At 44.8% G+C, this 288,358-nt stretch overlaps 9 protein-coding genes, 3 non-coding genes and 1 pseudogene across 17 annotated transcripts in view; 8 read left to right on the top strand and 5 right to left on the bottom strand.

Annotated features, from left to right (window-relative positions):
* Positions 1-5,688, top strand: part of LOC124015608 (zinc finger protein 652-like) — a 28,731-nt gene extending 23,043 nt beyond the window's left edge. For both annotated transcript variants that reach the window (XM_046330957.1, XM_046330958.1), the window contains exons 5-6: positions 188-332; positions 1,589-5,688. In XM_046330957.1, coding sequence (XP_046186913.1) covers positions 188-332; positions 1,589-2,190 — 747 coding nt within the window. In that variant the 3' untranslated portion in view covers positions 2,191-5,688. The remainder of the gene's footprint in view (positions 1-187; positions 333-1,588) is intronic.
* A 6,356-nt stretch (positions 5,689-12,044) lies between these two features.
* On the top strand, positions 12,045-17,938 carry LOC124016138 (probable phosphatase phospho1). 2 transcript variants are annotated; one of them, XM_046331671.1, is made up of 3 exons: positions 12,045-12,285; positions 12,725-12,785; positions 13,697-17,938. In XM_046331671.1, the coding sequence occupies exon 3, from the start codon at positions 13,738-13,740 to the stop codon at positions 14,506-14,508; it is 771 nt and encodes a 256-aa protein (XP_046187627.1). In that variant the 5' UTR covers positions 12,045-12,285; positions 12,725-12,785; positions 13,697-13,737; the 3' UTR covers positions 14,509-17,938. The 2 variants fall into 2 exon arrangements, with proteins under 2 accessions (XP_046187627.1, XP_046187626.1); XM_046331670.1 differs by having other exon boundaries at positions 13,558-17,938.
* Positions 17,939-21,409: 3,471 nt separating this feature from the next.
* LOC124016113 (116 kDa U5 small nuclear ribonucleoprotein component) lies at positions 21,410-35,736 on the top strand. The gene is made up of 26 exons (XM_046331641.1): positions 21,410-21,545; positions 22,093-22,205; positions 22,342-22,504; positions 22,606-22,684; positions 22,795-22,870; positions 22,987-23,052; positions 23,208-23,243; positions 23,343-23,433; positions 23,660-23,742; positions 23,937-24,103; positions 24,317-24,441; positions 24,608-24,671; positions 24,758-24,848; positions 25,252-25,387; positions 25,740-25,867; positions 26,249-26,442; positions 27,593-27,947; positions 28,106-28,188; positions 28,479-28,565; positions 28,896-29,022; positions 29,563-29,650; positions 32,653-32,771; positions 33,166-33,260; positions 33,461-33,614; positions 34,823-34,930; positions 35,052-35,736. The coding sequence occupies exons 2-26, from the start codon at positions 22,104-22,106 to the stop codon at positions 35,145-35,147; spliced, it is 2,913 nt and encodes a 970-aa protein (XP_046187597.1). The 5' UTR covers positions 21,410-21,545; positions 22,093-22,103; the 3' UTR covers positions 35,148-35,736.
* Positions 35,737-40,838: 5,102 nt separating this feature from the next.
* On the top strand, positions 40,839-89,684 carry LOC124016480 (gap junction gamma-1 protein-like). Of its 3 annotated transcripts, none has more exons than XM_046332056.1 (2): positions 40,839-41,497; positions 85,303-89,684. In XM_046332056.1, the coding sequence occupies exon 2, from the start codon at positions 85,357-85,359 to the stop codon at positions 86,806-86,808; it is 1,452 nt and encodes a 483-aa protein (XP_046188012.1). In that variant the 5' UTR covers positions 40,839-41,497; positions 85,303-85,356; the 3' UTR covers positions 86,809-89,684. The 3 variants fall into 3 exon arrangements, with proteins under 3 accessions (XP_046188012.1, XP_046188013.1, XP_046188014.1); XM_046332057.1 differs by lacking the exon at positions 40,839-41,497 and adding an exon at positions 41,577-42,647; XM_046332058.1 differs by lacking the exon at positions 40,839-41,497 and adding an exon at positions 67,952-68,087.
* Positions 89,685-101,338: 11,654 nt separating this feature from the next.
* LOC124015894 (alpha-2,8-sialyltransferase 8F-like) lies at positions 101,339-109,186 on the bottom strand. 2 transcript variants are annotated; one of them, XM_046331379.1, is made up of 8 exons: positions 108,477-109,186; positions 106,636-106,719; positions 106,401-106,478; positions 105,571-105,715; positions 105,359-105,471; positions 105,165-105,257; positions 104,527-105,000; positions 101,339-101,611 (listed from the first exon to the last, which is right to left on the bottom strand). In XM_046331379.1, the coding sequence occupies exons 1-8, from the start codon at positions 108,560-108,562 to the stop codon at positions 101,416-101,418; spliced, it is 1,269 nt and encodes a 422-aa protein (XP_046187335.1). In that variant the 5' UTR covers positions 108,563-109,186; the 3' UTR covers positions 101,339-101,415. The 2 variants fall into 2 exon arrangements, with proteins under 2 accessions (XP_046187335.1, XP_046187334.1); XM_046331378.1 differs by having other exon boundaries at positions 101,348-102,491.
* A 39,987-nt stretch (positions 109,187-149,173) lies between these two features.
* Positions 149,174-151,619, bottom strand: LOC124015666 (60S ribosomal protein L19-like). The gene is made up of 6 exons (XM_046331048.1): positions 151,572-151,619; positions 150,603-150,709; positions 150,327-150,449; positions 150,039-150,159; positions 149,537-149,647; positions 149,174-149,378 (listed from the first exon to the last, which is right to left on the bottom strand). The coding sequence occupies exons 1-6, from the start codon at positions 151,574-151,576 to the stop codon at positions 149,252-149,254; spliced, it is 594 nt and encodes a 197-aa protein (XP_046187004.1). The 5' UTR covers positions 151,577-151,619; the 3' UTR covers positions 149,174-149,251.
* On the bottom strand, positions 149,793-149,874 carry LOC124016568. The gene has a single exon (XR_006835380.1). It is a non-coding gene; the product is annotated as a small nucleolar RNA SNORD53/SNORD92 (small nucleolar RNA).
* A 5,490-nt stretch (positions 151,620-157,109) lies between the features above and the next one.
* On the top strand, positions 157,110-195,829 carry LOC124015328 (annotated as a pseudogene).
* A 4,806-nt stretch (positions 195,830-200,635) lies between these two features.
* On the top strand, positions 200,636-205,883 carry LOC124015657 (ADP-ribosylation factor-like protein 5B). The gene is made up of 6 exons (XM_046331039.1): positions 200,636-201,071; positions 201,846-201,906; positions 202,016-202,163; positions 202,742-202,825; positions 204,517-204,668; positions 204,811-205,883. Exons 1-6 carry the CDS (start codon positions 201,026-201,028, stop codon positions 204,857-204,859), a joined length of 540 nt encoding a protein of 179 aa, XP_046186995.1. The 5' UTR covers positions 200,636-201,025; the 3' UTR covers positions 204,860-205,883.
* Positions 205,884-207,888: 2,005 nt separating this feature from the next.
* trnac-gca lies at positions 207,889-207,960 on the bottom strand. The gene has a single exon. It is a non-coding gene; the product is annotated as a tRNA-Cys (tRNA).
* An 8,282-nt stretch (positions 207,961-216,242) lies between these two features.
* Positions 216,243-216,314, bottom strand: trnac-gca. The gene has a single exon. It is a non-coding gene; the product is annotated as a tRNA-Cys (tRNA).
* A 2,156-nt stretch (positions 216,315-218,470) lies between these two features.
* Positions 218,471-234,365, top strand: LOC124016422 (plexin domain-containing protein 1-like). Its single transcript, XM_046331983.1, has 13 exons — positions 218,471-218,663; positions 230,409-230,560; positions 231,078-231,221; positions 231,318-231,387; positions 231,574-231,696; positions 231,788-231,906; positions 232,053-232,152; positions 232,261-232,353; positions 232,512-232,593; positions 232,675-232,735; positions 232,854-232,980; positions 233,342-233,499; positions 233,617-234,365. Exons 1-13 carry the CDS (start codon positions 218,588-218,590, stop codon positions 233,734-233,736), a joined length of 1,425 nt encoding a protein of 474 aa, XP_046187939.1. The 5' UTR covers positions 218,471-218,587; the 3' UTR covers positions 233,737-234,365.
* Positions 234,366-236,226: 1,861 nt separating this feature from the next.
* LOC124015323 (LIM and SH3 domain protein 1-like) lies at positions 236,227-278,577 on the top strand. The gene is made up of 7 exons (XM_046330496.1): positions 236,227-236,635; positions 244,305-244,399; positions 257,405-257,489; positions 268,524-268,631; positions 273,360-273,438; positions 274,356-274,474; positions 274,823-278,577. The coding sequence occupies exons 1-7, from the start codon at positions 236,567-236,569 to the stop codon at positions 274,994-274,996; spliced, it is 729 nt and encodes a 242-aa protein (XP_046186452.1). The 5' UTR covers positions 236,227-236,566; the 3' UTR covers positions 274,997-278,577.
* Positions 278,578-288,358: the final 9,781 nt, after the last annotated feature.

Genomic DNA, 288,358 nt, shown 5'->3' with positions numbered 1-288,358 from the left:
TGATTGTGTATGTACTATGTAGTCTAAATGGCTACGTCCCAAATGGCACCCTATTTCCATATATAGTGCACTACTACCCCCTATGGGTCCTGGTAAATAAAATAAAAAGCAGTGCACTTACAAGGGAATAGGGTGCTGTTTGGGACACCCTAAATGTCTCTCTCTCTCTCTCCCTGTCTCTCTATAGAACTGTGCCGAGAGGTTCCAGTATAAGTACCAGCTACGCTCCCACATGAGCATCCACATCGGACACAAGCAGTTCATGTGTCAGTGGTGTGGCAAGGACTTCAACATGAAGCAGTACTTTGACGAGCACATGAAAACACACACCGGTGAGACAGAGAACACACGCAGCTGTTTACACTCACACACTCACTGAGGAATTTGTTTGACACAAACGTGCAATTACAAAGCACACCCTCAAGGACCTATTCCTATAAAAAGCCTTTTGAACTTTTTCCTGTCATCAAAATGTTTTGAAGCCAAACATTCAGACACTAGTCTTCCAATAATGTTAGAAGCCAGACCTCTTCAGTCTTTAACATTTGGAAATACTCCCTGACCAAAGCCATCCCATTTACTGGAGAGTCTGCATGGCCCTCAGTCTTGATCCCTAGTCAGCCAGTGAGTCACCGTAGATGCTCTATAAAAGGAAATGAACGGGGCGTCCCAGGACGAGCGGTACCGAGACCTCGCCCAGTCTACATAATGAGAGGGTGGCAAAGCATCAGTGGTGCCTCTCCTCCATGTCTACTTCTAATGACTACCCTGACGCATTCTATATTACATCTTACATTTTCTCTTCTGCCGCAGGCCTGTTATTTTTCAGTCTTTTAAAAAAAATGTAATTTCTCCCTCCCTAATGTGGGCGGATTCCCTGCACTCTGCCCTGGTGGTTATTTTTGTATGGTGTAATTATTTGACCCTCTCTCCCGGCTGCCGCTGACCAATTTGGCCTCCTGTGGTCGGAGACACACCCAGTGATGCCTTGTCCTACACACTCTTCTTCTTCGTCCTTCTTTCTTTCTTCTTCCCCCAAAGTTTATCCTTTCCTCTGGAACTTACCTACTTTACAGAAGTTGCAGAACATTAACAAAATGGCCCCAGTATAATTTGTCACGATTAAATGATCCACTGTCATACTGTAAATGGTTTACCGGAGCCTCTCAGGAAAAAACATGCAGCTCAGATTAAAGCCGAGAGTTGCTTTGAGTGTGCTGTGAATGAGTGTACGGGGGTGGTAACGGGCACATTGAATGAAAGGGTAATGAGAGCAGCTCTCGAATGATCAGCCGCTGTTCATTTTCACATCTCATCCCAAAGTGTGAACTGGCATCGCTGAGTGGGTGGCTAGACAGCAATGACCACTAATACTCTCCTACAGGGACCTTAACTTTGCAATCAGACCAGATCTTCATGAAGTTCAGAGCACTTTAATCAGCACAGGACTTAAGTGTTGCCAGGTTGTGTATTATTCTTCTCATGCATGAGGTTCTGTGACGTGTGAAAGTTCAACTAATTGGGGTGATTTAGTCCCTGACTCTCCTTTTGCCTCTCTCTCCTTTCTCGCCGTCCCTGTCCCCTGCAGGAGAGAAGCCGTTCATCTGTGAGATCTGTGGGAAGAGCTTCACCAGCCGGCCCAACATGAAGCGCCACCGCCGCACCCACACAGGAGAGAAGCCCTACCCCTGCGAGTTGTGCAGCCAGCGCTTCCGCTTCTCCAACATGCTCAAGGCCCACAAGGAGAAGTGCTTCCGGGTCACTAGCCCTGTGACTCTGCAGGCCAGCAGCCTCCCCCTGCCTCTCCACCTCTCTGCCCCCTCCTCATCTGGCCCCGGCCCGGGCCTCGCTCCCTCAGCTGCCACCACCTCCGCCCCTCTGGGCCTCAGCCCGGCAGGAGGGGCTCTTCCCCCACGCGCCCCCGTGGGACACGCCAACTTCTCCCACCTGCACATGACCCCCTCTCACCATCTCCCTCACCACCACACGTCGCAACAGCAGCAGCACCACCCCGGCACGCCCCAGCAAGCACCCCCTCTCCCCCACCACCACCTGCCTGTGCCCCCTGTCTCTCCTCCCCCCGCCCTCTTCAAGAGCGAGCCCCTCACCCACTGTGGGCAGGAGGACAGCAGCTACCTGCGTTACATGGCACCGCAGGACAAAGGGCCTGGGGCCCCCCAGCATCACTGAACCCTATGTGGGCCCTGGGCTCCAGGCCTGCCTGCCACACCTCGATTACCCCCACCCCAACTCTCCCTGGCCCCTGGTGTAGAACGGCCCCTCGAATACTGATATGAACATGACACTCACAGCTCAGTACACACCAGTGTGTGTGGGAGAGCGTGAGGGATACAGACAGGTACACTTTCAGTCTACACTTTAGATAAGTGAGTGACCCACTTAGCTAAAGACACAAGTCAACTGACACAGATTTTTACAACCTCTTTGCTCATATCTTTTCTTGTGAAAATATTCTTCGAAAATCCTGTGTTCTTAGACAACCTGCCTCCCATGGTAGAAGGCTGTGTGTGTGTGTACCGGTATGTGAGTTATCCCTTGTTTGTGTCCATTTTATCCTCTCCACTGACAGCTGCTAATGTCATTATTCTACTAGTGGTTCTTTATCCAGGTAGCGGATCAGAACAGATCCATTTCATCAACTTAGTCCTTCGCGTCGACTGACTTTAACAACGGTTGCACAATTCGGGGGAGTTGTAAGTCCTGGTCCTAAGGCTAACCTGTTTACCATCCTGGTGTCAACTTGGTCTCCCACTGTCTCTCCCTAAGGAATTCCACACTGGCTCTACCAGCAGTAGGCCAGGAATCACTGCCATAGGTCACAGTGGGGAGGTTAGAAAACGCCTGTTAGTGCTACTACTTGTCTGTTGCAACAGAGATTCTGGTTAATTGGTGCTTTCATTGCAGTACTAGACATATTTCTTATACACAGGCTAGATCTCGTAACATCTGGAGTGTAATGTAACAGTGTGTGGGATTGGTTGTGTTGTTGTTATGCAGTTCTGGGATTTGTCTTCTTGACTGACATGTACAGCCTTAGAGCTGACACAAGGTTAGACGTTCCCAACAGAACAAACGTGATGAACCTGAACGTGCTGTCATATATACACACACACACTTCAAAAAGCAGTACGTCATCACTGGTCTCACGTCACACAAAATGCTTGTCAAGAGATTATTTTATTTGTTTGTCTTCTGTAATCAAAACCGTTCAAATACCGCCACTGTGACGGGTTTTCACATACGACCCAACCTGGACCTCGCATGTCTCTTCTGTCTCTCTTTCTCTGTCTCTCGCTCCTCTGTCTCGCTCGCTTGCTTTCTTTTTCTCTCTCTCTCTCTCTCTTTCTTTCTTTCTTTCTCCGTCTCTCGCTACTCTGTCTCTTCCCCCGCTGCTGCTGCTGAGATAATACGGGTCACCCTGTAAAAGGTCATTAAAACACAAGGTTCTGACCTTTTCAGCACAACTCTGAACTGAAAAATCTGTATTTTTATTCCAACCAGCCTATCTGCCACAGCTTGGTGTGGAGCAGGACACATTTTGTTGTTGTAATGTAGCGGTTTGTTCTCCTTAGTGTTACATATACTGTCTAAGGTTACGCAAACATTGAGGCCCTATCTCACACGTTGGCAAATAATGATGAATCAAAACATGTTGAATGTTGCCCTAGATGTAGTGATACAGGCTAACGGTTTAGCGATCAAATGTGTTATTTTCTAGTGCTATTTTCTGGAAATATGTTACATTCAGTTTCAGACTGAAGAATTGTTCCCATCTCGCTCGGAACATCCTGTTGAGTGATCGGTTGGAGGATTATGTCTAACATGCGTTTCAATTTCTGGTGTTGGATACATTTACTCAAGTTGTACATTTACTCAAAGAAATCACGTTTGCATTATGTAACCTTTTTGTTGTGTGAATGTTCTCGCTGTCCCATTGTATGACGTTCTGACTGTCCGGTTGTTGTTCGTATTGATGAATGACCGAGAGAGATTCTGTCTTGTCAGATTGTTGGTAGTGGGTTGTAGGATGTTGTCCACCCCCACCCCACTCTTCTCAGATAAGACTGAGTGTTGAGGAGCAATGTTAAAGTGTGTGTTTGTCTCGGTAATGGCAAAATGGAACCCCTATGGTGCTGTTGTAACAAATGCTACCATTACACAGCCTGGCCCTGGCCATATTCTGTCTGTCGTTCAACTCTCTGGGTCTCTCCCTCTGCACTCCCTGCTAAAGCCGTGCCATCTGTTTGAAAGGGGGTTCTGAGGTTGATTTTGTACACACACAAGAATATGTCTGACATGTTTCTGTGGATTAACACATAATGGGTATAGCATAGTGGTGGTTCAGGCTGAGTAGTGGATCAGGTTACTGTTTGTATATTGGGAGAAACTGAAGAGGAACAGTAGCATCCATTAGCAAATCCCTGTACCACCTTGAGTTGCGGGTATTTGGCCCATTGGATTTGGTTGAACAGATGCCCACCCTCTCGAGAGCTACAACCATTCTGCCATTACTGTGGGTCTGTTAGTTGGGCCTCAGTATCAGCTTGACCATGAGTTACTTACTGTTTTTCATGGCGTTTCAGTATGAGGCTTTTTTTCTTTCTTTTTTTTTTAACGTTGGTTTTAAAAAGCTTTTCTATTTGTGTGTATCCTCTGCACTTTACTGCTGCGTGAGCGAGTCGCAGTGAAGGGAGGGACTGACAATGCATTGTGTGAGTGAAGTGATGTGTTGGTTCATGGAGGAGGGAGGCGGTTGGTTAGGTGAGTGGCCGTTTGAGTAAGGAAAAGGAGGAGAATCAATCTGGAGGTGGATAGCGTGGAAGGGCCATGGCAAAAGGAAATGTTTTGTTTAGTTCATATATTTGTTTTGTTTTTAAATTCCTGTAAGTCAATAGACTGGCTCTAATATGGACTCCCAAAGAGTGATCGAGTAGTGTTGTTCCTCCTGCTTTGGCGATTTTTTTTTTTTTTTACACTAGCCCCTCCCTGCTTCATCTGATCTGAAATACATTGAGGTGTTTGTCTGCCTCATATCCAGAGGTCCCTCTTTGTTGTGTAACATTTTCTCTTCCGATTTACTGTATGATTCTCCTCCTTTCAAATTTGTTATATAGAATGCACTTTTGACTAAAATCCTGGCTAGTTAAGAAAAATAACAATGTATATTCTTTAAAGATGTAAAAAAAAAAAAAAATCTATATACTTTTTCCCCTCAAGTATTTTTAACCACTTAATGTAGCATTGCATATTTTATTATTGTGAGTATCTGGTACAAAATTGTGCAGCTTTATACTGTCCTGGGTTGTTTTTTTGCTGGGGGTGGGGGGGGTTGTTTTGTATGTTTGTTTTTGGAGATTGAGGAGAAGTTGTAATGTTGGGCCTTTTTTTAATAATGTACATTTAACGGACTCTGCTAACTTTCAGAAGTAAAAAATGAGTAGCCATAATTATCACATATTTGTGTGCTGTCGTGTGTTCTTCTCTGTCAGATCCTATGTGGTATTGGTAGCTTCATGTGCATTTGAAAACTAATCTTTGCATTAACCTTTCTAGCACAGGCGTTCTGCTAGCGGAACCCCTCGACAACATTTTACTGAAGGCAGCGTGCGAAATTCAAAAATATTTTTTTGAAATATGTAACTTTCACACATTAAACAAGTCCAATACAGCAAACGAAAGATAAACTTGTTTTTAATCTTCCCATCGTGTCCGATTTCAAAAAGGTTTTACAGCGAAAGCACAACATATGATTATGTTAGGTCAGAGCCCAGTCACAAAAACACACAGCCATTTTTCCAGCCAAAGATAGGAGTCACAAAAAGCATAAATATAGATAAAATGAATCACTAACCTTTGATGATCTTCATCAGATGACACTCATAGGATATCATGTTACACAATACGTGTATGTTTTGTTTGATAATGTGCATATTTATATCCATAAATCTCAGTTTACATTGGCGCGTGACATGCAGTAATGTTTTTATTCCAAACATCCGGAACATTATGGAAAAAGCATAATCTGAGTACGGCACTGAAAGCCCAATCCAGCAAAAGAAATATCCGCCATGGAGTCAACAGAAGTTAGAAATAACATTATAAATATTCACTTACCTTTGATTATCTTCATCAGAATGCACTCCCAGGAATCCCAGTTCGACAATAAATGACTGATTTGTTCCATAAAGTCCATCATTTATGTCCAAATAGCCACTTGTTGTTATCGTGTTCAGCCCAGTAATCCATCTACATGAGGCGTGAGCACTACGTCCAGACAACAACTCGAAAAGTTCCGTTACAGGTCGTAGAAACATGTCAAACAATGGATGGAATTAATTTTTAGGATGTTTTTAACATAACTTCAATAATGTTCCAACCGGAGAATTCCATTGTCTGTAGAAAAGCACTGGAACGAGAGCTAACTCTGTCGGGACTGCGCGTCACGAGCCTGAGACACTCTGCCAGACCACTGACTCAATCAGCTCCCATTCCCCCCTCCTTTATAGCAGAAGCCTGAAACAAGTTTCTAAAGACGGTTGACATCTAGTGGAAACGTTAGGAAGTGCAACTTGACCCCATAGACACTGTGTATTCGGTAGGACAAGCTTTGAAAAACTACAAACCTCAAATCCAACCCGGAAGTGGGACATCTTTCTCAGGATTTCGCCTGCCATATGAGTTCTGTTATACTCAGACATCATTCAAACAGTTTTAGAAACTTCAGAGTGTTTTCTATCCAATGCTACTAATAATATGCATATGTTAGCATCGGACCGAGTAGGAGGCAGTTTACTCTGGGCACGCATTTCATCCAAAAGTGAAAATGCTGCCCCCTATCCCAAACGGGTTTAATGGTATCCTGTTCTCACAGCTAATGGAATCAAATGTCTGTCTCAGCTAGGGCTGCACAATTATTTGAGTTATTATCGAAATTGCAATATGTATATCGCAAGAGGTTGCAATTTATTATTAAGTGCCATGTATGTAACGTTCAAATGCAATGAGGGTCCCCTGGGAAACTGACCAACGCTGGTTCCTACCCTGTCACAACAACTTCTAATGTACCTTGTTTGTTTTTTAGTTGTCATGCCAAACTACACCAAGCATAGAATCAGAATATTACTTTGGTAAACCAACAGTCTACCAAAGTGTTTTGATCTAAATTGCAAGTTATATCATGATCGCAATATTTGGTCAATATTGTGCAGCCCTAGTCTCAGCCCTACATCACATTGTTTTTTTGCAACGGTGACCACAGGAGTCTTGTATACAGACAGGTTGTAACTGAGGAAATGCATCATGATCACTAAGAATGTGACAAAAAAAATGTGTTTACCTTAATTTTAATCTAAATTCAGATCCCCCCCACCAACACACACACATTGAGTGGATTGTTTAACCAGCCATTTTGAGTCCGACTGTACAGTATTTTGTTTTTAAATATTATCAATCGGTCCTGGACTAAACAAATCCGTCTCCTTGGCGGAAAGCTGTGGTTGAAGTTGTGCACCATGTAGAGAACCAAAAGTGGGTTTGCCGCCAAACCAGTTGAGAACATTTACAACTGCGACCTGGCCAAGATAAAGCAAAGAAAAAACAACAACACAGAGTTACACATAAACAAATGTACAGTCAATAACCTAATAGAAAAATGTATGTACAGTGTGTGCAAATGTAGAAGATTAGGGAGGTAAGGCAATAAATAGGCCATAGAGGTGAAATAATTACAATTTAGCATTAACACTGGAGTGATAGATGTGCAGATAATGATGTGGAAGTAGAGATACTGGGGTGCAAAAGAGCAAGAGGGTAAGTAATAATATGGGGATGAGGTAGTTGGGTGTGCTATTTACATATTGGCTGTGTACAGGTACAGTGATCGGTAAGCTGCTCTGACAGCTGATGCTTAAAGTTAGAGAGGGAGATATGTCTCCAGCTTCAGTGATTTTTGTCATTTGTTCAAGTCATTGGCAGCAGAGAACTGGAAGGAAAGGCGACCAAAGGAAGTGTTGGCTTTGGGGATGACCAGTGAAATATACCTGCTGGAGCGCATGCTACGAGTGGGTGTTGCTATGGTGACCAGTGAGCTGAGACCAGGCGGGGCTTTACCTAGCAAATACTTTTATAGATGACCTGGAGCCAGTGGGTTTGGCAACGAATTTGTAGTGAGGGCCAGCCAACGAGAGCATACAGGTTGCAGTGGTGGCTAGTATATGGGGCTTTGGTGACAAAATGGATGACACTGTGATAGACTACATCCAGTTTGCTGAGTAGAGTGTTGGAGGCTATTTTGTAAATGACATTGCCGAAGTCAAGGATCGGTAGGATAGTAAGTTTTATGAGGGTATGTTTGGCAGCATGAATGAAGGAGGCTTTGTTGCAAAATAGGAAGCCAATTTATAGATTTCATTTTGGATTGGAGATGCTTCATGTGAGTGGATGAAGAGTTTACAGTCTAACCAAACACCTAGGTCCACATATTTATGTCAGAACTGTCTAGAGTAGTGACGCTAGTCGGGCAGGAGGGTGCGGGCAGCAATCGTTTGAAGAGCATGCACTTAGTTTTACTAGCATTTAAAAGCAGTTGGAGGCCATGTAAAAAGTGGTGTATGGCGTTGAAGCTCGTCTGGAGGTTTGTTTAGCACAGTGTCCAAAGAAGGGCCAGATGTATGCAGAATGGTGTCATCTGCGTAGAGGTGGATCAGAGAATCACCAGCAGCAAGAGCGACATCATTGATATATACAGAGAAAGGTGTCGGCCCGAGAATTGAACCCTGTGGCACCCCCATAGAGACTGCCAGAGGTCCGGACAACAGGCCCTCTGATTTGACACACTGAACTCTATCTGAGAAGTAGATTGTGAACCAGGTGAGGCAGTCATTTGAGAAGCCAAGGCTGTTTAGTCTGCTGATAAGAATGTGGTGATTAACAAAGTCGAAAGCCTTGGCCAGGTCGATGAAGACGGCTGCACAGTACTGTCTTTTATCGATGGCGGTTATGAAATCGTTTAGGACCTTGAGCGTGGCTGAGGTGCACCCATGACCATCTCGGAAACCAGATTGCTTAGTGGAGAAGGTACGGTGGGATTCGAAATGGTCGGTGATCTGTTTGTTAACTTAGCTTTCGAATATTTTAGAAAGGCAGGGCAGGATAGGTATAGGTCTATAACAGTTTGGGTCCGCTTGCAAAAGCTGAAACAGGGCTGTTTCCCAGAGTTAATCCTAGGTGACTGTATTATTCATTACTACATTGATTTAATCAATAGGGTTTGTGTTCTAATTGCTTAGTCATGTTCTTTGATACAGGCTCCAGGCGTCTACAGCTCTGATTCTGGTTGTTCCTGTTACATAGGGTGCTGCAACTCACTGACCTCTTTCACTCCTTTTGCAAGCTGGCTCATTCTGTATATTTTGTTCCCTATTTTCTTCTGTTTGCAACCACAGAGATGGAACAGTCAGTTTTGTGTTTTGTCTGGTCGCGTTTTAGGTTCATTTGACAAGCTGGACTCTGTTGATCTCTGCGAGTGTTTGTCTGCAGTGTGAGTGGATGTGATTGTATCAACAGAAGGAAGATGATACTGATCAAATGGCTGAAATCACTGCATTTACCAATCAGTCTTTCCTTTATTTCTCACGAATTGAATTGTGTGGCAATTCCTTGTCTGTGGAAACAGCGGGTAGTTACAACCTGGGTCTGTGGTAAGTGTGTAGTAATGGCCTTGTGTTCCAATCCAAATACTGTAGGTCAAGTCTTCTGCACCCCTGACCTTTTTAGAGGACCTGACTAACTCCATTGTTACCTGGCCTCACAGCATTAGAAGCCGTAATGGCACAAAGTCCGGGGGGGATTTCCCTCAAGGAACCGTTCTAGGGATGAATAAATGAAAGGCTTGCACAAACGCAGCTTGACGGGTTTCCAAAAAAATGTGCTTTAATTTGAAGCGCCACAAGACCACCGCTTAATAAGCTTTGTAAGCAAAGCACTGCGAGAAAACTTAGAGCAGTCTTTGTGCATAACTAGACAATATTATGCACCCGTTTTGTATTATTTTTTTATTAATAGAACTGGGTTTGCCTGGCAGGAAGGAAGCGGGAGTGAAAGTTGACATTGTCATGGAGGACGCCACATAAATCATATGAAAACATGTGATCTTGGATACAATCAAGCTATTTTAAGTAGCTTTTAATGGGAACAGTACGTCTCCTAACAGCAGTGTGTTTGGCTGCAAGGTTTGTGTGTGTATGTATATGAAATGTATGTTAGCCTTCAGGAAAGAGGAAGTGAAGATCATAAAGTGCACGTGCCAAGAGGTGGGTGCACGCTACATCAACCAGGTTAAAGGACACCCCACCCATATTAGTCCCTAGAGTGCGTGTCTAGCTGTCTATTTCGTGTTTTTTTTTTTTTGTCTTCATGAGTGTCTTGTGTGTTCAAGTGCTTGCAGATGTTCAGATGTTTACTTGGGGGGGGGGGGGGGGGGTTCCTAAACGGTAAAACTGAATGTTTTAAAAATATATATTTTTAAATGTTCTGAGAACAGATGTTGATTTGAACTATCCCCACCAGATGCGTTCATGATATGCAGGTTAAAATTAAAATACCAATATATTTGACAGGTCAAAACACAAATGAAACATTCATGGACATTTAGATGGCTTGCTGTTGCTAGCTAATTTGTCATGGGAGATTAATTGCTTATGGTCTCTTTTTTTTGTTGCCCATTTTGAGTCCTACAAAAACAAATGGGTTTTCTACTCTGACAATTAATCAATCCACCCATAGGATGGGAAACCTAGTTAGACTTGAGTAAGATTTCTCTCATTGAAGCTTTCTTTTCCTTCTCTGGATTTTAAATGGTGTTTGGCAAACAACTTTAAATTGTGTTACTTATATAATAATATATATATAATATAATAATATAATATAATACTTCCAACTGGACTGGAAAATGGACCTCGTTCCTCTTTCAATCACCCACGTGCGTGAAGTGGCGCGTTAAGCGTCTAAAATAGAGCCAAGTTCTATTTTAGCGCCTGGCTACACAGGACGCACGTGAGCAGTTGGGATGAAATGATTGAATGACATGTATATGTACATTTATTTTGCACGCAACGCGGCTGGTTTTAGTCACCGTCTTAAAATGTTCAATAAGACTTTTAACACTACTAACTTTTTTGTTTTTTCAAACTCCAAGCACCGATCGGACACATGGAAATGAATTTCCTTAGGCTTTAATCATGCAAAAACATTTTTTTAAATATATTATGACACGGCATCTGTGAGATTCAAAGTTATAATCTAATGTTCTCTATCCATGGAATTAGTCCACTGCACCACCAGGTTGGAGCTAGCGTGCCATTCTTTTTTTTCTTGCATATACAAAGCAACATTCCCAGAAAGTTGTGGGAAGGTTGTATGCAAAATAACCATTGGACAACTGACAGCAGTGGAAAGTGTGAGCGACTGACTCACCACAGCACTGATGCTGTATGTGAATATGTGAGTGGGTGGTCAGGTTCATTCTCTTGCACGGTGAGTGGGAGAAGGCCGGGTGATAACACAGCACCAGATAAGTCTGGACGCCCATCTGCGTTCAGAAGTAGACAGGCATTAGTCTCTTGAGGGAGGGGTTGGGGGAGGGGTAGCCTGCTAGGTCGAAGTGGCTGAGCATTCAGAGGTGCAAAATGTCTTGCTTTCACCTTTTTCTAAACCATTCAGTTTATTTTACCATAAATTTGAACATCGTGTTCTTGGTGTCACCCTTTGGTCAATTAGGGATGTGTGGTTTGCGCACACAGCAAAAAGTCTGTAAATGATCTCACATAACAGGCTTATCATGTGTACATACCACCTAAGCAGTTTTGTTATGCATACATTGAGAGAGCACAACAAACGGAATCTCTCTATGTTCTCCCTGGAGGCTGTGCTGAGTGATATTCAAACCAGAATCAACCAACCTGTCTACTGCTTCTATGGGTTCACTTACACAGGATCTTGGAGGTGGGCGACAAAATGGGCCGGTGTTGCGTCGCCTATGACGTCACAACCGTAGCAAGCTCAGTGGTTTTGACAGCCAATAAATCGAGCTGAAAGCACTCTATTCCCCGACAATCAAACTCGTACATAACCAAGTAATGGTCAAGTTCAAGACTGGACAAAGTACAGCATGTCGGTGACCAATTCAAGAACATAGGCGACTTCAGAGACACCGCGCGGGACAAGAGTGCCGTCGGGTATACAGTTTGTGGACATACATTCTTACGGGTACATGTTTTCTATGGTTCCTTCGCTCTGAAAATAAAATGAATTATTTAGTCAACTAACCTTCAGGACGTTTTCCAGTGAGTAAATACAGCGCGTTCACTCGTGGATTAGGAAACATTTGCTTGAAGGCTCATTTATCTATTAGATGTTCATCAGTCTACTCCGTTTTTGGAACAAATTGTTATAGCATAAGTAATTGATATTCCTGTGAAATGGCATAATATAATGCGATACTATAACTATCTATAGATTCGTTGCATACATTGCATGTAGCCTAATATTGTATGATGATGGTTACATTATTAGCCTACAGTAAGTCCTGCAGAGCGCGCTGCATTTTCTGGCGTTGTAGATAATTACAACATTGAACGGTGCCCGTCTCTCTTGGGTGTTATTTACAGGCGTTTCCTGTACCTGAATTATCCTCCTCACTTTACAGATCCAATGTATTGGTTGATAGTGTTCTGGGAACCATCTGTTGACAGCGCGGAACGTTGAAGGTCAGTACAGTATGTTCCGTTCTTTTCACTTCAACTGACTCCTTGCAGCTTCAAACAGATCAGCATAGGCTGACGTTGTTTAAAATGTCTTGATTTAAGATGTCAGTTTATTTTGTATGCTGCTGACTCATCATGTGTGTTACTTGCTCTTATTACATTTATTACATTTCCCAGCTGCACAGGTACAGAACATCGCCGCTAATCACTTATGTGATAATGTGATTTTAGATTATGGCGTTTCAAATGGTAAAACATCTGTGTTGTAGTACTCTAGTCCAGGACAGAACGTGACTCGGACACGACCAGTGGTGACTCGGATGAAAATCTCTCTTTGTTGCATAATTTAACATACTAGCTACAACAGCAAATGTTAGAGAGCTAAATTATTTACATATCCTTACAATGTAAACAGCATTTAGTATATTAAAACAATTATTGGATGGCAGTTTAGCACTGCAAGTACTGACTCGTGACTATAAAGGACTCGGACTTGGTGACTTACTCGGATTTAATGTGATTTCAGGGGTAGAAATATGTTTGATGTTTTAGTACACATGTTGGGTGGCTACCAAGCAGAAATGCAACCCATGCTGATATTGGCACAATGATTATTTCTCATTCCACCTCTAATCTTTCTAATTCAGGTCCATTGAAAAAAAAAGTTTATCTAAATGTTTGTATTTTGTTTGTCTTTTCTTCTTCAATCTGTACTTTTTTACTCTGCTTCCATCCTCTCCTCCTCCCTGGCCTATTATACACTAATTCTTCCCAGAACCCCCACTCTGTGTGTTTTCCAACCTGCCTCGTCGTGAACGAGAGACCGAAAGGTGCAAAAGAGAGGGATTTTGGTGCCACTCATCTCAGTAAGAGGTTGTCAAAGCCAATCATGAACTGCTTTGGCTCTCCCCCAGGCGAGGACGTCCCCCCACGTTCCAGACGCTCCGCAAATAACATGGCCGCCAACTCAGCAACACCCCCCTCTGACAGGCGCTTCCTCATCTTCTTCGACTTTGACGAGACCATTGTAAATGAGAGCAGTGACGATGTGGTGGTGCAGGCGGCCCCAGGGCAGAACCTCCCCGCCTGGCTGAAGGACACCTACCGACCGGGCCACTACAACGAGTACATGCAGCGCGTGCTGGCCTACATGGCAGAGAAGGGCGTGACCGAGAGTGCCATCCGCTCCGTCATCGAGAAGATCCCCGCCTCTCCCGGCATGCTGGCCTTGTTCCAGTTCCTCCGCCACCGCCCCCCGCAGGACTTTGAGGTGGTTCTGGTGTCTGATGCCAACACCTTCTTCATCGAGTCCTGGCTCCGCCGCGTTGGGGCCCGCCAGCTCTTCGTCAAGATCCTCACCAACCCTGCCACCTTCGACAAGGATGGCCGGCTGGTGCTGCGCCCCTTCCACTCCCACAGCTGCCTGCGCTGCCCGGAGAACATGTGCAAGCAGGTGATCTTGAGGGACTATGTGATGCGGCGGACACAGGAGCGTGGGCGGCCGTTCCAGAGGGTATTCTATGTGGGCGATGGGGCCAACGACTTCTGCCCGTCTCTGATCCTGGGGCCCCGGGACACGGCGTTTGCCCGGCGGGACTACCCCATGCACCGGCTGATCACTGAGATCCACGAGGCCAGGCCAGGGGAGTTCAAGGCTGTTACTGTGCCCTGGGCCAGTGGGGATGATGTGGTGGAGCGACTCAGGAGGCACGCAGAGGAGAAATGATGAAGCTAGGGGAGGGGGGGGGGGGGCTGCTCACACACATACACAAATACTCAGACACTCACACACCCAGCAAATCACATTCCCAGATCAAATACCCACAATACCACATACTGACACATAATGAAAATCCACTCTACGCTCAAGAATAGAGCATGCCAATTGAACAGGCGTTTTGATATATTGCCTGCGACAGTGTCACACTTCCGCTCAGTCCATCTGTCTTACTCGGACTCAGCCACAGAGCTAGAGATACTGTAGTCTTTCAGTCCACCTCTTCTCACTCTAGGCTTGCAGTCAATCAGAAACACCAACACAAGAAAGGCATCAACTCTGTTTGTTATTACAGCGACGTATGCCTTAGTTGTCAGTCAATCTTTTAGAGGGATTGATCCTCTTATGCTGGATTGAGAGGGAAGAGGTACAAACATCATTGACTGAATAGGGGGGTCTGCAGTGATACATTTAGGACTGGTGTATTACCTATATTCCTTTGTTGACTCTGAGCTCTATTGGTTTATTACAGTTTTCCTCAGTTGCTAACAAGCGTCGGTCAATACTGAAGCCACTTTTTCAAAACTCTTCACACAGTCTGCATTACCAACATGCATCTTGGCCAAACAGTTAATCTCACCTCAAACCACTTCATACACGTCTCAAAATAAGCTTGTTCGACCATAACTCTGGCAGCAGTTCTCACTCAAAACACACTGACCTAAAAACACTAACAGGGAGCATTACATAAATGTACTTCTCTTTGAATGATTTTCCACATAAATCAGTATTTCATTATAGAATAACACCGTGACTTTATTGACTGTACTAAAGTATATGTAACAAGAATGAATAAGAAATGCAGCAATTTGCGTCAATAGCCTTCATTTTTTTCTATGTCTTTGCATATAGTCATTTACTTGTGAAGAATAAAGTTGAAACAAAATCAAGTTCCTGAAATTCCAGGGCTGCAATAATTTCAAAAACATGTATAGTATAATCACTAACAGTACAGTACTGTGACGGTTCTAGTTCTCCCTCTCTCCTGCATTTGGCCACAAGTTCTCAACATCACATCTTATGTCTTCTCTGGCAAAGCATCTTGGGAAGTATCTTCTGGAATGTCTAATCCAACCCTGCCAGTCTTCAGGAGAAGTGTCTCCACACCCTGCATTCATGGTGTCCAGCAAGGACATCTGGTCATGTGGATGGTGGTCATAAACCTTCCACCTCGACGCAGAGGAAAACTCCTCTATGGGGTTAAGGAAGGGGGAGTGTGGAGGCAGGAATAGTACTGGCATCCTGGGATGTGCAGCAAACCAGTCTGTGACTGCAGCAGAGTGGTGGAATGTCACATTAACCCACACAGCGACGGTAGGGGAGTTTCTGGCCCCTCTCTCCTCCGCTGGCACGAGTCGATTATGCAGATTCATCCAGAAAATAAATGAGCCTCTCTGTATTGTAGGGGCCAATGAGTGGTTTATGTAACAGCAAACCATCATTGGACAGTGCTGCACACATTGATGTTAGCTCCTCTCTGGCCTGGGACTTCCACGGTTTGCGGTCTGTCCAATCACATGTCTTCCCCTGCGGTGTGTTTTTGTCAGATTGAATCCAGCTTCATCCACAAAGATGAATGTACGTGCAGTTTGCCTTGCTTCCATCTCCATTCATCTCAAACACAGTAAATCCACAGTTTTACAGTACTTTATATTATGCATAGCTGTGTATGTACCCTGTTTGGTTATTGAACAGACATCTTACCTGGATATATTGATACCAGAGTTATTTCACCGTTTCTCTCAAAGGGTACAGTGTACAACTGCTTCCTCCTTGTTTTATGTTTCTCTTGGACTCTGGCCATTGTCGTTGTGCTGACCGTATTCACATTCCCAAAAGTAATATAAATATAATAATATATGCCATTTAGCAGACGCTTTTATCCAAAGCAACTTACAGTCATGTGTGCATACATTCTACGTATGGGTGGTCCCGGGGATCGAACCCACTACCCTGGTGTTACAAGCGCCATGCTCTACCAACTGAGCTACAGAAGGACCATAATATTGTCTGCCAGCACTCTGTCCCGAATTTCCCACAGTTTTATTGCATTGTTGCCGATCACCATGTCAACAATGGCAATTTCCTGCGTATCTGATAATATTCTGCCTATGCTGTGGGAGGCAACCATTGGATCCTACTGAAAAACACAAAACAAATCAATCCTTTAAAAAATGTCAGTATATGTTAAAATGTGAACATCCTGTATTGTACTATAATATATAGTTAAATTATCACCTGTGGTTTTGCCAGAAAATGTGTACTATTGATGCAACTGTTGAATGCTGCAGATGTGGTTGCACCCTTAAACCGGCTTCTCTCAAAGAGAGACCATGGTTTACAACATGGTCAATAATTGTGGCCCTTATCTCATCAGAGACCACCGCTCTTGGTCTTCCTCTCCTTTGTCCTCCACACTGTCTCCCTCTCTCTGTCACTCTTCTTTCCCCACCAACCTGTCTTCCTTGATCCATGTTTCCAAACTAAATCATTCCGAAGCCGTCCTCTTTTGTCTGTTTAGTAACAAGCCTAAAAACAGGACACTGGACACTGGGTAGGCATTCAGCTGAAATTGCAATCAGCTGTGTTTGGAATGATTAAATATTCTGCTGAGATTTTCTATGTTTCAATCTGGTTACTGCACAAATGCATGACATTTGCCATCCTGTTTTGAATGTGTTTTTAACAGTTTTGGAAACAGCGTGTTAGCATTTGAAAACATGCTGCAAATATATAGTTTTGCAGGTGGTGGAGTACGAATGGATGCATTTTGTGTGAAAGCAATGAAAAATTATTCACAGTTTGGTCCACATACACTTCCGTTTCACTGACTGTGTGAAGAGTTTTGATAATGTGACTTCAGTTTTGACCAATGCATGTTAGCAATTGAAAAAACTGTAACAGTCAAACTGGGTCAGTAGGGCAGTAGATCCGGTTAGTTAGTGTCCCGTTCTCTGTCTATAGCCCTCTCCAGTCCACCCAATGGCATTGTCGATGCTAAATGAATGGGTGGCTATTCTAGTGTAATTCTTAAATCTTATATTATCAACAATAAATTGTGTTGTTTACTTGTTAACAGTGCTCTTTGTGAAATAGGGAATTGATGGCTGATCAGGGAAAATGTAATGTGATAACATCGCCATCTACTGGCAGACCTAAAGATAGCAAGTGGAGACCAGTTTTAAAGTTTTGGAAAATAAGTTGAAATGGAACAGAAAATGTACTGTACCATATGACATAGCTATATAACTAAATATTGTCGTTTTTAAAACATGTATGTATTATTATTATTATTTGTGCATGTCTGTTTTAAATATGTAACACATACTTGTACCTACATGTTCCACCACCAGCAGGAATATAAAAGCCATGAACTAAACTTCTGAGTCTGTGCATTAATTATGTCCTATCCTAACACACTAATTGCACCCCACTATATTTCTCTCTACACATAAATTCCACTGGAAACTGTTCCTTGACTAAGGCAGCAGCACAATAGGCTTGAACACCATTTAGATGGTGACTTAGAATACTCATAATAGTCACATACTGATTTAGAATATGTGGACAACTACAAATACCTAGGTGTCTGGTTAGACTGTAAACTCTCCTTCCAGACTCACATCAAACATCTCCAATCCAAAATTAAATCTAGAATTGGCTTCCTATTTCGCAACAAAGCATTCTTCACTCATGCTGCCAAACATACCCTCGTAAAACTTGACCATCCTACCGATCCTCGACTTCGGCGATGTCATTTACAAAATAGCCTCCATTACCATACTCAATAAATTGGATGCAGTCTATCACAGTACCATCTGTTTTGTCACCAAAGCCCCATATACTACCCACCACTGCGACCTGTACGCTCTCGTTGGCTGGACCTCGCTTCATACTCGTCGCCAAACCCACTGGCTCCAGGTCATCTACAAGATCCTGCTAGGTAAAGTCCCCCTTATCTCAGCTCGCTGGTCACCATAGCAGCACCCACCTGTGCTCCAGCAGGTATATCTCTCTGGCCACCCCCAAAACCAATTCCTCCTTTGGCCGCCTCTCCATCCAGTTCTCTGCTGCCAATGACTGGAACGAACTACAAAAATCTCTGAAACTGGAAACACTTATCTCCCTCACTAGCTTTAAGCACCAGCTGTCAGAGCAGCTCACAGATTACCGCACCTGTACATAGCCCATCTATAATTTAGCCAAAACAACTACTACTTCCCCTACTGTATTTATTTATTTTGCTCTTTTGCACCCCATTCTTTCTATTTCTACTTTGCACATTCTTCCACTGCAAATCTACCATTCCAGTGTTTTACTTGCTATATTCTATTTACTTTGCCACCATGGCCTTTTTATTGCCTTTACTTCTCTTATCTCACCTCATTTGCTCACATTGTATATAGCATTGTTTTTCTACTGTATTATTGACTGTATGTTTGTTTTACTCCATGTGTAACTCTGCGTTGTTGTATGTGTCGAACTGCTTTGCTTTATCTTGGCCAGGTCCCAATTGTAAATGAGAACTTGTTTTCAACTTGCCTACCTGGTTAAAAAAGGCAGATTTGTCCCTCGTGCCAATCATCGGACACCCCAGAACTATGCAATGATCAATTAACAATGATCAATTTCCACAACAAGCACTGAAATAATTATAATTGTGCCAACACTGCTTGAGTCCCTGTGGATTTAACCATTGTGTATTATAAGCAGGCCTAGCCTATCTAGAATATATATATGACACTAGCCTATCTAAAAGATGTGTATGGCATTATACAGAATTTGAGAACAAGAACAGTCACTTTTATTGTTTCACATAATGACTGTAAGCACTTAAACTGTCTACCAACAGCCGTCTATTAGAGAAAGCTAGTTGAACAACTCATATAGTGTGATGATGGTTGCAATACATCTGCATTTGGCAAATAAATGACTGTCATCTCCACCTTAAAGGCCCAAATGCAGACGTTTTTATATCAACATCAAATCATTTAAGTCCCTTACTGTAATTATTTTCCATTAAAATTGTCAAGATTGAACAAAAATAGCTTCATAGCAAAAACCTATTTCTCAAACAAGAATTTAGCTAGGATTGTCTGGGAGTGGTCTGAGTGGGGTGGGGATAACTGAAAACTAGCTGTCATTGGCAGACAAGTTTGGAACGTTTTTTACAGTTAGGCTACTTCCTAATAGTTGCTGGTTGAAAATGCAATATACACAGGATCATCTAATCAGGGTTTTGCATGGTTGGCTTTGTTATTGGTCTATTAATTTATTTACTGCCTTGTGATGTCACCAGTTTAAATAAATTAATACATCAATAACAAAGCCACCCATGCAAAACCCTGATTAGCAACTATTAGGAAGTAGCCTAACTGTAGCCACGTTTCCATGCAACCATTGCATGTGGATTAATTACCTGATGTATGAAAAACGTCACGACCAGGCTAATGGAAACATGAAAATTGTATAAATGCTGACAGACAGTTTGTTCGTTCGACATGGTGGAATCTTTCTGTGTCAGCAAAAGTAATTATGCGGGAAGTGGCGGTGGAATGTCTTTATGGGCAAATATTGACATAATAACCATCATATTGAAGTAAACTTGGAGTCACGTGATTACATTTTGTGTGGTCCTCCCAATATAACTCAGGAAAGCTTGCAGTTTATTAGGCTACAGATTGGGATCCCGAGTGCCGCAGCAGTCTATGGCACTGCATCTCAGTGCTAGAGGTATCACTACAGACCCTGGTTCGATTTCAGCCTGAATCACTTAAGTCCAATAGGGCGGCGTACAATTGGCTCAGCGTTGTCCAAGGGTTGGCCGGGGTATGCCGTAATTATAAATATTAATTTGTTCTTAACTTACTTGTCTAGTTAAATAAAATAAATATTAAATAAGTTATGTGTATAAGATTAACTTATCAGGGTGGTGAACGTGCAAGCTGATGAGCTTGATGCTCCTTTCCAATAAACATCAAGGGTCTTATTATTGTGACATGATAATCGATGCTGGGATGCCGTTTGACAAATACAAATAATATATATGTTATAATAATAATTTCATAATGTAGGTAGCATACCTGCCTGTATCTGTAAGCTGTTGGCTAGAGTGCATATACCAAAACCACAGTGGACACATTTGCTGTATCACTAAAATGTTTTTGTGACAAAACCATCAGTAGAGTTGAAAATGCGATGGAAACCCATTTAACTTTCATTCGGTACATGTGAATTTAACAGCAAAAGTTATTTTTATGTGCACTATGTCATCAGGCACAGCCTTTTACCTGCAAAAAGACAGTTTGATGGAAACATTTCTGGAAACATTTCTGGTGGGAAAATGCTCATATTGTTTTATGCAGATTTAAAAAATATTTGCATGAAAATCTGTGTCATTGTTTGGAAACCTAGCTACTGATAAAATATTTTTTTACTGATATATATTTTTTTACAGTGTTAGTTTCATTAGCTGTTGTACAATAGGATCCAAAATATAAGAAAACATACATTTGAGAGCACTGGGCCTTTATAACATAAACCTACAAATCCATCTAACACAGATATTGCCTTTCAGTACACAAATATCGATTCTGGGTCATCTCGCTTGTTCATGTAAAATATGCGCATGCACAAAAAAAAATGTCGCCTAGACTCGAGACTTCGGGCGCATGAACATTTTCTTCCAAATATATTAGCAAATAAAATATCTGTGGACTGTAAATGTTATACTATTTTCCTAAAACAAATCACTATATATATTGTTTTATATATATTTAATGCATTTGTACTTTTACGATAATATACAATCAGGCAATGTGAAGACAGTCTACATTTTGCGTCACCTACAGTCGACGTGCGTTTGCATTGAGGGGTCTTACATGTGCATGGTTTGGAAAGCAGGAGAGAAAAACATTGTGATTAGTTAAAATAATTAGGAAAATAGCGATACAAGTTTGAAACTACCGCTCGTTTTGCACATAAAGGTAACTTTAAGTGTTTTTGTGCTGATATATTCTCCAGAACAAGGTATCTACTTTATTGTAGTAAAGCGAAACATCATCCACCACAACGCAGCCTGGACGTTGGTTAGGGATGTCATTCATTCCCTATATAACCGCTATGGCTAACTAGCTAGCGACCCCACCAAAATATAGCTAACTAGCTAAGAGATTATTGTAACTATTAGATATCTGTTTTACAAAGTTGCACATTTTAGGCCTTTTTAAAGTCAACCATTGTTTTTGAGGTGTGAGTGATGGGTTTCTTTTTCATTATTTTCTCAACTTACCCGCCAATGCATGTAGTTTCTAACGTTAGCTAACATTAACGTGTAGTTGTGTGCGTATGTACCTGAAACGTTATACATGAACATCTGAACCAATAAACACAGCGAACTAATTGCAGAGTTAAAGTAGACAACGTTCATTGGTTTGTAGCAGGTACTCTTTGCCGAAGGATAAATCATGTGGGTGTGTGTGATGCAATTTTATTGCGAATCCATTATGTTTTCCTATTATGTGTCCTACCCAGTCCCTTTCACAATGGAGACGGACCTGTATGACGAGTTTGGGAACTACATTGGGCCAGAACTAGACTCTGACGAGGATGATGATCTGGAGGCAGATGACAGAGATGTGGATGAGGTTTGTTTACTGAAATCAACAGACAGCGGTAGACGTTAATGCACATTACCATGCAGTCTAACAAAAAGGAAGTAGGTGTGTTTTATAATGTCTGGTCAATTCATGACATGCTTGTGTCCCTCTCTACTTTGTGAAGGCTGATGAGGATGATGAGGATGAGCCGGCTGATGCTGATGAAGATGTCCCAGGAATGGAGGTAGTTCTGCACGAGGATAAGAAATACTATCCTACAGCAGAGGAAGTGTACGGGCCGGAGGTGGAAACTTTAGTCCAGGAAGAGGACGCACAGCCCCTCACAGGTCAGACACCACACACACACACACACACTTAAGCACATGGATGCATTAATTCAGATACGATAGTGATAAACTGATTCACATTTTCTCTCTCTCCCCATCAGAACCCATCATCAAGCCTGTAAGGAACAAGCAGTTCACTCTGATGGAACAGGAGCTACCTTCCACTGTTTATGACATGGAGTAAGTCATTGACCGTTCACCAGTTTGACTGTTGTAAAACTAGACCTGCGTCTGTCTGTCTATACTCACAAAAGGTCGATGTTTAACCCCACCTCTCCTCCTCTGCGCAGGTTCCTGGCTGACCTAATGGACAGTCCCGAGCTAATCCGTAACGTCACCCTGTGTGGCCACCTGCATCACGGCAAGGTGAAAAACACTCAGCAATTGACCCGCTTTAGAGCCAGACCTGGCTAGATCATGGATGTTAGTAGCTAGGTTGTTCCCGTTATTGTGATTTTAATGGATTTGTCTCTTGTCTGCAGACATGTTTCGTGGACTGCCTGATTGAACAGACACACCCAGAGATCAGGAAGAGAGACGACATGGATGTGAGTTTACTCTCCAGCTAGACTAAACTGCCCCAAAGTTGCTGCTCTCCTTTCATCCTAATTTGGAGAAATCCTCTAACCAGTTGTAATCTGAAATACTCTGTGTATACTGTAAGTGAGCCATTAATTCACTACATTTTCCCGTGGTATTTCAGCTCCGTTACACAGACATCCTCTTCACTGAGCAGGAGGTAAGTTGTTATTATATTCAGAACTATGACAAGTTCTTGCAGAATTGTGCCTCTCCTGTGTAAATGCATTGTGTTGACCCCTATGTGGTGCCTCCACAGCGAGGGGTTGGTATCAAGAGCACCCCCGTCACAATGGTTCTTCCAGACTCCAGAGGCAAATCCTTCCTCTTCAACATCATGGACACACCAGGTATGCAAATCAAAATCAAATCCAATGTTTTTGGTCGCGTACACATTTTCAGCAGATGTTATTGCGGTTGTAGCGAAATGCTTGTGTTCCTAGGAAACGTAGAGGAGATTAAAAGAGTAATCAAGGGCGGTTGATTGATATAATTTCCCGCCTCACGGCGTGTGATGTTAGGTCGGCTGCTTTAGAAAGGCAGAGCGGGACCTCATACCCTTTGTCGTCCCTGCAGGCCACGTCAACTTTTCGGATGAGGTGACCTCAGGCATCCGACTCTCCGACGGCATCGTGCTTTTCATCGACGCAGCAGAAGGAGTGAGTCCTCTTATTTAACTCCCCATTCGCCGCAGTGCATCTCTCTATCTTGTGTCATCGCACTTCTATTATCAGACTTTGCTTCTGTTTGGCCTCAAGACGCAGGCTTTTGTGTTTCCACCTCTGAGGCCTGGCCCCAAAAAGTCAAATGTACCATTCCTAACCCATGCCTCTGCTCCCCTGTGTGTCTTTAGGTGATGTTGAACACCGAGCGTCTGATCAAGCACGCAGTCCAGGAGCGTCTGGCCATCACCATCTGCATCAACAAGGTGGACCGCCTCATCGTGGAGCTCAAGCTGCCCCCTACAGACGCCTACTACAAACTACGCCACATAGTGGACGAGGTCAACGCCATGCTCAGGTACTGACGTGGGGAGGGCCTGGTAACCATGGCTACGGGATTGACACTGAGGGGTGTGGAGGAAAGGAAATATCAGCATTTGTAAATAAGATTCCATTGCAGAGTGAAACCATGAATGTGAAAACAAAACTACTAGCATTGAGATTAGCCTGTTGTGGTACAGTGTTCCAGTGTGTATCATTGACTGTGGCTCCACTCTCCCCTTTCACTCAGCACCTACTCTACAGATGAGAACCTGGTGGTGTCTCCTCTCTTGGGGAACGTGTGTTTCGCCAGCTCTCAGTACTGTGTTTGCTTCACCCTGGGCTCCTTCGCCAAGATCTACTCTGACACCTACGGTGAGACCCCCACCCCCCCCTAGTTCCACACAGAGTTCCACACTTCTCCCACACCTCTTGATATGTGTAACTGTAAACACATTTCTGACATGACTAGACCTGGTAGGTTCTCATTTTAACCCTACGAATAACTGTTAAAAATTACACCTTCTCTCTGGTGTTGCAGGTGACATCAACTACACAGAGTTTGCCAAGAGGCTGTGGGGAGACATTTACTTCAACCCCAAAACGTAAGTGGTTTTCATTCAGGGTCATTTAGACTTTTTGTCTGGTCTGCAGTGCACTACGATAACCCTGTTTTGCCTTCTCCTATCAGGCGCAAGTTCACCAAGAAAGCCCCCACCAGTAACTCCCAGCGTAGCTTTGTGGAGTTTGTGCTGGAGCCTCTGTACAAGATCCTATCCCAGGTAAGACCCTTCTAACGCAATCATCTCCTAGAAGACAAATCTTATACGCTACAAAGCACAGATGAGTACTTTGGTGTAGACATGTCTGTTCCCTGAAAAACACACTATTCCCATGAGTCCAAAAAAGAAAAGGTGACTGCATCTCCCATAAAAGACCAGCTGTTTTTTCAGTTCCCGGTGCTCTTGTTTAAAGCGAAACACGTCAGCTTATGAAATCAATCGGAGCGCCATCAATTGAACAGTGTCGTTGCGGCCTTTCGTGGGAGATGCCGTCACATTTTCTTGTTTGGACTGCAATGACTTGACCCAGGTGACCACCCTATTCCATATAAGCCTTTTAAGTAGTGCTAGCACGTCTAGAACTGACACTACCCCTCTTCTCTCTCCCTCTTCTCGCTCCCAGGTGGTGGGTGACTGTGACACGTCTCTGCCTCGGGTGCTAGATGAGCTGGGCATCCACCTGGTCAAAGAGGAGCTGAAGCTCAACATCAGACCTCTACTCAGGCTGGTCTGTAAGCGCTTCTTTGGAGAGTTCACCGGTACGCACGCCATCCGCCGCCCCCGTTTCCTCTGAACCTCCACTGCCTCCTCATATACCGCTCAGTAACTGTATCTCGTGTTTAATCTTATTCACAGAGGTCATTTACAGTTGAGCCATGTTTACCTTCTGCCTTTTAGAGAGGCTTAATTCTGTTGTTTGCGTTCTCATTATCGGCTCTTACAGTACGTTTGCGTACAGGATGACTCGCTGTACGTGGTTACCACGCTAGCCAGTGTGTCTGCCCACAGCCTGGGACAATCAGTGGTATAATTGCACACAATGTTATGTTTCTGGTGAATGTGACAAACACGTTCATGTGAAGCCGAGCATGACCTCCCTCCCTCCTGCAGGCTTCGTGGACATGTGCGTGCAGCACATCCCCTCACCACAGGGGGGCGCCAAGAACAAGATAGAGCACAGCTACACTGGAGGACTGGACTCAGACCTGGGGGAGGCCATGGCAGAATGCGACCCTGATGTGAGTGTGACGGAGTGGGGAGAAACACAGGGGCTGTGGGTGAGAAGAGGCTCGAGCGAGACGGATGGTAGTTGTTTTCTAATAGGTGGAATCTGTTTTCAGTGTTAATCAATAGCCTCATTGCAACTGGAATCGCAATTAAGCAAGCAAGCGGGCGATTGGAATTGCCGGGGAGTGAATAAATAGATCGATCACAAACATTCCAAATGCCCTTCAGAGATCCTCTAGCCAATAATGAAGGGAGAGGCTTGAGATGTAACAAAAAGTTGCACTGTTAGACAAGGTTAACTAAGCTTATCTATTTCCTTTTACCCTCTTTCCTCTCCCTTTAACCCTTCTTTGTTGCTCGTTCTCTTTCCCCTCTTCTCTCCTCCCATCCAGGGTCCTCTGATGTGCCACACCACTAAGATGTACAGTACTGAGGACGGGGTGCAGTTCCACGCGTTTGGCCGGGTGCTGAGCGGTACCATCCAGGCGGGCCAGCCAGTCAAGGTGCTGGGCGAGAACTACACTCTGGAGGACGAGGAGGACTCGCAGGTCTGCACGGTGGGACGTCTCTGGATCAACGTCGCCAGGTAGTGAGAGTCATTGTTAACGTGCCACCTCGCGGACACATCACTTGGCCTGCGTTCCAAATGGAACTCTATTCCATACATGGTGTACTAATTTAGACCAGAGCTTAATGGGCCCTGGTCAAAAGTAACAAGCTGACCAGACCGGACACGTCGCGTGCGCGAGCGTTGCAAAATAAATGTAGAAATCCGTGGTATTCAATTATTGCACCCACACTTCTTGCGCACGCCGACGAGTGTCTGCGTTGCCATGGGCTAAAATAGAAGTCATTCCTATTTTTGACGCAGATCGCGATGCAAGTCGTGCCTCTCCCATCTCCTCATTGGTTTATAGAAGCAGGTACCCATGTACCATCTCCTCATTGGTTATACTCACTTGGGTGATTGAAAGACGAACAGTTTTGCCGGTCGTTGTGGTAGTACTATGAAAGTTTAGATGCAATCACCATATAAGTTCTAAGATGAAAAAGCCTGGAAGGAGGAGAGATGACAAGAAACGTTTCGGGTGACCGTTTTATGTGTGGATTAATTGTCGGAGTGGAGGACCTTGTGCATTTCAGGTAAAATAACAACTCAATGTTTATATCCCAGGACAAATTAGCTAACAGCAAGCTAGCTAAATAGGACAAATTAGCTAGCAACCGCAAGCTAGCTAGCTAAATTGCCATACATGTTTAATCATTTTCGACCTGTTCCCAAATTAATGTCATTGGTTCAGAGTTTGTTTTGATATTTTAACCTGCGTGTCGTGATCGCGTTTGGTGTGGGGGGGACAAAATAAATGTATACCCGATGGTGCACGTGCGCAGCCATTTTGGGTTCCGTGTAACGTGCTATTTCGGGAATAGGGCGCCATTTGGGGCCAAGCATGAGTTTTCATTATAGCAAGTTGTCAGGTATGTATTCATTAGTCTAACCCATATTTGTGTTTCTTCCCTAGTCTCTGGTCCTCAGTGTTATTATAGTAATTTGGTGGGTGCTGATAATTGTACAAGTGTGTATTAGACACATGTGAATTGGAGATGGTTTTTTTTTGCCTATCCAAACTCCCCGTGAGATGTCATTATATGTGATCTCTGTGTTCAGTATGAGATGTTGTCTGTCATTTACCCCAGCAGTTGTAGGTCAAACCGCTTCACGTTCTAAATCACAGGTACCAGATAGAGGTGAACCGTGTGCCTGCTGGCAACTGGGTTCTCATTGAGGGCTGTGACCAGCCCATCGTCAAGACAGCCACCATCACCGAGCCCAGAGGGAACGAGGAGGCCCAGATCTTCCGGCCGCTCAAGTTCAACACGGCGTCTGTCATCAAGATCGCTGTGGAGCCAGTCAACCCGTCAGAGCTGCCCAAGATGTTGGACGGACTGCGGAAGGTCAATAAGAGCTACCCCTCCCTCACCACCAAGGTGGAGGAGTCAGGGGAACATGTTATCCTGGGTACCGGGGAACTCTACCTGGACTGTGTCATGCACGACCTGCGGAAGATGTACTCTGAGATCGACATCAAGGTCAGTTCTCTCACATGTCTCTTCACCCACCTGGAACAACAAACTACTCTTCCTGTATCGGAATTGTAACGTCTTAAACAAAATTCCCTTCATGTCTTGTGTTATTCCTTGATCGGTTTTCCAGTACTGAATGTCTCCCTCTCTCCTCTTTCTCCCAGGTGGCTGACCCCGTGGTGACCTTCTGTGAGACGGTAGTGGAGACGTCGTCTCTCAAGTGCTTTGCCGAGACGCCGAACAAGAAGTAAGCATCCACCATCATCTCCCATTGGGTCACCAGTGACCTAGCTTACAGTACACTAATCGACTAGTGTAGACTGTGTGCATCCCAAATGGCACCCTGTTTCCTTCTGTGGTGCACTACTTTTGACTCTGGTTGGAAGTAGTGCACTATATAGGGAATAGGGTGTCCTATGGGGACGCATTCTGTTTCATGTTGAGGTTAGTGTGACGTGTCTAGACCAGCTGGATGGGTGACTTGAGTGCTGTGGCTGTTTGCCCGTGTGATTGACGGCTGTGCGTTCTGATTGACAGGAATAAGATCACCATGATTGCCGAGCCTCTGGAAAAGGGCCTGGCTGAGGACATAGAGAACGAGGTGGTGCAGATCACATGGAACAGGTACTGGACACACACACACAACTGTACACCGCCTATTCATAAAAACGTCCACGTGTCAGTGTCTCAACCCAAACAGACACCTGTCTTGACAATACCTTGAGGCCTATCCTCCTATCCGCAGCTGTAGCCCAGTGTGTGTGTGTTGTGGAAGTGGGCAGTGTCCGGCCAGCTGCATGCTGCTCATCTGTGAAACCATCTGGGCCTGGCATTGCCCACGTGAGCCACGGTGCCAAGGCAGTTACACACTAACTTGACATCCGATTAAACAAACTCTGTCCCCTCTGTTCTTCCCCCCACTAATCCATCCTGTTGTTTAATCCCTGGTTCCAGGAAGAAGCTGGGAGAGTTTTTCCAGACCAAGTATGACTGGGATCTGCTGGCTGCCAGGTCTATCTGGGCCTTTGGGCCCGACACCACCGGGCCTAACATCCTGGTAGATGACACCCTGCCTTCTGAGGTGAGACCAGGGCTCTGGGGTTGGGCGTGGGTAAGGCTGGACTAGGGGTGGTGTGGAGGGCTGGTGGTCTTGGGGTCATCCTGGGCTGAGGTGGGTTGGGCAGGCTTGGGCTCTGGGGTCAGCCTGCCTGTCTCTAGGCCAAACTGTAAACAGATGGAGTGCGTGTTGGAGTGATTCAGAATGACTGCTCTCTAGCAGACGTGTGAAAATGTATCGATGGATGTGTCAGTTTGTTTGGCCCTCTGACACCGGTGTGATCGTGGTGACATTGACCTATTGAGTGGCACGGACAGCGGTGCCCGGTTATCGGGCACAACCACCTCTTGTCTTTTGTTGTTGTTGTGTTATGCCACCTTGAAGTCAAGGAAATATTATGATCAATGAGAACACTCAATCTCTCCATAGTGATCTTTGATTATGACACTGAATCGCACTGTAGGGTGTAATGAAGGCAATTATGTGTCCACTTGTATTCAGCCGTGTGCAGCTTTGCATGAGGGATATGTCTCCAGAACGTTGACGGTGTGTTGTTGTGTGCAGGTGGACAAGGCTCTGCTGGGCTCGGTTAAGGACAGCATCGTCCAGGGCTTCCAATGGGGCACCAGGGAGGGGCCTCTGTGTGACGAACGTAAGTGTCTTACCACTCTTTTTCACTCACTCATTAATCGCCTAACAGCTAAACCCTTTTTTTCAGGACCCTGTTTTTCAAAGATAATTTGTAAAAATCCAAATAACTTCACAGATCTTCATTGTAAAGGGTTTAAACACTGTTTCCAATGCTTGTTCAATGAACCATAAACAATTAATGAACATGCACCTGTGGAACGGTCGTTAAGACACTAACAGCTTACAGACGGTAGGCAATTAAGGTCACAGTTATGAAAACTTAGGACACTAAAGAGGCCTTTCTACTGACTCTGAAAAACACCAAAAGAAAGATGCCCAGGGTCCCTGTTCATCTGTGTGAATGTGCCTTAGGCATGCTGCAAGGAGGCATGAGGACTGCAGATGTGGCCAGGACAATAAATTGCGATGTCTGTACTGTGAGACGCCTAGGGAGGGAGACAGAACGGACAGCTGATTGTCCTCGCAGTGGCAGACCACGTGTAACAACACCTGCACAAGATCGGTACATCCGAACATCACACCTGCGGGACAGATGCAGGATGGCAACAACAACTGCCGAGTTACACCAGGAACGCAGAATCCCTCCATCAGTGCTCAGACAGTCCGCAATAGGCTGAGAGAGGCTGGACTGAGGGCTTGTAGGCCTGTTGTAAGGCAGGTCCTCACCAGACATCACCGGCAACAACGTCGCCTATGGGCGCAAACCCACCGTCGCTGGACCAGTCTGGACTGGCAAAAAATGCTCTTCACTGACAAGTCACGGTTTTGTCTCACCAGGGGTGATGATCGGATTCGCGTTTATCGTCGAAGGGATGAGCGTTACACCGAGGCCTGTACTCTGGAGCGGGATCGATTTGGAGGTGGAGGGTCCATCATGGTCTGGGGCGGTATGTCACAGCATTATCGGACTGAGCTTGTTGTCATTGCAGGCAATCTCAATGCTGTGCGTTACAGGGAAGACATCCTCCTCCCTCATGTGGTACCCTTCCTGCAGGCTCATCCTGACATGACCAGCATGACAATGCCACCACGCACAGAACAAGCAGTATGGTTGATTTCCTGAAAGACGTGAATGTCAGTGTTCTGCCATGGCCAGCGACGAGCCCGGATCTCAATCCCGTTGAGCACGTTTGGGACCTGTTCGATCGGAGGGTGAGGGCTAGGGCCATAGAAATGTCCGGGAACTTGCAGGTGCTTTGGTGGAAGAGTGGGGTAACATCTCACAGCAAGAACTGGCAAATCTGGTGCAGTCCATGAGGATGAGATGCACTGCAGTATTTAATGAGGCTGGTGGCCACACCAGATACTGACTGTTACTTTTGATTTTGACCCCTCCCCCCCTTTGTTCCAGGGACACATTATTCAATTTCTGTTAGTCACATGTCTGTAGAACTTGTTCAGTTTGTCTTATGTTCATACTAGAGGTCGACGGATTAATCGGAATGGCCGATTAATTAGGGCCGATTTCAAGTTTTCATAATAATCGGTAATCAGCATTTTTGGACACCGATTATGGCCGATTACATTGCACTCCACGGGGAGACTGCATGGCAGGCTGACTACCTGTTATGCGAGTGCAGCAAGGAGCCATGGTAAGGTGCTAGCTAGCATTAAACTTATCTTGTAAAAAAACAATCCATTTTAACATAATCACTAGTTTACTACACATGGTTGATGATATTACTAGTTTATCTAGCTTGTCCTGCGTTGCATATAATCGATGCGTTGCCTGTTAATTTATCATTTAATTACAGCCTACTTCGCCAAACGGGTGATTCAAAAAGCGCATTCGCGAAAAAAGCACTGTCGTTGCACCACGTGTACCTAACCATAAACATCAAACATCAATGCCTTTCTTAAAATCAATACACAAGTATATATTTTTAAACCTGCATATTTAGTTAATATTGCCTGCTAACATGAATTTATTTTAACTAGGGAAATTGTGACACTTCTATTGAGTTCTGTGCAAGTAGAGTCAGGGTATATGCAGCAGTTTGGGCTGCCTGGCTTGTTGTGAACTGCGTGAAGACCCTTTCTTCCTAATAAAGACCTTAATTAATTTGCCAGAATTGTACATAATAATGACATAACATTGAAGGTTGTGCAATGTAACAGCAATATTTAGACTTATGGATGCCACCCGTTAGATAAAATACGGAACGGTTCCGTATTTCACTGAAAGAATAAACATTTTGTTTTCTAAATGATAGTTTCCTGATTTGACCATATTAAATACCTAAGGCTCATATTTCTGTGTGTTATTATGTTATAATTAAGTCTATGATTTGATAGAGCACTCTGACTGAGCAGTGGTAGGCAGCAGCAGGCTCGTAAGCATTCGTTCAAATAGCACTTTCCTACATTTGCCAGCAGCTCTTTGCTGTGCTTCAAGCATTGCACTGTTTGTGTCTTCAAGCCTATCAACTCCCGAGATTAAGCTGGCAATACTAAAGTACCTATTAGAACATCCAATAGTTAAATGTATATGAAATACAAATGGTATAGAAAGAAATAGTCCTATAATAACTACAACCAACTTCTTACCTGGGAATATTGAAGATGTTAAAAGGAACCACCAGCTTTCATATGTTCTCATGTTCTGAGCAAGGAACTTAAACATTAGCATTTTTACATAGCACATATTGTACTTTTACTTTCTTCTCCAACACTTTGTTTTTGCATTATTTAAACCAAATTGAACATGTTTCATTATTTATTTGAGACTAAATTGATTTTATTGATGTATTATATTAAGTTAAAATAAGTGTTCATTCAGTATTGTTGTAATTGTCATTATTACAAATATATATATAAAAATCGGCCGATTTAATCGGTGCCAGCTTCTCTTTTTTTCCGGTCCTCCAATAATCGGTATCGGCGTTGAAAAATCTTTATCGGTCGACCTCTAGTTCATACAAATATTTTCACATAGAAAATAAACGCAGTTGACAGTGAGAGGACGTTTCTTATTTTTGCTGAGTTTATATATCCCCTCCCTAGCTATCAGAAACGTGAAGTTTAAGATCCTGGATGCGGTCATAGCGCAGGAGCCTCTACACAGAGGAGGAGGACAGGTCATCCCCACAGCCAGGAGAGTGGTGTACTCTGCCTTCCTCATGGTGAGATCATCCCCCTCTCTCTCTCCCTCCCTCACCTGCTCCTTTCTTCCATATTTCACTAACTCTCGCTCCCTTTTGTTTCCTATACTTTTTCTCCTGAGTCTTTCTCCTGAGTTTCATTACCTTGATTGAAGTGCTGATTTCTTCAGACTTTCTCTTTTTTTTGTTTTTTGTATTGACGTATAGTATAGTTTCCCTCTTTCAAGGGTTTTCTCCTTTTTTCTGTTGGTTCTTTGCATCCCTCCATCATTGCCCGCCTCTCAACTTCTCTTCTCTTGACTTTCTCCTCTGTTCTTTCCTCCCCTGTCCTCTATCTTCTCTGGCTCTCCCTCCTGCCGTCCTCTGGTTCTCCTAATGGCTGTCCCAATTACTGTCCCTCTCCTGTCCCTCCCAGGCCACCCCCAGGTTGATGGAGCCCTATTATTTTGTCGAGGTCCAGGCCCCAGCTGACTGTGTGTCTGCTGTGTACACAGTACTGGCCAGACGGAGGTGAGCCCCGCAAACCACTAAATAACGATGTCTCCTCTGTACCATCCCAATTACCCCACCCATAACTTCTTGACTGGCGTTTTTAAACCTTCACCTGGAAAGTTGAACGTGGAAATATTGTGCTGATTGCTCAGATGTGGTGTTTTTTGTTATTTTCTTTGTTACAATTCTATCTGCTGTGTTTTTGTGTTGTGGCACAGAGGTCATGTGACGCAGGACGCCCCCATCCCCGGGTCTCCCCTCTACACAATCAAGGCCTTCATCCCGGCCATCGACTCGTTTGGCTTCGAGACTGACCTGAGAACACACACACAGGGACAGGCCTTCTCCCTGTCCGTCTTCCACCACTGGCAGGTAGGATCACACGGACGGACACACGTGTGTGTGTGCGCACACACAGACATGTGCCCACTTTCTTTATGCCTACCAGCTGTGTTGACATACACTTGCACACACGCTCGGACACAATGATGCCAGAGTCACGAACCTCGCGCTCATGCCAGCCACTCTGAGTAAATTGGTTTGGATGCTGACTAGAAGGGTGTTGAGTCAGCAGCTATTGTGTATACTACAGTTGTCTCTCCCTCTTCCCCCCGTGTCGCGTGTCTCTCCCTCTCCTCCTCTTTGGCTGTGTCAGGCAAAATGAATTTGCTCCCTTCGCCCTCATTTTCCCCAGCCTGCTTCTCTCCTCTAGTCTTCCCTCTTCTGTAAACTGAAACGCAGGCTGTTCCTCCTCAGTAGCGTGATCATCACCCCCTCCCAGGGTGTGGTGTGACGCCGTTTAACGGCCCTGCTCCATCTGTTCATTGGGCTGCAGACACTCCATTGATTTTCCTCCCGTTCAATCTTTTCCCCCGCAGGCCTGGGGTATGAGTACAGCACAGTCCTCGGATTTGTCCCAGATGGCACCCTACTCCCTATTTAGGCTAGTGCACCAATTGACCATTGACCAGGGCCCATAGGGCTAAATAGGGAATATGGTGCCATTTGGGATTGGAGCGCAGCCCCACACGGAGGAGGGGGGAGTGAGGGATTGCAGAGTTGGCGAAACAGCCCCTTGCCTGATTTGGGGCCGAGATCCCCCCCCCCCCCCCTTGCTCTCCCTCCAACAGACATGTAACATTTACACATGAGAACGGGATTGAGGTGTCGGTGAAGATGATAGGTTTAAATAATCATTTAAAAACGGCATTCTACTCAGGACTAGATGTGCTAACGTCGCAGCGATGAAGTGCGCGAGACAGAGTGACGTGACAAGGCGCTGCCGTGTTAGTTTTGGCTGGCTGTAGGTGACAGTAAATCCCCCCCAACTCAGTGACATAGAGGACGCTGTAACTAGTAGATAATGAATTGCGTATTTGTGTGGCGAAATGTTTTAAGGACCGTGTTGGTGACTCTATTATAGGAGGCCTCTGCTCAGGTTTCAGCTTCCGTATGTCTAGTTGTCAGTGTGTATCATAATGTGACGCCGTAGACGAGACCTGGAATTTCTCAAACTGAAATTGTCCTTTTCTTTTGAACCCTCGCCTGACCCCTGTTTCTTCTCTCTCCTCTCCCCCCAGATTGTCCCTGGTGACCCCCTGGACAAGAGCATCGTGATCAGGCCGCTGGAGCCCCAGCCTGCGCCTCACCTGGCCAGAGAGTTCATGATCAAGACCCGCAGGCGCAAGGTACGTATACTTCCCACCCCCCTTCACCATGTCTGAGGGAAGGTGTGCCTTTGTACTGTTGCCTATTGACCCGGCACATCACGACCATGTGACTGACTTGACTCCCTGGTTTCCATGCCAGGGTCTGAGTGAGGATGTGAGCATCAGCAAGTTCTTCGACGACCCTATGTTGTTGGAGCTGGCCAAGCAGGACGTGGTGCTCAACTACCCCATGTGAGGTGTCGGGAGACAACGACCAGGGTGCTCCCCTCCTCCACCAGCACCACAAGCAACATCCCCACACCACATCGTATGGGACTCAAAACCCCACTGAGGTGGGTTGGACATTGTCACAGAGGGAAGCAGGGTCTGCCGGTTCATATTGGCGATTTCTGTGGACTTTGTTAACCAGGTGAGGCCACTTACCCTCATCATTAAGTTAATCAATGAAGCACTGATATGGAACCCGACAGACCCTGCAATCTCCTGTTAAGACTTCGCCTACCTGTGCTCTCCTTCTAAGAGGGACTTTTTATTATGATATAACGGCATCTACGGTTGTAGAGGTTGGCGTGATGTGGGATAGCATCGTCTCTGACACCTCTTGTCATCAGCGCAATGAGTAATACTGCTGAGGTGTTTCCTCTCATCAATGTCTTGTGCTTATTTTTATTTTTTTACATGTATAAATTCCCAAATATTTTGTAGATGTAAGATGACTTGAAAGCAGGCTTGTGTGTTTGATGGGTTTTTTTAAATTTGGAAATTGGATGTCTTGTGTCTGGTGTTGGCCTGTTTTAAGTCAAATAAAAAATATGCCTGTGAAATTAGTTTTATTTGGATCCATAACCAACTGAGGTAACTTTATTTTCTTCACTTCCTTCCAGGTGTTTAGTTTGGTTCACATTCAGGGTCCTTTTCTGAAGTTACTGTATGTACCTTGTGACCTTGGCGTGTTGCACTGTATATATGGGCGGTGGTGTTCAGCAGAAGTGGGCGTGTACTGTGCAGAGCACCATATTGAAGCACAGGCGTCCGTGTGAATGATTGGCATGTCTGTTTGGGGTGCTGTGTGGTCCGTGACTGATGGACAGGCCTCTGGATTGGGATAGGCAGGCACGGAAGATGCATGTCGGGACCAGGGTCACATGCACCACAAGTGTGCTGCCTTGTGCTGGAGCACAAAGCCTCTGTCTTAGAATGTGAGGAATCACAGAAAGTCTCCTCAACTGTGTTAGAGGTGAAGGTCCAAGGCCCCTCCCCGTAAGGACCTTCTTCTCCAGTGGGTTTTGAGAAGGAATCGAGCACAGGTTGAGAAAGGTAGCATGACGGGAGAAAGAAGGTAAAACAAATGGTTGAGAAAGGTAGCATGACGGGAGAAAGAAGGTAAAACATGTGGTTGAGAAAGGTAGCATGACGGGAGAAAGAAGGTAAAACAAATGGTTGAGAAAGGTAGCATGACGGGAGAAAGAAGGTAAAACAAATGGTTGAGAAAGGTAGCATGACTGGAGAAAGAAGGTAAAACAAATGGTTGAGAAAGGTAGCATGACTGGAGAAAGAAGGTAAAACAAATGGTTGAGAAAGGTAGCATGACTGGAGAAAGAAGGTAAAACAAATGGTTGAGAAAGGTAGCATGACTGGAGAAAGAAGGTAAAACAAATGGTTGAGAAAGGTAGCATGACTGGAGAAAGAAGGTAAAACAAATGGTTGAGAAAGGTAGCATGACTGGAGAAAGAAGGTAAAACAAATGGTTGAGAAAGGTAGCATGACTGGAGAAAGAAGGTAAAACAAATGGTTGAGAAAGGTAGCATGACTGGAGAAAGAAGGTAAAACAAATGGTTGAGAAAGGTAGCATGACTGGAGAAAGAAGGTAAAACAAATGGTTGAGAAAGGTAGCATGATGGGAGAAAGAATGTAAAACATATGGACAGACTGATGGTTTTATTGCTGACTGCGCCTCTTGGTGCCCTGATGATAAACGTTAAAGTACAGTCGAATGAAAAAAGTTTGGGCACCACTGACGATTTCCATTTAGAAATAATTGGGTGTTTGGATCAGCAATTTCATTTTGATCTATCAAATAACTGATGGACACAGTAATATTTCAGTGAAATTAGGTTTATCGGATTAACTGAAAATGTGCAATATGCATCAAAACAAAATTAGACCGGTGCATAAATTTGGGCACCCCAATAGAAAAATCACATCAATATTTAGTAGAGCCTCCTCTCCTAAAAGCATAGCCTCTGAGTGTCTGGATTCTGGATGAAGGTATTTTGGACCATTCCTCCTTACAAAACATCTCCGGTTTGATGGTTGCCGAGCATGGACAGCCCGCTTCAAATCATCCCACAGATTCTCAATGATATTCAGGTCTGGGGACTGGGATGGCCATTCAAGAACATTGTACTTGTTCCTCTGCATAAATGCCCGGGTAGATTTTGAGCAGTGTTTTGGGTCGTTGTCTTGTTGAAATATCCAGCCCCGGCGTAACTTCAACTTTGTGACTGATTCTTCAACGTTATTCCCAAGAATCTGCTGAAATTGAGTGGAATCCATGCGACCCTCAACTTGAACAAGATTCCCAGTACCGGCACTGGCCACACAGCCCCACCGCATGATGGAACCCCCACCCAATTCTACTGTGGGTAGCAAGTGTTTTTCTTGGAACGCTGTGTTCTTTTGCCGCCATGCATAACGTCCCTTGTTATGACCAAATAACTCAATCTTTGTTTCATCAGTCCACAGCACCTTATTCCAAAATGAAGCTGGCTTGTCCAAATGTGTGTTTGCATGCCTCACGCGACTCCGTTTGTGGCGTGTGTGTGCAGAAAAGGCTTCTTCCGCAACACTCTCCCATACAGCTTCTCCTTGTGCAAAGTGCGCTGAATTGTTGAACGATGCACAGTGACACCATCTGCAGCAAGATGATGTTGTAGGTCTTTGGAGGTGGTCTGTGGGCTGTTTTTGACCGTTCTCACCATCCTTCGCCTTTGCCTCTCCGATATTTTACTTGGCCTGCCACTTCAGGCCTTAACAAGAACTGTGCCTGTGGTCTTCCATTTCCTCACTATGTTCCTCACCGTGGACACTGACAGCTTTAAATCTCTGTGATAGCTTTTTGTAGCCTTCCTCTAAACCATAATGTTGAACAGTCTTTGTTTTCAGGTCATTTGAGAGTTGTTTTGAGGCCCCCATGTTGCCACTCTTCAGAGGAGAGTCAAAGAGAACAACAACTTGCAATTGGCCACCTTATTAAATACCTTTTCTCATGATTGGATGCACTTGTCTATGAAGTTCAAGGCTTAATGAGCTCACCAAACCAATTGTGTGTTCCAATTAATCAGTGCTAAGTAGTTACAGGTATTCAAATCAACAGAATGACAAGGGTGCCCACATTTTTGCAGAGCCTATTTTTCACATCTGATTTAATTTCATACAACTTAATATTGCTACACTAGAAATCTTTGTCTGGACAATACCCCCAGTACTCAGCTTTTATTAGAAAATGAATGGCATGCCACTGTGATCATTTTCTGGGACGACAGAGTAAATGATTATGCAGCCTCAGAGGGGTGCCCAAACTTTTTCATACGACTGTATGAAGTCAATGATTCCCAATGCTTTTCCCACTGTGACCCAACTAAAGTCTAAGTGCACAAGGAATTGGCTCTGAGGTACAACATTTGGCAAAGACTCGTGACATATTTGCATAATGGCTTAAATATTAACCAGTCTATGAGTAAGGAAACAGGCTTGTTTCAGTACACTTGTCTAATAATGGATTATTCCCTTGTTTTGATGACTTGGTGTGTGGTTAACTCTGTCACACCTAGAGAGCTCTGACATCTCAGCTCTATGCCAATCACGATGGGCACAGGGACGCAGGGTGGGGACTGGACCTGGAGGGTTATAAAAAGGTATTGGGTAGCTTTGACATTTTGACTGAATGTCAATCATGAGAACTCTATGGGTTTGGTTTTCATTCGCCGAGACATCAGTACATTGAGATATGGATATTAAGATCTCTTCAGTGTGTATAGTCATGTAAAACACTAAATGTATCCCGGTCCCACACACTGTTGAATGTTCCGGCAGGTTATTAAAAGGCCAATGCAGCCATTTAAAAAAAATCTAAGATATCAAATCATTTCTGGGTAACGATTAAGTGATGGTGTTAAATTTAAAATGGTAAAAAACTAAGCAAATAGCTTCTTAACAAAGAGAAATTTCTCAAGCAAGAATTTTGTTAAGACTGTCTTGGAGGGGAACATTTTTAACTAGCTGTTATTGGCAGAGAGGTTTTGACCCCTCTTACTAATTGGCCTATTAACTAATTTGCTAATGTCACCTGGTAGGTCAGATTTCCATCCCACCAAAACAGGCTGAAATTTCAGCAGTTCTTTTCAAACGGCTCTTGCACTAAAAGGGCATTTTAATAATTTTCACAATTTCACAGTATTTTTCCAAACTCATAGTGTGGAAATAGATATAAAACACAGGGAAATCAGGTTTTTGACTGCACTGGGCCTTTAAATGCAACGTTTATAAATGTTTTAAGACTTTACTTTTTGTATCTTGCACATGTAGACTGTCCAATGTCATCAGTGTTGTCAGTGTCAAACACGGTATTTACAAGAGTCTGTTTGTTGCTACATAACCAAGTCCCCTCCCCTCCTTCGATGGCATCTGTTGTGACAGTGTATGTGATCAAATCCCTCTCCCACACTGCTGCTATATACTGTGCAGTGTGTGAATGTGTCTTTTAACCCTCTGCAGTGGTCCCATCTCTCTCCCTACCCCATGGCAGGAACCCATGCTGGCGTGAGTTGTGATCGTACGTGGCCCCGGGCAGCGGGACGGATGGCAGTGGATCCTGCCAGTCTGAATGCACGTCCCCTGAGCGCTCGCTGCAATCTGTGGACTCTGCTAAGTATAGACGAGAGACACTAGAGACTGCTCTCTGCTACGGCCTGGCTGAGGGCACCCTCCCCAGCAAGGCCTTCCCTCTCTCCTCTCATCCACCCTCATCTCTCATCCTCCTTTACATCTGCTCGATCCCTCCGCTTTTCCTCTCCTCTCGTCTTTCATCTCCTCGGTCTGTCTTCTCCACCTCCTGGTTCTGTCATCTGCCTCTCTCTCTTTCAGTCTCACCTCTCCCTCTCCTCTACATCACAAGCAGTCACATACATTCCTCTCACATCCACCCCTCAGTAGAAAACACATGTCTACTGTGGTAAGAAATGTAATAATATATATTGTTTACATTTAGTTTGTTAGTGCGACCAACCACAGTACCCGTAGACTGAGCAGTGACTGGTGGCTAAATGCTTAATCTATTTCTCCCTTTATCAGCAGATGACTAGAGAGTGGTAGACAGTAGGTGGCTTGATGAGCTGTATGTATACATAGAGGTTATTTCCTAATCCTTTAATGGGGTGAAAGGTTTGTGGCTGCCCTGAACCTCCCCTCCATCCTTCCCTTCCTGAATAGTCGCACATGTTCCAGAGACACACGGGGGCGCCATTGCTGTCTGGCTGGCCGGTCCGTGGCCAAGTGGCGGTCCGGCAAGGTCGGAATACTGAACAAACAAAGGGAAAGAAAAAAACGCATGACTGTGTGACTCCCTCACCCCTAGGGCACCTGAAGGACCCAAAACACTGAATCATCATCCTCCGATGACGAGAGATCACAGGATCTGTAGAGGTCATGCCACACTGCAGAACACAGACAGCTAGGCAGGGAGAATTGGACTGGGCATGGCTGCACAGACACATGCCTGCCCGACAAAGCGAGACAGAGGAGGTGGAGTACATTGGAACCACATTGAAGAATTAGGCCTCAAACTTAACTAGCCTGGTTTCAATTAGCCGTGTGTTCCCCTGTCTTGAGGCTTCACACAAAGGCAGGTCAACACCAGACCCCACCTCTCTCAGTACTGAGCAGTTAGTTAGGGAATGGGATGGATGGATGTAGTTGCTTTGTTCCTTTCCAGTATGGAGCAGGAGTGAAAATGTTAATGTTCTTTCCAGTGAATCAAGAATGGACGATTTGACTCCATGGGATCATGATATGGAAGGGACTCTTTGGAACTTAATCTTCCCCTTGGTGCACTGTTGTCTTGGGCCTGGCAGTGGAGACTGTCAATTACACACTGCATTATGGGTCATCCAACAGAGTGAAGTCATCAAAGTCGTATTGGGATCCCAACTTTCCTCTCTCCTCGGGCTCTTGGTGTTGAGCAACTGAACAGAACTAACGAGTGTAAACCTGGCATCAGCCTCCTCTCTGGGCGCCCTCACAGGCAGAGCCCAGACCCAACCAATCCTGTCAAGCCTGTCCTGATTTGACAGGGAGCTATCACTGTGGAGAGAGGATGAGAGACTGCCACTGGTCACAGCGGGAACCCGGTTCCGTTGTCACTCTCCGTTTCATTGCCCCAAGGTTATGTCAAAAAGGACCTGCATTGTTCTACTGTTGGAACTTTCCGTGTCTCTTCGCGCGCTTCTCAGTGATGGAAGTAGAAAACGTGTCAGCGCAACAGCTCCTTTCTTAAGAAACGTAAATCTTACTTCAAGCATTTTTAGGGTAAGTACAGTCAATTCGATTTTTAATTGGCCATTGAGGCAATGTTAACATTCTATGGGTTTATGAGTTAATAGGGAATTAGATGGGGATTAGGTTACTCTAACATAAAATCGAACAGTTTATTTGGAGAAGAAATAGCCTACAGGTTATGACAATATTGTTCACCTTATTTTTTTGCACTTCTAATTCTGCAGACACTTCAAGGTAAGGTAACTAGGTTTTACACAATTTAATTTGTTAATTTGAAATGTTCCCTCCCCCAGATATAGCTCATATGTTTAAATAGTTATCTGTTAATGCGAAGGAATTGGCTCCGCAATGTGCGGCGATGTTGTGCCAAAATGTGTCAAATCCAAGATGTGTAAATTGACAGGCACGCGCACTGTGAAAGATGCGCAACATCCCACCGTTCTTTCGCATCATATCGACATCACTGCACTTCTGACAGAAAATCGAGCTGTCACTCTCCGGTGTCGTATCTTCAACCAAAACGTGTCACCTCGAAGTCTAGTCAGCGACTATGCCATGCCAAATGGTAAACAAACGCTCGCCTGCCATAATAAATACGTGAGGAGAAGTCACTGTCGGATTGAGGTGGATTAGACCAGCTGAAATCACTTGCACAAAACATCAACTCTGGTTTTCCGACGATGACCCGATCCATGAAGGAACAATAAGAAGAGCGATTCATGGCTTTGTTCGAAATTTAGAATTGCGGCAAGCCAATTCAGCGACAGACATGAACAAAATAACGATTGCTCTCAATAATTTGTCTGGGAAGATGATGCTACTGTTCCACATGCAAAGAAGCCCTTAGACCCGACAATAATAGGCTACCAAAATGACAAGACTGTTCTGGAATGCGCTCATTGGGATTTTGGCATGCATTTTACGCAGCAGAGAACTTCGCTTTAATCGACGTACTTGTATCACGAGATAATACTAGTTATCCTAGAAACATGGACAAAGAATGCACAAGCTTTCCCTGATGTGATGACATACTCTTCAAGTTCTCTTGAGAATTGGAGCCAACAATATCAACACCGACGTATTCAATTGTGGACTGTGTGTAAAGCCAGAACCGACAACTAATTTCACGGGAACACCGTATCTCCTATATATTAAAGCATCTTCACAGACTCGCATAGCGGTAAGAATTTCTACCCTATTCAATAATGATATTGCACTTTATGTGCCTATTCCTTATCTACACGAGGTTGTGTTGCGTGTTGGTTAGCATTGGGGAACTAATGCGCCTTTGCAACAATGGCAAATCGAACGCACCTTTTTGCATGGTCTGTTTCTTTTTCTTCATAATTAGTGATCTACATTTTGCGTTACCTGTTTCACCGTTCTGTTGCCTACCTTAATATCACCAGGAGGGCAACTCTCAGCCGATCAGACCGGCATGCACATGTGATTGGAGAGGCGGATTGCGCGACGTCAGTCTATTGTGTGCGTGCAATCCGTTTGCCCATCTCAAATGAATAGTCTATCACAGGTTAATTGTATATATGGTTATTTAAAACAAGTGTATTGGTTTACAATAAGCGCTTCATTAGCCTATCATTTGTTACAGAATATTGACAGTTGTCATGTTGGGTGACATTTTTCTTTAAATGCATTAATTTAAATGTATATATCCTTTAGGAACTAGTGCTTGGCAACTCCATAAATTCATTAACGATAATGTGCAGTGCGCTCAATGAATGGGATTAGCAAGCGATTAGCAAGCGTTCCTTAGCCATAGTCGATGAGTTGGGGACAATAGGCTCTGGAGCGTTAACTACTATTCATAGTGTTAAGTATTTACTACTGTGTACCTTTGCACGATAAGACAATTACACAAAGGAAATGTAGTTGTCAAGATATGCATATCCATTTTTTATTCGTTTGGAAATGTTGTTGGGCTATTCAGAATATCTTTGTGTTTTTGTCTCGTGCGAATATGGTCATATGAAACGTGATTTATCCTTTACTTTGTTATGACGTTAGTATTATATAACAATTAAATTATTATACGTTTTTATCAAAGGAGAAAAAGTGAGTCGTAGACAGTGGAAGAAAGCTATACCCTGAGTTTCAGAAATGGCCCTCCTCCCCATAGCCAGCTGTTCTGTTTCTCTCCAATTCTGTGGGTGTTGCTTTATTAGCCACCTGATTCTCTAATCCATGCAAGTGTTCATTTTGAACAACTTCCTTCTCCCTGGATGTATTTAATGTATCTGTTACTGGTTCAGTCAGAGGCACTCCCATCACTTAATATGGTTAACCCCAGACACAGCCTGGATATTCCATTCTTATGTTACTGTAATTAGTTCCTGTTCCATTATCCTGTGTGCACTTTTTAAATATACACTGAACAAAAATATAAACGCAACACGTCAAGTGTTGGTCCCATGTTTCATGAGCTGAAATAAAAGATCCCAGAAATGTTCCATACGCACAAAAAGCTTATTTCGCTCAATTGTTGTCCAGCTGTTAATGAGCACTTATCCTTTTGCCGAGAAGCTGATTAAACAGCATGATCATTACACAGGTGCACCTTGTGCTGGGAACAATTAAAAGGCCACTCTAAAATGTGCAGTTTTGTCACACAACACAATGCCACGGATGTATCACGTTTTGAGGGAGCCTGCGATTGGCATGCTGAATGTCAACCAAAGCTGTTGCCAGATAATGTCATGTTAATTTCTCTACCATAAGCCCCCTCCAACGTTGTTTTATAGAATTTGGTAGTACTTTCCAACCGGCCTCACAACCGCAGACCACGCGCGTGGTGTTGTGTGGGGGCGAGAGGTTTGCTGACGAAAACGTTCTGAACAGAGTGCCCCAAGCTACAGACAATAAACACGATTGCATTTTATCAATGGTAATTTGAATGCACATACGAGATCCTGAGGCCCATGGTCATGCCATTCATCCCCTGCCATCACCTCATGTTTCAGCATGATAATGCACAGCCCTATGTCACAAGGATCTATCTGTACACAATACATGGAAGCTGAAAATGCCCCAGTTCTGCCATGGATTGCATACTCACCAGACATGTCACCCGTTAAGCATGTTTGGAGTGCTCTGGATCGACGTGTACGACAGAGCTTTCCAGTTCCCGCCAGTATCCAGCAACTTCACACAGCCATTGAAGAGGAGTGGGACAACATTCCACCGACCACAATCAACAGCCTCATCAACTCTATGAGAAAGAGATGTATCGCATGAGGCAAATGGTAGTCACACCTGATACTGACTGGTTTTCTTATCCACTCCCATACTTTTTAAAAGGTATTGTATCTGTGACCAACACATTCATATCTGTATTCCCAGTCATGTGAAATCTGTAGATTAGGGCCTAATTCATTTATTTAAATTGACTGGTTCCCTTATATGAACTGTAACTCAGTAAAATCTTTGAAATTGTTGTGTTTTATATTTTGGTTCAGTATTTCTGTGTAGTATCTAACACTGACAGACTGCGATTGACTTCAATGTGTTACAATGACTTTGCACCAAGCTGCAGGAACACAATACAATGTCTGTCTGCAAAATGCAGATACATTGTACATAGCCCAGCACCAACAGAAAAAGCTCTCGTCATGAATCCTACGTATTGGTTGGTATTAAACATGGATGATATGTATTTATTCTTCCTCTGACCATTGAGTCATCCCCTCATTCACCCCCTGTTTTCCCAATATCTTCCTGTCCTCCTCTCTGCTTTTAGATTTACGTGGTGTGTTTTGGCCTTTCTCTACATTTCAATGGGACTGTGGTACACATATTTTTTTTTAGTCAGTCTATCTCTGTCCCCCTCAACCAGCCCCCTTAATCTTGAGCTCTCATTTTAGTCCCTGGAGAGTGTGTGGGAGACCCGGCCAGTGTAGGGAAGAGGGAGGGGGAAGGGGGGTCAGCAGGGAGACCAGCCTCTCTGGCCCCAGTGCTGAGAGAGGGATGAGTAGCAGATTCTGAGCAGCAGAAAAATGAACACCACCCCCCCCATCAGTTCTTTATCATCATGACTGATGCTCTCATCTAATATTTCCATTCAAAACACACAAATTGCTCTCTGTTGAATCATCTGTTGGGGGAAACCACTGGGCCAGACTTCTACTGTAGAGAATAAAGAGAACGGATAAACGGATTGAATAAATCATGGATATTAGAGTCTGCTAGGTGGTAGAAGAGAGGGGTTAATCTCCCCTTGAATAATAGTGTAGAATGTTAAAAAAATAAGTAAGCTAATCATGGACCTAAAAAATGGTCCATGACGGATGAATGATGGTGTACGCCGACGGATGAATGATGGTGTACGCCGACGGATAAATTATGGTGTACGCCGACGGATAAATTATGGTGTACGCCGTCGGATGAATGATGGTGTACTCCGACGGATGAATGATGGTGTACGCCGACGGATGAATGATGGTGTACGCCGACGGATAAATTATGGTGTACGCCGACGGATGAATGATGGTGTACGCCGACGGATGAATGATGGTGTACGCCGACGGATGAATGATGGTGTACGCCGACGGATGAATGATGGTGTACGCCGACGGACTGCATCTTGCAAAATACTGTATGTCCTGGAAATGTCGTGTGCTCTTTCAGAAAAGGATTTGAAATCCACCTTCTTTAAATCGTGAATGTCATTGCAGAGGGATCCTCACTTACAGTCCAATGTTCTAGCTGCATGGCACAAGAGCTGAAAGGCCTAGGCATTGTGTTGAGCTGATGTAAACACACCTCAGATTTAACCCTGGTCACACAGCAACACAGACAGAGAAGACTGAGGATCTGTGTCTGAAATGCAAATGCTTTAGATTCCCTCCATTTTCCTCTTGGCAGGTGCTTTTAGACTTGTCAAAAAGTGTGTAACTGACCTGCCTAGTTAAGTAAAGGTAAGGAATTGTCTCTGGGTTTTAATGCGGTTTATCTTGTGGAACAGTTGTGGTATGAACATCTTGGCTATGGATTGAGCTGGTCTTGTGGAACAGTTTTGCTCTGGATGATGAATGTTGCTAGTCTCTTAGAACTGTTTCAATTTCAGTAAGATATTGTTACGATTCATTGAACACTTGACCACCATTTTGTGACACAAAGCATTCCTCTATCCACTGATGGAAGGTCATACTGTGTGTGTGTGTGTGTGTGTGTGTGTGTGTGTGTGTGTGTGTGTGTGTGTGTGTGTGTGTGTGTGTGTGTGTGTGTGTGTGTGTGTGTGTGTGTGTGTGTGTGTGTGTGTGTGTGTGTGTGTGTGTGTGTGTGTTAAGGAAGCGAGTAGAGGATTTTAAAATGTGTGTGGGGAGTGTTAAAGGACAGTGCCTTTTCTTGAGAAACAGTTTGACCTTGCTGTTTTTTAAAATTAAAAATACATTTTTCCCTTCCAATTAATGTGTAAGATCACAGAGTGTGTACTTCAACTACACACTTTCTTTGTTCTTGTTTGTTCTTAACACTGACACAGAAACATGGTGGGGCGGCTATAATCCAAAACACAAGATTAGCCTCACTTTATTTGGCAATCGTGCACAAAAAGGGCCAACTGAAATTTGACTTCTGCTTCATCCCAACCCTTCCGAACATTCCAATAAAACTACACTGTGAGCAGTGGGGAGGGATCGTGTTCTTGTCCTCATGACTCATGATGACTTGACGTCAGTCTGAGGAGAATGTCCCCTGCAGTCACCCATGCCCCCCTTTGAAAACACAAATGTCCGTAGTTGGCATTCCACTTGTGACGACGAGTCTCATTTTGTTAAGCAAGATAAATTGTTCACTTTACTAAGAGAATCCGTATCGTCATGATTCATACACCATATTTATCGGGGTAATTTTTCAGGGGGGGGGGGTCATCTGTGACATATGTTAATTTACTTGCACCCCTCAGATATTGAAGACTTGTAGACAGGCTTATAAAGAGCCATGGATGTTCGTCAGACCAGACGTCAGAAACGGTATATCAGTGTTATAAAGGTCTGTAATGCAAAGGAAAATGTCTGTGTGCACGTGAGCGTGTGTGCATCTGCGTGCGAGCATCTGTGCGTGTGTGTGTGTACAGACCGTGATGTCTGGTTTACCTCAGTGTGTGTGCTCCTGAGGGGAGGTGAGCAGCACAGCAAAATGCTTACAGCCATGAGACTCCTTCCTACTGGGATTGTCACTGCTGAGCACGGGGATCCGCTCAGACACATGTGCCTCGTGTAACACACACACACAGCGGCTCTCTCTCACACACACACACACACACACACTCACACACGGCTCTCTCACAGATTCACACACACACAGCTCTCTCTCTCACACAATCTCACAGATTCACACACACACAGCGTCTCCACACAATCTCACAGATTCACACCCGGCTCATCGTCACAGAGACGTTTACGCGCCGCTCATCGTGGGACATACATATTCACACGGATTTCTCAGTCTCATGAGTCAGGATGCCATGATGCATTTTACATACAAGCGTGGAGGAGACGGCGCGGGCCGTAACGCGTGGCGACAGGTCTCACGCCTACTGCCCGAAAGTCACTAAAGGGGTGGAGCCGCAAAGCTAAAGGCTGTCTGCACTACACACAGTTGGAAGGGTAAATGTACTTTAAACACAGAGACGCTGGTCATTCACTCAATGAAACGGAGATCGTTGTGTGTTGTGCGTTGGGGGTGTTTGTACGTGGACGTTTGCGTGTGAGGCGCAGCTTTTAGGGTGAAATATAACCAGGGCGGAGGATGCACAGTTACACTGTTCAAACATAATCGCATACTCAGTGTCGCTTGAATCGTGTTATATTGAGATACTGTATCTTGGCTCCTTCAACCAAAGCCTTTCTTCGCCTGCCTGAGTTCTAAGCTTTGTGGCTAATAAGTAGCTCTAGACCAGCACACACACACACACACACAGTGTGATACTAAGCTGTGAAACACGCTGTGAAACACTGTGACAAATTATCAGCAGGTTGTCTCTGCTGTGGTGGAACACACAGAGAAAGCCCTTTTTCACACACACACACACAATATCAGCACACACGCAAGGGTCATCTGCAGGGCACAGAGACTAATGTGGTCGTCTATAAGAATCCAGTGTCCAGCAGCGCTCGCTGCTCATGCCCCAATGGTTTAGCTGGGCCAGACGTGGCTGCATGGGCTCCGTCTCTCTGTGTCCTCATCACCAGGAGAGAAGAGCTGAACACAACAGCCAAGCTCAGGGGCCACCGCAGCAGAGACAACCTGTTACTCCCTGGCAGCCAGACACAGCTATACAGAGAGTGGAGGAAAGGCACGGAGAGGGAAAAGGGAGACATTTTTGTTGTTGTTGCCTATTCACAGTATTCATTTATGTCGAATGTGACGTAATGATCTTACAACAAATAGATGTGAATGAGCAGCGGAAAACATACACTGTATATGTCTAGTCAGAAACCAAGGGCCTTGCAACTCTTGAGTTGTCCAAGAGAATCCTTTCGGTCAATTGAGCATCTCTAAGGGTCTGCAGTACACACGACCAAAATGGAAGAGGTAGAGGGACAATATGGCGCAGGGTTATTTTTAGCCACTGCTACATGTGCAGTAAGGGGTATTTTTCTGAGACATCCCACTGCCTTTGGTCATGTAGCTGTCCATCCAAACTACATATGGTGGAGAGGCAAACAGGTGGATAGATTTGCAAGATGACATCAGAGATGGTCATTTATGTTAAATGGTTGAACAATCATGCCCAGTCAAGCATTACAGTAGTCCTTCACTTGCAAGATCTGATCAGAAAGGGTAAATTGTCTCTAAATGAGCTGAAATATTCAAGAGTGATTTCTCCATTTAGACTGTGATCAGATCACAGACAAATCACCAAAGTGACGTTCTCCACAACTCTTCTCCCTGAAATAGGCTACATCTATATGCTGATATGCCAAGCTTTGTAAGTATGCATATTTTACTGGCCCGACTTGCTGTGGTGTGGTGGGTCAGTTAGAAAATGACTATGTTATTCTTGAAAGATATGGGTAGGGTTGTAGAGAATCGAAGGACCATGAATGTAAAAATAAACCTTAGGTGCTGGTTTAAGGCCGGAAGCAACCGCCACCGGCCTTAAGAACAAGGATGAGGCGGCTGTCCAGGTTAAGGGGAGTTTAATGGAAGAAGATGTCCACATTCACACACACATCTGACCACCCTTGGTTCTCATCCAGTGAGAACGGACATGAATTGTGTCTGAAAAGGATTGTGGTTGTGAAAAGAAAGGATAAATACATTTAGGCTGTAACACTGATATAATATGCATGACATGAAAGTACAAGCTAGCGTACAACAATGTAATAAGGCCAAGCATAAATTAACTAGTAAACAAGGCCCCCATAAACTAGAGGTCCTGTACATAAACAAATATATAGCAAATACAGCAATGTAGAAATGTCTACAGAATATAATCCGAATATAACCCAGATTATTAACTGGGTGGTTCAAGCCCTGAATTCTGATTGGCTGAAATCTGTGGTATATCAGACCGTATACCACAGGTATTACACAAATTTACTATTTACTGGCCTAATTACATTGGTAACTCGTTTATAATAGCAATACGGCACCTCTGGGGGTTGTGGTATATGGCCAATATACCACGGCTAAGGGCTGTATCCAGGAACTCTGCATTGCGTCGTGCTTAAGAACAGCCATTGACCATGGTATATTGGCCATATACCACACCCCCTCTGGCCTTATTGCTGAATTATAGCATGAGCAATATACACTAATAATATAGCCTGTCACCATGCATGAGAAATGCTAACAAACGGCTAATCGCTAATAAGCATGCTAAATCCTAATGCATTCCGAATACAAATGCTAATGCTAGCACTAACGCTAATGGGAGCGTGAGATATCTAACAAGCTCAACACAATCTAATTATTTACAACAGACGCTACTTGGCTCCAAACCTACAAGACATGAAGATCTCTTGGCACTTACGTTAAGCTGCACTCACAATAAAACATCCAAACTGCAAAGGTATGTGACCTCATGCAGGAGGACGAGTAGCGTGACCTTGACCAATAAGAACTCAAATAAGTTTAGGACTTTCTGAATGACTGAAAAACACCAGTAGAGTGTGCTAGAACAGCTGACTGAAGCTGGCAGTTTTGACTCTACTCTTCTGTCCACTTCTGTCCTTTTGCTCAACTTGTCTGGTCTAGTCACTCTTCTGCATAAATCCCTTTCTCTCCTCGTCAAAGTCTAAGGAGTCAGCACCAACTACTCATGATCTGAGTTGAGGCAGAGAGAGAAGGGGAGGTCAATTTGAAGGGTCTTAGCTATAGGTTACGTTTAAGGCTGTCACAGTAACATTGCCCTAATCTAGGCATCTCTTTGTCACTCATTGACCTATTCTCTTCAAATCAGCTGTCAGTCAGTTGTCAGGCCCCTGTCAGATAATGACCTTTCATCTAAACAGATTATGGAACAAACAAACAAACAGACACAGCCGTCAGCTACGCACAGAGGCAGGTTGACAACAACATGAAACGATTGGGCAATAATTGAAAACAACCAGAACAAAGTAATGGCACGCTCGTTGTTTTCCAACAGCCTTGTTTTACATCCCCACCATGAGCTAGCTCTCTCAGGACGATCCTGTCCTCTTCCCCCCTCCGGCCCGCAGTCTCTTCTCCTCCCCCAATCTCTTTCCCTCTTTCCCCCAAGTCATTTTTCAACAAAGTAACATTCATACATGAATGCGTTTCCATGGCCACGGGGTCTGGTGATTATCTGGTGGTGTGATAGACAGGAAAAGGCCCAAAGGGCTGCACAGATGCTACATGCTACTCGGGGAATAGCTTCAGAGCTAACGCTTGGAGATTTCAACAACAAAAGAGAGAGAAATTATGGGCTTGACAGAAGCACTCAAGGCCAAATTGTTTTGCTTATTCACAGTATTAAATTTGTGTCAAGTCTATGTCAAATCTGACGTAATGATCTTACCATGAATAGATGTGAATGAGCAGTGGAAAACATACACTGTAAATGTCTAGTCTGGAACCAAGGGTCTTGCAACTGAGTTGTCCAAGAGAATCCTTATGGTCAATTGAGCATCTTTAAGGGTCTGCAGTACACACGACCAAAATGGCAGAGATAGAGAGACAAGCTGGCACTGGGTTATTTCTAGCTACAGTGGCAAGAAAAAGGATGTGAACCCTTTGGAATTACCTGGATTTCTGCATAAATTGGTCATAAAATTTGATCTTCTTCATCTAAGTCACAAAAATAGACAAACACAGTGTGCTTAAGCTAATAACACACAAATGATTGTATTTTTCTTGTCTACATTGAAGAGATCATTTAAGCATTCACAGCGTAGGTTGGGGAAATGATGTGAACCCCCTCGGCTAATGACTTCTCCAAAAGCTAAATGGAGTCTGGAGTCGGCTAACCTGGAGTCCGATCGATGAGACGAGGGATTGATCGGTTGATACTGTGATCAAATCACCAGACGAACGTGCTCCACAACTCTTCTCCCTGAAATAGGCTACATCTATATGCTGATATGCCATTAGCTTTGTAAGCATGCATATTTCACTGGTCTGACTTGCTGTGGTGGGGTGGCTCCGTCGGAAAATGACTCAAAGACTGTCTTTTCTGTTCTCCTCTTCTGTCCTCTCACTTCACTTTTGGGGGTAAGTCACTCTTCTGCATTAATCCCTTTCTCTCCTCCTCAAACTCTAGAGAGTCAGCACCAACTACTTAGGGAAGGCTACTCTGAAAGCCCTTCCCGATGGACGCTGTCTCCATGATCTGAGTTGAGGCAGAGAGAGAGGAAGGGAGGTCAGTCTTAGCCTTGAACGCAACCTATAGCTATTCCAGTAGAAACAATAGTTTAACATTGCCCTAATCTAGGCCTCTCTTTATCACTTGTTGACCTATTCTCTTCAAGCTGTCAATCAGTTGTCAGGCCCCTCCAAGATAATAACCTTCAATAACAGATCATGGAACAAATCTAATCAAACATTATTGGTCGTGTACACAGACTTGCAGATGTTATCGCAGGTGCAGCAAAATGCTTGTGTTTCTAGCAACAGCAGCGCAGCAATACTGAGCAATACAAAACAATACACACATAATCCAAAAGTAAAACAAAATATTTTTATTTTGACCCCTTTTTCTCCACAATCTCGTGGTATCCAATTGTTTTAGTAGCTACTATTTTGTCTCATCGCTACAACTCCCGTACGGGCTTCGGGAGAGACGAAGGTTAAAAGTCATGCGTCCTCCGATACACAACCCAACCAAACCGCACTGCTTCTTAATACAGTGCGCATCCAACCCGGAAGCCAGCCGCACCAATGTGTCGGAGGAAACACCGTGCACCTGGCAACCTTGGTTAGCGTGCACTGCACCCGGCCCGCCACAGGAGTCGCTGGTGCGCGATGAGTCAAGGATATCCCTACCGGCCAACCACTCCCTAACCCGGACGACGCTGGGCCAATTGTGCGTCGCCCCATGGACCTCCCGGTCGCGGCCGGTTGCGACAGAGCCTGGGCGCGACCCAAAGTCTCTGGTGGCGCAGCTGCCGCTGCAGTGCAGCTCCCTTAACCACTGCGCCACCCGGGAGAAAAGAAAGAAATGAAGACATGTCAGAATTAATCCAATTAACAACACAAATAGCACTGTAACAGTAATCCAAATGGAATCTGTATGTATCTACACCAGATTAATGTTCACAAGATATTCTAAGAATGATATGTACAATACATTAGTAGATATGTTAGAATCCATTATATAAATAAATATGCGGTGTGTGTATATAAGTGTCACGGATCGCTCCGGTAGTTCTGCTCATTCTGTGCACCAGTCACCGGCTTCTAGGTGTCATTGAACTGTTCCATTACCACCAACCCTGGGACTGTCTTGTCTAATTACGCACACCTGGTTCCTGTTTCCCCCTGATTAGTAATTGCAAATGTGCCCTCTGTTCACCATTGTGTGGTCGGTTAATGTTCCCATGTCCGATGATCTTGTGAGTAGCTGTGCTTTGTTGTTTCGGCTTTTGTGCCGCGTGTATTGTGTACTCGCTATTACGGGTCTCTTCCCATGTAGTATTGTGTACTCGCTATTACGGGTCTCTTCCCATGTAGTATTGTGTACTCGCTATTACGGGTCTCTTCCCATGTAGTATTGTGTACTCGCTATTACGGGTCTCTTCCCATGTAGTATTGTGCAATTGTTATTACGGGTCTCGTCCCGTACATTGTTTTACGGGTCTCGTCCCGTGTATCTATTAAAGTTTAACCTCACTCTTTTGTTTGGGGTTACATCCTTGTGCTTTTGTATATGTGTTTGTTTTGGGCTTCGTCCCCGTGCTTTTTTGGTTGGAGTATTAAAAACCCCTATGTCGTATTCCTGCGCCACTCTCCAATCATTTATACAATAAGCAGTGTAACTAAAATGCAATGTACAGTAGTGGAAATATTAGAATGAGCTCTGTAAAGAATACAGTATATAAATAGCCAATACAAAACCCCATAGCAAAATGGATAGAATTGCAGGAAATTAGCTTCCGGACCTGAGTATAAATAATATTATATAGGATGAGCCATGACTAGAATACCGTATATGCATATGAAGTGGATGAAACAGTATGTACACATTTTTAAAGTGACCAGTGTTCAATGGATCTGTGTACATAGGGCAGCAGTCTCTAAGGTGCAGGGTAGAGTACCGGGTGGTAGCCGGCTAGTAACAATGTCTGAGGTTCAGGACCGAGTACTGTGCACCTAGTGGTGACTAGGCTACCAGTCTCTCAGTCCCAGGTTTGATGCATCTGTACTGTCACCGCTTTCTAGATAGTAATGGGATGAACAGGCTCAGCCTGTTGGCCTTGGCCTGGTCGATGAATACGGCTGCACAGTATTGTTTCTTATCGATGGCGGTTAAGATATCGTTTAGAACCTTGAGCGTGGCTGAGGTGCAGCCATGACCAGCTCGGAAACCAGATTGCATAGCGGAGAAGATATGGTGGGATTCGAAATGGTCTGTAATCTGTTTGTTGACTTGGCTTTCGAAGACCTTAGAAAGGCAGGGTAGGATAGATATAGGTCTGTAGCAGTTTGGGTCAAGAGTGTCCCCCCCTTTGAAGAGGGGGATGACCGCAGCTGCTTTCCAATCTTTGGGAATCTCAGACGACACGAAAGAGAGGTTGAACAGGCTAGGGGGGGGCGCGGGTTGCAACGATTTCGGGAGATCATTTTTAGAAAGAAAGGGTCCAGATCGTCTAGCCCGGCTGATTTGTAGGGGTCCAGATTTTGCAGCTGTTTCAGAACATCAGCTGACTGGATTTGGGAGAAGGAGAAATGGGGAAGGCTTGGGCGAATTGCTGTGGGGGTACAGTGCTGTTGACCGGGGTAGGGGTAGCCAGGTGGAAAGCAAGGCCAACCGTAGAAAAATGCTTGAAAAAAAAACGTAGAAATTCTCAATTATAGTGGATTTATCGGTGGTGACAGTGTTTCCTATCCTCAGTGCAGTGGGCTTCTGGGAGGAGGTGTTCTTATTCTCCATGGACTTTACAGTGTCCCAGAACTTTTTTGAGTTTGTGTTGCAGGAAGCAAATTTCTGCTTGAAAGATTGGGCAAGAATTTAAAACAAACTAATGACACGCTCGTCATTTTCCAACAGCCTTGTTACATCAATGTATGCACACATGACTGTAAGTCGCTTTGGATAAAAGCGTCTGCTAAATGGCATATATTATTATTATTATATTATTATTATCACCACCATGAGCTAGCTTTTTCAGGATGGTCTTATCCTATCCCACCCCCCCACCCCCACAGTCTCTTCTCCTGCCCAAGTCTCTTTCCCTCTTTTCCCAGAGTCATGTTTAAACAGTAATATGAGTGTGTTTCCATGGCCACAGGGTCTGGCGGTTATCCGGTGGTGTGCTAGATAGGAAAAGGGCCCAAAGGGCTGTGCAGATGCTAGCCAATAATGGGCGATAGCTTCAAAGTAAACTGAGATGATACCCTTTTTTGTTGTTAAAAAGATGAGCTTAACAGAAGAGCTCAAGGGCTAACTTTAAATGGGTCTGGATTTCTGAAATGTTTTGTAATTGTTTTGGTTTTGTTGTAGGCCCCTCACCTTGGTTTCCACTGTCGCATGGGAAGGGCATGGATTCGGGGAAGGAGGGTTGGGGGGTGTGGGGGGGGGCTCTCACATTAACAGCCTTAACTCAAAAGTGTTTACAGTTTGACAAAGGAAGGGCTGACGGGGGGATGTGTTCTATCTGAAGGTGATAATGACTTAGTGTATGTTATGGTGTGGGGCATGGGGGAGAGACTGAGTAGGGGTCCTTGGCTGGGGCAGTGGAGTTGTCTGGATCTCATCTCGTCTACTGAACTTGGCAGCAGAGGACTCCTGGAGCAGCCGGTCCTCTCCCCTACACTCTCCACCCCAAGCCATCCAGTTGTTGAGCCAGTGGCGGACCAATGCTGGATAACTGGTCAGGTTATATGTGTGGAGTCACTGGCAGCCCTGGCAAGGCTACACACATGAATAGTAACTGAAGTCAGAGAGACACACGGTGAGCCAGGACTGTGCTTCTTCAGTCCAAGTCCGTAATCCTTCAGCGTGCCTCTTATCATTATTGTAAAGGAGCACGCTTCTCCTTCAAACATTGGTTTCTGTGGAGAACGACAACAACGAGATTACATGAAAACTACGACCTTCATGGCCAATGAACAGACCCAGAGACATGACTTTGTCTGTCCGCTTGCCTGAACAATACGCGTCAGTGTGTGTGGTCTTGGATGTGAGGCAGCACAATGTACAACAGTCGCCTACAATGGTGTAGTCATGTTATACTCTTATGCTTTAGCCGACACTGTTTTTAGGTCAACAAGGGATTATTATTTTTTGTGAATTCACTTTGTTACCGTTTTTGGGAGTGAATCTACTCCTCCTCCCTTACTCTTCCACTCCCTGTACTCCATTCCTCTCTCCTCCCTGGTGCACACAGTCTTTTGTGGAAGGTAATGTGATTGCTTAGTTCAACATAATGCTCTCCATCTGTTGAATTTGGCTTCAATTAGTTTCAATTGAATAAGTTGGTGTTGGAATCTTGCTCTTGGGCCTTAGAGGTCTCACTGAAATAAATCCATGGGAAACTATTTTTCCAGGGGAAAGTCCTGCACTTTTCCAACTTTTGTTTATCCATTACAATGGGATGTTTACTCTGTTTTCCACTATCAGTTGTGTCTTCGTCTTTGCTGAAACAGGGAACCCTTTCACATCAGAAACAGATACACTATAGCTTATAGGGCAAACTCTACTGAATGTCTCTCAAATGCAATGATGTTGTTTGATAAACCTTGACCATGTTGATCATTTTTCTCTTAAAGAGATCTGGGCTCTTGATCAAAATTCCTAGCTACTTAAAGTGGGTCATGATACTGGCCCGTGGTATTACGGGGTAATGAATGGTGTCCTTTGAGAAGAACTACTGCCGGGGGGTAAGAGTGTAACGGCCAGGGAGATCCTTGTCCCACTATCACTGGCTCAGTCATGGCCAGACAGTCACAGGGCTGATGACTCCTGGATTTATCGATACGGCCGTCTGCTCAGGGTCAGAGCCTCCGGCTGCCCCGTCAAAACACCAGGGACACATAGCTCACAGTCCCAGAGAGGAGACAAGGCATAACTTTTATTTATTATTATTTAACTAGGCAAGTCAGTTAAGAACAAATTCTTCATTACAATGACGGCCTACCCCTGCCAAACGACGCTGGGCTAATTGTGCGTCGCCCTATGGGACTCCCAATCCCAGTCGGTTGTGATGCAGCCTGGAACCGAACCTGTAGTGACACCCCTAGCACTGAGATGCAGTGCCTTAGACCATTGCGATACTCAGGAGCCCTGTAGAAGCTGAAGATTTTACCGGCCTGACTGAGAGTAGGCCTAGCATTTGGAGAGCGGTGAAGCAGAGAGAGATCAGTGGACGGAATGGAGTGAGAGAGGCAGCATGTCGGGGAAGAGAGGGAGGACAAGGACAGGGAGAGGAATGAGAGGTCAGGTGAGCCCACAGCCTTGCGGGTTTATAGGTGTATATGTCTTTGGTAAAGATCCCCTCCCCCCTGTACTGTGGATGACTGCTCTGCTCTGTGTGTCGAAGTGCATGATGGATGCTCTACACATGATGATTTTGACTCACTGGCAGGCATGTCTGGGGGATGAATCAGACTTAGTTGGGTAACATAGAGAAGATGTTTTATTTTCATAATATGCATGTGAGATACTTGTCATTTAGAATGTATCTTTTTGGACTATCGTGTTGGCAGTTTGCAGTTATCCTTTCTCTGCTAGGGCTCAGTTACTTGGGCCCCAGAGAGGGGAGAGGTCGGGCTTGTCTTCATATGTGAACATATCTTTTAAACCATGTGAAAGGATGATTGAGGGGGAAACAATTATCTCTTGGCTCCACAATGTCTGTGTGCTAGTCACTCCCTACTTTTCTCATTGGGGGGAGGAGGATGGCAGTGTCTGGAACCATTGAATGTCCCGTCTGAGGTTGCCCTTATCTTGACCTAGTATATGACCTAGTATATGACCTAAGAGGCTCACTGTCTTCAGTGAGTTTGTCCAGGTTTGGATGTATTTGAGATGGGAGTATCTAGAATTGACAATTGATATATGCCATTGGATGAGGTAATGTTTTGGTACTATGTTGTACCAAGAACGAGATAAGAACTTCGTTTAGGAGACCAAACTGAACGATAATTTATAGCTAATGCTGTCTGGCTATGGGATACTCCTCTCTCAAGTAAAAATCTTTCTTTGTGAAGTTCCTATTATCTGTGGTTTCTCATGCCGTCTAGGGGGTGGATCTTTGCTATAAAAGATCTCAGTTGCCATTATGTTGACCACGCTCCACTTTTCATTAGAGATACTGAAATGTTGAAAGTCAAAATGCTATTGCAAAAGCTTAATTATTATTAAACGGTGAAGATTAAGCATAACTCTGACTGGTGTGTGTGATTTGCTCTCTCATCATTTGGTAATACAGGAAATTTCCACGACACACGTGCACAGATAAGGGTCTTCCTGTGCCCTAGAAACTGCCCCTTTGCCTTAGCACTCGCCAAGTGCCCTTTTGGGTGGTGGAGATATCCATTTTTTTTGTATACAGTTTTTGTCATTGTTCTGAACCCACGGCCCCCAAGTCGTCGTGATGTCGTCAAGTTCACCACACCACCCCTACCCCGTTCGTTGGCCTGCCCCGTACGGCTCTCACGTGCACCCAGTTGTGCCTTTTCCCCAGTCTGCCCTGTACAGAGATTGCGTGCACTTAGTATCCAAACATGCACGGGTGGAAATGTGGTCACTGGTTGAGTGTGTCGCTATCCACCTAGTTTAAATATCAACGGTGCTGGTGCTAAAGCACCCACGATCATTTGAAATAAATGTGTAGAAGTTCTAGAATTAATGCTGTCTATTCAGAAATAAATTAAATAATTCGGAACAGACCTGAGTAGGCCTATAACTTAGCCACAGAGGATCAATAGCTTCTTTAAAAAAAAATGTGTAGCCAATAACAAGGCATAGCTATGGTCGGGACATACTGCAAATCTTTCAGTGAACAGCATACAGACAAAACAGACCTTTCACGGTGCAATTGCCGTACCAGGTGGGGATAGCCTACAGGGAGGAAGCTGTTGGGATACAGCCCAACAGGATGCTCTCAATGGTGCATCTGTAAAAGTTCTTGAGGGTCTTAGGGGTCAAACCGAAATTCTTCAGCCTCCTAAGGCTGAAGAGGCGCTGTTGCGGCTTCTTCAACACACTGTCAGTGTGAAGGGACCATTTCAGGTACTCAGTGATGTGCACGCCATGGAAGTTCAAGCTTTTGACCCTCTCCACTGCGGCCTTGCCGATGTGGAGGGGGCAATGCTCTCTCTGCTCCTGTAGTACACGATCAGTACACAAGCGATGCTCTCTCTCTGCTCCTGTAGTACACGATTGAGGGAGAGGGTATTTTCCATTTGACTAAGGCAAGTACCTCCTCTCTGTAGGCTGTCTCGTCGTTGTTGGTAATCAGGCCTACCACTGTTGTTTCATCAGCAAACTTGATGATTGAGTTGGAGACATGCGTGGCCACACAGTCATGGGTGAACAGGGAGTACCGGAAAGGCCTGAGCACGCACCCCTGTGGGGCCCCCCGTGTTGAGGATCAGCGTGATTGAGGTGTTGTTGCCTACCTTCACCACCTGGGGTCAGCCTGTCAGGAAGTCCAAGACCCAGTTTGATAGGGTGGGGTTCAGACCCAGGGCCCTGAGCTTAGTGATGAGCTTGGAGGGCACTATGGTGTTGAAGGCTGAGCTGTAGTCAGTGAAGTCAATAGAGGTACAGACCCCTGGATCTTAAAGTCAACTCACCCTCCCGTATGTAAGATGTCTGGTTTGACTCTGCCAGAGGGGTAGCCAACATCGATTCATTCATTATTCAATTCTTGTTCAATTTTGTAATAACTCATGTGTGTTTTTGAAAGGAATGAGTCATTTTCACACCCCAAATGAAATGTTCACAGCTCATGACAATAGCTTAACTGCCAATTTAGCACTAGTGAAAAGACAAGTTCATCTAATGACTTGTTATAAGGTGAAATGTCAGGTGCTGCTCCATCCTATTGTTAATAATATTACACTCATTTCACTCACTAATCAATTTCTCATTTGTGTTGTTACGTTTTTACCATGCCGATATCATCAATCATGGCAATTGGCAACACTGTTTGGTATTAATTTCTCATTCAGTCATTTGGCATTCATTTCAAAGGACATGAAACAGCCCATACAGATTAGCCTCAGTCCGCCTGCTGGTATCTGGTACAGAGATGGTGAATATGTTCAGATCCCAGGTCAGTTGGGAGCGTTCAGCTCTGTGACAGAGCAGCAGGGGGTGAGCACATTTGGCAGGTCTCAGGTCTGCTTTGGCCTCAGGCGATGTACCAACTACTAACACAATAGAACCGTGCTTCTGGGAGCCTGAAATCACATCCTAATGCACTTTATGGTCTCTCTCCCGACTCTCATGGCCAATTTCTCCTATTCTCTTCCTTCCCATCCAATTGTCTCTCAGGTTAATCTGGATTTGCTCTGCTCTGACAGCAAGCGCTTTGTCCAGTCATAAATCACCATTCTAATTCTTTATAGTGTATACCCAACACTCTGCTGTAATGGACTCCTCCACAGCACTGGAAATCAATCTCCTCAATAAGGGAATCTCCCCACTGTGTGTGTATCGACCCTGGTTCAGAGTCTCTGATTCCCGCCTTGTTTAATCTCCAGGGGCCTTTCCTCCACAGATTGTTAGCAGCACAGCTAACATCAGCGGCATCTCTGCCTTAAAAATAAATCCCCCCCCCTGAATTCAGGAGTCAGCTATAATGAATATGTGTTGGTCTGTATTTGGAAACATTTGATTCACCTAATTACTGAACACAGAGGGTAAGAGTTGAATGACATACTGCACATGCTACTAAGAGGAATAGACATACATCCACACACTGATGCTGCGTGTTAGATGTGGAATCAGGGAGTCTATATCCTCAGGGTCTTTGGTGGATGATGAGGAGTTCTGGTGAGGAAAGAGGGGGATGGGAGAGGAGAAGAGAGGAGGCCTCTGTAGCGGGGGATTAGGAAGGGGGGCTACAGCCACACCACAGACATGGCGTGATGGATGGGGGCTGGGTGGCGAGGGGAGTTGGGGGATGGGGAGTTGGGGGAGGGGAAGAACGTTGTTAGAGAGCTGATGATTTCCCCTCTCCGGGTCCACACACAGACAGCTCCATTTTGTGCCCTGGATGCCAGGCTGTGAATGAGTTGGTGAGGGCAGCATTGTGTCTACTGGGCCTATGGTGCCATGGGCTCACAGACAAGACACAACGCCCCATCCATACACACTCTACTGGCGTAAGACTTGTCGGCGACCGTGTGGGTGTGTGTGTCTAGTGTTGCCATGCGTGAGAATCTGCTCAGCTTGCAGGTTTTTCTTTGCAAATGTATGTATGCGTACGGCATCATTTCACTATCTGTGGTTAGTATGGTTTTGTTTAAAAGATAGACTGCATGGAGAACGAGGGCTGGAGGGATTAGGGGGGGGGGTAAGATAAGACCACTGAGGAGGAAGGAGAGAGGGGTTGGATGCCTCTCTCTGTCTTTTCTCTCTCTCTCTCTCCAAACCCAATCATTAAGACTCTGTCTTTCACCCCTCAGGCCCTTGTGGAGATTTCTGCACGCATTGACGAGTGCGTTGAGCTCGCAGTGCCTCTTCCCAAAACGATGCAGCGACTCTCGTAGTGTGACCCTTATTTTACAAAAGCGCCACATCACCCCCCCATCACAGTGTATACATAGAGTACATTCCCATTCACATACTGCTGTGTGAGTCAAATGCAACGCCCAGTACAGTTCAACGGGGTGTCCTCAGAGACGCCGTCCTATTTCTGCTTTTAAAATCTGCCAGTTTTCTTTCAGATGACAGAATGTCCCTCACAGTACTAGAGACCCAGGGTGAAAGCTGCTGCAGCTGCTACACCCCCCCAAACCATGCACACACACCACCGCTGCACTCGTTGCCCCTCCCCATTCGTCTGATGCTTTGCTTTAATAACAGGACTGATGCCATTTAAATCTCTCGCATCACTTAACTCAGTGGAGATCCAGCTGCATACCTGGGTTACTGTGTACTCCTTTTTTTCACCAAAATATGATACGGTACGGAATTCAAGTCACCGTGTGAGCGCAGCTATGAAAAGTTGTCAATAAAAATGGTATTTTTAACGCTAATAACACAACTGCTAGTAATAATGATACAACTACTGTACTACTGTAGCAATAATCATTTCAATGCAACACATTCATGTCAAAAGTATAATCATCAAATGATACAGGAGCTACACCATTTTGAAAATATTCACATTTGATTGAGAAGAATAGAATGAAAGTATTCATTGATTCAAACCGTTAAATTTTGCAATGCATTACATGATCATAATATGAGCACTGAGTAACGTCAATTGCAATAGACATATGGGGCGAAACTCTTACATTTAGGATATATTTTATGAGCTGTGTCCTGACTTGGTTTGAAGGAAACCTTGCCACCCCCACTGCCCCCTCTCCCCCCTGCCTTCCTCCCAGGGGGTGCCAGCCACAGTACCCAGCACCCAGGCTGTGCCCCCAATTCCCCCTCCCTAACCAGCAGCCAGGCTGTGCACTTCAAACACCCCCTACCCAGCGCCCAGGCTGTGCCGCCAACTCCCTGGACATTATGCATCCCAACACAGCCAGATGGTAGTCCATCTCTATAACTAAAACACATCCTCATTTAGGAAACAGATTTTGACGTTAATGAGTCTACAGGATGTTATTTAATAAAAACAGCCTCTCCTCTTACATCTATGTTTTCTCTACCAAACAACATTTGTTCAATGGAAGGTATTTTAACTAATGCTTATTAATCAAATCACCACAAATACTATAGCAAGTATATTTCAATTTAGACTAAACAAAACCAGGAAACTGCTGAGTGATGTATTAAATCTTATTTGAATAACAATGGAGGTTTGGACCTGTGTGGGTGTGTGTGTGTGTCTCCTACCTCTTTACCCTAGAGAATAACCACTACAACAGTGGTAGCTGGTGACTTGAGACCCACGGTATAAGTGTGGACTGCACACACGACAAAGCGGGTCTCAAAAATCGGCAAATAAATTATTTTAGACTTAAACATTTCAATAAAGACATTTCTAGTCAAACATTATGGGGAATGGGAATGAGAGGGCTACTTACACACTGTTGGGAAGGGACCACAGCAGTGATTAAATTAGTTGAGGTGTTCAGAGGCTTCTTCGGTGCAGGACAGGGGTTGAGGTGTTCAGAGGCTTCGGTGCAGGACAGGGGTTGAGGTGTTCAGAGGCTTCGGTGCAGGACAGGGGTTTGAGGTGTTCAGAGGCTTCTTCGGTGCAGGACAGGGGTTGAGGTGTTCAGAGGCTTCGGTGCAGGACAGGGGTTGAGGTGTTCAGAGGCTTCGGTGCAGGACAGGGGTTGAGGTGTTCAGAGGCTTCGGTGCAGGACAGGGGTTGAGGTGTTCAGAGGTTTCGGTGCAGGACAGGGGTTGAGGTGTTCAGAGGGGTTGAGGTGTTCAGAGGCTTCGGTGCAGGACAGGGGTTGAGGTGTTCAGAGGCTTTGGTGCAGGACAGGGGTTGAGGTGTTCAGAGGCTTTGGTGCAGGACAGGGGTTGAGGTGTTCAGAGGCTTTGGTGCAGGACAGGGGTTGAGGTGTTCAGAGGCTTTGGTGCAGGACAGGCTCATCATGGATGGATGGTGTTGGAGAAGAGCTCAACACTTCCACCGAGGGCAGGACAAGATTTGACTGGGAAGACATTAAACTACACAATTAGACAAAAGAGTTAAGAATGAGTTAGTCCCAGCACGGATTAAAACCACATTGATGTGAAATAATGGGATTTGGTGATTGACTCTACACACAGTAGTGAGAATAAATTGAGAGGAAACACTCAATGTGCCAGATGAGACATTGTTTCAGTTCATATCAGGAGAGAGTTGACCCTGGTAGTGGAGGGGTCATCCCCTCTTAATCAGGGAACTAGGAGGGGACTTGGCTGTGACTACAAGTAGAAGATACATTCCATTACAGCCGGGCCATCCTATGTTTGGGCAACAAGTTTGTCCATGGAGTTGGACTCAGAATTGCTATTCAAACACAGACTGCACATCTCGCCCACTTGACACATCCAAGTAGCCCAAGAAACGTTCCTGAATAAAGCCCCGATCATCCACACACCTGGTGGTAACGAACAACCGTGCGCGACACCTGATGTCTGTGGTTTCATCCATTTGCCATGCGTCTACCTCTCTTTTAATCTACTTTTTAATGGATGATGCGATGGAAGATATCAAATCACTCTGAATTGATTTCTACATCCCCAGAGATGCTCAGCAAGTAAAGCGTTGTAAAGTGCAATTACCTCTTCAAGTACTAGTTGCCCTTGTTAGCAGAACTTTCCTTCTCGTCGTGCTCTTTTGCTTCACAACTTATCCCTTAATTAAAAGCCCAAAAATGCAGGGTCCATTTTTCTTCTTATCTTCCTGCTGTGTTGCACAGTTTGAATACGCAGACCGTCGTCCATTACATGATCAATGCGTCTTTTTCTCAGAAGCTTGAATCTGATGTGGGCAATGAAAGGGGGTTCTTCAACAAAAATTCCACTATGTTGTTCCACTACGTTAGCTAGCCATTCTGACGAGAAAAACGGCACTCTAGTATCTAGCTAGCTTCTTGCTACTAAAGTTAGCAGGGCACTAATGGAACTAACTCGACGCCAAAAGAAAGTTAGAATACCAAGAAAACAACATCTACCCCCTCCGTCTTCTGTAGTTCGAAGAAACAAATTTGAATTGAATAATGTAAAAAAAAAAAAAGAAGCTCAACTGTCACTTCACTATTTCATTCTATCCAACAATGTCACCAACACACAAAGCTTCTAAATCACACATGCCCAGTTCTCTTAATTCTCTGTTCCTTTGATTGGATGGACAACATGTCAGTTCATACTGCAAAAGCTTTGATTGGTTGCAGGATGTCCTCCGGAAGTCGTCATACTTACCATGTAAGTCTATGGAAGGGGGTGAGCAGCACGAGCCTCCTAGGTTTTGCATTGAAGTCAATGTACCCAGAGAAGGACAGAAACTAGCTGTTCTCCGGCCACACCATGGTGCTCCCCTACAGAGTGCTGTTGAGACTACTGTAAACCTGTAAACCAACCAACTACTGTAAACCATTTTTTTCTTCACCTTTTATTTAACCAGGTAGGCTAGTTGAGAACAAGTTCTCATTTACAACTGTGACCTGGCACATTGCAAAACAATGTGTTTTAATCCGGTATTTGGTGACTTGTGGATTTAGTTAGTGTATAGTTTTATCTAAAAATTATAACTTTTGTAATGTTTAAAATTATATATTTTTTTTTCACTGAGTAGGATTGTCCTCCCATTCCTCATCTGAGCAGCCTCCACTGCGCAGCACATACACACACTCATCCCTTCTACTCCCATACCTGTCACTTTAGGCAAAGCACTATGTACACACACACACACACACACACACACACACACACACACACACACACACACACACACACACACACACACACACACACACACACACACACACACACACACACACACACACACACACACACACACACACACACACACACACACACACACACACACACACTATTCATGCCTCATGACACAACAAGAAACACTCACTCCCATCCTGGCTCACAAACACAGTAAAGTATTTTTCAGCCTGAAGTGGACTCCCTCCATCCACAGCATTTTCCCTGTGGTTAGTTACAACTGGGATGACCTTTATCTCTGTATTATAACCCATACATACTGTACGTAGCCAACTCACAAATACTAAACATACACTACAGTACCTGGCTTTCCATTATACCGTTCATGATCCCACACACACACACACACACACACACACACACACACACACACACACACACACACACACACACACACACACACACACACACACACACACACACACACACACACACACACACACACACACACACACACACACACACTTACATACAGACACACCACACACAAGCATTCTTTTACACACTTCCAGTGGAACGTCCATGAAACCGTTGCCTTTACGATCCTGTCTGTCACAGACCATATTAATAGGATATCTGACAGGGGACAGACATACGCATACAATAACCCTCTAAAGTGTACGCAAGCACGTGTGCATTCTCTCATACACTCACATGAACGCTAATATCCCCTCCCTCCACTCCTCCTTCCTTCATCTCTCCCTCCCCACCTCCTGTCCTGCCTGCTAATGAGATGTCTTTCTAGGAGCTCGCAAGTGAGTCGGAGCTCGGGTTGCGGAGGTGTTTGCGTGTGCACTTCCCTGTGTGTGTGTGTGTGTGTGTGTGTGTGTGTGTGTGTGTGTGTGTGTGTGTGTGTGTGTGTGTGTGTGTGTGTGTGTGTGTGTGTGTGTGTGTGTGTGTGTGTGTGTGTGTGTGTGTGTGTGTGTGTGTGTGTGTGTGTGTGTGCTTACAGTGCAGGCTGATCGTGCTCCTAGCCTCACTTCACCCCCAGGTCGACCCATTTCCTTCACACTAATTACAGACAAGAATCTCAGGAAAGCTTTTGGTGTTTAAAGGCTTCCATGAAATGACAGTTTTCTGGTATGTTTAAAGTCTGCATTTAATAAAGTAATTAGATTCATAAGATATCAACTCATAACTGCATACTTGAGTATAGTTATTTAAAGGTAATGGTTTTCTGTACCATTATATTGGTGTGCCTTTATTTAATAGATAATACATTTATAAATTATAATAATTTATTAACAAACCTGGCAAACTAACCAAGGCCAGTCACAAGTGACAGATCACCACGTAGAGCACAAGGTCACTACACAGAGTCCACTTTTTAAACAGGCTGTGGATTTGTGAGATGTTATTTGAATTTTAATACCCAGATTTTTATTTTCCGTGGGAGATGCTGTAAAATGTGGTGATGTGGAGTCTGTCCACTCTCAATAGAGAACAGAGCTGAGTTAGCCCTTAACTCTCATTTACGCTACACCGGAACCACCGGTGAGCGGATTCCTGCAATACCAACAAAATACTTCCTATTATTCTCAGCAGGGAATGATTATAACTCTATGAAGGTTTGAAGAGGGAAGTAAGGGATGGAGAGATGAAGGTGAAAAAATAAACTGGAAGGATGAAAGTGCTAATTTGGCTCCTCTGTATTCACTGCTGTCTTAATGCTCTTATTGTACCCTACCATTCCAATCATGAAGCTTTTCTTCCCCATACTGTCTATTCTAATAGATTCTACAAGGTCACTCCTTCTGCCGTGGACGGTTGGCAATTATACCGCTTATATTACCTTCTTCCAATACCCCCCTCTCTTACCACCTCTTCCCCCTCTCATATCACTATCTACCCCCCCCCCTCTTCTTCAGGGGGATTTACCATAGAAACCCACCCCACCCCCCATCCGGAGTGGCAGCTGGTGGTTAGAGCGTTGGTCTAGTAACCGAAAGATCAAATCCCCATCGTTCTGCCCACTGTTCCTAGGCTGTCATTGAAAATAGGAATTTGTTCTTATCTGACTTGCCTAGTTAAATAAAGGTGAAATAAAAAAATCCACAACCCATGTCTGAGGAGATGAATGGTAAGTGGGAAACAGTGTGTTTGCCTCAGAGGGACGGGATGCTCCTCTCTTTCATCAGTGCCTCACACTTGGTTAGACATACACACTGCTTCCTTGTTGAAGCACATGGCTCCGTGGTCATCCGTGTTTTGTGTTGTTTAGTGCGCTTGGGATTAGGCCAGGGCACTGGGACGCCAGCTCAGGTTAATGTAAGAAGTTGCTAAAGGAGACTGGAATAATAACATTGAGGAGATGAAGAGACGCAGAGGAAACACAGAAACCGGCTCAGAGAGAAAGGAGAGGCTGACACGTCTGTGCTAGGAGCGAGGGTATGTCGCCTCCCTATCTCTCCGTGTTGCACCTTTTGTTTGTGTACGCGTGTGTGAGCGTTTGTTGTGAAAGAAAGAAACAGACTGTGTGTGTGTGTGTGTGTGTGTGTGTGTGTGTGTGTGTGTGTGTGTGTGTGTGTGTGTGTGTGTGTGTGTGTGTGTGTGTGTGTGTGTGTGTGTGTGTGTGTGTGTGTGTGTGTGTGTGTGTGTGTGTGTGTGTGTGTGTGTGTGAGACCTTTTTGTTTGTTGACTTATTCATTTAGTACCGGAGCTCTTGGGAAGATGCAGTCGGACAGTTTGTTTACGTGTGTAGTGTTTTTTTTCTCAAGTTGAGGAGAAATCCCAGATGCCTACAGTACAGTGACACTCGGCCCCAAGAGAGAAGGGGGGAGAGCCAGAGAGATTGTTCAACTAGCAAACATATGGAACAGCTTCGTGGTTGCCTTCACTCCCTTTAGGATGCTGTAAAAGACAGCATTCCTCACAGACTGTAAGCCTACTTTCCCACGAACACAGAGAAGCTGACACTTCTCCCTCCTTCCTCCTCCCCCTAATGTCTCAAGCCATCTCTCCAAAGACATCCGCATTCTCCGTCCTGATTCCTCACTTGGACAATGGTCCAATATATCTGACCGGATGGGAGAATGTGCTTTTCTTAGAAAAGGTCAGAGGTTGTCCAACACTGTAGCCATGTTTACCCTCTAAGGAGAAAGATCTGTGTTATTCTTGATGTCTCATACTAGAAAACATGATTTTTCTTCCTCCTTGGTCTTTTTATAGAACAGTTGAGGTCCAAATGAGGGTCTCCCCATCCATCTTCTCTCCACTGTGGAATGAACTGTTGTGTTTGGGGCCCTTGTGTTTGGTTTTGATTTGTGTGTGTCTGTACAAGTGCCTGATGTCGCATTCCTCCAATAGCGTTCCAGACACTTGTAGAATATACGCCAAGGTGCATTGAACCCGTTCTGGTTCGTGGCGGCCCAACACACCTGATTAAGACACGTTATGTTGGGGTTCCCTTTATTTTGGCAGTTCACCCGTATATCAATGTGTAACTGAAGAAATATAGGCCTCTAGCAGCACGTTTGCATTAGATGTGGAGTTAAGGAATGTCTGAGAACATGAAGTCAGCTCTTTGTAATGTGTGATCATAAACACTGATAACCGGCTCAGTTTAAACCCAACTGTGTACCGTCATTTTTGGCAGACATTCTATCCACTCCCAGGGTTATTGGTTGGTGCTTAGACAAAATAACAGGCAAGGAGACATAAGAATTCCTTTTTTTTATTTTACCTTTATTTAACCAGGCAAGAACACATTCTTATTTTCAATGACAGCCTGGGAACAGTGGGTTAACTGCCTGTTCAGGGGCAGAGCGACAGATTTGTACCTTGTCAGCTTGGGGGTTTGAACTCGCAACCTTCCGGTTACTAGTCCAACGCTCTAACCACTAGGCTACGCTGCCGCCCCAGCTATGCAGGGATTTTAATCATTTGAATATTCCTGAACATTTAACAAAGGGGCTAAGCCAAACCTCCTAGCTCAGATATGATAGGGTCACCAAGCAGGAGAGAAATCCTGTGTGTATTGCCTTAAGGGTTTACCATTGCATCCCCTGCTGGCTGGAAGAAAACAGCTTCCTCACCCAGCCAGCTGTCTCCAACAGTCCTGTTTGGGTCTCTGCTCACTAACATGGAATCACACAGATGTGAATTGCTCTCTCTCTCCTTCTCTCTCCCTTTCTCTCCCCCTCTCCCCGCTCTCTCTCGGTCTGTCTGTCTGTCTCATTTCTGTCTCTCATTTCCGTCTCTCTCTCTCTCATTTTTCTGTCTGTCTGTCTGTCTGTCTGTCTGTCTGTCTGTCTGTCTGTCTGTCTGTCTGTCTGTCTGTCTGTCTGTCTGTCTGTCTGTCTGTCTGTCTGTCTGTCCGTCTCTCTCTCTGTCTGTCTCTCTCATTTCTCTCTGTCTGTCCTCATAAGACATTATTCTAGTGTTCATTGTTGTTACACCATACTGGACATTCTACTGTGCATAGTGTTGTGTGTTATGACTCTGTATTAGAAGATGGCTCCCTCACATTAACCTAAATATACCAATTTAAAGGGGTTATCTCTTACAGATGCCATCCCGGCTGTGAGTTTAGCAGATTACTATGGTGTATGTGCAGAGCCGGTCCTGACGTCCCTGGGGCCCTAAGCAAAATTCTGCTAAGGGGCCCTCCTACCTGACCCGTGAGACATGTAAACCATTTGCCATTGCCACACAGTCACACCTGACACCCCAGTGCTCCCACTACAATCCTCCCTCCTTTAAAACAGTTTGCTCCATCTGTCGGTCTAAGAATAAGTAGACCTGTACAGAACAAAATTACAGCAGTAGTTACAGTTGAAGTTGGAAGTTTACAAACACTTTAGCCAAATACATTTAAACTCAGTTTTTCACAATTCCTGACATTTAATCCTAGTAAAAATTCCCTGTCTTAGCTCAGTTAAGATCACCGCTTTATTTTAAGAATATGAGATGTCAGAATAATAGTAGAGAGACTGATTCATTTCAGCTTATATTTCTTTCATCACATTCCCAGTGGGTCAGAAGTTTACATACACTCAATTAGTATTTAGTAACATTGCTCTTAAATTGTTTAACTTGGGTCAAACGTTTGGGGTAGCCTTCCACAAGCTTCCTACAATAAGTTCCTCCTGACAGAGCTGGTGTAACTGAGTCAGGTTTGTAGGGCCTCCTTGCTCGCACACGCTTTTTCAGTTCTGCCCACAAATTTTCTATGGGATTGAGGTCAGGGTTTTGTGATGGCCACTCCAATACCTTGACTTTCTTATCCTTCAGCCATTTTGGCACAACTTTGGAAGTATGCTTGGGGTCATTGTCCATTTGGAAGACCCATTTGCGACCAAGCTTTAACTTCCTGACTGATGTCTTGATGTTGCTTCAATATATCCACATAATTTCCCTCCCTCATGATGCCATCTATTTTGTGAAGTGCACCAGTCCCTCCTGCAGCAAAGCACCCCCACAACATGATGCTGCCATCCCCATGCTTCATGGTTGGGATGGTGTTATTCAGCTTGCAAGTAAATATTAACATTAACATAAATAAGAAATTGTAGGAATATAAAATATAACACTGAGCTTTGGCTCTGCTGCCTGATAATTAGTCCAATTCTCACAATATTATACAATTCGCTTTGTCTATACAATGTAAACATAAGCCTGTAGGCAATGCTTTCAGCTATATGTCTAAAACTAGTCAAATAAAACCTATACACCTGTGTAATTAACTTTGGTTCTACAGCCTGGGCATTTTCAGCATCAGCATGGGCACCAGTCTATCTGGACTGTGTGGAAGAAATGGAGAAACTATGTCACATAGTTAAGCAGTCATTTATACAAATGCACTTCGGCCATACAATCGTAAATGTCACCAAGTGTGTGAATGTTTTAATTAAAATCTTACCATCAAAATGTTCCTCTTCTGCACTTTCTTGAGGCAAAATCATCAATGATGTCATTATAGAACATGTGTTTCCCCACGTCATGATTAATGCTCATGATGATCAGACCACTCAAACGCTCATGATCTATGCTCATGATGATCAGACCACTCAAACGCTCATGATCTATGCTCATGATGATCAGACCACTCAAACGCTCATGATCTATGCTCATGAGGACCAGACAACTCAAACGCTCATGATCTATGCTCATGATGATCAGACCACTCAAACGCTCATGATTAATGCTCATGATGACCAGACCACTCAAACGCTCATGATCTATGCTCATGATGACCAGACAACTCAAACGCTCATGATCTATGCTCATGATGACCAGACAACTCAAACGCTCATGATCTATGCTCATGAGGACCAGACAACTCAAACGCTCATGATCTATGCTCATGATGGCCAGACCACTCAAACCTTCCTGTGACATGGAAGACCTCAGGTAGCTTTTGATGAGTTTTCATTTTGAAAAGCTCCTCTCTGCCGTTGCTACTGTTACTGGTAGGGTGACTGTAATTCTTAGGGCCAACCAAAGGTTAGGATATAGTTCCTCCAGGTCTTTCTCACAGAGAAAGGAAAGCAGATCAAACGCAGTCATCTTATCTGAAGGCAGATCAGGTCAATTCTGAATCTCGTGTGCCAGATCACACACACACACACTGACGTCACAGTCATCTCTGAAGGTTGGAGTGTTTTCAACTTCCATACAGTGAGCCTTTAAATATTCCCTGGGCATCTGAGAGGCAGTGCTGAAGTTCAGCAGCACTCCATATTTGGTTTTCACCTGGTTGAGTGTTTCAAATCTCTCATCCATGGATGTCTCAGCAAGAGTCGACCACAATGTTGAAGTAGTTGACTTCATGGTTTTTCAGTGCCTCAGTCACTGGTTCATCACGAGCCTCATAGCTGAAATGCCTCTTGCTGTTTCTCAGACTCTTCTCTTTCAGAACAGCCTCCCCATTCATTTCTTCACAGATGCTTTTTGGCTGTTGTCTGGGCCTCAGAGTATCCAGTTTTTGCATTTGATATTAAATTCACTGTGATATCCAACTGCATTGAGGCGGATTGGAGGAGCTTGTTCACCCTGTTTGTCATTGTCAGTATCTCACACCATACGACACTGCAAATCAAGAAGCGGTAGGACCCAACTTCCTCTGCAAGCACTTGTTCCTCTACTTTGGCCACAGGATCGTTGATCGTCTGTCTGGCTTCCAGTAACGCCCCCCGAACCCCAGAAGCCTGGTACCTGATTGCATGAACACTTTGGAGCCTCTACTCTCCCATCTTGCATCACTCCATGACCTCACGGTTATGTTCACGTGTTTCTTCAAAACACTCCATCTTTGTGTGCCAGCTGTGAAAAGAAGGTGAAGAGCTTTTGCACATGCCCCCCCCAAAAAACAACTGCATCTTTTGAAGATTTGGCAGCATCTACAATGACAAGGTTTAGAGTATGTGCTCCACATGGGACGAACACGGCTCTGGGATTGTTTCAGTCGTCTGGCTTGTACACCTTGGTGCTTGCCCTCCATGTTGGCCCCATTATCATACAGTAAGCTTTCCCCTTGAAATCTTCAAATTGAATCTTCAGATCATTCAGCTTATCTAAGATGAAAGTAGACAGATTCAAGCCTGTTGTAACCTCAACATTCACAACGCAGAGGAAGTGCCCCTTGATCTCTGGCTTTCCCTTTAAAGCCACACTTCTCAGAATAATGGACATTTGCTCCCGGTGACTAATGTCAGGTGTCCAGTCCAAGATAAATGGAGAAGTACTTTGAGTCTCTTACTTGAGTCACTATTGCTTCCAGAATCTTCTCACTCACAATCTGTATCAGCTCATTCTGTGTACGCTTCCCAAGGTAATGAGCATGTGTCTCCATCTTTACTTTTAAGAAACATCCAATCCTGGTTTTGAAAGGACCTCTGCGCACTAACTCGTCGTCGTCTTAAAGTCTGTTAAGACTGGGAGCCAATCTGGGTCATTTGGTGGAGCAGCAACTGTTCTATTAGGGTCTGAGCTGCTTGTATCTGATTCTGGCTATACACCTCTGGTTGAGCTAATACTGGCTGAGGCTGCCTGTACTTCGCCTGGGTCTGTGCTAGTACTTGCTGAAGACGGCTGTATTGGGACTGTGTTAGTACTTGCTGAAGCTGCCAGTACTGGGTCTGCGTTAGTACTTGCTGAAGCTGCCAGTACTGGGTCTGTGTTAGTACTTGCTGAAGCCAGCTGTACTTGGTCTGTGTTAGTACTTGCTGAAGCTGCCAGTACTGGGTCTGTGTTAGTACTTGCTGAAGCTGCCAGTACTGGGTCTGTGTTAGTACTTGCTGAAGCTGGATGTGGATCAACTGATTCTGTGCTTGTACTGGCTGATGATCCAGCATCTCCTCTACTGACAAACGTAAGCACCTGTAAATTATAGATAACAACAACACTATTATTCATTTGATCAGATGCATCAGGCCCATTCAAACGGTCTCCCCCAGATTTCCTTTTAAACATTTTCAAATATAAAATACTATATTTACTATGGCTTGGCTGAAGACTTGATGGTTATTATTTACTGAGAGATGTGCATCCATATTGCCCAGTACGCCCAGCTAATCAACATTTTAAATTCAATATATAAATCAATAGTCAATGACAATCCATTGCTTTCCATCTTTTATTAGTCCCGAGTTGTAACTAAACCTTGACTGAGAGACAAGATAATCATTGTCTTGTTTTAAAATAATGTGCGCCTATGAGGAGTGCCATCACGCCCGTATATGGTCTGGACTGGTGTCCACAGAGGTTGCTGTTGGAAAGCACGAGTTTCATTTCGTGCACGCGCTTCATTTCGTGCACGCGCATATGAACGCATGTTCAGGCGTCACGCGGTTATCTTATCCGAACTGCAGTTTATGAAACACCGTTGCCCGGTTAGCGTTTTATCAAACTTAATAAATAGTTCTATTTCACTCTCTCTTTTGTCAGGCACAAAGTCAGAACACAGCACTGGAAGTGGCTGGAAAGCAAGCAAGCAAGACACAGACAAACCAAGAGATGGGGGGGGGGGGGGGGGTAATTTGCAGGGTCCTACGCAACATGTGTAATGAGCGTATTGGGCCACCCGGCTCTGTGTACGTGTCTGCGATAGTGCATATGCGCGCGTGTGTTTGTGGAATGTGTGTGTTTTACATGTGTTGAAGCATGTTTCTGATTTGGGGAGTACAATCAGACATGGAGTCCACCGCCATCTCCCCATATGGTAGTGCCAATTGGGACATGGAAGTTTGGAGTGGAGACAGGAATGAACCTGAGGGAGATTTGGCGTGAGATGTTGTGGGAGAAGGGAAGGGAGAGAAAATAATGAGATATTGTGACGGAAGGGAGAGAAGAAGAATGAAGGGAGAGAAGAAGAATGAGATGTGACGAGTGGGAGAAGGGAAGGGAGAGGAGAGGGAAAGGCAAAGACAAAGGATGTCTCCTTTGATTTCCTGTTATTGTCACATTTTGCCTAAAAGAGAGGCTGGCTCTCCCATGGCGAGCTCCAACAGTGTGCTTTTAATTAGGAGGAGGAGCAAGAGAATGAGGGATCAAATCAAATGTATTTATAAAGCCCTTCCTACATCAGCTGATGTCACAAAGTGCTGTGCAGAAACCCAGCCTAAAACCCCAAACAGCAAGCAATGCAGGTGGAGAAGCGCGAGGGCTAGGAAAAACTTCCTAGAAAGGCCAGAACCTAGGAAGAAACCTAGAGAGGAACCAGGCTATGAGGGGTGGCCAGTCCTCTTCTGGCTGTGTCGGGTGGAGATTATAACAGAACATGGCTAAGATGTTAAAATGTTCATAGATGACCAGCAGGGTCAAATAATAATAATCACAGTGGTTGTCGAGGGTGCAACAGGTCAGCACCTCAGGAGTAAATGTCAGTTGGCTTTTCATAGCTGATCATTCAGAGTATCTCTACCGTTCCTGCTGCCTGTAGAGAGTTGAAAACAGCAGGTCTGGGACAGGTAGCACATTCGGTGAACAGGTCAGGGTTCCATAACAGCAGGCAGAACAGTTGAAACTGGAGCAGCAGCACTGCCAGGTGGACTGGGGACAGCAAGGAGTCATCAGGCCAGGTAGTCCTGAGGCGTGGTCCCCAGAGAGAGAGAAAAAAAGAGAGAAAAAGAGAGAGCATACTTAAATTCACACAGGACATTGGATAAGACAGGAGAAATACTCCAGATATAACAGACTGACCCTAGCCCCCCGACATAGAAACTATTGCAGCATAAATACTGGAGGTTGAGACAGGAGGGGTCGGGAGACACTGTGGCCCCGTCCGATGATACCCCCGGACAAGGCCAAACAGGAAGGATATAACCCCAACCACTTTGCCAAAGCACAGCCCCCACACCCCTAGAGGGATATCTTCAACCACCAACCTGCTATCCTGAGACAAGCCAGAGTATAGCCCACAAAAATCTCCCCCACGGCACAACCCAAGGGGGGGCGCCAACCCGGTCAGGAAGATCACGTCAGTGACTCAACCCACTCAAGTGACGCACCCCTTCTAGGGACGGCATGGAGGAGCACCAGTAAGCCAGTGACTCAGCCCCTGTAATAGGGTTAGAGGCAGAGAATCCCAGTGGAGAGAGGGGAACCAGCCAGGCAGAGACAGCAAGGGCGGTTCTTGCTCCGGTGCCTTTCTGTTCACCTTCACACTCCTGGGCCAGACTACACTCAATCATAGGACCTACTGAAGAGATGAGTCCTCAATAAAGACTTAACGGTCAAGACCGTGTCTGCGTCTCTCACATGGGTAGGCAGACCATTCCATAAAAATGGAGCTCTATAAGGAGAAAGTCCTGCCTCCAGCTGTTTGCTTAGAAATTCTAGGGACAATTAGGAGGCCTACGTCTTGTGACCGTAGCGCACGTGTAGGTATGTACGGCAGGACCAAATCGGAAAGATAAGTAGGAGCAAGCCCATGTAATGCTTTGTAGGTTAGCAGTAAAACCTTGAAATCAGCCATTGCCTTAACAGGAAGCCAGTGTGGAGAGCCAAGCACTGGAGTAATAATATAACTTAAATTTCATTAGTGCTTTATCCGGGTAGCCGGGAAAGTAGAGCATTGCAGTAGACTAACCTAGAAGTGACAAAAGCATGGATACATTTTTCTGCATCATTTTTTGGGCAGAAAGTTTCTGATTTTTGCAATGTTACGTAGATGGAAAAAAGCTGTCCTTGAAACAGTCTTGGTAGGTTCGTCAAAAGAGAGATCAGGGTCCAGAGTAACACCGAGGTCCTTCACAGTTTTATCTGAGACGACTGTACAACCATCAAGATTAACTGTCAGATTCAACAGAAGGTCTCTTTGCTTCTTGGGATGTAGAACAAGCATCTCTATATTGTTTAAAAGTAGAACATTTGCCGCCATCCACTTCCTTATGTTGGAAACACAGGCTTCCAGGGAGGGCAATTTTGGGGCTTCACCATGTTTCATCGAAATGTCCAGCTGAGTGTAAGGAAGGAGGAATGGAGGTGTTCACCAGGCTGGGACCGTGGTGCCGGGAGGGAGAGAGCGGGAAGTTGAGGGAACTTGTGACCCCGAGCGTGTATCGACATTTGTGCGCTGCAGGAGGGATCTCTATTGTCATTGAATGTTTGTCTTTGTGTTTTTTAGGTGTGTTTGTCTGTTTTGTGTACATAGGCTTCATCCTCCAGCACTTTCACTTCTGTGAAGTCTTCCCTCCCCAACTGGAGAGACAATCACTATTTCCCCCTCACAACTCACTGTGGAGTATTTTCATACAATTTATGTTCATTATCCAACTGCCCGCCCACATTTTCCTTCTAACGCACACAGTAGCAGTGCGTGTGCCTGTGCGTGTGTGTATTGATGTGTGAATATGCAAACCCCCAGCGGCAGTTAATGTAGACAAGCAAATGTAAAGTCTCTCGTTCCCTTTTGGGGGTGAGTGTCAATTCAACCTTGAGAGAGAAACAACACGGGAGTGAGAGAGACACAATACACTGCCTCAGGGAGGGGGGGGGGGGGTGAGAGAGACACAATACACTGCCTCAGGGAGGGAGGGGGGGGGGGTGAGAGAGACACAATACACTGCCTCAGGGAGGGAGGGGGAGGGGGGGGGGTGAGAGAGACACAATACACTGCCTCAGGGAGGGAGGGGGGTGAGAGAGACACAATACACTGCCTCAGGGAGAGGGAAGGGCCTCAGGGAGGGAGTTAGAGAGACACAATACACTACCTCAGGGAGGGGGAGGGGAGAGACACAATACACTACCTCAGGGAGGGAGGGGGGGGGAGAGAGTAAACATGCATAAGATAAATGGTTGCTCATCATGTTAGTTGACAGTTTATGGAGACTCCATGTAGTTATTTGTCTAATGCAGCCTGTCCACTGCTCAACAACAGATATATCTGGATACCGTATACCCAGTGACACAAACACATTCCCTCTCACTGGGCTCTCCTTCCATCCCATCCACACATGGAGACACGACCCTCCGTGCTCAGCTGTCCTGCTTTAGGACAGGGTTGGCGTCAAATCCATTTCAATCTCATTCAATCCAGGAAGTGCCCTGACATTCTTATTCCAATCCTCTTCAGGGCTCGATTCAATCCGTATCGCAGAAGATCCGCGTTAAAGGCAATGTTTTCCTGCGTCCGCGGATACTGCATTCACGGTGAATTGCTGCATATGTTGGCTCCATCGGAAATTACCTTTCAATTTCAACTACGCTACAACACAGATCTTCCGCACTACAGACTGAATCTAGCCCTTGGTTTACTTTCTGAATTAACTGGAATGAATATTGAATTGACCCCAACCCTGGTCCCCATGCTCCCCTGTCCTGTCCCATATCCAGCCCCATGCTCCCTTGCCCTACCCCTACATCCAGCCCCATGCTCCCCTGTCCTGTCCCATATCCATCCCCATGCTCCCTTGTCCTGCCCCTACATCCAGCCCCATGCTCCCCTGTCCTGTCCCATATCCAGCCCCATGCTCCCTTGTCCTGCCCCTACATCCAGCCCCATGCTCCACTGTCCTGTCCCATATCCAACCCCATGCTCCCTTGTCCTGCCCCTACATCCAGCCCCATGCTCCACTGTCCTGTCCCATATCCAGCCCCATGCTCCCTTGTCCTGCCCCTACATCCAGCCCCATGCTCCACTGTCCTGTCCCATATCCAGCCCCATGCTCCCTTGCCCTGCCCCTACATCCAGCCCCATGCTCCACTGTCCTGTCCCATATCCAGCCCCATGCTCCCTTACCCTGCCCCTACATCCAGCCCCATGCTCCCCAGCTAGCAATGAGGAATCGGCCCAGAAGCTGTCCTCTTCCGGGGGCCTGGAACTGATTGAATTGGCCCGGAATCGGGTTTCGGACTTGGCCCGGAATCAAAATGAATGACTGCCCAGAATCGGCCCGTTTCCGCCGACCGGAATTCAGCCGACTTTGCCGGCATCTTACTAGAACCCCCCCAGAAGCGGCCCGATTCAATATTACTATTATATATACATACAATTTATACCCGTCCACACAAAATAAATATGTCTCTGAGGAAGCACCATACACCTGGTGACTGTGCATGTGCCTAGCCCGCCACAGGAGTAACTACAGCACGATGGGACAAGGACATCCCGGCCGGCCAAACCCTCCCATAACTCAGACGATGCTGGGGCAATTCTGCGTCGCCTCATTGGTTTCCAGGTCGCGGCTGGCATGGGTCTTGAACCAGCAACTGTAGAAATGCAGTGTGCACTGCCTTAGACCGCTGAACCACTCGAGAAGTTCCAAATGCTACGTTTTTCATTCTTATCAGTTGCCTTTCAAATACTACATTTACATTACATTTACATTTAGGTTGCCTCTTATCCAGAGCGAACAAATTGGTATTCAAAAAGTACAGTCACAATACATCTAAAACTTAGGGGGGTGGGGTGAGGACACTTAAAAAGAATTTCATTGAAATGTTCCACCATTGGGGGCCAGGGCAGCGAACAGTTTTGACTGGGCTGAGCGGGAGCTGTACTTCCTCAGTGGTAGGGATGTGAGCAGGCCAGAGGTGGATGAACGCAGTGCCCTTGTTTGGGTGTAGGGCCTGATCAGAGCCTGGAGGTACTGAGGTGCCGTTCCCACAGGATTGTAGTTTTAGTGCATCTAAACTTAGGGGGTGGGGTGAGAGGATTACTTAACCTATGATCACAGAAACAATGAGGAAAATATGGAAAAATAAAGAATGAAATGTTAATTACATAAAGCAGCCCGTGTAATCATCTGCCAGAGAGTAGCCCCAATCGGCCCCAGCCCCAAGTCATACGTTTGGGCTTGTTTTTTAAATTTGACCTTTATTTAACTAGGTAAGTCAGTTAAGAACAAATTATTATATTCAATGATGGCCTAGGAACAGTGGGTTTACTGTCTTGTTCAGGGGCAGATTGACAGATGTTTACCTTGTCAGCTGGGGGATTTGATCTTGCAACCTTTTGGTTACTAGTCCAATGCTCTAGCCACTAGGCTACTGAGTCCTCTGACGCGTAGCTGGAATCGGCCCAGATCCACTGGGCAGGCTGGGTCCTCTGTCCTGCTCCTTCTCCAGCCCCATGCTCCCCTGTCCTGACCCGACCTCCAGCCCCATGCTCCCCTGTCCTGACCCGACCTCCAGCCCCATGCTTCCCTGTCCTGACCCGACCTCCAGCCCAAAGCTCCCCTGCCCTGACCCTACCTCCAGCCCCATGCTTCCCTGTCCTGACCCTACCTCCAGCCCCATGCTTCCCTGTCCTGACCCTACCTCCAGCCCAAAGCTCCCCTGCCCTGACCCGACCTCGGGCCCCATGCTCCCCTGTCCTGACCCTACCTCCAGCCCCATGCTTCCCTGTCCTGACCCTACCTCCAGCCCCAAGCTCCCCTGCCCTGCCTCTACATCCAGCCCCAAGCTCCCCTGCCCTGCTTCTACATCCAGCCCCAAGCTCCCTGCCCTGCCTCTACATCCAGCCCCAAGCTCCCCTGCCCTGCCTCTACATCCAGCCCCAAGCTCCCCTGCCCTGCCTCTACATCCAGCCCCAAGCTCCCCAGGAGGACCAGTGTTTCTCTGGCTGCTGAGGTTACATTGAGTCACAGCTGGCCCCTCAGTCCTCACCAGGACACACACTCCACTGCTCTGCTCTGTCTGTTGGGAGACTACATACACAGATGGTCCAGAATCTGCTGGGTAAGAGGATGGACATTCTATTATATCTCTGAATTCGTACACTACATCTCTGAATTAGTATATACACTCCAAGCTCTTTGGTCAGAATGCAAGTATTTAACAGAGTGGAATTTCTGCCTTGCAATTTCTCTCAGGCTCACCTGTAAACATCACAACTGTAAATGTAAACAAGGACTACTCCAGGTTGCTGTGAGTTTGTCATTTTCAACTGTAGCTGTGCTCTTGTGTATTTGAGTGAGTATGTTGAGGGGCAGACAGCTGTTTCTATGTGTGTATGGTTGTGAATTGTGACGGGTATGGTTGAGTGCACGCTTGTACAAGCATGTGTTAGTGTTGAGGTTGGCAGGCTGGCTCATTCTAGTAACATAGAAAGTGATAGACAAAAAGATTGAGAAAGGGAAGGCCAGGATGTGTGAGGTTGGTAGGATGGTAGGGGGGAGGCAGCTGGAACATGATATACCCATGTTGGAGGCTCTCGCATGGGCATGTGGTGGTATGACGGCTCCAGGCTGCTAGTTCTTTCCATGGAGCTCCAGGCCTTTGAGTGCAGAAAGAGGCTAATCCTGACTGCAAGGCAGAGGACACTCTGGCCATCTAACATGGTGCCTTCTCTCTGTTCACAATCACTTTCTGTTACTTTTTCACAGTCACACATAAACGTATTCCACCTCTAGCTCACACATAGTTGCACACGTGTGAACACACACACACACACACACACACACACACACACACACACACACACACACACACACACACACACACACACACACACACACACACACACACACACACACACACACACACACACACACACACACACACACACACACACACACACACACACACACACACTTTGCTCGCTTTCACTTTCCTCCTCCACATGCACACCCACACACCTACTGTACACACACATGGCACACAGATATAACACACACACACTCACAACTTCCCATTCCAGAGAGAGAGCATGTTAACATACAGGGGTCTGTTAGCGCTGACAGATAAGAGAAACACAATGCACATTCAAGAAACAGACAACTGGATTTGGTTTACACGGCAGAAACATCCCCCCAAAAAACTTGTATATGGTTAACAGGTGTTGGAGCATATTTCTCTTCTAACGCTCAGGCTTTATTAAAACACATATACTGACATCTGACGGGTCCTCAGAGTCGTCTTCCTCAGATGAAAAGATCCCCGTCTGTGTCCCACTGTACTTACTGTCAGTTACAAGTCACTTAGTGCCGTTTATTAGCCTTGGACCGGGTGATTGTATGGTATGTATCTAAGTGTGTCCAGGGATAACAGATAGCAGAGGGATAACCGATAGCAGAGGGATAACAGATAGCAGAGGGATAACAGATAGCAGAGGGATAACAGATAGCAGAGGGATAACCTATAGCAGAGGGATAACAGATAGCAGAGGGATAACAGATAGCAGAGGGATAACAGATAGCAGAGGGATAACCTATAGCAGAGGGATAACAGATAGCAGAGGGATAACAGATAGCAGAGGGATAACCTATAGCAGAGGGATAACCTATAGCAGAGGGATAACAGATAGCAGAGGGATAACCTATAGCAGAGGGATAACCTATAGCAGAGGGATAACCTATAGCAGAGGGATAACAGATAGCAGAGGGATAACAGATAGCAGAGGGATAACCTATAGCAGAGGGATAACCTATAGCAGAGGGATAACCTAGAGCAGAGGGATAATCTAGAGCAGAGGGATAACCTAGAGCAGAGGGATAACCGATAGCAGAGGGATAACCTATAGCAGAGGGATAACCGATAGCAGAGGGATAACCGATAGCAGAGGGATAACAGATAGCAGAGGGATAACCGATAGCAGAGAGATAACCGATAGCAGAGGGATAACCGATAGCAGAGGGATAACCGATAGCAGAGGGATAACAGATAGCAGAGGGATAACAGTGAGGGTTCTATAAAGGCGGTGTGTATAATGATGTCATACAGGACAGGAAAGGCCAGAGCCAAACAAGAGTCCAGACGGTTTGAAGGACAAACTGCCTAATGGCTCTATGTGTTAATATCAGCTCAGCTCCTCTCCTCACTCTCAATATGTCCTCATGATACTTATTCATACATGTCAGGTATGAAGTGTTAGCACTGGTGCAGTACTCACATTTATGTTTTGGAAATTATATATGTATATATATATATATACACTACCGTTCAAAAGTTTGGGGTCACTTAGAAATGTCCTTGTTTTTGAAAGAAAAGCAAAAAAAATGTGTCCATTTTAAAAATAACATCAAATTGTTCAGAAATAGAGTGTAGACATTGTTAATGTTGTAAATAACTATTGTAGCTGGAAACGGCTGATTTCTTATGGAATATCTACATAGGTGTACAGCGGCCCATTATCAGCAACCATCACTCCTGTGTTCCAATGGCACGTTGTGTTAGGTAATCCAAGTTTATCATTTTAAAAGGCTAATTGATTATTAGAAAAACATTTTGCAATTATGTCAGCACAGCTGAAAACTATTGTTCTGATTAAAGAAGCAATTAAACTGTCCTTCTTTAGACTAGTTGAGTATCTGGAGCATCAGCATTTATGTGCAGCAATCCTAGTAAACACACTTGAGGGGACGTAAACACACACACACACACACACACACACACACACACACACACACACACACACACACACACACACACACACACACACACACACACACACACACACACACACACACACACACACACACACACACACACACACACACACACACACACACACACACACAAACAAAAACACACTAACAAAAACACACTAACAAAAACACTCTAAAACAGCAGTATGCACAGCATTCCTGACATGTACAGTACCTCCTCTATCCCAGGCAGACCTTTTATGGTCACAGTGATCAATACTGCACATGTTTTATAGTGAGTCCAGGAAGGCAGCTTCAAACACGTCATCTCTAACTCTCACTCACTCACTCCTCTCCTCTCCTCTCCTCTCCTCTCCTCTCCTCTCCTCTCCTCTCCTCTCCTCTCCTCTCCTCTCCTCTCCTCTCCTCTCCTCTCCTCTCCTCTCCTCTCCTCTCTCTCCTCTCCTCTCCTCTCCTCTCCAGGGGTCTGAGGAGCTCCAGCACAAGGGTTGTGTGCCTATGGGCCCTAGTGAAAAGTAGTATGTAGGGAATAGGAGGCCATTTGTGACAAATCCTACAGTATGTCTACTAACAGCCAACAGCCAAGCTTCCACTCCCTCCAGCGTTCGGCAGACCATTCTTGGCCTCCCTCTATCTGGGCTCCCAACGTTCCTGTGAGGGGGAAGGAAGGCGCTGTGGAGCTCCTTTTTAAACCTCAGCCCAAGCTCTTATTTCATGGTTGGGTTTACCTTTCAGTTCGACTCACAATGAGCCATGCACCATTGGAGCTACTTAGCAGGAAGGTGTCACTCTGTGCAGAAGGCAACCTGGCTCTGGACACCTGTTCCCTCACCCCCCTCACACTCCCCCGGAGGCAGGCAGGACAGTTAGGGTTCTGCTCCAGTGCCTTGGCTAATGTGGGTCTACGGTGTGACTCCATGCTCCACTTGTTTTGGCCAGGCCGCCTGCTGGTTTAACTGGTGCAGTTGGACTGGCTGCCTGGAGCCCACGGATAACTGACATAGACAGGCTTCATCTCCCCCACACACACATCCATTTTAATATAGCACTACACACGACACCACACCACACTACACTACACAATGCCATTTACACACCAGAACAACACCATTAAGTCAACACAATCTGCACCTCACAGAGAGGAGCAAGAGGATTTATTCCCCAAAAGAGAGAGTGTGTGTGTGTGTGTGTGTTAGTGAGTGTAAAATGTGTTCTGCTCAATTCCTATTGGGATTATTTTGGCTCTCCTCTCTGCTACATTTGAGCATATTTTTCTTTGGTCTGATTTCCTATTGTTGTACAGTACAGCCCCTCAAAATAACCCCATTTATTTCACTGTGCTGAAACTGTGTTGTTGGGTTGGAACGTGTATTAATTTGGGGTATACCAGAGAGTAGAATGGATAATGCATGTGGAGATTGCAGTCTGTCTCAATTTCAGAGAGAACACTTGTTTGAATTTAGGTCTCCTCTCCTCTCCATGATTGATCTGTGACTCCTTCTGTTGAACTTGAAGAAGCAAAGCTTTTAACTGTACTATCTCTACATTCCCTGTCAAATTCATCTCTCGTCCGCTTTCATGATAAGAAATTGCACGCTCATATTTCTTTGCTTCCTTCAACATTTTTGAGACATGTTGGTAGACAGTATGTTGTGTATAATCTTCTTTCATAATTGACTAATTGTCTCTTTCTCTCTCTCCCTCTCTCATCCCCCTGTCTTCATCACTCCCTATTCTTCTCTCTCCTCTCTCTCTCCCTCTGTCTTCATCTCTCTCTCTCTCACACTCTCACTCACACTCGTTCTCTCGTTCTCTCTTTCTCTGTGTGTGTGTAGAGTCTGTGAGCAGGTGAGTGCGGGACCCTGTCTGCCCCACTGTCCAGTGACATAATGAGCTGGAGCTTCCTCACGCGGCTGCTGGAGGAGATCCACAACCACTCCACCTTCGTGGGGAAGCTGTGGCTCACCGTGCTTGTCGTCTTCCGCATCGTCCTCACTGCCGTCGGGGGAGAGTCCATCTACTACGACGAGCAGAGCAAGTTCGTCTGCAACTCGGGCCAGCCGGGCTGCGAGAACGTCTGCTACGACGCCTTCGCCCCACTATCGCACGTCCGCTTCTGGGTCTTCCAGATCATCCTGGTGGCCATGCCATCTCTCATGTACATGGGCTACGCCGTCAACAAGATCGCCCAGCTGGACAAGGACGGGGGAGGGGTCGCCACTGAGACAGGGGGAGGGGGTGGAGGGGGATACACCCATCGGAGGCCCAGGAAGATCTGCTTCGGGGCGCGGCAGCACCGGGGTATAGAGGAGGACCAGGACCAGGACCAAGAGGATGACCCTATGATCTACGAGGTGCCTGAGCCCGAGCCCCCTCGCCGGGTCGACCCACTAGCCCCACGGCCCAAGCCCAAGGTACGCCATGATGGGCGGCGGCGTATCCAGGGTGATGGGCTGATGCGTATCTACGTGCTGCAGCTGGTGACTCGCACGGCGCTGGAGGCGAGCTTCCTGGCGGGCCAATATCTGCTGTACGGCTTCCGCGTCATTCCCGTGTTCGTGTGCTCCTTCAAGCCCTGCCCTCACAGCGTGGACTGCTTCGTGTCGCGGCCCACGGAGAAGACCATCTTCCTGCGCATCATGTACGGCGTCACGGTGCTCTGCCTCACCCTCAACGTGTGGGAGATGCTGCACCTGGGCATCGGGACCATCTGTGACATCCTCCGCCGTCGCCGCTGCCCACCCCAGGAGGACGAGTACCAGCTGGGGCTGCTGGGACCCAGCGTGGGGGTCTCCGTGGGGGTGCCAGTCCCGGAGCCGGGCACGGGGGGAGGGGTGGTGGGGGACGGGGGTGCTGACTACGTGGGGTACCCGTTCTCGTGGAACGCCCCGTCGGCTCCACCGGGCTACAACATCGTGGTGAAGCCGGAGCAGATCCCCTACACGGACTTGAGCAACACCAAGATGGCGTGCAAACAGAACCGGGCCAACATTGCCCAGGAGGAGCAGCAGCAGTTTGGGAGCAACGAGGACAATTTCCCCACGGGAGGGGAGGCCCGTGTGGCCCTCAACAAAGACATGATCCTGCATGCCCATGACCAGCTAGAGGCAGCCATCCAGGCCTACAGCCAGCAGCACAGGGCAGAGGAACACCTGGGGGACAACCATGATGACAAGCCCCAAAGCAACATCACCCAGGCCCAGCCACAGCCACAGCCTCACAAGGAGCGCAAGCACCGCTTCAAACACGGCAAGGGGGGCAGCAGTGGAGAAGGGACTGGAAGCAGCAGCAACAGCAGTAGTGGCAAGTCAGGGGTGGGCAAGCCTTCTGTGTGGATTTGACCATGTACACACACACACACACACACACACACACACACACACACACACACACACACACACACACACACACACACACACACACACACACACACACACACACACACACACACACACACACACACACACACACACACACACACACACACTCCAGCACTGATGGAGCCCCATATCCCTGTAGAGTATGTGTCAGTGAGGGAAGGGGTGGCCCCGAAAACTCCAGGACCGGCCCTGAACGGAGGGCTGAGGTAGTGGGATGTCATGTTGTCTTTCTGTGGATATTTCAACACCATGTTGTGCCTTTAAAAAATCCCACAAGCTAGAGGAGACTAGCCTACAGTGTGGACAGGTGTGTCAGGAGCATTAGTGATTTTGCAGCAGGCAGCTGTTTGCCTGGGCTGTCTCTGTCTAACCTAAAACACCCCGACACAACTCTCTGAAACAGTCTCTAGTGTTTCTGAACTCTTCCAATTCTGAAGCAGACACTTGTTCTCTGTTGTCTTCCTACTGTCCCGTCTTCCAGTAGCCTGACGACTCACACTAAGTGATTCTGTAGTTGGTGCATACTTTAGTCTGAGCCTGCCATCATTGAAGTCGTTTGTGGTGACGAAGGGCACATGGGGCATTGTACAAAACCAAGTCACCAGCGATTGGATCGTCTCTAACCAATCAGAGTCCATGGGCGGCGCTTTACCCACTTGTGTTCTGGCTCTGGCCCAACCCATCGGTTTCTGGACCAATCAGATGGCCTCGAATGTGTTTGCATTCGGTGAAGGGTACTCCGATCCAGACTCATTGAGGCGAAGGAACTAACATCCGTGGGCGTGGCGTAGCGTTTGACCGGATCAAGGATTCTGGGCAGCCAGGCAAGTCTTCCAGAGGATAATGGGCTGAGAAAATGACTCTATCGTTATCATCATCTTTTTTTTTACATTTTCTGATCCATTTATTTATATCCCGTCCATTCTCTTGGTGATCCTGATTTCCATTCCAGATTTCGATCAAGCTAATCTGTCGGGCTGAATTTCTGCAAAGTCACAGGCTTCGTAATACATTGGCATCAGAATGAATGGACATCATAATGCAATGAACGACATCGTAATACAAAAACAGTTGAAAACAAATGACTTTATAATGCAATGCATCATAATGCAATGGCATCATAATGCAATGACGTCATAATGCAATGACTTCATAATGCAATGACTTCATAATGCAATGACTTCATAATGCAATGGCATCATAATGCAATGACATCATAATGCAATGACTTCATAATGCAATGACTTCATAATGCAATGACGTCATAATGCAATGACTTCATAATGCAATGACTTCATAATGCAATGGCATCATAATGCAATGACTTCATAATGCTATGACATCATAATGCACTGGCATCATAATGCAATGACTTCATAATGCAATGACTGCATAATGCAATGGCATCATAATGCAATGACTTCATAATGCAATGACTTAATAATGCAATGGCATCATAATGCAATGCCATCATAATGCAATGACTTCATAATGCAATGACTTCATAATGCAATGACTTCATAATGCAGGGTTAATAATGAAAAGGTCAATCATAATGTGTATGTTCACCTTCCCTGAAGGCTATTGTGCATCTATTTTCTCTCCAAGGTCACTGATGTGTAGTGTGTGGGACTTGATATTTGACCCAGGCCAAGTCTTTGAGTGCATGCATCTTCCAGGTGGAGGGACAGTTCATGGCTTGATCAGATGAAAGTGGTCAGCGATATGGTTGATGTAGACGGAGTCTGGTGAAGAGTGCTACTCTTGTGCCCACTGGAGTTCCCCCTCCTTCACAATGTGTATGAGAATCAATTATTCTCACCATGAATTAATACCATTTATAGACAACTCCCTCTGTAAACCTGCAATCTTTTCACTTTATTTTCTCCGTCTCTAGTTCTCTCCAGTTTGGACCTGTGTACGGTCTCTCAGTACTGGGTTGGCATCTGTCTGGTTATTGAGTGCCCCCTGGTGGTACAGCTTTTAAACTAAGGATTTATCATCCCCTTAGTACGATATTGCTTACTTTAATTTGGTATCTTACTAGTACTTACTAATTTCGAGTTACCAATGATCACCCAGCATTCCAAACACCTGAAGTTAGTCTCTCCGGTTACACAGTAGCCCACTGTTTCCTTTTCAACCTCTTCCTTACAAGAGTCTTCTGTACAAATGTTCTATCTGAGACCAACAAGGCTGCAATAAAAACAGCTCTCTAAGCTAGGTAGTGTTGATGATCTTCCTCTCTGTTCTCCTCTGTCCAAGTATTTCTCTGAACTGCCATATAGGCTGTGTCCTAAATTGCACCCTATTCCCTATGGACCCCGGGCAAAAGTACTGCAATATATAGGGAATAGGGTGCCATTTGGGATGAAGCTACAGAGACCAAACACTGTTGGTGTGATGAAGGCAGCGTCACCGCCATTGCCAAGACAACGTTGGGCTACTATGCAGTCAGGTTGTGATTTAGCTTTGCCTTGGAATACTGTGGCCATGCTACCTGACTCACAGAGGAGAAGAACATGTGTCTGAACAATCCTTTGTATGTTTTGTAAAAGTCTCTGTTTTTTAAAATTATGTCTAAGTGTGTTTTGGTGTGTTTTGGGAGGTCTAATGTAGCAGAGGTGAAATAGTTTTTTTGTTTTGTTTTTCTGACCAGTCGTGTTTTTCAAACTTTTTTTTTCTTCAATAAAGATTTCTAAAATTAACAAAAGATTGTATTTACAGATATCTTCTAGAATTGGTTATGTTATTGCCTTCAAATGATAAAGATAATATATTTTTTATAGGTACAGTAGTTGTGTATCATGTTGTTGATGTGTAAAATAAAAAATACAATTGTATCCTTGTATGGAAATAGACTCGTATTTGCAATGTAGAAAACTTCTGGGCCCATATTCAGAAATCATCTCAGGGTCGGAGTGCTGATCTAAGATCAGTTTGGCCTTTTAGATTGTAATTACACTCTGTGTACAACACATTGTGAACACCTACTCTTTCCATGACATAGACTGACCAGCTGAATCCAGGTGAAAGTTATGATTCGTTATTAATCCCACTTGAATCAGTGTCGATGAAGGGGATGAGACTGGGTCAAGAAGGAGTTTTAAGCCTTGAGACAATTGAGACATGGATTGTGTATGTGTGCCATTCAGAGAGTGAATGGGCAAGATCAAATATTTGAGTGCCTTTGAACAGGTTATGGTAGTAGGTGCCAAGTGCACCGGTTTGTGTCGAGAACAGCAGCGAATTTTGGGATTTTCATGCTCAAAAGTTTCCCGCGTGTATCAAGAATGGTCCACCATCCAAAGCACATACGGTCAACTTGACAGAACTGTGGGAAGCGTTGGAGTCAGCATCCCCGTGGAACGCTTTCAACACCTTGAAGAGTCCACGCCCTGATGAATTGTGGCTGTTATGAGGGCAAAATGGGGGGAGGGGTGAAGGTATTCTTCATGTTGTGTACACTGAAGACCAGCATTACTACTCTGAGACGCTTTGTAAATACCGGCCCTGGTCTGTGTCTTACTAAAAAAGTTCTGAGTAGTGAGTTGTGCTGACCAACTGTGTGTATAAGAGCATGACGGGTTTTTGGAATGGGGGAGAAACGGACAAATCTTTTCCCAATTTTAGGACTAATAATCCTGCTCTTTCTGTCCAAGTTGTAGTGTTGGTTTATTATGGGTAGACCTTTCTCCTGATAGGCCTCTCTTAAATCTCACTAGCCTATGTAAACTAACAGTACTTCATAACCTATAGTAACCAATTCAAATGAAAGAAAAAAGCACTCCCTGTAAGTAATAGTCCTATATTCTATTGCACATGTTCAGTGTCCATGGTGATAAGGCAGGCACAAATGACAGGATGTACTCCGTCCAGTCAGCTTCTCCTCTGGCAGTGATTGGCTGATTGGCATGGATACCAGGCAACTGCTCACTCTGCTCTGATCCCAGCAATTCGCAGGTGAGTTATATCAACCGCCCAATGAAATCAAATCACATTTTATTGGTCGCATACACATATTTTGCCGATGTTGACGCAGTTGCAGCAAAATGCTTATGTTTCTAGCTCCAATAGTGCAGTAATACCTGACAATACAAAACAATACACACAAAAAAAATTAAGAAAGGAATTAAGAAATATCACAACGATCAATGTCAGACTATCAATATACTGTATATGTGTATAGACTTTATGGACAGTATATGAATAGAATCGGTGTGTACAGCAGTAGTTACAGTTGAAGTCGGAAGTTTACATACAGCTTAGCCAAATACATTTAAACTCAGTTTTTCACAATTCCTGACATTTAATCCTAGTACAAATTCCCTGTCTTAGGTCAGTTAGGATCACCACTTTATTTTAAGAATGTGAAATGTCAGAATAATAGTAGAGAGAATGATTTATTTCAGCGTATATTTCTTTCATCACATTCCCTGTGGATCAGAAGTTTACATACACTCAATTAGTATTTGGTAGCATTGCCTTTAAATTCTTTAACTTGGGCCAAACGTTTCGGGTAGCCTTCCACAAGCTTCTCACAATAGGTTGGGTGAATTTCGGCCCATTCCTCCTGACAGGGCTGGTGTAACTGAGTCAGGTTTGTAGGCCTCTTTACTTGCACACGCTTTTTCAGTTCTTCCCACAAATTTTCTATGGGATTGAGGTCAGGGCTTTGTGATGGCCACTCTAATACCTTGACTTTGTTGTCCTTAAGCCATTTTGCCACAACTTTGGAAGTATGCTTGGTGTCATTGTCCATTTGGAAGACCCATTTGCAAACAAGCTTTAACTTCCTGTCTGATGTCTTGAGATGTTGCTTCAATATAACCACATAATTTTCCTCCCTCATGCCATCTATTTTGTGAAGTGCACCAGTCCCTCCTACAGCAAAGCACCCCCACAACATGATGTTACCACCCCCGTGCTTCACAGTGGGATGGTGTTCTTCGGCTTGCAAGCCTCCCCCTTTTTCCTCCAAACATCATGATGGTCATTATGGCCAAACAGTTCTATTTTTGTTTCATTTGACCAGAGGACATTTCTCCAAAAAGTACAAGCTTTTTATGGCGGTTTTGAAGCAGTGGCTTCTTCCTTGCTGAGAGGACTTTCAGGTTATGTCGATATAGGACACATTTACCTGTGGATATAGATACTTTTGTACCTGTTTCCTCCAGCATCTTCACAAGGTCCTTTGCTGTTGTTCTGGGATCGATTTGCCCTTTTCGCACCAAAGTACGTTCATCTCTAGGAGACAGAACGCGTCTCCTTCCTGAGCGGTAGGACAGCTGCGTGGTCCCATGGTGTTTATACTTGCATACTATTGTTTGTACAGATGAATGTGGTACCTTCAGGCGTTTGCTCCCAAGGATTGCTCCCAAGGATGAACCAGACTTGTGGAGGTCTACAATTTTTTTCTGAGGTCTTGGCTGATTCCTTTTGATTTTCCCATGATGTCAAGCAAAGAGGCACTGAGTTTGAAGGTAGGCCTTGAAATGAATCCACAGGTACACCTCCAATTGACTCAAATGATGTCAATTAGCCTATCAGAAGCTTCTCAAGCCATGACATCATTTTCTGGAATTTGTGATACAGTGATATGTGAAAAAATCTGTCTGTAAACAATTGTTGGAAAAATGACTTGTGTCCTGCACAAAGTAGATGTCCTAACCGACTTGCCAAAACTATAGTTTGTTAACAAGACATTTGTGGAGTGGTTGAACAACGAGCTTCAATGACTCCAACCTGTGTAAACTTCCCGACTTCAACTGTAAATAATGAAGTGGGAAAAACAGTGTGTAAACATGATTTCAAGTGACCAGTGTTCCATGACTATCTACAGTGCATACGGAAAGTTTTCAGATCCCTTTCTCCCCATTATGTTTCATTACAGCCTTATGAGACTTGAAATTGAGCTCAGGCGCATCCTGTTCCCATCGATCGTCCTTGAGATGTTTCTACAACATGATTGAAGTCCACCTGTGGTAAATTCAATGGATTGGACATGATTTGGAAAAGCACATACCTGTCTATATACAGTGCATTTGTTATATACAGTGCACTTCCCCTTTTCCTAATTTCGTTACATTACAGCCTTATTCTGAAATGGATTAAATAAATAACAATCCTCATTAATCTACACACAATACCCCATAATGACAAAGTGAGCATTTTCATTTTTTCTCTCCAAATGTATTAAGTATAAAAAACATGAATACCTTATTTACATAAGTATTCAGACCCTTTGCTATGAGACTCGGAAAGGTACACAGCTGACAGTGCATGTCAGAGCCAAGGTCAAAGGAATTGTCCGTAGAGCGCCGAGACAGGATTGTGTCGAGGCACAGATCTGGAGAAGGGTACATAAAAATGGTCCCCAAGAACACAGCGGCCTCCATCATTCCTAAATGGAAGAAGTTTGGACCACCAAGACTCTTCCTAGAGCTGGCCGCCTGGCCAAACTGAGCAATCGGGGGAGCAGGGCCTTGGTCAGGGAGGTGACCAAGAACCCGATGATCACTCGGACAGAGCTCCAGAGTTCCTCTGTGGAGATGGGAGAACCTTCCAGAAGGACAACCATATCTGCAGCACTCCGCCAATCAGGCCTTTATGGTAGACTGGCCAGACGGAAGCCACTCCTCAGTAAAAGGCACAACAAGAAACAAGATTCTCTGGTCTGATGAAACCAAGATTGAACTCTTTGGCCTGAATGCCAAGTGTCACAAATGGAGGAAAACTGGCACCATCCCTACGGCGAAGCATGGTGGTGGCAGCATCATGCTGTGGAGATGTTTTTCAGGGACTGGGAGACTAGTCAGGATCGAGGGAAAGATGAACGGAGCAAAGTACAGAGAGATTATTGATGAAATCCTGCTCCAGAGCGCTCAGGACCTCAGACTGAGGTGAAGGTTCACCTTCCAACAGGACAACAACCCTAAGCACACAGCCAAGACAAAGCAGGAGTGGCTTCGGGACAAGTCTCTGATTGTCCTTGAGTGGCCCAGCCAGAACCCGGACTTGAACCTGATCGAACATCTCTGGAGAGACCTGAAAATAGCTATGCAGCAACACTCCCCACCCAACCTGACAGAGCTTGAGAGAATCTGCAGAGAAGAATGGGAGAATCTCCCCAAATACAGGTGCTTGTAGCGTCATACCCAAGAACACTCAAGGCTGCAATCGCTGCCAAAGGTGCTTCAAGAAAGTACTGAGTAAAGGGTCTGAATACTTATGTAAATGTAATATTTAAGTTTGTATTTTTTATACATTTGCAAAAAAACTCTTAACTGTTTTTGCTTTGTCATTATGGGGTATTGTGTTTAGATTGATGAATAAGGCTGTATGTAGCGTAAAAAAAATGTGGAAAAAGTCAAGGGGTTTGAATATTTTCAGAATGCACTTTACATAGGGCAGCAGCATCTAAGGTGTAGGATAGAGTACTGAGTGTTAGCCGGCTAGTAACAGTCTAATGGCCTGGAGATAGAAGCTGTTTTTCAGTCTCTCTGTCCCAGCTTTGACACAACTGTCTCCGCCTTCTAGATGGTAGCGGGGTGAACAGGCCATGGCTCAGTTGACTGAGGTCCTTGATGCTCTTCATTGTCAATCTCTCACTTCCCTTTTCTTGTTCAAGGCAATCAGCCCACATTAAATTCAGCACAGTAGGAAAAAAGCTTTTTTTCCATTTTGATTCATTTAGTTTCAGTTATTTTAAGGGTCATTCTTCAATTATGGTGGCATTTAAAAAATAACAAACGTGATTTTTCTAAATATATATATTTTTTAATTCATGTACATTTTCCCATTCTGAATCAACTACTATGGTGTCTTAATAACTTACGTTAATAACTTAATAACATTATGATAACATTGTGACACCAGTAGGAGTAGTAACCAATGATGGTGACACCAATGAGACATTTTTGGTCAATTAGGATTTTCTGAAATGGAGGCCACAAGTGCTCAAAATCTAAGGTAATCAATCATTTAAAAACTATTTACTAAAGTGATATGAATAATCATTTTACTCACAATGTTATTTCCCTTCATTTAAATGGACACATTCACATTCACGTGCTAGTCGGAAACAAGGAAACTCTGAAATGTCTGACTTGCTAACTGGTTGTAGTTATACAAGTGCCGTGTTCAACCAGTTAACAAGTCGGAAATGTCAGAGTTTCCGACTTCCGACTAGCACGTGAATGCAGCATAACACGGTCCTTGATATCTTTGTAATCAGTGATTTTAAAGGTGGTAACACCAGTGACATAAAACTAAGGCCTGCCGAGTGGCGCACCGTTCTAAGGCACTGCATCGCAGTGCTAGAGGCATCACTACAGACCCGGGTTTGAACCCGGGCTGTATCACAACCGGCCGTGATCGGGAGTCCCATAGGGCGGTGTACAATTGTCCAGTTTAGGGGAGGGTTTGGCCAGGAGGGCTTTACTTGGCTCATCGCACTCTAGCCACTCCTTGTGGCGGGCCGGGCGCCTGCAAGCTGACTTCAGTTGTCAGTTGAACAGTGTTTCCTCCAACACATTGGCATGGCTGGCTTCTGGGTTAAACGAGGGGGGTAAGAAGTGCGTGTTTCGGAGGACGCATGACTCGACCTTTGCATCCCGAACTCATTGGGGAGTTGCAGAGATGAGATAAGATTCAAATTGGCAAGAAAAAGGCGGCTCAAATAATAATCAACTGAGGGACACACATTATACTAGTACAATTGTTTTTATTGATCTATACAATATTTTCAATATATATACTTTTGTTCACTGTCTAGCATTCAAAATAATAGATAGATATCTCTAAATACCTAAAACATCACCTCTATACATCCCTAGTGGGAAAAGCCCATTTGCTAGCCCCTAGTAGTTTCTACAATGCATACAAATAAATGTGTTGCAGTAAGGACTTACATATGTTTTGATATTTAATAACAGTTAAATTCAACTGAAATTGTATTATTTGTCATGTTTTGTCGTGTTTTTGTTTAAACATGGTGCCAAAATCAAGGGGCAGCATTTACCACCGCAATTCAAGAATGACCCTTAAAGAGGCAGGGGGAGTGCTAGGCCCCTCTTTGAAATCAAACTGGGTAGAGTATAGTCTAAATGCCACAGAGAAAATGAAAGGCCCAGACTGGGTTCAGAGCACCTGGGTGTGTTAGGGGCCCGTACAGGGTTTGTAGAGGCTCTATGATGGCTCTATAGGTTCCAGAGTCTATGTATGCGTCCCAAATGGCACCCTATACACAATATAGTGCACTCCTTTTAGGGTGCCGTTTGGGATGTATCCTGTATAAGCTGTGTCCAGTAGGGGGCAGCTGTCTCTATGTGGCCCCAGCCAGCAGACCCTCAGTGTGACCCGGTCCCAGGAAGTACAGTATAGGGGCCATCTCAGAGAGAAGGAAGGCTGAGGCCCCCATCTGTTCCACATCTGAGCATCAGTCAGTACGGTCTGGGGTGCCTTATGGCTGTGTGTTTTGGATTTGTGTTAATGTGTATGTTCACGCAGGGGAGGACTGGCCATCTAGCATTCCAGACAAATGCCAGATGGGCTGGTCCATTTTTAGCCCAGTGGCCTATCTAACTTTTGTGCAAAATGATCATTATCTGGCTAACATTAGGGGCCTCAAGGAAAAAAATGGGCCGATGTGGGGGCCTCGAGGCAGAAAATGTGCCAGTGAGGGGTCCTAAAGGAAGAAAAACTGTCCAGTGTGTTACACAGTGCTTTCGGAAAGTATTCATACCCCTTGGCTTATTACACGTTTTGTTTTGTTACAACCTGAATTCAAAGTGGATTAAATATTTCACACCCCTGAGTGAATACATGTTAGAATCACCTTTGGAAGCGATTACAGCTGTGAGTCTTTCTGGGTTAGTCTCTAAGGGCTTTGCACACCTGGATTGTGCAATATTTGCACATTATTCTTTAAAAAATTATATGAGCTATGTCAAGTTGGTTGTTGATCATTGCTAGACACCCATTTTCAAGTCTTGTTATACATGTTCAAGACGATTTAAGTCAAAACTGTAACTAGGCCACCCAGGAACGTTCAATATTGTCTTGGTAAGCAACTCTTAGCTTATTGTCCTGCTGAAAGGTGAATTTTCTCCCAGTGTCTGTTGGAAAGCAGACTGAACAAGGTTTTCCTCTAGGATTTTGCCTGTGCTTAGCTATATTCCATTTATTTCTATCCTAAAAAAAAACTCCCCAGTCCTTGCTGATGTCAAGCATACCAAGAACATACTTGAAAATATGAAGAGTGGTACTCAGTCATGTGTTGTGTTGGATTTGCCCCAAACATAACACTTTGTATTCAGGACATAAAGTTCATTTCTTTGCCACATCTTTTGCAGTTTTACTTTAATGCCTTATTGCAAACAGGATGCATATTTGGGAATATTTTTATTCTGTACAAGCTCTGTCATTTAGGTTTGTATTGTGGAGTAACTACAAGGTTGTTGATCTATCCTTGGTTTTCTCCTATCACAGCCATTAAACTCTGTAACTGTTTTAAAAGTCACCATTGGCCTCATGTTGAAATCCCTGAGCGGTTTCTTTCCTCTCTGGCAACTGAGTTAGGAAGGACCCCTGTATCTTTGTAGTGACAGGGTGTATTGATACGCCATCCAAAGTGTAATTATTAATTATCATCATCCTCAAAAGGATATTCAATGTCTGATTTTTTTATCTACCCATTTGCGGTGCATTGGAAAACCTCCCTGGTCTTTGTGGTTAAATCTGTCTTTGAAATTCAGATAATTGTATGTGTGAGGTACAGAGATGTGGTAGTCACTCAAAAATCATGTTAAACACTATTATTGCACACAGAGTGAGTTCATGCAACATATTATGTGACTTGTTATGCACATTTTTACTTCTGAATTTTCTTTGTCTTTTCATAACAAATGGGTTGCATACTTATTCACTCAAGAGATTTCAACTTTTCATTGTAACAATGTCTAAAAACTATAATTGCACTTTGACATTATGGTGTATTGTGTGTAGGCCAGTGACACAAAATGTAATCCATTTTAAATGCAGGCTGTAACAGAATAACATTTGTAAAAAGTCAAGGGGTGTGAATACTTTCTGAAGGCACTGTAAATGCCAGGGCCGATTTCTGGTCCTAGTCCGCCCCTGCGTGCTTGTGTGTCTGTGTGTGTGTGTGTGCGCGTGTGCAAGTGGATTTGGGCACTCTTCCAGACTCTGTGTCAACATTGTCCCAACATGGTCCCATGGTGCTTGGTGAGTGGGGTTGGAACTAGGAGGCGACGGTATTCAGCAGAAGTGCAGATGTGACACATCGCTTTCCCAGCACTTTTCATTCCAGCAGGAGACATCATGGCTTGTGATCGGCCTTGTAGGCTGTTTGTCTCACTGTGTGGGAGCTGACGGTTCTACATTAGACAGATACTTTTCTCAAACGTCACATTATGTTGATGTCAGGCCCGGAATATAAACTGGGGGAAAAAAGGCATCCAGTTAGACTGAATCAAAATGACATTTTGTCAACTGTGTCTCCTCTTCAGGAGGCCACATGCTCTTCCTTAAGCATGTGTCTGTTGATATCTATGTAGTGAAGCACTTCATGCACATGCAGGGATCTATTTGTCTGATGATGGGTACGTCTGTTAGAGGTCCTCTATCCTTGTCAAAGTCACCTTTTGGGGATTTCATCATAAACCAACAGTAGAAAAGCACTGTTTCTAGCCTTTTGTAAAGGACGTTTCTGAGAGTTCCAGTCTGGTATCCCCATCAATGTACTTCCTGTCTCCCTGATGCCTGTCACTTCAGTATAGAAGCACCATATCACCAGAACAAGAAAAGACTGACATGGACTCTTGGTATGTTGTTGTATTGTCCTCACAGTCGGGTTCCCGTTTGATTTTGATTGGTGGAGAGCAGGGGGCTGTACGGACCGATCAGAAGGATTACAGTCATACAGGCTGATGCTGTGTCACTATTCCAGGGACCCATGCAGCAGACGGGTCAGATATGTCACTTCTTCTCATGTCAGCTGTGTCATATTTGTTTGGAAGTTGTTCATTTGGTGACAGTTGAGCTTCAGGTTGGTATGAGAACATTTCGATCCTTCAGGGAAGCCTTGGTTGACTCAGAGAGGCCCCACTGGTATAAAGCCAATAGAGGGGATTTCCTATTTGCAATCATGCAGAAATGCCCGTTTGATTCCATCTATAATCTAATATAAGTAGAATCTCAGAAAACTTATAATTTCACCACAATTCTAGGAACTTGAACTCTAAGAAACTTAAACAAACTCTCTCCGATCCTTCCATCTGTCAGTCAGTTCATTAGTGAGTAAACAGCTGAGGTGGTGGGTGAATATTACAGTGTAAAGAAATGGAACGATTTAGTTAGTGTACTTGTTTGTTAGATTTCCCGAAATAAGTGCTCCCCAGAGATAAGGGCCAGTGGGACACAGAGCAGAGCGGAGCTGAGAGCAGCAGCTGGCTCTACACTGAGGTCACAGTCCACATGAATGGAATCTCGTGAACCCATGTTCTTGAACCGCAACATGTGGGGACCGCTGCTTTCAAACAGTAACAAAAGTATTTTCCCTATTATGTGTCCTAGCTGACTGAATTGGCATTAAAGAAGCTATGTTAACATGATGTCTTTGGGGAAAGCAAGGGAAGAGGAAAGGAGTAACACCAGTGCTTTCCAGGGGATTGTTCCGGTTGGTTCTCTGCCCCAGGACGATAAAAAAACCAAGAGTACCCAGCCGGTAATTTAGGTATCCCCAGTGGCTGGAGACACAGTGAAAATATCTGCTCTGGACTGGCAAGGTGCAGTAATGATAGTAGAATGCAGGAGGAATAATATGTGCTAAAGGTTACTGGTGGCGCACTATTGTGTTCAGACCCCTTGACTTTTTCCACATTTTCTTACATTACAGCCTTATTCTAAAATGGATTAAATTCAAGTTTAAAAAAACGAAAAACTGAAATATCACATTTATTCAGACCCTTTACTCAGTACTTTGTTGAATCACCTTTGGCAGCGATTACAGCCTCAAGACTTCTTGGGTATGACGCTACAAGCTTGGCACACCTGTATTTGTGGAGTTTCTCCCATTCTTCTCTGCCGATCCTCTCAAACTCTGTCAGGTTGGATGGGGAGCGTCGCTGCACAGCTATTTTCAGGTCTCTCCAGATTAGTCTCCCAGTCCTACTGCTGAAAAACATCCACACAGCATGATGCTGCCACCACCATGCTTTACCGTAGGGATGGTGCCAGGTTTCCTACAGACGTGACACTTGGCATTCAGGCCAAAGAGTTCAATCTTGGTTTCATCTGACCAGTGAATCTTGTTTCTCATGGTCAGAGTCCTTTGGGTGCCTTTTGGCAAACTCCAAGCAGGCTGTCATGTGCCTTTTACAGGAGTGGCTTCCGATTGGCCACTCTACAATAAAGGCCTGATTGATAGAGTGCTGCAGAGATTGTTATCCTTCTGGATGGTTCTCCCATCTCCACAGAGGAACTCTGGAACTCGGTTAGAGTGACCATTGGGTTCTTGATCACCTCCCTGACCAAGGCCCTTCTCCCCTGATTGCTCAGTTCCAACTCTAGGAAGTCTAGGGGGTCTTGGTGGTTCCAAACTTCTTCCATTTAAGAATAATAATAATATATGCCATTTAGCAGACGCTTTTATCCAAAGCGACTTACAGTCATGTGTGCATACATCCTACGTATGGGTGGTCCCGGGGATCGAACCCACTACCCTGGCGTTACAAGCACCATGCTCTACCAACTGAGCTACAGAAGGATAATGGAGGCCACTGTGTTCTTGGGGAGTTCAACCTTGGTTCAATCAGACCTTTTTTGGTACCCTTCCCCAGATCTGTGCCTAGACACAGTTCCTTCGACCACATGGCTTGGTTTTTGGTCTGACATGCACTGTCAACTGTGGGACGTCATATAGACAGGTGTGTGCCTTTCCAAATCATATCCAATCAATTGAATTTACTGCAGGTGGACACCAATCAAGTTGTAGAAAGATCAATGGGAACAGGATGCACCTGAGCTCAATTTCGAGTCTCATAGCAAACGGTCTGAATAATTGAAAAACCAGCCTCAATACTAAGACATTTTCACACAGCATTCCATACATAGTTAATGCTCTTTGTAGTGGCATAAGAGTCCGTTAATGTCTATCTTGGAGGTCTAGCAAAATACATTGAAATGGTGTGGAAAGCATATTGGAGTGAGGTCGAAGAAATGTCGGTTGGGAATAATCCACTCGGGGCCATGCTTTCTATGGAAAATAATGAACGAGGTGGAAGGTGTAGAAAGAGGAGGAAGGGAAGCGCTACTAAGGTACACAATAGTAAGGTGGAAGGTGTGTTCCACGACGCGCTAGGTGAGTGGAACTGACCTTCCACAGAGTTGCATTATTTTCCAGAGAACTCATAGAGCCCCGAGTTGATTATCTCCTTTATACCATTATTAAGTTTCAGGTAAGACCCAAGTGCAGACTGTGTTGAAGTAACAATGTTTATTGCAACAACAGGGGCAGGCAAACGACAGGTCAAGGCAGGCAGGGGTCTATAATCCAGAGTAGTGGGGCCAAGGTACAGGCAGGCCCAGGGTCAGGTCAGGCAAGGGTCGAGAAGAAGAGAGACTAGGGAAAAAGCAGGCACTGAGCCAATCGCTGGTTGACTTGAACAAACAAGACAAACTGGCACAACTAGACAGGAAACACAGGTATACCCAGAGGATAAGTGGGGAAGATGGGCGAAACCTGGAGGGAGGTGGAGACAAGCACAAGGACAGGTGAAACAGATCAGGGCGTGACAACCATGGCTATAATTTAAGACATTTGACGCTAGAAATGTGTTCAACATCCATTGAAGTAGCTAGCAAGTTTACTAGATAGCTACAGTTTGCCGTGGTAACCAAACAAACAGACTTGCTATTTTAGCTAATAAAACCATTAGTCCGAGCTTACCATTATGAAAATCGAGTTTAAAAAAAAATGACAATAATGTTTTCAATTGGACTTTTGCTTTCAAAAGCAGCCCAAACATAGAACATGTAAGAATGAATAGCTAATGAATTCTACCTTCCAAACATATCTTGCATTATAGGGAAATAATACAAGATCTAGAATGCCCTTCTTACCCATGCATCTGGGTTTAACATATTACTTACAGCAGCTACAGTGCTAATAGGTGAACTGTCAATCCTGCATCCCCCCACCACTCCCTCGCTGCTGTTGTTACTTAGTCACAGCACAGATTATTTACTGTCACCATGGTCACAGGGGGGGAGTATTTGTTGTTATAATGCTTTGTCCTTTGTGAGCTGGTAACCATGGAAACTCTTTATGAAAGGGGATCCCCAGAAATGTTTATGGGTTTCATCACTTCCCTGGTCTCCTTCTGTTCCCCGTCCTGTGTTTTGTCCTCTGCTCTGAACCCTGTGTGGGGTCTTCAGAAGCACCCTGCCCAAGTCCTGATGGTCCAGAGACGTTGGTGTCGGGCCCAGCCCAAGGCTTCTGGCTCTGGGAGGTTGTGTTGCGTTGTACCAGTGTGGGCATGGCACTACCCAGAGAGCCAACCGGGAGACTGAGGCCTGAGAGTGAGGCTGGGGCCCAGGCCATCTTTGAGCTACATCCAGGACTGTCAAATGGTACAAAGAACCAGATTGGAAGAGATCTCTGTTTGAAGGGTTATGTAACATCAGTGTGTTAATGTTACTAATAAAACACACTGTGCCAGGTCACTTTCAAGCACTGGACTAACAATGGACTAATGACATTCACTAGATCATTTTCACATTTGTTTTAAAGACAATTGCATCATTACTCTGAGTTCGTTTGTTGTGAGGTATGTAGTATAGTCCTTGCTGTGTAAGAGCCCTTTATTGTTATTTTATGTTTACAGGATCATCGAAACACTGTTTCTTCTTTCCCAAAATGTATTTTGAAATTATGAAACAAAAAGTGTTGATATAGTAGTAGGGGCATTCCAGGAAACGAGTCCCTTCTGGTGGCCTAATGAGACACTTAACGAAACGTTCTCTAAAGTTGTGGGAGCGTTTGTTGTTAGCTGGGTTTTTGGGTAGTCTAACTTGGTGAGGGAAAAAAAAGTGTTTTATTTCATCTAATTTTAACATTCTGTCATGGAGAGCACATGTTCAACTTAATTTTAAAAAGTGTTTTCTCATTTTAAGAGTTTGGATAAAAAATGACTCGTCGGTGCCTATTAAGTGCCAAATAAAGTATCAAGGTTGACTGCAACAGGGTGTACCATTCCTTGTGACAGGAGCAATGGAAGCTTGTTGGGTGAAACAGAGAATGGCACTTGAACGCAAGCATCACAAAAAACTAAAAAGAATTCTAGCCTGTTCCTATATGGGTAACAGGGTTGACATGTCATGCTCGACCCACTCAGTTTTCCACCACAAAACACCAGAAAATTGCCAAAGTAAAGATGAGAAGCAGCTCTACTTTTACAATATGATTTGACTATTAGATATTCAATGTTTCATTTCAAAAAACATTTTTAAAAGGAATAGTTTCACCATATTAAAACGAGAGTTCAGTTCACAGGGTTGACCTTAAAATGACAGACAGGCATTTATTTTTTATTTTTTATCATACGAAATAAATAATAATCTTCAGAAATAACTTGGTCAAAGCAACAAAATAACTAGAGCTTTACAATGATGGTAAAAAATATGTTGGGTTTAAGTGTGTTAGAATCTTTCTTGATGTCACAGAGGGAGATATAGAAATTCTGAATTCTGGTACTTTAGCCAGTCTTTATTCATATTAAAAATCGGACTTATTGAATTTCCCATGTGGTCTATATTAATGGGCCCTTCATTTAATATAACAGTCTTTTAAAATGCAATATTGGTGCACAATTTCTACTTCAAATATCAAAAGAGACAAAAAAGGGGCTCATTTCATGGAAGGACCCTGTACCACATTGAATGTATTATACACCATGTCACAATGAGATATAACACATTTAATCATCATTGATATTAAATATGTATATGACTGTAACGGTCCAGCTGAAGATTGTCCAATCCAGGAGGTGTTAGATTGACATGACCATACATTCAGTTAACTCTTAAAGACTCGCATGTGATCATTTTGGCTACAGTCAGAAAGCGTAGTCATATTAGGCCCTCCACTGTAGTTGGGAAGGCCATCTAAATCATACATGCTCCAAGATACTTTGTATTTAACCACCAAAATGGCTTCTCAGTTAATGTCCAACAAAACAAAAAAACATTCTCTATGTTCTAGCTGGAACACTTGTGACGATAAAAACATCATTGTAAATCTATACAGTATATGATATGCATATTTCATGTATTTATACCCATTTTGGGTCCAGTACAAATCATTTGATTGCGGATCAACCTGTTCTGCAGACTCTCAACAATGAGAATCGACAAACGGCTGCTGGGGAGACTAAATGTCCCAGCCTCCACCTTGCTCCTCCACTGTGACCAGACAGCTGACACATAAAACATGCCCCTGTGCTGAATACCAGAGTGTTCAGGGCCAGTCGGGGCCATCCGATCTGGCAGGTAGCAACGACTGGGTAAGAACCCTGAGAGAGTCTACAGGAGAGCCCTATGTCCCTGTTGTGTATGTCCTAGCTGTAGGTACATTTCCGGTATAGGGGTGGGGCCTACCTGGCGGTGGGTGCACACTCTCCCAGGTGTATCCTGAGCACGCCCTGTGTGTGGAGTCTTAGCAGGTGGTCAAACTCAGCGGGCATGGCGTGCACCGTCTTCTTACTCTGCCTGTCGTCGTAGTAGTGGTTGGTGAGGGGCTGGTGTCGGTGGGGGTGTTCATTAAAGGGCCAGAACCCGTAGAGATGCACGTTGGCACACAGCTCCAACGCCAGGCTAGCCACGATGAGTCCTGTGCTGAGGCGTACCGTTCGCAGGCCCTGGCCCTGCCAGAAGCGCGCCAGACTCTGTAGGTACTCTGGGTTGAGGAAGACGGGCCGCGAGGGGCTGTCAAAGTCCTGGATGGTGTAGAGGGCCCGCAGAGACACGGGCGTGTTGGGGCCGTACGAGAAGGCTGGCAGGAGCATCAGGGAGTCGCCATAGCTACGCAGGCTCTCCACAAAGGGCCGACGACGCTCCTGCAGGCCCCCATATCTGAGAGAGGATGGGATGGAGAGAAAAAAAGAGAAGAGGTGAAGAACAGCTGGAGGAGATGAATTTGACCAGCACCAGAATATATGATCAGATCATTTCTCAATCCACCATAAAACACCAGATGAATAAACAGTATGAGAAGCACAATGTACCCCCAAACTCACTTCTCCATGAGGATGCTGGGATTAGCTGTCACCAAGTCTGTCTTGTTGCCCACGTCTCGCTCATAGCCATTCTCCAGAGGAGGGAGGTTACACCTGAGAGAGGGAGACATAGAGGGAAATAGTCAGTGAATTTGTGTCTAACAATGTTTGGGAGGGAAAGGTAATTATTGTGGAGTAAGTTTTCTGTCTCACACCTGATAACAAACTGGGCGGAGTCGATTTTCTCTCCACAGCTGCTATTAGCTAGGATTCCTCCATTCCCAACCACAGAACACGTATCCCATGTCGTATTCACAAAAGGATTCTCCTGTAAGGCAACACAACATGTGTCATGTCACTCTCTTTCTTAAACACACACTCACACACACTATTCATTGAGGTGACGCTCTGGACCAGAGCAACAAACCTTAGCAAAGGTACTGAACAGTTCAGGGGTCACCTGAAGAGGCTTCCTCTTCTCTCCATCGTACACAACCTTTGACCCCAGAGGAGTGTTCGCCTGTGTTACCATAGCTTTGGTGAGTCCATGACATCTGTTACTCAGAAGAGACCTGAGAACACAACAATAACCTTTTGATTCTAAAGACACAGTATTAAAAGCGTACTGTAAACGAATCGTACTTCATACACACGTTTCTCTTATTTTGAAACAGTCTGGTTAATAAGTTAGGTATAAAAAGCTACTGGTGATAAATGTAAGAAAATATCAGATACAGGGATACATGAACAAGGCTTCATCGTCTTGTCTTGATATAAATATAAAAATTGGAAAGGGATGTTGATTGAGAAATATAGTCTTTTAGAATTTCTGCTCTCGAGTGTCCTTCCTGCTCTCAAGTGTTTATTCATTTACAAAGCTCCTTGCAGTTCTCCTTTGTGTTGTTTGGTGTTGTTGAAGTCTGTATACTCAGAGGGAGCTTTACTAAACCAGTGTTAGCCTGCGGAGACAGGACAGCTGAGAAGGGAAATACCCACCGACTGATGCAACAATCACACGACTCTGACCTCTGCTGCTGCTGCTACTAGCAGCGCGAAGAAGTAAACGCTAACATTTCACAGGTCACTTCCCCTGCTTTTAAGCACACTTCCACGTGCTTTTGTTTCTCATTCTTCTAAGGTAGAAAGGAAACATCCCTTTGGTTTTAGTTTGTGACCCTCACAAAGTGGTCTTAGGCTCATCGTGGCTGGCTTTTAGTGGGGCTCAGAGTCTGGGTTTATTGTGCGTGGATATTTCACCTGAAATTTCTGAACTTGTCCTCCTGCTTCCTCCAGCTGTGAGAGTAGAGCTCCACCACTTTGTCAGTGACTGTATCCCTTTGACACACATACACAGACACACACACACGCACACACAAAACATAGAACATGCAGTTATGAACCATATAATGAAGTTAATAACAGGAGAGAGACAGATGAGGTGGTTGTTGAGCAGAGAGGATTGTGGGTTGCCAGGGCGTGTGTCTAGTCTCACCTGCAGCCCTTGCATGTTCTGGAGGGGACTGGCCCAGAGTTCATAATATGACTTTTGTGCTGGGGTCTGCCAGGTTGAACATTGCTACGTACACCAACAGGGACAGAGGAAGACAGAGAGAATAGAAGGATGAGTTAACCTCTGTTTGAACCCAGTACACCACTTATCTTGTCAACACTTGTATAGCTGCATTGTTTGCTGTTGTATTTGCAGTGCATTGTTTGAGTTTACCATGTTACCTTCGCTGAATGAATTGTGTCGATGTGATCATTTTACAGTGGGTTTACATTAAATCATGTTGTGCGCACTGTAACAATAACCTGGTGAGCTAAAGGGTTATCGAGAGGCAAAACAGAACACACTGGGCAGCCATTTGATCTTATCCCTCTGAGTCTAGCGTGTTTGACTGATTCTCTAACAGGAAACCCTGAATTCCTGAAGGGGTTTCACAGCAGCATTACACACGTAAGGGCCAACCGCAAATGAACGGAAAGACTGTTCATATTTAGATCTGATAAGAAATCCAGGGGCAAGATCAAGCCTGATTTGACTGTATACAGAGAATCCCCCTTGAAGTGAACTATAAAGAGATATTTTAAGGACACACTACAGAGGGGTGCATGAGTTTCCCCACTCCAGAATGCGACACTCTTGTGGACAGTTGTTTATGGTGGGATAATTGTCATTTCCTGCAGATGGCGAATGCCAAACAACACTTTAGTTCTAAGATGAGAGTCTGAGAGTCTCGAGTTACATTCTCAGACAGAGACCATTTAGACAGTTGGTTTCGTCGAGACATGACTGGGGGAAAAAAAATGTCTCTCAAGTTTCACTGTCACAGAAGGGCCGACGCTAAGCGAAAACAGTGTGTTCATCAGGCGTGTTGCGGTAACAGCATGAGAAGGCACATTGCAGTGACTTTTCGATCTCGATCTCTTGTACAAATGTTCTGTTCCCCTTTCACTCACTTATCCTCCTCTGCCTACAGGCAACTTATTAATTTCCCACTGAAAATAGATCACTATTTAAAATCAATATCTAACAGAGCACACCTACAAGCACACGCCAGGTTTGTATGTTTGTTTTTTTAGAAACAACTGGTCAAGGGGAGATCTGCTATAATGTTCTTGTTTGAGTGTGATATTTCAAAATTCACCAACGTTGAACCATCCATGTGCATTTGCAACACCTTCAACTTATTCTACCTACATTGTCAAATTAACAGTTGAGTTCGCTTCAACACAAGATGTCAAATTGGTACAGGTTGTTCAGAGTTCATTAATAGTGGGCTGGTATGAAATCCATCAACTCTGCCGAGGCACAAACAGACGTTTCTCTCTCTCCCTCTCTTTTCCACCACATAATCATGAGGTTTTGGTGGTTTAGTTAAGATGCCCACAGTAACAAGCATTGAGAAAACCAACCACTGCTTTGAGGAGAGAGAGAGAGAGAGAGAGAGAGAGAGAGAGAGAGAGAGAGAGAGAGAGAGAGAGAGAGAGAGAGAGAGAGAGAGAGAGAGAGAGAGAGAAGGTGGAGAGGGAACCAGTGAACAGGCAGTGAACAGCCATAACCACCAATACCAAACATATAATATACAACTCTTGTTCCACTACAGCAGCTACTCACACCAACCGATGTGAAACAGTCACACTCTTAAAATCAGAAGTGTGGAGACTCACTCCCTTCCTCCCTTCCTCTCGGAATCTGTCTGGAGGATATGCAGCTAGCTACCACCAGCCAGACCTAATCCCCTACCCTAGCCCGGGGCTAAAGGCTCCAACACCTGCTCAGTCAAGATGGAGGAAGTTTGGGAGAAGGGGTGTGAAAGGAGTGGGACTCACTGTTTACTGAAGAAGTACCAGACGAGTGCAGTCAGGACAGTCCCCAGGATGGACAGGGTGAGCAGAAAGGAGAACAGTCCCCTCATGCCTCTCTCGCCCTGCTACTTCCTCTGGCTGGCCCCCTCCTCTTATTTTCTCTCTCTCTCCCTCTCTCCTATTGTCCTTCACTCACAGCACTTACACATTAGTTTGTTTCAGACCTTTCCCCTCTTTCCTTTTCTTATTTTGACCTCCCCCTCCCTCCCTTGCTATTTGCCCCAGATTGTCCTTCACTGCTCACTCTCGCTCTTTCTGACTGCGGTTAATCTTTCTGTCTCACTCACTCCCCCCTCATTTTCCGCCCTCTCTTTCTCCCTCTCTCTCTGTCTCTCCCCCTCTGTCTCTTTCTCAGAGCGTTTCCAGGCACACCTCCTCTATAAGCAGACTATCATATCTCTGTCTGTACCCTATAAAAATCTCCTCTCTCCTTTCCCCCCTCTTTTCTCCCCCTCCGCTAGGCTCCTATAGAACTACAATGTCAGTCTTTTGTCCACACGCCCTCCTTTACGTAGATTGATGTGTCTTGTTTTCCTTTCATCTCCTTTTCTGTCTTTCTCTGTCTCACTCCTTCGTTGAGAGCACACCACGCTCTTACTTTCAGTTCACTGTAGTCCCAGAGCTCAAGCTGTTGCTCTGTCTGCATTCTCCAACCCCACCCCTGAGTCCTAACCTTCTCTACGCTTTCCCCCTCCCTCCCTTCCTGTAATACCCCCCCGAACCACCTCTCCCCTCTTCTCTCCCCTCCTCTACATGGAGAGCAGCCAGTAATACAATTCCCTGGTACTGAATTAGCCCAGGGTCTGCCTCTTGACTTATGTGTGTGAGTGCTTATGAGTGTGTGTAGTGTATGCATGTGTGTGTGTGAGCGTCTGTGTGGCAGGGATTTATTTTTCCATTAGCCAATGATGGTCAGAGTAGGCTAGGGGAAAGGGCTATCGGCCAATCAGATTGACAGTTTCCCTGTTCTCTATCTCATGCCCTTCTTTGACTGTCCCGTTCCCTATCTGGCTGGCTCCAAAAGTTTACTTTCTGGGTCGTTTGCAGAGGCTCAAGCTCAACTTTGTTTACAGCATCAGGCATCAGTTCTAAGAAGCTATTAATTAATACAACTCTTCTCACTCTGTGAGACGATGAGAAAGAGAGAGAAAGAGAGAGAGAGAAATACATACTTTGTGTACAACGCAAAACTCCAAACAATGCATGCAGAGCAGAATTAGGAATATACCTGTTAGTTATCAAAATATAATTCTACAACCACTTATAACAATATATGATAATAATAATAATATAATATATGCTATTTAGCAGACGCTTTTATCCAAAGCGACTTACAGTCATGTGTGCATACATTCTATGTGTGGGTGGTCCCGGGGATTGAACCCACTACCCTGGCGTTACAAGCGCCATGCTCTACCAACTGAGCTACAGAAGGACCACACTTCAAAGGAGGCGATGCCCACACATTCAACCACAAAGACCTCGCCTACAGAGAGATGAACCTAGAGAAGCGTCCCCTCAGCCAGCTGGTTCTGGGGTTCTGTTCTCAAACACAGACAGACCCTACAGAGCCCCAGGCCAACAACACAATAAGACCCAACCAAATTATGAGAAAGCAAAAAGATAACTATTTGACACACTGGAAAGCATCAACCAAAAAACAGAGCAAACTAGAATGCTATCTTTTCCTAAACAGAGAGTACACAGTGGCGGAATAACTGACTACTGTGACTGACCCAAAATGAAGAAAATCCTTGACTTAGTAAGCATAGCCTTGCTATTGAGAGAGGTCTCCATAGGCAGACCTGGCTCCCAAGAGAAGACAGGATATGTGTACACTGCCCACAAAATGAAGTGGAAACTGAGCTGCACTTCCTAACCTGCCAAATGTATGACCACATTAGAGACACATATTTCCAATAGATCACACAGACCCACAAAGAATTAGAAAATAAATCAAACATTGATCAACTCCAATATCTGTTAGGTGAAATACCACAATGTGCAATCACACGGCAAGATGTGTGGCTCGATGCCATGAGGAAAGGGCAACCAGAGGAGCACATTGTAAATACCACCAAAATGTATCTGTTTATTTATCTTCCCCCACTATTCGTATTACAACTATTTGCACACTGCTAAAACACTGATGATATAACACTTGAAATGCCTTTATCTTTTTGAAACCTTTTTGAGGAAAGGGATGGAGAAAAATGTTCAGGGTTTGGCTTTCGGAAAACCGTATGAACAATGAACAATGAACACCGAGCTAATTGAGGCCACACCTAAATCATTTGTATTATACAACATATATACAAAGGTATGTGGACACCCCTTCAAATGAGTGGATTTGGCTATCTTAGCCACACTCGTTGCTGACAGGTGTATAGAATCTAAACACACAGCCATGCTATCTCCATAGACAAACATTGGCAGTAGAATGGCCCTACTAAAGAGATCAGTGACCTTTCCAACAAGTCAGTTTGTGAAATGTTTGCCCAGCTAGAGCTACCCTGGTCAACTGTAAGTGCTGTTATTGTGAAGTGGAAACGTCTAGGAGCAACAACGGCTCAGTCGCGAAGTGGTAGGCCACACAAGCTCACAGAATGAAACCACCGAGTGCTGAAGCACGTGGCGCGTAAAAAATATTCTGTCCTCGGTTGCAACACTCACTTCCGAGTTCCAAACTGCCTCTGGAAGCAATGTCAGCATAAGAACTGTTTGTTGGGAGCTCTTCATGAAATGGGTTTCCATGGCCGAGCAGCCGCACACAAGCCTAAGATCACCATGCACAATGCCAAGCGTCGGCTGCATTGGTGTAAAGCGCGCCGCCATTGGACTCTGGAGCAGTGAAAATGGGTTCTCTGGAGTGATAAATCACTCTTCACCATCTGGCAGTCCGACGGACAAATCTTGGTTTGGCGGATGGCAGGAGAACGCCACCTTCCCAAATACATAGTTAGTGCCAACAGTAAAGTTTGGTGGAGAAGGACTGATGGTCTGGGGCTGTTTTTCATGGTTCTGGCCCCTTAGTTCCATTGAAGGGAAATCTTAAAGCTAAAAGCTCAAAGCGAGGTCCATACAAAAAGGGTTTGTTGAGATTGGAGTGGAAGAACTTGACTGTCCTGCACAGACCCCTGGCCTCAACCCCATCGAACACCTTTGGGATAAATTGGAATGCCGACTGCAAGCCAGGCCTAATCGCCCAACATCAGTGCCCGAGAGCACTAATGCTCTTGTGGCTGAATGGAAGCATGTCCCAGCAGCAATGTTCCAACATCTAGTGGAAAGCCTTCCCAGAAGAGTGAAGGCTGTTATAGCAGCAAAGAGGGGACTAACTCCATACTAATGCCCATGATTCTGGAGTAAGATGTGTCCACATACCTTTGGTCATGTAGTGTATGCGATGAGATTTTATCAACAAGAGATATGTTCTGTCTTTAACTTCTCGGGGAAAGCCTCATTGATTATGAGTAGGGCTCTGTGTCTTATAAAATGCCATTATTCTGGGAAGTTGCCCAGTACGCTGGTCTGTGCAGTCTTAAGCCTCCCAAAACAATAGAGCTCTAAGAGAGGTTCTCCTGGCACATCTCACAGTATGCCCGTGTATGCCCCCTGCCCATGTAAAGATCCTGTTCAGTACTAAATGTGCTACATTGTGTTTATGTGCAGTAAGGCTAATGAAAGATAACGATGATCGGCCTGTTAATAACACACACACTAGGACTAATAGTATAGCTAATGTTGGAGCTCATTGAGGCAATGAGGGCGCATACAAACAGTCTGACAGTGTTATTAGCTATTTCTGTGCAGGCAGGGAGGAAGGTGAATGGGTGAGTTGTCTAATGGTTTTGTGAGCGATGACTGGTGTCTCTATACTAGGCTAGGCTCATGGAGTCAGTGATTTATGTAAGCAGCTGGGCCTCCCATGGGGAATGTGTGCCTTGTGTGTGCTGTGTGTTCCATTGGCCTAAGCCTGCTGTACCATCTGGGCTTTACATACCCCCTACAAGTGACACCTATAGGCAACTGCCTGTGGTCAGCAGGAGGGGTGGATGTTATGTCCTTCTGGCTCCATTGTGTCATTTCCTACTTGCAGACAGAAGGACAGACGGACATCCACGGACACACCGACTCTTCTATCTCCTACACACAGATAACAGTATTTCCTCTGATAATTGAAGAGGGAGTTCTGTGAAAGCTCTGTCTTCTTCAGACTGTATGAACTATGAACCTTGTATATACTCCAGATCAGTGACTCAGTCCTAGATCATGGGGAGAAGTACACGGCAGCATGCATGCCTACAGAAATGATGAGATAGGAGGAGGACTGTGACGACAGCGCCAGCTTGGATCCCTAAAAACACCAATAGCAGCAGGCAGCAACACTGAGTATATAATATGCTTGATAGTAGAGGGAGGCAGTGTTCTCTCTCTCTCTCTGTCGATCAAAGTATCTAAGTCTCATCTCATTCTCCCCGTTACATGCTGTCCCACACACAGCACTCCAAACATTAATTCCTTCTTGTTACAAGTAAATATGCCTTTTTTTCTAAGGGCACATTTCTAACCTTACAGTTTTTTACAATCACTTTGGCACTAATTTCGGGAACCTCGATGTCATTTTTCAAAACTCTAGAAACAAAACTCACAACCAATGATCAGAATGCAAAATAACTCAATAATCTTAACACTTTTTCCAATTGCTTGGATACGATACACATAAAGCTAAGGTCATTTGTTCATTGAACTAAAATCACCTGTTCAAAATGACACAACTTAAACATCAAAGTATTACCATTTCAAAATGCAATTCACACATTACATCTGAGACGACGGTCTATTCATTTCATCACAATGATCTAACTGTCAACTGATACAACTGCTCAAAATGATAAGTAACTGTTGCGTTACTCTTAATGCATAGTTTTACGGAAACTGACAAACAATATTCCATGTTTCAATCATGAAAGTTTCAGGATAATGAGATCCATTGACACCAATTACCGTGGAACATGAACCAATTGGACTACATTATCTATGGATGTAATATTTCACCATCATTCTTTATCAGACACTGTTTCTATGGTCCCATGTACTACTTTTCCAGACCATGTTTTCAGATTTGACATTACTGTACACTCACCGGCCACTTTATTAGGTACACCTATCTAGTACTGGGTAGGACCCCATTTTTCCTCCACACCTATCTAGTACTGGGTAGGACCCCCTTTGCCTCCACACCTATCTAGTACTGGGTAGGACCCCCTTTTGCCTCCACAACAGCCTGAATTATTCACGGTGTTGTACGTTAAGAGATGCCCTTCAGCACACCACCGTTTGAAGCAGCTGTTATTTGAGCGTTTGTGGCCTTTCTGCTAGCTTGAATGAGTCTGGACATTCTCTTCTGACCTCTCTCATTAACGAGGTGGTTTTTCCCACAGAAATGTCTCTCACTGAATGTGTTTTGTTTATCGCACCATTCTCTGTAAACTCTAGGCTGTAGTGAGTAAAAATCCCAGGAAGGCAGCTGTTTCTGAGATGCTGGAATCACCATGTGTGGCATCAACAATCATACCACGGTCAAAGTTGTTTAGATTACTCATCTTGCCTGTTCTAATGTTTGGTCAAACAACATCTAAAGCTCTCTACTCTATATACTCTATATATTGAGTTGCAGGCAGCAACATGATTCGCTGTTCGAATGTAATCGTCCTTGATGAGCTAAATCAGGTCTGTAGAGCTGATGGCATGACCTATGTCATTATGTGGGATAATGTCAGGTTCCACCATGCTCAAATGGTGCAAGCATGGCTTCAGGCCCATTCACAATTTACCACCCTGTGCTTACCCCCATACTCTCCTTTCCTTAACCCGATTGAGTAATTTTTCTCCACATGGAGGTTGAAGGTATATGATAGGCCACCCTTCTTTCTCCAGGCCATGGATGACTTGTACAATGACATCACAGCAGACCAGTGTCAGGCCCGGATTCGCCCAAAGATTCTTCCCAAGATGTTTGGTTAATGAAAACATTCCTTGTGATGTGGATGAGAACCTGTGGCTAAATCCACAAGACAGGGTTGATGGAAATCTAGAAGTACAGTAATCAATCTTTTGTTTTTCTTTTTACAGTAAGCCAGGTGAGGAACACTGCAGTGATGTTTTACAGTAAGCCAGGTGAGGAACACTGCAGTGATGTTTTACAGTAAGCCAGGTGAGGAACACTGCAGTGATGTTTTACAGTAAGCCAGGTGAGGAACACTGCAGTGATGTTTTACAGTAAGCCAGGTGAGGAACACTACAGTTGACCTTTAACTGTTTTTTTCTTTTTTTTGTAGCTAATTATTTTCGCTTTGTTTCAAAGAAACCTATCTTGTGATTTTATTGTATTTCATCAATAAATGTCATATTTTGTTAAATGATTCCACTGTGTCTGTAGTATTCTCTCTACTAGTCCTTTTACAGTGATGTATTTACGTGTAGTACCATAATGAAACATCTATCACATGTTTTGTACGACATTATTTAATGATTGACACAGTGAAACTATCGGGAATCTTGTGTGTGGGTGATCTAAATGAATGTTCCTATGGCATTTCATGATGAATAAGTTATTTGAACCAATGATTCTGCAAGTGCAAGGTTTCTTTAAAGATATGAATGCACAATGCAATGTTTTGAACAAGTGATGACCGTTTTGAGTTTTGTGCCTAGAGTTTTGAAAAATGACCACAGGGTTCTGAAATTAGTGCCAAAGTGATGGTTAAAAACTGCATTAAAGTATCTCTCTCTGGCAACAACCTTCTCTCCTCTCCCCCGCCTTCCCCGCCTCCCCCGCCGGACTGAACAATAAAGGAATTATCAATCGAATTAAATGGAGTATACTTTAACGTGATGGATCTATTATTCAACAGAGGAATCAGTCCAGAACACTCTTGATAAATGATCAAGATGTGTGTGTGTGTGTGTTTACTGTTGACCTACTCCAGTAGACTTGTGTATGGATAAAGGTCTGTTTGAGAGTTCTAAGTTCATCATTAATGGTTTTCTGTGTATTTAAGTGAGTGTGTTTTGTGCCTGTGTATTTGTGTAGGCGTACATAAGTGCTGCTGGTCTTGTTTGTCTAGGTGTTGGTTAAGTGTTGCAGTGTATGTTTCCAGGCTAACATAGCCCAGCTGTTCCACACAGGGAGCCTGAAAAGGAGCTTAGCCTGTGGCGGTGGGATGGAGGGGAGGGGCAGTTACTTCCTGCCTTTCCCATACTTCCTGCCTTTCCAGGTTACTTCCTGCCTTTCCCATCACACGGCATGGCTGGGCAGCTTCCGGATACAGGACAGACAGACGGCAACAAAAGGACCAATTGTCCCCCGGCAAATCAAATTAAATCAAATTTTATTGGCAGCATACACATATTAGCAGATGTTATTGTAGGTACAACAAAATGCTTATGTTCCAACAGCGCTGTAATATCTAACAATACACACAAATCTAAAAATTTAAATAATGGAATTAAGAAATATAGAAATATTAGGATGAGCAATGTCAGAATCCAGAGTATAAATATATATGCATTTGATGGGATGTACAGACGTTATGGACAGTATATGGATAGAACATGTAGTATATCTGTAGAACACGTAGGATAGAATAGTATATGTACAGCAATAGTTCAATAGCATAGGCCTTGATTAGAATACAGTATATACAGTGCAATCGGAACGTGTTTAGACCCCTGGACTTTTTCCACATTTTGTTACGTTGCAGCCTTACTCTAAAATTGATTAAATAAATTGTTCTCCTCATAAATCTACACACAATACCCCATAATGACAAAGTGAAAAAAGGTTTTAGAAACAGAAATGCATCATACATACATTATTTACGGAAGTATTCAGACCCTTTGCTATGAGACTCGAAATTGAGCTCAGGTGCATCCGGTTTCCATTGATCATCCTTGAAAAGTTTCTACAACTTGATTGGAGTCCACATGTGGAAATTAAATTGATTGGACATGATTTGGAAAGGCACACACCTGTCTACGGAAGGTCCCACAGTTGACGGTGCATGTGAGAGCAAAAACCAAGCCATGTGGTCGAAGGAAATGTCTGTAGGGGTCCGAGACAGGATTGTGTCAGGGCACAGATCTGGGGAAGGGTACCAAAACATGCCTGCAGCATTTTAAGGTCCCCAAGAACACAGTGACCTCCCCCATTCTTACATGGAAGAGGTTTGGAACCACCGAGACTCTTCCTAGAGCTGGCCACCCAGCCAAACTGAGCAATCAGGGGAGAAGGGCCTTGGTCAGGGATGTGACCAAGAACCCGATGGTCACTCTGACAGATGGGAGAACCATCCAGAAGGACAACCATCTTTGCAGCACTCCACCAATCAGGCCTTTATTGTAGACTGGCCAGACGGAAGCCACTCCTCAGTAAAAGGCACAAGACAGCCTGCTTGGAGTTTGCCAAAAGGCATCTAAAGTCTCAGGCCATGAGAAACAAGATTCTCTGATCTGATGAAACAAAGATTGAACTCTTTGGCTTGAATGCCAAGCGTCACTGGAGGAGACCTGGCCCAATCCCTACGGCGAAGCATGGTGTTGGCAGCATCATGCTGTGGGGATGGTTTTCAGTGGCAGGGATTGGGAGACTAGTCAGGTCGAGAGAAAGATGAATGGAGCAAAATACAAAGAGATCCTTGATGAAAACCTGCTCCAGAGTGCTCAGAGCCTCAGACTGGGGCAAAGGTTCACCTTCCAACAGGACAATGACCCTAAGCACACAGCCAAGACAACACAGGAGTGGCTTTGGGACAAGTCTCTGAATGTCCTTGAGTGGCCCAGCCAGAGCCCGGACTTGAACCCGATAGAACATCTCATAACTGAAATTAGCTGTCAGCCAAGCTGCCCATCCAAACCGACGGAGCTTGAGAGGATCTGCAGAGAAGAATGGGAGAAACTCCCCAAATACAGGTGTGCCAAGCTTGTAGCGTCGTACCCAAGAAGACTCGGAGCTGTAATTGCTGCAAAAGGTGCTTCAACAAAGTACTGAATAAAGGTTCTGAATACTTATGTAAATGTGACATTTCCATATATTTTTTGTTTATACATTTACAAAAATGTCTAAAAACCTGTCTTTGCTTTGTCATTATAGGGTATTGTGTGTAAATTGATGAGAAAAAAAACAATTTAATCAATTTTAGAATAAGACTGTAATGTTACAAAATGTGGAGAAATTCAAGGGATCTGAATACTTTCCGAATGCACTGTACGTATTAAGTGGGTAAAACAGTATGAAACATGATTAAAGTGACCAGTGTTCCATGACAATAAACATAGGGCAGCAGCCTCTAAGGTGCAGGGTTCAGTACAGGGAGTACAGGAGGGGGCTGAACATGCACCCTTGTGGGGCCCCTGTGTTAAGGATAAGTGTAGCAGAGGTGTTGCTGCCTACCTTCACCACCTGGGGCGAGGGCCCGTCAGGAGGTCCAGGACCCAATTGCACAGGGTGGGGTTCAGACCCAGGGTTTGGCGGGTTCTATGGTATTGAAGGCTGAGCTGTAGTCAATAAACAGCATTCTAGGTATTCTTCTTGTCCAGATGGGATAGGGCAGTGTACAGTGGATCTATTGGAGCAGAGAAGAGGATCTATTGGAGCAGTATGCAAATTGCAGTGGGTCTAGGGTGTCGGGTCAGGTGGAGGTGATGCCTTTCAAAGCATTTCATGATGACAGAAGTGAGTGAGTCAGGTTGATAGTAATTTAGTTCAGTTACATTCACTTTCTTGGGTACAGGAACAATGGTGGACATCTTGAAGCAAGTGGGGACAACAGACTGGAATAGGGAGAGATTGAATATGTCCGTAAACACTCCAGCCAGCTGGTCTGCACATGCCCTAAGGATGTGGCTAAGGATGCAGTCTGGGCAGACAGCCTTGCGAGGGTCAACACTCTTCAATGTCTTATTCACATTAGCCATGGATAACAAGAGCTCACCATCCTCATGAGCCTCGGTGGCCTGCATCACGGCCCATATTGGTGGCACTGTGTTTTCTTTGAAATGTGCAAAGAAGGTGTTTAGCTTGTCCGAGAGAAATACATTAGTGTCTGCGACGTGTCTGGTTTTCCCTTTATAATCTGAGATTGTTTGGTGTCCCTGCCACATACGTCTCGTGTCTGAGCTGTTGATTCGCGACTCCACTTTGCTTCTGTTCTGACGTTTCGCATGTTTTATTGCCTTATTGAGAGCATAACTGGACTGTTTGTACTCTACCATAATCCCAGTCACCTTGCCGAGGTTAGATACGGTGGTTCAAGATTTCATGCTGTCATCTATCCACGGTTTTGGGTTTGGATCCGTTTTAATCATCACAGTGGGAACAACATTCCCTATGCACTTCCTGATTAGCTCAGTCACCGTGTCAGTGTATATGTCAATGTTATTCTTAGAGACAACCCGGAACATATCCCAGTCCACGTGATCAACACAATCTTGAAGCATAGACTCCGATTGGTCAGAACAACGTTGGACAGTCCTTACCATGGGTACTAGAGTTTCTGTCTATATGAAGGGAGGAGCAGAAGGGAGGCGTGATCTGGTTTGCCGAAGGGAGGGCGGGGGCCTTGTAGCCATCCCAGAAAGGAGAGTAGCAATGGTTGAGAGTTTTCCATGTGCGAGTAGCGCAAGCAATGTGTTGATAAAACTTTGGTAGCGTTTCCCTAAGTTTTGCCTCATTAAAGTCCCCAGCTACAATAAATTCAGCCTCAGGATATGCGGTGTTCAGTTTTTACAAAGTCCAGTGTAGTTTCTTGAGAGCCATTGTGGTATCGGCCTGAGGGGAAACATACACAGCTGTGACGATGACCAAAGTTAATGATCTCGGCATGTAATGCTTTCAGAATTTGATTGTGAGAAATTATTTGTCGTGGTGAACAAAAGGACTTGAATTCCTTTACGTTACCACAATCAGACCATTTTTAGTTAAATCATGAAACACACCTCCACCTTTATTTTTCCCAGAGAGGAAGAATTCCTGTCTGCGCAATGTACGAGAACCCAGCTGGCTGTATGGACTGGGCCAGTGTATACGGAGAGAGCCCTGATTCTGTGAAACATATCATGTTGCAGTCCCTGATGTTTCTCTGGAAGGAGATCCACACCCTGAGCTCACCTACTTCCTTTTCCAGGTTTGTGAGTAATATACTCGGAAACAGTGGATGGTAGGCATCGCCTCCTGTGTCGGACTAAAAGTCCCCTCTGAATGCCTCTTCTCTGCCGGTGGCATCTTAGAGAAGCTGGGTTTTCCATGCATCAGCAAGATAGAACAGCTGCCTCCTGTAAGACAAGGGGTGGCGGGTCTGTGTCTATTTGTTAATAACAGCTGGTGCACAAAATATAATATTAAGGAATTCTCAAGGTTTTGCTCCACTGAGGTAGAGTATCTTATGATAAGCTGTAGACCACACTATTTCTGAAGCGATGTTTCATCTATATTTTTCATAGCTATCTATTTACCACCACAAACCGATGCTGGCACTAAGACAGCACTCAGCGAGCTGTATAAGGTCATAAGCAAACAAGAAAATACTCATTCAGAGGCGGTGCTGTTCACTGTTGACGTTGAGACTGGTGTTTTGTGGGTACTATTTAATGAAGCTGCCAGTTGAGAATTTATGAGGCGTCTCAAACTAAACACTCTAATGTACTTGTCCTCTTGCTCAGTTGTGCACCGGGGCCTCCCACTCCTCTTAATACTCTGGTTAGAGCCCGTTTGCGCTGTTCTGTGAAGGGAGTAGTACACAGCGTTGTACCAGATCTTCAGTTTCTTGGCAATTTCTCGCATGGAATTGCCTTCATTTCTCAGAACAAGAATAGACTGACGAGTTTCAGAAAAAAGTATTTGTTTCTGGCCATTTTGAGCCTGTAATCGAACCCACAAATGCTGATGATGCTCCAGATACTCAACTAGTCTAAAGAAGGACAGTTTTATTGCTTCTTAAATCAGAACAACAGTTTTCAGCTGTGCTAACATAATTGCAAAAAGGTTTTCTAATGATCAATTAGCCTTTTAAAATGATAAACTTGGATTAGCTAACACCACGTGCCATTGGAACATGCCAGTGATGGTTGCTGATAATGGGTCGCTTTACACCTATGTAGATATTCCATTTAAAAAATCTGCCATTTCCAGCTACAATAGTCATTTATAACAACGTCTACACTGTATTTCTGATCAATTTGATGTTATTTTAATGTTTTAATATTTTAATGTGTTTAACAAAAAATGTGTTTTTCTTTCAAAAACAAAGACATCTCGTGTCTGAGCTGTTAAATTGTGACTCCACTTTGTCCTTATACCAACATTGTGCTTGTTTGATTGCCTTGCGGAGGGAATAACTACACTGTTCATATTCGGCCATATTCCCAGTCATCTTTTCATGGTTAAATGCACTGTTTGGCGCAAATGCCGGCATCTATACACTGTTTCTGGTTAGGGTGGATTTTAATACTCACTGTGGGTACAACATCTCCAATGCACTTCCTTAAGAGACTCACTAACCAAATCAGCGTATAAATCGGTGTTATTCTCTGAGGCTAGCCGGAACATTTCCCAGTCCGCTTGATCAAAACAATCTTGAAGTATGGATTCCGGATTCCAGTTCTTGTCACAGGTACATCCTGTTTGTGTTTCTGCCTATAGGACGGTAGGAGCAAAATGGAGTCGGATTTGCCGAATGGAGGGCAGGGGAGGGCCTTGTATGCATCGCGGAAGTTAGAGTAGCAGTGATCCAGTGTATTGCCCGCGCGAGTGTTACAATCAAGGTGCTGATAAAATGTAGGAAGCCTTATTCTCAAATGTAATTTGTTAAAATCCCCAGCTACAATAAAGGCAGCCTCGGGATATATGGTTTCCTGTTTACATACAGTCCAGTGAAGTTTCTTGAGGGCCGTCGTGGTATCTGGTTGAGGGGGATAAACACGGTTGTGACAATAACAGACAATAATTATTTTGTATTATTTTGACAGTATGGTCGGCATTTGATTGTAAGGAGGAATTCTAGGTCAGGTGAACAAAAGGACTTGAGTTCCTGTATGTTGTTATGATAACACCCCCCCGCCCTTCTCCTTCCCAGAGAGTTGTTTATTTCTGTCGGCGCATAGCTGTACCGACTCCGACAATATATCCCGACAGAGTCATGTTTCCGTGAAACAGAGAATGTTACAATCTCTGATGTCTCACTGGAAGGCACCTCTTGCCCTAATTTAATCTACATTGTTGTCTAGAGACTGGACATTGGCGTGTAATATACTCAGCAGCGGTGGGTGGTGTGCATTCCTTCAAAGTCTGACCAGGAGGCCGCTCCGTCTACCTCTTCTGTGGCGACGTTGTTTTGGGTCAGCCTCTGGGATTAGATCCAATGTCCTGGGTGGTGGTCTGAACAAAGGATCCGCTTTTGGAAAGTCGTATTCCTGGTCGTAATGTTGGAAAGTTGATATTGCTCTTATATGCAATAGTTCTTCCCGGGTGTATGTAATAACACTTAAGATTTTCTGGGCTAACGATGTAAGAAATAATACAATACAACCACCTGCCAATCACACTCATAAGCATGCAATCCATACTCATTAACATCCATACACAATGCTGATAATCCTATAAGCCTCCTCCGATGCATTCACAAACACACACAGACCTGCACGCACGAACGCACACAGGCAGTGCCACCCACCTTCTCCCCATAGCACCTGATAAGTGAAGTGGGTGTGGGTGTGCTGTGAAAGCTGGCAGAGAGTACACCTGTCAAATTAGACCCTGGTCTGAGCTGAACTGATCTGAACTGGCCCTAGTAGAGTAGCCTGGAGTGACACAAACCAGACCAGAGCTGCTCCATCTTATCTTTCTCCATGCCTGTGTCTGCTTTATGAGACCTGGATGGCAAGGTCACTGCCAGAGAACCAGCCTGGCCTCAAAGCTATATAAGAAATATACTTTACGTATTTCTGCGCACCTCCAAGATGTATGATACCTACTAAAGGTTTAGTTACTTGAGACAGAAATGAAAGTAGGGCGGTTGGTCCGTTCAGTCAAGCAATCTAAAGGACAACGGTAGCATTTTAGCTAGCCCTTCCTCTAACTCTAATTCTAAACTTAACCCAATTCACCTAACTTGCTACATAAATTCACCTAACCTTTTGTCGTTTTAGTTCTCCTAACCATTGGTGTTAGTTTCCCTACGGTGGGTCAAGAAACCTGTTCTCGGTTGAAGACATGCAATACTATACATCGTCCAAGATGTATGATACGTTTTGTGTTCCAATTCCTATGCTATTGCTATTGTATGACCGAATAAGACGTATGACACTATACGTCCACTAATTCTGTATGACCGCTATTCAATTCATAATATAACCTAACATAATGTAACATATCATACTAAATGGAGTGTCACAGATTTACGTACAGAATAACATGAGTTGCTCTGAGACCAGGTTGAAAGACCAGAAGCTGTATGCAGAACGCCGGATGAAGATCAGTGTGCTGTATATGTGTGTGTTAATCAGTGGCGCCCATAATACATTTGGAAAACGTGAATAAAGGAATAAAGGAAAAACACATCATATGTCTTTGACTGGCGGAACTAAAGATCATTAATATGATTTATGAATGCAGAGTCGTCAAAGATGTCGAACCCGAGAGTTCATTGAACAGCAGCTATTAAAAGAGGGCATAATGAAGTTAATAACTAATCATGTACAGAGCATTTCACTAATGATGTGTTCAGTCGAGGATATTTCTGCTTTGCAGTTCCCACCTGCCCCTTGATGAAGTGAAAGCCTTGGCTCTCAGATAGTAGATTCATCCTGTGCCTCATGGAGTCGAATGAAGTTGCCCCTACACGCTGATCTAGGGTCAGCTTTGTATTTCCCCAAATAATAGTTAAGGTTAGAGTTTGTGGGTGGGGCTGATCGTAGATCTGTACCTGCGGGAAACTTCACCCTGGAGTGCAGGTCATTGAGTGTGGCGTGTGGGTAAGCTCTCAGGGAGGTGCAGTGATCCACAGTGACCAATGGGGACAGCACTGGGGTCATGTGGAACAGCAACAGATGACCCCGGTGCATTCCATGGGTGGTTATTGTGGGGCCTGGCGCCCTGGAGCCTGTCTGAGATATTACTGCTCTCTGTGTCACACAGCAACTCACACAATCAGATAATAAATATACTACTCACACACAGGCACACAAGTACACAGACTGACTGTAAGGTCCATGAGACACAGGTTCACTTCACTTTGTCACAAGCGTAATTGATGCACTCTACTATGACCACAATGTCTCTCACATGATAGTGTTGAACTCTCTCCCTCTCTCCAAGGGGCTTTATTGGCATGGGAAACATGTGTTAACATTGCCAAAGTAAGTGAGGTAGATAGTAAACAATAAAAATTAACAGTAAACATTACACATACAGAAGTTTCTTGAAATCATTGGCCACTTTAATAAATAGATCACTAGTCACTTTAATAATGTGTACATATTTTGTAGTACTCATCTCACATGTACATACTGTTTTATATGCCATCTATTGCATCTTGCCGATGCTGCTCTGTCATTGCTCATCCATATATTTATGTATATATGTATATATTCTTATTCCATTCCTTTACTTAGATGTGTGTGTATTAGGTAGTTGAGGTGGAATTGTTAGATTACATTTTAGATATTGCTGCACTGTTGGAACTAGAAGCACAAGCATTTCGCTACACTCACATTAACACCTGCTAACCATATGTATGTGACCAATAACATTTGATTTGACACACAACTCAATTTCCCCAAACACACTGCACACACTAAGAAAGAACTCACAGTCCCCATCACACTAATCTAAATAGGCACTATCAGTAATGAGTCACACATTGAATAGCAGGAGACTGTTAAGAGGAGGAATAACTAAGCAGAGCAGAGCAGCTCCTCTCCTCTCATATGGCAATAGGTGTTTTCCCTGCCTCAAACAGCAATATTTCTACAGCCTTCTTTCAGTCCAAAATAATCTATCAGACTGCCTTTTTGGCAGCAGTTTCTTTCCAATGGGGTTTTTCATTTCCTTATTTCAATTGAGACATGGATTGTGTTTGTGTGTGCCATTCAGAGAGTGAATGGGCAAGACAATACATTTACGTGCCTTTGAAAGGGGTATGGTAGTAGGTGCCAGGCGCACCGGTTTGTGTCAAGAACTGCGACGCTGCTGGGTTTTTCAGTTTCCTGTGTGTATCAAGAATTGCCCACCACCCAAAAGACATCCAGCCAATTTGTCACAACTGTGGGAAACATTGTAGCCGACATGGGCCAGCATTCCTTTGGAACGCTTTCGACACCTTGTAAACTCCATGCCCCAACGAATTGAGGCTGTTCTGAGGGCAAAAGGGGGGGGGTGCAACTCAATATTAGGAAGACGTTCTAATTTTTTGCTCCCGGTAATTTATTGGGTAAACCACCAACGTTTCGACATCAACGTGCCTTATTCAGGTTCATGGCAAAACTCTGTTGGTTTATTTTTATAGGCTACAATTTACTCGCCGTTAGTCAGCACCACTGCTAACTTTTTGGGGGTGTGCGCCGGCTCATAATTGTCACTCTGTTACTGAGAAATGGCTGAGACATGCCTTTCTGGGATGGGAGCAGACTTACTGTAGCAGTCTGAATGCCATGTCTGTCCTCGTGAGTACAGGGGTTGGACACAGTAGTGAGAAAAACACACACCGATTAACACAGGTAGAAATTAGAGAGAGACACTCCCCTCCAGATGCATTTGTTGCCTGATGACTCATACTGAATGAAATTCCGCTGCATACATTATCTCTCTCTCACTCTCTCCATAGTCTCCTCTTGGACTTTACTCAAAGACAATACTAAACCTGGAGACTTGGTGGACGTTCTACAGCGCATACAGAGCGAGTGAGTTTAGAATACTGTACGAATACTGTAATACTGTACTTTGTTGTAAATGTTGAGTGTAGGGTTACAGTAGTTAACATTTATCTTGGCTGTATGTTGTGAGAGGGCCTGATGGAGTGACAAGCAGGTTAGTTGGAGGTGACCGACTGACAGAAGGGAACTGTCGCACTATCCAGTGGGCCTTTGCTGAAGGAGAGACAGGGAGGGTAGACCGGAGGGCCTTGTCCTCAAGTTTGAGCACTGGCATTCAATCAGTAGTGAGTGGTAGAAAGTGAGGATAAGTGCTGAGTGTTCAATCCTTTTAGAAGTTAGAAAAGTGAGGTAAACAGATGAGGAAAGTGGCTTTCAGTAAAAACAATCGTGTAAAGGCAGTGTTGAGATCAAACATATCCAAGACAAGTACAAGTTCAAATGCTAAGTTAAAACCATGGGGCAACTTAAATGGGTTCTGCTGTATTGATTATCCAGTAATCCTAAAAGCAACAACTGACTCCACACTATTGTGTTTACTGAATGTCACTTCCCTCATCTGTTGCCCTCACTTTTCTAACTGCTAAAACTATTAAACACTCAGCACTTAAGTTTTCAATCAGTGGAAGGGTTGGAGGGCAGGAGTGACACAATGAGATGTGAGGCTGGTTGAGAGGAAAAATGAAATATATACAGTGCTGTCCCCCTATATACATCTCTCGATGTGCAAAACTGATAGAGACATACCCCAAGCGACTTACAGCTGTAATCGCAGCAAAAGGTGGCGCTACAAAGTATTAACTTAAGGGGGCTGAATAATTTTGCACGCCCAATTTTTCAGTTTTTGATTTGTTAAAAAAGTTTGAAATATCCAATAAATGTTGTTCCACTTCATGATTGTGTCCCACTTGTTGTTGATTCTTCACAAAAAAATACAGTTTTATATCTTTATGTTTGAAGCCTGAAATGTGGCAAAAGGTCGCAAAGTTCAAGGGGGCTGAATACTTTCGCAAGGCACTGTATATATATATTCCATTGTAAATGGAAAGGGCGTGTATTTCTGAACGATGCACCATGCTGCCTTGTTGACAATATGACCTGGCAACGCAGATTACTGTACTATTTGAGAAGGGCACTCCTCCCTCACTGCCGCTTCTATTTTGAGCCCAGCCTAAACCAACTTGTGATTTGTTAGGGGAGTTAACTGTCGGTTGAGCACCCTCCTCGGAATATTATTTTTGGAATGACCATATAGCCCAGACCATAGGGTCACATCCTCTCTCTGTGAGTGTTGGTATTTGCTCTCAAAAAAATGTTCTTGTTGCACCCCAACAAGACCTCTTAACTTTTAGACTTGGACAGAAGTCGAAAACCTATTTACGTGATAATACAAAATATAAAAAAATGGGTGGCTTATGGAAAATCTCAAGGCCGGGTTGCAGTGTCCCAAGTATTTGAGGTTACATACGTTATACCTTACTCCATAAAGCAGGGGAGCATGGGTAAAATGTGTGTATCACTGTAATAATTAGCACTATATTCTGTTATTGTCTGTTAATAATCAGCACTATGTTATTAATAATGTTGCTAAAGGAAAAATTATTCCATGTGTAAACTACAATGTGTGTCACGTCCTGACCTTAGTTCCTTTTTTATGTCTCTATTTTGGTTTGGTCAGGGCGTGGGTTGGGGTGGGCATTCTATGTTTTGCATTCTATGTCTTGTTCTAGGTTTTGTTCTTCTATGTGTGTGGCCTGGTATGGTTCCCAATCAGGCAGCTGTCAATCGTTGTCTCTGATTGAGAACCATACTTAGTTAGCCTTTTCCCACCTGTGTTTTGTGGGTAATTATTTTTCCGTGTGTGTTTATGTGCACCTCGGTTGCATCACGTTCTTTGCTGTTTACCTGTTTGTTTGTTTGTTTGTTTGTTTGTTTGTTTGTTTGTTTGTTTGTTTGTTTGTTTGTTTGTTTGTTTGTTTGTTTGTTGGTTGTCCCACTTTCATTAAAAGATGTGGAACTACATGCACGCTGCGCCTTGGTCGATTTATGACAGGGAGTTAGAGGATAGCGAGCGTGACAATGTGCAGGCTGGTCCAAACAATTGTTCTGTTCAAAATACACTTGCGTGTACTGTAATACATTGCTCATCAAATACCTTTTCAATAATAAAATATTGAATGAATAAACAAACGCTTATTTGATTACATTATGAAATATGTATTAAATGTTCATGTATCCACAGTAATCATAACCAAAAATATCCACATTGGATTGCACAGTAATCATAACCAAAAATATCCACATTGGATTGCACAGTAATCATAACCAAAAATATCCACATTGGATTGCACAGTAATCATAACCAAAAATATCCACATTGGATTGCACAGTAATCATAACCAAAAATATCCACATTGGATTGCACAGTAATCATAACCAAAAATATCCACATTGGATTGCACAGTAATCATAACCAAAAATATCCACATTGGATTGCACAGTAATCATAACCAAAAATATCCACATTGGATTGCACAGTAATCTGCGGTGCCACAAAGGATTGTACCAGCTTATGCTATAAGAAGGCATAGTTAGTACAGCTCTTGTCATGCTCTTCAAATACAACAAAAACCATGTGAACGTCCTTAAAGCTATGAACTCCTCACAGATCACTGGTGGAGTTCAGAGAAATGAATACTGCTGGGTGAAAGGGCAACATGGAGTACATCCTTTATGAGAATTGCTTTGTTTAGGGTTACATAAGGTTGAGCATGAATACGATCGAATGTGTCAAATGTGTGGCAGGGAAATGAAGACAGCAATCTACAATCTTTGCAGTGCTTGCAAGATCAGAGTCACAGGTTCATCTTTCAATTCGCTATTTCCGTACTAGTTCACATTTTACATTTACATTTACATTTACATTTAAGTCATTTAGCAGACGCTCTTATCCAGAGCGACTTACAAATTGGTGCATTCACCTTATGACATCCAGTGGAACAGCCACTTTACAATAGTGCATCTACATATTTTAAGGGGGGTGAGAAGGATTACTTTATCCTATCCTAGGTATTCCTTAAAGAGGTGGGGTTTCAGGTGTCTCCGGAAGGTGGTGATTGACTCCGCTGTCCTGGCGTCGTGAGGGAGTTTGTTCCACCATTGGGGAGCCAGAGCAGCGAACAGTTTTGACTGGGCTGAGCGGGAACTGTACTTCCTCAGTGGTAGGGAGGCGAGCAGGCCAGAGGTGGATGAACGCAGTGCCCTTATTTGGGTGTAGGGCCTGATCAGAGCCTGGAGGTACTGAGGTGCCGTTCCCCTCACAGCTCCGTAGGCAAGCACCATGGTCTTGTAGCGGATGCGAGCTTCAACTGGAAGCCAGTGGAGAGAGCGGAGGAGCGGGGTGACGTGAGAGAACTTGGGAAGGTTGAACACCAGACGGGCTGCAGCGTTCTGGATGAGTTGTAGGGGTTTAATGGCACAGGCAGGGAGCCCAGCCAACAGCGAGTTGCAGTAATCCAGACGGGAGATGACAAGTGCCTGGATAAGGACCTGTGCCGCTTCCTGTGTGAGGCAGGGTCGTACTCTGCGGATGTTGTAGAGCATGAACCTACAGGAACGGGCCACCGCCTTGATGTTAGTTGAGAACGACAGGGTGTTGTCCAGGATCACGCCAAGGTTCTTAGCGCTCTGGGAGGAGGACACAATGGAGTTGTCAACCGTGATGGCGAGATCATGGAACGGGCAGTCCTTCCCCGGGAGGAAGAGCAGCTCCGTCTTGCCGAAGTTCAGCTTGAGGTGGTGATCCGTCATCCACACTGATATGTCTGCCAGACATGCAGAGATGCGATTCGCCACCTGGTCATCAGAAGGGGGAAAGGAGAAGATTAATTGTGTGTCGTCTGCATAGCAATGATAGGAGAGACCATGTGAGGTTATGACAGAGCCAAGTGACTTGGTGTATAGCGAGAATAGGAGAGGGCCTAGAACAGAGCCCTGGGGACACCAGTGGTGAGAGCGCATGGTGAGGAGACAGATTCTCGCCACGCCACCTGGTAGGAGCGACCTGTCAGGTAGGACGCAATCCAAGCGTGGGACACGCCGGAGATGCCCAACTCGGAGAGGGTGGAGAGGAGGATCTGATGGTTCACAGTATCGAAGGCAGCCGATAGGTCTAGAAGGATGAGAGCAGAGGAGAGAGAGTTAGCTTTAGCGGTGCGGAGCGCCTCCGTGATACAGAGAAGAGCAGTCTCAGTTGAATGACTAGTCTTGAAACCTGACTGATTTGGATCAAGAAGGTCATTCTGAGAGAGATAGCGGGAGAGCTGACCAAGGACGGCACGTTCAAGAGTTTTGGAGAGAAAAGAAAGAAGGGATACTGGTCTGTAGTTGTTGACATCTGAGGGATCGAGTGTAGGTTTTTTCAGAAGGGGTGCAACTCTCGCTCTCTTGAAGACGGAAGGGACGTAGCCAGCGGTCAGGGATAAGTTGATGAGCGAGGTGAGGTAAGGGAGAAGGTCTCCGGAAATGGTCTGGAGAAGAGAGGAGGGGATAGGGTCAAGCGGGCAGGTTGTTGGGCGGCCGGCCGTCACAAGACGCGAGATTTCATCTGGAGAGAGAGGGGAGAAAGAGGTCAGAGCACAGGGTAGGGCACTGTGAGCAGAACCAGCGGTGTCGTTTGACTTAGCAAACGAGGATCGGATGTCGTCGACCTTCTTTTCAAAATGGTTGACGAAGTCATCTGCAGAGAGGGGAGGAGGGGGGAGGGGAGGAGGATTCAGGAGGGAGGAGAAGGTGGCAAAGAGCTTCCTAGGGTTAGAGGCAGATGCTTGGAATTTAGAGTGGTAGAAAGTGGCTTTAGCAGCAGAGACAGAGGAGGAAAATGTAGAGAGGAGGGAGTGAAAGGATGCCAGGTCCGCAGGGAGGCGAGTTTTCCTCCATTTCCGCTCGGCTGCCCGGAGCCCTGTTCTGTGAGCTCGCAATGAGTCGTCAAGCCACGGAGCGGGAGGGGAGGACCGAGCCGGCCTGGAAGATAGGGGACATAGAGAGTCAAAGGATGCAGAAAGGGAGGAGAGGAGGGTTGAGGAGGCAGAATCAGGAGATAGGTTGGAGAAGGTTTGAGCAGAGGGAAGAGATGATAGGATGGAAGAGGAGAGAGTAGCGGGGGAGAGAGAGCGAAGGTTGGGACGGCGCGATACCATCCGAGTAGGGGCAGTGTGGGAAGTGTTGGATGAGAGCGAGAGGGAAAAGGATACAAGGTAGTGGTCGGAGACTTGGAGGGGAGTTGCAATGAGGTTAGTGGAAAAACAGCATCTAGTAAAGATGAGGTCGAGCGTATTGCCTGCCTTGTGAGTAGGGGGAAGGTGAGAGGGTGAGGTCAAAAGAGGAGAGGAGTGGAAAGAAGGAGGCAGAGAGGAATGAGTCAAAGGTAGACGTGGGGAGGTTAAAGTCGCCCAGAACTGTGAGAGGTGAGCCATCCTCAGGAAAGGAGCTTATCAAGGCATCAAGCTCATTGATGAACTCTCCGAGGGGACCTGGAGGGCGATAAATGATAAGGATGTTAAGCTTGAAAGGGCTGGTAACTGTGACAGCATGAAATTCAAAGGAGGCGATAGACAGATGGGTAAGGGGAGAAAGAGAGAATGACCACTTGGGAGAGATAAGGATCCCGATGCCACCACCCCGCTGACCAGAAGCTCTCGGGGTGTGCGAGAACACGTGGGCGGACGAAGAGAGAGCAGTAGGAGTAGCAGTGTTATCTGTGGTGATCCATGTTTCTGTCAGTGCCAAGAAGTCGAGGGACTGGAGGGAGGCATAGGCTGAGATGAACTCTGCCTTGTTGGCTGCAGATCGGCAGTTCCAGAGGCTACCGGAGACCTGGAACTCCACGTGGGTCGTGCGCGCTGGGATCACCAGATTAGGGTGGCAGCGGCCACGCGGTGTGGAGCGTTTGTATGGTCTGTGCAGAGAGGAGAGAACAGGGATAGACAGACACATAGTTGACAGGCTACAGAAGAGGCTACGCTAATGCAAGGAGATTGGAATGACAAGTGGACTACACGTCTCAAATGTTCAGAAAGTTAAGCTTACGTAGCAAGAATCTTATTGACTAAAATGATTAAAATGATACAGTACTGCTGAAGTAGGCTAGCTGGCAGTGGCTGCGTTGTTGACTTTGTAAGCTAGCTGGCAGTGGCTGCGTTGTTGACACTACACTAATCAAGTTGTTCCGTTGAGTGTAATAGTTTCTACAGTGCTGCTATTCGGGGGCTAGCTGGCTAGCTAGCAGTGTTGATTACGTTACGTTGCGTTAAAAGAACGACAACAATTATCTTTGATACACAGACGGCTATGTAGCTAGCTATGTAGCTAGCTACGATCAAACAAATCAAACCGTTGTGCTGTAATGAAATGAAATGAAAAATGTGATACTACCTGTGGAGCGAAGCGGAATGCGACCGGGTTGTTGAGTGCGGAAGTTCTATTCAGTAGACGTTGGCTAGCTGTTGGCTAGCTAGCAGTGTCTCCTACGTTAAGGACGACAAATAGCTGGCTAGCTAACCTCAGTAAATTAAGATAATCACTCTAAGACTACACGCTCTAAACTACACAATTATCTTGGATACGAAGACAGCAAAGACAACTATGTAGCTAGCTAACACTACACTAATCAAGTCGTTCAGTTGAATGTAATAGTTTCTACAGTGCTGCTATTCGGTAGACGGTGGACGTATGCTAGCTGGCTAGCTGCTGGGCAGATAGCAGTGTAGACTACGTTAGGACGACGAAATACAAGTTGCAATAGAAGTGAATTTTACCCAGCTGGAGTAGTTGGTGACCATGTCAAGGCCATCAGTTTTCATCAAAATAAGCCCATGTAATAAAGAACCTGGCTCTGAGAAGATTTTCCCCTGGAAGCTAGTCTCAACTCTTTCAATATCATCAAACACCTCACTATGCTGTTTAATATCTCTTTCGCGTGTTGTAGTTGAATATAAACAAGATCAAATGTATATTCACTCTGTTATACCACTGAATCTATAGGTTTGGTGGTAAATCCAGTACACACATCCATGTCAGTAAATAGATGTGTTGTGTCCTTACCCAATGGGGCGCAATAGTAACTTAAAATGTCTAATCAAAATGTACAAGTGGAAACCACATCCTTTAATGCTTCATGGTTAGGAATTGGCTTCCCACAAACATGTTGTATGACAGTATGTGCAGCACAAACAAATGCCCTGGCTCTACATTAGTGGGATGATATTCAAAGTGGCCATAGATTGCTTTTCTAAGCATGACTTGGTGCCTGACTGCATGATCTCATTGACTGTTTTGTCAACGCACATGGAATGTTTTGGAAAAAACAGTATTGCACTTGCTTTTGTCTCACTTTGACCAGCCCTGCCAACTGAACTACAGTGGCTTGCGAAAGTATTCACCCCTCTTGACATTTTTCCTATCTTGTTGCCTTACAACCTGGGATTAAAATATATTTTTTTGGGGGGGGGGGGGGGGGTTGTATCATTTTATTTATACAACATGGCTACCACTTCGCAGATGATTTTTTTTTTGTGAAACAAACAAGAAATAAGACAAAAAAAATGAAAACTTGAGCGTGCATAACTGTCCCCCCCAAGTCAGTACTTTGTAGATCCACCTTTTGCAGCAATTACAGCTGCATGTCTCTTGGGGTATATGTCTCTATAAGCTTGGCACATCTAGGCACTGGGATTTTTGCCCATTCTTCAACAAAAAAACTGCTCCAGCTCCTTCAAGTAGGATGGGCTCCGCTGGTGTATAGCAATCTTTAAGTCATACCACAGATTCTCAATTGGATTAAGGTCAGGGATTTGACTAGGCCATTCCAAGACATTTAAATGTTTCCCCTTAAACCACTCAAGTGTTGCTTTAGCGGTATGCTTAGGGTCATTGTCCTGCTGGAAGGTGAACCTCCATTCCAGTCTCAAATCTCTGGAAGACTGTAACATGTTTCCCTCAAGAATTCTGTGTCGCTGTTCACCAGCTGTGTTTGGATAGATTCAGTTCTCCACCCACTGGTGTTGTAACAAGACTCGGGTGTTCGGGTGCCATGCGTTTTCCTTGATGGCCAAAAAGCTCAATTTTAGTCTTATCTAACCAGAGTACCGTCTTCCATATGTTTGGGGAGTCTCCCACATACATTTTGGTGAACACCAAACGCGTTTGATTATTTTATTTCTTTAAGCAATGACTTTTTTTCTGGCCACTCTTCCATAAAGCACAGTTCTGTGGAGTGCACAGCATAAAGTGGTCCTATGGACAGATACTCCAATCTCCACTGTGGAGCTTTGCAGCTCCTTCAGGGTTATGGTTGGTTTCTTTGTCGCCTCAGATTAATGCCCTTCTTGCCTGGTCAGTGAGTTTTGGTGGGCGGCCCTCTATTGGCAGGTTTGTTGTGGTGCCACATTCCTTCCATTTTTTAATAATGGATTCAAAGGTACTCTGTGGGATGTTCAAAGTTTCAAATATTTTTTTATAACCCAACCCTGATCTGTACTTCTCCACAACTTTGTCCTTGACCTGTTTGGAGAACTCATTGGTCTCGTGGTGCCGCTTGCTTGGTGGTGCCCGTTGCTCAGTGGTGTTGCAGACTCTGGGGCCTTTCAGAACAGGTGTATACATACTGAGATCATATGACAGATCATGTGACACTTAGATTGCACATAGGTGGACTTGATTTAACTAATTATGTGACTTCTGAAGGTAAGGACCAGATTTTATTTAGGAGCATCATAGAAATGGCGGTGAATACATTATTTTTTAGATAAAAAAAATAAAAAAAGTAATTTTTTCCATTTCAATTCATCTATGAATTGGACCACCAGAGGGCAGGCTGGGCTCATGGATAGTAGCCCAACAAGGCATGTGAGACAAGGTAACCAGAGGCAATTAAGCACAGCTGACGGTACTAATGACATATTCTCTTTCCCCTATAAGAGAGAGGATGGAACCAGCAGGGAAAGGAAGAAAAACTATCTCTGTAGAATGGAGAGGGAGCTATCGAAGAAGAGCCATTAAGACGGTGACAAATCGGTGATTATTATTATAGTTTAAGGATAATCATCTTGTGTTCCTGTTTCATCTAAAGAAGAATATGTATGTTGTTCCTTGGGAGATTCTCATTGATTGTGTTGGAGTGTTTGTATTGTCAGAAATCTCTTAATAGAGAACTGTGTTCAATCAAGAGAACCTAATCCTGACTCGTTTATTCCACCTTTCCACTTTAGAGTGACACCAAATTGCTTGGTCCACTCACATTGGTGGAGAATGTGGGCATTAGGTGAACGAGTGACACTAGGATAAGTGAGTAAATCAATTCTTCCAGTAGACACAGAGGAACCATTCAAGAACGATGGACAATGCCCTACTACAACAGTTGATCACGGCACAGCAGACAACCATAGAACTCCTGCAACAACAGCTGAGTTGGCGAGAAGAACCTAGAGTTAAGCCAAGAGCGGCTGGTCACCCCTCTTACCTCGTCCAAACCCCCCTCCGGAGGTGGGAGAAGTCATCCCCCACACAGCAGGGTCGGTGTTATAAATGTCCGTCTCCAAACCATTATGCCCCACAATGTCCTAGCAAGGACGAGTCCATGGTCATGGAGTCATCGCTGCCCATCCCCACACATCCCGGTTCGAGAGGGCAGGATCAACACTGTTGGTTAGCAAAAATATCCCCAGCCCCAGAGATTCCGGTTCGAGTAGAAGGACAAGATGTAGTGACTTCCGGCGCCGACTGAGATGGCCGCCTCGCTTCGCGTTCCTAGGAAACTATGCAGTTTTTTGTTTTTTTACGTGTTATTTCTTACATTAGTACCCCAGGTCATCTTAGGTTTCATTACATACAGTCGAGAAGAACTACTGAATATAAGATCAGCGTCAACTCACCATCAGTACGACCAAGAATATGTTTTCCGCGACGCGGATCCTGTGTTCTGCCTTACAAACAGGACAACGGAATGGATCGCATGCAGCGACCCAAGGAAACGACTCCGAAAAAGAGGGAAACGCGGCGGTGTTCTGGTCAGACTCCGAAAAAAGGGCACATCGCGCACCACTTCCCAGTATTCTTCTTGCCAATGTCCAGTCTCTCGACAACAAGGTTGATGAAATCCGAGCAAGGGTGGCATTCCAGAGGGACATCAGAGACTGCAACGTTCTCTGCTTTACGGAGACATGGCTTACTGGGAAAACGCTATCCAGGGCGGTACAGCCAACGGGTTTCTCCACGCATCGCGCCGACAGAAACAAACATCTATCTGGTAAGAAGAGTGGAGGGGCGTATGCCTCATGACTAACGGGACATGGTGTGATGAAGGAAACATACAGGAACTCAAATCCTTCTGTTCACCTGATTTAGAATTCCTCACAATCAAATGTAGACCGCATTATCTTCCAAGAGAATTCTCTTCGATTATAATCACAGCCGTATATATCCCCCCCCAAGCAGACACATCGATGGCTCTGAACGAACTTTATTTAACTCTTTGCAAACTGGAAAACATTTATCCGGAGGCTGCATTCATTGTAGCTGGGGATTTTAACAAAGCCAATCTGAAAACAAGACTCCCTAAATTTTATCAGCATATCGATTGCGCAACTAGGGGTGGTAAAACCTTGGATCATTGTTACTCTAACTTCCGCGACGCCCTGCCCCGCCCCCCTTTCGGAAAAGCTGACCACGACTCCATTTTGCTGATCCCTGCCTACAGACAGAAATTAAAACAAGAGGCTCCCACGCTGAGGTCTGTCCAACGCTGGTCAGACCAAGCTGACTCTACACTCCAAGACTGCTTCCATCACGTGGACTGGGACATGTTTCGTATTGCGTCAGATGGGAATATTGACGAATACGCTGATTCGGTGTGCGAGTTCATTAGAACGTGCGTCGAAGATGTCGTTCCCATAGCAACGATAAAAACATTCCCTAACCAGAAACCGTGGATTGATGGCAGCATTCGCGTGAAACTGAAAGCGCGAACCACTGCTTTTAATCAGGGCAAGGTGTCTGGCAACATGACTGAATACAAACAGTGCAGCTATTCCCTCCGTAAGGCTATCAAACAAGCTAAGCGTCAGTACAGAGACAAAGTGGAATCTCAATTCAATGGCTCAGACACAAGAGGCATGTGGCAGGGTCTACAGTCAATCACGGACTACAAGATGAAATCCAGCCCAGTCACGGACCAGGATGTCTTGCTCCCAGGCAGACTAAATAACTTTTTTGCCCGCTTTGAGGACAATACAGTGCCACTGACACGGCCTGCAACGGAAACATGCAGTCTCTCCTTCACTGCAGCCGAGGTGAGTAAGACATTTAAACGTGTTAACCCTCGCAAGGCTGCAGGCCCAGACGGCATCCCCAGCCGCGCCCTCCGAGCATGCGCAGACCAGCTGGCCGGTGTGTTTACGGACATATTCAATCAATCCCTATACCAGTCTGCTGTTCCCACATGCTTCAAGAGGGCCACCATTGTTCCTGTTCCCAAGAAAGCTAAGGTAACTGAGCTAAACGGCTACCGCCCGTAGCACTCACTTCCGTCATCATGAAGTGCTTTGAGAGACTAGTCAAGGACCATATCACCTCCACCCTACCTGACACCCTAGACCCACTCCAATTTGCTTACCGCCCAAATAGGTCCACAGACGATGCAATCTCAACCACACTGCACACTGCCCTAACCCACCTGGACAAGAGGAATACCTATGTGAGAATGCTGTTCATCGACTACAGCTCGGCATTCAACACCATAGTACCCTCCAAGCTCGTCATCAAGCTCGAGACCCTGGGTCTCGACCCCGCCCTGTGCAACTGGGTACTGGACTTCCTGACGGGCCGCCCCCAGGTGGTGAGGGTAGGCAACAACATCTCCTCCCCGCTGATCCTCAACACGGGGGCCCCACAAGGGTGCGTTCTGAGCCCTCTCCTGTACTCCCTGTTCACCCACGACTGCGTGGCCACGCACGCCTCCAACTCAATCATCAAGTTTGCGGACGACACAACAGTGGTAGGCTTGATTACCAACAACGACGAGACTGCCTACAGGGAGGAGGTGAGGGCCCTTGGAGTGTGGTGTCAGGAAAATAACCTCACACTCAACGTCAACAAAACTAAGGAGATGATTGTGGACTTCAGGAAACAGCAGAGGGAACACCCCCCTATCCACATCGATGGAACAGTAGTGGAGAGGGTAGCTAGTTTTAAGTTCCTCGGCATACACATCACAGACAAACTGAATTGGTCCACTCACACTGACAGCGTCGTGAAGAACGCGCAGCAGCGCCTATTCAACCTCAGGAGGCTGAAGAAATTCGGCTTGTCACCAAAAGCACTCACAAACTTCTACAGATGCACAATCGAGAGCATCCTGGCGGGCTGTATCACCGCCTGGTACGGCAACTGCTCCGCCCTCAACCGTAAGGCTCTCCAGAGGGTAGTGAGGACTGCACAACGCATCACCGGGGGCAAACTACCTGCCCTCCAGGACACCTACACCACCCGTTGTTACAGGAAGGCCATAAAGATCATCAAGGACATCAACCACCCGAACCACTGCCTGTTCACCCCGCTATCATCCAGAAGGCGAGGTCAGTACAGGTGCATCAAAGCTGGGACCGAGAGACTGAAAAACAGCAGCTTCTATCTCAAGGCCATCAGACTGTTAAATAGCCACCACTAACATTGAGTGGCTGCTGCCAACACACTGTCATTGACACTGACCCAACTCCAACCATTTTAATAATGGGAATTGATGGGAAATGATGTAAATATATCACTAGCCACTTTAAACAATGCTACCTTATATAATGTTACTTACCCTACATTATTCATCTCATATGCATATGTATATACTGTACTCTACAACATCGACTGCATCCTTATGTAACACATGTATCACTAGCCACTTTAACTATGCCACTTTGTTTACTTTGTCTACACACTCATCTCATATGTATATACTGTACTCGATACCATCTACTGTATGCTGCTCTGTACCATCACTCATTCATATATCCTTATGTACATGTTCCTTATCCCCTTACACTGTGTATAAGACAGTAGTTTTGGAATTGTTAGTTAGATTACTTGTTGGTTATCACTGCATTGTCGGAACTAGAAGCACAAGCATTTCGCTACACTCGCATTAACATCTGCTAACCATGTGTATGTGACAAATAAAATTGGATTTGATTTGATTTAGTAGCCATTCTCGACTCGAGAAGCATGGTTACGTTAGTAGAGGAGCGGATGGTGACCTCCGCAACACTGCTACCAGGTTCAACAGATACGTACCAGCATATTCCACCCTCAAACGGATGGGTTGTGTGAACGCTTGAACAAAACGATTAAAAGCATGTTGAGAAGAGTGGTGTCCAGAGACGGGAATAACTGTGACATGCTTCACCCACACTTAATGTTTGCCTTGCGAGAAGTACCCCAGGTGTCCACTGGATTCTCCCCATTTTAATTGCTCTATGGCAGACCCTGTAGAGAGATCCTAGACTTAGCCAAGGAGACCTGGGAGACCCAACCATGCCCATTTCGATCCACAAAGGAACATGTTACCCTGATGAGAGACCACCTGTCGGCAGTGTGGCCCATAGTAAAAGGAGCATATGGAGAAGGCGCAAAGGATCCAAGTCCGGGCCTACGATAAGTCCGCGAAACCCCGTGTGTTCACCGTGGGAGAGAAAGTGATGGTGCTCGTGAGCCTGGAAGCTTACTAGCTTACTGGTGCTCTTTCATGCCATCCCTAGGAGGGGTGCGTCGCTTGAGTGGGTTGAGTCACTGATGTGATCTTCCTGTCTGGGTTGGCACCCCCCCTTGGGTTGTGCATTGGCGGAGATCTTTGTGTGCTATACTTGGCCTCGTCTCAGGATGGTAAGTTGGTGGTTGAAGATATCCCTCTAGTGGTGTGGGGGCTGTGCTTTGGCAAAGTGGGTGGGGTTATATCCTTCCTGTTTGGCCCTGTCCGGGGGTATCATCAGATGGGGCCACAGTGTCTCCTGACCCTTCCTGTCGCAGCCTCCAGTATTTATGCTGCAGTAGTTTGTGTCGGGAGGCTAGGGTCAGTTTGTTATATCGGTAGTACTTCTTCTGTCTTATAAAGTGTCCTGTGTGAATTTAAGCATGCTCTCTCTAATTCTCTTTCTTTCTCTCGGAGGACCTGAGCCCTAGGACCATGCCTCAGGACTACCTGGCATGATGACTCCTTGCTGTCCCCAGTCCACCTGGCCGTGCTGCTGCTCCAGTTTCAACTGTTCTGCCTGTGGCAATGGAATCCTGACCTGTTCACTGGACGTGCTACCTGTCCCAGACCTATTATTTGACCATGCTGGTCATTTATGAACATGTGAACATCTTGGCCATGTTCTGTTATAATCACCACCCGGCACAGCCAGAAGAGGACTGGCCACCCCTCTTAGCCTGGTTCCTCTCTAGGTTTCTTCCTAGGTTTTGGCCTTTCTAGGGAGTTTTTCCTAGCTAGTGTGCTTCGACACCTGCATTGCTTGCTGTTTGGGGTTTTAGGCTGGGTTTCTGTACAGCACTTTGAGATATCAGCTGATATACGAAGGGCTAAATAAATAAATTTGATTTGCACCACTCTGGAGGCCCACACTTTTTTAAAGATGTCTGAACAGCTGATCAATATGCTACACTTCCATTGATGAACTTAACAGCACTATATATAGCATTTTCAAAGATATTCTATCTGCCCCCCCACTCCATTCCTGACGTTCAATATTTTCTTTCCTTTGACAACTACTCTGTTAATATGCACTGCCTATATCAAACGAGACCCCCAGGAACCTACACACTACCACCCTCTCCTGATTCCTTCCATGCAACTTCAAGCATATTTCCTCCCCAACCTTCCTTCTAGAAAAAAAGTGTTTTCTCAACTGAAAACTTGAAGCCCTACCTGAGGGACCACTGCTAAACTTAACTGATTGCTTCTTGAACTCTCCTGGCTGTATGGGTAATATTTCTCACTCTCTTCCACAGTTCCCCGGCATCTGCAAACAATGACCTCAAAATATCCGTTCTCACCTGGGAGAATATATCATCAATCATAATGGAGAACAACAAAGGACTAAATTCACTTCCCTAATAGCTTTCTGACAGAGATCCCTACCATCACTTGTATTGATCGCCCAAAAAGAAAATCCTTCATCCAGTTAAAAACCCTTCCTCCAACCCCCATGATATCCAGCTTGATAAGTAGGCCTTCCTTTCACATCATATCATAGGCCTTCTCTACATTGAAGGAAATGGCTATCACCACCTCCTTATCATTGGCCTGTGCCTTCCATATGATTGACTCAAGGCACAATACAGGATCCATTGTTCCCCTGCCTTTTCTGAACCCATTTTAATCTGGTGACATTAGTCCTCCATTCTCCAGAAAGTAAGTCAGCCTTTCTGTTGTCATCCTTTCCAGAAGTTTACATACGTATGATGTCAACGCTATCGACCTATAGCTGATCCAGGGAGCCCAGATGTTCTCCTCTGACCCTCTCTCTTCCACGCTGGCCCTCTTCTGTCAGATTATTTGAGCTGTGCACCTTCAATAATGCCTGGGCTAACATCTCTGCCTTCTCCATGTCTCACTGCAACGATCTCCCCACTTTTCACCACAGGGAGATCCCAATCTCGTCTGACCCCACTCATCCTCTTAATCATCCACCATACCTCTCCCACAGGAGTGGTTCTGCCTATGTTTCCACAGAACCAGCGCCAACACTCCCTCTTAGCTGTCCCAATGATCCTCCTTACTACTGCTTGTGATAGGAATCACCAGCCTTGCAGCCCCTCCTATTACTCCTTTTACTCCATCATTCACTGTATCTATATCTGAATTGAGATCAACCTGAGACAGCTTCTATTCACCCATCTCCTCAATCCATGACCTACTGAATTTTGGCAGGCAAGAAAATGGCCTTGCCGAACCCCCCCCTTCTAATTTCCTTAATTTTGTGGCTAGAGTCAAATACTTTCTATAGAACAAACCTCACATCAGGATAGGCAACCAAAATTATTAATTTATGTATGTGTGTTATATTAAACAGAGGAGGGAGTAAAATGTAGGCAAGCAATAAACACTTCAGAACAACTACTAGTCGAATAACACATGGGAAAGACGACGAATTCTGGCAAAGGGATGTATTTATAGACATATTTATACATATGAAACAAATAGCCAAGCCGAAAACTGCAGACATTACTAGCATCTCCCCCTTGATCAAACCGCCATAAAAAAACGTATGAAACACAGCCTAACGTGATCATTGAAAGCTGCCTTGAAGGACACAAATAAAAAAAATGTTTCAGCTACTAAAATCAGTGAAATGTACAGAGGTAAAGACAGTTTCAGCTTAGATATTCAATTGATATTTGCCTGTAGTTTTCCTTACGTCCACCAACAGCAGTTAAGGACAAATCACATTTTTCAAATGTCAATAGGTCTTTAACCATTACTCCTAACACTTTCAAAACTGGTTGTAGCTAACCCAATGGCATAGACACACATTGCACACCCTTTAGTTTGTCAATTTTTTAAATATTTTTTTATCTCACATGGGTTTTACACAATTTTTTCAAAATGTAGAATTTCAATAGCTCCTTGGTCATGTGACCTAATGTCCCCTGACAACCCTTCTATATTGCACATTCTTGTTTGTGTAGTGTAAAATCACACGGTGTAATGTACATTTTTCAGTTTCAAATTTGCAATCGCTCCTTGGTCATGTCAATTACACACCTAAGAAGCATGCAGTGGATATACACCCATATTACATAACCTCTAGTCATGTATCTTCTATACTGTTGTACATTATTATTAGTTTGACAATTAGGGGGTTCAGTCCAGTGTTGTGTTTACCCTTTTCTTTAATATTTATCTACAATAATTGGTAGCTCTAAGTACTTATTTTCATGTTTTGGTCATGTTTTGGGCCTAAGTGGTACCAAGAACGAGATAGGAATCTCGGTCTAAAGAGACCAAACTTAACAATCATTTATAGCTAATGCTGTCTGGCTATGGGATACTCCTCTCTCAATTAAAAGTCTTCATTTGTAATGTTCCTAAGATCTGTTATTCGTCATGTGAGTTGAGAGGGGTGTGTCTTGGCTATAAATTATACTAAGAATTGTTTTGTAAGCACTCTCAGAGAATTCATTTATAGACACTGAATTGATCTCTGAGTCACAGAGCTATGGTGAAGCTCATATATAATTAAAGATGGACTTTATAATATAACTCTGACTTGTGTGTGGTTTGCTCTCTCAATGTTTAGTAATACAGGAAATTACCACAACACCACATACAGTATTTTTTTATTTTGTATTTCACCTTTATTCAACCAGGTAAGCCAGTTGAGAACAAGTTCTCATTTACAACTGCGACCTGGCCAAGATAAAGCAAAGCAGTGTGACACAAACAACAACACAGAGTTACACATGAATAAACAAATGTACAGTCAATAACACAATACAAAAGTCTATATACAGTGTGTGCAAATTAAGTAAGATTAGGGAGGTAAGGCAATAAATAGGCCATAGTGGCGAAATAATTACAATTTCGCAAATAAACACAAGTGAGATTTGCAGAAGATGAATGTGCAAGTAGAGATACTGTTGTGCAAAGGGGTCTGTAAAGTTTTGGTCTGGAGTGTCTCCCCCTTTGAAGTGGGGGATGACCGCGGCAGCTTTCCAATCTTTGGGGATCTCAGACGATACAAAAGAGAGGTTGAACAGGCTAGTAATAGGGGTTGCAACAATTGCGGTGGATGATTTTAGAAAGAGAGGGTCCAGATTGTCTAGCCCAGCTGATTTGTAGGGGTCCAGATTTTGCCGCTCTTTCAGAACATCAGCTAACTGGATTTGGGTGATGGAGAAATGGGGGAGTTTTGGGCAAGTTGCTGTGGGGGGGGGGATACATGGGCCGGGTGGATTAGAAAGGCCTGCTCGCTGAAGTGTTTTAGGGAGCGTTTGACTGTGATGAAGGGTGGTCGTTTGACCGCGGACCCATTACTGACACAGGCAATGAGGCAGTGATCGCTGAGATCCTGGTTGAAGACAACAGAGGTGTATTTAGAGGACAGGTTGGTCAGGATGATATCTATGAGGGTGCCCGAGTTTACGGATTTGGGGTTGTACCTGGTAGGTTCCATGATAATTTGGGTAAGATTGAGGGCGTCTATGTTAGATTGTAGGACGGCCGAGGTGTTAAGCATGTCCCAGTTTAGGTTGTCCCAGTTTAGGTCACCTAACATTAAAACTCTGAAGATAAATTGGGGGCAATTAATTCACATATGGTGTCCAGGGCGCAGCTGGGGGCTGATTTTTCAGCTATGATTTTACCACTCAGAATCCAGAATGGATATGAGTGGTAAAATACAATTGACTTGTTATCTGGTAAACTGCTACTATGTGTCAAGAAAAGAGCCCCAATTATGGGTTATTGTACTCCATTAAAAAAGGCCTGGTTTAGATTAAAAACTATTGCCCTGTGTCCCTGTTCATAGGGGCATGAGAGACTAGTCAGTGGTAGAATTGAGTTGGCACTTTATTGGCCCAAACACCCAAAGACCCACAAGGTTGAGGTTACTCATGTACAGTAATTAGTCATCCTTTTTTGTTGTTGCATTAATGCCTTGTGTCTTCTAACTGTCCAAAAATAGGATCCAAAGTGTTAGGAAATAGTTGTTCTCATAAATACAAAGGAGGATGTCGATCCTCATACCTCTGGCACATTAGTCAGACTGCCAGGCTGTGCACCACAGAGCCAATCAGGAGAGAATACATACAGGTCAATGGTGCCAATTGAAAGTCAAAGGGTGTGTTTGTGCCTTTTGGGTTCCTCTCTCTTTACAGAGAACCCCTGTGGTTCAAGTCTGCTCTGCGCATGTCTGAAAGTGACAGAGCCAGCAGCCAAGAGAGTTTTTCACAGTATGTTATAAAAAAGTATTAGACTTATGAATGTATGTAAAATGCTAATATGTATTAGATCCAGTACAATGGAATAACTAAGACCTGAATTTGAATGCAGCGTGTTCCGATTCCGCCTTCTCTTTCTGTCCAGCAGGGTCAACCAAAAACACTTGGCCTAATGGTTCATGCAGATACTGGGGAAGCAATATAGAAACGTATTGATCCGTGAAATGATTTCTCTATTAAATGACCCATATCACAACCCTCATAGCTCTTCACAAAAATGTATCTAAATCAATATCGGAAAAATGATTTTACTCACAAAAGACGTAGGAATGTATTTTTCCAGTTAGAAATAGTAGGCCATGCCATCAAATAACTATTTTCATCAGAAAAACAAATCCCCACATTTTGTAAGTTGTCTGCAGGTGGCTTGTTGTGAATGCACTCAAATATCATGTAAACTGTGTTCTAATACTCAATGTAGAAGGATTTGTCTGAATGTACAGTATATGAAAGTGATGCTATGAAAGGTATTCTTTCACGTTGTCAAACTCACTGTGACTGACAAATCACTGTGACTGACAAGTCACTGCCTATTACTGTGATTAAAAAGGGCATATGAAACATTGTTTTTCTTGAGGCCAACCGGAGCGCCTTCCTTTAAGCACCTCTGTTCGAACACCTCTCCTGTCCTTGATCCATTCCACATACAGCCATTTGCGGATCTTTTCAGTGTCCATGTGAAAGATAGCCATTACGAGGATGGAACATTTGCTGACTTAAGTTTTTTTAAACACCATGTAAAATGAAGGCCTTGTAAAACTTACAGATTTAAGTCTAATAGCATGAGATGAAAATGGACAAACTAGGGTGTGCAGTATAGAAGGGTAGTCAGTGGACACACTGAACCTTGTTTGAAGTCACATTTTTATTTTACCTTTATTTAACGAGGCAAGTCAGTTAAGAACAAATTCTTATTTTCAATGACGGCCTAGGAACAGTAGCTTAAGTGCCTGTTCAGGGACAGAACGACAGATTGTCAGCTCGGGGGTTTGAACTTGCAACCTTCTGGTGACTAGTCCAACATGTGTTATATTCTACATTCATTTCAAAATTCAAAGTGTGCATTTCAAATGGTATCAACAATATGCATACCTTGTTTTAGGTCCTGAGCTACAGGCAGTTAGATTTGGTTATGTCATTTTAGGCGGAAAAAAATGAATGAATGAGGTGCCACTGCGCAAAGGCAGCCCTCAAAATTCAGTTCATTGTTATGACTAGTTGCCGAAGTTTTAACGAACATGAAAGAGGTTTTGTAGCGTGAAATCCTGTGGAGGTGGTTGGGCAACACTGGGCTGTGACTGGCGCAGAGATGGCTGGAAACGTAGGGGGTTAGAGGTTGAGGATGACGAGATGAAGTATAGTGGTGGAGTCAAGAGAGTAAAGGTTAAGAATGTAGAATATAACACATTAGATCTGGTAAAAGATAATCCCGTTTTTTTGTTCCTTCATCTTTGAAATGCAAGAGAAAGACCATTAATGATCCTGTAGAGGGTTTACCGGGGTGCGGCTCAGGTCACTAACACTCATTCACACCAAACAAACGTTCAAACGGGGTTAACCAATTCACAACCAGTCACATAAGTCAACCAAAACACAATATTAAAGCACTTAAGTAAATCAATTCAAAATAAAGCACGAGGGAAAAGGACTCAATTGAACCATAAGCACACATGACATATGGACTAAGTCCCTCTGCAAATGAGCATCTGCTAAAGGACTCAAATGTCAATTTGCTTAGTGTCAGACTGACCTTTAAAATATAATTGCCCATGTAAACCAGCATAAAAGGTCTCTGGCCCATTTGGATTTTCATCCTAAATGAAAATTGCCATTTGAATATTGCCTCCATGATCCACTGCCATTGTCACTTCCCTTAAATAAAAATGTTATGGGCACCATTCTCAAATAGCATAGAAAAGTTGCCCGACTGATAATCATATTATGCTAATCAGTGCTGTGGGTGCCACAGTGACCACACCCCCAAAGCCAATTCCTCCTTTGGTCGCCTTTCCTTCCAGTTCTCTGCTGCCAATGATTGGAATGAACTGCAAAAATCACTGAAGCTGGAGACTCATATCTCCCTCACTAGCTTTAAGCAACAGCTGTCAGAGAAGCTTAGAGATCACTGCACCTGTACATAGCCCATCTGTGAACAGCACATCTATCTACCTAACTCATCCCCATACTGGTATTTATTTGACTCCTTTGCACCCCAGTATCTCTACCTGCACATTCATCTTCTGCCGATCTACCATTCCAGTGTTTAATTGCTATATTGTAATTACTTTGCCACCATGGCCTATTTATTTCCTTAAGTTACCTCATTTGCACTGACTGTATATAGACTTTTTTTATTTTGTTTATTCCATGTGTAACTCTGTGTTGTTGTATGTGTCGAATTGCTATGCTTTATCTTGGCCAGGTCGCAGTTGCAAATGAGAACTTGCTCTCAACTAGCCTACCTGGTTAAATAAAAATGACCAGCAGATTTGCCAGAGCATAGCAATGATTCTACAGGAGCCATTTTGTCCAACAGGTAGGCATACCAGGGCTGATGTAATTTATTTATTTTACCTTTATTTAACTAGGCAAGTCAGTTAACAAATTCTTATTTTCAATGACGGCCAAGGAACAGTGGGTTAACTGCCTTGTTCAGGGGCAGAACAGATGTGTACCTTGTAATGGCTTACTGCCTCCAGAATTAGCACACTTAATCCACTAAAAGGATTTAAAGTGCACAAATTGTAAAGCTTTTCATTTTGTACTTGCAAATGTTTGATAATTTAATCAAATAAACAATTTCACTAATGGTTTGGAAATCAGCTGATGTACAGCTGAAAAAGGGGTAGGGAAACAGTCACAGGACAATAAGGTATCACATACAACCACTAGATGGCAATAGCCCACATATCCAAACCATCAACCCTAATCACATTCAAATCAAATCGAATCAAATTTTATTTGTCACATACACATGGTTAGCAGATGTTAATGCGAGTGTAGCGAAATGCTTGTGCTTCTAGTTCCAACAATGCAGTAATAACCAACAAGTAATCTAACTAACAATTCCAAAACTACTGTCTTATACAGTGTAAGGGGATAAAGAATATGTACATTAAGATATATGAATGAGTGATGGTACAGAGCAGCATAGGCAAGATACAGTAGATGGTATCGAGTACAGTATATACATATGAGCTGAGTATGTAAACGAAGTGGCATAGTTAAAGTGGCTAGTGATACATGTATTACGTAAGGATGCAGTAGATGATATAGAGGACAGTATATGCATATGAGATGAATAATGTAGGGTAACACATTAGGTAGCATTGTTTAAAGTGGCTAGTGATATATTTTACATCATTTCCCATCAGATCCCATTATTAAAGTGGCTGGAGTTGAGTCAGTGTCAGTGTGTTGGTGGCAGCCACTCAATGTTAGTGGTGGCTGTTTAACGGTCTGATGGCCTTGAGATAGAAGCTGTTTTTCAGTCTCTCGGTCCCAGCTTTCATGCACCTGTACTGACCTCACCTTCTGGATGATAGCGGGGTGAACAGGCAGTGGCTCGGGTGGTTGTTGTCCTTGATGATCTTTATGGCCTTCCTGTAACATCGGGTGGTGTAGGTGTCCTGGAGGGCAGGTAGTTTGCCCCCGGTGATGCGTTGTGCAGACCTCACTACCCTCTGGAGAGCCTTACGGTTGTGGGCGGAGCAGTTGCCGTATCAGGCGGTGATACAGCCCACCAGGATGCTCTCGATTGTGCATCTGTAGAAGTTTGTGTGCTTTTGGTGACAAGCCGAATTTCAACCTCCTGAGGTTGAAGAGGCGCTGCTGCGCCTTCTTCATGATGCTGTCTGTATGAGTGGAGCAATTCAGTTTGTATGTGATGTGTATGCCGAGGAACTTCAACTTACTACCCTCTCCACTACTGTTCCATCGATGTGGATAGGGGGGTGTTCCCTCTGTTTCCTGAAGTCCACAATCATCTCCTTAGTTTTGTTGACGTTGAGTGCGAGGTTCTTTTCCTGACACCACTCCGAGGGCCCTCACCTCCTCCCTGTAGGCAGTCTCGTCGTTGTTGGTAATCAAGCCTACCACTGTTGTGTCGTCCACAAACTTGATGATTGAGCTGGAGGCGTGCGTGGCCACGCAGTCGTGGGTGAACAGGGAGTACAGGAGAGGGCTCAGAACGTACCCTTGTGGGGCCCCAGTGTTGAGGATCAGCGGGGTGGAGATGTTGTTGCCTACCCTCACCACCTGGGGGTGGCTCGTCAGGAAGTCCAGTACCCAGTTGCACAGGGCGGGGTCGAGACCCAGGTTAGTCGATGAACAGCACTCTCACCGTGACAATTTTACAAAATGTCTTCATTGCCCAACAATGTAGTTTCAAAAGTTACTTATCAATAAAATAAGATTCTTAGCTCATCATGTGGCAAATGTAAGGTAAAAAAGATCAGGGTAACAATACTTTGCATCGAATGGCTTTGTTCTGTCAATTTCCTACAAGCTTTTTGAAAACACCTGGACTGAGGAAAAATACAGTAAGATCAATCACACAAAGTCATAGTGTATCCTTGTAAATAGAAGTAACCCAATGCCACTTATCAATTGTGTGGGCAGTTAAACCCATGAAACCATGTCAGTTAGTGTACATTACAGGTGTGATCAAGTAAGAGTGGACTCAGGAGACCGGGTTGTGTCTTTCATACACTTTATTGTCAGCACTCGACAGAGCGAGGTACAGCAGGTGCATGCCAGGGACAAGAAGATGTTTACTTCTTGGTGGTCTCCTCCTCCTTTGACAGGGTCTTGATGATCTCCTCTTTCTTTGCTGCCAGGCGCTCCTCTCTGCGCTTACGGGCCTCCTTTGTCTTGGAACGACGGGCCTCAGCCTGGTCACTGCAGAGAGAAAAGTGGTAAAATAATGCTGAACCCAAATGTACATCTTACCAGCTACAAACATTCCCATATAAATATCTGCTTTTAAGTGCTCATCAGCTCAGTTCTGAGCAGCATAGAAAAGTCTTAAGGCAGATGGGAGTTGGTTTTAGACGTACCACAGAAGCTTCTTGCGGGCCTTGTCTGCCTTCAGCTTGTGGATGTGCTCCATGAGGATACGCTTGTTCTTGAACACGTTACCCTTCACCTTAAGGTAGAGGCTGTGGTACCTGCGGGAAGGAAAGGGGCAAAACAAGAATAGCAAATCAATCTACAGTACATGCTTTAAACAATTCAATAAACACAAAATAATTTAGCAACCCATGAGCTACATTTGAATTTCCTTCCTAAATCAAATAGGAATTTGAACAGGGGTTAATCAGATAGCCAAGAGAAACATAACATCACAAATTTCAGCAAAGTTTGCGAAACCATTCTCAGGGAATCATCATTTTTTACCAATATAACCCTGGGTTGTTTGTTAGCCATTATAACTAGCTAGTTTAGCCTAGGCTAGTAGTTAGTTCAATATAATCAATGTGTAACAGACATCCTTGAAATGGACCCAATAGGAGTTGCCTTGTGAATCTTTATACTCAAGGGTGGATGTGGAGAACTTACATGTGCCTGTCAATCTTATGGGACTCCCTGTAGCGACGGAGAAGACGACGCAGGATTCTCATGCGACGCATCCAGGACAGCTTCTCTGGCATACGGGCATTGGCTGTACCCTTTCTCTTACCTGGTAGGATGGGGGAAGGGTGTTAGGCCTGAGATATTAATACTATACCACAAAATTCAGTATCCTGTTTTCAGTACAAAACAGTCATGTAAATAAAATGACTACCTGATTGGGTTTCGCGATCACTAGTCGATATAGCTATGAGACGTAGGACAGCATTCACTCACCAATTCCTGTGTGCCTTCCCTTGCGACGTGCCAGCGTGTTCTTGCGGCAGCGGGCACGAGAGTGCACCGTGACAGGCTTGCGGATGATAAGACCATCCTTTACCAGTTTACGGATCTGCTGGCCTGAGAGGGGGAAATTGGTTAGACAAGGCAGATGAATTTACAGCAACAAATCAATAATCAGTCACCTACTGTGTAGATTATGCACCGGCTACATTACCTCCATCACACAATACCAAAATAACGTGGTAAAAAACAGATTGGCTGAATCCTTACGGGAGTTGGCGTTAGCAATCTCATTGGTCTCGTTGGGGTCCAGCCATACCTTCTTCTTGCCACAGCGCAGGACGCTGGAGGCAAGCCTCTTTTGAAGCCTGAGCATGCTGGGTTAGAGATGAAGAGTTAGCTAACGCATTACACTTTAACGCATAACTGTGTGTTGCCAACAGTATAACTTAAGTGTGTAGTGTGACCATGGGTTAATCAGATAGCCAAGAGAAACGTGACATCACATAGTTCAGCATCGTTTGGGTTGATCGTTAGCCATTATTGCCAAGTTAGTTCGATGCTGATGATTAACGTTACATTGGTTGCAACTGGGCTAACGTTACTCGACGTTAGGATAGTAACGTTATCTAACTAGTCGTGTAGCTAAATATCATCCACTATGTTTCTGTTCTTAGAAAGTGACATGTTTGACAATTAATTGTACAAGACACAAGTAACCCGTTTGCTAATATAAACGGGGAATATTAGTCAAAATCGTGAGGCCAGTGTCCAGGTAGGTGTAGGTAGCTAACATTATTACTATAGATGGCCAATACTAACTAAATGTGGTACACCAAATTTGATAAGACAGGCTAACGTTTGCTAGCTACACTACTAATGGCAACTTTCAGATATGGAACATAGACATTGTTGATACTAACAATAAGGGAATCCGATTTTTCTTAACGATCATAATCTATTCAGCTATGTTACAGAGGTTTCTCGCATTTGTTTAACGTTAGGCCTGAATTTCTCGCCTCAGAATTATTGGTTGACAACATGGCATCCCTGGCTTGGTACATCGTGCGGCACATTTACACATGAAACGTCGTTTTTCCAAAATAAAATATGTCAAGGGACTTCAACGGTAGTGTCGCGTAAACTTTAGGGGAACCGTAGTAAACGTTTAATGGGCAATACATTCGTATTTTATTTAATATATGAGAATTTAGACTCGCACAAAGTATGTATGCTTACCTCATGGCTGCTATTGCAATAGAAAAAGGAAGGGTTGCGAGACCGACAGGGCACTACCATTAAAACTACAGGAGAATCCAAAATTAGATATACACCAGTTATTTTGTGAAATAAACGAAATACAAATAATATGTTTTTCATGTGAAGAGTTCGTATTAAAATACTAATTGGTGTAAAAAAAAAAGTTAGAGAGAGCGATATTGTCTGAAATTATAAGATAAAGTGTTTAGAAAGTATGTTCTCCCCTTATCTGGGAATAATAGTATATTCCAACGGTGGGGAGAGATTTCGCACGGCATTGTGGGTGAAATCATACAAAATGCAACTCACTACTCCACCACAAGAGAGCAATGTTGAAGCCAAAGACAGCTGACTGACACTGACAGACGGAAAGTTTAGACAAGTAGCCCAATAATTATATTGTAAGGACCCTGTGTTTATATGCGCGGAAGTCGACTCTGCCGCACAAACAAACTTTTACGGCACAGTCGATAGCGCGCCGGAGCTCGGGCTCGAAGGTCGATGGTTCGAGACCTGCTCCCTGCTTGTTTAATTACAATATTTTTGGTCTTTTGACCGATCAGATCACCTCTGAAAAACATATGTGAAAAGATCTGATGTTTAGCATGTACTTTTACTAAAGTATGGCAATTGAGTAATTGTCCCATCACTGTACATTTAAACAAGATACTTTTAGACTTTTTTACTTGAGTTATTTTCTATTAAGGTATCTTTACTTTTACACAAGTATGACAATGGAGTACTTTTTCCACAACTTTGAAGGAGACCCTAAAGTTGAAGACAAGTTTGTGTGACATGCATTGTGTGATTTCCTCTATTTAACTAACTAGGCAAGTTAGTTAAGAACAAATGTATATTTACAATGAAGGCCAACAAAACACACGTCACGACAAGAGAGACAACACTACATAAATCCTCGACTTCGGCGATGTCATCTATAAAATGGCCTCCAACACTCTACTCAACCAATTGGATGCAGTCTATCACAGTGCCATCCGTTTTGTCACCAAAGCCCCATATACTACCCACCACTGTGACCTGTACACTCTCGTTGGTTGGACCTCGCTTCATACTCGTAGATAACCTGTAGCCAGAGGGTTTGGCGACAAGTCTCTGCTAGGTAAAGCCCCGCCTTATCTCAGCTCACTGGTCACCATAGCAGCACCCACTCGTAGCACGAGCTCCAGCAGGTATATCTCACTGGTCACCCCCAAAGCCAATTCCTTCCAGTTCTCTGCTGCCAATGATTGGAATGAGCTGCAAAAATCACTGAAGCTGGAGACTCATATCTCCCTCACTAGCTTTAAGCACCAGCTCTCAGAGCAGCTCACTGATCACTGCACCTGTACATAGCCCATATGTAAACAGCCCATCTATCTACCTCATCCCCATACTATATTTATTTATTTATCTTGCTCCTTTGCACCCCAGTATCTCTACTCGCACATTCATCTTCTGCACATCTACCATTCCAGTGTTTAATTGCTATGCTGGAATTACTTCACCACCATGGCCTATTTATTGTCTTAACTCCCTTATCTTACCTCATTTGCACTCACTGTATGTAGACTTTTTGTTTTATTTTTTTTCTACTGTATTATTGACTATGTTTTGTTTATTCAATGTGTAACTCTGTGTTGTTGTATGTGTCGAATTGCTATGCTTTATCTTGGCCAGGTCGCAGTTGCAAATGAGAACTTGTTCTCAACTAACCTACCTGGTTAAATAAAGGTGAAATGAAAAAATAATACAAAATAAAGAGAGACCTAAGACAACATAGCAAGCCAGAAACACATAACACAGCATGGTAACAGCACAAAACAGACTACAAACATTATTGGGCACAGAAAACAGCACAAAGGACAAGAAGTTAGAGACAACAATACATCACGCAAAGCACCCACCACTGTCAGTAAGAGTGTCCATTATTGAGTCTTTGAATGAAGAGATTGAGATAAAACTGTCCAGTTTGAGTGTTTGTTGCAGCTCGTTCCAGTCGCTAGCTGCAGCGAACTGAAAAGAGGAGCGACCCAGGGATGTGTGTGCTTTGGGTGACCTTTAACAGAATGTGACTGGCAGAATGGGTGTTTTATGTGGAGGATGAGGGCTGCAGTAGATATCTCAGATAGGGGGGAGTGAGGCCTAAGAGGGTTTTATAAATAAGCATCAACCAGTGGGGCTTGCGACGGGTATACAGAGATGACCAGTTTACAGTGGAGTATAGAGTTCAGTGATGTGTCCTATTAGGAGCATTGGTGGCACATTTGATGGCCGGATGGTAAGGAACATCTAGCCACTCGAGAGCACCCATAAATTATTTCTCCGTAATGTAGCAATCTCTGAACTGAAAGAGGTGTACACCCCGCACACTGTCGAGAAAAGTAATACATCCAAAATTGAGGCTTGAAAGCAAAATAAAGATTTTTATTAGAACATCACGGTGCCCAACAAAAATCAAGAATGGAATGTGAAAACAAAACACAAACGTTTCGTCCTCAGGCCATCCTCAGTGTAAATCATCAGCAGCACGCACACCTGGCTTCTATTTCAAAGGATAATTGCATATGATCAAGCAAGGCAGTACATCAGCAAATCAATAAATCAGTACCTAGTACAACAGAATGCATGATCTAGATTATATACAAAATGTACAAATGCGGACTGAGAAATATCATCAATTATTGCTTTTACATATACCATGTGAACATTTCCTCTGAATAAACAACACAGGATTTTAATAGAGAATGGAGCTAAAGAGACCACTAGATGGGGATATCGATCACCAATAACAGGCAATATACCAGCTACAGAAAACATTTCAATAACAATTCTTAATTCATCAAATCGAATTATATTTGTCACATGCAGTGACAATTTTAGCATGTACATTTTGGTGGGGAAATATATATATTTTTAAGTGGATGCATACCAGCAAAGCCACTATACAAAACACAACACCAGACCTGCTGATGGCGCTGACAGAGATGGTCGCCTCGCTTCGAGTACTTAGGAAACAATGCATTATTTCTTAGATTGTTACACATTTGTGTGTATAAGGTAGTTGTTGTGGAATTGATTACTTGTTAGATATTACTGCATTTCGCTACACTCGCGTTAACATCTGCTAACCAGGTGAAAGTAAGAGGGCTAAATAGACCAAATTAATAGGGTGAGGCACATGGGCTACTAACATCTTACTACACAACATACACTTAGTATTACTTTCTTAGCTACAGTATACATATCTCCCTGGCATATTACATCCTTTATGCAGCAGCATACCACACATTTTTGGACTCCCCTTGTTGTGCTGTGCTCACTTGAACAGGAAGGTAGCGCGGCGGTCCTCTGTGGACAAATTTTGTCATCAAAGTCTGGCATTCTCTGGATTTATGGTGCTTTCAAAACAGCTGGGAACTCAGAAAAAACAAGGTTGAATCATGATGACGTCATTGATCTTCAGGTCGTAGCTCTAGAAAGAGGCCGGATTTACAATTCTGAGTTGGATGATCGTTCAAAACGTATTTTCCCAGTCGGACCTTGTTTATTCCTGACTTCCCAGTTGTCTTGAACTCACTGAAGTCACTTTTTTTTCTGCAGTTCCAAGTTAACAGTTGTTTTGTGTGCGGCACAAATCATGCTTCATTGACAGCGTGGTCAATGTTGAGTGTTTATCATTTTAAACTTGGAAACTTGGAAATTAAACTTAATCCCAGATTTGGGACCACACAGCCACTCCACTGAATAGCAGGCTAGTGATTGCTTTTTAATACTTGCAGTTAGCTACTGTCACTGATTCCTTCCAAACGACTCATTGTTGAATGAGGGGTGGGGGGGGGGGGGGGGGCAATGTTCAGGAGTCTTATGGTTTAGGGGTAGAAGCTGTTTAGAAGCCTCTTGGACCTAGACTTTGCGCTCTGGTACTGCTTGCCGTGCGGTAGCAGAGAGAACAGTCTATAACTAGGGTGGTTGGAGTCTTTGACCATTTTTTGGGCCCTAAACATAAATGCCCTCCAAGCCATTCAGGCTACCCAACAGCATAGAATGCAACTGACATCTCTCTTCTTAATGAGAAGGCAATGCAACGTGGAGTACCTCAATACACCCCATAGCCGTGGTATATTGGCCATATACCACGAACCCCCCGAGGTGCCTTATTGTTATTATAAACTGGTTACAAACGTAATTAGAACAGTAAAAATAAATGTTTTGTCATTCCCGTGCTATATGGTCTCATATACCACGGCTTTCAGCCAATCAGCATTCAAGGCTCGACCCATCCAGTTTATAAAAGCACATAACCTACATGTACACACTTCCACTCAGGACACACACACCACAGAACTGCACTGATAAAGGGACATTCCTTGCATGAGGACCTCACATAAATACTTTACACTGGACAGAAGAAGTGGACGAAAACCAATCTACAGTCAATACATACCTGTGTGTGTTTTAGATTCATGAAGCTCCCCAATGAGGACATATTGAAGAAGACTACTTATTCAGACAGGATTTCCCCCTCTCTATTTTATTTTTATATTCGTTCTTGCTACTGCTATTTTTTTATTTAAAAAAGGGACATTTTCATTAAGCTTTTCATGATGTATTAATGGGAAAATGTATTTGTAAAAATGCAATGTTCAGGAGTCTTATGGTTTATATACTGAAGTGAAGTTGATAAATACACAAAAAGGATGGTGGTCAGATTCAGTAAGAACATAGTAAGAAGTTCTAGATTAACCTAGCAGGCCACAGTACCTTCAAGACTGTTGGAAAAGCATTCCAGGTGAAGCTGGTAGAGAGAACGTCAAGAGTGTGCAAAGCTTTCATCAAAGCAAAGGGTGGAAACTTTGAAGAATGTCAAATATAAAATATTGATATATATATTTTTTAACACTTTTTTGGTTACTACATGATTCCATATGTGTTATTTCATAGTTTTGATGTCTTCACTATTATTCTACATTGTAGAAAATAGTAAAAATAAAGAAAAACCGTGGAATGAGTAGGTGTGTCCAAACTTTTGACTGGTACTGTATTTATGACCATTATAACAATGTAGTGCTCAGGAGAGTAACGTGCTGAAAGGGAACATATGGGGAAACTAAAATGGAATCTACAATTGATTCTAATGTCTCATGATTTGAATGTAATGTTACCTTATCTGTGTACAATTGGAATAAATGTACAGTATAATTATCATCATCAGGACTATATTGATGCTTTTCATGTTTCTCTGTGTGGAGATTAAATGAGCGATGAGACAGATACAATTTCGTTGATGTACCACTTGCCAACAAGTGCCTACAGCGAAACATGGAAAGAGGCGAGTATCTAAAAATGTGGATATCATCTGTGCTTCGATCAGGTTGCAACCTAGCCTAATTACCTTACCCATTACCCAAACACAAGACATCCCTTCCGCGATGGTCTCTCATTGATTGATCAGTGATGAGGGTGGGGCCTGGTCAATGGGGCGTGGGCCTCTTCCGTTCGCATCTGGAATCTCGAGTGGAGCGCACCGTCCGAATTGCCTGCGCGAATAAACGGAGGGTGGTGAGCTCGGCGGCTGTAGACGACGCAGCTGTTGCTTTTGTACTCCACTCGGGAAGCACCCTCTGGGAAACAACGGCAAGTAAATTCTCTTCGTTGACAATGACTATAGCGATATCATCATAAATATATGAATGAGAAAATAGAATTGAAAAAGTAAATCAATGGTACAGAAAGGTAGTATGTCCAGGACGCCTTCGACTTCAACCCAGGAGACCCAAATGGACATGTTTGATCAACATCCTCACACACAGGTAAGCAGTATAGGCTACAACTTAATTCTACCCGTGAAATCTCATCGTAGGTTTGATGAGCCAGTCCGCCTGTTGCTGAAGCTTTTGTTTAGACATTTTGACAGTCCACAGTTTCACTTGTCATAGCAGGAACGATACAAGCAGGAAAGCAGGTGAACGATTTTAAACCAGCTGCGGATAAGATTTCGTGGAGTAGGCTATAATTCCCAGAGCAAAAAAAAAAAAAAAAAAAACGTTATGTGAACTGTATCAGTGGGCCCAATAACCAGTGTAATAACCAAGTAATGCATGTATTCTTCATCAATTATAGTAAAAGCATTGGTTTGGTCACAGAGGGCCACTAATATGGTAATTAACTGTGGCTGCTGTGTGTCCCTTTGGATGGATTTCCTTCTGCTGTTTCTCGTTACCAGCTGCTGCTGTTTCACTTCCAAATAAAACCACAGGAATGATTGGCTATGACCTTTTTTTTTTCATATATTTTTTTAAAATGACAATTTATGTGTTGTATGACATGACAATTTTTGGTTTGACCATTTGCTGGTTCGCTTTCATTGTGTAGTAAATCAAATGCAATCATTCCACAAAGCTGCCTGCCTATTATTGCAGGCTAATGCTAAATGATGTTTGAGTAACAAACTCTGATGTCTTTTTCTGCAATTAGCGCAATGTGCCACATGTTACTAGATGGATGAAGTCCCCAAAGGGATGCAAGCCACGCCCACGTATTAATGGCCTGTGTGGACAGTGGACACAATTTTCTTCTCTCATCCATTTTTGCCTTCATGCAGGAGTAAGGACACCGAATTCTGTTTAAATGGCTTTATACTCATACTCATGCACTGTTATTCCTTTGCTGACAGGAACCGTCATGGCATCAAAGTGATGCGGATTAATGATGAGGATCGCTAACAAACTTTTTCTGAAATGATAGGGGATGCATGGCATACTCCCCTTGGCAGACACATTTAATGGAATAAGATCACACATAAGTATCATATCATGTGTTAAAATGCCCTCCCTTATAGCCACGCCTATTCTGCCCTCCAAAGAAAACAGCATAGTGGCTGTTGTTCTTTTAGAACTCGAAATGTTCAGAATGTAACTTTTTCTGTAGCTATAAATGGCACTCAGGAAGTTACAGAATATGATATCACTGGATACATGGGCACGATTGGACGTACAATTGAGTGAAGAGAAGTAAATAGGAGAATGACCAGAACAAACCCGCCCACGCTAAGCTCCATCATTGTCTCTCCACGGAAACCAGGACGTCACAGAAAAACAACACAGAAAAACAACACAGGCTGTATTACAACCCAAACACCTCACGCCATGCCAAGTGTGCTTCCTGCACGCCTCACTCTCCCACTCTTTCTCTCTCCATCTCTCTCTCCCTTCCCCATCATTCTTTCTATCTCTCCATCGCTCTCTCTGACTGTTTCTTTTAGCTGTCAGATTTCTATCCCTTGCGTGTTGGCGCTGTGCTGAGAGACAGATGGACCCCCCCCCCTCCTTGTGTCCTGTGGCGGGGAAGGGTTTGTGCGTGGCACTTGGATCAATTAGATATAAAGTTCACACGTACCTGCGGGCGGGTTACGCCGGCATATTTATAACTCGGCGGTGGAGTGACGACCGGGGGACCGAGCTTAGAGGATGCGTCCCAAATGGCGCCGTATTCCCTACATAGTGTGCCTATGTTGACTAAAGTCCTGTGGGTCCTGGTCAAAAGCAGTGCACTATATAATAGAGATAATGGTGCCATTTGTAACCTCCTGGAGGAAAGGCCCCCCCAGCAACACTGAATGGCAACAACCGACCCAAACAGAGATGGAAATATATGAGCAGGCTGCCGAAGAATCCTGAACTCATCCAAATCAAGCCTGGTAAACGATAACTCAGATTATAGATTGTGTTTGTTCTCCTGCGAGCAGCACCGGCTGTTGCTGTACGATTGCCTGGAGAATATTCGACTGTGCTCTGTTAAAGTTGGAAGACGGCGACACACCACAGGCTGGTCCTCCCATCCCTCCCCAGTTTACAGTTCCTGTCTAACAGAGCAGCGCTCGCGTCACACCCCCCTCTAATTAGTCACTTAGCCCTGAAGGTTGTTTACCAACAGGAAACCTCCCCTCCCTACTTCCCCGGTATGGCATTTCCCTGGCCTTTACTGTAGCCAGACTCTCCACAAAGGTTGTTTAAAGCACAGGCAGAGCCATACCTCTGGGGACTACGGTGCCCCGGCTCAGTGATGATGAGAGGGGGAGCTGAACGACAGCTGGACCGGACCTCGAGCTTGATTCGAACTCTCTAACAGCTGGTCCGTAGCTCACACTGAGGAGTATTCTGATTAGAACTCTAGTCAAGTGGGTGTCTGTTAAAGTTGGTCATAGCTGTGGGTGCAGGTGTGTGCGTGCGTGTACGCATGCTTGCCTGCGTGTGAGTGTGTGGGTGAAGGTGGAGGTGGTTGGCTTGGGTTTCTGGGAGCAGGTGTGTGGCGAAAAACTGTACAGTTTGTGCTCAATGTGAGCATGATTTTGTACATGCACGAGAACATGGCTCTGAGAGGTTGATAATGTTTCTGAATGCAGGAATATGCCCCATGTGGGTGTCTACTTTTGAACCCTGCACATATTCAACCATACAGTATGTGTGTGTGTGTATTAATATAATAATAATAATATATGCCATTTAGCAGACGCTTTTATCCAAAGCGACTTACAGTCATGTGTGCATACGTATTGTATGTTCCTGTTTACTATTCTTGTGGCTTCCGCTCAGTCATCTGTACACACACATCTGTACACACACATCTGTACACACACATCTGTACACACACATCTGTACACACACATCTGTACACACACATCTGTACACACAAGAGCCCACCAGTCTTCCTGATTGCCAACAAATGCAATTAGCCGGCACTGCGTATCCATGGTGACGTGACCAGGGTGGGCTCTAATGCAATGGAGGGCCCTGCCCAGGCCGGATAGGCAATTTTCCAGGGATCAGCCAATCACATTACAGGGTCCCAACCTACATGAATAATGACAAGTAACGGAGGTTGAACATGAAGCCGAGCTAAGAGGGTGGGAGTACACTGGTGCTGGGAGAGGATCAGGACACATTGTCTCCTCTTAACTCCCATCTCTGGCAGCGCTCCATCTGCTCTGGTCATCGTCCCTGAAGCTCTCCTGATCACAGAGTCCCAGTATCATAAACAATTTAATTTTGTGGTGATGAGATGAATTTACCGCGAGAACAACGCTTGGGCGGCTTCGTAATGTTCTCTCAACAGAAAATATGTTTTGTGAACATAACTTCTGTTCAAGTGTACTTTTTTTAATGAAGACTTGCTTTGCGAAGCTTGCCCTAATGTCTATACTTGGTCTCTGGTCTCCTCATCTTCCTTCCTTCTAGGGAAAGTATTCCAAGCGGAAGAGCCGCTTCAAGCGCTCCGATGGAAGCACCTCCTCTGACACCACCTCCAACAGCTTTGTCCGGCAGGTAAGACACCTTTTTTTTGCCTTATTCTGTGCCTGTATTGTACCTTGTATTGTACAGCCTGATTCCTCTAGTGATACGTTGAAGAGATTCATAGGTGAGAACAGCCCGCCATGCGGCAGCACTGTTAGCGCCTTCTCATGTATGTAACCCAAACGCGTTTGCATGGCCACTCGCACGCGGCCGTCAAAGCCCTCTGCAGTTGAACTTACATTACACGTTGCTATTCTCTTACTCCTCCCCCTTTCCTTTCCTTCGCTGTGCAATAGCTGTCTTGTTTATTTTTACCCCCCTTGACCTATCTCTGTCGCCCCACATTTATGTTGCTCCCATGATCACAATTGATGCCTCTGCAGTCCTCCCCAGTGGATGCCCTCACCTACCCAGGACTCAACGTTTTTCACTATGAATCAACAATAGACTGGGCAGACTGATGCAGCTTGGATAAGCACAAGACAGAGGGTGAGAGAGTGTATCGTAGGGACTCCAGGAGATAGATCTCCACAATCCTGATTATGACAATCCTGGTTCCGGGTCCTCATGTTGGGCTCAGACCCTCCCCAGCACGCCCTCCCTGGTTCCCCGTGGTGCATTGATCAACACTGTGTCAGGGTGAGCCCATGGAAGCCTGCTATTCTCCAGCTTTCCCATGGAGGAAATGAACACAAGGTACCAGACAGAGGCACTTCCTTTCCGGGGGTCTGGAGAGAGGGGAAGGGGTTTAAGGTGACACACGTGTGTCACCTCCATCACAGCTCATCATGCGGACATGACATTTTATTAAAGGGGCCCTGTGTCATGCCACCATGCGTCCCCTTTTCCTCCTCGACTTCTCTCAGTTGAGCCGGAAACGTTTCGCCCCTGTCTGATGACATTAACCTTAAAAAACTCCCCTCTCTTGGCAGTGAACACAGGGAGTGTAGCCCTCCTGTGGATTCTAAAGGTTAGCTAACTTCATCCTCACTGGCACATCTCCTCGTTAACTCTCTGTAAGTCTGCTCTGAGCCGGACATGCACGGTAGGAGGGGCCATTAAAGTGGGTGTTTCCCAAATGGATACCAACCTGTATACATCCTGAATTTGCGGTAAATGCTGCATTTAGATGTCATAATTTACTATATCGGCAGGCTATGTTACGTCTATGAATGCAGCTAGCTATGTTTCCCCCCTCTTTCTAAGCTTTAGTCTCACGCACACTGTCACACAATCAGCCAGCGGTGGAGCTCGTACACTGCCTGGTTTCCATAGCAACCGGCACACTGAATCTCCCCTCTGTGTGCAGGCGCAGTGGGATGGAGAGGAGGAGAGGATGGTTAGATGGATTAATGTGTGCGTGTGTGTGTACACAAGAATAGAGTACTTTAGATACACAGGGAGTGGCAGGCATGTAGTAATGAGCACTATTAGTTGCTGTGATTGTAACCTGGGAAAGAAGAGGCAATATGGATGTGAAAGACACAAGATGGATATCAGATGCACCTCTTGTCCCCTTTGCCTCTTTGGAATTGTTCATCGCTGGTACAATGTCTGGGCTGACTGAAGAGGATTTGAGGATTCAATTCTACATCTCTCTCTCTCTCTCTCTCTCTCTCTCTCTCTCTCTCTCTCTCTCTCTCTCTCTCTCTCTCTCTCTCTCTCTCTCTCTCTCTCTCTCTCTCTGTCTATCCATCTATTTCTCTTCTCTCTCCTTTCTCCTCTCTCTCTCTCTCTCTCCCTCAAACACACACACACACACACACACACACACACACACACACACACACACACACACACACACACACACACACACACACACACACACACACACACACACACACACACACACACACACACACACACACACACATTCAGATGGGTTTTTGTGATCAATACAGTGGACTGTCTGGCAATGGCCTCCAGCTGTACTACCATAGAGACATGAGATGAGCTAACCCCCTACACAACACAGTCAGTGAAGGACCATAATCACTCTGGCATCCCTGGGGGCTCATTCGCAGGGGTTCAGTTTCCTTCTTTTGCCATTCCATTTAGAGCTACTGTGTCAGTCCAACGCTATTAGGTCACGATGAATCACAGAATATTATTTTTTGACGGCACCAGGGTCAAGTCAATTGTCTGTTTGACAACAGAGGGGGTTGTGTTACGTAAAAGAAGGCTGCTCCAAGCTCAGGACAAACAAATGAAATTCTGCGACCGCAATGTTCACAGGATGAAGCCAATCTTTAATAATACACCCTGAAATCACCTCTTCTCATTTGAGTGAGGAGAATTTGATAAACCGATAGTTACAGTTTCCTCCATCTGAGTGGCAGTTAGTAATTTTTCCTCATTGTTTTTCACCCTTGTGATTTTCCTCAGCTGTGTGGGAGAGAAATCCTGCTAGAGTGTATGTTCCCTTTCCATTGGAAGAGAAAATGTCATCAGTCCTTCTGTCAGTGCAGCCTGGCAGTCGGCTGCTTCTCTTTGAGGAGAGAGAACCAAACAGTAGTCTGAGTGGCTGACACTTGGGATTGGCTCTGAGAATACTAGCCTGCCTGGTTGCCTGGCTGCCTGGTTGCCTGTCTCTCTGGCAATCTGCTCCTCATGCTGTGGCCCGGCTGGCTGCCTGTTCATCACCAGTCAGTCAACCACTCCTAGCGGTCCGCCATGGCGTGGCACCTGTCACAGTGTCAGAGGTTGCCCTCTGCTGGTGGAATAGAGAGACACCAGAGCTGTGCGTTCCCCTCCCCTCCCCTCCACCCCGCCTTCCACCCCCTGCTCTCCTAGCTTAGACCTAGATTCAATCAGATCAAGCGTTAACCAGCGATAGTAAAACACCCACATAGCTGATGTACAGTCATGTAGCATACAGCCCGAGCCCCACCCCCCACCCCACCCCCTTAAAAAAAACATACATGAACACAATTTTTTTGTTGTTGTTATTACAGGAAATTCACTTGAGAAATAAACACTTTATCTTAGTCTCATGGCAAAATGTGTAGAATAGTAGGACATTTGCTCAGGGATTCTTGAAAGTTGGGACGATCCTTGTCCGGCAGGGAAACGTTATAGTTTAAAACAATTATTTTGTTGTGTTATTTGTGCTTAAAATGTACATATATTTAGAGTTTTCGAACTACCTTCAATAATAGTCATTTCCATGTCGGCTCCATGCCTGGAAATGCAAAGGATCCCAATTTCAAACTCTCCAAAAAAGTGTTTCAAAAAATAAAATACAAATGGCAATAATGGATATTAATTGAAAAATAATGTCTTGTGATTAAACTGTGATTCCAAATAGATGTGTCTGGAGATTTGGTCAACAGCGTTTAGATTTGTTTAAAATCCTAAATTAATCAGGAATGAGCAGCATCAGCTATACCATAAGGACCACTTATTCATGTCCTCATTACATATATAGTGCAATGCATGGTCTCTACTTTTGATAGATTTAAACCATCACCGTGGTCACAACCATAAATGGTCAACTCCATCATCCTTATAGATTCAAATGGAATATGAATTTTGGTTCAAATATGTTACATTTAAGTAGCTTTTAGAGTCATACAGCAACTGAGGAAAAAAAACAAATTGCTACTGTGTATACCACTTGAATGAAGAAGAAAAATGCCATTTTGATCAACTCCGTAAAATATCAACTCAATTTTTGTCTAACGTCAACTCCGTCAGATTTTTGTCTAACGTCAACTCCGTCAGATTTTTGTCTAACGTCAACTCCGTCAGATTTTTGTCTAACGTCAACTCCGTCAGATTTTTGTCTAACGTCAACTCCGTCAGATTGCTGAAAGATCTGATAGAATGGTTGTTGTTTTTTTATTGGCGATTTTGAAGTGAATCATTTCACAGATGTTTGTATTGAACTTTTCATTTTAGAGGCAAAAATATGTCGGTCTTGAGTCAACTTGTCAACTATGTCACAGATGGCTAACCAAGATTCTGAAGAAAAAAAATGTAATCACTGTTCTGCATCATATGCTTAATCAATTAAAGTATTTTCTGTGATGGACCTCAGGGATAATGTTAGCTTTAGAAACGTTATTTTCTGTTCTAAATCTAGAAAAACGTGCCAAAATGCTAAAGAAGTGATGCCCTGAAGCATTTAATAGTGCTATAAAACAAAAGAAAGTTTGGAGATTTGGATGACATATTTGAATAATTGAACGTTAATATTTGAATCTAACGTTAGCATTAGAATTGCTTGGACCTTGTGGGGTGGGGTGGGGGGGCTACGCCACTGCTGATGTTTTGGCGGTGTCAGAGGTGGAACTGCGTTGGGACTGTCAAATCGATGAGCAGCTGCTCTTGTGATCGTTGTCACGAAGCCACATCCATTCCACTCGCATTAGAAATGAAAAACAAGGATATATAGGAGAACAAGAATAATGTAGGACATATAGAAATAATGACACTCAAATGTAAAATCATTAAACAAAATAATGAGGATTTCTATCAGCCTAATCAAGGTGTAGATCACATCGCACATCCCAGTGTTCGGACTTGTAAACAGTCTGCATGGGATTTCTCTTATAGCGACTCCGTGCAGCCAATGGCAATGTCTGCTTTAGGTACAGTATAATGCGAGGAGCCATTTGTGGGTTGGACAGCTCTAACACACCCCCACCTCCGACATGTATAAATATCAGCTATGTGGATGTCAACTAAAGCAGATATGATTGAATCGGGCCCTTCGTTTAGCAGGCTGGAGCCATTTTAAACGCTGGCTTTAACACTTATTTGCTGACTACTTGAATTGATTTAAGTATCTGCTTTCGGATTGATGAAGAAGTATGATCATTACATAAGGAAGTATGATCATCACCATAAGGAAGTATGATCACTACATAAGTGTAATGCTCCGGGTGTCGTGGGTGTGGAGTCAAATGCAGGAGACAGAGTTCAATGCTGTGCGTCTTTTAATAGCACCAACGCACCACAGGGTGCTCACAAAAGTTACGTTCCCAACCACAGGGAACAAAAATGTACAACGACCAGGCACTAACACGTACCTCTACAACAGAGCCGAAGGTTACATTGAAATAATCCCGCACAACAACCAGGCGGGCCGGCTGTCTAATAAAGACAAACTAATTAAACATGAACAGGTGCTACCAATAAACATACAGGGAGGGGGAGGAAAAACAATCAGTGGCAGCTAATAGGCCGGTGACGACGACCGCCGAGCGCCACCCGCCCCGGAAGGGGAAACACCCTCGGTCGGACTCGTGACAATAAGGAAGTATGATCATTACATAAGGAAGTATGATTGTCACATAAGGAAGTATGATCATGACATAAGGAAGTATGATCATCACATAATGAAGTATGATCATTACATAAGGAAGTATGATCTAAAGAAGAAGGGACATGTTCATGATAGTAGAAGCTGGAATAATCCATTGAAGTGCAACACATTAGAACTGAAAGCTAGTAGGTATTGTATCCAGTTTGTGATGCTGGAAGAGGAATGCCAACTGTTGCCTGAACTTAATCAAAGAGATTTTTAGAACAAGCCTGTGTGGCCTTGAAAAGTGTCCGTTTTATTTCCCTTGTCTTTAAGGGACACTCACCTCCTGGGTGCTGACTGGTTCCAAGTGCGCTGTCATATTATTGTGCACTGGAAGTCCTTGTTGCTGCCGCTGATACACTGTTCACCCCTCCCTCCTCACACCCGCCCCATCTGGTCACTTCCGCCCCTCTAACCCCATATCATCCCCTTGTTTGATGTCCCCGTTCCGGGTATAGAGAGAGACAGAGAGCAGGATAGAGGAACGTTTTTTTTGTGTGTTTTTTCCCCCTGCCCCAGCCTCTCTCCCACGTCAGTTGGGGCATTGAATGACTGACGGCTGCATACCAAGCCTCCTTCTGGGGCTCGTTGCGTTGCGTTCACGGTCCTGTTTCTGTCCTGCCAGGGCTAAATATAATTCCCCAAGTTTGCAAATGTAGCACAAGTCCTGCAACCTGACCCTCACCCCCCACCCACCAGTCCCAGCTCTCTCACTCCCCTCTCCCTTTCTCATACACAAGGTTCAGGTTCTTGGAGGTGGGGGTGTGTGTTTGGAGGTTTAGGAGAGCACTCTCCTATTTTCACACATACAGTACTCTCTCTCTGGCTCTCTCTCTTTCAGAGACACACACACACACACACACACACACACACACACGTACTTTTGGACTTACACACTTGCCGGCACGGTCTCTCTCTCTCTCTCTCTCTCTCTCTCTCTCTCTCTCTCTCTCTCTCTCTCTCTCTCTCTCTCTCTCTCTCTCTCTCTCTCTCTCTCTCTCTCTCTCTCTCTCTCTCTCTCTCTCTCTCTCTCTCTCTCTCTCTCTCTCTCTCTCTCGCGCGCACACACGCACACACACACACACACACTCTGCTGGTCGTTGGTGTGGACTGTGGTTTGCCCCTCTGCTTTGCCGTGGTGTGGCGAACGTGGCAAACGCGGTATGGAGCAGACTGACAGGTATCGCAGGCCCGGCATGGTAAGACAGATCTAGCTAAACGCTTTACACTTTTGGTGAGTCTGTTTTGGCACCCGGTCCGGAAAGGGCGCCTTGTCGTACTGTAGGAGTGTGTGTGTTGGAGTGTGTCTGTGAGACTATGTGGGCGAGTGTGTCAGAGAGGCTTGAAATTTAAGTTGGTGGACAGGACACATTAACTTGGAAGAAAGTTTTGGATGAGCCATTTCCTGGTGTCTCTCATTCTCGCTCTCTTTGATCCTCTTCTTTCGCCTGCGTTGTGTGATTCCATTTTTGGGCTGGGCCACAGCTGCAGGAAAGGAGCTGGGTTTTTAATTAGACTTCCAGTCCCCCTGGTAGACAGCCTGCCGAGGGACCCGCCAGCCTCACTGTCCCAGACCCTAGCCCCTACAGCCATTTTATGAGGCCCCCTCTATTGTGAAACATGTGATCGGCATCTCTGGGGTCCCAGTCTGGATCCCCAGAGATGCCGATCACATAGTCCGTAACGTCAGTGTTTCCTAACACGTGAATGTAATGGTTTTTGACCTCCACAAATTTCAGACAGAGTGCTATATTTATGTAGCTGATTTCTTGATAGGTGGACGTCTAGGAGGATATTTTCTGACGTTTTAGTGCTTTTTTAATGTTACATTTCCTATGCGTATTGTTGTTTTGGTTTCAAAGTACCTTTTTAAATGCTGTATGTATATAATTAGTTGTACAAGTCTGCCATTAGCTTTTGTCCGTTTTCAAAAGTTATTGTTGATATTACTTAATTAGTGCCCACTTTGAGCTGAATCACACCTCTGTGTATTTCCGGTGAGGTCTGTACATGACTCACGTTTTCTGTTGTTGTCTCTCTCAGCACTGCAGGGCCTTTTTTTTTTTAGACAGCAGGCCACGAAGACACGGATGTCCGTCGTCCGGGCCCGTTGTCATGCCAACGGGCACGCATCGTGTGCCAGGGCACATGGCCATTTAGCCATTGGGACGCGCCACTGGCCACCGCGAGACATGTCTAACGCTCCTCTCTTTAGTCCACTGTTCGCTTCAAACCTGGCTCCCTGCTTCTCAATACCTGCTTGCTTTTTAATCCTCTGGAAGAGTGTTGCTTGTTGGTCTCCAGTTTCACCGCTGACTACTGTTTATGCCAGTGCTGCAGTTGTGGGACGTGAAAACCCTGTAGAATAGGGATTGAGCCTGGGCATGATCATGGATTTTGTCCGTCGCCCTCTCTGCTGTCTGTCTGAGTGTGTTTGCCCTGTCTCTGACTGTGATTACAGCTGGGCAGACTGTTTGCTCCGATCACACAGAGGGCAGGAGGGAGGGCAGGAGGAGATAGGCTGTATTTCTGCCTAAGGGAGTAGCGAGAGAGTGTGATCTTGTCAGGATTAGAATGCCATAATCAATCATACGAGTGGTTTGGACCATTCTTGTATTTCACTTCGGTATCTTTTCTTGCTATCTTTTCGATCTTATTTCACTCTGTCCCACACACACCGCCTTCTCACTTTGAATCGTAGTCTGTTTTTATCCGTAGATCTTTATACCATCATCAAGGCAAAAGGCATATGACTTCACAGCACGTGTTATACTTCCTCCGACAGTCACAAAGGAGGACACTAGATAGATGCTTATACTGTTCATCCACCCGTACTGGATACAGTGAGCTCCAAAAGTATCGGGACAGTTGTTTTGTCTCTGTACTCCAGCACTTTGGATTTGATATGATACAATGAGGTTAAAGTGCTGACTGTCAGCTTTAATTTCACTTGTATTTTCATCAATATCGTCGGGTGACCCGTTGAGATATTACAGCAATTTTTGTCCATAGTCCCCCCGTTTCAGGGGACCAAAAGTATTGGAACAAATGAATTTATGTCTATTAAAGTAGTCAAGTTTAAGTATTTGGTCCCATGTTCCTAGCATGAAATGATTACATCAAGCTTGTGACTCTACACATTTGTTAGATGCATTTCCTGATTGTTTTGGTTGTGTTTCAGATTACTTTGTGCCCGATTGAAACGAATGGTAAATGAAGTATTGTCACTTTTATTGTAAATAAGAATAGAATATGTTTTGAAAATCTTCTACATTAATGTGGATGCTACCTTGATTACGGAGAATCCAGAATTCCTCGGAAATAATTAGGAGTGAGAAAGTTACAGACGTGCAAATATCATGCATCTATAACTTAAGCTGTAGCCTGTAGACGCAATGTACACATCTCCATAACAGTATTGTACCATTCTCCCTCTTCCATTGTGCCATCATGTACTGGAACAGTTGGTTAGGCCTTCATTTCATCAGAAGAGGCAACATCATTAACATAATATATCCCCTCAAGGCAACGCTTTTCTCCCCTCATTATTCAACGCTCTTGTCTTTCACACTCCCACTCTTTCCTTTTCCTTCTCCCTCTTTCTCTCTCTCCCCCTTTCCTCACTCTCATTCTCTCGCCCCCCCCCTTCTCTCCCCCAATTTGTTCGATATCAGAGCTAAGCAGGTGTGAATTCACTCCAGTGGAAGGAAGCCACTTTGCAGATGGAAGAGAGCAGGAGAAGAAAGGCAGTCAGGGCTGCTTGGTGAAAATTACAGCCTCTCACCTCTCATACCTCTCATACCTCCATGTCTCAGTGGTGTCAGCTGACTAGCCCTGCCTACTAGCTCTGCCCAGCCCTGCCTACAAGCTCTGCCCATCCCTGCCTACTAGCTCTGCCCAGCCCTGCCTACTAGCTCTGCCCGTCCCTGCCTACTAGCTCTGCCCAGCTCTGCCTGCTAGCTCTGTCTACTAACTCTGCCTACTAGCTCTGTCTACTAGCTCTGCCCAGCTCTGCCCACTAACTCTGCCCACTAGCTCTGCCTACTAACTCTGCCCAGCTCTGCCAAGACCTGCCGAATAACTCTGCCCAGCCCTAGCTACTAGCTCTGTCAAGCTCTGCCCACTAGCTCTGCCTACTAGCTTTGCCTATTAGCTCTGCCCACTAGCTCTGCCTACTAGCTCTGCCCACTAGCTTTGCCTATTAGCTCTGCCCACTAGCTCTGCCCACTAGCTCTGCCTATTAGCTCTGCATACTAACTCTGCTAGCTGTGCCTACTAGCTCTGCCTACTAGCTCTGCCTACTAGCTCTGCCTACTAACTCTGCCCACTAACTCTGCCCACTAACTCTGCCTACTAGCTCTGCCTACTAACTCTGCCTACTAGCTCTAACCACTAGCTCTGCCTACTAGCTCTGCCTACTAACTCTGCCAACTAACTATGTCTACTAGCTCTGTCTACTAGCTTTGCCTATTAGCTCTGCCCACTAGCTCTGTCTACTAACTCTGCCTACTAGCTCTGCCTACTAACTCTACCTACTAGCTCTGCCTACTAACTCTGCCTACTAGCTCTACTAGCTCTGCCTACTAGCTCTGCCTACTAACTCTGCCCACTAACTCTGCCCACTAACTCTGCCCACTAACTCTGCACACTAACTCTACCTACTAGCTCTGCTTACTAGCTCTGTCTACTAACTCTACCTACTAACTCTGCCTACTAGCTCTGCCTACTAACTCTGCCTACTAGCTCTGCCTACTAACTCTGCCTACTAACTCTGCCTACTAACTCTACCTACGAGCTCTGCCTACTAGCTCTGCTCACTAACTCTACCTACGAGCTCTGCCTACTAACTCTACCTACTTTCTCTGCCTACTAACTCTACCTACTTACTCTACCTACGATCTCTGCCTACTAACTCTACCTACGAGCTCTGCCTACTAACTCTACCTACTTACTCTACCTACAAGCTCTGCCTACTAACTCTGTCTATTAACTCTGCCTACTAACTCTACCTACTAACTCTACCTACTAACTCTACCTACTAACTGTACCTACGAGCTCTGCCTACTAACTCTACCTACTAACTCTACCTACTTACTCTACCTACTAGCTCTGCCTACTACCTCTACTGGAACAAACTCCAGAGGACTTACAGTTACATAATTCCAACCTGACAGCAGTGCAACTTGATTATTTATCGTTGTTCCATTGTTATCTGATCAATTAATGTATTTGCTGCACCTTTTGGATTTTGGGGTAGAGTAACCTTACTGGGGTTCAACTGAAAGCATTTATTACTGTAAAATGTTTTTCATGGATAAGGAGAGATGTAGGGGAATATTTGACAAGGAAATCTGGTTTGTGAAACCTGGCATGTCTCAGCTTTGAAGTGATTACCCATATTCTCATCCTCCTTTTCTCCTCCTCATCCTCCTCCTTCTCTCCTCCACCTCGACTCCTCCTTTGCTTCTCCTCCCCTCCTCTGGGGTGGCAGGTAGCCTAGCGATTAGAGTGTTGCGATTATTGGTCGAATCCCCGAGCCAGCAAGGTGGAGAAATCTGCCATTCTTCCTTTGAGCAAGACAGTAAACCCCCACAACAACTGCCAATGATGTGGACATAGATTAAGGCAGCCCCCCCCTTTGATTCTCTTTCCTCCTTTCTTCAATAAGAAGCCAAGTCTGCCATGACAACTCGCTGAATGACATCAGACAATCACATGCTTTGACATCACATGCTTTGACATCACATGCTTTGACATCACATGCTTTGACATCACATGCTTTGACATCACATGCTTTGACATCACATGCTTTGCTAACCTTAGAAGGCTTAGCTTACATGTCTCTTGTCTAGATAATACTTGCAACATTTCTGTTGTGTCTAAATGTTACTCACCCATACAAGTCAGATACTACTAAAATATTTTATGAATTCTGTCAGTGTATTTGCTGCCATGTGTATTACTGACAAGTTTCAGGGAAAACATATAAGAATCCTGTTAAATTCTTCTAAATCTTTTCTATACAAGTATGGAGTGATATTAACAGAGATGTGCGTATTATGAAACATTCTGTCTCATTGATTTGGGTGGGACCCAGTCATTGTAATATACAGTTGAAGTCGGAAGTTAGGTTGGAGTCATTAAAACTCGTTTTTCATCCACTCCACAAATCTTGTTAACAAACTATACTTTTGGCAAGCGGGTTAGGACATCTACTTCGCGCATGACACAAGTAATTTTTCCAACAATTGTTCACAGAAAGATTATTTCACTTATAATTCACTGTATCACAATTCCAGTGGGTCAGAAGTTTACATACGCTAAGTTGACTGGGCCTTTAAACAGCTTGGAAAATTCCAGAAAATGATGCCATGGCTTTAGAAGCTTCTGCGGCTAATTTACATAATTTGAGTCAATTGGAGGTGTACCTGTGGATGTTTTTCAAGGCCTACCTTCAAACTCAGTTCCTCTTTGCTTGACATCATGGGAAAATCAAAAGAAATCAGCCAAGACCTCAGAATATCTTTTTGTAGACCTCCACAAGTCTGGTTCATTCTTGGGAGCAATTTCCAAACGCCTGAAGGTACCACATTCATCTGTACAAACAATAGTATGCAAGTATAAACACCATGGGACCACGCAGCCGTCATACCGCTCAGGAAGGAGACGTGTTCTGTCTCCTAGAGATGAACGTACTTTGGTGCGAAAAGTGCAAATCAATCCCAGAACATCAGCAAAGGTCCTTGTGAAGATGCTGGAGGAAACAGGTACAAAATTATCTATATCCACAGTAAAACGAGTCCTATATCGACATAACCTGAAAGGCCGCTCAGCAAGGAAGAAGCCACTGCTCCAAAACCGCCATAAAAAGCCAGACTACGGTTTGCAACTGCACATGGGGACAAAGATCGTACTTTTTGGAGAAATGTCCTCTGGTCTGATTAAACAAAAATAGAACTGTTTGGCCATAATGACCAATGTTATGTTTGGAGGAAAAAGGGGGATGCTTACAAGCCGAAGAACACCATCCCAACTGTGAAGCACGGGGGTGGCAGTATCATGTTGGGGTTGCCTTGCTGTTGGAGGGACTGGTGCACTTCACAAAATAAATGGCATCATGAGGACAGAAAATGATGTGGATATATTGAAGCAACATCTCAAGACATCAGTCAGGAAGTTAAAGCTTGTTCGCAAATGGGTCTTCTGACCCAATGGGAAGCTGAAATAAATCATTATCTCTACTATTATTCTGACATTTCACTTTCTTCAAATAAAGTGGTGATCCTAACTGACCTAAGACAGGGAATTTTTGCTCGGATTAAATTTCAGAAATTGTGAAAAACTGAGTTTAAATGTATTTTGCTAATGTGAATGTAAACTTCTGACTTCATCTGTCTGTCTATAAGGCCAGCTCTACAGGCAAAGCCTCGAAGCAGGATGTTTATCAAATAAGCTCATCTGTAGCCATTAGTCACCTGTTGAGTATGTTTCTGAGAGCATGTTAATCTAGCCATTTCTCCTGCCTTCACCACTTCTAAAGTGAGCGGTGCTATTCTGATGGTGTCTCTCATCCTCCCCATGTTTATCTCTCTCTCTCTCTCTCTCTCTCTCTCTCTCTCTCTCTCTCTCTCTCTCTCTCTCTCTCTCTCTCTCTCTCTCTCTCTCTCTCTCTCTCTCTCTCTCTCTCTCTCTCTCTCTCTCTCTCTCTCTCTCTCTGAACTAAGCAGCTGGGCTGGTTACTCTGACACTACTGGGATCTCTGGCCTGGCCAATGGGAGAGCAGCTATGGGATCAGGTGGTCTTTAGCTATTTTGAACAGGAGTTGTGAAGTGAAGCAAACAACTAAATGAGTGACAGAATCCATTGACAGAGGGAGGGAGTGGAAGAGAGGGAAGGACAGTATGCATGAAAAGAGTATGTAGAGAGGCGATGGGAGAGAGAGAAGAGAAGAGAGGCTTAGGAGAGAGAGGGCTGTAGGAGAGAAAGAATAAGCGGGAGGGTAAGAGTAATTAGAGGCATCCCTACTACCTGTTGATCGGTGCATCACCCTGGTTCCTGCCTCACACTCCCCTCCCCACCAGACTGTATTTGTTTAGTAAAGGATTGATTAAGTCCCTAATTGTGTCTCACCCTCTTTTTCTCTCTATGGATTTCACTCCCGTCTCTGTCTTTTTTCTATTCTGCTGGTTTGTCATGTGGTGTGACCAGGTTGAGTGCGTGAGTCACACATACTGTAAACACACGCACTCCGCGCACACACACACACACACACACACACACACACACACACACACACACACACACACACACACACACACACACACACACACACACACACACACACACACACACACACACACACACACACACACACACACACACACACACACACACACACACACTAACACACATCCCTCTTGCTCCCTCTCGCTTCACTGCATCACGGACCTGTTGCAGCAGTCAGGGAGTTGCTGTTCTGTGAGAGTTATTCTGAGGAGGCAGTAAGCTATTCTCTCCTCTTTATTCTCTCTCTTAGACAGACACAGTCCTCTTGGTTTCCCATCTATCTTAATGAACCTTTCTGTAATAATCAGCTCTCCATGTTGGGATGCACCTGTATGGGTTAGAGGATGACTCAGAGCCGGTAAGTGGCAACGGCTATTATCATCATTATTCAACGCTGCATGTCTGTCTGTGTCGGGGAGCCGGGCAAGGGTGGGTGTGTTGTGTTAATGAAACAGGAAGTAGGGAAGGTCAGGGGTTGCTCCCCTGGAAGTGGCTACCTGTTGCCTTTGTTACCGGGCGTGGCATTGCTAAGCCACCGATTGATTTTGATGGGAAAGGTGGCAGCACAAGTATCAACTTTCTGTTTGTTATTAATTCCAACCATATAAAGTGGCACAATAAATATCAAAGTGCCTAGTTCTCACTCACATACAGTATTTCTGTCTGTCTGTGACAGGTTGCCCTTGTGTATATTTAGTCCTTCAAGTCCTGTCTGGCCTCTATTTGCTCTGGAGTAGAGATGGGGGCTGAAGCCGCTGAACCTTCACCTCCGACCCCTGACCCGTGCTACCTTCTGGGGCATTCTGGGACTCAGCCCTCCTTTTCATTTCTTCTTCTCTTTCACACGGCTCTATACGTAGCAACAGTACCTGCAGTTGCTGTTATAACAGGCAGAGACCGAGAGACCAATAGGGAGTCGGGAAGTTTTCTGATTTTGAGATCGCACCATTTAAAAAAAAAGCACTTTTGCTTAAGCACATACTTATGTGCTAATTACCAAATACCTACGTTTCTCACCGGGGGAATCATTTCAAGTCATTACATATGGTGGATGTCAATTCTCACCACATTCTCACCTCTATTTTAAAACCCCACACCTAATGACTCACTCATTCTGCCTCGCACATTCAGCTGTCCACATTCTTGTCTGCACCTCCCACGGGTGTATGCGGCAAGCGAGCGAGAGAGAGTCTGACACCTGGAAAAACCGAACAAGTGGGATAGTTACATAAAGAGAACACTCAAACACTTTACAAGTGAGCCAGGCTGTACTACCAGTGCTGGGCTGTGGTGTACAGTATGCCAGGCAGGGAACGCTCCGCTCTGAGCAGAGCCCCCTAGGAGAGGAGGCCATGCCAGGGTTTTTATTGTGTGGATGGGTGGATTAGGGTCAGCCAGAGAGGCTCAGGTTACCATTGATCACTGGTGGTGGAAGTGGACAAAACCATAGCCACTTCATGAGTAATATATCAGTGCTAATATTAAATCCGGGCCATAGACCGTTTTATCTCTCTTTTCTATCTCTCTCTATCTCCCCCTCTCTCTCTATCTCCCCCCCTCTCTCTCTCTCTATCTCCCCCTCTCTCTCTCTCTATCTCCCCCTCTCTCTCTCTCTATCTCCCCCTCTCTCTCTCTATCTCCCCCTCTCTCTCTCTCTATCTCCCCCTCTCTCTCTCTCTATCTCCCCCTCTCTCTCTCTCTATCTCCCCTCTCTCTCTCTCTATCTCCCCTCTCTCTCTCTCTCTATCTCCCCCTCTCTCTCTCTCTATCTCCCCTCTCTCTCTCTCTATCTCCCCCTCTCTCTCTCTCTATCTCCCCCTCTCTCTCTATCTCCCCCTCTCTCTCTCTCTATCTCCCCCTCTCTCTCTCTCTCTATCTCCCCCTCTCTCTCTCTCTATCTCCCCCTCTCTCTCTCTCTATCTCCCCCTCTCTCTCTCTCTATCTCCCCTCTCTCTCTCTCTCTATCTCCCCCTCTCTCTCTCTCTATCTCCCCCTCTCTCTCTCTCTATCTCCCCCTCTCTCTCTGACACGCCCACACTCAGTGAATCTGTTGGCACTGGGTGTTAAACACATCAAAGCGCCTGATCAGATGTGATTCAGGTTTGCATATGTGTTTTGATGCATCCACTTCACACCCATATCACACCAGCCAAGTGTTCTGTGCCAGACAGTAATGTGTGTGTATTTGAGGAGTAGCCTTGAATGCAGGCAGCCAGTCAGGCAGCCAGTCAGGCAGGCAGGCAGGTTCCCTTTGTGCCTCCAGGTTATAAATAAAGGGTGAAACAAAAGAAATACCACAGAGAGGTGGACCTGATGACAATTATAGGTGATTGGGATATTTGCCCTCGAGCCATTCAGAATGAGGTAGGCACCAGTCAGTAGTATAGAACACACTACAGTACATACTATGGTCTAAACAGAGATGGACAGAACACACTACAGTACATATTATGGTCTAAACAGAGATGGACAGAACACACTACAGTACATATTATGGTCTAAACAGAGATGGACAGAACACACTACAGTACATATTATGGTCTAAACAGAGATGGACAGAACACACTACAGTACATATTATGGTCTAAACAGAGATGGACAGAACACACTACAGTACATATTATGGTCTAAACAGAGATGGACAGAACACACTACAGTACATATTATGGTCTAAACGGAGATGGACAGAACACACTACAGTACATATTATGGTCTAAACAGAGATGGACAGAACACACTACAGTACATATTATGGTCTAAACAGAGATGGACAGAACACACTACAGTACATATTATGGTCTAAACAGAGATGGAGCAAAGCATAGGGAGATGTGAAAAGACAGGCAGTGGAAAATAATATATTGAGAGAAGAGACTGAGAGGCACAGAGTGAAGGAGACATAAAGCAGAGAGGGAGAGAGATCCCAGATTACCACGTTGGGCACAAGGCCTTGATTGTGTTATTCCACACACACCTCTACATTCCACTAATTTCTCTCCCCCCTGTCTGTCTGTTGGTGTTGTTATGGGGACGTGTGTGTGTGTATGTGTGTGTGGTTCCAGTAGTACTGCTGTCTTTATTGCCTTTACAGGCACAGGGGTTTTTATTCAAGGACGTGTGGTCATGCCATAGAATACGCTTGTGTACACACACACACACACACACACACACCCCTGCTCGAACAAACATACACACACACGTTTGAACAAACATACAGCACGCTAGAAAAAAATGACCATGCCACCATCTCCCACATTCTCCTTCTTTCCTTCTCTCTATACCTCCTCTCTCTCTGCCCTCTTTCTTTCTCTCTCCCACACATAAACACACACTAGCTTACTCTCACTTCCTTACTCTGTCCCTGTGTGTGTGTGTGTGTGTGTGTGTGTGTGTGTGTGTGTGTGTGTGTGTGTGTGTGTGTGTGTGTGTGTGTGTGTGTGTGTGTGTGTGTGTGTGTGTGTGTGTGTGTGTGTGTGTGTGTGTGTGTGTGTGTGTGTGTGTGTGTGTGTGTGTGTGTGTGTGTTGCAGGGCTCTGCCGACTCCTATACCAGCCGGCCGTCGGACTCAGATGTGTCCCTGGAGGAGGACCCAGAGGCACTGAGGAAGGAGGCAGACCTACAGGCCTTGGCCACCCTCGAGAAAGCTAAGGTCAGAGGTCACCATGGCCCTTCCCTGTGGCCCTGTCCTTTTGTTATACAGTACCCCATACAGCCATACAGAACAGCACGGTCTTTAACCATTCGCCCTGACCCTAACTATACACCTGACTAATCTCGCTAACAGTGTCACCTTGATGTTTTAGGTACACGGTTAACACATATTATAGCCTGTCTTTCTAGCCAATTAACATTCAATAACAGTCTTTGTGACATTATAGACATCGCGCGACATGACAAGTTGAGTAATATCTCACCCCCGTCTCGTCCGCTCTATCGCCCTCATGTCATTCATCATTCTTATCCTCCGTTCTCATTCATTCTTTCTTTCGGCTTTCTCTTTCTTGCTTCAACCCCTCCAGACCAAACCGGTGGCCTTTGCTGTGCGGACGAATGTGGGATACAACTCTGGGCCCAACGACGACGTCCCAGTGCAGGGCATGGCCATCTCCTTTGAAGCCAAAGACTTCCTACACATCAAAGAGGTACCGGAGCTGCGTAAACAACACTGGGCCTTCTTATTTCTTATTGTTAGATCATTTCTGAAGATGATTTAGTCCCCGTCCCCTGGAGCTTTACGAAGACAGTGGGATATGGTGAAGTGGCATTTTGTTATAATATAAACATCCGGTTCTATATTTATATCTGATTGATGTGTCGATAAGCAAGCTACGATGGCGGCGGCGGTTGCCTTGGCAACACACAGCAGGGGCTCTGCGAGGGAGGAGGAGAAGACTGGTGTGTGTATTATTGGGTAGCATTTACGTGTCTGTCTGTCTGTCTGTCCGTGTGCTCTGTGCAGAAGTACAATAATGACTGGTGGATTGGGCGTCTGGTGAAGGAGGGCTGTGAGGTGGGGTTCATCCCCAGCCCAGTCAAACTGGAGAACACCAGGCTACTGCAGGAGCAGAAGATGAGACAGAACCGCCTCAGCTCCAGGTACTGGCTGCTGCCCACACCCATGTCCCCTGGCACCCATCACCCAGTCACTTTACAGCAACGTAGACCTGTCAGCTACCGTCATGTCAGAGCTGTTATCCAACAGGGTTGGGCTCAATTCGAATTGAAGGCAGTAAATTCAGATAGTAATTTGAATTGAATTATTATAATTTTTAAAAAACTTTTGAAATAAGTAGCATCTACTTGTCAGTTTATTGATAAGTCATTGAAAATAAATGCCCTAAATACTTTCTAAATTTACTGCCTTCAATTTGAATTGAGCCAACCCTGTTATCCAATTAGCTTCCACAATGCATGCAACATAATACAGTACAATGATCACCCAATCACCACTTCACAACAGTCACTACTTCACAATTAAAAATGGGAAAAGTTACATTTATTTTCAATGACATTTTTTTTCAATCCACTTCAACTTTCACCTACCAGTAACCATCCACTCATTGTTCTCTCCTCCTCCCTCTTACAGCAAATCTGGTGGCAGCTCCAGCCTGGACGTTGCCACGGGAACACGCAGGCCCACCCCTCCTGGCACAGGTACGGTCAGGGGTAGGGGGTCATCTTCACAGCTCGGCTGGCTAGAAGAGACACACACGATAGCTATAGATATAGCCCTCTGCCGCGGCCTGTCGCTAATATTTCGTGCAGATTTGAGTTGGATAGTTAGTGATCCATGACGAATGAGATATCTGCAGTGTGGAGGGGAGCATCTGGGTGGGTGCTGGTGCTGCTGGAGTGAGAGCCAGACGGAGAGAAAGAGAGGGGTCCTATAGCAGGTTTGTCATTAGCATGGCTAACAGGACCAGCCTGAAACACAGCTGAGGATATAAGCGCTCCTCTCGTCAAATCTGATCACTACGCTTGGCCAGACCAGGCCCGCGTTCCAAATGGCACCCTATACCCTGCATAGTGCGCTAGTTTTGACCAAAGCCTTATGGGCCCTGGTCAAAGATAATGCACTTTGATTCCCAATTTGAGACGCAGCCCACACCTTAAAGTGTTGGCACCGGGCAGCAACGGGATAGTTCAGTTCAGTCACGCTGCTGGATAGACAGTACGAGTCACTGAGGGAAATAAATAGACTGGCATAGAGACCGAAGGAAAGATTGACAGAAATATATACATGTTTTTATTAGATAAGAGCCGCCTGGGAGTGAATTCATTGAATTGAATAATTGAATTGAAGACAGACGGACGAGATCAGACACGTTGCTTCTCCGTTGATGGATGTGTTACATTAGTACATGACAGTTATAGTATGGTTCTCTTTATCAAGCCTATTTGTTGTACTTGAACTGATATACCAAACCCTTCTTCCTGCCTGGCTGTGCCAGCTTAAAACACCCCTACCCACATCCAAAACACAGAGCCCTCACCACCTTAACCAGTCCCAGCACACAGCAAACCCTCCTCAGGGCAGCTACACCCCCTTTTCTGCCTCCACCTCCTAGCACCTCTTCTTCTCTGCTCTCTCTGCTCTCTCTCTCTTTTTCTCGTCTCCGCCACCTTCTTCTTCAGCAGTGAATAGCTCGCACTTCCACCTCCTTTCTCTGCATCTCTCTCTTACTCACTGTTCTGTTTGCGACCACTGTTTTTCTGACCTGCTCATGCACTGACTTCGTCGTGACCAAAAGCATTTATTCTTTACTTAGTCACCTATTGACTTTTATTTCAGCACTGTTACTTCTGGTTCAGAACTCTGTCATTTCTCCCATTTCTCGATCTCAGATCTGTGTCTGGCCTTCTCTCTGCTTTTGATTGCCTTTCTTGTCCTCCCTTTTTTCCTCTTTCCTCATTTCTCTGTATACATCTCTACTTTTTCTTCCTCTTTTCACTATTGCTCGATATTCTCTCTCTCTCTCTCTCTCTCTCTCTCTCTCTCTCTCTCTCTCTCTCTCTCTCTCTCTCTCTCTCTCTCTCTCTCTCTCTCTCTCTCTCTCTCTCTCTCTCTCTCTCTCTACCCCACCCGTCAGCTCATGTGGACATGTCCACGATGGCTTTTGACCTTGACCCCCTGGACCTGGATGCCGAGGAGCCCCCTGAGCCCCAGGGTGACCCTCGCTCCCCCAAGGGCAGCGCAGGCAGCGTCACCTCCCCCCAGGGCCAAATCCACCGCCTGCCCTTCTTTAAGAAGGTAAAGCCCTCCTGGGGACTCAGGCACCACGGCTGCTTCCCCTCCCCACCTCCCTTCAACCAAACCCCCCTTCTGCACGAAGCTATGGCCCAGTCCTAGGCTTTAATAACCTCTGTCTGTCCTCACTAGCCCCTCTTACCCTTACCGTCTCCGACTTACTGCACTCAACTGACCCACCGTTCCCGCCGCTAGCCAGCGCCTGTCTGACTCCCTAATCCCGATTGGCCCCTCAGTCTCTGGTCACCACGGTGACGTTGAGTTCTGTTTGCCTGTGTGTTTCTGCGCTGGCCAACTGGGGGAGGGGTTGAGCTGAGCTAAAGACGAAACCTGACCACGTTCATACATTCGCCGATGCAAAAGCAATGTATGAATATTCGTCGGTGGTGCAACCTGAAACAATAGATGTCATTATCGATCAGACTACAGTGGGTGTGGTCTCTGCTGTCCTATTGAACAGCTCCACTCCCAATTCCCAACTAACCGTCACCTGTCAATAACAACACGTCCTCTGTCTTTTGTGCTTTTTGTCCCTTTTGCTCTGTCTTCTCGTGGGGGTTGTGTGCGGAATGATACTGTAGGTGGTCCGGCTAAACAGAAACAGAAGTCGGTGAGTCGGTGCTGACCTTTAATTGACCTTTACCTTCTGTTCTGCCTCCTCCTCCTCCTCTTCTTCCTCTCTGTTGTCTCTCCATGTTCCTCAGTCTGCTCTCATGTCAGCTTATGCTAGAGAGAGTGGGAGGTGACTGGATTTGAACATTTCCTCACTTATGCCCCAAGAAGAAGATTTCCGTGTTGCAGTTGTCCCCAGGGATATTGTGTTCCAAAATGATCAATTAATAAATTATGGAAAATTAGAAATTATAGAGAGGAATTGTAGGAAGGGAAATGTTAGTTCCACCCCCAAATGCAAGCAGGGCTTCCATTTGTCTCTGTCTTCAGAACTGATTGGGTAAACACGGGCTGTCAGTATGCAGTCAGAGCTGATTGGGTAAACACGGGCTGTCAGTATGCAGTCAGAGCTGATTGGGTAAACACGGGCTGTCAGCATGCAGTCAGAGCTGATTGGGTAAACACGGGCTGTCAGCATGCAGTCAGAGCTGATTGGGTAAACACGGGCTGTCAGCATGCAGTCAGAGCTGATTGGGTAAACACGGGCTGTCAGTATGCAGTTAGAGCTGATTGGGTAAACACGGGCTGTCAGTAAGCAGTCAGAGCTGATTGGGTAAACACGGGCTGCCGGTGTGCAGTCAGAGCTGATTGGGTAAACACGGGCTGCCGGTAAGCAGTCAGAGCTGATTGGGTAAACACGGGCTGCCGGTAAGCAGTCAGAGCTGATTGGGTAAACACGGGCTGCCAGTAAGCAGTCAGAGCTGATTGGGTAAACACGGGCTGTCAGTAAGCAGTCAGAGCTGATTGGGTAAACACGGGCTGTCAGTAAGCAGTCAGAGCTGATTGGGTAAACAAGGGCTGTCAGTAAGCAGTCAGAGCTGATTGGGTAAACACGGGCTGTCAGTAAGCAGTCAGAGCTGATTGGGTAAACACGGGCTGTCAGTAAGCAGTCAGAGCTGATTGGGTAAACACGGGCTGTAAGCATGCAGTCAGAGCTGATTGGGTAAACAGTAAGCAGGTGCAGTCGTGTCACGGCCCCTGTCACTCACACTTCTGGTGAACGTTAATGTTCCCTGATGTGTTTTCATGCCCATTCAGGACGGCTGCTTTGACTGACAGCCTGACAGCCTGTCATCAGCCCGCCTCGTTATCCCTCGCTATCTCAGAGCTGTCAACACAGCTTTGATCCCGTAGATACAGGAGACTGTGGAGGCAGAGGCACGCTTTGTCCTCCAATAGCAAAAACACTCTCTATAGATTACGTGAAAGTTCATGTCATTCAGAAAGAGAGAGATGAATGGCGATACGCAGTACACTTCCCCCAGCACTGCACCTCTAGTGATGAGCACCATTTGGAAAGGTTCTTAAGTGTATTTTTAGATGTAGTGAATTTGTAATGGGGTGAACTGAGTCCACTGCCTGGTCGTGGAGGTGTGGCTTTATGTAACGTAACGTACCTTTAGTGGAGGAGAGCTCTTCAAGCCTCTTTGCTACTGCTCTCAGTGCACTAAAGTGTTGCATGGAATACAGAGGAGAAGGCGTGCTGGGAATACAGAGAGCGGACACCGAATACACACTAGCACCCTACGGGTGTAGGATCTTAATGTGATCACTTTTTGTTGCTGAGAATTGTCCTGCAGGAAATGCAAATGAGCTTCGTGATTTACATACATTTACTGAAAACCCACACAAACACACCGTTATATTAACAGTATTGCACTTTTAATGGCCTAACCACGGATCAACCAACACTATGGACTAAACGTTCAAAACCTGTTGCTGCGGGATTATTTTTGCCGTGACAATATAGGTCAAATGAAGATCCTTCATCTGTATTCTCCTAATGCCTGCCTATCTGTTACTGGATAGACCATGGGAGGGGTTTACTTAGTGTTCTCCCCTCACCTGTCACTCCAAAACGGGGCGCTTTCTATAACAGAACAGATGCTTATAGATGCGTTGTCGGCCAGATGCTTCTCATGATTCATATTGACGAAATGTATATGTATGCATTTGTTTTACTTGTTGGAATATTGATTGACTGGGTGTGGGTGTTTTGCGTAAGAGTGCTGTGTATGTTTCCATTTTCAATGTGATTCGAGTGTTTGAGTAAGTGTCTGAAATACGTTCTCTGTATGTTGGTTCAAAATGAGGGGTATCTTTTTGTAGGTTTAGTAGGTGTGCTTGTTGTCCATTTTTCTCTGGGGCCTAAAAAAACATTTGGCTCGGTGTCTATCTGGCTTCTTTCTCTAAAGCAAGAGGGGTCCACCACACACAGATACATACTACGAGAGAGTAGGAGAGAGAGTGTTATCTTCGACTGGAACTGCAGTCACATGAGCCTTTGGCTGCACGAAAGCTCCTGAGATTGTTTCTATATATATATTATTATCAATAATGGCCCTTACCACTCTCCGTAGCTCATTCTGATCCAATTTGATTATGGTTTATTTCATTTGCTATGACTGGGAGAGCAGACTGAGATATGGAAAATTAGTGCTTTCTGTGAAGATTGTTGAGCTTGGTCTTTTACCCTCTCCAAGATAATAAATGGCCTCTGTCTGAAATGCATTACATATCATTCTGACTGTAGTCTACTGTACAGAGAGAGAGGAAGAGTTGGTGTTGACATAATGTTGATTTGTGTGTGTGTGTTTCTGTGGAAGTCGCTTGTGTAGCTCCAGACGCGTGCGTACAAAGTGGCTGTAGATTGTGCGTCTCGGAGTATGCGTGAGCTCTGTTCGCGTGCGTGTCTGTGTTCAGACACAGATGTTATAGTGTCTCACCCCTCTCTTGGTGCTCTCCTGTCTGGCTCAGATGGAGCATGTCCCGCCGTACGACGTGGTCCCCTCCATGAGACCCATCATTCTAGTGGGGCCGTCACTGAAGGGCTACGAGGTAAGGCTACCGTGTAGCTCAATCTCCCCAACTGTCTTCATGGTTTATTATACCGGTCATATCCCCACACCTCGGTTGTTCTTACCCTCGTCTCCCACCAGGTGACTGACATGATGCAAAAGGCTCTCTTTGACTTTCTCAAGCACAAGTTTGAGGGCAGGTGAGTTTCAGGCCAGCCAGAGAACCTGACTGAAATATTGACCATATTTAGTAAAGGTTGAAAATGTCTTCAACTTAGTTATTTAGTTTAACCTGCTTTAAGACTTTTCCAGTTCTCAGCCCTGATTGGTTGATAATGTTTCTTCCAGGATATCCATCACCCGGGTGACAGCAGACATCTCCCTTGCCAAGCGCTCGGTCCTCAACAACCCCAGTAAACACACCATCATCGAGCGCTCCAGCACCCGCTCCAGCCTGGGTAAGACAGGACCTTGTAGGGCAAGTCATCTTTGTACCTAAAAGAAAACCATTGATCGCAATAAGCGCCAGGACTGGCTCTGTGCCTTTCCTACACACACCCACTTGATACATGTCAAAAAGCTTTGTTAGTTCATGTTTCTTATCATCCGTTGGACTATTGTGTTGTTACCTTTCACGATCAGTGTTTTCATATATCCATCTTAGCTTGTGTAAGTATTTGATCCTGCTGATGACCTGCCCGATTCTAAATGAAATACCAGTTTGTACTTGGACAAAGACTGGTGTTTACCTGTCTCCGAGTATTGGGAGAGAGATATTTAAAAGTATTGTTTCTGTTGGTAATAGCTACCTGGTCAGCAAAAGGTCAGGGATTATTGGTTGATTGGATGTTAGCATCTATTGACAACATGCAGTAGGGAGCCTCCTAGTCGCCCATTCAACCATTGAATTGAAATGGAATTGAATTACACAAATGTTTTTACTTAGAAGGTCATCAATCCATTCCATTTGGCGTGGATCGTCTTCAATATCAGTGAGTAGGGCTAAGCACAGAACAGGAAGGCTCCTCTAGAGGAGAGGCTAGCTGAGCAGAGAGGGGCAGTGTAGCCTGACAACCCTGAAAGGGCTGTCAGCCTTCTAGCTTTATTACTCATTGTCCTTCTCTGACCTGGCCTCTTCTCTTTCTCCATCCTGTCTTTTCCTACCCTCCACCCACCTGTCCCTCTCTCCCACCACTCTCCTTCCCTCCACTCGCTCTACGTCTCTCAGACGTGCTGGGTACGTATGCTCTCAACCCCACGAGGAAAACAACCGAGAGCTTTTTTTCCCCTCTGACCTCCTCCCCTGTCTGTCTCTCACTACTCTCCTCATCCCCTCATACACTCATCCCTCATGCATCTGTCTGCCTGTCTGTTCCTCACACATGTTTGTGAAAGCCTGTTGCTTGCAGTAATAAAACAACTTGAACTAAGGCTTGGAAAGAGTAGACTAATTACACAGCCGAATGAGTTGGCTGGTTGGCTCTGGTGGCTCTAGGCTGCTCAGCTGAGCATCTGCCTGCTGTCTGCCTGTCTGTCTGTCTGAGGTTCAGGGGAAATGTGATAGGGGGGGGCTGGGGGGGGACAACTGTAGTCAGGGATGAGTGTACAGGGGAAACTGATACTCCCCCCCTCCATCCTCCATTGCCTCCCACCCTGTGACCCAGAATCAGGGACCCTACTGTAAAGCAACATGTAATAACACTTTACTTACAAAGAGCCTGTACGCATACACAATTAGACGTTCATATATTCACCAGTTTATATACCGTACATCATTGTTTACTACCAATCTCTGATACAGGGAAACACATTCTTCACAGAGATGCAGTGTAAATAGAGGACATTTGCAGGTTAATAGAAACTAGGACAGGTTGCTAGGTTTTCATCATTTTAGGTCAAGTTCATTTCCCTTATCTCTCTGTGCAGCCTCTGGTCGCTGCCTTCCGCCTGCAGGTTTAATTCCCTTTCTACCTCAGCCCTTCGGAGGGAGACCGTCTGCAGCCCGCAGGCCCCCTTCGGATGACCTGTCCCCTGTTATGTCATTGTGGCTGGAACAACCCCCCCTCCCATACGTACCCAAAAGGAGAACGTTTGCAATGCCTGATGGCTCTAACAGCGACTGTAGTTACACTTCATCACTTTGCGATTATTGTATTCATCGATGTGTTCAGAACAGTACATCAAGTGCTGCCAGGAGGCATCTCATTCTCACACGCCTCCTTCCGTCCCGAGTGTGAGTCGATATAAAAACCTGTGTCAGAGAGATCACATTTAGCTGTGCAAAACATCAGTCACTGCTCGTTGGAATGTGGCAACAGAATGAGAATGCCCCCAATGTTCCATTTAGCGGTGTGTAAATGGACCATCTAGTATGATGGGTTCTGTTTCACATGCACCAAACCTTTTGCCAAAATGTTGACATGCATGATACAGTGTTAACATGCCACGTTTGCATGTGCTTGTGTGTATCCTGTTTTTTCTTTTATTTTTAAATGGTAAGTGTGTGAAATATGAGTTAGCAAAGTGGCAATAGTCACACTGATCTCCTGTCTCCTCCAGAAGGGATTTAAATGTGGACAGAATTGGGATTTGACCACCAATTCAAGTTGTATACTCTGTGTGTTCAGACACCTACTACACCCTGTTACTTATTGCATTTCCATGTTGTTCTCTACCACATAGCGGAGGTGCAGAGTGAAATTGAGCGTATCTTTGAGCTGGCCCGCACCCTGCAGCTGGTTGCCCTAGACGCAGACACCATTAACCACCCCTCTCAGCTGGCTAAGACCTCCCTGGCTCCTATCATCGTCTACATCAAAATAGCATCACCGAAGGTACCCTCTGAGCGGAATGACTTTGTGGTCGATTGACTTCCTCTATCACTTCCTACTGAGATGGCATGTATGTGACTGACATGTCTGTAGATGTGACATCTCTGTCAGTGACCAGCGGTATGTTGTTGCCTGTTTCCCTTCAGGTCCTCCAGAGGCTCATTAAATCCCGGGGGAAGTCCCAGGCTAAACACCTGAACGTGCAGATGGTGGCAGCAGACAAGCTGGCCCAGTGCCCCCCTGTGAGTGTCTGTCTGTGACCTTGGATTCTGTGGCCCGAAAGGCACATCTTCTTACATGCTGTTTGCCCTGAACAAATTAATTCACAATGACCAGTCTGAACAATGGCATTGGCTTAACATTGAAATTAATGCCCTTTTAGGTAGTTGGCTGAATCTCTGAAGTTGAAAGGTGAGACACTAACATCATGTCCCTCTGTGTTGTACGTAGGAGCTGTTTGACATCATCCTGGATGAGAACCAGCTGGAGGACGCCTGTGAGCATCTGGCTGACTACCTGGAGGCCTACTGGAAGGCCACGCACCCCCCCCAGCAGTAACCCCCCCAACCCCCTCCTCAACCGCACAATGGCCACGGCCGCCCTGGCCGCCTCCCCAGAGCCCGTCTCCAACCTGCAGGTACAGGTGCTCACCTCCCTGCGCCGCAACCTGGAGTTCTGGCCCGGCCTGGATGGCCCCGGGGCCGAGCACGGGAAGGTGGCAGAGCATGCCCTCTAAAGGCCAGCTGTGGGGGGGGGGGGGGGGGGGCTCAGCAATACCCCCTTCCAAACCCGGCTGCCTGCACTCCAGATATACCTTCCCCCCATCCTCCCTCTCTCCATCCCTCCCCTTGACCTGGAAGAAGGATTGAACCTAATCACATTATGTTTCGACCCCGTTCTCATTCATAATACTGTGTAGAGGAACACCACGTACATGGAGAGAGGGAGGAGGGTGTTTACTGGAGAGTATTCTGGGTCCATCACACTGGATACAACTCAATAGCACATACACACACTTACACAGACATTCATATTCTCACACACACACTTACAAACACACACACACATCAGAGTACTCGGGAACAATATAGGCCTCACACATTACTGTAAAAATCCTTCTGCTTTAGAAAACACCCACACACAAACACCGAGAGGACAAGCAGAGAGCTTTGTCCTCTTCAAGAAAACCTCTCTGCAAATGACACAGTATCTTAGAGCAACACACACAGCAAAATTAGCAAAGGAGAGTTTATATGGGCAGGACACTGGATCCAGACCACACCAGCACTGGGTTTTCAGTGAGAATAACACACACACAATCACATTGAAGTTGTGAAATGAATTGACGGGGGTAGTTATTGGAAGAAGTGAAAATCCTCCATCATCCATCCATCAGTCAGTGAAGTACCTCTGTCTCTGGTCTGCTGCCTATTCCCTGTTTACTGTAATTGGTAGAGAAAATTGTGTGCCCCTTACCCAACCTCGGGGCTCCCTGCCTGACCTCCTTTCTTCAGCACTCCTTTATCATCGGGGAAACGGTGTCCAGTTTTACTTCCCTTCTCCGTGTTTCCATGGCACCGTCCATGAAAAGGAGCGAGTCATCTCGGCGGCTTGGCCAATGTGTGCCTTGTTGTTGTGGCATCATTTCTAGTTTTCTGATTTGTGTGGCGTGGCAGGGATGGGCTGTGTGCGTGTGAGCGTGCATATGTGTGAGCTCGCGCGTGTGTGAAGTGATGTGGGCCATGACTAATAGGAATGTCCTATTTCATTAATTCACACAGGAAACTCTAACCAGCAGAAAAATGATCATCTGGGTCTCATCTACAATCAGCCACTGGCTTCAGCCAAATACATACAGCATGACTCATGACTGTCATAGTCCAAGACCTTGTAAAAGTGTCCAAGCTGCTTCCATATATCAATGAGTTATACCCACAGAATTGTTTGCATCGTGTTCAGTTAGACATAACTGCACTATTATGAACAGTGCTTGCTCTGATACAATAGGTCGTATTTGATATGGTGCGGCTGGCTGTACACTGCCTTACGCCAGACACAGCGCGTCGATTCCGCCTGCACTGATCTGTCTCGGTGGAGGGCCGAGCGTCACCTACGAGTAACGCGATCTGACATAAGACAATGGCGGCTGTAAAGGTTCATTAGAATTCGTTCAGGCGGAGGAGATTTTGTTCAGTTATTGTTTTACTGTCAAATGGGTGTGACTTTAAGCTCGGCCTATTCAAAAGTCATTAGCAAGGATCGGCCAAATGTTGGCTTGACCCAACTCTAAAAAGTGTCTTGTTAATTGTGCTGAGTTGAAACAGAATGTAATACTTACTACTTTAGGATGAGGAACATGATTGTGAATGAAAAAGAGATATCACAATTTAGTTGAAACATCATTGTAGCTGCTGTGAAAGATCAGCCAGATGAGGGCACTGTTGGTTTTGCAGCCAGGAGCTGATCATGGTGTTTTGCTTGCCTAATGACTGCATGGCTGTTTCTCTTACAGGTGATGAATGAACACATTTCTGTAGTCTATGGAAAAGAGTCTGCGTGCATGTATTAAATACAACAAATAATGTCACTTTGACCAAGTAATGATTTCAATGCAATAACAATGCAATAGCCGTGTGCTTTAAGTACCGCATAAATACATTTATTGTTATACTGTCATGTTTGTCATTTATTGTCATGTCTTGTCCCTGTGCTCCCCATGCTATTCGTTTCCCTCTGCTGGTCTTGTTTGGTTCTATCCCTCTCTCTCCCCCTCCCTCTCTCACTCTCTCGCTCTCTCTTCTCTCTGTCGTTCCGTTCCTGCTCCCAGCTGTTCCTATTCCCCTAATCATCATTTAGTCTTCCCACACCTGTTCCCGATCCTTTCCCCTGATTAGAGTCCCTATTTATTCCTTTGTGATCCGTTCCTGTGCCGTCGGTTCCTTGTATTGTATTCACCATGCTGTGATTGCGTTTCGCCCTGTCCTGTCGTGTTTTTTTGCCGTGATTGTGTATCACCCTGTCCTGTCGTGTTTTGTGCCTTCATCAGACGCTGCGTGTGAGCAGGTGTCTCAGTCGACTACGGCCTGCGCCTACCCGAAGCGACCTGCAGTCTGTGGCCGCTTCTCCAGTTGTTTTCCCCTCTACAAATCTAGAGGATTTCAGTTATTCCGTTTTGAACATTAATAAACTCTGTTTCTGTTAAGTCGCGTTTGGGTCCTCTTTCACCTGCATGACAGAAGGAACCGACCAAGGAATGGACCCAGCGACTTCAGACGCTCGTTACACTGCCGTCGAGATCCAAGGAGCCATGCTCGGCAGACACGAGCAGGAATTGTCTGCTGCTCGCCAGGCCGTGGAAAACCTGGCTGCTCAGGTTTCCGACCTCTCTGGACAGTTCCAGAGTCTACGTCTCGTGCCACCTGTTACTTCCTGGCCTGCCGAGCCTCCAGAACCTAGGGTTAATAACCCACCTTGCTACTCCGGGCAGCCCACTGAATGCCGCTCCTTTCTCACGCAGTGTGAGATTGTGTTCTCTCTCCAACCCAACACATACTCTAGAGAGAGAGCTCGGGTTGCTTACGTCATTTCACTCCTTACTGGCCGGGCTCGAGAATGGGGCACAGCTATCTGGGAGGCAAGGGCTGTTTGCTCTAACGATTTCCAGAACTTTAAAGAGAGATGATTCAGGTTTTTGACCGTTCAGTTTTTGGTGGGGAGGCTTCTAGGGCCCTGGCTTCCTTATGCCAGGGTGAACGGTCCATAACGGATTATTCCATTGAGTTTCGCACTCTTGCTGCCTCTAGTGAGTGGAACGGCTCTTTGATTGCTCTCGCCATCCGCATAGAACGACGGGTAGATCTTCGTCACCGGGCTCGTGGAAGAGAGCTCGCATCAACGGTGTTTCCCTGCTCCGCATCGCAACCATCTCCCCTCTGGCTTTGAGACTGAGCCCATGCAGCTGGGAGGGATTCGCATCTCGAATAAGGAGAGGGAACGGAGGATCACCAACCGCCTGTGCCTCTATTGTGGAGTTGCTGGACATTTTGTTAATTCATGTCCAGTAAAGCCAGAGCTCATCTGTAAGCGGAGGGCTACAGGTGAGCGCAACTACTCAAGTCTCTCCATCAAAGTCCTGTACTACTTTGTCGGTCCACCTACGCTGGACCGGTTCGGGCGCTACATGTAGTGCCTTGATAGACTCTGGGGCTGAGGGTTGTTTCATGGACGGGGTTCGGAAACATGACATTCCTTTCAGAGAGTTAGATAAGCCTACGCCCATGTTCGCCTTAGATGGTAGTCATCTTCCCAGTATCAGATTTGAGACACTACCTTTAATCCTCACAGTATCTGGTAACCACAGTGAGACTATTTCTTTTTTGATTTTCCGTTCACCGTTTACACCTGTTGTTTTGGGTCATCCCTGGCTAGTATGTCATAATCCTTCTATTAATTGGTCTAGTAATTCTATCCTATCCTGGAACGTTTCTTGTCATGTGAAGTGTTTAATGTCTGCCATCCCTCCCGTTTCTTCTGTCCCTACTTCTCAGGAGGAACCTGGCGATTTGACAGGAGTGCCGGAGGAATATCATGATCTGCGCACGGTCTTCAGTCGGTCCCGAGAACACCGGTCGTATGATTGTAGTATTGATCCCTTCCGGGGACCACTCCTCCTCGAGGTAGACTATACTCTCTGTCGGCTCCCGAACGGATTTGTCTGTGTCTCTTGAGACCATAGTGCCTTCTTCCTCTCCGGCCGGGGCGGGGTTCTTTTTTGTTAAGAAGAAGGACGGCCCCTGCGTGGATTATCGAGGGCTGAATGACATAACGGTTAAGAATCGTTATCCGCTTCCCCTTATGTCATCAGCCTTCAGATTCTGCAGGGAGCCAGGTGCTTTACTAAGTTGGACCTTCGTAACGCTTACCATCTCGTGCGCATCGAGAGGGGGACTGGAAAACGAATACTCCGTTAGGCATTTTGAGTACCGGGTTCTGCCGTTCGGTCCGCCAATGCGCCAGCTGTTTTTCAGGCATTAGAATGATGTTCTGAGAGACATGCTGAACATTTTTGTTTTTGTCTATCTTGACGATATCCTGATTTTTTCTCCGTCACTGAGATTCATGTTCAGCACGTCCGTGTTCTACAGCGCCAGCCTGAGGCTGAGAAGTGCTCTTTTCATGTCTCCTCCGTTACTTTTCTCGGTTCCGTTATTTCCGCTGAAGGCATTCAGATGGATTCCGCTAAGGTCCAAGCTGTCAGTGATTGGCCCGTGGTCACGTGTCGAGTTGCAGCGCTTTTTAGGTTTCGCTAATTTCTATCGGCGTTTCATTCGTAATTTCGGTCAAGTTGCTGCCCCTCTCACAGCTCTTACTTCTGTCAAGACGTGTTTTATGTGGTCGGTTCCGCCCAGGAGCTTTTGATCTTCTAAAAGAACGTTTTACGTCCGCTCCTATCCTCGTTACTCCTGGAGTCTGGGGAGCTGAGAGGTAGGCGTGGGAGCCATTCTATCCCAGCGCTCTGAACACAGGTTCATCCTTGCGCTTATTTTTCTCATCGCCTGTCGCCATCTGAGCGCAACTATGATGTGGGTAACCGTGGGCCATCCGCTAGCCCTAGGCGAATGGCGACAGTGGTTGGAGGGGGCGTCCGTGGGCGTTGTTTTTCGCTCGTTTCGAGTTTGTGATTTCTTACCGTCCGGGTAGCAAGAACACCAAGCCTGATGCCTTATCCCGTCTGTTTAGTTCTTCTGTGGCTTCTACTGATCCCGAGGGATTCTTCTTATGGGCGTGTTGTCGGGTTAACAGTCTGGGGAATTGAAAGACAGGTTAAGCAAGCACTCACGCACACTGCGTCGCCGCGCTTGTCCTAGTAACCTCCTTTTCGTTCCTGTTTCCACTCGTCTGGCCGTTCTTCAGTGGGCTCACTCTGCCAAGTTAGCGGGTCATCCCGGTGTTCGAGGCACTCTTGCGGCCGACTCAGGAGCGTGACACGCGCCGTTTCGTGGCTGCCTGTTCGGACTGCGCGCAGACTAAGTCGGGTAACTCTCCTCCTGCCGGTCGTCTCAGACCGCTCCCCATTCCTGGTCTCACATTGCCTTAGACTTCAAAGACTGTGATTCTGACGGTTGTCGATGGTTCTCTAAGGCGGCACATTTCATTCCCCTCGCTAAACTTCCTTCCGCTAAGGAGACGGCACAAATCATTATTGAGAATGTATTCAGAATTCATGGCCTCCCGTTAACCCGTTTCAGACAGAGGTCCGCAAACGTCACAGTTTTGGAGGGAGTTCTGTCTCATTGGTGCGTCCGTCTGTCTCTCTTCCGGGTTTCATCCCCAGTCTAACGGTCAAAGACAACTGCAGCCTTTCTTTCAGAAACCCTGATGGGCAGAACAGCTCCCCTGGGCAGAATACGCTCTCATCTGCTACCGGGTTATCTTATTTTAGAGTAGTCTGGGTTATAGCCTCCTCTGTTCTCATCCCAGCTTGCCGAGTCCAGCGTTTCATGTTTGTCCAACGTTGTGAGCGCAAACTTTGCCGTTACAGGGCACAGACGGTGAGAGCCGCCAATAAACGCAGGATTAAGAGTCCAAGGTATTGTTGCGGCCAGAGAGTGTGGCTTTCCACTCGCAACCTTCCTCTTACGACAGCTTCTCGTTTTTAGTTCATTGGTCCGTGTCTCCCAGGTCGTCAATCCTGTCGCTGCATGCGACATCTTCGTCCCATCCTGGTCTCCTGTGTTAAGCCCTTTCTTCGCACCCCGTAGAGCTGGTAATAAAATTATGGACATGACAGCACCTAGTGGATTGGGAGGGTTACAGAGGAGAGGAGTTGGGTTCCGTCTCGGGATCCGTTCGCTCATTGATTTCCTCCGATTGTGCGCCAGGAGGCGCTCGGTGAGTGGGGGGTACTGTCATGTTTGTCATTTATTGTCATGTCTTGTCCCTGTGCTCCCCATGCTATTCGTTTCCCTCTGCTGGTCTTGTTTGGTTATCCTCTATCCCTCTCTCTCCCCTCCCTCTCTCACTCTCTCGCTCTCTCTTCTCTCTGTCGTTCCGTTCCTGCTCCCAGCTGTTCCTATTCCCCTAATCATCATTTAGTCTTCCCACACCTGTTCCCGATCCTTTCCCCTGATTAGAGTCCCTATTTATTCCTTTGTGATCCGTTCCTGTGCCGTCGGTTCCTTGTATTGTATTCACCATGCTGTGATTGCGTTTCGCCCTGTCCTGTCGTGTTTTTTGCCGTGATTGTGTATCACCCTGTCCTGTCGTGTTTTGTGCCTTCATCAGACGCTGCGTGTGAGCAGGTGTCTCAGTCGACTACGGCCTGCGCCACCCGAAGCTGCAGTCTGTGGCCGCTTCTCCAGTTGTTTTCCCCTCTACAAATCTAGAGGATTTCAGTTATTCCGTTTTGAACATTAATAAACTCTGTTTCTGTTAAGTCGCGTTTGGGTCCTCTTTCACCTGCATGACATATACTGTGAACCTCTATTTGTGTTGCATTGTGAACTGACTGTCTGACATTACTCATATCCTGTTTTTTTATCTAACTGCACCCTAACCTGTCCTAACCCTGTTGACTAAACCACTGCCTGGGCCTTGTTCTGTCTGTCTCACTGTGTCTCTGCATGGCGTGTCGTGTGGTGCGGGCGTGGCTCGCTGCAGGGGCCATACCTGGTTCACGGAGAACAGAAGCGGGAAGGGCCTCGTTCGGAGTGTGGTGGCAGCGGCAGTCTCCATGACTACCAGAGTGAGGGAGGGAAGCAGCAACAGCAGCAGCAGAAGCAGCAGACCTACCTGCACTCCTCGCGGGGCCACCTACGGGGAGGGGGTGGGAGGGGCCTGTCCCGGCAGGACACCTTTGACTCGGAGACGCAGGGCAGTCGGGATTCGGCCTACACTGAAGCAGGGGACTCTTGCATGGACATTGAGACCGACCCTTACGAGGAGTCTGAGATGTACCGCGGGGTAGGGGGCGGGGGTAGCCGCCTCCACCTAGCCCAGCACCACGGCCGCCAGGCCTCCTGGGAAGACGAGGGGGCCGAGCCGGATCAGGAGAACCTCAACCACCCTCCCATGCCCTCCCACACCCAGCCTGAGCAACACAGCCGGGCCAAGCTAAGGGAGAGGTACTGCCAGGAACCCGGGGACACCGGGGCGAACATGGGCCGCAACAAGAACCAGGAGGACTGGGGGAGGGACGTGTACATCCGCTGAACACACACCACGACGCATGGGCTAGGAGGCTGATGGACAGACTGGGGAAGGGAGGGAGGGAGGAAAGGGGTTTCACGGTTAGGGCTAGGGCTAGGGGGGTTAGCGGGGAGAGGAGGGTGGGTTTGGGGGCCATGCCAATCAGAAGCCCATGAATTAATCTGTTTACAACCCTTATTAAAGAGGTACTTTTCTCATTGTTGAGTACGCTGTAAAGAAAAAAACAACTGCCAGATGCCATACACCTCATCCAATTATTTTAGCTATATTCAATTTCTTTATGTTTTGAGAAAAAAAGCAGTTTGGTTGGTCTCTTTTTAGTTTATTTTGTTCGTACTACTGCATGAATACCACGGAATCCTACTGAACTGACAGCACGAGGACAGTTATCATTATGATTGTGAATTTATGATTGTGATCTGTATGGCTCAATCTCTGTAGTGTAGAATGTGAAGGCTGATAGAGCTGTAGTCTGTCGTGTCTGTCCTCTGCAGTCTTAAACAGGGCTGTATGTCCCATGTACAGTACAGAGCATCAGGGTCTCTATCCCCACAGCTTCAGAGGCTCAGCTTCCGGATTCAGACACTTTCAGGATGGATCCTAAGCTTTTTGAGTCCCTCTCCTCCGATTCCTCATCACCCAGACCTTAAAAGCTATCGGGATGGAAAAGTTGCCATACATGTCTTTAGAATAGTTTATTGAGATAATTGGTTTTATTCGTTTTGACGCTTACCTTAATGTTACGAATAAAAGGAAACACCCCAAAGATACTACTTCTTCTTCCCTAACCGGCTTCAGCCATAGCATTTAAATAGAACTGTATTTGTCTGGTCTGGTTTTCCACATCTGTTTCCTGCTATTTTAGGGATACTGTCTGTCTGTGGGTGATAGCTTCGCTCGTGTAGTATACATTTGTCTTATCGAATGTGGTACAGTTCATAAGCCGCACTACAGTAGTCGTCGCGTGAATGAAATATCTTACCTAATTGTCTCTCACACCGTCAGACTCTACTTCAAGAAAACTCCAATCACAAGTGCCGGAATGTTTCGCCAAGCCACGTCCACCATTGTCATGGCGGGATGTCTTAACTCTTGTCACACTCGCTATTTTCATATCTGTGTGTCTCTACTGTATGTGTCTTCTTGGCTTTACTACCCTGCACTGAAGCCAACCCTTGTTGCTCCAGCACAATGTCCACCACCATCTTGTTTTTCTCTGCACCAGCTTTGTGTTGTTTACTTGTTGTAGGGCACACTAACAGTTATATACGAGTTGTTTTGCGTGGTAAATCACTTCAAATGTTCAACCAAACAGCTAGCATGTCTGAATGTCAGATGCCATGCACTTCCCTTCTTGATTTCTGACTGACTTTAGTGTCGTTTTTCCTGTGGACATTTGTATTTTATAAGGTCTTCAGTTATTTAGCCCTAGTGAGAAGAGTGTAAAGGGGTGCGGGGATAGGTACACAACATGGTCTTCAACTCAGTTGACTAAATGGAGGATCCACAAATGTTTTTGGTGGGCTCCTTCTGCCCACACCTTCTTCAGTCAAATAAATAAATATTCAATAATGATTCGTAAATAATGTTTATTGTTGCGTTATTGCAATTGTTAAAAAGATGGAAGAACATTTATAATTGGTGCCTGATTGTAGCTACATTGAGTTTTTTCTGCCTTTCATTTTTAATCTGTGGATAAATTCGTATTTTAATTAAAATTTTCATCAGGAAAAAAAAAAGATGCTTGGGAATTTCATTGTGTCACTCCTTTGATCAAATCAAATTTTATTGGTCACATACATATGTTTAGAAGAGGTTAATGCGAGTGTAGCGAAATGCTTGTGCTTATAGTTCCAACAGTGCAGCAATATCTAACATGTAATCTAACAATTCCACAACAACTACCTAATACACACAAATCTAAAGGGATGGAATAAGAATATGTACATATAAATATATGGATGACCGAGTGACATAGTCAAGATGCAATAGATGGTATAAGATACAGTATATACATATGATGAGTAATGTAAGATATGTAAACATTATTAAAGTGGCATTATTAAAGTGACTAGTGATCCATTTATTAAAGTGGCCAATGATTTGAGTCTATGTAGGCAGTAGCCTCTCTGTGCTAGTGATGGCTGTTTAACAATCTGATGGCCTTTTCAGTCTCTCGGTCCCAGGTAGCGGGGTGAACAGGCAGTGGGTCGGGTGGTTGTTGTCTTTGATGATCTTTTTGGCCTTCCTGTGACATCGGGTGCTGTAGGTATCCTGGAGGGCAGGTAGTTTGCCCCCGGTGATGTGTTGTGCAGACCGCACAACCCTCTGAAGAGCCTTGTGGTTGAGGGCGGTGCACTTGCTTACCATCCGGTGATACAGTGTCACGACTTCTCTCCCTGTTTAGGCGGTGCTCAGCGGTCGTCGTCACCGGCCTACTAGGCTGCCATCGATCAATTTTCCCTTTTTGTTTGTGTCTGTCTGTATTTTTTACACCTGTGTCTTATTAGTTGATTTTGTGGGTATATTTACCTCCGCTGCCTGCGAGTCTTTGTGCGGGATTGTTTTCTGGTGTTACGTTATTGAGGGGTGCGTGTCTGCACCACAGGGTTTCTTTTCGCAAGGCAGTTGTGCCGTTTGCTCTTGTGTTTAGGAGTAGAGGTTTCTCCTCCGTGTGTAGCGCTTCATTTCCCTGTGTGAGTGGCAACCTCGTTTGGGCGTGTTTTCTGTTCCATGTTGTAATTGAGTTGGGACTGCTCATTAAACTATTTTGCCACTATTTGTATTTCTTGCTCTCCTGCTCCTGATTCCTGCACCTCCCTCTGTTAGGAGGCTCGTAACATACAGCCCGACAGGATGCTCTCAATTGTGCATCTGTAAAAGTTTGTCAGGGTTTTAGGTGGCAAGCCACATTTCTTCAGCCTCCTGATGTTGAAGAGGTACTCTTGCACCTTCTTCACTACATTGTCTGTGTGGGTGGACCATTTCAACTTGTCTGTGATGTGTACACAGAGGAATTTAAAACTTAGGGCGGTGCTCCGTTTGCTGTTTCCTGAAGTCCACAAAACAGCAGAGGGGGCTGATAATCACTGATGATTATCAGGGACACACACTTGCACATCCTCCACACCTAGAGGGCTGTATGACTGAATACATTAGTTTGCCATTTAAATTAGCTATACTTTAATCTAAACAATCACTCAGTTCTTGCAATGCAACCCAAAACCATACAGTAATTGAAGTATATTGGTGATTGAAGCCGTTGTCAAATAACAGAAAACCTCATCCGGTACATGGCATAACAATACGTATGATAGCTGAAGCTTGCTGTAGTTCACCTTTTGTTACATAAACTGTGGCTTAAAATATGGTTTCTGTTTCGCTTACTAAGGGAAAAAAGAAGAAAGCTTCTTAAGAACTTGTGGTTTTTGACTCATCTCTGGTTCAAAACACAACAGCCACAGGACTCAGCGCAGCACGTGGCATGTCCTGGACTGTCATGCATGCACTGTGGAGGAAACTATATATATATTTTTGAATTCTAGACATTTTAAAAGGAAGTTAGAACCATATAATGTTCTATAGGAGGAAGTAGTTAACTAAATATCTAGAAGTTTGGGTGTGGTGGTCCCTCTTCCTGAATCTGAGACCATATGTTGCATCGTTTTTCAGGCTTTCCCTCATGCCCACATCATGACCATAAGTCACTGTGTTAATAAACCTCCAAACGAGCTTCAATGCCATACAACACTCCTTTCGTTGCCTCCAATTGTTCTTAAATGCAAGTAAAACTAAATGCATGCTCTTCAAACGATCGCTGCCCGCACCTGCCTGCCCGACTAGCATCACTACTCTGGACGGTTCTGACTTAGACAACTACACATACCTAGGTGTCTGGCTGTAAACTCTCCTTCCAGACTCATATTAAGCATCTCCAATCCAAAATTAAATCTAGAATCGGCTTCATATTTTGCAACAAAGCCTCCTCCAAACATACCCTTGTAAAACTGACTATCCTACTGATAATATAATATAATATAATAATATAATCATCGACTTTGGCGATGTCATTTACAAAATAGCCTCCAACACTCTACTCAGCAAACTGGATGCAGTCTATCACAGTGCCATCCGTTTTGTCACCAAAGCCCCATATACCACCCACCACTGTGACCTGTATGCTCTCGTTTTTCTGGCCCTCACTACATATTCATCGCTGGCTCCAGGTCATCTATAAGTCTTTGCTAGGTAAAGTTCCGCCTTATCTCAGCTCACTGGTCACCATAACAACACCCACCCGTAGCACGTTCACCAGCAGGTATATCTCACTGGTCATCCCCAAAGCCAACTCCTCCTTTGGCCGCCTTTCCTTCCAGTTCTCTGCTGCCAATGACTGGAACAAATTGCAAAAATCGCTGAAGTTGGAGACATATCCTCGTCACTAACTTTAAGCATCAGCTATCTGAGCAGCTTACCGATCGCTGCAGCTGTACATAGCCCATCTGTAAATAGCCCATCCAACTACCTACCTCATCCCCATATTGTTTTAATGTACTTTTTTTCTCTTTTGCACACCAGTATTTCTACTTGCACATCATCATCTGCACATTTATCACTCCAGTGTTAATTTGCTATATTTTAATTACTTTGCTACTGTGACCTATTTTTTTTGCCTTACTCCTTACTCCATTTGCAGGAATAGAAAGGACATTCCAGGTAGATGTCACTGTCATTGTTTCCCTTTTGGTCACTATTAATAAACATGTAGAATGACGCTTGAGGAACTATAGAGCTCTTCCGTGTCCATACGTTTTGCGTTGTCCTCCTTCGTCATATTTGCGTCATGTTTTGCTACAGCAGCGTGGCCACGCCCTCTTTTAGCTGAGGAATTCCTTTGCCCCGCCTTTTTCCGTGACTCGCTCCAGTCACCCCCCGAAAATCTAACTAGCGAAGTAAAAGAATGCATTGCCTATTTTGATCTCAGAATCAATTTGGTATCGATAGACAACACATGGGCACATATCTAGTTTTGTTTGTGTCGATGAACGTAAAAAAATAAAAATAATTCTAGACTGTGCTACCTAATGTTTTCCAGGTAGCTGGGCTTAAAAGTAACGAAGCACAGCACAGGGTTAGTTATCAGTACAGTAATTTAGCTAGCTAACGTTAGCTCGAATTGTGGGGTGCCTATTGTGTTAGCTAGCCAGCCAACGTTAACGGCTTTTCTGATTTGCTCTTGTTGGAAATATTTTCATACTTTGAGTTGCCTTCATTCTCATCACCGGTGGATATGGGACTACTTTTTACCAAGCTGATGACTGTCTTCGGAGACAGAGGTAATCATTTGTCTGCCTGGATACATTTAGCTAACTTACTGCTGTTATTGTTGCTCTTAAGTAATCTTCACTCAGTGCCTGATCATTTCTGCTTGCTTGGTTTACTAACGTTAGCTGCTTTGTAGCATGGTGTTGTTATGGACTGGGTGTAAATGATGAGAAAACGCAAGAAAAGCTGTTAGACGTGATTTTCAATAACGTGACGGTTTCAAAAAATGGACAATTTCGACAGCCTAAGTCGGTGTGCTTCAATTAGCCGAGCCAGCTTAGTTCATAACTACATCGGGCACCTTCCAATAACCGGTTCATTTCTGTGGGACATGAGCTAGTCCGTACTGCGTGTTCTGTTCACTGTGTCAACGTTCTGCACACGTGTCCCGTGTAATTATCTTGTTTTGTAGCGGTAGTGACTTGCAGTAATATTATGCAACCAATAACATTTTGTCAATCAGTACTGTTTACCTCGTTGATGAGATGACGGCAGGGTAGAGGTCGCTGGGGTTGACTATCAGGGTCAAATGGTCCTTGTTTTACCTAATAGTAACACTGCAAACAAACACAGCGAGGTTTTGACCCCTTTGGATAATAAAGAATGTCTGCCCATATTTTTCATATCTGGTATTTGAATCCATAGCTAGACCCTTCAAAGAGAGTCCATCAGTCTGATGTGTTGTCATGGTGACGATTGATTAGCTTTAGGGTCACAGATCTGTGAGTGGCAATGTCGGTTGTGTAGAAGTGTGTAAATGACTTTCCTCATTCCTTCTCTCACAGAGCACAAAGTGATCATAGTGGGCCTGGACAATGCTGGGAAGACCACTATCCTCTACCAATTGTGAGTGATCTCAAAATAGATGTGTACAATTCATGATCACAAAAGTCAAACATGTATGCAAATGATATGTATAACCACTTCGTCATAACAATCACTCTGTTCCCCTCAGCCTTACCAAAGAGGCGGTCCACACCTCCCCCACCATTGGCAGTAACGTAGAGGAGATCTCTGTACGCAAGACCCGCTTCCTGGTGTGGGACGTCGGAGGCCAGGAAAGCCTGAGAGCCAGCTGGAACTCCTACTACTGCAACACAGAGGTACGGATCTGTTGGTGTGTGTGCCGCAGAAAGTCTATGGAAGGAAAGTGTGTGTGTGTGTGTGTGTGTGTGTGTGTGTGTGTGTGTGTGTGTGTGTGTGTGTGTGTGTGTGTGTGTGTGTGTGTGTGTGTGTGTGTGTGTGTGTGTGTGTGTGTGTGTGTGTTGGGTTTCTGCCCAGTTACAGCTGGAGTAGAAATAGAACCCTGATGAAGGTGCTAATGCCTAAACACTTTTAGCTTTGACTTCCCCTTTTCCTTCCGAGACTGTCTGAATAGCTACATCTGGAGACGAGATGTTTTTCAGCAGTCCCAACGATCAGACCAACATTGAGTTATTGCACTTTAACCGGCCGCTGATTGTTGTTGGCATTGATAAGGCATGGGAACACTATTACATCATCTGTTACAGAACTAACCATATCAGTCTGCTGTCCTGAGTATTCCTCTAACACACTAGACTGTTACTGAAGCCATGTTAAACGTTGATGAGATGAGAGCACTCGGAGCCTGGGGTACAGATAAGTGAGTAAGTTGGTCCCCTTTGGCCTGAGTATTCAGTTGTTTTGTCTCTCTCTTTAGATTGTTATTCTGGTTGTGGACAGCACAGACCGTGAGCGCCTAACTCTGAACAAAGATGAACTTCACCGCATGCTTGAACATGAGGTAACAACCACCTGTTTTTTTTTTTTGGGGGGGGGTCCGCTCAACCTCACTGTTTAAATATTTTTTTTCTGAAGACCAGTTTCAAATGCAAGATTTAAAAATATATATATTTACAAATAATAATAGTATAGGACAAAACACACATCCCAACAAGAGAGATATATCACTACATAAAGAGAGACCTAAGACCACAACATAGCATGGCAGCAACCCATGAAGACACAGCATGGTAGCAACACAACACGGTAGCAGCACAAAACATGGTACAAACATTATTGGGCACAGACAACAGCACAAAGGGCAAGAAGGTAGAGACAACAAGAAATCACACGAAGCAGACACAGCTGTCAGTAAGAGTGTCCATGATTGATTGTTTGAATGAAGAGATTGAGATAAAACGGTCCGGTTTGAGTGTTCATTGCAGCTCGTTCCAGTCGCTAGCTGCAGCGATGTGCAGGGATGTGTGTGTTTTGGGGGACCTTTAACAGAATGTGACTGGCAGAACGGATGATGAATGCAGTAGATATCTCAGATAGTAGGGAGTGAGGCCTAAGAGGGTTTTTATAAATAAGCATTCAGAGATGACCAGTTTACAGAGGAGTATAGAGCGCAGTGATGTGTCCTATAAAGAGCATTGGTGGCAAATCTGATGGCCGAATGGTAAAGAACATCTAGCCGCTCTATAAATTGCCTCTCCATTAATCTAGCATGGGTAGTATGGTCCTCTGAATCAGTGTTAGTTTGGCAGCTGTGGTGAAAGAGGATCGACTACAATAAAGGAAACCAAGTCTAGATTTAACCTCAGCCTGCAGCTTTGATATGTGCTGAGAGAATGACTGTGTACCGTCTAGCCATACTCCCAAGTACTTGTATGAGGTGACTACCTCAAGCTCTAAACCCTCAGAGATTGTAATCACACATTTGGGGAGAGGGGCATTCTTCTTACCTGACCACATTACCTTTGTTTTGGAGGTGTTCAGAACAAGGTAAATGGCAGAGAAACTTGTTGGACACTAAGAAAGCTTTGTTGTAGAGCGTGTTTTTTCACTCCTCCATTTCCTGTTTGCTAAAATTCCAATAGTTCACCTAATTTCAGTGATGTGATTAAACAAGCAGTGTATAGTGTAGAAAATTGTTGTACCATCCAAACCGCTTTTAAATCTATTTCTGATAACAAAATATATTGTATTTTCAGCCTTTTGACGCTGGTGTATAAATTAGCTTCTTAGACTTGCTTTCAATGAGAATGGCAGATCTGTAACTCACGTTTCTATGTGAATTTGATCAGGTTGCCCAACAAGTGACACATTGTAGCTTTAAACATGTTGACTCGTGAGCTGTGTTCATGCTTTCAAGATGACTCGTATCACCACTACAGAGCAAACAAACTGATTGCAAAACCATGATGGGTTGTTTCAACATTTCCCCTGTGTGAATCAGTGCATTGGCTGCTGAGCTGCTCAGTTTCTGTTCCGCTGTCGCTGCTCTTTTCTATTATCTGAGATGTCACCGCGGTGACGTTCTGTAGATTACCACAGGAAACGTTCAGACGTGTAAATATGTTGAATATAAAAACAAGAGAGAACTGTGCCTCTCTCTCTTCTTTCCTGTCCATTCTGACTGGTGTGTGTTGTACCTACAGGATCTAACCCTGCCCATCTCTCCTGTCCTGTCTTCTGACTGGTGTTTAGGACCTACAGAATGCTGCGATTCTAGTTCTGGCCAACAAGCAGGACATGAAGGACTCTATGACAGTGGCAGAGATCTCCCAGTGCCTCACCCTCAGCTCCATCACAGCCCACTCCTGGCATGTACAGGCCTGCTGTGCCCTCACAGGGGAGGGGTGAGTACACTGCATAACTACAGACACACCTAGGCCTCCTCCGTGTGTGTGTGTTATAACATTCCCATCATAAATAACCTTAAGTCACTCAAACACAGTTTAATTTTCAAAACCATTCCCATCTCTTTCTCCTCTCCTCCAGACTACCTGCCAGTCTGGACTGGATGAGGTCTCGTGTCCTGGCCAGTTAGAACTCCTTCTGTGGGCTCATCCCAATTGGAACCAGGACAGCTATCCTTTGACCCAACAAACACAACCTCATAGACATTGCAGCTGAAGCCACAGTGCCCAGATCAGGACCTCCACTATCTGTTGTGACGCTGCCCCTCTGAGTCCCAGGGCTGGCCCCAGACCTGCCCTGTCACCCGCATGCCTTACCCAGGCCTTACTGTGTCTGCAAGGGCTGACCAGGGTCCAGATCTGCATCGCGATAGAAGAGGCCTGGAGGAACCTGGCAGAACCTCAACTAGGCATGCCAGGGTATGCCATTGTGCATTTGCGTTAGCATGGGTGTGTGTGTTATAGTGTGTGAGACTCTGTTCTAGATGCCCACCATGTTTACATAAGAATCCTACCTGTCAGACCTGATTCCATGAGGGTGACACAGTATGTCCCACATAAGCTGAATAGGGACCTATCACAGTATTTAAGCCTCCTGTCCTCATGAACTCCACAGAGATGGAATGAGAGGTTGCATTGAATTTCTTTAACATACAGTTTTGTACCTCTGACTTGAAGAAAGCCACAGTACACATGTTAAGAGGCCAGACCGAATGGGGATCAGACTGGTGCTCTAAGGCCTTCTAAGCTATCATTGCACAAATTACTTGGAAGTATTTATATCAAAGAAGGAAAAATGTGGTTGCTTGACAGTGAAAAATAGCATCATGATTTCTGTTAAAAAAGCAAGATGACAAACAAGTATTGTCTGATTTAAAACAGGTTAATCATGTGTATTTTTTTTATACATATACAGTATTTTACGGTGTACAAAATATTTTTTGTACAAATAAATGTTATTATTGATAAACTTGTGACTGGGCTTGCCTTCTTTCTAGTAGGGGAATTACAGATGGAATAATTTGGGAATGTCTGAACCAATGATTTATATACTGAACAGAAATATACATGCAGCAATTTCAAAGTTTTTACTGAGTTACACTTAATAGAAGGAAATTGGTCAATTGAAATAAATAAATTAGGGCCTAATCTATGGATTTCACATGACTGCGCAGGGATGCAGCCATGGGAGGGCATAGGCCCACTCACTTGGGAGCCAGGCCCAGTCAATAAGAATGTGTTTTTCCCCACAAAAGGGCTTTTAAAATAAATACTCCTCAGTCCCCCCCCCCCCCTTCTCAGACGATCCCACAGGTGAAGAAGACGGCTGTAGAGGTCCTGGACTGGCGTGGTAACTCATGGTCTGCAGTTGTTAGGCTTGGTTGGGTGTACTGCCCAATTCTCTAAAATGATGTTGGTGGCTTATGGTAGAGAAATGAACATTCAATTATCTGGCAACAGGTCTGTTGGATATTCCTGCATGTCAATTGCACACTCCCACAACTTAATACATCTGGCATTGTGTCCTGTGACAAAACTGCACATTTTAGAGTGGATTTTTACTGTCCTCAGCACAAGGTGCACCTGTGTAATGATCATGCTGTTTAATCAGCTTCTTGATATGCCACACCTGTCTAGGTGGATGGATTATCTTGGCAAAGGATGAATGCTCACTAACAGGGATGAAAACAAATTTGTGAGGGAATAAGCTTTTGTGTATAGGCAAATTTCTGAGATATTTTATTACAGCTAATGAAAATAATCTCAAGTACCCCTGTGGATAGGCTTAGTACCCCTGGTTGGGAACCACTGCACTAGATGACTGACAGGGTGCGCTGTTTTGAAGCAACCTCCATCTTTTCACTCCCCCACCTTTGTAAAAAATATTTTGGAAGCTATAGAAATGCATTTATTAATGTCTACATTTGTTTATGCTATTACATACACCTTAATGCATACTTTATAATTATGGAGCTAAACATTTTCCTTTGCTAAAACAAGCAATGAATAGTATAGAGACTCACTGTACCATCCAACCCATTGTGAAATGTATTTTTTATAACCAAATATGTTGTATTTTCAGTTGTTTGAAACTGGAGAATCACTGTACCATCCAACCCATTGTGAAATATATTTTTTTAACCAAAAATATTGTATTTTCAGCTGTTTGAAGCTTCTGTACAAAACCGAACTAAAAAAAAACTAAACTTAAGAACAGGAAGCATAGAAATAGTGCAGATGTATTGCTTCTTAGACTTGCTTTCAATAAAAATGACATGTCTATAACTCACATTTCTATGTACATTTTGTAGGGATGCCGACGTGCCTTATTGCTATTATAAACTGTTTACCCTCGTAATTAGAACAGTGAAAATAAATGTTTTGTCATACCAGTTGTATATAGTCTGTTATAAACTGGGTGGTTCGAGCCCTGAATGCTGATTGGCTGACAGCCGTGGTATATCAGACCGTATACTACAGGTATGACAAAACATGTATTTTTGCTGCTCTGATTACGTTTGTAAGCAGTTTATAATAGCAATAAGGCACCTTAGGGGTTTGTGGTATATGGCCAATATACCACAGCTAAGGGCTGTGTCCAGACACTGTTGCGTAAGAACAGCCTTTAGCCGTGGTATATTAGCCATATACCACACCCCCTCAGGCCTTATTGCTTAATTATAAACTGGGTGGTTTGAGCCCTGAATGCTGATTGGCTGACAGCCATGGTATATCAGACCGTATACCACGTGAATGACTAAACATTTATTTTTACTGCTCTAATTTAGCTGGTAACCAGTTTAAAATAGCAATAAGGCACCTCAGGGGTTTGTGGTATATGGCCATACGTCGCGCCTAAGATCAGCCCTTAGCCGTGGTATATTGGCCATATACCAGACTCCCTCATGCCTTATTGCCTAAATATACCACATACGTCAGCCAATCAGCATTCAGGGCTCAAACTACCCAGTTTATAATTAAGCCATAAGGGTGTGGTATTTTGGCCATACACCACATACACGGAAGTCATCCAATCAGGGCTCAAACCATCCAGTTTAGAATTGCCAAAACAAAGCGTCAGCAATCTAAGGGTGATATTATATACCGACTTGTTTCTAACAACTACACTTAATAGCTCGCGCGTTCGCGTCTACAAAATAGGGGGCATCCGGATTTGAACCGGGGACCTCTTGATCTGCAGTCAAATGCTCTACCACTGAGCTATACCCCCGTTGCAGTTCATTACGAAAATAATAACAAATTATTCGAAGGATAATGTCAATTATGTTAATAATAACTATATAACTATAATTTATAGATATATAGGTATCTTTTTTATCGGGAAAAAATATTGATGTATTTAACGGTTAATCGACGTTTTTCAAGATGTGTTCGTCTGTTAGGAGAGTGCATACAGTGCATTCGTTTCCTCCAATAGGAGGAGCCAAATACACGTGTCTCCTGGGTGCTGTCAGTACTGTTCAGCACACAATATTTTATATGGGCTATCAATGGGGAAATTAATGTTAGTGTGTCTTTTCAGTACTGTACAGTACACAATATTTTATATAGGCTATCAAGGGGGGAAAGAACGTTAGTGTGTCTTTGTATCTTTTTGTCAGTAACGACATCAGTCTGTTCTCATGCATGCCCAGTGATATATATATATATATATTTTTTTTTTTATATGAACATGCGTGCACCCTAAACACATTAGATAAAAATATGGGTTTGGTCACCGTTGTAAACCTCAGATAGTAAAACTCTAGTCCTGTCGTGCATTTGCCATAAAACGACAACAACAACAGCTCACATGACATATTTCGACCAGTTTAAGTTCATTTCGATGAGCAGTTTATGGTGTGTATTAGGGTACGCCTTGATGAGACAATTAAGGGTGCCGAGTGTTGTTAAAATCGTGACCGCGGAAACCAAACAACGTGGGAAAAGGCCTGTTGGGAAGACAATGAAAAAAAAAACAGCTCTGCAGGCCATTTTACACCCCAGCCACTTGAAATTACATTGAGGTTTATTTGCATCACGACAAGGACATTGTGTGCCTCAGAATTTCAAAAGTAAATCTGGTGGTGATAAAAACGTGAATGACTAGAGAACGACTCTGACTTCAATACAATAGGCCTGCAATATAATGAATGACCTTCCATCAGGTATGTCTCAAACACTTCCTCAACAAGGGATGTGAAAGAACGGGTATCATTTTAACAGCTAGTTAGTTCTAAGTGAGAGATAAATCCTATGGGTTATACCGTGTATAATAAATATAGGCCTATAATATAGTATGACGGCAACAATATCTGACAGTAATAAACCAAACCATTTTACTGTAACAGTTATGATCAGGTAACATGTTTTTGACTGCCAGCTAATATTATGAGCTACTATTGCTATTGTCTTTTAAATTGTGTCTTGTACTTAAGATTGTCCACTGTGTGTTCCCCGAATACTTATGTAACTACTTTAACTTGGCCAGGGATAACCACAACTATTCCACTAGAAGGAGCAGTGGTGTAAAGTGCTTAAGTAAAAAATACTTTAAAGTACTACTTAAGTAGTTTTGGGGATATCTGTACTTTACTTTAATATTTCTATTTTTGACAACTTTCACTTTTACTTCACTACGTTCCTAAAGAAAATTATGTACTTTTTACTCCATACATTTTCCCTGACACCCAAAAGTACTCGTTACATGTTGAATGCTTAGCAGGACAGGAAAATTGTCCAAATCACACACATATTCCTAATTTGTAATGATGTCTAAGTGTTGAAGTGTACCCCTGGCTATCTGTAAAAATACAAATAAAAACAATGGCGCCACCTGGTTTTCTTAATATAAGAAATTAGAAATGATTATACATTTACTTTTGATACTTAAGTACATTTACAACCAAATACTTTTAGACTTTTAATCAAGAAGTGTTTTACAGGGTGACTTTCACTTTTTCTTGAGTAATTTTCTATGATGGGAGCTTTACTTTTACTCAAGAATGACAATTGGGTACTTTTTCCACCACTGAGATGGAGTGAAACCAAAATGGTTCCTTTCGGATTTGAGAGCGGTATGGGGAAAGAAACATTTTTGGAATAGTTGGGTTTCTGTCATTATTTGGATTAGTCTTCCAGAGAACTTGAAATTAATAACCATATTTTTTCTCACAAAAAATGGCTAAATAGTAGCATGTCTACAGTATGTGGGTAAGAATTAAATTGCCCCATCTACTGGACAGGTTGTGGTACTACTTATACATTGTCATAAGGAAACAAAGATGAGTAAAATACTTGAATCAAGGTACTATGTGGGTGAGAAGAAAATGCCCGGGTTAGTATATGGGCTGACTTTTGTGCCTATCGTGTATCATATTGTGATTGTCTTGTATATATTAGGGATTGCTTCAAATAAAATGTTATTGTAACGTAACAACATTTTAAAAACAAATATTGAACGCTTATTGTTGTGTATATATAAGGGGTAAATGAGACGAGGGCGATTAACCTGTCCAGGGTTCTGTTTGTCTATGGCAGGGATGGGCAACTTTGATGGGGGAGGGGGCAACAAAAAAATCGGAACTCATCACGAGGGGCCGCAGTTGCTTGCGCGTCTTCGTACCCACGCACCCAGTGTCACAGGAAGGCCAAGAAGATTATCGAGGATCTCAGCCACCCGAACCACGGCCTGTACACCCCAGTACCATCTAAAAGGCAAAGACAGTACAGGTGCATCAAAGCTGGGACCGAGAGACTGATAAACAGCTTCTATCTCCAGGCTATCAGACTGTTAAACAGTTATCACTAGCCGGCCTCGGCCCAGTACCCTGCCCTGAACCTTAGACACTGTCCCTAGCCGGCTGCCAACCAGTACTCTACACTACACCTGTACATACAGTTGAAGTCGGAAGTTTACGTACACTTAGGTTGGAGTCATTAAAACTCGTTTTTCAACCACTCCACACATTTCTTGTTTACAAACTATAGTTTTGGCAAGTCGGTTATGACATCTACTTTCTGCATGACACAAGTCATTTTTCCAAGAATTGTTTCCAGACAGATTATTTCACTTATAATTCAGTGTATCACAATTCCAGTGGGTCAGAAGTTTACATACACTAAGTTGACTGTGCTTTTAAACGGCTTGGAGAATTCCATAAAATGATGTCATGGCTTTAGAAGCTTCTGATAGACTAATTGACATAATTTGAGTCAATTGGAGGTGTACCTGTGGATGTATTTCAAGGCCTACCTTCAAACTCAGTGCCTCTTTGCTTGACATCATGGGAAAATCAAAAGGAATCGGCCAAAACCTGGTCTGGTCTGGTTCAGTCTGGTTCATCATTGGGAGCAATTTCCAAACGCCTGAAGGTACCACGTTCATCTGTACAAACAATAGTGCGCAAGTATAAACACCATGGGACCACGCAGCCGTCATACCACTCAGGAAGGAGACGTGTTCTGTCTCCTAGAGATTAATGTATTTTGGTGTGAAAAGTGTAAATCAATCCCAGAACAACAGCAAAGGACCTTGTGAAGATGCTGGAGGAAACAGGTATCTATATCCACAGTAAAACGAGTCCTATATCAACATAACCCGAAAAGCCGCTCAGCAAGGAAGAAGCCGCTGCTCCAAAACCTCCATAAAAAAGCCAGACTATGGTTTGCAACTGCACATGGGGAAGTACGAAGATCGTACTTTTGGAGAAATGTCCTGTGGTCTGATTAAACAAATATAGAACTGTTTGGCCATAATGACCATCGTTATGTTTGGAGGAAAAAGGGGGAGGCCTGCAAGCCAAATAACACAATCCCAACTGTGAATCACGGGGGTGGCAGCATTATGTTGTGGGGGTGCTTTGCTGCAGGAGGGACTGGTGCACTTCACAAAATAGATGGCGTCACGAGGAAGGGAAAATTATGTGGATATATTGAAGCAACATCTCAAGACATCAGTCAGGAAGTTAAAGCTTGGTCGCAAATGGATCTTCCAAATGGACAATGACCCCAAGCATACTTCCAGAGTTGTGGCAAAATGGCTTAAGGACAACAAAGTCAAGGTATTGGAGTGGTCATCACAAAGCCCTGACCTCAATCTTATAGAACATTTGAAAAACTGAAAAAGCGTGTGCGAGCAAGGAGGCCTACAAACCTGACTCAGTTACACCAGCTCTGTCAGGAGGAATGGGCTAAAATTCACCCATCCTATTGTGGGAAGCTTGTGGAAGGCTATCCGAAACGTCTGACCCAAGTTAAACAATTTAAAGGCAATGCTACCAAATACTAATTGAGTGTATATACACTTCTGACCCAATGGGAATGTGATGAAAGAAATAAAAGATGAAAGAAATCATTCTCTCTACTCCTATTCTGACATTTCACATTCTTAAAATAAAGTGGTGATCCTAACTGACCTAAGATGATGCTTCTTATGTAAGCCTTTCCTATACACTTCTCAGTAGTTGGTATTCAGACTTACCTTATGAAGGTGCGTAAGGTTTTTTTTCACGCTGAGTAAATGTAGTTGAAACGCTGAAAACGCTGAGTTTTCATTTAAACAGGGTTTCCAGTACATTTATCTTAAACCCAAAATACAGTGGTCCTTTTAGTTTGAAGTTTGATGACAGACCCAATACAATATATCCAGCGAACGGGTTCTGAATATTAGGGATCAATTAAAGAAAAACATCTAAATATATGCATATTCATCTGTCGTTTCAGCACCAATTGGTAGACTTAAAATGACTCTGTCTTTCACTGACATTTTCAACCTTTCCCTGACCCAGTCTGTAATACCTACATGTTTCAAGCAGACCACCATAGTCCCTGTGCCCAAGAACATCAAGGTAACTTGTCTAAATGACTGCTGCCTGTAGCACTCACATCTGTAGCCATGAAATGCTTTGAAAGGCTGGCCATGGCTCACATCAACCTCATCATCCCAGAAACCCTGAACGCACTCCAATTCACATACCGCCCAAACAGATCCATAGATGACGCAATCTCTATTGCACTCCACACTGCCCTTTCCCATCTGGACAATAGGAACACCTACAGCTCAGCGTTCAACGCCTTAGTGCCCACAAAGCTCATCACTATGCTAACATACTAACCAGGCCGCACGTGACACATGCGCGAGCGTTGCAAAATAAATGTACACATACATGTTATTCAATCATTGCACCCACACTGCTCGCACGCATCAATGAGTGTCTGCGTAGTCAGGTGCTAAAATAGAACTTGGTTCTATTTGTGACGCTCGACGCACTGCAAGTCCTGCCTCTCCCATCTCCTCATTGGTTTTTAGGAGAATATACCCACGTGCCATCACCTCATTGGCTTTTAAGAGCATAGAGCACCTGGGTGATTGAAAGATGAACTGAGGCCCACACGCCAGTCCAGTTGGTTGTGGTAATGCACCTTAAAGTTGGTTGCCAACCGCCATACAAAGTCCAAAGTAGAAGAAGAAGCCTCAAGGAGGAGAGATTTCTTGCAAACAAACATTTATACTTTTATCTGTGGATTAATTGTCAGAGTAGAGGACCTTATACATTTCAGGTAAAATAACAACGTAATGTTTATATCCCAGGACAAATTAGCGAGCAAAAGGTAGCTAGTTAAATTGCTATAAATGTTGAATGCTTTTCAACCTGTCCCCAAATGAATATAGTTGGTTCAGAGTTTGTTTTTATTATTTCAACCTGCATGTCCTGATCGCATCTGATGTGGAGGGGATAAAATCAACATGCGTGTGATGGCGCATGCGGTCTGGTCAGCATGTTAGGTCCCTGGGACTGAACACCTCCCTCTGCAACTGGATCCTGAACTTCCTGATGGGCCACCCCCCAGGTGGTGAGGGTAGGCAACAACATATTCGCCACGATGACCCTCAACACGGGGGCCCCTCAGGGGTGCGTGCTTGGTACCCTCCTGTACTCCCTGTTCACCCACGACTGTGTGGTGGCGCATGACTACAACACCATCATCAAGTTTGCCGATGACAGAACGGAGGTTGGCCTGATCACCGACGACAATGAGACAGCCTATAGGGAGGAGGTCAGAGACCTGGCAGTGTGGTGCCAGGACAACAACCACTACCTCAATGTGGGCAAAAAAAATGCGGTTATCATGGACTACAGGAAATGGAGGGCTGGACACGCCCCCAATCACATCGACAGGGCTGTAGTGGAGCCGTTTGAGAGCTTCAAGTTCCTCTGTGTCCACATCGCTAATGACCTATCATGGTCCAAACACACCAACACAGTTGTGAGGAGGGCATGACAATTTCTCTTCTCCTTCAGGAGGCTGAAAAGATTTGGCATGGGCCCGCAGATACTCAAAAGGTTCCACAATTGTGCCATTGAGAGCATCTTGACTGGCTGCATCACCTCTTGGTATGGCAATTGCTCGGCATCGGACTGCAAGGAGCTACAGATGGTACATCACTGGGGCTGGACTCCCTGCCATCCAGGACCTTTATAGCAAGGCCCTAAAAATGGTCAAAGACACCATCCACCCAAGTCATAGACAGTTCTCTCTGCTGTCGCACGGCAAGCTGTAGCAGAGCGCTAAGTCTAGGACCAAAAGGCTCCTGAACAACATCTACCCCCAAGCCATAAGACTGATAAATAGTTAACCAAATAGCTAACTGGACTATCTGCATTGAGTATTTTTGCACTCTTTCTTGCACTCTTGTGGTCCTTCTGTAGCTCAGTTGGTAGAGCATGGCGCTTGTAACGCCAGGGTAGTGGGTTTGATCCCCGGGACCACCCATACGTAGAATGTATGCACACATGACTGTAAGTCACTTTGGATAAAAGCGTCTGCTAAATGGCATATATTATATTATTTTTGACTTTATGCACACACACGGAACCGTACCCACACACTTCAACACATACACTCACTCACACATACACACAGGCACACTGTCGTCATACGCACACTTCCATACACACACTTCCACACTCATCACATATGCTGCTGCTGCTGCTACTGTTTTATCTTTTCTGTTGCCGAGTCACTTTACCTCTACAGTATATGTACATATCGAACTCAATTTCCCCGTACCCTTGCACATCAACTCGGTACTGGTACCCCATGTACATAGCCAAGCTATCATTGCTCATTGTGTATTTATTCCAAGTTACAATTTTTTAATCTATTATCATTTGTTTTTGTTGATCGTATCCTGCATTGTTTTGAAGGTGCCCTTAAGTAAGCATTTCACTGTTAGTCTACACCTGTTGTTTACGAAGCATGATTAGATTTGATCGTATTTAGGGGTTAGAAAAGTATTTATGAATCATAAAAAAAAATGGTTTGGAGAGCCTTTACACACGAAGGAAAGAACAAGGTGGTTTGATTCCTTCAGAAAATTGGCACATTCAGTTCTTATACCGATGGTAATGTTGGAAAATGATTGTACGTATAATTATAATAGTGAGAATAGTGTACAATATACCCTCGTCTATTGCCTGCACTAACCGTGGAATTGTGTGATGACACGGCCAAGTATGCGTCCGGTTCAAACTGTTGTGGCTTGGCCGGCGCTCAGCTCCAGAACGATTGAATTAGCTTACATGTCATTAAAAAATTTAAAAAATATCGCTTACAGAGGAAGAAGATGAGGGTAAACGAAACAATGTGAAGAAGATGAGGGTAAACGAAACAATGTAATTAAATAGAATGATAATGTAGGCTATACCAACTGAAGAGAACTAACAGTAAATTGTAGGCCTACTCACGGTCAATACTGATGGTGGCTAATATTTAACATGATATAAATAGGAAACAGGGTTAGCCTATAAGTAAGACTTTCGAGAGTACCCATCCCTGCAACTCACGATAAAATGATGTACAATTAAAATTCTGCATAACGGCACAGCATTTCATAAACTTTACTGTGGGAAAGTTGATATGCTTTCAGTTTGCTGCCATGTGACTGGCTCAACATTTGTCTCGCGATAATACGGGAAAACAAATATCTATATCTATTTATATTTACAATTCCCTTCTTCAAACGGATTACTCATTTACCTAAGATGTTATCAACGGCTCTTATCAAGTTGTAAATTGCAGTGCATGATGAATGGTGTTACTGTATGTCTATCAGAAAAAAATAAGCAGATGCTTTTTCAACTTGGAACCGCTAGGTTCTCTAGACCTTATTCATGGTTTCCTTCTGCGCAAAGATGGTGGCATTATTAGGGAATTAAGTCAAGGTCAGAATCCAGACATTTGTAGACATATTTTCATCACAACATTTATTTGATCTCCACCCAAAAGAAATAGCAGGTGAAAAGCATGCTATTCTCAAACTCAGAATATACTTAGAGGGAGAACTACTGAAAGGGGATTAAGCTCCATTTATGTGCGTTTAACTCGTTTCGGAAACAGATCCTTGTTTATCTCGGCCTTACCTACCCAGTTTAGTCACCTTTCACGATTCACCAACCCACCATTGATAACAACTTTTAGATCTGTGATCAATACGTTACAAAGAAAATGAGGGGGCACCCGGATTTGAACCGGGGACCTCTTGATCTGCAGTCAAATGCTCTACCACTGAGCTATACCCCCTGATATAGAACCTAGGCACCAGAGGTCTTCTAGTAAATGTTCTGAGTAGGTGTTTTATAGGTGCTACTAGAACATTGCTCCACCTCTTGTAATTATTGTAAATTATTGTAATTATAAAGTGTATGTTTTATTTATTTTTATTTAACCTTTATTGAAATAGGCAAGTCAGTTAAGAACAAATTCTTATTTACAATGACAGACTAACCCGGACAACACTGGGTCAATTGTGTGCTGCCCTATTGTACTCGGTTGTGATACAGCCTGGAATCGAACCAGGGTCTGTAGTGATGCCTCTAGCACTGAGATGCAGTGCCTTAGACCGCTGTGTGTCTGTGTGTGTGTGTGTGTGTGTGTGTGTGTGTGTGTGTGTGTGTGTGTGTGTGTGTGTGTGTGTGTGTGTGTGTGTGTGTGTGTGTGTGTGTGTGTGTGTGTGTGTGTGTGTGTGTGTGTGTGTGTGTGTAGGGTTGGGTAGGATACCTTCTAAATGTAATTTTTTACTAGTTACCTGTCCAGAATTGTTCATCAGTAACGTAACTTTTTGATTACCCACATTTTGTAACATAACACCGCATCCAGAACACAGAGCCAATATTTACCCAGCTAGCTGCAGAGCACAGGGGGATCAGATGTACAGACGCATGAAAGATATAAACAGAAACATGTAGAGAGAGAGAGACTGGGTCCCAGGGAGAGAGAGAGAAAAAGAGAGGAGGCAGGTTAAAAAAAAGGCTATTAAAAAAAGGGAACGAGGAAGATGGAGAGAGAGAGAGAGCTGTGTTAAATGGGAGTACAGAACTGAGAGGGTGTTTGTAGTACAGGAGAGGAGCTGAATATGATAAATAGTTTGGGTTGAAATGAGTGACACTGGGACAGCAGGACATTCTTCTGAAGTGTGTATTTTTTACATCCAGATCCAACATGTTATTGACCTCTTTGAACCTGACTGACTCGTGGAAAAGCCTGAACGCATACTGACCACAGTATAATGTGAGTCATTTTCAATTAAAGTCTTTCCCTCTATTAATGTTGTAATTCCCCAGATGACCAGTAGAGACCAGTGTAAGCAAATTAAAATGTGGGAGCTTATTCAGAACATGCTTATAGAAATGTGTTTACAGTAAAACCGAGATGAATCTTTTCATTGTGCAAGAGAATAGTCAGTTCTCTTGTAAAATTTCAATGTTCAATGACATTCTGAGTATCATGCCCTACTAAAACATGTCCTTAGCCCTAGTATGTAGGCTACATTTTCCAGCAGTGAATCTCGTAAAGGCTCAACTGTCATTTCCTCACCAGCGTTCTCTAGCCTGATTCTTCGATGTGGAACTGATTTTAATGGAACAGCTGAGAGAGAAGCGGGGTGATGGTGGAGACGACCACACAGTGCTTGTAAAGCAACGCTTATTTGAACAGGATAACAGACAGAGCTGCTATCGCATGTGCCTGGAAATTAAACCGTAGCCAAACAAAACAGGACATGCCCCTTTTTCATATGACCCACAAAACTTATGCTCAATACTCAGACAATATGGTTGTTTTTATTGACCATTCTCACCATTGACCAAACATTCATAGCAGCGGGCATGGAATGCCAAAACTAAAGCTCTTTATGGACAGTACCTGTAAATGTCATTGTGGTAATTATCTGGTGTGGTGGCTGTATGGTTAGAAGTGCTGTTAACTGTTCGTTCATCAGTTTATAACCAGAAGGTCAATAGACAGATTCCGTGAAGAGATTGTAGTGTTTTTACTGCATTCATTTAGTTCTCTACAGCAGCCATGTCTGAACACAGAGAGACTATATCATTGTCCAGGGCTAGGAGATGCCATGGCATGCGTGTACTCCTCAACTCTTGAGCGCCCTAAGAGATAAGAGAGAGGGCTCCTCTGTGATTCCAGATGATTTCACTAGCATCCCAGTCAAAATATGGAGGGAGAGAGACAGAACGTGGGGCACATCAAAGCAAAGAGGATGGCTAGAAAACATGAGAGAGGCAGGACATGCAGAGAGAGAGAGAACACTTTCATCTCCTCAGCTGCTACTGCTTATCATCCCTCTGGCTTTGTAATCACCATGGCAACGGAAGGACAGCTTTAAGAGGGTGTTGTAGAGGGAGAGAGAGTGTGTAAGGGGAGAGAGCATGTGAGTGAGGGGGGGGGGAGCTACAGGGTGACTGGGACCAGGAGAAACCGTGTAGTTGAAAGAGAAAAGAGGGAGAAGAAGGAAAAGAGAGTGAAGAGAGAGCTGTGTGTTTTTGTTGTTGCTAAACAACATGTGTCTCAGTGCCTTGCTACTCATCTGTCTCTCCCAGGCAGAGTTGGGGAGAGTTTGGGCTCAAGAACAAACAGGTAAGCTTTTCTTTCTTCCCTACCTCCTGTGTTTTCCATCCTGATTCTCTTTTCTCACTGTACTTCATCACCTTTTTTCACCTGTTGTCTCCTCTTTCTTCATGCCCCCCCCCCATGGATCACTCTCTCCATTACACTGGTGGTTGGTCTCACCTAAATTGGGGAGGACGGGCTTGTCGTAATGGCTGGAGTGGAGCTAGTGGACTGGTATCAAACACATGGTTTCAATGTGTTTGATGCCATTCCATTCGCGCCGTTATTATGAGCCGTCTTCCCTTCAGCAGCTTCCAATGCTTCACACAGCTTCACACAGCTTCTCTTCAGGTCAATCAGGTGTTGTACTTTCTGCCGTACAATAGTAACCTCATCCAGACTCTTCTCTACTTAAAAAAAAAGAAAATCCCAGAATCATCCTTTATTTACATAATATATTCCATTTACATCTGTCCACCTCTCTCTCTCTCTCTCATGCTTCCATCCTAACACGTCAGTCACAGCAATTTATGATCACATGGAATAATAACTTTTGTATTTAACATAAAAAAGATGTGTGTGTGTGTCATGGCACTCTTTTTTTGATATCTCATGGTTTCAATGAACTACGTAGAGATGTCTTTGAAGACAGTTTTTAAAACTAATTTACTTATATATGGAAAACGGTGCAGGTTCATGACTGTGTTTGGAAATGGGCAAACCCTTATACTTTTTGTTTGTGCAGAAAGGTTAGTGACCTAGTTTGCAATGAAAGTGTAACCATAAAGAAACACCATGTTCCAGAATGACTCAGAACAACAACCCACAAAACAGCATTACTTCTGTCTAAAATTAGATTTGGACACGTTTCTCCCTGCCACTCTGCTAGGCCTAAAAGTAGGGCAGTCCAGAGTGGGAAAGAAGAGGTGACAAGACAGAGAGAACAAAACAGTCGAGGAATGTAGGCAAAAAGGTGGTAGCTTGATGAATCATGTTTTTTTTTTAAATGTAATCTAGTTTTTTTTTCATCGAGATATGTTTTCAAGAGATACCTGGTCCAACAACATCAGGAGGAACAAAGCTTCAGACAAAACAACTTACATACACAAACACAACATTGACCAAAACTGTAGACACATACCGTACAACAATGACATATTACATGTGTGTTTGTCTGTACGTGTGTTGAAAGTGTATGCACTTCTGAGTGCTTGGAGTGTGACAGGAATGCTGGTGGACCGATGGAGGGGGATGCATCGCAATGTGTTTCTCCTAGCCATATAAAGCCTTTTATCAGAGATTGAGTACTTAGATTTGTCACTACCCCCTGTCCCACCTCTGCACTCCTCTTTCTATGACCTCCTCACTTCTCAATAAATCCTGTAAGCCTTATTAGCCAAATCTCTGCTCCCAAATTCATATTTGATTTCCCTTCACCTAGTACTCTTTGCTGAGTGTATTCCCCTCGTGACCTTTGGTTTGCTCCAATATTCAGACGAGAAAGGAAGATGCATCCCATTCTCCTTCCCTGATACTATCTACCACCTTCAAAACAGCAACAGCTCTTCCCTGATACTATCTACCACCTTCAAAACAGCAACAGCTCTTCCCTGATACTATCTACCACCTTCAAAACAGCAACAGCTCTTCCCTGATACTATCTACCACCTTCAAAACTGCAACAGCTCTTCCCTGATACTATCTACCACCTTCAAAACAGCAACAGCTCTTCCCTGATACTATCTACCACCTTCAAAACAGCAACAGCTCTTCCCTGATACTATCTACCACCTTCAAAAAAGCAACAGCTCTTCCCTGATTGAATCTACCACCTTCAAAACAGCAACAGCTCTTCCCTGATACTATCTACCACCTTCAAAAGAGCAACAGCTCTTCCCTGATACTATCTACCACCTTCAAAACAGCAACAGCTCTTCCCTGAGCTAAATTAATTGCTTTTCGTGTTTATCTTACACGGAATAAAATTTGATTATTTATTTTTTACATGCAGCGTAAAAAAACTGTTTGAAATAGAGCTACCCCTTGAGAGCTATCTGCAGCAGCTAACGCAGATTAGGAAAACACAGCTTGAGGGATGAAAATGAATTGTGAGGCTGCTGACCTCAGAGCTTGGCTCTGTTCTTTGTCCTTTTGAGAATTTCATTTAACAAACGACTTATGTCTGGTCCAGCCATACTGGGGCCAAGCCTGAACAGAATAAAAATGGAAAGGATAAATCTGGATATACTAAATATCTGTGTGGATGACATCCATAGATGTGATTTCGCTGTCGTGGAGATTTGGATCGGCAACAGCAAGGGTCATTGTGACATCTATACAGACACTTCTGGCAAGTTCCAAGAGAACAGAAGGATCCGTGAAGTAGGGACAGAGAGGCAGGGAGGGAGACAAAGAACCTACAATCCTAAAGTGCAATTCTGCCACTTTTCAAACGCATATCATTATCCCCAACAACGTACCAGTGGGCACATACGTGTTATCGTCACGTTTCTATGATCTGGGGTTAAAGATATAAGAAGAAAGGTCCTAAAATGTGCTTCCCTTTGATATAGGATTAAAAGAAACAAAATAAAACAGGGATTTTTAAAACCCTCATGACATTTTTCTTCTACAAAGTGTATAAATGCGCCGTTTTGACATATGTAGACAACGCTATTGTTCTGGAAATAATGAAAATGAGGGTGAAGAGTGGTGGAATTGCCCTTCGATCCTTTGTTCGAATGAAAGAAAGTGATTTCTTGGATGACGAGGCGTGATGTTGGCATTGGGGAATAAGACATGGTTCAGCCCTGATCTTCATTGAGATGCCTGACTGAGTTCGTTATGGGCTTTGTCTAATCATACAATGAAAACCAGAATTAATTCCTTTACCTCATCCACTGAGAGATTGGGTTTCACCATAACAGAGGAAGTGTGAGGTCATCACTGCTCTCTTGTTTTCATAGAAGAGATCTTGGTGTTTTTTCAGAATAGAAAATCTTGAAAGACAATGCCATGACCTGGACACAAAGCCTAATAATGACCATACATTACAATAATTCATCATAATAATGTCTGTAAAAACAATTATTTAGCAATATTTCAAAAACAAAACTATGTTTTTCCCATATTAGATCAATAGTTCACATTATAATTCAGGTATCGATGATAATTTGCTGTGGGTCTGTAGTTTCAAGTTCTTATTGTCACGTGCACAAGTACAGTGAAATGCCTTTCCTAAATGCAGTAATCAATATCATTGCAGTGCTATAAAATAAAGTAGAACAAAAACACACAAGAAATAGAAACAAGAGCACGAGAAAGTAAGTATGCTATATACAGGGTCAGTGTCTATATCATATTTACAATGTGCAGGGATACTGGAGTGATAGAGGTATATCAATATATATGATAAACAGAGTAACAGCAGTGTATATGATCATTGTATGTGAGTGTGTAGTCAATATGAATGTGTGCGTGTGCTGGAATGTCAGTGTGAGTGAGTGTGCAGAGTTCTGTTAGTGTGCAGAATTATGTGAGTGTGTAGAGAGAGTTCTGTGAGTGTGCAGAGTTCTGTTAGTGTGCAGAATTATGTGAGTGTGTAGAGTTCTGTGAGTGTGCAGAGTTCTGTGAGTGTGTAGAATTATGTGAGTGTGTAGAGTTCTGTGAGTGTGCAGAGTTCTGTGAGTGTGTAGAGTTCTGTGAGTGTGTAGAGTTCTGTGAGTGTGTAGAGTTCTGTGAGTGTGTAGAGTTCTGTGAGTGTGCAGAGTTCTGTGAGTGTGCATGGAGACAGTGCAAAACAAAAAGAAGGTACTCATGTTCATATGATCAGCCACATTGAGTTGAGCTGTGGAAGTAATGTGCCATCCGGCTGATCCTGAGCCAGCCCTAGCAGCCTCTCCCATGCAGGAAAGGGTGTGCCCTCTTGCCTCCCGGTCTGACTGACCACTCACAGAAACAGGCCTGGAAATATGGGCTGAGTGGTTTCATAGCATCAGGGTGACTTTAGTGCTCAGGTCAGAAGACTGACTGTCTATCTGCCTATGAGCGGTAGCTTAAACTTTACCTTGTTTATGCCTGAGAGGGTGGGGGCAGATGACCCTCCCGTTAAATTAATTTGGCCTCTAGTTCTATCCTTTTGGTAATTTAAAATAGTATTTTAGCATACCTGGACTCCAATTGTTTTAGACAATATCAAATGAAAGCCTGAGGTCTGTGACAGTTGCCTGTGATAAAGCAGGCCAGACAGTGTGAGCCTTATATTCTAACAGAAGAGGTGTTTATGTTATAATGGTATTCTCACTTGTCATATCCTATTTGTCCTGTCATCAGGCATTCCAATACATCAGTGGTTCCCAGACTGTGGGGCCAAGGGGTCAGTTGGGCTTTCAACTTACTTTTAAAAGTTGTAATGGCAGAACACACCAAATTGGGTAGTGTATTTGCACTTTTCCTCCTGCAGTGTCAGTCATCGCAGACCTTAGAGAGATATTTATTATAACTTGTCAGAAATGTCCAGATCAACTAGCCCATGTTAGCTAACATTGTTTAGGTAGATTTTTTTGCCCATTGATTTTGTTGTAATGTTTGAGTCACTCAGAGACCACATGAACAAACAACAGGACGTTCACCAATGATGGAAGGGAGGGGGGGGGGGGGGTGAAAAAGTTTGGGAGCCACTGCAATACATGATATATCACCCCCCGCCTGTTGATTTTAAAAACAGACCTTCTCGAACACCATAGTCACTCACACATGCCTGATTCTTCAAACTCGTTCTGTGTTCTCTCTCCCGTCTGGGGAGATGACCCTGGATTGTAGTACTGTGCTGAAACTGAGTTCACAAGAGAATTGGAAGTTGTAGCCATAGAAATAGAACGGTCCGATATGTTTCACATCACTGACCATACCACACCTCATTTCCCCAGAAACACGCTGCAATGAGGAAAGCGTGACACCAAAGATCCAATTAGACTTTTTTCATTTTATTTTGCAGACCATCCCTGTGCATAACCTCAAAAAGAGCAAGGATACAAAACAAATCTCGGACCAAATCTCCCTCCTGACACTACCCACTATCGTTGGCCTCTCACACTCTTTTCGCATTTGAGTTGTCCTTTAGTCCCCCTCCATTTCCTATCTCCCCCTTCACAGCCCCTCTATATACTCCTTATCTCGACTTGAAGCCTCTTGGTGTATTTAATTAGTCTCCCCCTGCTCTGGGTATAATAATCTGTTGGGTTATTCCATATAATTACTAGCCGTGGTGCTTGTCGGTTTGTTTCTGCTCGCAGTAGGTAGCCTACCAGTTAAGAGAGTTGGGACTGTAACTACAAGGTTGCTGGTTCAAATACACGAGCTGACCAGCTGAAAGAAATGGCCAAGCAGGCAGTAAGTAGCCTACCAGTTAAGAGTGTTGGGACAGTAACTACAAGGTTGCTGGTTCAAATACACGAGCTGACTACCAAACATATAAGTTTGTCTTGACAACGGAGCAGGGCAAAAGCACAAACAGATCTGGGACCAGGCATAGGAATTTAACAGTGACTTATAGGATCTATATCAGTTATATACATCCAGTTGGACAGTGCAGAAACAAACATGTACTACACTGCAGATTTCATTTGAAATAGACCAGAGTGTACCATGTAGGAATGTCAAGTGATAATGGTGATAAAATAAGACATTTATGATTTACAAATATGATGGAATGATAAACCCCTGGTTTCCTGAGTCTATTTGAGATGGGGGGGGGGGGGTGAACCTTAGCTGCATGTAAACCCTCTTCACTCCCTTCTCCCAACAATCATCCTACTAGCGTAGGACATGCAAAACAGTCTGGATGGAAGCATGGCTCTTTACCACAACAGTCCTTTACTATTAGGAAGTGATATCTCTTCCTCCACCTCCTGCCCTCCTCTCAAGTCCTGTAGACAGGCAGGCTCCTCTTGTCTTGGTGATTAGCCAGTGATTTAAGTACCGATGGCCTTGAGGGTTTTATTCTAGACCACTTAACTTGATCAGAGCTGGCCAACTACAGCCCTGCTCCCTACACCCCTTAGCTCCCTCTCTACACATTCCACTTGCAGGTTATTTCAGTGTTTGGTTTAGGTTTCTGTTTATATGCTAAACATAGGCTTCTTTTCAGATGTCAGAAACAAGCCACATGTACAAACTGTTGGCTAGTGTTAGTCAAGCACCGGATTATTTTTACTTAATCAGGTCAAGTCAGTAAGGAACAAATTCTTAATTACAATGACGGCCTACCCTGGGCCAATTGTGCGCAGCCGTATGGGACACCCAATCACGGCCGGATGTGACACAGCCATCTTCAATTTAGGGTTAAATATACGTAAACATTCTGAAAAGTTAACATGAATGAAGTGATTTGATTCAGTAAGGGCACTGGTAATATACAATTCAGGCCTGTGCCAGTCAGGGTTGATTCCACCCAGTTAGTGCAACAAAATCTGGTAACAAAAGAATGCCGTGTTCTGAGTCGGAGTTCTATCACATCCGGTATCCGAAAATAACGAACATCTCGATCCCTCTGACCTAGCAAGCACATTCAAACGCGAACAGACTGCACATTTTATAACTGTTCAAATATAGAAAATGTTTGAGCACGGGCTTTCGACCAGAATCATCATTTAGTTCCGCCTGTTACCCAGCTCAGTTTGATCTGCTCAACAAGTTGTTTCCAGAGAAAATCACCAGAGCAGCAGAGACGAACTCTTCGCGGCAGCCATACTGACCACGGCATGTTCATGGTGATGCCACTGGGAAGAATGAGCGTCACAGAGTGAATTTCTTTGCTTTTTTGTTTGCCATATGCCTACCGATATTCGAAAACTTCCTGTCGTCTACTGAAAGCAAGAGACAAAACAGTAAACATGTAGTACAGGAAAGCGCATAAATGTAGGGTTAGAAGAAAGTCTCTGTTTGAAAAAGAAAACCCGTGCGGTGAGATTTATATAGTACGTGTGACGTCATGAACACACCCCATCTTTGAGTAGGACGAAATATTCCTAAAAGTTGCGCAACATTGAAGCTGTCTGGATCAGGCAGGCAGGTTCACCAGAAAAAAACGAATAATGTAATGATGACGCTGATAATAACTGAGATGTACTGTATGATAAAGCAAAATAGTCCAATGCAGATAACAAAACAAAAAAAATGTTAGTAAACTCAGCAAAAAAAGAAACGTCCATTTTTCAGGACCCTGTCTTTCAAAGATAATTAGTAAAAATCCAAATCCAGACGGTAGGCAATTAAGGTCACAGTTATGAAAACTTAGGACACTAAAGAGGCCTTTCCACTGACTCTGAAAAACACCAAAAGAAGGGTCCCTGCTAATCTGTGTGAATGTGCCTTAGGCATGCTGCAAGGAGGCATGGGGACTGCAGATGTGGCCAGGGCAATAAATTGCAATGTCCGTACTGTGAGATGCATAAGATAGCGCTACAGGGAGAAAGAACAGACAGGCAGACAACGCGTAACAACACCTGCACAGGATTGGTACATCCGAGTGTAACCATGTGAAATGGCTAGCTAGTTAGCGGTGGCGCTAATAGCGTTTCAATTTGTGACATCACTCGCTTTGAGACCTTGAAGTAGTGGTTCCCCTTGCTCTGCAAGAGCCTCGGCTTTTGTGGAGCGATGGGTAACGATGCTTCGAGGGTGACTGTTGTCTGTGTGCAGAGGGTCCCTGGTTCGAGCCCAGGTTGGGGCGAGGAGAGGGATGGAAGCTATACTGTTACACAGAGCATCACACCTGCGGGACAGGTACTGGTTGGCAACAACAACTGCCCGAGTTACACCAGGAACGCACAATTCCTCCATCAGTGCTCAGACTGTCCACAATAGGCTGAGAGAGGCTGGACTGAGGGCTCGTAGGCATGTTGTAAGGCAGGTCCTCACCAGGCAACAACGTCGCCAACGTCGCCTATACAAACCCACCGCCGCTGGACAAAACAGGACTGGCAAAAAGTGCTCTTCACTTACGAGTCGTGGCTTTGTCTCACCAGGGATGATGGTCGGATTTGCGTTTATCGTTGAAGGAATGAGCGTTACACCGAGGCCTGTACTCTGGAGCGGGATCGATTTGGAGGTGGAGGGTCCGTCATGGTCTGGGGCGGTGGGTCACAGCATCATTGGATTGAGCTTGTTGTCATTGCAGGCAATCTCAATGCTGTGCATTACAGGGAAGACATCCTTCTCCCTCATGTGGTACCCTTCCTGCAGGCTCATCCTGACATGACCAGCATGACAATGCCACCAGCCATACTTGTAACGGATGTCGTCTGGAGATAGAGAGGAGGACCAAGGTGCAGCGTGGTAAGTGTTCATGTCTTTTTAATAAACAAACTGAACACTGGAACAAAACAATAAACGATGTGAACAAAACTAAACAGTACCGTGTGGCCCAAACACTCACACGGAAACAAACACCCACAAACCAAAAGTGAAACCCAGGCTACCTACGTATGATTCTCAATCAGGGACAACAACTGACAGCTGCCTCTGATTGAGAACCATACTAGGCCGAACTCAAAAACCAACGTAGAAAAACAAACATAGACTGCCCACCCCAACTCACGCCCTGACCATACTAAAACAAAGACAAAAACAAAGGAACTAAGGTCAGAACGTGACAATACTGCTCATTCTGTGCATGATTTCCTACAAGACAGGAATGTCAGTGTTCTGCCATGGCCAGCGAAGAGCCTGGATCTCAATCCCATTGAGCACGTCTGGGACCTGTTGGATCGGAGGGCGAGGGCTAGGGCCATTCCCCCCCATAAATATTTGGGATCTTGTAGGTGCCTTGGTGGCAGAGTGGGGTAACACCTCACAGCAAGAACTGGCAAATCTGGTGCAGTCCAAATCTGGTGCATTACATAATATAGCTGGTGGCCACAGCAGATACTGACTGTCCATTTTGATTTTGACCCCCCCCCCCCCCCCCCTTTGTTCAGGGACACATTATTCCATTTGTGTTAGTCACGTGTCTGTGGAACTTGTTCAGTTTATGTGTCAGTTGTTGAATCTTGTTTTGTTCATACAACTATTTACACATGTTAAGTTTGCTGAAAATAAACGCAGTTGACAGTGAGAGGGCGTTTCTTTTTTTTACTGAGCCTATTTAAAGTTGACCTTGCCACATGTTTTTTTTCTGAAGGCTGAGGAATGGGCCTAGAGAAATGTAACCACTCTCAAATTCATAGTCAGAGCTATGGATGCAAGGACTGTCCATCCATGATATCAAAAGTATAGTTGTTGGTGGTTTCCATTTCCATTATGTACAACGATTGGAGTAAAACACGCTTGTATTAGGTTCTGATGGGGTACAACAGTTGAACTATACTCATGAGGTATTTATAAATTATATTCTTCAGGATATAATGGCTATATGTCATTAATGTGTCCATGAATTTATGTAGCAACTAAGGATTCTAGCTGTAAAGGTATAGTTCACTCAAAACGTATATTTTTGGTCATTAGTGCAATGAATACAATCCCCCCAAAATATCAGCAGTCAAGTTTTCAAGATAGAGCTTGATATACAACGTTATCTCGCAACTATATTCTATACAGAAGTGCACTATAAAAGATAGAATGCACGTACAATGCTCTGTGCACATAAAACACAACACTGCTGACATAAACGAGAAGGCTTGGATGTTGCAAACATTGCTAGCCAGCATCTTTATGACACTGGATGGCGAAAGGCCAGCAGAATTAGCAATGGAATGTAGCTAGCATAGACAACAACATCCCCAGCGCCTACACATTGACAACCTCTCCAACACCACTCATGTCAAACACCTCCTGACTTAGCTAGATGAACTGGCAACTAACCATCTCAATAACTCACAAGCAATTGCCATGCAGAGCCAGAATAAACAAACAAAAACAAAAATGACAGCAACTGCACTGCACTGAGAAGTGTCCCAAACTGAACAAAACACTCCCTGCTTCCCACCCCCTGCTCAAAGTACTTTAGAAGAAATATGGGGGGAAGGGGGGGGGGGGGTCCTATATGCATTCTTGTTGCGTCGGTGATTTCAGTCATTTCCGGACAGAAAATCTCTATGTGGCTGCGGCCTGAGAAGCAGTATAACCAGATGCGTTGTGGCCTCAAGCAGAATGCTGTGGGGACGTGTGTTATCTGATAACAACGGAGGTCCTCAGAGATTTGTCTCTCCTAATCCCAGATGATCTCAAATCCACATTGAGTTATTAGTTTGGATAATGTTTTAGCAGAATGTTGTGGAACATATGCTGCATTGTAAGTTGCTTTGGGAACTGCTCACAACTTTGGCTCCGAGAGACAGAACATTGCAGTCCGTGGGATATGCAAGACAAGGAGAGGAGGAGGAGGAGGAGGAGAGAAAAGTAAAGTGGCAGACAAACAAGAAATCCCCAAGGCCTTTCTAGTTTGGTGTATTGTGATTAGACTGTGGTCCAGCCATCACACATTTTTGTGTGTATGTGTGTGTGTGTGTGTGTGTGTGTGTGTGTGTGTGTGTGTGTGTGTGTGTGTGTGTGTGTGTGTGTGTGTGTGTGTGTGTGTGTGTGTGTGTGTGTGTGTGTGTGTGTGTGTGTGTGTGTGTGTGTGTGTGTGTGTGTGTGTGTGTGTGTGTGTGTGTGTGTGCAGGTGCATGCGTGGGTGCATGCAGGTGCAGGTGTAGGAACTCTTGCACCTGTTCAGAGATTGAAATTCATGTCAGCATTCCCTCATGGCCAGAGATATGTTAATGCTATGTTCACTTTGAGCCCACAATATCCAAACCATTGCATTGAGAAATACACACTCGGTTCAGGGCTATGCAGTAACCTAAAGCCAGTGTTGGGGAGTAGTGAACTACATGTAGTTCAACTAGTACTCTAACTACATTTTGCAGTAGCTTTATGGTAGTTGAACTCAATTCTAATCTGGGTAGTGTTTTCAGTAGTTAATTACTTTTTTTCTGCCATGGGTGTAGCTAACTACTGAACTACACACTACTTTTTTTCTGCCATGGGTGTAGCTAACTACTGAACTACACACTACTTTTTGTCTGCCATGGGCTGAACTAGCTTTTTTTCTGCCATGGGTGTAGCTAACTACTGAACTACACACTACTTTTTTTCTGCCATGGGTGTAGCTAACTACTGAACTACACACTACTTTTTTTCTGCCATGGGTGTAGCTAACTACTGAACTACACACTACTTTTTTTCTGACATGGGTGTAGCTAACTACTGAACTACACACTACTTTTTTTCTGCCATGGGTGTAGCTAACTACTGAACTACACACTACTTTTTTTCTGCCATGGGTGTAGCTAACTACTGAACTACACACTACTTTTTTTAGCAAAAAGAACATCTGGGTGATATAGGCAAGAATGTCCTTTCTTTTTTCAGCATTAGACCTGCCTAATTCTCACTTTAAACTGATTTGTGTTAATGTGCTAAATTACACATTCTGTTGACATCTGACTCCAGAGCGATTTTTCACAAAGTAGTTTTGATGTTGTAAACTACTTTTTCAAAGTAACTTTAGTTACGTAAGCTATATTTTTCTTAAGGCTAGCTTGAGTGTATCTTAACTTCTACCAGTGAGAAGTAATTGGTTTCTTGGTTAAATATTTTCAGAGAAACTTCCCCAACTCTGCCTAAAGCAAATGCCTGATTTGTTTGTAATTTGACCGAGTGGGTTCAAACATGAATCTTCTGACTGACACTGACTTGATCTGTGTCACTGACTCACTGTGTTTTGGACAGAGATGCGGTATCATGTGAATGGACAGCAGCATGAAAAGCCATCACACAGGACCCCCAGAGAGCCGTGGCTGGGTTACGCCAGGGTGGCCAGGGAAGTACAGGGAGGAGGACTGACCATTTACACCCTACCAGACAACATGACACACTTAGTGGTGAGTGGCGCTGGGTCAGTGGTCCAACAACACACTAGTGTGGGCAAGATGCGAGATTCGCTTGTTCTAGTTGTTCCAGTTGTGGTGGTAGAATACTGCTCCCTGCTGGCCTTAGACTGCAGAGAGTATATTGAAAAGAGTTGAACAACGCAGATCCAAGCAAATTGCAGTGAATCATTTTAACCTCGCTGCTGAAATTTACAGTCCAAGACATTCAAGGATATCCTAAGGTTTCTAAAAGCGTATCCCTTTAGCTTATGTAGTATGCAACCTGCATTCTTTATATTTAGTATCCCTCTCTTGTAATACTACTATGTCATAAACCGGAGACTGGAACTCAATGTAGAGTGTGTGTTTGTTTGTTTGTTTGTTCATGTGGTCCTGCATTCAAATGCTGCTTGTTGCTGTTGTTCATTATAACATCTCCCCTCCGCCCTTTCTCACACCATTATTCCATCTCTCCCATCTCATCCCTCAACTTCTCCTCTTGCACTCACCTCTACTGTTTCTATAACAGGAGGACGCTGGTAAGTATTACTCGTGGCGTAGTTTTGGCCCTGATGACCAGCGCACAGATGAACTCTGGGTAGATCTAAACGACCTAGAGCATGGCCAAGTCAGAATGCATGGCATTTTGTCCAACACACACAGACAGGCTGCGGTGAGTCATACACACAGTTACACACACACACACGCGCGCGCGCGCACGTGTACGCGCATCTCATTTCCCTCCCTCTCTCTCTTCCTCGTATTCCAGAAGGTCGCCCTCTCATTTGACTTCCCCTTCTACGGACATTATTTGAGGCAGATTACCATAGCAACAGGAGGTATATTTCATTATTCTTCCGACACATGGCAAGTTGTTCAAACTCAGATGGAGCCACTTATCATAATGCTTCCTTTCTACTCCCTCCTTGTTACTTACGTTAAGCCTAGAAGGAATGAACTATTGTAACTACCAGTTGCCACTTGCCACGCATCTCCATAGAACCCTGACCTCTGACCTTCCCCAGGGTTTATTTTCATGGGAGAGGTCACACACCGCATGCTGACAGCAACACAGTACATCGCCCCCCTCATGGCCAACTTTGACCCCAGCTTCTCCAAGGAGTCTATTGTGCAGTACCTGGACAATGGTGAGCCATAGAGTAACATTCAGACAGCGCTTGTTATTTGACTTTTGACCCTTGGTTGACATCTGTGTGACCTGTCCTGTACTGACCACAGGTGAGGTGTTTGTGGTGCAGTGGGAGCGGGTGAGACTCCATGGGAGGGAAGCAGAGGGGGCATACACCTTCCAGGCTGCCCTGCACCTCACGGGGACCATCACCTTCAGCTACAGAGATGTGAGTGGGACTTACAACATGCACACTTATAATAATAATAATAATATATCAACACGTCTTTGATTTTAATGTACTCCATCTTAACACAGTCACACTTTTCGGTTTCTCTGTCCATTTTTCTCTACCTGTCAATCTTGCTCTTTCAGATACCTTTGCCAGTGGAGGTGATAAGTTCTGCTGAGCACCAAGTGAAGGCAGGGTTGTCAGATGCATTCATGGTAAACCTGCAATCCCCTCAATCCTCAGGTTAGCACCAAAGGGTTCCCTAACCCTAACCCACAGTTATCCAGTTTGGCAAATCTTTGATGTCAAAAACGTTTGCTAAAATGATCTGAAATGATATCTCTCACATAGATGCCCAACGTCGGCTCTACGAGTACCATCGGTTGGACATCGATACAACTAAGATCACCAACAACTCTGCCTTTGAGTTCACTGCATTGCCTAGTAAGCAGCTAATCTCTATCCCTCATACAGTCCTCTCAGACATTTCATCCTCAATAACCAGTCACAGGCACAGCTTAGTATGATGTTAATGCCAATGCCAATCATGTCGCTGCAGAATCAAAACCCAGGTCTCTCTGTCTCTCCCTCCCTCTGTCCAGCCTGTCTGCAGCATGACAGCTGTGAACTCTGCCTCTCATCCAACCTAACCTCTGGCTGTACCTGGTGCAACATCCTCCAGAGGTGAGCAGGAGAGGAGTGTAGGTCGCTATCTGAATAAAGGAGTCCTTGTTCCTTTGTGTTTGACATCTGTGTCTGTTTCAGATGCTCAGACGGAATGGACAGACACAGGCAGGAGTGGCTGGACTACGCCTGTTCAGAAGAGGTAGAATTGGACAATGTCAATGAACGTTCACATACTTTACATGTGCTGTACATCAAATGTAAATCACAGTCTCAGCTTCCTCTGTTAAAACCACAATTCTCATCCATTATATGGACAGGCCAAAGATGTTACATGTGAGGATTATTCCATGGGGAGACCAGACAGCTCCATTGACCCTTCAGTTCACCCGGACTCTGAGGTCACCACTCCCCTTGGGGCCCTACTAGAAGGCTCTGCCACGGAGAGTAAGTCAAGTGTGTAAATGAGTGTGCCTGGGAGGGTTTATATCGGAGTATCAGAGTTCAACTGTGCATGCAGCAGCGTTAAACAGAGCTAGAAGGCCCTGCATAGTAATGTTCTAGAGCTCAGTGTCTGTCTTTAGCCGGTGCCTACAGTAATCTGAGTGTTCTTAGAACATGCAAAGAAATTGCACAGATATTAAGTTCAGGAAAATAACAATGGAAGCAGTTTGAGTCCTAACTGCTCAATATTCAAACGATCCTACATTTGAGCTTCCTCCAGATGGATCTTGATTCACTTTGAATTGTGTGTATGGAGCCATGTTTACAGGATTTTGATTGTACATGGTCTCTCTTTCCTGGTTAGACGTGAAGACAGGCCCCCCGAGACAACACGACGGGTCAGCTCACACAGGAGTTATAGCAGGTGTAGTAGCTGCATTGGTGCTACTGCTGGCTCTGACACTGCTGGCTCTTTACGTCAACTCTCCTCCTTCTGCTGCTTCACCCCTCTACATCCTACAGGTTAGTAACACTATCAGGGCTCACATTCAACCAGCCCTGTCCTGTTAAATGTAGACATCTCCTCCCATTCTCTTTATCCTTTTCAAAACAATGATTTGTGTGATCTCATTTCAATAGCGACGTAACAGCTACTGGCCATCCATGAAGTTCAGGAAGCAGGGATTCCACTCCAGCTACGCAGAGGTGGAGGTCGAAGGTCATGAGAAGGAGGGAATCATGGAAGCTGGCCAGTGCTGACCGGACTGAGGAGCAACTGGATGATGAGGAGATAAAAATGAGTTTGCAGGAGAGGATGGAGTGAGCTTAGAGCTACACACACATCCCTTACTCCATTACACAAATAATGTTTTTCTGTTCATTCATTTTTCAATAATCACCTCAATATAGTCCCTGTCTTTATTGGCTAAAAAGTGGGTGGCATTTTATATAATTTTTGGCGGACAAAGTCTTCTACTCTTCTTTTAAACGTCCGCTACTCAGGTTTTAGGGAACGGGACAAATGGGAAGAGGCCACTTTTAGGCTTTGCTAGAATTTCTTTGTTCAGTATGGGTGTGGATGAGTTCCAAGTTTCTCACCATTTACCACACACCTCCATGGGATGTGTGCGTAACTGGAATAAACTGAGATACATTATGACTATCAACATCCATGGAAAAAACTATAAAGGATTCTGTATCCCTGCACTTCCATGACAAGAACAAAGACCAGTTGTGGATGTTCTTCAATGATCATCTCTGCAACTTCTTTTTTATTGTATAGTTAATGTTTTAATGTTTTGTTCCTGTATTGCTTTTTTTTAATGTACAGTACCAGTCAAAAGTTTGGACACACCAACTCATTCAACAGTTTTTCTTTATTTTTACTATGTTCTACATTGTAGAATAATAGTGAAGACATCAAAACTATGAAATAACACATATGGAATCATATAGTAACCCAAAAAGTGTTAACCAAATCAATATTTTAGATTCTTCAAAGTAGCTACCCGTTGCCTTGATGACAGCTTTGCACACTCTTGGCATTCTCTCAACCAGCTTCACCTGGAATGTTTTTCCAACAGTCTTGAAGGAGTTCCCACATATGCTGAGTACTTGTTGGCTGCTTTTCCTTCACTCTGCGGTTCAACTCATCCCATACCATTTCAATTGTGTTGAGGTCGGGTAATTGTGGAGGCCAGGTCATCTAATGCTGCACCCCATCATTCTCCTTATTGGTCAAATAGCCCTTACACAGCCTGGAGGTGTGTTGAGTCATTGTCCTGTTGAAAAACAAATGATAGTCCCACTAAGCGCAAACCAGATGGGATGGCGTATTGCTGCAGAATGCTGTGGTAGCCATGCTGGTTAAGTTTGCCTTGAATTCTAAATAAATCACAGACAGTGCCACCAGCAAAGCACCCTCACACTTTCACACCTCCACCTCTATGCTTCATGGTCGGAACCGCACATGCGGAGATTATCTGTTCAACTACTCTGCGTCTCACAAAGACATGGTGGTTGGAACCAAATAGCTCAAATTTGGACTCATCAGACCAGGACAGATTTCCAACAGTCTAATGTCTATTGCTCGTGTGGACTTGGTCTTTTACCAAATAGGTCTATCTTCTGTATACCACGCCTACCTTTTCACAACACAACTGATTTGCTCAAACGCATTAAGAAGGAAATAAATTCCACACATTTTAACAAGGCACACCTATTAAGTGAAATGCATTCCAGGTGACTACCTCATGAAGCTGGCTGAGAGAATGTCAAGAGTGTGCAAAACTGCCATCAAGGCAAAGGGTGGCTACTTTGAAGAATCTCAAATATAAAATATATTTAGATTTGTTTAACACCTTTTTTGGTTACTACATGATTCTATATGTGTTATTTCATAGTGTTGAGGTCTTCACTATTATTCTACAATGTAGAAAATAGTAAAAGTAAAGAAAAACTGTTGAATGAGTTGGTGTGTCCAAACTTTTGACTGGTACTATACATGCCAAGAATGTATTTCATAAATTGATCAGAGGCAATTCAATGACTTCAAAACAGCAGAGTGCTCTTCATACAAGACTTTGACCTTACAAATTAAACCCAGATGGAGGATCATGTTTTGAAATACAGTACTTTCAAAGAATAAAGGCATTTGAATGAATAATGTTTAGTTGTAATGTCAACCATAAAATGTAATTTAATTATAGTGGGCCCATGATTTCTGCACCCTGACCAGTGAAACCAATTCTGATTTGCGACAGCAGATGTCACCCAAACCAAATATATTTGCAACTTTATTCCATGTAGGCCTTCACAGTAGCCTACATACAGATTGTAGCAGATGGCATGATCATCATGCGGAATAAAAAGGGTTGGCGTGTATTCTAGATACATTTTCTATATGTCATATACACGATTTTGATATGCGCTTCTTCCACGGTAATTGTGGTTTCCACTAGATAGCACAGCCACAAAATAAATAGTCTCTATCGAAAAAACTAACAAAAACATACATTTTCTTTTTGGTCTTAATTTAATATTAGGGTTAGACATACGTTTTGCAGTGTGGTTAAGGTTTGGGTTAGGTTTAAAATCACATTTTATGAAGATAAAATGCCGAAATGGGCGGGGTTTAAGATTTTGTGGATGTGGTAACTAGTGACGACCAGTGATGGTGGTGTGATAAATCTAGTTCCGCATTTCATGGAATCAACCAACTTAAAAGCATTGAGTATTGCTATTTGTGATGGATTTCACTATCAAATATAGTATACGCTGATCGATCTCCATAGATTGATATCTGATCACAGGATTTATTCAATTATAAACGCCGCCTTTGAAATCAAGCGTCTCTTTGTGAGACCGCCCCCTTTCCTTTCTCCTCGGGAGCGCGTTATTGGAAAGAGAGGCGCCGTGCCCGCGCTTTACGTCTCTGGTTCGTGTACTGACAGCCAGCTGTGCGATTAGAACGACAACAATCTCTGGGTTTTGATCAATCCAGCCGTCAAACTCGACCCGTATTGTTTGGGAAGAACACGTTTACTTACTTATTTTTTTTATCGTCTAATTTATCCAGCATTCCTCAAACATGAATCCGTCGTGTGGCAGATGTGGCACAATCGTGTACCCGACGGAAAAAGTGAATTGTCTGGACAAGGTAAGGAAAAAAAAATTGCAACCAGGCATTTGAATTGGCAGTCACCTGCTTCTGTTTGTGTATTATACATCCCGTTATCAATAGAATTTTCTTTCGTGTGTTTGTTAATGATTTGTGATGCCCGGGCAGGTAGGCTAACATTCACTAGACGTTACCTGTCTGTGTGGATGTGATTGTGAAAGACTAGTAACGTTAGCTAGTTTTCTCTTTTCATTTGTTGAACGTTTAGCTAGCTAGCTACTTTAGGTTTGCTAGATAAGTCTTTTTAAATGATCTGATTTTTAATTTTACATTTGCCACGTTGGATTTAAACAGATTTGAATTCTTGAACGAAGCGTTTCCTGTTTTCACCACAAACAAGCCAGTTTTAACTCGCTGCGTTAACGTATGGGCTAGCTAGCTAACGTTATCAAAGACAGGAATGTGGTTAGCATTTCCATCAGCCGAACATCAGAGTAGTCAGTATCAGATTGTGATTGATGGCATACAACGAGCAATTATGATTAACTAGTTTGCTGGTCACTAAAGATTAACGTCTACTACATTGCATTGTAAAATCTACCTTACGAGGTTAGTCCAAATTGATGATTTCAGTTAACGTAACGTTACCAAGCAAGATGGAGAGATTCATTAGAATGTTCGTGCTTTCAAAGTTATTTAGCTAAAGTTAGTTTCAGTTCTCCCCAAATCCAGAAATTAACATGTGTGATGAGTTCCCATCGCCAATTTCATAGCCAAAGCTTCATTGTGTAATTTAAATCAGTGTCAATTTGACTCAAGCTAAACATCTTGGTTTTTCAGGATGCTGTTTAAAAGTTGAAACAATCATTTGGGGTTGTTCAGTTGCAGTAGTGCCTTATCAAAATCCAGTGTTTGCTAGCAGCTCACACAAGCTACCCCGGATAAGGAAGTGTAATCTACCAGGGTGTGGAAGAAGAAAAACACCAAGGGAACAGAGCCATGCTTCCCACGTTCAGTGAAATTAATTTTTTGTTTTTGTTTTAAGAAGTTAAAGTCCACACAATGTCTATCACAACATCCATCTGTGTGGGCTTTGTGTGAATGCGTAGGCTAGCGAGTGTATTAGAAAACAGTCACTGTGCTATCGTGGTCTTGTCTGTTTAGTCTCTTGCCACTCAGTACTGCAGTAACAGCATGTTGTTCTGCTGCCAACTGAAACAACACTACCTTTATGGCACGTCAATCAGGCTGAACCACACAATCCCTGTCGCCACTTATTTTTGCCCACTAGGTAGACCAGGGCTATAATAATCATATATTCTCACGTGGTCCCTCTTTTTGTAATTTGAACGTCCGTTACTTTTGCTGCCAGAGCGCACTGAGCACATTGCATGACTCTAGTGGAGGATGTGGGCGGGGTCACCTCTTGTGGTGAGAGAAGGATGCATTGGCATTTCCTACACACTAGTCTAGTGATGCCAGGGCCGAGCTTATAATTTGTCTAATGGGTATTGGGAAGGCCTTGTGGAGCCGATCGCTGTAAGTGGGTGTTATCTGTTTGGGTCGATAGATGGGAGCGTCTGGTGAGAGACGATAGAGCACATTATCAGAAAGAGCCAATACTTGTGTACACTGCAAGCCAATGGGTTTGAACTCGTCATACTCTCTGTTGTGCAAGTAGAAGGCCCTTGTTAATTGTTGTCCAACAGGATGGAGATGGAATTGACAACCCTTGCCTTGGATTAAAATGTAGAGCTCAAAATAAAACAATACCTTACACATTCATGTGAACTATTTCTGGGTGTTGTGGCTAGAAATCAGGTGAACTGAACACAAGCCGGACCGCAACCGTGTTCTCTGGAAAATCATGCCGAAAGCAGCGCACATTCCTGCAGACAGACACTCTCATAAAAATGTGCTCTGTCAGAGGCCTGCTGTGCTGCCTGCCTCCCCCTCTGAGCTACACACAGGCTCTGAGCCCAGGGAGCGTCTGTCTGTCTGTCTTAGCTGCTATTCCGCATCAGCGCTCTCCTCCTCAGACACACGAAAACAACCTCCCTATTCCCCTCCTGGGCACCGGCTGCCCTTCTCGTTTGTTTAAACCAGACGAGGCCGACCGGCGAAGGGCGGCAGTTTTCCCCAGTCTGGTTCAGGCGAAGGTAGTCAAGGCTGCAGCGTGCGGTTTCCTCGGCGACCGCTGAATACTTGCTTACCTGACAAACTGTCTTCTGGTGTAATGTATATGGGGGCTGTGCTGTGGAGAAGCTGGGCCACAGACGCTAGTTTGTCTGCCGCTCTGCATTTCATTATAGTGGGACGGGGATCTGCAGGAGGAAGGGGGCACCTGAGGATGAGGGGTAAAGTCGGGAAGTGAATGTTGTGTGAGACGAGAGTAGGCATACTCATCTGTCTTGCCTTCAATATGTGGACGTTGCCTGTTAGTAATGCAGTACTGTGCTTCAGAGGTTTTTTGACAAGTCCTCCTAGCTATCGAAGCAGATGAGTGCTGTTGAGGACCTGGAGCCTCGCTGTAAGGGTTAACTGCAGGAGGTGGGATTTTGCCAGATAGTAGGTTTATTCATAACCAGAGTGCCGGACTGTCCACCATATGCAAAACTGGTTTAACCAAGCCTGGAAACATGGCTGTGTGCGTGTATTCCTATTTGAAAGACTGAACTTGTTTGACTGCGTTGCAAGTACTAGACAGATGATGATTGGTTCTGTGTTCTGAGAGTCTCTGTTATATTGATGGAGTGATTTTCCCGTGTGGGAGATTCTGTATACAGGTAATCACGTACTCAATATTCTACACTGTGCCTTTGTGTGTGTCTGTTACTCGTACCTATACTTTAAAAAAAATAATTTCATTTTGATGGACGTTCTCTCTCCCTCTCCGTTCTGCAAGGACTCTGCTTTATCAATATTTCGTTATTTTATTGTGACATGCATACCACTTTACGTCTGCTCTCTGGCTTCAAATGTGTGTGAGAGCAGCCCAGGGGAAGGGAGGGAAGAAGCTCACAGATAAGTTCCCCTCCTCCTTGAAAAGCAGCCCCCCCCCCCCTCCTGTCCCGGCTCAAATATCGTCTCTTAGCATGCAAGGTAACATGTCGGGACGCGTCGATAAGCTAACTAGATTAATGTATTATTCTTTTTTTTTAAGATCATAAAAAGTCACAGCCTTGGATTTTTGGTTTAGGACTTTCAGTTTGACAGAGTTTTCTAGATACAAGCCGTAGCTTATTTTTCTCCTGTGTAAATTCAGGGCAGAGGATTGAAATGAACATGACTGGACAAAATGCAGCCATGTAAAGCATATGCATAAACAGGCGAAGGAAGGCTCACCTCATCAGTGAGGTGCCTTCAAGGTGTGTTTTTAGATGATCAAATTGTGTGCCTTTTCATACATTTGAAAAAAATAAAATATATATATATATATATGGTATTGGTTAGGTCTAATCACAGATATGATTATAAAATAGAGCCCTGGAGGATACGATTAAGATTTGTGTGGCTCCAGCACAGCTGTCTGATGCTCTGTGTTCTATCTAGTAAACACTTATGATATGACCTTTCAGGAACAGAGAGGAGTGTCTCATCCGTAATGCCCAGTGTATTGTATTAATCCATGACTGTTTTGTTTTTTTCTCTCATTGAAATCCTTGCGTTGGGTCATTTTGTTTACAGTCCAAACTGTAAAGAAAAATAAATAATAATAATTAAATTGGGGAAAACGCTTTCGGTGTCAACTGAAACAAGTAAAAGCAAATGTATAAAGTATGTAGAAAAGATTATGGACGTGTAGAATTTCAGGAGATTCGCTAAGAATGCTAAATTACTTTATACGCCGCCAAGATGGGGGACCTCTAAAATGTAATGGGGGAGGTCTCAACAATCTTCTGCACACCCACCACCTTAAACCCCTTTTGATCCAGAAACATCTCTGCATGGTACACAGTGCACAACAGTCTTAGTTAGGTCAAAGGTCAGAATGCAACCTGACTCTGAACCAACAGAGATACCACCATCTTTTTAAGAAAAGCTGAGAGGTCAAACCCGACTCCCATGTAAACTGAATCATGTCCACTCCCCCGCTCGTCATCATCTTGGCTGATGCAGTCACACCCCCACAGGCACATGATGAGTGTTAAGTGCATACTTTAGCGAGTGCTGTGGTTCTGACCTGGTGGAATGTAGTAGAATGTGGGTTAGCAGGTTGTCTAGGGGTGAAATGAGATTAGGGCTGGCAAAATGGGGTGGATTATATATTTTTTGACACTGCTGCAATCCAATCCTGTTCTCTATTCTGGCTCTGCTATGGAACTGGGATTCGGCTCTATTAATAGGAGTACAAGGTCAGATGGAGGATTTAGCGTTTACCCTGGTAAACACAGGATCAAAAGTCCACTGCTGCCATTCAGCTCACCCTCTATGGCGCTCCGCCCCTCTTCAGAATGGTTTGGTGCCGGGCAGGCGGTGTCTAAGCACACTGCAGATCCACACACCATAACACGAGTGCTGTGGTTCTGACCTGAAGGCATTAGCACCCGCAGTCGCACACCCCTCTGTCAGCCCTCCCTCTGTTCCATTTGTTTATCCAGCACTACTCCATAACACACATTGGGATTACAGATTAGGGGTGATGCCCAGAGGGAATGTCGAGAGTATGGTAACAGAGAGAGACTGGAGTTTAGACATCAGATCGGGATGAATATGTGGACAGACTAAAAATGGCCGCCGCATCCGGAAACAGATGAGGCTTAGATTTAGTAGAAATGGAATCCCCTGTGCGGGTAGTTATGTTTGCACTGTCAGGGATTTGACATGGCACAGCCACAGAGAGGGAGGGGCGAAGGCGATGCATCCGCCAGTGGGTCCCATCTCTCTGACTGGGCCTGTGTAGTGTGGTTGGGGTGTAGGTTTGGCCCAGTGTTGCTGGCTGGCTCTGGATCAGAGCTCCATTGACCAGGGCTCAGTGCCGGTGTCCAGAATGAGCCCCCACTCCTTTGTCTGCCTCAGCCCGGCTCTGCTGGTCAGCAGCTTCACACACACACACACACACAGCCCTGGGTGGTCTGTCCGTAAAGGCCAGTGTGAGAACACACCAGACCAGACTAGAATTCTGAAAAGGTATCAGAGTGAATAGGGGTCATGGATTTAAGCCAAATGCCTTTGTCCTGTAGTGGATAAACTGCTTCCAGGAAACCCTGCTATATGTTCTGGAAACACTCCTGGTTTAGCAATCCTCCCCTCTTCACTGTGGTTGTCTTCTCTGTTCCATAGTGCTTTTAATGTGTATCCCCGGCTGTCGTGGATATCCTGACCCTCTCAGGACAGTGAGGAGAGAAGACAATTTATAGTGTGCAATATCAATATTATAATATTACTAATAATAATTAGTAGTGTGCTGCATGATTTGACTTACCCCCAGCCTGTCACTGTAGAGCACACAGGGACCTGATGGAAAGCCCCAGCCTGTATCACTGTAGAACACACAGGGACCTAATGGAGACCCCCAACCTGTATCACTGTAGAACACACAGAGACCTAATGGAGACCCCCAGCCTGTATCACTGTAGAACACACAGGGACCTAATGGAGACCCCCAGCCTGTATCACTGTAGAACACACAGAGACCTAATGGAGACCCCCAGCCTGTATCACTGTAGAACACACAGGGACCTAATGGAGACCCCCAGCCTGTATCACTGTAGAACACACAGAGACCTAATGGAGACCCCCAGCCTGTATCACTGTAGAACACACAGGGACCTAATGAAGACCCCCAGCTTGTATCACTGTAGAACACATAGGGACCTAATGGATACCCCCAGCCTGTATCACTGTAGAACACACGGACCTAATGGAGACCCCCAGCCTGTATCACTGTAGAACACACAGGGACCTGATGGATACCCCCAGCCTGTATCACTGCAGAACACACAGGGACCTGATGGATACCCCCAGCCTGTATCACTGTAGAACACACAGGGACCTGATGGATACCCCCAGCCGTCCTTCTGTAGCTCAGTTGGTAGAGCATGGCGCTTGTAACGCCAGGGTAGTGGGTTTGATCCCCGGGACCACCCATACGTAGAATGTATGCACACATGACTGTAAGTCGCTTTGGATAAAAGCGTCTGCTAAATGGCATATATTATTATTATATTATAGTAATGCCCTTTTCACACCACAGGGACACTGCACGATTTTACTGTGTGTGTTTGAATGGTTATGTTTTCTGTGTGTCTGCTTCAGTGCGCTGACTTATTTGTGTGTGGAGAATGTTCAGTGAAAGAAAGACAGGAATAGGGAGAAACGGGGGGTGGCTGAGTAGAGAATACCCCTGAGCCGTGTTAATAAGGACGGTATCTTCATCTTTCTTCCTCCCTCCGTCTTTTGCCTTCCCTTGATGGCAGGAACGGGCCAGATCATTCCCTCACTCCCTGGCGTTGCTCTCATCCACCCCTCTCTCCTTCCCTTCGCCGTCTCCCTCCTTTCATGCTCCTTCCTCTTTCCCTCCAGCCTCCCTCCCTCGGTCCCCCTCTGAACCCTTAGGCCACAGATCAGCCTGCTGTCGAGAGAGAGAGAGGGGGTGGGGGGGGGTGTGAGACTAAGAAGGATAGGGCTGTTGTGAATATGGTTAGAGGGAGAGAAGCAGACCCAGGCTTCCAGAGATGAACAGATGGACAGACAGGAAGAGAAAGAGAGGGTCAAATCAAACTGAACACGGGTCTTCTCCAGTAGTCGTCCAATCAGGGGAGCTCAATGTGCTCTGTTGGCAGTGTTGCGTATGGCTATGGGTGAATAGGGGCAGGGCAGGGAAACTGGTTCAGTCACTAGATGTGTGTGTGACCCGTGCGTATTTCTGAGTAACGTTAGATCTCCGCACAAGGCCAGGAATATCAAGGGGTCGTGACTTTGAAGCCCTGATTATGCTGCCAAATAGGTTAAACGACCTTTTTCCGGGACATTTGGCTCTTAATTTAACACCGTGTTTATCCTCAGCAGCTCGCATCATTGTGAAACCTGGCTGACCGTTTTTTCCCGAGTGGCGTTAATGGAATACGGAGGGTGCTGGATGCCTGGGTCAGTTGGAATGACTTTCCAACTGCAAACAGCGGCCTCGCCATCCACCCCGGCAGGGCTTTCTTACAGGCTGCTCAAACGAGCAGGTTTCATCACTAAAACGCCATCGAAACTGTTCAGGGATCCTCAATGCTGCTTTGTTCTATGAGGGAGTTTTTACCGAAGATGGGTGCTGAGCCGGCGGGTGGGGTGCCACGGTGGGAGTTGGCAGTTCTCTCTAAAAGTGGACGTGGCTCTGTGCTCTAAACGGTGTCTAGTCAGCCGCTGGGCTTCACGCATGGGTTTTTGCAAACATGCTCGCCTCGGTCTCTCTCGCTTGCTTTTCGCACACTGCCACACGTCCCCCTGACATGGCTTATAAATAACCACCGTGTAGAGAGGTCCAGAGGAAATGGTCTGGTGACCCTTAACCCCTTTGCGCCTCGACAAACAGACCTTTCTCTCCGTTCTCCCTCTTTCCTCCAGCTAAAATGGTTATGGCCTTATTCATCCAAATATGTCACTTCCTGGTGTGAATATGCTGTGTGGTTTAGGTCCTCCATGGTAGCATTGAGAACAGTGAAACAAATGTCTAATTTTTCTCTCCCTCTCTCTCTCTCTCTCTCTCTCTCTCTCTCAGTACTGGCACAAAGGATGCTTCAGCTGCGAGATCTGCAAAATGACTCTAAACATGAAGAATTACAAAGGCTTTGAAAAGAGACCATACTGCAATGCGTAAGTTGTCCCCAAGTGTGTATGTTTGAGAAAGGTAATAGACGTTCACAAAAGGCTCAGGTGTTCATCCCTCATACCAAACAGAAGTGGCCGATTTAGCCTATTGCAGAAGACTGGTTCAGAGACTGACCCAAGGTTGTGTGTGTGTGATGTTACAGACCCTACTGTGTGTACTTTAGAGCAGTGTGGAGGCTCCCTTCCTTGTCTCCTTGCCTCCATTTGTGTCTTTGGCTCACCAAAGAGAAGGGCTGTGTGTGGTGTGGAAAAGAGCACGCTTTACACCCCCCCCCTCCTTCTCTGGGGGTCAACAAGAGAAATTCCAGAAATTTCTCAGCAGTGACGCACACCAGCCAACTCACGCTTCACACACACACTCCCACTCAAGCCCACGCTCCCACGGCTGGTTAGGAATCCTTGGAATCCCCCTCTCATTTTAGCCTCTTCTCACTGTGTGTGTTTGGGGAAAGAAGACGTGGCTTCATGTTCTGTTCATATACACACAGTTGGTCCCCACCTTCCCTCACATACACACAGTTAGTACCCTCCCTTCCCTCACATACACACAGTTAGTACCCTCCCTTCCCTCACATACACACAGTTAGTACCCTCCCTTCCCTCACATACACACAGTTAGTACCCTCCCTTCCCTCACGTGCACACAGTTAGTACCCTCCCTTCCCTCACATACACACAGTTAGTACCCTCCCTTCCCTCACATACACACAGTTAGTACCCTCCCTTCCCTCACGTGCACACAGTTAGTACCCTCCCTTCCCTCACATACACACAGTTAGTACCCTCCCTTCCCTCACATACACACAGTTAGTACCCTCCCTTCCCTCACATACACACAGTTAGTACCCTCCCTTCCCTCACGTGCACACAGTTAGTACCCTCCCTTCCCTCACATACACACAGTTAGTACCCTCCCTTCCCTCACATACACACAGTTAGTACCCTCCCTTCCCTCACATACACACAGTTAGTACCCTCCCTTCCCTCACGTGCACACAGTTAGTACCCTCCCTTCCCTCACATACACACAGTTAGTACCCTCCCTTCCCTCACGTGCACACAGTTAGTACCCTCCCTTCCCTCACGTGCACACAGTTAGTACCCTCCCTTCCCTCACGTGCACACAGTTAGTACCCTCCCTTCCCTCACATACACACAGTTAGTACCCTCCCTTCCCTCACATACACACAGTTAGTACCCTCCCTTCCCTCACATACACACAGTTAGTACCCTCCCTTCCCTCACATACACACAGTTAGTACCCTCCCTTCCCTCACATACACACAGTTAGTACCCTCCCTTCCCTCACATACACACAGTTAGTACCCTCCCTTCCCTCACATACACACAGTTAGTACCCTCCCTTCCCTCACGTGCACACAGTTAGTACCCTCCCTTCCCTCACATACACACAGTTAGTACCCTCCCTTCCCTCACGTGCACACAGTTAGTACCCTCCCTTCCCTCACATACACACAGTTAGTACCCTCCCTTCCCTCACATACACACAGTTAGTACCCTCCCTTCCCTCACATACACACAGTTAGTACCCTCCCTTCCCTCACGTGCACACAGTTAGTACCCTCCCTTCCCTCACATACACACAGTTAGTACCCTCCCTTCCCTCACATGCACACAGTTAGTACCCTCCCTTCCCTCACGTGCACACAGTTAGTACCCTCCCTTCCCTCACGTGCACACAGTTAGTACCCTCCCTTCCCTCACGTGCACACAGTTAGTTCCCTCCCTTCCCTCACGTGCACACAGTTAGTTCCCTCCCTTCCCTCACGTGCACACAGTTAGTTCCCTCCCTTCCCTCACGTGCACACAGTTAGTTCCCTCCCTTCCCTCACGTGCACACAGTTAGTTCCCTCACGTGCACACAGTTAGTTCCCTCACGTGCACACAGTTAGTTCCCTCACGTGCACACAGTTAGTTCCCTCACGTGCACACAGTTAGTTCCCTCACGTGCACACAGTTAGTTCCCTCACGTGCACACAGTTAGTTCCCTCACGTGCACACAGTTAGTTCCCTCACGTGCACACAGTTAGTTCCCTCACGTGCACACAGTTAGTTCCCTCACGTGCACACAGTTAGTTCCCTCACGTGCACACAGTTAGTTCCCTCACGTGCACACAGTTAGTTCCCTCACGTGCACACAGTTAGTTCCCTCACGTGCACACAGTTAGTTCCCTCACGTGCACACAGTTAGTTCCCTCACGTGCACACAGTTAGTTCCCTCACGTGCACACAGTTAGTTCCCTCACGTGCACACAGTTAGTTCCCTCACGTGCACACAGTTAGTTCCCTCACGTGCACACAGTTAGTTCCCTCACGTGCACACAGTTAGTTCCCTCACGTGCACACAGTTAGTATATACATGCCAGGAAAACACAAACTATATTTTACTAACACCCTTGCAACCTTCTCCTCCGCTTCTCAATACGCTTGTCCCTCTGCCCAGAATCCAACCAGGAACACACACACACACACACACGTTCATTTTGAATACTGGAGAGTAGGGATTTTCCCATGAATTTCCTACTTCTCCAGTCGCTCTTAGATCCCGATCTTTCAGAGAGATCATGCGGCTTTGCCTTTGGCAGGATCATCTCTATTCTCTCCTCAGACCTCCGTTCTCGCTATCCCTCCTTCAGGAACAAGGCCCCTCCAGACTGTGTATTGCTCCTCTTTCCATTTCTGTAAACCCCTACCCGTCAAGAGTGAACCCCTACCCGTCAAGAGTGAACCCCTACCCGTCAAGAGTGAACCCCTACCCGTCAAGAGTGAACCCCTACCCGTCAAGAGTGAACCCCTACCCGTCAAGAGTGAACCCCTACCCGTCAAGAGTGAACCCCTACCCGTCAAGAGTGAACCCCTACCCGTCAAGAGTGAACCCCTACCCGTGAACCCCTACCCGTCAAGAGTGAACCCCTACCCGTCAAGAGTGAACCCCTACCCGTCAAGAGTGAACCCCTACCCGTCAAGAGTGAACCCCTACCCGTCAAGAGTGAACCCCTACCCGTCAAGAGTGAACCCCTACCCGTCAAGAGTGAACCCCTACCCCAAGAGTGAACCCCTACCCGTCAAGAGTGAACCCCTACCCGTCAAGAGTGAACCCCTACCCGTCAGTGAACCCCTACCCGTCAAGAGTGAACCCCTACCCGTCAAGAGTGAACCCCTACCCGTCAAGAGTGAACCCCTACCCGTCAAGAGTGAACCCCTACCCGTCAAGTGAACCCCTACCCGTTCCCCTACCCGTCAAGAGTGAACCCCTACCCGTCAAGAGTGAACCCCTACCCGTCAAGAGTGAACCCCTACCCGTCAAGAGTGAACCCCTACCCGTCAAGAGTGAACCCCTACCCGTCAAGAGTGAACCCCTACCCGTCAAGTTAACCCCTCCCGTCAAGAGTGAACCCCTACCCGTCAAGAGTGAACCCCTACCCGTCAAGAGTGAACCCCTACCCGTCAAGAGTGAACCCCTACCCGTCAAGAGTGAACCCCTACCCGTCAAGAGTGAACCCCTACCCGTCAAGAGTGAACCCCTACCCGTCAAGAGTGAACCCCTACCCGTCAAGAGTGAACCCCTACCCGTCAAGAGTGAACCCCTACCCGTCAAGAGTGAACCCCTACCCGTAAGAGTGAACCCCTACCCGTCAAGAGTGAACCCCTACCCGTCAAGAGTGAACCCCTACCCGTCAAGAGTGAACCCCTACCCGTCAAGAGAACCCCTACCCGTCAAGAGTGAACCCCTACCCGTCAAGAGTGAACCCCTTCAAGAGTGAACCCCTACCCGTCAAGAGCAACCCCTACCCGTCAAGAGTGAACCCCTACCCGTCAAGTGAACCCTACCCGTCAAGAGTGAACCCCTACCCGCTTGAGTGAACCCTACCCGTCAAGAGTGAACCCCTACCCGTCAAGAGTGAACCCCACCCGTCAAGAGTGAACACCCGTCAAGAGTGAACCCCTACCCGTCAAGAGTGAACCCCTACCCGTCAAGAGTGAACCCCTACCCGTCAAGAGTGAACCCCTACCCGTCAAGAGTGAACCCCTACCCGTCAAGAGTGAACCCCTACCCGTCAAGAGTGAACCCCTACCCCTACCCGTCAAGAGTGAACCCCTACCCGTCAAGAGTGAACCCCTACCCGTCAAGAGTGAACCCCTACCCGTCAAGAGTGAACCCCTACCCGTCAAGAGTGAACCCCTACCCGTCAAGAGTGAACCCCTACCCGTCAAGAGTGAACCCCTACCCGTCAAGAGTGAACCCCTACCCGTCAAGAGTGAACCCCTACTCAAGAGTGAACCCCTCCCGTCAAGAGTGAACCCCTACCCGTCAAGAGTGAACCCCTACCCGTCAAGAGTGAACCCCTACCCGTCAAGAGTGAACCCCTACCCGTCAGAGTGAACCCCTACCCGTCAAGAGAACCCCTACCCGTCAAGAGTGAACCCCTACCCGTCAAGAGGAACCCCTACCCGTCAAGAGTGAACCCCTACCCGTCAAGAGTGAACCCCTACCCGTCAGAGTGACCCCTACCGTCAAGAGTGAACCCTACCCGTCAAGAGTGAACCCCTACCCGTCAAGAGTGAACCCCTCCCGTCAAGAGTGAACCCCTACCCGTCAAGAGTGAACCCCTACCCGTCAAGAGTGAACCCCTACCCGTCAAGAGTGAACCCCTACCCGTCAAGAGTGAACCCTACCCGTCAAGAGTGAACCCCTACCCGTCAAGAGTGAACCCCTACCCAAGAGTGAACCCCTACCCGTCAAGAGTGAACCCCTACCCGTCAAGAGTGAACCCCTACCCGAGTGAACCCCTACCCGTCAAGAGTGAACCCCTACCCGTCAAGAGTGAACCCCTACCCGTCAAGAGTGAACCCCTACCCGTCAAGAGTGAACCCCTACCCGTCAAGAGTGAACCCCTACCCGTCAAGAGTGAACCCCTACCCGTCAAGAGTGAACCCCTACCCGTCAAGAGTGAACCCCTACCCGTCAAGAGTGAACCCCCCGTCAAGAGTGAACCCCTACCCGTCAAGAGTGAACCCCTACCCGTCAAGAGTGAACCCCTACCCGTCAAGAGTGAACCCCTACCCGTCAAGAGTGAACCCCTACCCGTCAAGAGTGAACCCCTACCCGTCAAGAGTGAACCCCTACCCGTCAAGAGTGAACCCCTACCCGTCAAGAGTGAACCCCTACCCGTCAAGAGTGAAACCCCTACCCGTCAAGAGTGAACCCCTACCCGTCAAGAGTGAACCCCTACCCGTCAAGAGTGAACCCCTACCCGTCAAGAGTGAACCCCTACCCGTCAAGAGTGAACCCCTACCCGTCAAGAGTGAACCCCTACCCGTCAAGAGTGAACCCCTACCCGTCAAGAGTGAACCCCTACCCGTCAAGAGTGAACCCCTACCCGTCAAGAGTGAACCCCTACCCGTCAAGAGTGAACCCCTACCCGTCAAGAGTGAACCCCTACCCGTCAAGAGTGAACCCCTACCCGTCAAGAGTGAACCCCTACCCGTCAAGAGTGAACCCCTACCCGTGGAGGAGACTCCCTCTCCAGGGAAGGAATGCTGGCTCTAACTCCACTCGCGCTGTGTTGTGGTAAACTATGCTATCATCACAGTTTTATGTCTGTCAGCAGCTGATAGACGCCTGTTTGGTTTCACTGAACGCTGCCCACCCAAAGCTGGGCTGAGAATCCCTGTGCCCTGATTGGTCGGCCAGCTCACAAGGGGGATTGCGGGAGATTTAGGAGGACGGACAGATTGGACGTTTTTGTTGCCGATTTGTTTCCATGGAGTTTGAGAGAGAGAGAGAGAGAGAGAGGGAGAGAGAGAGAGAGCGCCTTGGGCAAGCTACTGTCATACCGCTGTTGTTCTCATGACCCCTGGATTCATGGACGCTGCAAACCAAACTTTTAATGGAATCAATAGTGTTTATAGAGGCAGTTTCACCTTGACCAGTCTCACCATGTTCTATAGCAGGCAAATTCAAATCTGGACCTCCCCAAGTCCGTTCCACTGTTGTTTTAGGCCAGGGATCTCACCATACGATGTTATCACTGTACTTAGGTGCCCGTACGAAATGCATTGCGATTCAATACCGATTTTTGATGTTCCAAAAAGATTGCTCTGTGTGTCTGCTGCAGAGAGACGAGAGAGAGAGTGTGGGGGGCAATGAGTTTTGATCTGTCATGGAAATAAGTGCTGAAAACATCTTGGCTCACTGTTTAAAAAGATGGAGAACAAGGTATTGGATGAGAGTGACTGGCGTTTTGGCGCAGGTACAGCCGAGTAGCACTAGCTAACCCCACATTTTTTAATGATTATTTTATATTTACAAATCGCTACTTTGAGTCAAAGTACTACTGCTGATTATCAATCTCCCCCTCTTATCTTTGACTGCGACGCCATTTGGGTGCAATGAATTATCAGGACGGGCAGAACAGAAACCCAGCAGTACTCCGGACCTCCAGGCTCAGATTTGAAGAGCCCTGTTCTCTAGTCACACAGTAGGCAAGTTTTCCTTTCAAATTGTGTGCAACTGTATAGTTAATGATTTAACAGAAGTCAAAACCAGCCATTCGTTCAGAGAGAATAACATAATCCCAGTGTTGTCGCAGCACAGTGGTACTTTCCACAGTTTGCCCAAGTGCTCAGTGGCAGGTCTTGATAGAAACTGAGTTGGTTAAGAACCCAGTCAGTGAAACATCTCAGCCAGACATGTTTTAGCATTTTAGACTCTGTCTAATGGCTTCTGTCGGTCTCCCTGTGTGGACGTCAGTCAGACGAGAATTCACAACGGCTCGGTCTTAGCAGAACACAGAGCTGTCTACACCAGCTCAGTCCCACCGATTTTAAAACCAGAGTTTTACTACCAGATATCTACTCTATAGTACTCTGCCCCAACCTACCTCAGAGTAGCTGCCATTTGACGTTTTGCCTAACCGTGATCCAGGGTCACATCAGGTTTTCTCATCCCATTTTAAGGGTTAGGCTAATTAATTTAGCATTGGGGGGTAAACTGATCCAAGATCAGCTACTTTGTCCTTGAGTGCCCCCTATGGACAGGAGTGGGTGTGGCCTTCCAGAAAGTTAATTTTCCGCCCGCTCCTAGTTCCACTATGCTAATAGCCCTCACTCTCTCCTGGGCAGTGGGTTAGTTTCTGTTCCATCATGTTGACTGTTACAGAGCAGTAGTGTGTGTTTGTGGCTGTCATTGATGAGCAGGGGGAGGCCGTGTGTGACTCCTAACCTCGTTACACTGCAGCCTGACAGAGGAGTGTTGTCAGTTACTGACTCCAGAATCATGCATGTACAGGCATTACATAGCCTTCGTGCGCGCGGCACACACGTTCTTGTATGTCTAACTTTGTAACTTTGTGGGGACACACAATTCAGTCCCATTCAAAATCCTGTCTTCCTTAACCCCAAACCTAGCTCTTAACCCTAATTCTTACACTAGTTCTAACCTTTCACCCCAAACCCCCTAGAAGTAGCATTTCACCTTGTGGGGATAAACAAAATGTTCCCGTTTGTTTGTTTACTATTCTTGTGGGGACTTCTGGGACAAACGAGTATAGTTAAACTCGTCCACACACAAACTGCACACCAATACAAGCTCAAACACACAATGGGTATCGGGTATCTGTGTGCCAGCTGCACACTTGTCTCTGTTCCACGCTGCAGCAGCCTAAAGCACAAAGGTGTTCTGTAGAGCACACGCTGGCCACCGCCACAAACCAACCAGACACACCCGTGTCCCCAAACAAAACCTACAAACAATCGGTTTATCCGAGCCGCCCGGTCACACTCCTCGTGCGCTAAGGAACGGCGCCGCAGGCTACCACAGGATGCTGCTACCAAACGTAACGCATGACGATGGCAAACTGAGGCTTCAGCTCTCTCAGCCTGATCGAAGCTGCCACTAGCACGGCCAACCGCCACATTTGAATGGGATCTGAGAGCAGCACCCTCTCTGCCTCTTCAGGAACGTGTGTGTTTGAGCATACTGTGCTGTGTGTGCGCTTGCGTGCTCGAGTGCAAGGAGGGTTGCATGTAGCCTAGCCGTTAGAGGGTTTCCAGTACGAATCCCGGGTCCGACAGGAAAAATCGCCCAGGACGTGAGCTGGCAACCAGAAGGTTGCTGGTGTCAAATTCTAGACGCCTTTGCCTGCCGTTGTGCCCTTGAGCAAGGCCATCGACCCCCACACAACAACAGCTCGGTGTGGCAGCCCCCCACACCTCTCCAAAAACCTGTGTGTGTGTCTTTCGGAGGGGTTGGGTTAAAAGCAGAAGTCACATTTTGGTTGGTCCTCGTGTGTAATTGACCAGGAAAGTAATCTTAATATCACACAGAGCCTGTAAAGTGCTCTGTTCAGCACTTTCACAGTACTATGGGCTCACACTTCCCCTCTGCTGTTTGAGCTGTGTGTGGGTTTAAAAGTGCTTGTTAATTAGTTTCTCATTCCTGGTAGTAGATAATTGCACCGTGTTCTTCAGAAGGCCTCTCTACATAAGTTTAAATTGTAATTCAATGTGTTTACCAGGTCGTCAAGGAAACACAAAACATATTAGCTAACTGGGATACCCCGAGGCATGGAGAGGGGGGAGATTGTGGTCGTCCCACCCCCTGGGGCATGCTGGGTAGTGGAGTCCATATGAGCAGCTAGATTCAGTTTTTTTTTTTTTTCTCTCTGTGTTGACCTGAACCTCGTTGTGCTTCTCGTTGCCTTCAGGACAACTGAGTGAACTGGCAGGCAGCATAAGGAGGAGTGCAGCTGAGTTTAGCAGGAAAAGCTCTGGTGTATAAAAACATACTTGTACGCATCACTTACACACTTACACAGATCAGGAATCAAGCAAGTCTGCAGTACGGGGCTTTTGGAATTGTGCCCGGTGTGTATGTAGAATGTGTTTGGGTCTGTGAAGCATGCTTTTGAGGCAGAGCGTTTTTCAAGGGCAGTGGGAGGTGGGACTGGCTGGCTCGGTTCTGTGTGTGTGTGGTTGACCAGACCAGAAATCCCCCAAAAACCCATTCAAGAAGAGCTTTGTGTTCATGCTCTGGTGGAGGAGAAAACCATGACAATTTTCCCTGTGATTGTGTTTCTCCCTGGCCCTCTCTCTCTCCCTGTGTTGCATTCTGTTACTCTTCCAGTTGTCCTCCATGGGGGGGGACAACAGGCATTTAGTAACCTTGAAAGAAACAGCTCCCCACAATCCATACCCCCCCCGCCAATCACCTCTGTTGACGGTGACAGGGGCCCCATAGAAACAGACTTTTTGTGTTCTGTTAGACATGTCATCTGTCTGCAGGAGTTCCTAATTCACACTGGAGACAAACTCTTAACAACGATTTGATTTGATTTGATTTGATTTGACTGAGGGTTATTTGAACTGCCTTGCTTTCCTTAAAATCCTAGCCCCCTGAAAGTCAAATCTGGACCTCGAAGCCAGCTCCATTGCTTTTTTAAAAGAATTCCCCTCTCACCAGGGACTGTTTTTATTTTTACTATGTTCTACATGTAGAATAATAGTGAAGGCATCAAACCTTCACTATCAAACCTTCACGCGATGGAATCCTGTAGTAAACAAAAGTGTTAAACAAATCAAAATAAATGTTATACTTGAGATTATTGAAATAGCCACCATTTGCCTTGACAGCTTTGCACACTCTTGGCCTTCCCTCAACCAGATTCACCTGTAATGCTTTTCCAATAGTCTTGTAAGGAGTTCCCACATATACTGAGCACTTGTTGGCTGTTTTTCTTTCACTCTGCGGAGCTAACCCATCCCAAACCATTTCAATTTGATCGAGGTCGGGGGATACGCCATCACTTTCCTTCTTGGTAAAATAGCCCTTACATAGCCTGGAGGTGTGTTGGGTCATTGTCCTGTTGAAAAACAAATGATAGTCCCACTAAGCCCAAACCAGATGGGATGTTGTATTGCTGCAGAATGCTGTGGTAGTCATGCTGGTTAAGTTTGCCTTGAATTCTAAATAAATCACTGACAGTGTCACCAGCAAAGCAGCGCCCACACCATAACACCATCACCTCCATGCTTCATGGTGGGAAATACACATGCGGAGATCATCCGTTCACCCACACTGCGTATCACAAGGACACTGTGGTTGGAACCAAAAATCACTCATTTGGACTCCAGACCAAAGGACACATTTCCACCTGTCTAATGTCCATTGCTTGTGTTACTCGGCCCAATCAAGTCTCTTCTTATTTATGTCTAGTAGTGGTGTCTTTGCAGCAATTTGGCCATGAACTGATTGGCTCAAATGCATGAAGAAGGACAAAAATTTTCAGGCTGTCTCCTCTGAACAGTTGATGTTGAGATGTGTCTGTTTACTTGAACTGCGAAACATGCGAAACATTTATTTGGGCTGCAATTTCTGAGACTGGTAACTCTAATGAACTTATCCTCTGCAGCAGAGGTAACTCTGGGTCTTCCATTCCTATAGCGTTCCTCATGAGAGCCAGTTTAATCATAGTGCTTGTTGGGTTTTGCGACTGCCCTTGAAGAAACTTTCAAAGTTTTTGAAATGTTCTGTATTGACTGACCTTCATGTCTTAAAGTAATGATGGACTGTTGTTTCTTTGCTTATTTGAGCTGTTCTTGCCATAATATGGACTTGGTGTTTTACCAAATAGGGCTATTTTCTATATACCACCCGTACCTTGTCACAACACAACTGATTGGCTCAAATGCATGAAGAAGGACAAAAATTCCACAAATTAATTGAATTGAAATGCATTCCAGGTGACTACCTCATGAAGCTGGTTGAGAGAATGCCAAGTGTGCAAAGCTGTCATCAAGGCAAATATATTTTTATTTGTTTAACACTTTTTATTGGTAACTACATGATTCCATATGTGTTGTTTCATAGCTGTGATGTCTTCACTATTATTCTACAATGTAGAAAATAGTAAAAAATATTTTAAAAAACCTGGATTGAGTAGGTGTTCTAAAACATTTGATCGGTAGTGTGTATTATCCACATTTAAAATACAGTTTAGCAATCTGCTATGGCAATAAGGCTCCTAGGCGATTTCATTGATCATTTTCCTATTTCAGATAGGCCTAGTTTGGGTGGGTTGTCATTTTATACAGTGGGGCAAAAAAGTATTTAGTCAGCCACTAATTGTGCAAGTTCTCCCACTTAAAAAGACGAGAGGCCTGTAATTTTGTTATATACCCTTTGTTGGCAATGACAGAGGTCAAATGTTTTCTGTAAGTCTTCACAAGGTTTTCACACACTGTTGCTGGTATTTTGGCCCATTCCTCCATGCAGATCTCCTCTAGAACAGTGATGTTTTGGGGCTGTTGCTGGGCAAAACAGACTTTCAACTCCCTCCAAAGATTTTCTATGGGGTTGACATCTGGAGACTGGCTAGGCCACTCCAGGACCTTGAAATGCTTCTTACGAAGCCACTCCTTCGTTGCCCGGGCGGTGTGTTTGGGATCATTGTCATGCTGAAAGACCCAGCCACGTTTCATCTTCAATGCCCTTGCTGATGGAAGGAGGTTTTCACTCAAAATCTCACGATACATGGCCCCATTCATTCTTTCCTTTACAGTCGTCCTGGTCCCTTTGCAGAAAAACAGCCCCAAAGCATGATGTTTTCACCCCCATGCTTCACAGTAGGTATGGTGTTCTTTGGATGCAACTCAGCATTCTTTGTCCTCCAAACACGACGAGTTGAGTTTTTACCAAAAAGTTATATATTGGTTTCATCTGACCATATGACATTCTCCCAATCTTCTTCTGGATCATCCAAATGCTCTCTAGCAAACTTCAGACAGGCCTGGACATGTACTGGCTTAAGCAGGGGGACACGTCTGGCACCGCAGGATTTGAGCCCCTGGCGGCGTAGTGCATTACTGATGGTAGGCTTTGTTACTTTGGTCCCAGCTCTCTGCAGGTCATTCACTAGGTCCCCCCGTGTGGGTCTGGGATTTTGCCCACCGTTCTTGTGATCATTTTGACCCCACGGGCTGAGATCTTGCGTGGAGCCACAGATCGAGGTTGATTATCAGTGGTCTTATGTCTTTTTTCCTAATAAAAGCTCCCACAGTTGATTTCTTCAAACCAAGCTGCTTACCTATTGCAGATTCAGTCTTCCCAGCCTGGTGCAGGTCTACAATTTTGTTTCTGGTGTCCTTTGACAGCTCTTTGGTCTTGGCCATAGTGGAGTTTGGAGTGTGACTGTTTGAGGTTGTGGACAGGTGTCTTTTATACTGATAACAAGTTCAAACAGGTGCCATTAATACAGGTCATGAGTGGAGGACAGAGGAGCCTCTTAAAGAAGTTGTTACAGGTCTGTGAGAGCCAGAAATCTTACTTGTTTGTAGGTGACCAAATACTTATTTTCCACCATTATTTGCAAATAAATTCATTAAAAATCCTACAATGTGATTTTCTGGAGAAAAAAAATTCTGTCATAGTTTACAGGCCTCCTCTTTTTAAGTGGGAGAACTTGCACAATTAGTGGCTGACTACATACTTTTTTGCCCCACTGTACGTTACTAGGTGGTATTGGCTGTATGTGTAAATCTAGCTGTAACATCACACAACCATCCATCCTTATGCGATGAAGGTGTAACATTCTGGCAAATGAATGACGATATTTGTGAGGAAGAGCGAGGCGACAGACTGACCTTGATTTCCATCTGATCCTGTAACCCCCCCTGCATACGTGTAGGCTGTATGATCCTGCTTGGCCTGGACTCCAGGGAAGTCACCTGATACCTCTCGTTCATATTGGCTGCTAACGTGAATGACTTTCAGTTCAAAACGCAGGCTTAGAACTCTTGTTCGTTTCTGTGCTTAGTACAATCTACCAAACAAAAAGTCTACACTGAAAATGCATCACCATTTTATGGCTGTAATTACAGCGGGTTAAAAGGTGTGTGTGTGAACCACAGTTCTAGATGGTGTGAATGCCCTGTGCTAATGTTTTCCTCTCCTGTGTGTTTTTTTTATAGACACTACCCCAAGACAAACTTTACCTGCGTGGCCGACACTCCTGAGAACCTTCGCCTCAAACAGCAGAGCAAGATGCAGAGCCAGGTACCTACCTACTCACCAGAACACAGATAATCCCGGTCCACAGGTCTCATAATGCCGTCAGTGTGGAAGTAATTAAAGATGCTTACGAAGCCTCATCACTGATCCTCATATTGAAATGTCTCTATGATGCTCTAATGACCTATGACGCTCTAATGACCTATGACGCTTGGGCCTATTTGTGGAGACACTCCTTTTAAACTGCTAGGATTTATGTGCATTCTCTCTCTCTCTCTCCCACATGTTTGCGTATAGTCATCCTCCATTTATCTCCATCTTCCTGCTCTGTTCTCTGCCTGTGTCATCGCTGATGCTCCTCTACTCATGGTTCTCCTTTTCCTCCTCTTCGGTGTTTTCCCCTCCCACTGTTCTCCTCTCTTTTGTTCATTCATATTTGACCACCTCCAGACAGAAAGTACCCCCCAGGCCAATAGAGCGCCCCCCTCTTTATGACGAAGATCCTCTGTCTCCGCTTCTCTCTTTTTTTGCATTCCTCTCATTTCCTTCCTCTTCAGATTTCACTTATTTTTCACCACCCTCCTCCCTCTTCCTGTGTCAGTGCCTTCCTTTCTCTCCTCTCTCCCTCTCGTAAACTATTGTAATGAGGTGTGACGGACCTCCCTACCCTGCTACCATAGCAATAGGGTTCCCGTGGCAACACTGCAGGCAGTGGTGAGGGGGACAGAGGAGAAGCGGCCCCGGTTCCCCACACGCACCCTCAACTTCCATTCGCCGCTCGCACACACTCAAATGATGAGCTAGCATGGACACGGGTACACACACACGGATGTACAGTAGCTAGTTAGACGGACACACACACACTTGGATGTTGACGGTTTCCGAGACACACGGAGAGTTTGACTCCGAGCCTATTTCCTGTCTTCTCCTCTAATAATCTATGACAGGGCCTCTGTGCTCCGGCCAGACACACAGTATATTCAGGAAACATCTATGGGATTCTCACAAAGGGCCCTTAGTCAGCCACAATTACATGGAGTATTCCCCACACACACACACTTACACAACTCGAACACGGCTACATTTAAAAAATACATAAATCCTTTAGCATATATTAATAAGCATGTTCTCATATGTGTGACTATGATATGTATTTAGGAGGACTGGTTATTAGTTGTTGTGGGTTGAGCAGGCTTAACACACCCCCATGCAGACAAAACACCATCTGTGCCCGTCTTTCTCTCTGATCTCTCCCAACAGCTCTTCTTTCTTTTTTTGTTGCCACAAGAGTCATGTGGACTGGAAACTATCGTCCGACTGAGCCCCGATGCCCCCTCACTGGTCTCTCTCGTGCCGTCTCTTTCTCTGTATAAAGTGAGAGGATGACTAGAAGACTAGAGTTGGAGAAATGGCCATCACAGTCCGGACCCATGCTCGTTGTGGTCTTTCTGTAGCTCAGTTGGTAGAGCATGGCGCTTGTAACGCCAGGGTAGTGGGTTCGATTCCCGGGACCACCCATACGTAAAATGTATGCACACATGACTGTAAGTCGCTTTGGATAAAAGCGTCTGCTAAATGGCATATATTATATTATTATTATTAATAGCAGCACCGCCAATCTGGATTACATGCAGAGGGGAGGGGTGTGTGTGTTGGGGTTAGCTGTGGATTAGCAGCCATACTGACTGACAGTCTCAGTGTATGTAGTCTGTCCACCAGCTCCCAGGGGCCTCCAAGAGGACTGGGAGGATCCTAGAAGACCAGTAAACAAACAGACCGAGGCGACATGGCCACACGGAGATAAGAGTCCAGCCACACACACACACACACACACACACACACACATTCTCAGAGGAGGCTAATGAGACCACTGACAGATGCTGGAGCCTAGTATCTCCAGCAGCAACCTACAGAGAAGATCAACCAGCTCCACATCTCTGCTACGTGTAAACAACACACGCAGCCTACATCATATGACAACATGCAGTAGTTCTAAAATGGACACACACACCACCAACTCTTTAGTGTGCAGAGAGCATATCTCAAATCTCATCTTTATTATAGCAATAACAGGTGACCCAGTTTTGGTCAGTTTTTTTTTCTTTCTCCCCTCTCCAAATAGACTGTTATTCTGGTACATCCTGTGATGGAAGGCTGATTTCTATTGGCCAGGGTCTGAGGACTGGGGGCTGCTGGGAGATCTGGACATGGATTTGGGGTGTGGGGGGGCTGGGAGTGTTTAGACTGGTGGTGAAAGGTTATGAGAGCCAGTTGGCCCTAATAAAACTGTCTGGAAAATACATTGGTTTGTCATACTGCTAGAACAGGAGAGTGGGGATGTACACAGTAGAAGATCTAAAGGCAGTCGTCAGTAAAACCATTTGGTTTCCCGACTAATGATCACATAAAGTGCACTCGGGAAGTATTCAGACCCCTTGACTTATTCCTCATTTTGTTACATTAGAACCTTATTCTAAAATTAATTAAATATTTTTTTCCCCTCGTCAATCTACACACAATATCCCAATATGACAAAGCAGAAACAGGTTTTGAGAAATGTTTGCAAATGTATGTCCACTACCGTTCAAAATTTTGGGGTCACTTAGAAATGTCCTTGTTTTTGTCCATTTTTAAAATCGCATCAAATTGATAAGAAATACAGTGTAGACATTGTTAATGTGGTAAATTACTATTGTAGCTGGAAACGGCAGATTTTATTCCCAGCTACCTGGAAGGACAGCATCCCGTAGTCGCCTCTTCACTATTGACGTTGAGTCTGGTGTTTTGCGGGTACTATTTAAGGAAGCTGCCAGTTGTGGACTTGTGAGGCATCTGTTTCTCAAACTAGAGAAACCTGCACCTGGGCCTCCCACTCCTTCTATTCTAATTAGAGCCAGTTTGTGCTGCTCTGTGAAGGGAGTAGTACACAGCATTGTAGGAGATCTTCAGTTTCTTGGCAATTATAGACTGACAAGTTTCAGAAGAAAGTTCTTTGTTTCTGGTTTCTGGCCATTTTGAGCCTGTAATCGAACCTACAAATGCTGACGCTCCAGATACTCAACTAGTCTAAAGAAGGCCAGTTTTATTGCTGCTTTAATCAGGACAACAGTTTTCAGCTGTGCTGACATAATTGCAATGGATTGGCTAACACAACGTGCCACTGGAACACAGGAGTGATGGTTGCTGATAATGGGCCTCTGTACACCTATGTAGATATTCCATAAAGTATCAGCCGTTTCCAGCTAAAAGACATTTACAACATTAACAATGTCTACACTGTATTTCTGATCAATTTGATGTTATTTTAATGGGCAAAAATATTGCTTTTCAAAAACAAAAACATTTCTAAGTGACCCTCAAACATTTGAACGGTAGTGTATTTATTTAAATATCATATTTCCATAAGTATTCCGACTCTTTACTCAGTACTTTGTTGAAGCACCTTTGGCAGCAATTACAGCGTCGAGTCTTCTTGGGTATGATGCTACAAGCTTGGCACACCTGTATTTGGGGAGTTTCTCTCATTCTTCTCTGCAGATCCTCTCAAGCTCTGTCAGGTTGGGTGGGGAGCGTCGCTGCACAGCTATTTTCACGTCTTTCCAGAGATCTTTGATCGTGTTCGGGCTCTGGCTGGGAGAACATTCACTCTAGGACATTCAGAGACTTGTCCCAAAGCCGCTCCTGCATTGTCTTGGCTGTGTGCTTAGGGTCGTTGTCCTGTTGGAAGGTGAACCTTCGCCCCAGTCTGAGGTCCTGAGCTCTCTAGAGCAGGTTTTCATCAAGGATCTCTGCTTTGCTCTGTTCATCTTTGCCTTGATCCTGACTAGTCTCCCAGTCCCTGCCTCTGGCAAACATCCCCACAGCAGGATGCTGCCATCACCCTGCTTCACCATAGGGATGGTGCCAGGTTTCCTCCTGTTGGCATTCAGGCCAAAGAGTTCAATCTTGATTTCACGAGACTAGAGAATCTTGTTTTCTCATGGTCTGAGTCATTTCCTTTAGGTGACCTTTGGCAAACTACATGCGGGCTTGTCATGCATTTTACTGACGATTAGCTTCTGTCTGGCCACTCTACCATAAAGGCCTGATTGGTGGAGTGCTGCAGAGATGGTTGTCCTTCTGGAAGGTTCTCTCATCTCAACAGAGGAACTCTGGAGTTCTGTCAGTCTTGGTGGTTCCAAACGTCTTCCATTTTAAGAATAATGGAGGCCACTGTGTTCTTGGGGACCTTCACTGCTGCAGACGTTGTTGTTGTACCCTTCCTCAGATCTGTGCGTCGACACAATCCTGTCGGAGCTCTACGGACAATTCATTCAACCTCGTGGTTTGGTTTTCGTCTCTGACATCCACTGTCAGCTGTGCGGCCTTTTTATACAGACAGGTGTGTGCCTTTCCAAATCCTGTCCAATCAATTGAATTTACCGCAGGTGGACTCCCAAGTTGTAGAAACATCTCAAGGATGATCAATGGAAACAGGATGTGCACCTGAGCTCAATTTCTTGTTATGTAGCAAAGGGTCTGAATTAAGAGGTCGACCAATTTTTTTTTTTTTTACAATTTTTTAAAAATTATTTTAATTAGGCAAGTCAGTTAAGAACACGTTCTTATTTTCAATGACGGCCTAGGAACGGTGGGTTATCTGCCTTGTTCAGGGGCAGAATGACAGGTTTTTACCTTGTCAGCTCGGGGATTCAATCTTGCAACCCTACAGTTAACTAGTCCAACGCTCTAACCACCTGATTACATTGCACTCCACGAGGAGCCTGCCTGTTACGCGAATGCAGTAAGGAGCCAAGGTAAGTTGCTAGCTAGCATTAAACGTATCTTATAAAATAAACAATCAATCAATCATAATCACTAGTTAACTACACATGGTTGATGATATTACTAGTTTATCTAGTGTGTCCTGCGTTGCATATATAACTGTCTTGCTCCAATGTGTACCTAACCATAAACATCAATGCCTTTCTTAAAATCAATACACAAGTATATATTTTTAAACCTGCATACTTAGTTAATATTGCCTGCTAACCTGGCTCGTTGCGAACTCTGCGAAGACTATTTCTTCCTAACAAAGACAGCCAACTTCACCAAACGGGGATGATTTAACAAAATAGCATTTGCAAAAAAACACAATCGTTGCACGACTGTACCTAACCATAAACATCAATGCCTTTCTTAAAATCAGTACACAGAAGTATATATTTTTAAACCTGCATATTTTACTAAAAGAAATTCAGGTTAGCAGGCAATATTAACCAGGTGAAATTGTCACTTCTCTTGCGTTCATTGCACGCAGAGTCCGTGTATATGCAACAGTTTGGGCCGCCTAATTTGCCAGAATTGTACGTAATTATGACATAACATTGAAGGTTGCAATGTAACAGGAATATTTAGACTTATGGATGATAGTTTCCAGATTCCATTCGACCATATTAATGACCAAAGGCTCGTATTTCTGTGTGTTATTATGTTATAATTAAGTCTGATTTGATAGAGCAGTCTGACTGAGCGATGGTAGGCACCAGCAGGCTCGTAAGCATTCATTCAAACAGCACTTTCGTGCGCTTTGCCGGCAGTGCTTCATTCAGTGAGCTGTTTATGACTTCAAGCCTATCAACTCCCGAGATTAGGCTGGTGTAACCGATGTGAAATGGCTAGCTAGTTTGCGGGCTGCACGCTAATAGCGTTTCAAACGGCACTCGCTCTGAGACTTGGAGTTGTTCATTGACCTGGCCAAGGCTTTCGACTCTGTCAATCACCATATTCTTATCGGCAGACTCCGTAGCCTCGGTTTTTCTAATGACTGCCTTGCCTGGTTCACCAACTACTTTTCTGATAGAGTTCAGTGTGTCAAATCGAAGGGCATGTTGTCCGGTCCTCTGGCAGTCTCTATGGGGGTGCCACAGGGTTCAATTCTCGGGCCGACTCTTTTCTCTGTATATATATCAATGATGTTGCTCTTGCTGCGGGCGATGCCCTGATCCACCTCTACGCAGACGACACCATTCTGTATACTTCTGGCCCTTCCTTGGACACTGTGCTATCTAACCTCCAAACGAGCTTCAATGCCATACAACACTCCTTCCGTGGCCTCCAACTGCTCTTAAATGCTAGTGAAACCAAAAGCATGCTTTTCAAACATTCGCTGCCTTCAACCGCACGCCCGACTAGCAGCACCACCCTGGATGGTTCTGACCTAGAATATGTGGACATCTATAAGTACCTAGGTGTCTGGCTAGACTGTAAACTCTCCTTCCAGACTCATATCAAACATCTCCAATCTAAAATCAAATCTAGAGTCGGCTTTCTACTCCGCAACAAAGCCTCCTTCACTCACGCCGCCAAACTTACCCTAGTAAAACTGACTATCCTACCGATCCTCGACTTCGGCGATGTCCTCTACAAAATAGCTTCCAATACTCTACTCAGCAAACTGGATGCATGTTTATCACAGTGCCATCCGTTTTGTTACTAAAGCACCTTATACCACCCACCACTGCGACTTGTATGCTCTAGTCGGCTGGCCCTCGCTACATATTCGTCGCCAGACCCACTGGCTCCAGGTCATCTACAAGTCCATGCTAGGTAAAGCTCCCCCTTATCTCAGTTCACTGGTCACCATGGCAACACCCACCCGTAGCACGCGCTCCAGCAGGTGTATCTCACTGATCATCCCTAAAACCAACACCTCATTTGGCCGCCTTTCCTTCCAGTTCTCTGCTGCCCGTGACTGGAACAAATTGCAAAAATCGCTGAAGTTGGAGACTTATCTCCCTCACCAACTTCAAACATCAGCTATCTAAGCAGCTAACCGATCGCTGCAGCTGTACATAATCTATTGGTAAATAGCCCACCCATTTTCACCTACCTCATCCCCACAGTTTTTATTTATTTACTTTTCTGCTCTTTTGCACACCCAATATCTCTACCTGTACATGATCATTTACCACTCCAGTGTTAATCTGCAATATTGTAATTATTCGCCTACCTCATGCCTTTTGCACACATTGTATATAGACTCCCCTTTTTTCTCTACTGTGTTATTGACTTGTTAATTGTTTACTCCATGTGTAACTCTGTTGTCTGTTCACACTGCTATGCTTTATTTTGGCCAGGTCGCAGTTGCAAATGAGAACCTGTTCTCAACTAGCCTACCTGGTTAAATAAAGGTGAAATAATTATTTATTTTTTAAATTAGAAATAAAATGTAAAAAATTATCTGCCGATTTAATCGGCATCGGTTTTTTTGTGGTCCTCCAAAAATCCGTATCGGGGTTAAAATCATAATCGGTCGACCTCTAGTCTGAATACTTCGGTAAGTTATTTTTAATAAATGTGCAACGATTTCCCCAACCTGCCTTCGCTTTGTCATTATTGGGTGTTGTGTGTCGATTGACAAATGATTTCATCCATTTTAGAATAAGGCTGTAATATAACAATTTTGAAAATTAGATTTGAATTTGAATACCTTCCAAATGCACTGTATGGCCAGAAATTCAAAAAATGATGTACTTTTTCTGTCTTTATCTTAAACATGGGAGGAACCAGAAAGATCAAATGTTGTTGAAAAGAGTTAGTGCTAAATTTAAGACGCACACAAATGGGACACACACGTCACACACACATTGTGAATTATGGCCCAGTCATCTCCTGCCTATCCTCACAATGTGTGTGGGGTAGAGGACAGGTCAGCACTCTGTAGAGCTTTGTCAGTCAAACAGCAGTCAGGTGACCTGTGGTCAAGGAGCGTTTAGAGCCACAGACCCCGACCAACATGAGTCAGCATGGGTTCCATTCTGGCCCAGAGTGCACCTCTCCCTACTTTCCGGTCTTCTCCCCACTTTCCTGTCTACCAATAAACCAATCAAACACATAGGGTGTGGTACTGCCCAATCCTTAAAACAACAGTCAGGCTGGCTGGCTGTCAGAGGAGAGGAGTGTAGTCATAGAAATTCCAATATCTATCCTAATCTAGATATTGTATTTCTGAGTGTGAGACTGGATGGGGTGCTGCTTGGTAATGGATTATGGCAGCAGGCTCTTCCAGGGGTGGGCAGGCAGATGGATATTTGTTTATTGGTGCAGTCTAGCACCAGAGAGAGAGGGAAGTGATTGTCATTTTTGACCTGTCACCGGGCCTGTATTGTGTTTCATAGGGAACCTGAGTATGTATGTACTTCTGTGTGTGTATGGGTTGATACTTTGTGTGTATGAATGTGTGTATGAATCTACAAGTGTTGCGTCATCGGTACAGTAGGCCAGCTGTGTGTGACTGCTGTATTGTCATTAGAGTGATACCCATCTGATTACATGGGCTGGTCACTTCCTGTCATACTGAGGGTCACACTGGGAAGGGATGGGTAAGCACACACACACACACACACACACAGACAGACCTATGCATCAGGGTTTCCAGTAATAGCTGGCTTTTTGGCTATAATTTTTCTTTTGTTTTGCAATATAAATAGGAATGTCGATTTAACAAAATAAATTGGCACCCGGCCAATTGTCCGGGGGAAGAAAAAAATTGAATTGCGTAATAATGCAATTATGATGCTTTTAAATGCTTTTTGATATGATATGATGCTTTCAAAACATGGAACTTCAGGTCGGAAAGTCGGACCTCTAGAAAGAGGCCGAGTTCCAGACTTGGAATTCCCGAGTTGGATGACTGTTCAAAACTAGTTTCCCCAGTCGGAGCTAGTTTATAATTTTATCCCCATCCCTCCCTCCCAGTGTTCCCAGTTGATTCGAACGCACTGAAGTCCGATATTTCCCAGTTGTTCTGAACGCGGCAATAAGCAGTGGAAGGCAGGCTTCATCAGCGTGTCACACACCACTTTGCGATGAGCTGGAAAAAATATACTTCATTGTTTGAAAGCTGAACGTTTTACTACATATTATGAGGCATGTCTTACCTTGTTTTCAAAGTAGCCTTGACAACATCATGCAATTATTTTAAATTAACTTAAATTATCCAGTATCCAAAGGCACAATTTGAGTCATTAACAACCCATCCTAGCTGTTGCATATTAGATCTCCCCCTTTCTAAATGTCTTAACGGCTGTTTTCATCTTTCACATGAAACCGCTCGTATGTGCGGTGCGTGTTTTCCCGCAAATTGCATTATGGAACGAACATTCGTGCGTATCCTTCTGCCTTGTGTGCATTGCTGCCATTTTATAATGTGAAGAAGGAATAGTATCAACATGTTCAGCTAAATGTTCTGATCTGTTTCATCAGACTCATTTGCTTTTTAACAAATTCACCTACTGGTTGTATGAATTTGGGATCTATCATCCCACAACTGTCCCAGAATCTGTTTGGAAAAGGCCATTTCTTTCTCAACAAACTGACCAATAGAATAGGTCAACTTTGTTTTTACTATGGGGGATAGTACAGTCGTGGCAAAGTTTTGAGAATGACACAAATATTAATTTTCACAAAGTCTGCTGCCTCAGGTTTGTATGACGGCAATTTGCATATACTCCAGAATGTTATGAAGAGTGATCAGAGGAATTGCAATTCATTGCAAAGACCCTCTTTGCCATGCAAATGAACTGAATCGCCAAGAAACATTTCCACTGCATTTCAGCCCTGCCACAAAAGGACCAGCTGACATGTCAGTGACTCTCTCGTTTACACAGGTGTGAGTGTTGACGAGGACAAGGCTGGAGATCACTCTGTCATGCTGATTGAGTTCGAATAACAGACTGGAAGCTTCAAAAGGAGGGTGGTGCTTGGAATCATTGTGCTTCCTCTGTCAATCATGGTTAGCTGCAAGGAAACACGTGCCATCATCATTGCTTTGCACAAAAAGGGCATCACAGGCAAGGATATTGCTGCCAGTAAGATTGCACCTAAATCAACCATTTATCAGATCATCAAGAACTTCAAGGATAGCAGTTGAATTATTGTGAAGAAGGCTCCAGGGTGCCCAAGAAAGTCCATGAAGTGCCAGGACCGTCTCCTAAAATTGATTCAGCTGCGGGATCGGGGCATCACCAGTACAGAGCTTCCTCAGGAATGGCAGCAGGCAGGTGTGAGTGCAACTGCATGCACAGTGAGACGAAGACTTTTGGAATATGGCAGGGTATCAAGAAGGGAAGCAAACCTGACCTTAATACCATTGAGAATTTGTGGTCAATCCTCAAGAGGCTGGTGGACAAACAAAATCCCACAAATTCTGACAAACTCGAAGCATTGATTATGCAACACTGGGCTGCCTTCAGTCAGGATGTGGCCCAGAAGTTAATTGACAGCATGCCAGGGCGGATTGCAGAGGTCTTGAAAAAGTAGGGTCAAGACTGCAAATATTGACTCTTTGCATCAACTTCATGTAATTGTCAATAAAAGCTTTTGACACCTTTTTATGAAATGCTTGTAATTATACTTCAGTATTCCATAGTAACATCTGACAAAAATATCTAAAGACATTGAAGCAGCAAACTTTGTGGAAATTAATATTTGTGTCGTTCTCAAAACTTTTGGCCACGACTAGATCACAATTCGTCAAGAAGGGGACCGTGCACGTCGTTGCATCCTCAACTTGCATGTTCTGTTTGTATGAATTACCATCTAAGATGGGATATCTGGCATTCTGATCGGGTTACGCTACCAATGCATATGGGTCCAGTCCATTGTCCAGTAGAATCCAATGTCCAGTAGAATTAAAAGGCTGCTGGTCAAATGTCCAGTGCCACGTTTTCCTAATGGAATCCCTGCTATGCATATACCATATATCCATGTGCATTAATACACACCCTCTCTGTTGTGCACACATCTCTTGGTGTGACCTTATAAGGCTATGTCAGCACATCCTGTGTGTATGGTCTCACTGCCCTGGCAACAGGAAGTCTCTCGCTCTCTCTCTCTCTCATATATTTTTTACATTTCATTTGTGTCTAGTTATATGTACATGGCTCTCTCAATTACCCCGTATAGCCACGCTGTCGTTACTCATTGTGGCGTTACCGTGAGGAAGCATTTCACTGTTATTTTTTTTACTCTTGGTGTGTGTTACGATTTACTATGACTATACAGTGTGGTCTTACCGGGTGTGATTGTGTGTTCCAGGTGCAGTACAAGGAGGAGTTTGAGAAGAACAAAGGGAAAGGTTTCAGTGCTGTGGCCGACACGCCAGAGATGCAGAGAATCAAGAAAACACAGGACCATATCAGCAACGTACGTCTATCTGTCAACACACACACACACGGTACCTGTCACAGAACGGGATCAACAGTCCATCTCTCTCCCCCTCCCCCTCAGGTTGTCTCAAATGGTACCCTGGTCAAAGTAGTCCACTATCGGAAACAGTGTGCCATTTGGGACTCAGCCCGACACTGCCCATCCACTTCATATTCTGAGTGGGTGCCAATCATCACAAGTGCCCAGCCTTTGTACTGGGGTATGCCTGAAAGGAGCCAGCACTGCAGATCACTCACACACGCACACGCGTGTGTGTGTGTATATATATATATATATATATATATATATATATATATATATATATATATATATATATATATATTCAAAAAAATAAAGGGAACACTTAAACAACACAATGTAACTCCGAGTCAATCACACTTCTGTGAAATCCCACTGTCCACTTAGGAAGCAACACTGATTGACAATAAATTTCACATGCTGTTGTGCAAATGGAATAGACAACAGGTGGAAATTATAGGCAATTAGCAAGACAACCCCAATAAAGGAGTGGTTCTGCAGGTGGGGACCACAGACCACTTCTCAGTTCCTATGCTTCCTGGCTGATGTTTTGGTCACTTTTGAATGCTGGCGGTGCTTTCACTCTACTGGTAGCATGAGACGGAGTCTACAACCCACACAAGTGGCTCAGGTGGTGCAGCTCATCCATGATGGCACATCAATGCGAGATGTGGCAAGAAGGTTTGCTGTGTCTGTCAGCGTAGTGTCCAAAGCATGGAGGCGCTACCAGGAGACAGGCCAGTACATCAGGAGACGTGGAGGAGGCCATAGGAGGGCAACAACCCAGCAGCAGAACCGCTACCTCCGCCTCTGTGCAAGGAGGAGCTGGAGGAGCACTACCAGAGCCCTGCAAAATGACCGCCAGCAGGCCACAAATGTGCATGTGTCTGCTCAAACGGTCAGAAACAGACTCCATGAGGGTGGTATGAGGGCCCGACGTCCACAGGAGGGGGTTGTGCTTACAGCCCAATACCATGCAGGACGTTTTTCATTTGCCAGAGAACACCAAGATTGGCAAATTCGCCACTGGCGCCCTGTGCTCTTCACAGATGAAAGCAGGTTCACACTGAGCACATGTGACAGACGTGACCGTCTGGAGATGCCGTGGAGAACGTTCTGCTGCCTGCAACATCCTCCAGCATGACCAGTTTGGCGGTGGGTCAATCATGGTGTGGGGAGGCATTTCTTTGGGGGGCCGCACAGCCCTCCATGTGCTCGCCAGAGGTAGCCTGACTGCCATTAGGTACCGAGATGAGATCCTCAGACCCCTTGTGAGACCATATGCTGGAGCGGTTGGCCCTGGGTTCCTCCTAATGCAAGACAATGCTTGACCTCATGTGGCTGGAGTGTGTCAGCAGTTCCTGCAAGAGGAAGGCATTGATGCTATGGACCGGCCCGCCCGTTCCCCAGACCTGAATCCAATTGAGCACATCTGGGACATCATGTCTCGCTCCATCCACCAACGCCACGTAGCACCACAGACTGTTCAGGAGTTGGCGGATGCTTTAGTCCAGGTCTGGGAGGAGATCCCTCAGGAGACCATCCGCCACCTCATCAGGAGCATGACCAGGCGTTGAAGGGAGGTCATACAGGCACGTGGAGGCCACATACACTACTGAGCCTCATTTGGACTTGTTTTAAAGACATTACATCAAAGTTGGATCAGCCTGTAGTGTGGTTTTCCACTTTAATTTTGACCTCCATGGGTTGATAAATTTGATTTCCATTGATCATTTTTGTGTGATTTTTTTTTTTTTGTCAGCACATTCAACTATGTAAAGAAAAAAGTATTTTATAAGAGTATTTCATTCATTCAGATCTAGGATTATTTTAGTGTTCCCTTTACTTTTTTGAGCAGTATGCTCATCGAACATCTCATTCCAAAATCATGGGCATTAATATGGAGTTGGTCCCCCTTTTGCTGCTATAACAGCCACCACTCTTCTGGGAGGTCTTTCCACTAGATGTTGGAACATTGCTGTGGTGACTTGCTTCCATTCAGCCCCAAGAGCATTAGTGAGGTCGGGCACTGATGTTGAGCGACTAGGTCTGGCTTGCAGTCTGCATTCCAATTCATGCCAAAGGTGTTCGTTGGGGTTTAGGTCAGGGCCTTGTGCAGGCCAGTCAAGTTCTTCCACACCGATCTCAACAAACCATTTCAGTTATGGACCTCACGTTACGCACGGGGGCGTTCTTTGTTTTTTTGTTTAAAAATTTTACCCCCTTTTCTCCCCAATTTCGTGGTATCCAATTGTTAGTAGCTACTATCTTGTCTCATCGCTACAACTCCCGTACAGGCTTGCGTCCTCTGAAACACAAACCAACCAAGCCACATAGCTTCTTAACACAGCGCCCATCCAACCTGGAAGCCAGCCACACCAATGTGTCGGAGGAAACACCGTGCACCTGGCGCCCTGGTTAGCGTGCACTGCACCCGGCCAGCCACAGGAGTCGCTATTGCTCGATGAGACAAGGATATCACTACGGGCCAAATCCTCCCTTACCCGGACGCCGCTAGGCCAATTGTGCGTCGCCCCATGGACCTCCTGGTCGCGGCCGGTTACGGCAGAGCCTGGGCTCGAACCCAGAGGGCTCGCGATGCAGTGCCCTAGACCACTGCGCCACCCGGGAGGCATTTACGGGGGCATTGTCATGCGGAATCAGGAAAGGGCCTTCCCCAAACTGTTGCCACAGAGTTGGAAGCACAGAATCGTCTAGAATGTTATTGTATGCAGTAGCGTTACGATTTCCCTTCACTGGAACTAAGGGGCCCGAACCATGAAAACAGCCCCAGACCATTAGTCCTTCACCACCAAACTTGACAATTGACACTATGTTCGGGCAGGTAGGCGAGATTCATCACTCCAGAGAACGCGTTTCCACTGCTCTAGAGTAATGGCACTATTGCGCATGGTGTCAGCATGGGTGTGGCTGAAATAGTGTGTCCTTTACCACTCCATTGATGTGCAGATTGTCTCTTAGTCCAGAAGTACAGTGTATCTATCTAGGCTGAGTGAAGCCTGGGCACAGGGTTACGTTACTACCTCCCTCTGTGATCCTCTGTTGCAGAAGGCCGCTGCCCAGGGCCTTGCTTGCGCTGGCAGACCAAGGACACACCCCTGACATCACAGCACGCAGCTGCCCTGCTCGGTCTTCTCTAATGACTTAATGAGTGTGTGGAGGGTGATGGTTAATTACTGCTTTCCTACATGGAACAGATTCTGTGTGTCACACACATCAACACTTCTACAACCCCAGGCAAATGCAGCGAGAAGAGAAACACCATGGCGTGTTTTGAGAAGTCCGTAGCAACCGTCCCAGCTGTTAAGAGTATGTGTGGACAGACCAAGCCAAGGGGCGAGGTTGATTATCTCAGTCTTTCTCTCCCCCCAAATTTCTCTCCCTCTTCCTTTCCCCCACTTTCTGTCCCACCTCGGCTGCACACGCTCAGTTGTCCGGCGAGAGACGGACATGTCAGCCTGTCCAGCTACCTTTGAAATGTGAGATTTCCAACTCCAGCCCCCTCTATTTCGCAGCGGTCTGTCTGGACTTGTCTTTCTAGTCCCTCTTTCTCTCTCTCTTTTTCTCCCTCTCTCTTTCTTTCTTCTTCTTATCTCTCTGTCATATGACTCTAATTGACATTTTATTTTGAACTTTTATTTGTTTTCCTCTTTCCCTTCCTTCCTACCTCCTTTTACTTTCTCCTGATTCATGTAGTGAAGGTTAAGAGGGGTGGGGGCTCTTTTGTGTCCTGGACTGGGTCTGGGCTCTTCCTGTTCAGCCTCACGCACTCACACGCCATCTGTGAGCGACCTTCGCCTTCCAGACAAACAGAAGTCAAGTCAGACGCGCCTCTCTCGCATAGCATATTGAAACACATTGCTCGCTCTGTCTCTCCGTCGCCGAACGCAATGTCCTCGCTCACACGTAACACTGGCATCTCCTCCAGTCAGTCTGTGAATACTCTTCTCTGACACCCTGAACACACAGGCCTCTTTCACCCAGCGGGAGGGAGGGAGGGAGGGAGGGAGGGCAGAATCTAGGCTGTGTGTGTCAGTCAGTTTTATCAGTCAGTCAGGCTGGGAACGTGAGTAGGGCTTTATGCTGCAGTAACGGATCAGTCTCGGGTTTTATGGGCTGGTGGTCATTTGGAGATGAATGCTGTCCTTGTCTCTCTCTGTGATGTTGGCTGGGTTTATTATGTTAGGGCTGGTGTTGATGCCGCTTTGATTTACCTGAATAAACAAGGAGCCATTCTCACCCACTTGCTTTGGGTCTCTCTCGTGTTCGTTCCTCATGTGTCAGCGAGGGTTGTTAGGCAGCGCTGAGGTCACCCAACTTCCTGGCTGCGATGTCATTTCCTCTGTGTCAGCAGACCTATTGTAGAAAAACAGCAGCGTGTAGCCTAGCACTGTAGCGCCCCCACCTATTACACACAGCCTGCCTGCCTGCCTGGGGAGGGATCTGGAGACACCTACTGGACACAACAGGAACTGTATTTTATTTTGCTTCTCTAACTGGCTATCTGCTGGACTGAGAGACGACAGGATGCAATCGGGGTTTTCTTATCAAACAAAGCAGCGCCATACATGATATCTGGGTGATGTATCTAGCCACTCTATGAGCGAATTGTCACAATGAGAGTATAATGTGTCTGATTTTCGCACGTGTGTTTTGTCTGTACAGATTAAGTACCATGAGGAGTTTGAGAAGAACAGGATGGGAGGAGAAATCCCATCTCCCCAGCCCAACAGCCCCAATCCAGGTACACTGAGACACACACACACACACACTATGACTATGCGTTTATTAAAAATTCACTATGCCATTTTCTTGGTCGCTAAAATTCGAATAGTTTGCCCCATTCCACAAGCAAGTAGTGTTGAATCATTGTACCATCTAAAATATATTTTTCACAACAAAGAATATTGTGTTTTCAGCTCGACAGAATAACGGGAAGCATAGAAATAGCGCACATAGAACAGATCATCCACTTAGACTAGCTTTTAATGAGAATGACAAATCTATAACTCACATGTTGTTATGAATTCTGTTACATTTTGCAGTTTTAACACCAGTGAGAGTAGACAAATGGTTACATTATCCCTGGTCATAAAATGTGTTTGATCTTTCTGCTCTGTGGACAGCTCCTGTTTTCAGTACACTATGATTGTGAGCTGGTGGTTAACCTGTGCATTCACTGTGTACATGTCATCACCTTTCAATACCACAAACATAGTCATTGTTATAGTTAACTGAAAGGCGCCAATAGTTAACTGATGGCTGCAAGTTTTGACTCGCTCTGCTGTGGAATTCAGAGCCCTGGGGCTGACCAATAGGATGCCAGTTACATAGAGGGGAATACAGCAGGAGGAGATGAGACAGGTGGGGTTGTTTTCAGAGTGCCAGGGACTGGGGGATCCGTTTGTCAGACTGAATAGCCAGAAATGTCTATCTTTCACTCTGATTCAATCATTCAATCTCTCCCTCTCTCACATCATTCTCTCCTTCTCTCTCGCTCTCTCTCCTCCCCCTCCTTCCCTCTCACATTACTCTCTCCTTCTCTCTCGCTCTCTCTCCTTCCCTCTCTCACATTACTCTCTCCTTCTCTCTCTCTCTCTCTCCCCCCTCTCTCACATTACTCTCTCCTTCTCTCTCTCCTCCCCCCTCCCCTCTCACCAGTGTTCCAGCAGCAGCTGCCCCACCAGCCCCCTGCTGCATCTAAGAACTACAACTATGAGCCGGCTGCGGCTCCTGGACCAGTCCGCCAGGCGGCCGCCGCCCCCCCTCCCAGCTCCGGGGTGAGGCAGAGAGACCTCACTACTGTGTTAGGGTCTGTCCCAAACGGCACCCGATTCCCTACTTTAAAGCACTGCTTTTGACCAGGGCCCATTGGTGTCTGGTCAAATATAGTGCACTATATAGGGAATAGGGTTTCATTTGGGACGCACTGTTCTCTCCATTTGGGATGCACTGTTCTCTCTGCATGGTCTGTTCTCTCCACTGTGCCTGGCAGTATCCACATGACCCGCCCTTGCAGCTTTGTCTCGTTAGCAGAGACCCTTACTGTCTCTGAATGTGGTGTTCTCTTTCTCTCCCATCCCTCCTATTCCCTTTACCCCCCCCCACCTCACTCTTTCTGTGTGTAGAAGCGGTACCAGGCAGTGTATGACTATGCTGCAGCCGACGAGGACGAGGTGGGCTTCCTGGAGGGAGACGTGATCGTAGACGCGCAGGTGATCGACGAGGGCTGGATGTACGGCCGTGTGGAGCGCACTGGCCAGCAGGGCATGCTGCCTGCTAACTATGTAGAGGCCATCTGATCTGAGAAAGAGGGAGTTGGGGGGCGGGGGGTGAGAGAAGCAAGTGAAAAGCCCAGTGCCATCTCATCTTAATGCCGCTTTCTATTTCTTTCACTCATTCTCTGATCTGTCCTGTAAGACCCCCTCTTCCTCCCCAATCTCCCCTTTCAACCTCCCCCGGTATACCCCTGGTCTGCTTTCCTCCAACGACAGACTCCCTCCCTCTGTCTGAATGTCTGTCTGTCTGTCTGTCTGCCTGTCTGTCTGCCTTGTCCGTCTCTGTCTGTGCTGTCGTCTGTCTGCCGGTCTCTGTCCCAATTCTTCGGTCCACTAAAAGCGCTGTCCCAAGTGGAATTTAAGTCTTACAGAAGTATCATACCTCCATCTTACAGGCTATACACACACGTCAGGGGTCATACAGTGTATGACCACTATCCTAGCTACAGCACTTCATATTCCAGCAAACTTATGATGCAAAAACGATATGAACCCTTCCCCCCACCTCGTCAATCAAGTTGCCATGACAGCAGAGAACTGAGGCCAATGTGGTCACGAGAATGTGGGTGTGGCATCTTCAGAAGGTTTTGTTCTTTTCTTTCTTTTTTTTCTTCCATTTTTGAAACTGTCTGAAATTGGCCTGACTGGAAGCTCAGTGAAGAATATTACTGTATCTGGGCAGTTAGAACTAAGCTTGAATATTTGACTTGTGTACATTCCATTAACCTATCAATGCCCCATTGTTGTCGCATCAGCCAGTCAGTGAGCAGTATCAGTCTTACCAGAGAGGTCTTATATATTTCTATTACCACACGTGCGCATTTATCAATATTACTTATCTGTTCCCTCACCTGTCTTACCCTGTCCTGCACTGCATTGTGGGTATTGTTCTGAAACTAAACTGGAATCCTATCTTAACTGAAGAACACCTCCTGCCCATGCCTTGTACCTCAAGTTCAGGCATTTGAAGTACAGGAGGGATCAGGGACGAGTTAGTTAGGGGACGTGGTTACAATCATCTTACAATCATGTCATCACCTCAGTCAGTGAGTGTGAAGATATTCCTCATTCTTGCTGTCTCCCGCCCGCAGCCTCAAATGCCTTCCGACAGTCTTACAGAAAGATGAGTGACGTGATGGTGGTTATGGTTGGAGTGGGGGGGGTTTGGGGAGGAGAGAGGGGGCGGGGATCAGGCCCTGCCCCCTATTCCAAGATGACCAACATCCGAGTTGATCGATCGTAAGCGCGAAGGTCAAACACAAATCTCAAAACAATTCTGTATTGTCCATTTTTTTTCTCTCATTTGTTTTGGTTGTTTAACGTTCCAATCCTCATGAGAAGTGTTGAACTGAGGTCAGAAATCCAGGCTGTGGTAAATGTTATTGTTTCTACGTCATATCATGCTGTTTTTATTTTCCTTTTTTTTGGTATTGTAGGAGGCTTATTATAAAAATGTCAATGTATCAAATACATTTCAGAAATAAAACGGCAACTCGATTTATGAACCAATAAGGCACGCTAGTTTGTCTAGACGTGTGCATATGCTGAGTTAGCAATCCCACAGATTTAGATCCGTGGGGTAAATCAAGCATCAACCTCCTGGGTTATGTAATTGCCTGATAATCGTCAAGCCAATTTTCCTGTTTTATTGTGCTAACTCGTGACTGGACTATCTCACCCAGTTCTCTTGTCCTTGAAACTCTTGAGAAGTGGACAGCAATGTTCTGGAGTGCCACTGGCTCATGAATATTCACATGCTCATTAATGAGCAGTTGTCATGGCGCGTAGTAACATTAGGCCCCGCCCTCTCGCCTGCGTTATAGATATTTCTGACAGTCTATGGGTCGGACATTCCCTACCAAATATAGTGGCAAACCTGTGTTCCTTTGTTGGCACGGAAAAATCTGAGAAATGTTACGCAACAATGACTTAATTAACTTCCGTATTGGTAGCTACGAGATCCGTCTGGCTGTCCCATCGTGGGCAGATAATTCCAGTGACGACGATCGTTGTACATTCCATGTCCTACGGGACGGCGTGAGGCTTGGAGAGGGACGTGGTTTCAGTCGAGGTGAACTCTTTCTCCTCCTGGACCTCTGTTACTTCTCTCTTTGCCACCCTACTGTTTATTTCTCTTCACTGTGACAGGTCACAGACGAGGGGGGGGGGACGACAACATGGGATTAAAAATCATGTTCAGCTTTATGAAAACAAAACAATACGCTCACCACTTAGTTTGATGATATTGTACAGGTGTTTTAGGTTATAGCTCATGGGGCTGGGGAAGGGGCTTTGCCTGTAGACTAAAGATGTAGTGTGGAATGATTTGATTTAATGAGGTGAGGGGCTGTATGAAGGGTACACGGTACCCACTTTAATACCAGTGTGGTGGAACGTGTTGGACAATAATTCTGGCTTCAACTTTTGTAATGCTATGTTTTAAATTGAACTAGAATGAACACAACACACACCTCAACCTGACTAGATAATCAGATTGCCATGCAGATGAAAAGGTAAGTCTAGGCCTGCATTTTAGCATCCAAGACCTCTCTACTTGACAACTGGACATTTTTAAACTCTCACACTGTGTGAAGGGCAGTTTTGGGGCCGAGCTATTGGTAGTCTCGTTGCTTTGCTTCAGTAACTGAATAAAGAGTGAGGAGGCGGTTTGGCTTGAAGTGAATGGAGTGTTCTTGGAGTTTGTATGAATTTGGATTGCCTTGTACAGTATCTGCAGTCAATGCCTCTCAAAAGAAAATTGCCTTGGCTACTTGGAGGCTTTGGTGTGTTTTACAGATGGGGGATGAACCAAGCCCACGTTGGCTGCCGCAGCTTTCCTTCGAAGTGATGTGGATTTGTTTTAGTTGCTTTAGGTAGATTTAGGAGGGAGGTGAATGACGGTGATCGTTGATTGGCGGGAAACAAATCCAAAGTGGCCAAAGACAAGATAATGGTGTTTTCGTGTGACTGGAGTGATGATGGACCACAGTGGCAAGGCATAGACATGTACTGTACCATGTTGTAGTCTGTATTGGGTTGGATGGGGCTAGGAGAGAGAGAGAGAGGGAGAGATGCTGTTAACACATACTACTATACCCCCCCCCCCCAACCCTGAGAGAGGGGGTGCAAGGTAAGACTTTGAATCTGCCAGGAGACCAATATGCTCCTCTGCTTTGGTATCATTCCTAAACTCTGCTGTATCACATCTCATATCATCACCTTGTTCTCCTCCCCCAATGTATATGGTCCTATCAGTCCTATGGCCAAGAGTCCTCAAACCTTCTTCCCCAATTATAGACTCCTATGTCCTATGCTTCTGATGAATCAATCCTTCCCTGCTTTTGTATGATACTGGTATATAAATCGCATCAACCAAACACTGACCTAGCATTCAGACCGATGTTGTGCATTCCATCAAAAAAAATGATTTTGTTTTGATAGCATTTTTGTTATTCCTATTTTTTAACATGCATATATTGACATTCTTTAAAAAAAGACTCCAGTTTTAATTTAAAGACCTGAGAAAAGCATAATGTTGCCCTGTTACAGCACTTCGAATTGTACTTAAACATTCTACAGATTCAATAAAATGTCATTTTTACTCAGTAGCGTCCAGTATTATTTGCTTCATTCGGTGTAAAATGCTTCCTCATTCGGTGTGAATGCTTCCTCATTCGGTGTGATTACTTGGCTATATGACTACGAGTTTGCTGAACGCAGATTGCATGTATTAAACGTATATGGGACTGGGCCCTTGGAAAAAATAAATATGTCCCTTGTTTTACGCTACTTCCCACCCTGGTTTTAATGTCTACGGGTATGCTTCCACGCGGGAAATATTATACAACGTATCTGACGGGAGGGGTTTCATGTAGGGAAGCGATTATTCTGGTCCGGCTATTTTCGGAATCCGCCGATCTGCGCCGGTGTTGAGGCTGCCTATTTCTTCGTCGTGTATTCTAGCGATACATCAGCATCCTCCGTTTTTCTGGCATTCTCATCATGTTGGACATTTTAGTGTTGATGTTTTTCGCCATCATGGGACTCGTTTTCCTGTCCTATATCATTTACATGTTATGATGTGTGTCCGGATTTTGGTCCCAGCCGGTGGACGGGCCGGGGATATGGCGAGCCTCTCCTGCATCCGCGGTACCCATCGCTGACAATGGTAAACAGCGCACACAGATTAAAACCTTTTTATACTAAGAATTCTGTATTGCAAGAAGTCAGCCTCTAATGCTCTGTAGTTATTGAATTATAGATTTAACATTGAGAAGATAATTTAATATTTCGTGTGTGTGTGTGTATATAATGTATATAAAACATTGATGGGCAAATAGTAATATTTGAGAATAAAACCAGTGTTTCTAGTCAGCGTTATACGTAAATATTAGTTCATACTGTTATAATTCTTTCCACCGGTATTTGTCTTTCACTTATGGAGTAATATTAATGGGTATTAAGGTGCTGTGAACTCCCTTTACCACGTGTCCCTTAGGATATAAATAAAAGGAAAGCGTAACACAGACGGGGAGCATAATAAATGTGACATCTGTGCATCCTGCTGCATTTCTGTTCCAGGGAGGAGAAGGGGGGGCTTTACTGCCACTGGGGGAAATGAAGACACCCATCAGAGGGGAAGACCTTGTAGGACAGAGACTGGCAGCTGGTGGACACGTCCCCCTCTCTGTTGGTCTCTGTAGATTCAGCCAACCTACTATGATGACCCGCTGGAGGTCGGGTCTCCTGTACCCTAGTGGGCTCCAATTGGCAACCCCTGTACCCTACGCTCCATCCCTTCTGACTCTTCTAAAATTATTATCTGTGTGTAATATATGAGTTAGGAAAGGTGTCAACTTAGTAAGGATGTAACGCTATAAGGAGTAAGGTTGTATTGCAGTAGTATTGTTTGTACCTATTTGACTACACTGTGAGGGTTAACACTAACCCCCAAACTGTGCAATGTACAATTTCTCCATGTTAAGTGCATGGTTTTGTGTGTTAGGCTGTATAAATAAGTCCAAATGAACTTGGATGTCTATTATCCTGTTAGTCATAGTGGTTTTCTATGAACCGGCTGAGATGCTCTTGATTGATCTCTACTTGATGTCTTGAAACAGGAATATATCCTCTGCCCTTTTTTTTTTTTTTTACAATCAGTGAACCTAACGGCCAAGGGGTTGTGTTAATACAATAGCTGTTCGCAACAGTCACACAGACAGATTTATATTGACATGTCAGTACTAACAATAAATGTATACATTAAAAGTATTGATAAGAATAGTGTTCGGGGGGAGAGATTGTCTTGGGTCTGAGCTAAACTTCCATCTAATTGTTGCATTAAATTGATAGGGTCCGGATGTAACTCACATATCATCACTGTTGTCACTGTAATCATTGAATGACTGATTTATCTGAACGGTATTGATAACAGTCGAGTCGTCCACACACAAAGCATGTTTTTATCCCTCAGATTCATCACTGCAGTTTGTTTTTCTCTCACAAACATAAGTGTTATATTTATCAGAGCCAAGGCAAATAGCGATGGTTTTGTGTTAAGCCATTAAAGATTTGTACACGAAAACCTGTCTAGCTTGATTTCACTTCAAAATGTGTGAATGTGCATAGGTGTTCAAGAGGGAGTGAATCATTTGTAGCTTTTTTTTTTTTGCCTACATTTTGAAGGTTTGAGTACTGAAGAAACAAGATTGCAAGCCAGCTGGACCTCGTGTCAATTGCTTCATGTTGACATAAGAGGGGGTGTATGCACGCATACAGTGCACAAAACCCCATTTTTGCCCTCAAAACCATTTCGATTCGTCAGGGCAAGGACTCAACAATGTGTAGAATGCGTTCCACAGGGATGCTGGCCCATGTTGACTCCAAATCTTCCTGCAGTTGTCGAGTTGGCTGGATGTCGTTTGGGTTGTGGAACATTCTTGACACACATGGGAAGCTGTTGAGAGTGAAAAACCCAGCAGCGTTGCAGTTCTTGACACAGAAATGCCTGTCACCTACTGTACCCCATTCAAAGGCACTTCAATCCCGTGCATTTGACCTAGGTCTGTTCAGTTCTAGGGTTATTTGAAGTGATGTTTTTAGAAAAAGTATTTCAAAATATTTTCAAATCATAGGCTATTTAAAGGAAATGTAAAAAAATATTTTCAAACACTTCTATAGAAGTAGTTAATTTAATGCAAGGCTGCCGAATCATCTGCCGAAATTGTTGCCACCCCTATTACTAGCCTGTTCAACCTCTCTTTCGTGTCGTCTGAGATTCCCAAAGATTGGAAAGCAGCTGCGGTCATCCCCCTCTTCAAAGGGGGGGACACTCTTGACCCAAACTGCTTCAGACCTATATCTATCCTACCCTGTCTTTCTAAGGTCTTCGAAAGCCAAGTCAACAAACAGATTACCGACCATTTCGAATCCCACCATACCTTCTCCGCTATGCAATCTGGTTTCAGAGCTGGTCATGGGTGGGTGCACGTCAGCCACGCTCAAGGTCCTAAACGATATCTTAAACGCCATCGATAAGAAACATTACCGTGCAGCCGTATTCATTGATCTGGCCAAAGCTTTCGACTCTGTCAATCACCACATCCTCATCAGCAGACTCGACAGCCTTAGTTTCTCAAATGATTGCCTCGTCTGGTTCACCAACTACTTCTCTGATAGAGTTCAGTGTGTCAAATCGGAGGGTCTGCTGTCCAGACCTCTTGCAGTCTTTATGGGGGTGCCACAGGGTTCAAATCTTGGACCGACTCTCTTCTCTGTATACATCAATGATGTTGCTCTTTCTGCTGGTGAGTCTCTGATCCACCTCTACGCAGACAACACCATTCAGTATACTTCTGTCTCTTCTTTGGACACTGTGTTAACAACCCTCCAGGCAAGCTTCAATGCCATACAACTCTCCTTCCGTGGCCTCCAATTGCTCTTAAATATAAGTAAAACTAAATGCATGCTCTTAAACCGATTGCTGCCTGCACCTGACCGCCTGTCCAACATCACTAGTCTGAACGGCTCTGACTTAGAATACGTGGAAAACTACAAATACCTGGGTGTCTGGTTAGACTGTAAACTCTCCTTCCAGACCCACATCAAACATCTCCAATCCAAAGTTAAATCTAGAATTGGCTTCCTATTTTGCAACGAATCATCCTTCACTCATGCTGCCAAACATACCCTTGTAAAACTGACCATCCTACCAATCCTCGACTTCGGCGATGTCATTTACAAAATAGCCTCCATACCCTACTCAATAAATTGGATGTAGTCTATCACAGTGCCATCCGTTTTGTCACCAAAGCCCCATATACTACCCACCATTGCTACCTGTACGCTCTCGTTGGCTGGCACTCGCTTCATACTCGTCGCCAAACCCACTGGCTCAATGTCATCTACAAGACCCTGCTAGGTAAAGTCCCCCCTTAGCTCGCTGGTCATCATAGCATCACCCACCTGTAGCACGTGCTCCAGCAGGTATATCTCTCTGGTCACCCCCAAAACCAATTCTTTCTTTGGCCGCCTCTCCTTCCAGTTCTCTGCTGCCAATGACTGGAACAAACTACAAAAATCTCTGAAACTGGAAACACTTATCTCCCTCACTAGCTTTAAGCACCAGCTGTCAGAGCAGCTCACATATTACTGCACCTGTACATAGCCCATCTATCATTTAGCCCAAACAACTACCTCTTTCCCTACTGTATTTTATTTATTTTGCTCCTTTGCAACCCATTATTGTTATTTCTACTTTGCACATTCTTCCACTGCAAATCTACCATTCCAGTGTTTTACTTGCTATATTGTATTTACTTTGCCACCATGGCCTTTTTTAAATAAAGGTTAAATAAATTAACAGAACATTCTCAAATACCCAGCACATATGTATTTAAATAACAAATCCTTACATGCACATGTATTTGAACCCTGGTCTGATACCCATCTAGATATCCCTGATATCTGGTATTGATGGTCTCTCTGTGACGACATGGCAGCTAAAACAGAGGTACAGGGGTGTACCTCAAATGGCACCGTATTCCCTTCATTGTCGTGCACTACTTTTTAATAGGGTGCCACTTGGGACGCAACCACAGACGAGCTCAAAGGCAGAATGACGTACAAGTCGGTGCTAGCTGCAGCTTGTACCTGCTGTGGCTTGGAACTAACTAGCTGTCTGAGAGAAGGTTGGAATCCTAATCAACCCATGTTGTTTGAAGTGTTTTCTTTCTTAATTTGATCTAATTCACTAGTAGCATATTTTATCAGCTCACTAAGTGATCTTGCATTACTCATATGTATCTACTGTTTTCTATACTATTCTACTGTATCTTAGTCAGTTCCGCTCTGACATCGCTCGTCCATATGTATATCGTCTTAATTCATTCCTACTTAGAATTGTGTGTGTTGGGTGTTTGTCATTTGTTCGATATTTCTGCACTGTCGGAGCTAGAAGTACAAGCATTTCGCTACACCCGCAATAACATCTGCTAATCACATGTATGTGACCAATAAAATTAGATTTGATTTGAAAATAGCTGTGCAGCGAAGCTCCCCATTCAACCTGACAGAGCTTCAGAGGATCTGCAGAGAAGAATGGGAGAAGCTCCCCAAACACAGGTGTGCCAAGCTTGTAGCGTCATACCCAAGAAGACTCGAGGCTGTAATCGCTGCCAAAGATGCTTCACCAAAGTACTGAGTAAAAGGTCTGAATACTTATGCAAATGTGTTTTAAATGTTTAATTTTTTAAATAAATTTGCACATGTCTAAACCTGTCTTTGCTTCAACATTATGGGGTATTGTGTGTCGGTTGATGAGGGGAAAAAACCATTTCAACCATTTTAGATCTAGGCTGCAATGTAACAAAATGTGTAAAAAGTCAAGGGGTTTGAATACTTTCCGAATGCACTGTATATCAAAGATGGTGAATAAATGAAGATGTCGCATAAATTTTCCCCAATGAAAAAAATGGTCACGGTTCCTATCTGTGTAAGTATGCGTTCCCTCTTTTGAGTGAGCTGTGCTCTGACGTGGGAAAGCATGCTCAAGATGGTCACGTGAGAGAGAGAATGCCCACTTACGCAGACAGGAACCATGACAATTTTCTTCAATGGGAAACTGCCCAATAACAGCTAGCTCTGGTCTACTTATTTCTAATGTGTGAAGCCTCAGGGTTGAATACCCTCTAAGGGCCAATCCAAGGAAATGTAAACATCTTTGCAATATAAGCTAACAAAACACACTGATCAGTGGAGTAAAGAGGCTAACAATTTATAATGCTCCCTTTCTTCTGCACAGTTCTCTCACAGTGAGAAACAAACAATAGGATTACCTTAGTGTGTCTCAACACGGCCTCCTGTGTGAACAGCATCCAAAGAACAGAGTCAGTTGGTGTGATATACACAGTGTACAAAACATTAGGAACACCCGCTCTTTCCATGACAGACTGACCAGGTGAATCCAGATGAAAGCTACGATCCCTTATTGATGTGACCTGTTAAATCCACCTCGATCAGTGTAGATTTAGTGGAGGAGACCGGTTAAATCATTCTTTTTAAGCCTTGAGACAAATTTTGTATTGTGTGTCATTCAGAGGGTGAATGGGCAAGACAAAATATTTAAATACCTTTGAACGGGGTATGGTAGTAGGTTTGAGTGTGTCAAACCCAACGTTGCTGGGTTTTGCACGCTCAACAGTTTCCTGTGTGTATCAAGAATGGTTCACCACCCGAAGGACATCCAGCCAACTTGACACTGAGAAGTATTGAAGTCAACATGGGCCAGCAGCCCTGTTTAACTTTTACAACACCTTGTAAAGTCCATGCCCTGAGGAATTGATGCTCTTCTGAGGGCAAAAAGGTGTGCAACTCCATATTAGGAAGGTGTTCCTAATTTTGTCTACACTGTGTACATATGACTTATACACGTACTGTGCAATACAACGGGGGAATAAAACTATTCTAAAAGTGGGCGGCGGTTAAAGAAAAGGACCTGCCACAACACAAGGGTTAGCAACTACACAGACTCATTTCATAGAACTTCAAAACACTGGCAGTTTGTCTACTTCACTTCTTTAATCTACTCTTTGAGCACTCCAGATAGACCAGTTCATAAAACAAATGAAATTATGGCAATACTGGACAGGTTTGAATGTTGCCGTCTGCGTGCACAGGGATGTGGGCTGGTGTGGCCAAAATGCCAGGGTTGAATTTGTCCCAGTCCACCACTGTAGTCAACACTGAAAATAAAGCTAGCTGGCCTGGCTAGCTATCATTAGCGACCGAGTTCCGATTGATCGAGGGAGGAGGAAATTGTGTCCCTTCAGAGGGCAAGAACGCAATGCATGTTAGGAGAAATACAATATTATTACAAAGGAGACGTATACTTGGAATACAGAGGAAGAATGTTGGGAAAGAGAGAGAGGTGGATGTTGAGGGTGAATCTGTTGAAGATGTCAGAAAAAAGGGAGATGGTAGGTCGAAGAGGGAGCCTTACTCTGTATCCAGTTCTGGAGGTAAAATGGAAATGAAGAAAAAACAACATTGTGCTGCTCTTTTTGTTGATTTGTCAAAGGTATTTGATTCAGTTGATCATAAATTGTTGAAGGGGCAGTAAACTGGTTTAGGAACTATCTTTCTGACAGAACACAATGTGTATATACCGACAATCACAAGTCTAGCTTTCTTGAGATTAATATAGGTGTGCCCCAGGTTTCCATTTTAGCTCCTATGTTGTTCTCAATTTATATTCATCATTTGGAAAATGGGATGCAACCAGCAAAGTCATAATCATGTGGCCTTCTCTGTTTCAGGCTGTTGAAGAGTTCCAGACTGCTTTTCAGCCACTGCGGGCCTCCCTTTACGGTCTTAAACTGGTCTTGAATGTACATAAAACAAAATGAATTACCTTTACCAGAGCTCGCACTCAGCCAGAGAAGGTTAGCATGGCCACATAGCATGGCCACACATGAGATGTTGCTTCAATATATCCACATAATTTGCTCTCCTCAGGATGCCATCTAATTTGTGAAGTGCACCAGTCCCTCCTGCAGCAAAGCACCCCCACAACATGATGCTGCCACCCCCGTGCTTCACGGTTGGGATTGTGCTATTTGGCTTGCAAGCCTCCCTCTTTTCCTCCAAACATAACGACGGTGATTATGGCCAAACAGTTATATTTTTGTTTCATCAGACCAGAGGATATTTCTCAAAAAGTACAAGCTTTGTCCCCCATGTGCAGTTGCAAACCGTACTCTGGCTTTTTAATGGCGGTTTTGGAGCAATGGCTTCTTCCTTGCTGAGCGGCCTTTCAGGTTAAGTCGATAAAGGACTCGTTTTACTGTGGATATAGATACTTTTGTACCTGTTTCCTCCAGCATCTTCACAGGGTCCTTTGCTGTTGTTCTGGGATTGATTTGCACTTTTCGCAACAAAGTACGTTCATCTCTAGGAGACAAAACGTGTCTCCTGAGCGGTATTACGGCTGCATGGTCCCATGGCGTTTATACTTGCATACTATTGTTTGTACAGATGAAACTTCAGACGTTTGGAAATTGCTCCCAAGGATGAACCAGACTTGTAGAGGTCTACAATTTTGTTTCTGAGGTCTTGGCTATTTCTTTTGATTTTCCCATGTTGTCAAGCATAGAGGCACTGGGTTTGAAGGTAGGCCTTGAAATACATCCACAGGTACACCTCCAATTGACTCAAATCAGAAGCTTCTAAAGCCATGACATCATTTTCTGGATTTTTTTTCAAGCTGTGTAAAGGCACAGTCAATTTAGTGTATGGTGACTTCTGACCCACTGGAATTGTGATACAGTGAATTATAAGTGAAATAATCTGTAAACAATTGTTGGAAAAATTGCTTGTGTCATGCACAAAGTAGATGTCCTAACTGACTTGCCAAAACTATAGTTTGTTAACAAGCAATTTGTGGAGTGGTTGAAAAACAAGTTTTAATGACTCCAACCTAAGTGTATGTAAACTTCAGATTTCAACTGTCTCTGGTTGAATGACAAGTTGTCCTTTAAAGTTCATATGGATGATCTTGTATGGATGCTTAAATTGAAATGTGGTTTTTATTTCCGTATTAAGGCTTGCTTCCCGCTTCTGGCTAGAAAGAAACTTGTTCGGGCCACTTTTTTTCTCTCTGTATTTGATTCTGATGACTTGATGTATATGCATGCAGTCTCCTCTGTCTTACAGAGACTGGACTCTGTTTATCAGGCATCCTTGCACTTTATTACAAATGCCAAGTCACTCACCCACCATTGCACCTTGTACCAGGGGTTGGACCTCACTTTATATGTGCAGAAAGCTACATTTGTACGTGTTCATCTACAAAGCCCTTTTGGGTAAACTCCCTCTTTACCTCTAGTAGTCTGGTCTCCTTCACCACCAGCAGTTACCATACCTGGTCTGCTAGGTGGTTGCTACTTAAAGTCCCCAGGACATTCACAGTATTAGGCAAGACAGCCTTCTCGTCTTGTGCACCAGAGACAGAGTCTACGATCCATCCTTCAGCTTGATATGTTAGTGCCACTGAATGAATTTACATTTTTGATGGAAGACTCCGTTACAGAGGAGTGTTAAATGCTTTTTTTTATAGTCTGGATCATGTTGTTGTATTGTATTGGTGTATGTTTGAAATCTGTAACGTATTGATTGTTTCTGCCTTCTTGGCAGGTCTCCCTTGAAAAAGAGACGCTGGGTCTCAATGGACTTTTCCTTGTTAAATAAAGGTTCATTACATTAGATTTGTTTTAATAGGGCGAATTAACAGAGGTGGCAGGTTTGGTGAGGGTCTTGGAGCACGAGCCTTGCTTGCACTGATGGTCAGGATAAAGATGAGCCTGTTTTTTTTTGTTAGAGAAAGTAGACACCCACCTTTAGGCCGATTGACATGTGATTTCAGGTTGGGTGAAAACGTAATTGGGTGCTGTGGAGTCAGTGAAGGTTACCGGAGGAGGGGTTTGTGATAATTGTTTTGTGTTTCTGTCGGTCACAGGGAGCGGCTACTCCGCGCCACACAAATGAGGACAAGAGCAGTGACTTGTTTTCCCCTCGACATGGCGTCGTTGAAAGGAGTGATTGCTGGGGTGGCGGTGAATGTGAAGGTGGACCAAATGAAGAGGAAGATTCCCGGTGTTTGTGATGCTCGTCGTTTGGTGCGACGCAGACAGAGCGGCGTGAGTTTTGATGTTGAGTCCTTGCCCTACAAAGTGATGTTAGGATATTTCAGTTATCCCGTATGAGCTTTTGTGCCAATTCCATTATGTTGTTGCAGGTGTCAAGCTTATGGGCATGTGGCAGCAGTGTGTGGGAGGGAGGTTCCTAGGGGTGAGACGTATTTTTCCGAAGGGCGTGAGACAAAGCTCAATG

This window comes from Oncorhynchus gorbuscha, linkage group LG26 (genome assembly GCF_021184085.1).
Source record: "Oncorhynchus gorbuscha isolate QuinsamMale2020 ecotype Even-year linkage group LG26, OgorEven_v1.0, whole genome shotgun sequence".
In the NCBI taxonomy this organism is placed as follows: Eukaryota; Metazoa; Chordata; class Actinopteri; order Salmoniformes; family Salmonidae; genus Oncorhynchus; species Oncorhynchus gorbuscha.
This window is presented reverse-complemented; position numbering and strand designations above follow the sequence as displayed.

Coding starts and splice junctions, on each gene's coding strand:
- LOC124016138 (XM_046331670.1), top strand. CDS start 13,672: ATGAACTGCTTTGGCTCTCCCCCAGGCGAGGACGTCCCCCCACGTTCC.
- LOC124016113 (XM_046331641.1), top strand. CDS start 22,104: ATGGAGACGGACCTGTATGACGAGTTTGGGAACTACATTGGGCCAGAA. Junction 23,434..23,659: donor CAACATCATGGACACACCAG/GTATGCAAATCA, acceptor TCGTCCCTGCAG/GCCACGTCAACTTTTCGGAT. Junction 29,651..32,652: donor GGGGCCTCTGTGTGACGAAC/GTAAGTGTCTTA, acceptor TCCCCTCCCTAG/CTATCAGAAACGTGAAGTTT.
- LOC124016480 (XM_046332056.1), top strand. CDS start 85,357: ATGAGCTGGAGCTTCCTCACGCGGCTGCTGGAGGAGATCCACAACCAC.
- LOC124015894 (XM_046331378.1), bottom strand. CDS start 108,562: ATGAGGGGACTGTTCTCCTTTCTGCTCACCCTGTCCATCCTGGGGACT. Junction 106,720..108,476: donor TGGTACTTCTTCAGTAAACA/GTGAGTCCCACT, acceptor TGGTGTACGTAG/CAATGTTCAACCTGGCAGAC. Junction 105,472..105,570: donor TGTTCAGTACCTTTGCTAAG/GTTTGTTGCTCT, acceptor GTTGCCTTACAG/GAGAATCCTTTTGTGAATAC.
- LOC124015666 (XM_046331048.1), bottom strand. Junction 150,450..150,602: donor GATTGCTAACGCCAACTCCC/GTAAGGATTCAG, acceptor TCCCCCTCTCAG/GCCAGCAGATCCGTAAACTG. Junction 149,379..149,536: donor GCCCGCAAGAAGCTTCTGTG/GTACGTCTAAAA, acceptor TTCTCTCTGCAG/TGACCAGGCTGAGGCCCGTC.
- LOC124015657 (XM_046331039.1), top strand. CDS start 201,026: ATGGGACTACTTTTTACCAAGCTGATGACTGTCTTCGGAGACAGAG. Junction 201,072..201,845: donor GACTGTCTTCGGAGACAGAG/GTAATCATTTGT, acceptor CTTCTCTCACAG/AGCACAAAGTGATCATAGTG. Junction 202,164..202,741: donor CCTACTACTGCAACACAGAG/GTACGGATCTGT, acceptor CTCTCTCTTTAG/ATTGTTATTCTGGTTGTGGA.
- LOC124016422 (XM_046331983.1), top strand. CDS start 218,588: ATGTGTCTCAGTGCCTTGCTACTCATCTGTCTCTCCCAGGCAGAGTTG. Junction 232,354..232,511: donor TGAGTTCACTGCATTGCCTA/GTAAGCAGCTAA, acceptor CCCTCTGTCCAG/CCTGTCTGCAGCATGACAGC. Junction 232,736..232,853: donor ACTACGCCTGTTCAGAAGAG/GTAGAATTGGAC, acceptor TTATATGGACAG/GCCAAAGATGTTACATGTGA.
- LOC124015323 (XM_046330496.1), top strand. CDS start 236,567: ATGAATCCGTCGTGTGGCAGATGTGGCACAATCGTGTACCCGACGGAA. Junction 257,490..268,523: donor AGAGCAAGATGCAGAGCCAG/GTACCTACCTAC, acceptor TGTGTGTTCCAG/GTGCAGTACAAGGAGGAGTT. Junction 273,439..274,355: donor GCCCAACAGCCCCAATCCAG/GTACACTGAGAC, acceptor CCCTCTCACCAG/TGTTCCAGCAGCAGCTGCCC.